This window comes from Sturnus vulgaris, chromosome 24 (genome assembly GCF_052056855.1).
Source record: "Sturnus vulgaris isolate bStuVul1 chromosome 24, bStuVul1.hap1, whole genome shotgun sequence".
Lineage (NCBI taxonomy): Eukaryota > Metazoa > Chordata > Aves > Passeriformes > Sturnidae > Sturnus > Sturnus vulgaris.
In genome coordinates, this window is record NC_142266.1 from 5,879,609 (window position 1) to 6,121,572 (window position 241,964).

Below are 241,964 nucleotides of genomic sequence, written 5' to 3' on the forward strand. Positions count from 1 at the left end.
CCAGTGGTCCCAGTAGACCCAGCATCTGTGCCTTGGTGGGGAAGGATTGTGCATCACACAGCAATCGCTTCCCTAATTAAAGCAGATTTGTGCTTCTTGTTGCAATTATGCTCTCAAGCACTCCTGGCTGCATTTCTCCATGGCTACACTGGGTCAGGGCCCCCAGCCCTTTAAATGCCTCAGGAAATGTGTTGGTTCAACAAAATGGTGGTGACAGGAGCATTGGCTTCTCCCTGTTCCTGGAGTTCAAGCAAAGTTTCTACTTTGTGCCTCTTCCATCTCCATCCCCATACTGGTTTCTGACACCCACAGGGGTCACCAACACTGGGCTTTTGACCTCAAATGTGTTTTCCTCAGTCTGATACACACTGAGAATCCTGACAGGCCAGAATAAAGTCAGCACAGATGAGTGGGGTGCTCACAAACTCATTTTCTGGTTTGAGTGTAGGTGTAGAGTCCCTACAGCCCGCTGCTGTGGGATCAGAGCTGGGAACCCACAAGCAGCAAGGAACAAACCCAACTCTTGGATTAAGTAAAAAGATGAAATTCCCTCCAGAGCCACGGGCCAGCACAGCACACAGGTACTGCTGGGCTGCTGCAGGGCACAGGTGACCGTCACCCTTGCTCTCTCTGCTAACAAAACAGATCCTGTTATGCAACCCTTGTGCTAAAAGGCAACACGACATCCCGAGAGGCTTCAAGGACTTGGTTATTTTGCTTTCCAAGTTTGCAGATCCCCAGGATCCACATCCAGAGAGCTCCTGGCAGTACCCCTGGCACCTGGCTGCCTTCCCCTGAACTACTGGTGCTGCTCAGGCAGGGGAAGTGCTGAGGCTGCTGGGGATGTGCAGTTTAGGATTCCCACCACAAACGCGCTGCTGGGCTCGGTCCCAGTGCACCAGCCCTGCTCACAGCCTCCTCTAAGATAGATGCAGCTCAGGGGATGGAGTCTCAAACTTCTGATTCATTTCATCAGTGATCCATGCTCTAATCCCTTGGAATACCTCTGCTCCCCTTCTCCAGCCAGGGACTAGGGCTGCTCTCCAGTCCCTTTTTCCTGTTCTGGAAGTGCACGTACTCCTGGCTGGTCCCAGTACAGCACCAGTGACACACACACACACATTGCTATCCTGGGGGGAAGCATCTGCACCGGTTTCTGCGCCAGCCAGCTGGGCTTTGACCTGCTCTCACTGTCCCACGGCCAAGCCCTGCTGTGCCAGGCTGTTCAGGCATTGTATAATATTCCCAGGAGCCATCCCGAAGCACCGCATCACCCCGAGAGACGCCGGGGCAGGCGCTGATGCCACAGCAGCTCGTGGAGCCCTCCCTGCCCCGCTGTCCCCGGGCATCCCTTACCTGTCCCCGGAGCCCAGTGCCGGTGTCGCGCTGTCCCCTCCGCAGTCTCCCCGCTCTCCCTTTCTCACTCCCCTTCCCTCTGCGCCACCTCCCCGCGTGATGTCAGCGCAGCCCGGCCCCCGCAGCCTCCCCAGCGCACCCTCCACGCCACGCAGCCGCCCATCGCACCCCGCTGCTGCTGCTGCTGCTGCTTCCCTGCCCAGCGTTGCCACAGCGACAGCAGGGGAATCCCATCCTCTACTCCTCTACCTCCCAGGGCCTCGCTTGGTATCACCCACTGCAGCTCTTCCCAAAGAGAAGGACAGGGCGACAGCAGGGGAACAGCAGCAGGGAGCGGCCAGTGACGGCCGTGTGGTTTAACACACCTGGAAGGGAGAGCAGAGGAAGGCTCAGAGCAAACAGGGCTCTCACCTTACCCGCAGCAGTTCCACCCGTGTCCCCTGAGCTCTTCCCACCTTCCCACTCTCTCCATTCCTCGCTCCCAGGCAGTTCTTTGTTCCTCAGCCCCACGTGCTCGCTCCTTCGGGGCTGTGCACACGAGCACCGCCATGGCACAAACTCCCCCCAGACATCTCTGCAGCGGCTTCTCCTCGCCCCCACATCAAGGTCAGAGATCAGGTTATCGATCAGAAACTTAAGACCAGCTCCAAACCAGACCATCAGGAGTCGGTGGGCTCATTACCACTAACCACAAATCCACAGTGAGAGGTTTTCCTGCAATCCCTGTCGCCAGGGCTTTCATTGGGAAGGGAGAAGGGCAGATACATTTTTAGGACTGCAGCACATTTTTAATGGAAAGAGATGGCCCAAGGCTTTCATCCCTCCCCCCATTCAAGATGCTGTTTCTTTTCAGCAGAAATATTGCTGCATTAGAGAACAGGTCACTTCCTCTATCAGTGAGAATTCAGTGTCCTATTTGATGCTGGTCCTTGTGCTATAAATAGGAATTTTCCCCTTTTATAGTTGCTGAATAATTGTGTGTATGAAATATGAACACAGTTTTCAAAAGAGTGCCTGATAAGCAGCTTGCTGGAACGAAATGGTTGAGCAGAAGGAATTTACAGCACCTGCAGAGCATCGTGTGCTGTGGAAAACATTCAAGGTCAGCCTGAGAGAGAGAGGTCACAGCACAGATCCAGCTCTTGAGCTCACCCCACTGCAGCCTCCCCACAGCTCCCCAAAAATCCATTTCACACTCAGGTAAGGATCAAACAGAGGCAGCCCAGCTCAGAGGAGCCAAGACTCCTCCATCCCACAGACCAGAAAGCCAGGAGGAGCAGGCAGAACAGGTTTTTAAAACAACAGCAGGCAAGGAGCAGAGGACACAATCCCAGACAGGGAGGGAGAGCACAGTTGAACATCCACCATCAAAAGGAACAAGGGAAGAGCACCACAAAGGCCAGAGAGGCACAAGGATGGTAATGGGAGGGACAGAGAGGAAATGAAAACACCTGAGCACAGAGACAGAATGGTGGAGGAGCAGGAGAGCCCAATTATTTGGAAAACCAGTAATTTCTGCAGGAAATGGGTACATGCAGCCCAACCCTTTCTGGTGCCTGAACACATGCAGGGCTGCAAGAACCGTGGATAAACAATGAACCTCCATCAGTCCATCAGGAACAGCCTCCTCTGGGATACCACAGAGGGTCAGAGTCCCTGTGGAGGCAGGAGAAAAAGAGGCCAGGAAATGCTTTCATTCCCTGCATTAGGGCAGATTTTTTCCTGTGAATTTAGGGAGGGAGGGATGCAGCAAAGTATGAAAGGCAGAAACAGAAGACACAATAATGTGGCTTCCAGTTGCTGCAGGAGGAGAGAAGGAAATAACATCAGCTCCTCCACACACACTGGAGATTCAAAGGGAGGAGGAAAAAAGGGATTACATCAGTTAAAATACTGCAAGGAGCTCTGGACAGAGAGGATACACAGGGGCTCGGTGCTTTCAGCCTCACACAGGAAGGAACAGGAGAGAACCAGCAAAAAAACCACCATTGCTATGGTGATCTAAAGCATTGGACACACTCAGCAAGGAGAAGAGATAAAAGCCACATTTCCAGCTGCACAGAACATCCTTGAGATAGGATCAGGCCCCAGGATCCACCCAGCTCAATTGTTAGTTGATGCTGTCATCTGCCTCCTCATCCTCCACACTGTCTGCAGGTCAAAGAGGACACAGCACCAGATACAAATGTAAAGGGGTTATTTTATTATTGATTCAGAGGTTAGACAAGGCACCATTTGATCTAAAAAGAAATGCAAAAAAAACCCAAACCCTAATTAAGTGTTATTTTTGCAGGCAATTAAGAAAAGTCTCTTTTGCATTTCTTCAGCATTGTGTGAATTCCAGCTTGGTCATGATCACAGAAAAGCCACCCCATCCCCAAGTAAGGCAGGTTTGGACCAGAGCCACGGCCCCTCTGTTCAGCAGCACAGAATCCTTGAGAAGTCTCTATGCCAGAGTTTAGGAATGCAGCAGAACAAGAAAAACAAAACTTCCAGGAAAAGACCACTAGCATCTCTTTTTTCCTTTCCATTTCAGACATGACGAATCATTTGTTTGTTTTGGTCCTCGCTGATAAGAAGCAACTTCAGGAAAAAAAAAATCACAGCAAATCTTTCAGTGGTCTCAGAGTACCAAGAGCCCATGGGACAAGCCCTGAAAGTCCTGGAGAAACCTGGAATAACATCTAGCCCTGCCCTCCAACAGGTCAAGGACCTGCTGATCACTGAGAGATGTTCCCCTCTCCACAATTGTTTTGCCTCCACAAACATGATTTCTAAGGAGAAGGCCACCTCCTCTTCACAATGATTCTGCCAAACAAGAAATCCAACCAAAACCCAACCAAATCAGCCCCCCCAACCCCTTGTTTACCACCTCCTTCCCCCCCTCCCATCAATCATACCCCCCTCCCAGCTGCCCTCCCTGCACCCAGGGAAGGGCTGCAATGGGTGATGTAGCAGAGTGTGCAGCGTTTGGTGGTGTCTCATCTGCTTGATGGAGTCACTCAGCTGGAATAAATGGGAACAGAAAGAAAAAAAAATATTTAGGGAAAAACAAACAAACAAAATTAAGCATGGTTTATGGCAAAAAAAAAAAAAAAAAAAAAAAAGGCTGGTAAGCTGGATGTGAAGTGAGCATAAGGGAGGAAAGGAATGGAGAGTGGGGGAATATCTTGCTGTAGAGTAAAACCTTGACCAAATCCAGGAATGCCAACTGGCTGGGAACCCTTCCCAGAGTGTAGAGGGCTGCAGCTCTTCCTTTGACTCTCTCTAAATAAAAGCTGCTTCCACACAGAACTTTTCTTACAGTCCCCAAGATGCCGGGGCAGCTGTAACCCACTCTTTCCCACTCCCTGGGGCATACCAGTCCCATCCTAAATGCTATCCTGACCTCTCAGCACCTCCAGGTGCTGATATTCCCATTAACTCCAGGTTACCCTTCCACAGGAAAGCCAGAGACAGAGCAAGGGCCGTCTGGGAATCCCAGGGGACCACAGGCTGCTGGCAAAACCAGCCCTGTTTACTGTCAGAGCCTTTCTCCTCAGTCATGTGCTTTCTAGAGCAACAAGTCCACTGCTTTTGGCTCCCAGTGTTATTTCCAGTTTGCTGGAAGGGAAGAGGTTCTATCCCTGGAAAGGATGTATGAGGACAGAGAGAGGATTGTCAGGCAAAAGAGAAATTATCAAGGAAAAGAGCAAGGGATTCCTGAGGATTAAACATCTGCTCTGGCCACAGAGCTGCCAGCAGCTCAGTGCACAGGATGGAGTGGGCCATCCTGAGAGAGAGAGAGAGAGAGAGAGAGAGAGAGAGAGGAGGATACTCAATAACACTCAATCAGTAAACACACATGGAATGCCAAAGGACAAAGTTTCATCGGGGCCAATCCATATTTACAGCAAGGTCCTCTAGGAAGGGCTGGAATCCCTCACGGCCAAAGGTCAGTGCCAGCCCTGCAGTGTCACCACACAGCAGCACAATGCCCTGGAAAGGCCGAGGCACTGAGCACACACAGTGTCCCCAAACACAGCCTGATGGAGCTGCTGGATTTGCTCAAGAAACAGGAACATTTCCATGAGCTCATAACAAAGGTCGTTAGCTCAAGGGCACACAGAGCCAGTGGTTAATAACGCTGTCTCTCGAGCCTTGAGAAATCATTTGTTTTGCAATAAGGCTTTATTATATTTAGACTTTGGGATCAGGAGAAGCTCAATGCATCTTCCTCTCCTTGGTCAAAACCAAGGCAAGAACGAAGAGATAAAACCCAAGTCCTTTTCTTATCCTCAGGACATCCAAACCTGCCACGCTGTCAGACTCTCACCACAGATTTCACATTAAAAAGAGCAAGAAACATCTCACTAATTTGCTATAAATCCCACAAATAAATAAAGGTTGAAACCCCCTCACCCTCTTTCTGCCCCCCCAAGTGCCATCAGAACAGGAACCTACCACCCCACAGGGAATAAAACACATACAAGGAGAACACATTGTCACCCAGCCCTGAGTAGATACAGAGCAATCCTGCAGCTTCACATTTCCTGTGGAATCCTTCCCCCACATCCCCAACCTTCTCCAAGGCCCCTGTGGGGTAGCCAGGAGGAGCTGGAAGTCCAGTTCCTTCCAGGGAGGTGCATTTCTAGGACGAAACAAAGGCTTTTTGACCCAAAGGAGTGCAGAGCCCACTTTGGGCAGTTGGAGCCTGGGCTCGCTGCGGCCTCTAGAGGCCAAAATCCCAACATCCACACACAGACTGACGTTCACATGTAGCGACATCGAAACCGTTAACAGCTCGTTTAATTAAATTAGAGAATTAGCACAGCCCTGCCTTGGGCTGCATCAGCTCTTCCCTTCCCCTTCTACTCTGCTCAGCTCTTCACCCTCCTTGGCCCCAGAGAGACAGAGACAGAGAAAGAGAGAGGGGGAAAAAAAAAAAAAAAAAGAAGAGCCCCATCCTGGGACAGAGCCTTAAATGAACATAACCAGGTCTTTACATGTTGCTTTCGTGAAGGCTGCCAGGATGCTGGCAAACACCACGTCGGGAGACTGGGAGGCATCCACGGCTGTATGGATCCCTCTCTTGCTGTAGTAGGACACCAGGGGGGAGGTCTGGGTGTGATAGGATTTCAGCCGGGTTTTCAGCGCCGTTTCGTTATCGTCCGAGCGGCGGATCAGGGGCTCTCCAGTGACCTGGGAGAAGCAAGGGGACAGTCTCCAGCGAGCTGCAGCCTGGGATGTTCCCCCCTTCTCTCCCTGCTCCCCTCCTCCAAGGCAGTGCTGGAGAGGAGACCCCCAGGTGTGCAGGGCAGCCAGAACAAGTCCCAGAGCGGTCACTGAAGAGAGAAGGGCTCAGCACTGTGGTTCATTTTCACCACTCTGCCTTGCTAAAAGGAGCCTCGAGACCAGGCACCAGCTACAGCTGCTCCCCAGCATGGAAACCAGTCACAACCCACCACAACTTGAGCTGGGGACAGAGTCCAACAAGTTTCTGAGACTGGCAGAGCCTGGGCCAGCTCTGCAGAATGGCCATGCCCTTTATCCATCCATCCATCCCTCCAGGCCTCGCTCCCCGCAGTGCTGTCGGCTCAGGCTGCCCAAGCAGCTCCCCACGCTCCCCAGAATGCCAGGACAGGAAGGTAAAAGAGAAGGAAAGAAATGAGTTTTTCCTGGGAGAAACTGCAAAGCATCAGCTCAACCCAAAGCAAGATAAGCTGCAGCCTTGGGAGCTCACATACATCGTCCTTCATGGGCTCTTTCGGGGGTCTGAACTCCTCGTGATACGAGCGGCCACTCGCTGGGTGAATCAGCCTGAGACAGAAAAGAAGTGTCAGCAAAGCAGCATGGTCAGGAAAAGATCTCCTGAACCTGCCACTCATCAGCACAGAAACATCTGCCACAGCAATACCATTAGCCTTTCACTTGTAAGAAAATTCTCTCCAGTTATTTCTGTATCAAGGGCCTCTCCAGTTTGGAAAAGCAGCTGCGCTGGGAGATGGAGGAGTTTTACTTTCTGCTCTGCTGGGTAAGGGGTCTGGACAACAGTGCAAGAGAACACACTCCTGACCCTGGAGGAAGTTAACTGCTGCCCAAATGTCAGTGTCCTGTGTAAGGGAGCAACATTCTCCTTTGGAGAAGGAGGAACTTAAAGGGTGAGCTGAGATTTTCTATAGAAATCTCTGACTTATAGGGCAAGGAAGGGGCTCTGCTCAAGGCTCATGCAGGCATAGAAGAACAGGCAGAAACAGAGACCAGCATCACTGCCAGCCCTAAGCATCGTGAGGATAACCTGGGATCTGAAATTAGGATGCTGTTCCATAGACTGGGAAATCCCAACCCATGAACTGAGAAGGATTACCGTCCAGTGATCCTCCGGATCAGCAAGGAGTCAGGGATGCTGAACTCAATGACGGAGTCGAGCTTCTCTCTCCTTTTCTCCAGGAGCTCGTCCAGCTGCAACAGCAAACACCCACCTCAGAGGGGCTGAGGGAGCAGGGACCCCTGGTTTTGAGGGAAGGAGGTGCTGGAGCAGCCCCCCAAGCAGGGGCTCCCATACCATCTCTGCCTGTTTCACCGTGCGGGGGAAGCCATCCAGGAGGAACCCGTTCTTGCAGGGAGGGGAGTCCAGGTTGTTCTCAATCAGCTCCACCACCATCTCATCACTCACCTGCAGAGATGAGACAGGTATGTTATCAGGAAGGACATCCTGAATTTACACACAGCTGCTGCCCTTGTGCTCTCCTTTCTGGAGTTGTCCTGTGCAGGGCCAAGGGTTGGGCTCGATAATTCTTGTGTGTCCCTTCCAGCTCAGGATATTCTGTGATTCCATGATTCATGTCAATGCTCAGGCTGCCTGTTCAGACCTGCCCACATCAGGGCAGCACTGCCTGCAACACTAGGACATAGGCAATGCCACATTTCACTCCAGGGACACTCCAGCCTGCGCAGGGACTTGGACCAGCTCTGTAACCTCACTGTTACAAAGGTTGCTGTACTGCAAGGAACACTGTCAGCTCAAACTCCTTAGATTATTGTATTTTTTCAAAGCCAAATCACAATACAAAATATCAACAGAACCTTGATTTCCTGTTACTTTGTACCTTCACCTACACATCCCCCTCGGGAGGCAGGCCCGGGCAGGAAGGGCAGAGCAGCGAGTTGCTCATTGACTCCCATAAACCTCGTATGAAGGTAAAAGCCCAGTAGTTGCTGACAAACTCTGGCTTCACTGGATAGTTTTTTCCCATCTGACAATCTCAGCATACCACTGGGATTAGAGCCTTTTCCACACTGCAGCACTCACGGATGCTGCAGCCCCAACAATAGCTGTTTATTTGGGAGCAGCTCTGTTTTCTCCAGCACGCACAGCTCAGCTGGGACCCAGCAGGATTGGGGACCAGGCTGTCACAACACACAAACAACAGCCCTGCAGTCAGGGAGGGGGTAAGCAACAAGTCACTTCTGTGCCTTCCTGATTACACCCTTTGGAGAAAAAAGATCCTGAGCAGAAACCCCATCCTGAAACGCTGTTGTGCTCCCAGCTGAGTTATCACAGAGCTGCGTGGAGCTGCCTGCCACATACACACACACACGTGGCAGATACCACCAGCCTGGCCAGATAACGTCCCTATCTTTCATAACCAGCTGGGTATTGCAGGCTTGGTGTTGCAATGAGCTCTGAGCAGAAGTGAGATAACGCTGCTCTCCCCATCTGGGGCCTGCACATTCTCCCCAGGGTGTTAGGAGCCCGTGGCAGCCGCAGTGATGCTCAAGATCTGCCCCACATTGGGGCAAGTCACTGCAATTTGTGGTCCCTTGAGTTTCCCTGAGATACTTCAGTTGTCAGGATGAGATAATAAGACCCTCAGAAAATGAATGTCAGAGATTCTAACTCGTGTCTCTTGGGGATTCAAAGGATCTCTCTCACACAGCAGTTGCTTTAACTACCACAGCAACACCTTTCGGTTTATTTTCACCTTATAGTTACAGGTGAATCGAGCTTATGCAAGAGCTTGGATGCAGATGAACCCTCTGGAGTGACAGGTGGAGCTCAGGTATCAGTGAGGAGACACCTGCAGCTCCAAGGATACACTGTCATCTCAGTGTTCAGGAGCCAGAAAATTGCCACCCAGACTGCATCCCCTAAAAGATAACAACAACAACCCAGGGCCACAGGCTGCTGGTAAGCAAATAGTAATTTTGAAGAGGAAGGATGTTTGTATAGGATGCTTCTCCTGCAGGGTGATAGAAGGAACGCCCCCACTCCATCCCTACCTTCACCCTGCAATCCGCCTTCCTACACTAATTAGAGAATTCTAATTAGAAGGTGAATTTTGTCTGCTCTCATTCCAGATGCTGCCAGCCCTTGTCCCCTCCCAGCACATTCCCCACGACCCACCAGCTTCCCCGAATCCATCGTCTCCTTGAGCCGCTTGCCCAGCTCGGAGCCCGAGGCCACCATGGCCCGCAGCATGTCGCCGGTAGCCAAGTGGCACACGCAGTAGGTCTCGGCCAGCTTCGGGGCCTGCGGAAGAGGACAGAGGTGTGACAAAACCTCAGAGGCTGAGGATGCCCGGCCCGGCCGGGCTTTGTCCCCCTCTCGCGAAAGCGGGACAGTCGTTGACCGGCCAGCACGTGGCAGGGCCCGGCACGGAGCCCCGGAGCTCAGCGACACCGGCTCCCCGCGGCCGGGACAAAGAGATCCGGGACAAAGAGCCCCGGCGAGCGGGGCCCTGGAGGGGGGATACAACCGAACGCCCATGGCAGGGAGCCCCGGAGCCACACACCGCACACCGCGATCGCCCCCGCCGCGGCCAACGCAAGGCCGGACACCCGCGTCCCTGCACGCCGGGGGTCACACGCTGAGCGCCGGCAGCGGGGAAAACCGAGCGGGCCGCTCGCACCGGCCGCTCCCGATCGCATCGCCCTCACCTGCGTGCCCTTGCCGGCGCCGGGCGGGCCCAGCAGCACGGCGCGGATGCCGTGGCGGATCCCCGCGGCCGGGGCCTGCCCGCGGCCGCCCCCAGCCTGCGCGCTCGGAGCCATGGCCGCCACCGACTGCGCGCCCGGCCCGCGCCTCGTGGGCGGGACCACGCCGGCTGGGCGGCGCCATGCAAATTAGGGGCGGGAATATGCAAATACGCAGTTGTTTTGTATGGAGTGGGCGTGGTTGTGGGTGGGCGTGGCTTTGTGGCGCCACGTGGGTCGCTCGGTGTCACCGCGCTTGGCCCGGGTTGTCCCCAAGTCCTGTGCGCTGCTGGGGCCGAGCTTCGAGTGCTGAGTCCACTTCTGGGTCACTCAGTTCAAGAAGGACACATTGAGCTGCTGGAATATGTCCAGACAAGGGCAACGGGGCTGCAGTACAAGTCTGATGAGGAGCGGCTTGAGGGAGTTGGGGTGGCTGAGCAAGGAGAAAAGGAGGTTCAGGGGTGACCTTATCACTCTCTGCATCTACCTGAAAGGATTTTGGAGCCGGCTGGGGGTAGGGCTTGCCTCCCAGACAGCTAGTGACAGCACAAGAGGACACAGTCTAAAGCTACACAAGGGGAGGTTTAAGTTGGACATGAGGAATTTCTTCACAGGAAGATTAGACATTGGAACAGGCTGCCCTGGGAGGTGGTGGAGTCTCCACCTTTGGAAATATTTAAAGAAAGACTGGACGTCTCACTTGGTGCTGTGGCCCAGTTAACACGGTGATGTCCGGTCACAGTTGGACTTCGTGATCTCAGAGATCTTTTCCAACCCAATTGATTCTGTCATTCTGAGCTGTGCTTGCCCTGGCGTTGTGGGATGGGCTCAGTGCCCTGTTTTGCGTGGGCTGTGCATCACACACAGCACTGCCCAGCACATCCAAGAGGGACTGGCACTGCAGGGCTCAGCATCTCTCTGCACTCCCAGCCTCTCTGCATGATCCCCACATCCCACACAGCACAGTCCAGTGCTGGTGATGGGCCAGAGCACAGGCAGAACCAGCCAGGATCTCACAGCAGACAAGAGTTTCCTTGGCCCTTGGTTGCCAGGAGAGTCTGTGGCAAAGCCAAGACCACAGTGTTGAATACAGAAACCCAGGAGAAGTCGATCCTTCTCACTCCCCCCTCAGTGGGGACAGCCACCTCTCCACAGACAGAACATTGGCTCCTCAGCAACATCAGAGAGCTGCACATTTAACAAGAAGAGTTAAAAAAACCCTGCTAAGCCCATCCTGTTTGTGGGGTGGAGCAGTGGCACCATTTCCAAGATCCAGGTCTCACGGATCAGACACAGCATCTGCATTGATGGCAGAGCTGGATCTGCCGCTGGGGCACCCACCAAAACCAGCAGCAGCTCAGCAAGGGCAAGACGAGTCCCTGACATCTTCCCAACTACCTCCCCCTCTCCAGAGTCTCAGCCAAACAGCGCTCAGCCTTTAATCTGCAGGAAGCTTGGTTTCCCTGGCAGCAGCATTTCCGAGGTATTTCGGGCTCTCTTCCCCGCGAGGGTCCCCGTGCTCAGGATGCGCAGCCGCGGGAAGCAGGGCCGGGCTGCCAGGCTGGGGATGAGCTGCGGGGACTCGGTGAGAGCCCGGGGTGACTGCACGGGGCAGCCCCAGCCTTGGGGAGAGGGTGGGAGAGGAGGGGGAGCGTTCTCCAAAAGGGATGAAGGATGCTCGGAGGCGGCTCAGCCAATGGGGTGGCTGGATTTGGTTGTCATGGCTACGGGTGGGAGGCAGAGCAGGGAGGGCAGTGCTGGAAGAGAAGGGGTGCAGAGCCCCCCCAATCCTCTGCAGGGGCTCGGGGCAGGCAGGACAAACAGCCGGCCCTGGGGCCGGTTCATTCTCTTGGGAGACCCATGGCAGAATCTGTTTAAATGCTTTCTGAGGTAGGGGGGCTTTGGGGAGGGGCTCTGGGGGAGCTGTTTTGCCTGGCACAGTGAGAAGGGAGCTGTAGAGCTGTGGTTGCTCGGTTTGGGGATGGGGGTAAAGGGCATCGTGCTGGCAGTGCCCCTCTGCCTCTCTAAGCCCCTGCACTGCTTTTCCCCAGAGACCCCGGACCCCCAGGCACACCTTGGGCTGCTGCAGGAGCTCAGCATTCCTCGGGGAGCCCCCCTGACAGCACACCAGGACACCTGGGAGGGACAACTGGACCGTGGTAAGGAGGGGATATCGGAGACTGGGACAAGAGTTCTGGCAGGAATGACCCATTTATCCCTTCCATGTCTGACCAGGGTGGGCTGGCTGCTGTTTGGTGATGGGGAGTGAAGGTTAAAGCTGGAGGAGTGGTGGTGCTTGCTCAATTCATTACAACATCCTGTTGCTCCAGGGTCAGTGTGGTCTTTCTCCCAGTGCCCCCTGGAATGCTGTCAGGAGGCCTCTGTGGGGAGGAGGGCGTGTGCAGCTCTGAGAAGTGAAACCTCTGCCTCCTGCTCACTTCAAATCAGAGAGACCATGCTCCTGGAAGAGCCCTGGAGCTAGACCTGGATTATTGGAGTGGAAATGTTCCCTGCTAGCTCATCAGCTCCATGGGCTATGAGCCAGGCTGGATCCAGGACAGGAGATTGTTAAAGCTAAGGGTGTGAGCTCAAAGCTAAAGCTCTGCTAGGATGAGCCAGAAAACTTCGTGCTGCTTGATTGTCCCCTTGTTCCACACCCTGTGTCACGGGAGAGCTGTGGAACTGCATCCACAGCACAGATGCAGGCTGCCCTGAGGTTGGACGGTGTCAGGGAGTGGTCTGTGCTATGCCTCCCTTCTCCTGGAGGTTTCCACTGGGAAAGTGGGTCCAGGAGACTTCAGCTGTTTGGAATCCGTAGGGGATGTTCACCCCACTGAGCAGTCAGCAGATCCAGCTGCATTCCAGAGCGTGAAGGGGCCTGTCCTGGCCTAGAAAAGCATCTCTGCTCTTTGTGGTGCAGTTGGCTTTGTTGTTGACTGTGCTGGTGCCTGCTGATGGAGACAAGGCTGCTGTGTGCCAAAACAGAGCTCTGAACTGCAGAGAAATGTGTCTCCTCCCCCGGGGAAGATGCTGTAACCCACAGCAGGGCTCTGCTGAGCTGCTGGTTTGGAGCAGAGCAGCACAGAGCTCTACCCAGTGACACCCTGGGCTGGGTGGTCCATACTGATGGAGCTTCTGGACCCTTCCTCTAATATTCCTTTCCTTTTTACAGTGTGTCTCATCCTTAGAATCCATCCCCTACTCCAGGAGGCTTCAGAGCATCACCGCACCCAGAACATCCCACCATGAACGGGTACTTGAAGGAATCCAATTTCCTGATGGTGGAGGAAGGCTTCACCACCAGAGACCTCCTGGAGAACCTCCTGGGGGAGCTGTGCCAAGAGGTGAGGGCTGATGCTCTGCTGCTGCCTTTGGAAAAGGCCCTCCCGGAGCTGCTGCTCACTCCAGCTGTCTCCTAGAGCGAGCAGCAGGCATTCTTCGTGGCAGACCTTGGGGACATTGTGAAGAAACACCTGCGTTTCCTGAAGGCCTTGCCCCGAGTGAAACCCTATTTCCCAGTGAAATGCAACGGCAGTGAAGGGGTGATTCGGCTGCTGGCAGAGCTGGGGGCAGGATTTGCCTGTGCCAACAAGGTAGGGCTGTGGGAGGACAGCTCCAGGGGAAATGTTTGTGCAGGAGTGGGAGAGCTCACCCTCCTTTCCTAAGCCTCTGCTCTAGGTGATATTTACAGGGGCAGGAGTCTCCCTCTGCTGTCACAGCCCAGAAATCCTTGTCCCCTCTGTGCCGTTCCCTTTGGCTGACATTCCTGTCCCTGGAGCTGCTGTCCTGGCTGGTGGCACAGCCCATCCCTGGGGTGTCACTGCCACAGCTGTCCAACTCTTGGTGTCCTTAGGGCTGAGCCTGAATCTTTTTGCTCCCTCCTGCTTGTCATTTGCAACAGCCAGGCTTCCAGGGAGGAGGCAAAATTAAATCACTTACCTTTATGTAATTAAAGAGGACGTGTTTTCCAGGAGGAGAAAGTGCAAGAGTTGTCACAGCTCAGAGCAGGGGTCAACCCCAGGCCTGCTAACCCCACTTATTTCCTCTCCCATTCTCATGGTGTTTTAAACCTGTCCATGCCAGGACAAAGTCCACTGTGATCCCTTTGAGCTCTGGTAGCTTTTCCCTGGAAAAGCCCAGACTGCAACACTGTCACTTTTCCCTCCTCAGCACTACAAACTAGACCCAGAGCTGGTGACTTGTCCACACCCAGCTCTTGGGGACCTGCTGCACGTGTCCCCTTCTCCCTGCAGGCAGAGATCAGCAGGGTTCAAGGCATTGGGGTCCCAGCTGACAGGATCTTCTACAGCAGCCCCTGCAAGCAGGTCGCCCACATCAGGTACGCGGCCACCCACGGCGTGAGGCTGATGGCCTTTGACAACGAGGTGGAGCTGAGCAAGGTGGCCAGGAGCCACCCCCGTGCCAGGTGGGTGTGTGGCAGTGCCACTGGAATGGGTGCTGGAGGAGGGGATGGGCAGGGGGCTGTGGGGGGCAAGAGGAGGTTGTACAAAGTGGGTGTCAGTCTCTTCGACCAAGCGATGGGACAAGAGGAAACGGCCTCAAGCTGTGCCAGGGGAAGTTTAGGTTGGATGTAGGGAAAAATTTGGTCACTGAAGGGATAATAAGGCAGTGGAACAGCCTGCCCAGGGAAGGAATGGAATCACAATCTCTGGAAACATTCAAAAACTTTGTAGATGTGGTGCTAGGGACGTGGTTTAGTGCTGGACATAATAGTTTGGGTTAATCCTTGAACTCAGCAATCTTTGAGGGCTTTCCCAGCCCTCAAAGGCTTTTCCTTTCATGATCCTGATATTCCAAGACCCCTCAACACAGCGTGGCTTTGCTGTGCAGGCTGTTGTTGGGGATCACTGCTGACTCCATCCCTTCTGCCCACCCGAGCATGGCTTTTGGGACCACGCTGAAATCCTGCCGGCACCTGCTGGAGACAGCCAAGGAGCAGGCTGTGGAGGTTGTTGGCATCAGGTACAGCCATGGGCTTCCTTCCATAGGAAGAAGATTGGGATCTGGGGAGCTTTTCCCTGGATTGGGATCTGGGGAGCTTTTCCCTGGATTGGGATCTGGGGAACTTTTCCCTGGATTGGGATCTGGGGAACTTTTTCCCTGGATTGGGATCTGGGGAACTTTTTTCCCTGGATTGGGATCTGGGGAGCTTTTCCCTGGATTGGGATCTGGGCAGCTTTTCTCCCCTCTGGACTGGGGATCTGGGTTGCTCTGCCCTGCTGGAACAATGCAGTGATCCAGCTGCTCTGCTTGGGAGGGACGTGAAGGCAGGGATTTGACGTTGTTTGGACAAATTTGGGGCAGAAGTCTCTAAGAAAGGCTCAGTGGGGCTCTGTGGGTTTGGGATGGGGTGTGGTAAACTGCCCCCAGTGAGTGACAATCCCAGTGCCGTGTCTCCTCTGCTCTGGGGATGATCCAACCCTGCTGAGAGAAGCTCTGTGCCCTCAGCTTCCACCTCGGGAGCCGTGGGCTGGAGCCCCAGGCCTTGGCCCAGGCTGTGGCTGCAGCACAGCTGGTGTTTGACATGGGCACGGAGCTGGGACACCACATGCACCTCCTGGACATTGGAGGGGGATTCCCTGGCACCGAGGACACCAGAGCCCCTCTGGAAGAGGTACAAACCTGCCAACACCTCAACACCTGCCCTCAGCAGGCAGGGAATGAGCTTGGAATGATCCTCCCTGCAGAATTCCCAGCTAAACAAGAGGAAGGTTCTTTTTTCTTCCCTCACAGATCGCTGCTGGGATAAACTCTGCCTTGGATTTGTACTTCCCTGAGGGCAGTGGGGTGGACATTATAGCCAGGCCTGGGCGTTATTATGTCACCTCTGCCTTCACCTTGGCTGTCAGCATCACTGCCTTGGAGGAGATCCCCACGGAGCAGCCTGGCTCTGACGGTAGGGGTGACAGCAGGGTGTGTCCCCTGCATCCCTGAGCCTCTCTGAGCCCCCTCCCCTCTCCCTTGCAGAGGAAGAGTGTGGCAGCAAGAAGAGCCTGGTGTATCACCTCAGTGATGGCATCTACGGTGCCTTCAGCTGCCTCCTGTTCGACAGCCCCTGCCCCAGGCCCAGGCTGCACAAGGTGAGGGGCTCACCTGCCTTGGGGACACCCCAGCATGTCCCTCACTGTGGCAGTGGTGCAGGAGTTTTATACCATTAATTAGTGGTTTGGTTTAGTGGTTTTTTTTCTTTTACTTAGAGCTAGGATTAACAAAAACACGATAGAAATGGATTTTCTTGTGTTCAGGCTTGGTTGTTTATTAAATCTTATCAGAAAGTACAATTTGACAGCACTTCCAGCTACTTGCTAGAAGTGAGGAAAAATGGAGAAAGATGCAGCTGCTACAAGGTCTCTTAATGTTAACAGTTCAATAGAGAATTAATACCTATATTAGTTATATTTTTGACTCAATAACTAGATTTTTATGACTTTTAGTGTGACACTGACTGACTAGCTAGAAACTACTAGTTGAAACCCATGAAGAAGAAGGAAGAAAGAAAATGAACATAGAAAGAGACAACGCTTAAAATCTTTTATATTGTCCCATAATTGCTAGTATACTATAAAAACCTTAAATTTAAAACTCATCACTATGTGAAAACACACACTTTTATTTAACTGCACACTCGTGATTTTAACTCCATTATTCGTATTTAGAAGCAATCTCCAAGGCCTCAGGTCTAAAACAGTGTTCTCCAAGGGTTCAGTCCCTGAAAGAACAGAAAACCCAAACCCCCAAATTTCTGGCATCCAACAACCTCAGCCAACCCCATACCATAAAGTAAAGCTGCACCCAGCCCAGGGGCATCACTGTGACGCTGGAACATCCTCATCCCTGTGTCTGGGTGTGGTTTTTTTGGTTTTTTTTTCTGCAGAGACCCTGCCCGGAGCACCCCTGGCACAGCAGCAGCCTCCGGGGCCCGGCGGGAGGGGGCGAGGATCGCATCGCTGAGGGGCTGGAGCTGCCCCTGCTGCACGTGGGGGACTGGCTGCTTTTTGGGAACATGGGAGCCTACAGCATGCCCACATCACCCCTGCTCACAGCGGGTCCCAAACCACACGTCACCTACGCCATGTCCCGCATGGCCTGGTAAGAGATGGGCGAAGTGAGACGGCAGGGCTGGATCCCCATGGGAGGATCTTCTCTTCCACCTGGGCTCTTAGCCCGAGGGAGAGGGGGGGAATCTGACTCCTAGAGCTTGGAAATTCGGGGAAAAATTCATGAGGCAAAAATCCTCATTTTTTAAAAGTTTTTTTAACAATATTATTACAATTTTAATATTATTATTTCTCCAGTTTTTCACTGGAGAAAAGAGAGCCAGCTCACCTCTAGCTGTCATTCTAGGGGACAGGAGAGCCCTGGAGTGTCCCCTTCCTTATTCTCAAGGGGCTGCTCCTTCCCCTGGCTCCCCCTTGGGTGTCTCCAATTGCAGGAAAGCCATCCAGCTCTTCCAGGGAAAGCCACTCCAGACAGAAGACGACCGTGAGAGCCTCTGCACCCCTCTGTCCTGCGGCTGGGAGATGGCAGAGACACTTTGTGTCACCCCTGTCTTCGCTCCAGCTGGCATCATCTGAGCAGTGCTGGCACTGTGAGAGAAGGAGCCACGGTGGGAAAGGTCCTGTGGTGGTACTGGCAGGGGAAATGTCCCATAATGGTATCAGGGTGGGAAAAATCCTATGGCAGCAGCAGGGGAAAAGGTCCCACAGTGGTACTGGAGGGATAAAAATCCTACAGCGGTACCACAGTGGGAAAAATCCCATGGTAGCACCAGAGGGGAGAGGTCCTGTGGTGGTACCAGAGGGGGAAAGGATCCCATGGCAGTGCCAGGGAGGGGCAAGGTGCCCTCCTGCCTCTGGCATCGGCCTGCTCTGCTCTCACTGGCTTGGAATTAAATCCTGTCCCATAAATCCTGCTCCTCCAGCTCGTGCGGTGTGCGTGCCTTCCAAAGGGGTTTGGCAGGTTTGGGCTCTGTTTTTTAGGAGTGATGGTGGTAATTGATAGCCCAGCGTGGCTTGAGGGGTCGGGTGAGGAAGCCCCCGGCTCTTCCTCCCCACCCTGTGCCCGAGGTGCTGGAGAATCCCTCTGCAATCAGCATTTAATGAGGCTTTGCTCATTAGGGAAGGCGGGGCCATTCACCCAAACCTCGGACTCTCTTCAGGCATCCAGAGGGACCCCTGGGATTTTGGGAGGGTATGGAAATAGGGGGTGGTTTTAGGTTTTGTTGGTGACACTGGGGGGAAGACCCAGGTCTTGTGGCATCTCCCTGGTTCCTGGGGTCTTGTCAAGCCTCACTAAGGCTCCTGCCCTGGGTACAGCCCCTGTGAGACCCTGAAAGCAAGGAACTGGGAGAACTGGGGGGCACTGGGAGAGCTGGGGGGCGCTGGGAGGACCTTGGATCATGGGAATGGGATGCACTAGGAGTAATGTGACACTGGATGACACTGAGGTGGAGGCACTGGGAGCACTGGGTGGGAGGTGCGTTGGTCAGATCACCCTTGATCTCCAGGTTTGGGGACTCAGAGCACTGGAGGGACACTGGGAGAACTGGGAGGAGTATACTGGGAGGACACTGCAGGACTGGGAGGATACTGGGAGGAGGACAGAGGGCGGACACTGGGGCACTGGGAGGAGGACACTGGGAGGACACTGGGGCACTGGGAGGAGGACACTGGGAGAGCCTTGAGCACCGTGGCCACCAGGGGGCGCTGGGGCGCGGCGTACAGCGAGTCCTTCCATCCGCCAGGGGCGCTACAGCACAGAGGGGCCGCTCGTGCCGTTCTTCTCTCTCCGCCCAGCCGTAAAGCGCGATGCGCTGCCGCGAGTGGGTTGCGCTTGACGGCGGGAGCGTCGCGAAAGGCCCGTGAAGGACGGCGGCTGGCCCGTGAGGGGGGGCGGCGGTGTCGGCGGCGCGACAGCGGCCGTGTCGCGACAAGAGCGCAGCCATGCCGTTCTGGGGCCTGCAGAAGCAACTGGGCATCGATGTGGACAGCTGGCTGGTGCGGCAGAGCATGCCGCAGCCTCACAGCCAGGCATCGATCTGTCACGCCTTCGAACGCGAGTGGGTGGAGTGCGGGCACGGACTGGGCCAGACCCGCGCCCGCCGCGAGTGCCAGCTCGAGTACGAGGATTTCATGGAGTGCATGAAGCGCACCAAGCTGGTGGGTGAACGGGGGGACACCGCGGGGCCTTGAGGGGACACAGGGGGCGTGGGGAGAGTCCTGACAAAGGGGGGACACCAGGTCCGGGCTAGGGGGACTCGAGGTGCTGGGTCGGGCTGGGGAGAGGGTGCAGAGGGCCCTGGCCATGCTCTGGGGAAGGTCTGGGGGTTCCAGCCCGGGGTGGGAGCGCTGCTCGGTCATTCCCAGTGTGAGGGGGGGTCTGGCCGTGCAGCAGCCCCTTCCCCGAGGGATGTGGTGGCTGCAGGAGCCCCGAGAAGCTGTGGCTGCCCCATTCCTGGAAATGTTCCAGGCCAGGTTGGAGAAACCTGAAGAGTGGGAGGTGTCTCTGCCCATGGGGGTGGGACTGGATGGGATTTTAGTTCCCTCCCAACCAAACTATTCCATGTTTTGGGGCGGACCTTTCTCCCTGCCCTCAATGCTTCTCCAGCAGCATCCACATCCAGGACAAAATCCTGCTCAGAAAATTAGGCTGGAAACCCAAATATCATCAGTACAGAACATCCTGAAAGCCCCAAAGAGCCTCAAACTCGAGTGAGGAGCCCCAGGATGGGGTTGGTGGGGGTTCCACATCTATGGGGCTGCCAGGACCTGCCTTGGGGACCCCCTGAGGGATCTCTGAGACCCCCCCTGTGTCCCTGCCAGGCCCAACGGCTCCGGATCATCTTGGAGCAGCGGGACAAGATGATCAAACAGGGGAAGTACACACCCCCCGACTACCACATGGGCAAGGACGAGCCCAGGCCGTGATTCCCACTGGAATTCCTCTTGGAAGAAAACCCCCAGAGCACGGGGCAGGGGCCCTGCTGTGGCTGGAGGGGAACAACCTCAGGTCGAGCATCGCTTGGGCAGTAAATATCCCTTTGGAATGTCTCCTTGACTCTGTCTTGTCTTCTTTGTTTTGGGGAAAACACCAGGTTTCCACACGGATTCAGAGTGGGAGAGGATGGATTTGGGATCTCTCCTGGCTTTTCAGCGTGTGGGAGGCAGATTTCCTCACTGGGGGCTTTGAAATCCCATATGCCAACAGGATCCATGGAGTCCCTGGCACAGCCCAGGGGGTTTGTCCTTCCCGAGGAGAGTTTTTCCTTCCATTCCCTCCAAATTCCCCCAGTTTTGGAGCAGCACTGAAGGGGGTGAATCCCTGGAAGTGGAGAGTGGCCAGCTCTGTGCTTTAATCCGGGTTTTTAATACTGCTGGTGGTGGAGTTAATGCTGGATCTTTGCTGTGAGATTCCTGATCCCAGCAAATCCCGGCTGGGATGACAAAGGCTGTGACCTCTGGGGGCAGGGGTGTGACATTCCAGGAGGAACATTCCAAACCCCTGCCCTGCCCACAGATGGGTCTGTGCTGTTCCTGGGGCGTGAATCCCATGGTGGGCAAAGGAGAGGAATCTCATGGATCCCTGATCTGGGCAGATCCTGGGATTGCTGTGCCTTTGGATACGAGGGATCTCAGCTGGGTGCTGGTTTTGGAGGCTCTGTGCCATCCCAGGGTGTCCAAGGCAGGGATCTGAACCAGGAGAGCTCTGTTATTTCCCCTTTGAACAAAATGCACTGCAAGAAGCCCTTCCCTGGATTCCACAGGACAGCAGTGATCTGTGAGGAGCCATCCCAGCAGGGTTGGAGCTTTTCCTGGGATTTCTGCCCCTGTCCCTCAGCTCCCCCCCCAGAGCTGCCTTCCCAAGCACTGCCCGAGGTTTCTCCCTCCCCCCAGGCCCAGATGGATCCATTGCTCCAGCCCAGATGGATTCCCTGTGCTCTGGCTGAGTCACAGCCGGGGCTGGAGCCACAATTCTCCCTGGCAGGGCAGGCACTGGGGGAGGGTGGCACTGGAGAGCTCCAAATTCCCAGTCTGGGTTCAAATCCTCTGATCTGTGACCCGGGACTGGCTCTTCCCTGTGTCTGCCTTTGTTTGGCACTGCTGATCCACACTCTGCCATGTGTGTTCCCTCTATTTTAGATAAGAAATAATGCCCTTTTAAATTTTTTTTTCATCAATTCTGATATTTTTCTCCTGCCCAAAGCAGGAATAACTGACCCAAGACCCTATCCTGGCTGGATCCTGGCTAATTCCTGGCTGTCCTTGCAGTAACTGATGGAGACTAATAATCCTCAGGGATTCTGGTTTAAATATGAAAACTCTGGAAAACCAACATCAGGATATCAGTGCTCCATGGATCTCAGCACTCCAGCTTTAAAAGTGGGCAAGGAGGAGGGAAACACAGGGAAAATACGGGAGCCACGTGAGGAAAAGGGAATGGCTGCAGGTGGAAAGGGGGAAACTACAGAGCTGCCAGAACAAATAAAGGATGGATAAAGAGGGAAAAATCGTGCTGGGGGTGGAAATGGAGTGGTGCCATGGAGCCATCAGAGTTATTTATCCTCAGTGATTTGTCCTGGGGGGATTTAGGGAGGAGGAGTGAGGGAGGGGGTGAGACTGTGGATGGGGGACTCACAGGAAGCACCCAGAAAATCTGAGCAGGGCTGAGCTATTCCAGGAGTTGGTTCCTCACCAAACCACACTGCAATTCCCCAGGGTCACTCCCTGGCTTTCACCCATGGATGGAAATTTGGGAAGCAGAGCCAGCCAGGAGGTGAAATCTTCATGAGCCTTCACACTTGCAATCGCTCATTATGGATGATTATTAATTATCGTTAATTATCCTTCCCTTTCCCAAAGAGATGTGCACTGGTGGAGGCACTGGCAATGCAGGGAAGATTTTGGGGATGGCTTTTCTGGTGGAGGCTTTGCCAGTGGCATCACAACTTCCTCCCAAGCTGGATGTGAGGGCTGGTGGCACCCAGAGCCACACAGCAGCACGGGCCAGCACTCCCAGGAATTGCTCCTTTGGGAAAAAAAAAAATCCCAGTTCTGATTAGGAAGTGTTCCTTTTCCAGAGAGAGGAGGAAAAAAAAAAAAAACCCAGGCTCAGCAAAAAGCCTGGCTGGTGTGGAGAGTGACTCATCCCATGGAGCAGTCCAGATGTCAGAGGAAATATTGGGATGCATCTGAACGCTCCTGGCTCCCGAGTGGCTCTTTAGATCCGTTCAAAATCTAATTGCTCCGGAGATCGGCGCTATCGCAGCCAAGAGCAGCCACGAGGATCCATTCGCTGGAGTTAAAAGCTCTGTCAGGAATTTCGGCCAATAAAGGGAATAATCAAAGACCTGATGAAAACTCAAATTCATGAGAGATTGAAAAAAAAAAAAATCTACCTCCTGGCTCTGCTGGGAGGAGAGAGAGGCCGAGGCTCTGGCTGAGCAGCAGGGATCGAAAATGGATCCGATGCTCCTGACCGAGTTCCCCTGGGCAAAGGGATTTGGAGCATCCTCAGCTCCACAGTGTGGCTCACCACGGGGCCCTGAACAGGATCCATATCCAGCCTGTAGTAGTTCCAAATTTATATTTTGCTCTTTGCCTTTTTTGTCGCTTTTTTGGCACGGCGTGATGCCACGTCCCAGCTGGGTGGGAGGCACCGGGGCTGGGATGGGGTGGGAGATCTCCGTGGGGAGCTGCTTCTGCCATGGGCACAGCCTTGGCTGGGCAGGAGCTGCTGAGAGCAGAGCGCCATCCCTCCCCCCAGCCTCTCATTCCCATTTTCCTACAACCCTTAGCCCCCAGGAGTGGGAGTTGGGGGTCTGGGATTGGGCTGAGCCCCCACCTCCTGCAGCTCCTTGGATGTGCTGTGCATCATCTGCAGCTCCTCTCTGCCTCGGAGAGGGGGAACAAACAACTCTCAGGAGATGAATAATTTATCAAAAGTCAAGGGAAAAGGCAGATTTCAGCCTGGGGCTTGGGCAGAGGTTTTAATGAGGGAGAGGGGACAGTTCTTGGGGCAGAGCTGGGTTCTGGCTGATTTGCACCAGGAGACATCTCCCCTGTGGATGTTCGAGGTCTCGGGGTCCCAGGGGTCCCCTCAATCCTGCTGAGCAGCACAGGAACAGGGAAATGAAATGATTTAGGGAGGACCTGCCTCCCCCTTCCTCCTGAAATAACGATTCCCTGTCTCCACGTAGGCAAAACAACGCACGATCCTAACCCAGATTCGCAGCACAAATAATCCATCCAGCACCTCGCGGCGCTGCGAGGGATTTCGGGAAGCGCGTTTCGGGTGTGAGATCCACGCAGGCTGGAACAGGCGCCGTCTCCCAGCCGCCCGCGCTCCTCCGGGATTCAGCACGGCTGGAATTGGCTGGGTTTGCTCCGAAAACGCCGTGAGGGGAGGAGGCTGGAGCCCGGCTGGTGACACGAGGTGACAAAGGCACGCGTCACCCTGCAGCCAGCACCGGACTTCCCGCAGCCGGCCGAGCCGTGAACCCTGCGTGGTGTCCCGAGGGCGAGCGGTGCCCGGTCACCAAGAGGGGGAGCAGGGGTGACCGAGGGTGTCGCAGCATCACCCCGGAGTGTGCCGGGGGCCTGGCTGGCCGGGGCCGGGCTCTCGGGGCCGGCAGCGCTGCAGACACGCGGCTGAGCCGCCCAACCCGTCCGGGAGCTTTGGGAAAGGCGCTGCGGCAGCGTCTGGCTCTTGAGGCGCTCCCCTCCTCCCTCCCAGCGCGTCTGGGGCCGCCGGCTCTGCTGGGATGAGCCTTCCCTGCTCCACAGCTCCCGCGGGTTTTGGGGTCCCTCGTAATATGGGAATCACAGCCCCAACTTGAGTGCGTTTATCCAGCAGTGTCCGGGGTGGACCTGACCGCACGCTGCAAGGGTGTGAGGCTTGCACAGAAAGCAGTGTCAGGGTGGGACCAGGGTGGTGGCCTTGTCGCTGTCACCTGTCCTTGGGGCGGTGGGACTGGTGCCAGACCACAAGCACTCCCTTTTCCTGTGCACCAGTCACTCTGCCTCCAATTCTCCAGCAGCATCCTGGCCTGGCTGCAGCCCATGAGGGTTCCCAGAGCTCACGGCCTCATTCCCAACTGGACCTCGTGTCTTCGAGGCCTTGGCCGTGCATCTGTGGGGTCACCCCACCGGTGTATCCACACCCGGGCGGGTTTTGGCCAAGTGCTTCCTCCCTATGCCTGCATCCCAGCGGGCAGCGCCGCAGGGCAACACGTGCTCCTCTCCAGCCACGTCCCAAGCTGCGTCCAAGAGCAAGTGTCACCACACCCCACGCCCTGTGTCCTCCACCGCCGCGTCCCACCCCCTCGCTGGAAACACTCAGGAAAACACACACCGGGAAGCAAGAAGTTTTGGGATGAGATCTGAAAACCGGCGGGGGAGAGATGCCCACGGGGCACTCGGGTGCGCCGAGACCCCGGGGGCACTGGGGCGGCGGGCTTGGCCGGGCCGAGTGCGGCGCCGCGGGAGCAGCCGCGCTGGCCCGGGGCCGTGGCACGGAGCTGCTGCTGCTGCTGCTCGTTGGATGCCGCCGTCGGTGCGGGGCGGCTGGATCTGCCGTCAGCCGGAGCGGTTTATCCTGCTTCACTCCTGCCAGGCGGCTGGGGCTGTCCTGCAGCTCCGCCACCCCTTCGGGCTGCTCCTGGTGTCCCTGCCCGCTCCGCAGCTGGCGCTGGGACACATTCGGCTGCGGCTGGGATGCCCGGCTGCCCTGCAGGTGAGGCCCTGGGCAGCTCACGGCTCTCCCAGCGCGGCCCTCCGGACCTTCCCGAGCCTGTCCCCCGCTCCCTGCTCGTGTCCCCCGCGATGCTGCTGGCCCCGATCCCCGATCGATGGCTGCTCTAATTACCCTGGGCCTGGGGGGATGCGGAGGATGAGGATGGAAGGGGGATGCTGGGAGGATGCCGGGGGGGTTCTCTGGGGTGCGGGGAGCTTCTGGATGGTTGTGGGGATGCAAGGTGGGGAGGCAGCAGGCCTTGGGGTGCCCTGAGGAGCACGGGCAGGTTGGAGGGCGCAGGGTGGGAGCCCCGAGGGCTTTGCCCGGGGGTGCCCGGGGTGGAGGTGCCGGTTGTGCTGGCGCAGGGGCGGGCGGCGGGGCCGGTCCCGGGGCTGCGCGGGGCGGGAGGCGGCCGGGACCCCCCCGCCGCTCCCCGCCGCCCGGTGGGCAGGGCCGGGCCGGGCCGGGGGAGGCGCCGCGGCGGCGGGAGCGCACGGCGGGGCCGGGAGCGGCCGGACCGGGAGCGCACGGCAGGGCCGGGCCGGCACCGGAGCGCCGCGTCCTGCCCGCGCCGAGTCGGTACCGGAACGCCGGCGGGGGTGAGCGGGGCCAGGGCTGCGGGCAGCGGGGTGCGCACCGGGGAGGGACCGGGGAAGGGCGGCGGATGGAGCGGGGATGGGCCGGGGATGGAGCGGGGAAGCGCCGGGGATGGAGCGGGAAAGCGCAGGGTCAGAGCGGGAGATGAGCGGGGGATGAAGCGGGAAGGGCAGGACACAGGGATGCAGCGGGCATGGAACGCGGAAGGGCGGCCAGTGGGGATGGGGATGGACCGGGAAAGGGAGGCGGCAGCCGCCGGGGCTGGGCTGGAGCTGCGGACACCGGAGGGTGCCGGGAGGAGGGGGTAGGACCAGGTGTGAGCAGGACCCGGGGGGGCCACACCGGCCCCGTGTGCCCCCGCAGAGTCGTGCCCGCACCCCGCTGCCTCCTGCACCTGCTGCCCCCCCGCCCGCGCCGCAAACCCGGCTCCAACCCCCGCAGCCCCCGGCTCTGCCGCTCCCTGGGCACCGAACCCCGCCCGGCCCCGCAGCCCCCCCAGCCCCACACCCGTGGATCCCCCAAAAGCAGGGCGAGGGCTGAGCCCCTCGGGGCTGCCGGGGGAGCCGCGGTTTTGGGCCGCGATTCATTTTTTCACAGCTTTTCAATGGGGGGTGAATGACTCATGGAATCCTTTCTCTGTTTCTTTCAATGTTTTTTTGGGTCTCTTTGTTCCTGTTTTGCTGATTAAATGATGGGAATAAGGAAAGGCTCGGCGTGATGGAGGCGGCTCCTGCGCCGCGGCACATCGGTTGTAGGAGTCTCAGGCATTTTTCCTGGCCGTGCTAGAGGACACAATGAGATTTATTTTAAATATGTCTCACGCAAGGTGCTTATTTGCCCAGCGTGTGTACGCGGCACAGCTCACTCCCGGCGTGCTCCAGAATGCCCTACCATCTTCCTCTGCCATGATTAATAAGATTTTTAAAGCCATCCTCATTCTCAGAGGGGAAAAACCTGCAGGTACAAAGGGCAAAGCCGAGCTGATGCTCCTTCTTGTACCGAGCACAAAGAAATCGAGCCCGAAAGGTTGGACTTGGCTTTGTGGGAGTGAGCTCAGGGATGCCAGTGTGAGCTTTGCTGGTAGAGGAGCAGCCGTGCCACTGTCCCCATCCCCGGGAACCCCAACAAGGGGGAAACTGAGGCAGCGCTCAGAACCTCCAGCAGGGCTGATTCACCCGGCCGAGAGGGCAGAGACGCTCATGGTGGGCGATCCCTTCTCCACCACCCCCAGCACCTGTGGCGGGGAGGACCCCGCGGTCGGTGGCCCGGTGTCACGCGCTGTTTGCTCCTTCTCCAGGGTGCTGCTGCCCGCAGGGACGTCCTGCCCGCCCTCCTGCCCGTGCCCTGGGCCATGTCGTCCTCCGACGAGGAGACCCTCAGCGAGCGCTCATGTCGGAGCGAGCGGTCGTGCCGGAGCGAGCGCTCCTACCGCAGCGAGCGCTCGGGCAGCCTCTCCCCCTGTCCCCCTGGGGACACCTTGCCCTGGAATTTACCCCTCCATGAGCAGAGGAAGAGGAAGAGCCAAGATTCGGTGCTGGACCCGGCCGAGAGGGCTGTCGTCAGGGTCGCAGGTAAGGCAGCGCCTTGTTGGTTCCCTGCGGGGATTCGCGGTGCTCCCCTGCGGTGACTGAGATGCTCTTGGGGTCATCCTGTACCCCACTGCTCCTCAGGGATGCTGGGAATGGCTGGGGAGAGGAGGGGAGGCGTGGATGTGGCTCTGGTGGCCGAGGAGCAGGGTGATAGTTTGTTCCTGCCATGGCTTTGTCCTCTCCAGGCTCGCCCCGGGCGGTTCATCCCCTCAGCACTGGGGTTAAGAGATGACTGGGCACCTCCAGCTCGAGGGTTGGGTGACATTAAAATGCTTAATTAAGGACTGAATAGCTCCTTGGTGGAACAATGCCCTTGGCTGAACTCCGGGGAGGAATTTGCCGGGGGAGGTTTGGGATTCCCGCCCGGGTGATGGAGCTGGGGCTGCTCCTTTGTGGTGCCCATCAGCATCTCCATCGCTGTGGTCATTGGGACATGCTGGTGTCCCCGTGTGGAGGGGACAGTGCCCCGCGTGTCCCTGATGTGCTGCTGGCCCAGCCACAGCTCAGGGGAAGGAGCGGGGATGGGAAGCAGAAACAAAGGCAGGGATGGACCCACCTTGGCCGATGGCTCCTTCTCCAAGCGCCGGCTGTGGGGGTGGTGGGGACCCCGCTCCAGGATGGCCGGGGAGGGAGGATGGGGGAATCTGCTCAGGGTGGTGGCTCCAGGCACCAGAGCTGGGATTTGGTTCTTCACTGTGGCCAAATGGCCATCTAGGGCTTTGATCTGTGTCTGCCGGGGTCTGTGCACATCTTCGGGTGCCTTTGATCTGCTCCTGCCGGAGCAAACGGGGATTTGGGGATTCAGGGCCGTGCCGAGGGACCCCTGCTGAGCCCTGGCCAGGCTGTCCCTGGCTGCTGCTCCAAGAGAAAGCCGGGGCTGGGCTTTAATCTCACTGGTGGGGGTGGGCACAAGGGTGACAAGCCCCTGAGGTCCCCGCTCTGCCCAGCCAACCCCCACCAGCCCCCAGACAGTGACCAAACCAGCCCCAGTGCTGGGCTCACCAGCCTGGGGACACAAACTGGGAGCACTGGGGAGCAGGGACAGCACCTGGCACAGGGACAGATGCCACCAGGTCAGGGGGGGTGCGTGTGGATCCGGCTGTGCCCGGGAATCTTGGGGCTGGAAGAACCAGTTGATTCAAATGATGGTTCTTGAGAATGCACTGTCTGGGGCTGGAATAGGCAAATGTGCAGGGTGTGGCTGGCCCTGCCCCAAATCCCAAATCCTAAATCCCAGGGGCTGGGAGATGGAGGGGTACCAGGATCCTGCCCCATATTCACTGCTTCTCATGGACCCTCTGTGCCCCAAAATCCCCATCCTCCCACACCCCAAGGATGGATTCTGCCAAGGCCCAGCCATTCCCCAGCTCTGTTTCTGCCCGGGATGCCGAGTGCTTGTCATCACCCCAGCTGGATCCAGCCCGTGATGAAAGGCAGGGGGATGTCACAAAATTCGGTCTCATGTAGATTCCTCAGTAAAAATAACTCGAGAGGTGCAGAGAGACAGTGCTGAGCTGGGGAAAAAAAAAGAAGAGTTCGGAGACAGTTTTGTGTCACCAAGTTTGAAAATGAGCTGAAATATTGATTCAGATGCTTGCATTATTCAGTGGGAATGTCTGCAGGGCGCTGGCTGCCCCAGTGCTTCTTCCCATTAGGATCAGGCTTGGGACCAGGGATGGTGGCCTGAGGAATGTGCCCTGGGGGACCTGGCACCTCTCAGTGAGGGGAGGGGGATGGGGCTTGGCTTTTTGGGATCCCCAGGAAGGGGCACCAGGGCCCCATCCTTGTGCCACCATGGACTTTGTAGAGATGACACAGGAGTGGTGCCTTTGTGGGTTTGAGGGGACACAGGGATCTTGGCTTTGGGGGCACACAGAGATCTGGGGGGCTCTTGCTCCTCACTACCCGTGGGATCCATCAGTCTCTGCATCCCTTCTGGCCATCAGAGCCAAGGAAAGGAGGACACAGCCGTGCCCAGGGAGGGCCTCGTGGGGGGTTGGGACACGCTGGCCCAGGTCCCCAGGCAGCTCTGGAGCCGTTCCCTGTTTTTCTGGCATCTCCTCTGAAGGCAGTGGTGGGAGGGGAGGGGAGAGCAGGACGTGGAGGGTCAGAGTCCGACCCTTGGCCCTGCCTTGCTCTGTCTCGCTCCAGGCGCTTGGCAGAGGGTGAGGGTGGGCGGGGGGTGCTGCTTTTGGGGGAAAAAAAGGGCTCTTTTATCCTAAATCTGTCAGCACTCGGTGCTGCCAGGGCTGTGCTGGGGTGCTGCTGGGGCAGGAGGGGCCGGGGGACTCCGGGATGCCAGGGGTGAGCGGACAGGGGTGATGGACGAGGCGTCTCGGGGGCTTTCCAAGGACTCTTTGAAAAGGTTCCTGGGAGTCCTTTGTCACCCGGGCGCGTCACCCGCGCCGCTGGCAGAGCCAGCGCTGGCTGAGGGAGGGAGCTGTGCTTCATCCCCGGGGACTCGGGAACAAACCCCCTTGTTCTCCGCTGCCTTGGGAGCAGCGAAGCCGCCGGCTGGCGGGGCCGGGGCAGGTTCCGAGCAGCATTCCCACTGCCCGAGGAGGAATCGCTGGGTGCCAGCTGGCCGGCACAGATTTCCCTTTCCCTGGGAACGCGTTTTTTGGGTCAGAGGGATGTGGCACCTCTGCAGGGCTCAGTGCCGGGCGGCTCCGCGGGCAGAGCTGCGCCCCTGGGGCCGTTCCCAGAGGATTCTCTGACCATTCCCGGTGGGATGCTCCGCTAGGGATTCGTGCCAGGCCCCGGCACCGCTGGGCACAAAAGCCCTGCCACGAGGTCGCCGCGATCGAAACCCTCCTCCCCATGGGGGTTCTGCCGGGCACCGGCGCTCTGTGCCACGTTAATTACTTTTCCTAATTAAGGCGCCAAGCTGAAAGGGAGATGCCTCCAAAAGCGGGATGAGGGGGGTGATTTGTGTAACCCCACCCCAGGCCGGGGGCTGAGGGAGGAGGAGGAGGAGGAGAAAGAAGAGGAGGAAGAAGATGGAGATGCTGCCCCTGCTCCCTCTTCATTCTCTGGAGGGATTTGGGGTGCGGCCACCCCCACCCTGAGGGGGCTCAGGGCTCCCTGGGTGACAGTGGGGACACACAGGGTGTCTGTCAGAGCGGGATGGGGCTTTTCTCGTCGCCATGGTTACCCTGCCGGGCCCTCCAGTTGCCATGGGAACGGCGCATCGGGGTGAAAAAGCAACATCTTGAGATGGCCAAAAAGGGCCGGGATTCGCCCCAGTGGGGGGGGCTGGGTCTGGCGGGGGTCATGGCGAGGGGGTGTCCTGTGGGCTCAGCGGGGTGTGGGTGGCTGTTGGGGGGACTGGGGTGTCCCCTGGCCTGGGGACAGCCACCTTCGTGCCCCAGTGTTTCCACGGGAGGTTTTGCTCCGTCAGCTCGGTTGGGATTTGTGGGGGCTGAGTGGGGTTTCTGTGGATATGGGAATGCCAGGCAGGTTTGGCCCTGAATCCCAATTTCCCCGTGGAGTTTGGCTCTGCCCCACTGTTCCTCTTGGTGGGGCCTTTCCATCCCCTCCAAAGTCCCCCAGCTGATTCTCAGGGCTCCTTTTTCCTGCCCATTCCTCACCAGGGGATGCTGAGGGGTCCCCATAGCCCCTCCAGGCAGTGCCAGGGGCCCTGGCTGTCCCTGGGCACAGTTTCCAGCCAGGATCACAGCCTGGGGGATCCCCGGCAGCCCCCTCAGCTTGTGCCATTCTGGAAGTAGCAGGACCCCCATCCTGGGGGCAGTGGGAGCACTGGATACACTGGGATCTACTGGGATGAACCTCCTGGGCTCACTAGGATGTGCCAGCAGCACGAATTGCCACTGGGGGATGTCTGGGTGACAGCGTGGCACTGGGAGGTCACAGCATCACAGCCCGGCAGTGTCGTCCCCTCCCTCCCAAGGTGTCAGTCCCGCTGTCACCCCTCTGTGTCACCCCCTGGTGTCACTGCCTGTGTCAGTCACCCTCCGGTGTTGTCCGCGATGTCACTCCCGGTGTCACTCCCTGGTGTCGTTCTTGGTTCACCCCCAGTATCACTCCCAGTGTCACCCCCCGGTGTCACCCCGTTGTCACCCCAGTGTCACCCTCAGTATAATCCCCGTTGTCACCCCGCTGTCCCCCTCAGTGTCACCCCCGCTGTCCCCCCGCCCCTCCCGCCCTGTGCTGCCCAGAGTGGCCGCCAGGGGTCGTGGCGGGCCCGGGGCGGGCACCGGGGGGCGGGGCCTATTCCGGGGTGTGGCCTCAACGGGGCGGAGCAAGAACAACCAGGTGGGCGGAGCCTGTTCTGAATGGGCGTGTTCACGGGTGTGGCCACCATAATTTTTGGCTCTGGGGCGTGGCAGGGGCGTGTCCCCATCCTTTGCCGTGTCCCCATCCGTGGGCCGTCACCGGGCCCGTGAGAGGGTCCCGGGAGCCATGGCTGGGTCTAGGTGGGCACGACTCGAGGGCATGTCCCCCGGTGGAGGAGTCCCGGGGCAATGGGCGTGTCGCGGGGCGGTCCCGGTGGTGATGGGCAGGTCCCGGTGCCGATGGGCGGGTCCCCGGGGCGGATCCCGGTGGTCATAGGCGGGTCCCGGGGGGGTTCCGGGGCGGGTCCCGATGCCGCTGGGCGGGTCCCGAGGCGGGTCCCGGTGGCCATAGGCGGGTCCCGGGGCGGGTCCCGGTGCCGCTGGGCGGGTCTCGGGGCAGGTCTCGGGGTGGGTCCCAGTGGTGATGGGCGGGTTCTGGTGCCGCTGGGCGGGTCCCGATGCCGCTGGGCGGGTCCCGGTGCCGCTGGGCGGGTCCCGGCGCCGCTGGGCGGGTCTCGGGGCGGGTCCCGGGGCGGGTCCCGGGGCGGGTCGGTCCCGGGCGCGGCGCGGCGGAAGCGGCCCCGGCACAGACGGGTCCTGGCCGCGCCGCCGGCAGCTGCGCCCAGCCCGGGCACAAAGGCCGCCATGGCCGGGTACGTGCCGGGGCTGCTCCCGGCCAACCGCAGCCAGGAGAAGGAGTTCGTGCAGGCCTACGAGGACGTGCTGGAGCGCTACAAAGGTACCGAGCCCGCCGGGGCCCGCGGCCGGGCCTGGAGCGCGCCGGGGCCGCCCCGGGAGGCTGAACCGGCGCCGTCCCGGAGCCTTCCCCGAGCCTTTCCGGTGTTTTCCCGGTGTTTCCCCCGTGTTTTCCCGGTGTTCTCCCCGTGTTTTCTCGGTGCCCGCGGCTCTAAGCGGCGCCGGGGTGGATGCTCGGGGGCAGCAGCATCCTCGGGGAGCGCGGTGTCCCCGCGTGGGGTGTCCCGATCCGAGAGTCCCCAACGTGGGGACGGCGTCTGAGCGTCCCAGGTGTGCCCTGCGTGCGGTGTCCCGGGTTTTTACGTGGGCTGGGTGGGGGAGCGGCGTCCCCGCGTGTGGTTCCTGGGTGCCGCGGCTCCTGCGTGGGCTGCCCGTGGGCTCAGCATCCCTGCGTGGGCTGCCCGAGGGATGAGCAGCGCTGCTGTCCCCGGCGTGGGATGTCCGGGGGCGCTCGGCAGCGTCCCACATCCCCTTAAGGATGGCTTTCCTTAGAGTTTTGGGGTCTCCGTGTCCCTTCCGTGGGGTGCCCAGCATCCCACCCGGACGCCCCGGCGCTCGGAGCAGCGCCACATCCTTCATCCCTGTGCCGTCACCCGCGGTGCCACGGGGGGTGTGGGGACCCATCCGTGTCCCCCGTGCCCCCCACGCGGCCGGGGTCCCTCCGTGAGCCGGGCAGGGATGCGGGTCCAAGGTGCTGCCGAGGCCGGTGCCGGTACCGGCAGTGAGTGTGCAGTTTTTGATGTCAGCGCCTCATCCCCGGCAGCTGTGTGCGTTCCCATTCTTCTGCTTGTTATTATTATTTTTCTTCTCCTCCCCTGCTGCAGTGCTAGGCTTGTCCTGGAGCCCAGATTCCAGCCCCACAGGGCTCCCAGTGCTCCGTTTCGTAAGTTTAGCAGCCAAGTCTCTGTAAAAATGCGGATGGTCGGGCCGAGAGGAGCCAGGCACTCGCAGTGCCGGTTTCCTTTTCCTTTCTGCCTGCGGAGAAAGGGGAATAATGGATTCCCTGGCTCCCTGATTCAGGGGGTGCCATTCAAACATCCCAGAGGTGGGAGAGACTCTCAGCCTCCGCAGGGAGCAGGGGATAAAACCTCACCGGGTGCCTTGCAAAGACATTGGGAAACGTGATTTGGGCTCGTCCAAGTACTTGACAAACTTTTTTATTAATAAAAAAGCTGCTTTGATGTAGTTGGGTTCAGCGTGGAGACGCGGATGCCGGCGCTGGTGCGGAACGAGCTCCTGTTTGCATCGGGTTTGCTTTGTTCCAAAAAAGAGATGGAAATTCCTGGGCTTGTAATGCACTTGGTCCAGCTGGAGCACCCCTGACACCTGGGCTCCCCTTGCCCGCTCCCAGCTCTGGCTGTTGGTGCCTTCCACGAGCAATTGGGTTCTTTCTGGGAAGGAGTTTTTTTAGGGAATACCTGATTTTTGCACTGGGATATGGTAGAAAGCTGGTGATATCTTGGAAATACCCTGCTGGGTGTTGTTGGAGCTTGTTTGTGGTGTAGGGGAAATGAGTGTTTATACTCCATATAAAAGCTTTCCTTTGCTTTTGACCCCTTCCCAGCTCCCCACCCCTCCTGGGACATCCCACCAGCGCTGCAAGGGCTGGGAGTGGGAGCCCCAGTTTGGGTTGTTTGAGTCTGAGTTGGTGGATATGTTGTCTCTTCTGCAGCTCCTGTAAACCCTTCGGTTTTTCCTGTCCAGAACAAGTTTTCCACTGGCTCATCCCCTCCCCCTCTTAATCCTGCAAAAACAGAGAGTTTTCACTGGAACGTGACTGCTGAGGGCCGAGTGGGGAGACCTGTGCTGGTGGTGGCCAGCTTGTGGTGGCCAACCTGGACCTGCCATATCCAGGACCTGGCACTATCAGGAGGGCAGGAGGACACTTGGCACTGTGCAAATGCATTTCTCTTAGACAGCACCACTAAATACCCTAAAAAAAAAATCCCAATTTGAGCAGCGAGGCCTCTGCTGTCGAGCGAGCCGGGACAGGTTTGGAAACAAACAGAGCAGCAAGGCAAGGGTCCCAGAGCAGGCTGAGAGTCCTGATTTTCCCTGGTGAGCAGGAGTGAAGCAGATCCCCGTGATTCTTCTCTTTCTAAGAACACCCACCCTCGGCAGCGGGGTGCCGGGGAGCTGTGCCGCAGCGCTGCGGCGCCGGGGGCTCGCCGGGATGATCCCGATCCCAGCCGTGCTGGGGGAGGACACCATCATCATTGTTTGCATCAGCACTGCGGGGGCACCCGCCTGCTCTAAGGGGGTGGCTTCAACCAGAGGATGGGGCTAAAAGTGGGGATTTTGGGGGTGGTGCTGTCTCAGTGCTTCCCTGGCTCTCGCTTCCTTGGCGTTGTCCTGTCTGGGAAGAACCCCACACCTGCAGCTGGTGGGTCCCCAGTGCCACCACCTTCACCAGTGTGGCCCAGTTAGAAGCCAGCAGGCCAGTGCCCTGCAGGGCTTCCAGCCCCTGTTGCCTCATCCCTGGATCAAAGTGCCGAGGCACATGCCGGGACCTGCAGCTGCGGATGCCGCTGGGAATGACGGCATCGGTGATGGTGATGCTGGAGCTTTTTGGGGTCTGGGCGGGAAGGGGAGCACGACTCTGTCACCCTGAGGCCACTCTCCATTCCCATGGCAGCCTCCTGTTGTGTTTTCACCCTCGCTATGGAAAATCAGGAGCCAGCACATGGAAATGGTGGCCCTGTGCTGAGCAGCCCCTGGCAACTCAAGGGTGCCGGCAGCTTTGCCAAGCTCAGAGCACAGGTCATGCTTCCCAGTGCTGTAAACATTAACTAATCAATCTTGGTGAAATCCTTTCTTTCTCGTAATTAACTGGTGGTTTTTTGGGGGGTTGGGGGTAGAAAACCTGGAGCTGTGGCATCTCAAAAGCTTTTCCCTGCTCCCGGCGCTGTCTCTGCCGGCTCCGTGGTGCCCAGCACGTGGCCTGGCTTGTTTGGACTGGGACAGCACAAGGTGGTTTGTCACCTTGGTTGAGTAACCTGGCTGCAATTAGTGAGGGAACAAAGTCCCAAGGACTGGAGGAGATCCTGAGGTGGACAGGAGAGGTGGGGAACCCTTGTATAAATCAACCAGGATTCATTCCAGTTGGGACTGGAGCCTTCCTGGTGGTGGGTGGCATTCCTGACCATGCCCATCTCTGAAGAACCTCCTTTTTTTCTCACTTGTGGCTGGTGGTGTGCCACAGCAAATGCACCTGGAGGTGTCTGGGGACTCGGAGGAGCCTTGTTCCTTGAGCCAAGCAGCTCTCCCAGCATGCAGCCACCTCCTGATGTAAGGGATTGCATCCCACGAGGATAAACGTCACTCCTGGCTGGTGCTGAGTGGGCTGCACGAGGCCTCTGTGGCCTGTGACAGCACTGCTGGGGCTGGTGGCGTGGTGGTGACTCCTGGCTGGGGGAGAGGAAGCCCTCCTTCCTCTTCATCCCTCGAGAGGAGGGTTGGCCAAGTTCCACTTTCGAAGTGGAGAGTCCCTGGCTGGAGCAAGTGTGGGGGGAGCTGGGCTGGAAGCCATGGGATTTTCCATCATTGGGTGAATAACCCTGATTTTTGAGGGGGGAATGTGTGTGGAAGTCATTGGCTCTCTGGCATGGGAGGGGGATGGACCAGAGGCAGAAGGGGGGCTCAGGAAGGTGGCAGGAGCCCGGGGCAGCCCGAGGTCGGTGCAAGGAGCTGTTTCGTTCCTGTTGGTTTTGGCCAGCAGGGAAATGGGGCTGGTGGTCTTGCAGGTGGCAGGATCCACTTCACCTGGCCCTGCTGGCTATCTGCAGGGCCTCCTGGGCTGGCATTGCCTGGCAGAGAGGTGTGTGCCTCCTTCCATCCCTCCAGCATCCCTGCGATCAGCGGAAACCACGGCTGGCGTTGTCCTGGTGCCCTGCTAATGAACCAGAACCGTGCTGAGCCCTGCTCTCACAGCTCCTGGGGCTGTTAGCTGCTTCTCCTCCTTTCCATGTGCTCCTGGTGCAGAGGGAAAATCCCCTGGGAGGGCAGGAGGTGGGTGCGAGGTGGCCTCACCGTCACCGGGAGGTGACCGCCGGGGTGCGGGGCTGTGCCGGGAGGCTTTGATCTTTGGAAAGCCTCTGGAAAGGGCTGGGGCTGTTCTCTGCCTGCTCTCCTCAGCTCTGCGTTCCCGTGGAGCCTTTTCCTTCCCGGCTCATGCTCCAGGGTGAGACTGGAGTCTTTGACCTCCGTCTGCTGGGTCCCAGCCAACCTCCTTTGCAGGCTCGTCTCGCTTGTGTCAGCTAAGTTTAGACTGCTCTGGACATACCGTGGCTGATGCCAGTGGCAAGGAACCTCCCAGAGGGAAGTAAAACAAGAGGTTTTATTTAAATGTAAAGTGTCTTAACACCATTGTTTGAATACCCGGGTGATAAGTGCCTTTTTTATGGATCTGAAATGGATAAATCCGGGCTGTGGGAGCAGCAGGGCGCTGCAGGTTCCCGTTGCTCCTGTCTTCCTGCAGGGAGAGGCTGTGCTGGAGCTCAGGGTGGGCATGAAGGAGCTGGGATCTCTGGCTACAGCTCCATCCTCCTGCACAGAGGGGCTGTGAGCCCTGCCTGGACCATGGGCTCAGCCTGGCTGGTTCCTGCACGGGGCAGTGTTTCGCTGCTGGCTGCAGCAGGAGGGCTGGGACAGTTGTAGGGTTGCAAAAAGATGCACAGAGCAGCTGGGAAGCAGCTCGGGGAAGCCCTGGAAGGGACCCCACTCGCTGAGCTCCAGCAATCCAGCCTTTCCCAATCCTCTCCGTGGCTCTGCCGTGCCCTAAGCTCGGTGCTGTGGCCGGATCTTAGCAGCGCCAGGTGAGTTTTCCAGGTGAGGCAATCGCTGCCCTGGGGAGAGGCGGTGCAGGGATGCTGGCACAGCCGGGATGGGGCCGGGAGCTCTCATTGCTGGGGCTGGTCACCCGTGCTGTGCCCCCCGGCGCTGGGTGAACCCTCCCAGGTCCACGGGCAGGAGCAGCAAACCTGCTCCTCTCCGCACCCCTGATTGCTCACACCTTTCCCATCCCATCCCAGGCTGCGGGTGGGGTGGGAACCAGCAGAGCCGGTGCTGGGAGGTGGTGGTGGGGGAGCAGGGGTGGAGGCAGGAAGCTGATCTCTCCAGCACACCCCTCATCCTTGCTGGATGCTGTCCCTGAGATCTCCCTTTCCTTCCAGACCCTCTTTCTCCCGGGAAAATCCAGATTTAACCTCTCAGCGCTGCTCTGTCTGGGCGGTCTGGGGATGTTCAAACAGCCTCCAGCTCGGAGAGGGGAAAGAGCCAAGGAAATTCCCTGCACGGAGGATGCTTGTGTTAATAAGCTGGGAAGTTTCCCTTCCAAGCTCGTGTCGTGGGGTTTTGTGTGTCTGGATGGATCTCACCCGGCTGGGGGGCCGGGGAGGGGGATGCTCCAGCCTCAGCTTCCCGAGGGATGTGAGACTGATCAGATTTGGTGTGTCTGGTTGTGGACACGGGCAGAGGAGTCCTGGGATGTGATCTGAGATGTGTGTCCTGCTTCTGGGTGAGATAAGCCCAGAGATTCCTGGAAAAGGAGGGGGAAAATGGGAGGGGGGCTGTTGGACAAGATGGTTTGGGAGATTCTGGGTGAGGAGCAGGATGCTGATCCCAGCAAGATGGGTTCCTGTGACCCCTCAGAGCACAGCCTGGCCCTGTGGCTCACAGCAGAGGTGGGACAGGTTTGGTCTGTGCCTGTCCCTGCTCCCTGCAGCCGTGCCTGGAGTGTCCCTTTGTCACCCTCTGTTTATCAGTGCTCGGAGCCAGCGAGCTCCGGGCGCTGGGAGGCCACAATTGTGTTTATTTTGTTGTTTTCCTGTGCGTGACAAGCCTGCATTTCCATTTTTCATTTCCTGTTGAGCCCTGTTTCCCTCCGGTGAGTCCCAGCGTGCCCTGCCTGCCCTCCTCTGCTCAGATGAGCATTTTTTTTAATGATGCTGGGGAAGCTTTTCCATCCTCCCACAGGTGATGAGTGCTGTGTTTTGCACCTCTGCAACACCTGCGTGGGCTGTGTTCTCTCCCAGTTTTCTTTTTGCCCACCTTGAGCTCTGCTTGGGAGCCTTTTCCCTTTTCCTCAAGACCCTGCCCAGGTCAGGGGTGTAATCCTGGCATGGCTGGGATTGAAACCAGCTCCTCCTCCAAATCTCTTGCTCCCCCCCAGCCATGCACCCCACTCCTGCACAGCCATGGAGCTGTGCCTTGATCCCGGTGGGATTTTTGTGTCCTGCCAGGACGGGACTCATTTTGGTTTTTATTAATCCTTATTCAGGTCCGTTGTGGCCCTACAGAAAATGCTTCTGCCAGCAGCTTATTTTTCCCTGCAGGAAACTGTATACAAGGGCTGCCTTGGCTGGGAGATTCCAGCTGACCTTGGGCAGTTTTGCTCCTGGCAAATGTCCCCTGTGGGAGCGACTCCTTTCCCTGAGGAGCAGGGTCGGGACATCTTCCCAGCCTGGTGGTCCCGCTCTGCACGTGCCAGCTAATGAGCCTTAATTAGCGCCCCCCTCACCGCCCCTCTGCTTCAGGCGTGTTCAGTTGACACCGTGATGTTGGGGACAGCTGCTGTGGCCCTGTGACCTCGCTGGGGGCTCGCCAGGGCGGTGACAGTGCAGCCTTGAGACTCGTCCCTAAATAAATCCACCCTGCGCCTCAGGCGTGTCCAGGGATCCCCCTCCTTCCATTCCTTGGCTCTGCCAACATCCTTGGCATGGCTTGAACCCCCCCAAGATGGGGGTGATCCCCGCTGGTGGGGTCTCTCAGCATCCTCCCAGCTCTGGGGTGACAGTGCTGGGGACAGCCAGGGGTGGTGGCACGGGAGGTTTCAGTGCAGGCGCCTCCAGCCGCTGCTGCCTGGGGAGATATTTCATCCTGCCCGGCTGTTTGGGATGCTTCTCGTTCCTGCTGCCAGGGCAGTTGCTGTGCTGGGATTCCTGGATGTTGCAGGAGCTGGGGGCTCCCCTGAGTCCCCCCTTCCCTCGGTCTCTGTGTGCTGGTGGAGCCAGCTGGAGCGATCCTCCCTCCTCCAGGAATTCCTGGCGTTCCCTGCACTGGGGAGAAGGAGCTGGGATGCTTTGGGGATGGGATCTGCTGGCGTCAGACCCACTTCCCATTAACCCCCTCGGGACAGCAGGAGGGAAGTGCCCTTCTCCCCATCAGGGCAGGGTTTGGGGGAGCTCTCTGGGTTCTGGGGTGAATTCCCTGCATCTCCTTCCTGCTGCTGGAATTTTGGAGCAGTTGCCTGCTTGCCGTGTCCAGTGGCCATCCTGGTGGGGTCTGGTCTCTGCCTTTTGCTGGGAAGGAGAGGGTGGAGATAAATGAGGTGGGATCTCAGTGTCCCCACAATGGGCTCAGCTCCCTGTGCCTGTTTGGGGGAGTTGGAGGGGCTCCATGGGGCTGTTCCCACCCTTCCTTCTCACAACCCCTTTGTCAGCAAGGATCAGGATTTTTTTTTTCCCCCCCCTTTTTTTTTTTTCTTCCTTTAGAGGAAAATTCCATTGTGCTATTTTTAGTGGTGACAACTTGGCTTCTCCAACAAGTTTCATTCTGCTGCTGAAGGCACGGGGGGATGGCTGGGAATGGCCCAGTGATGCCAGGGATGCTGCAGGCACCTCCAGATCCTAAATCCAGGCTCTTCATGGCAGCTGGATCTGCTCCTTGCTGGGATGGAAAGGTGTCACCTCCATCCCACTGGACCCCAGGGGTGCAGAGGGTGCTGGGGTTATCAAAGTGGGGATGAGGCACCTCACCACCTGCCCCCCTTTCCAACTGGGAGTTCCCTGGAGGATTTTTGGCTCCCTGGTTCTCAGCTGTCAGGGGCACAAGCAGCAACTGGCCTGCTGAGTTTGTTCTGCTCACCCTGCAAAGTGATACCCACAGTGTGTGTCTGTCCCTGGAGAAGTGTCAGTCTGTCCTGGAGCTGTGGAGGAGGTGGGCACAGGGTTGCTCCCATGAGTGTTTTGGTTTTATTCCTATTTTTATGGGTAATGTGGGATGCTCTGGGGATCCATCTCAACACAGAGTGAAGGAACCAGGGGTTCATGTGCCCGTGGATGAGGGGAATCTCCTCACTACCCTGAATTTCAGGGAACTTCCCTCTGTATTTTGGGAGGAGATTTGGCTCCTGCAGCACATCCTCGCTCTGTTTCTCTCCCCTTCCTGTGGCAAAGCTCGAGTGCTGTGTGGGAGCCCAGGCAGGATGATCCTGCACCGTGTGGTGGGTCTTGCTCAATCTGCTGGGATCCTTCCAGAGAGGGAATGGGGAGAGCAGGATCTACCTCCATGACAGCACATTTCAACACTACTGATGATGATTATATTACTATAATTACCATTATCATTGCTGTTTGTATTATTTGATTTAACAGAAGTCCTGGTGCGTGCCTGGTGGACACCAGTCCTGCTGAAAGGCAGCAATGAGCAGTTGGATCCCCTTGGATCACTCTGGGCTGGTTTCCTGCTGCCAAAAAAAATTCCTTTAAAACCAGTAAATCTCCTTTTGAGCTTTGTAAGCAGCCGGGGCATGTGGCGAGTGTCGGGGGGCAGAGACAGGAGGGATCTGCTCCCCATCTGCTCCTGGCTCTCACCTGGCCCATTTTCCCAACATTTTATGGCACTTTTCTGATGGCTTCTCCCAGACTTCTCCCACCAGAGTGGCTTTTCCCACAGTGATGGGAACCCATCTGCCTGCCAGCCTTAAATCCCATTGGTTTTTTTTTTTTTTTTTTTTCCTTCCCCTCCCAATTCCCTTGCTGGAAATATCCCCAGGACATACAATCTCTGAAAGCTGCTGGAGGGGTGGGCTAAGGGATGCCGGGGGGCCCTGATGGTGCAGGGCAGTTGCTGGGCTCATTTGCAAAAAGGGGGGTGGCCTCAGCCCTGGGAGGCTTTCATCAAATAAGGAAACACTGCCAGTGGTCAAAGGGCGACTGAGAGGAGTCCAGCAGGAATGCTGAGCTGGGGACAGTGGCTGGAGCTTGTGGGTGCCCTGATGCCACCCAGCTGAGCAGCAGGGTGGGTTTGGCTGGAAGATGAACTTGGAGAAGTACAAGAAGTTCCTGGATGGACTCGGCACCCTGAGAGGTATTTGTGAAAAACCCACGGTGGGGAAGAGGCTGGGAGAGGCTCCAGCTGGGTCCCACCATCTGTCTGGGGTGGATGGAGCTCTCCCAGCACGGCCAGGAGGAGCAGGGAGGGGTGGTGCTTCCAGGGCTCCCCTTCACTTCCCTCTTTTGTCCTCTCCTTGGATTTGGGCACAAAGGAGCAGTGGCCGGCCCAGCCAAATAACAACTGGGGAAGGAACTGAGCCCAAATTCCTGCTCCAGGGGACAGCATTTCCCATGGGCTGGGGGCTGATCCTGTTCTGCTGAGGGTGTTCTCACCCCGTGGCTGCAGATTGCTGTTTTCCCACTTCTCTTCTTTCGAAAGCTCTTTCCCAGAGCTCTGCCCTCTCCTGCCTCTCAGGCTGTCCCTGGAGAGCCAGCTGGGACACTCGATCGTGCAGGGCTGGCCCCTGGCAGGTGGCTGGAGGCAGGCAGCCCTTGTCCCTGTGTCACAGGCGGGCTGTGGGAGAGCAGCTCGGCTTACCTGCTGCTCTGGGAATGCTTTTTCTCCCCTGTCTGCTTCTATTTTTTTTATCCTCCCTGCTATCAGAGGAGCTTTTTTTCCTCTGGAATTCCCAGCCAGGCTCATCCTGCTGCAGGGCTGCTAGAAGGAGAGGAGAGGAAAACAGAAGGCACCTGGAATGCCATCGCCTGTCACCCAACAATGCTGTCATTGACTTGCCCCTTTTTACAGCAAGGCCTCGGCTGGGCTTTACCAGCTGATCCCATTGTATAACAAAGGTGAATCAATTCCATGTTTAATTTAGCAGGGAGCCAAGGGAGTTGTCACCAGCGGGCTGGCAGTGTCCCCACCCTCCCGTGCCGCCGCCACGAAGGGTTAATCCCACAGCTCTGTGCTGACAGCTGCCCTGAGTTATCGAGTCTGGGAGGAATATAATTCACTTTCTTATGCTGCCGTGGTGTCCATCATAAATTTTTCCTGAGCCTCGCTGCAGCTGGCACTGGGAATCAATGTGAAAGGAGCCCTGAGTTGCCATGTGCCCGCTGGGGCTGGCTGCTGGCTCTGTCCCCTCCATCTCCAGCCCCTCGGCAGCCAGAGCTGGGTTTGGTTTGGCTGGTGGGGTCTGGGTGCTGTTAAGCCCTGTTACACATTTTGGGGCTGCTGCTGCAGCTCTCACACGGAGTTTCCAGCCCCGTGTCCAGCTGCAGCTCGCTGAATTCCCGTCCTGCCCGCGACAGCGAGGTGCAGGGAGCCAAGATGACATTATTAATCGTGTTTACAAGGTGACTGCTTGCAGGAGCTGAGCTGGCAGCCTGCCCCTCTCCAGGTGCTGCCCAGAGCCCTGCTGGGAGTGCTGGCTCCCACATCCCAGAGCTCGTGGCACTTTCTGCTCCCTTGAGCCCGGAACAAGGACATGGGAGCATGGGTGACACGTCCCTGAGGAGCCCAGTCTGTGTGTTTTGCTCTGTTTGCTGCCTCTAAACCCGGGGATGCTGACTCTGTCTGTCACCAGCTGTGTTTACCACAGCCCTTTGTGGCTCTAAGTCAGGGAGGTGCGGGCAGGGAAGGGGTGGAGGCTGGAAGTGTGCAAGGCCAGGTTGGAACCTTCTGGTGGAAGGTGTTGCTGCCCATGGGGATGAAATGGCCTTTAAGGTCCCTTCCAGCCAAACCAGTCTGGCATTCTGTGCTTGGAGGAGGCCAAATGTTGCTTGAGGCAGCACAGTTTGAGCCCTTTCACACTGCTGGGGGAGCTTCCCTGTGCATCCAAGCTCAAAAGGGCTGCCCACAGGGAATGGTTGGCTCCGTGGTGCTCACTGGCGTGGGGATGCTGTGCCGTGCATCCTGCTGTCACCGTTTGGCATTGCCATGGGTCTGAGTGTGCTCCCAGCACTGCAAGCAGCCAGCCCAGCCTACCCTTGAGCTGGCCAGAGCTGGAGGAAAACAAGGTTTTATTGCTGGAGAGGTTTCTTTTCCCTTCTCCCCCTCCTCATCTCTATTCATCTCCCCGGGGAGGTGGAGGCAGGCGGATATTGGAGCTGGGAGTGTTTCATATGTAAATGCTCGTGTGTTGTAAGTCCAGGCCCCTGACCCCCGGCTCCGTGCCAGCATCCATCCCTGCCAGCCCTCCAAGGGGCTTGGAGAGCATCCCAGTGCCCCCAGCCCTCCCAGATCCCTGTCTCCACAGCAGGGACAAAGGATGCTGCTCCAGGAGGGACCCTGCCCTGCTGGCTTTGGGGTCACCCAGACTTTCCACACAGTTTCCATCTTGAGTTTCCCGGGGCGGCGTCGGTCACGGCCCCGAGATGACCAGATCCTGAGCAAACCCATTGGATTACAAATTTATTGCTGGGTTAATTTTACCAGCAAGCACGAGGCCGGCTGGTTTCGCTTTCTTGAGGAGTTTTGTTGTTTACTTGGTAGCCAGCTCAAACCTGGCATTTCCTCGGCCCTGTCCGTGCTTTGCCAGCTAATCTGGCTCCATCTGACCTTGGAGCTGCCACGTGCTTTCCCCAGGGGAACCAAGCTCAGATTTTCCCCCTGTGACCAAGGAGTGGGTCCATGCTTGTTCCTGTCACCTCACCATGGCACCGCAGTGAGGAATTTTGTGGCTCTGCTGAGTTTCTGCTGTTAAAAAGGAGGGATTTGGATGTTACTTGCTGCCTGAGGGATGTGTGGGATCGGAGCAGGAGGCAGGAGCAGCATCCTGCTGTGTGCCACAGGGCTGGAGTGGTGCCACGTCCCCTTGTCACCGTTTGCTTTCGTCCCATCATGTGGTGGCTTCCCCGAGGAGCAGACGGGGCCACCCAAGGTGGCCGGCTGTGATAAGAGGTCCAGGGCCAACATCTTCCCTGGGTGGAGGCCCTGGTGAGTTTTGGCTCTTCCAGCACATGGCTCTGCCAGCCCTGTGTCCCCATGTATGAGGAGGATGGGGCTGGTGTCTCCTGTGGGACACTTTTCCAGCACGGCCACCCCACGGAGCGTCCCCTGGGCTGTGCCCTGCTGAGGATCTCTGTTGATTTACAGCTTTCCCACCACAGCTTTGTGGTGCCAGGGATGGTTTTAGCCATGAGAAGTCCGGCTCAGGGCTCAGCCCTGCTGAGGGAATCTGCTGGGCTTGGGCCAGGCTGGAGGGGTCCGGCGGATCTGGGGCTTGAACGGAGCGGCCGGAGCAGTGTTAGCAACTGGATTATTTCATTTGCCTTTTAACAGGGATTAAGTTTCTCTGCAGGAGAGCAGGTCTCTAGGGAACAGAAGTTTTGGGCTCCTGCCTCCCCCCCTTTTTTTTTTTTTTTTTTTTTTTTTTAATCCGACATTTCTCTGTGCTGCTGCACACCAAGGCGAGCTGGCGGGAGCAGCTGGGATGGAAGCATCACTTCAGGGCACAGCACGGCCATGACCTGGCGTGTGATTGAGCTTGGAAGGACCAGGGACCAGGTCCTGGGTGCTGTGGGGAGGCAGCTGTGGGTGCCCTGTTTCTCAGACCCCCCTGTCCAGAGGCAGGGTGCTGGGGCTGGCTGGCAGAACAAGCTGCCGCTCCTTCGGCCGGCGCTAATCAGGTTTCACACTGCTTAGTTTGGGACATCTAATGAGATCAGGGCTCAAGGTTGCTGCCTGCCCTCCATCTGCAGAGGAAGAGAGGAGGGAATCGGCTGCTTCCTTCTCTTTGACCTCCATTTCTGAGAGGAGGTTTTGCACATCTCCTGCTCCGCCACCGCCCTGCTCGTGTTCGCAGCGTGGCGAGGCTGGGGGGACCCTGAGCTGCTTTTTGGGGCACACCTGGGGGAGCTGGAGGCAAAAAAAAAAAGGGAGAACCCACAAGAAAAAAAGGAGAGGACTCTGTGCTTTATTTGTGGCGAGCAGGATGAGGCCACCAGAGCTGGTGGCCGTACCCAGGGGATAGCCCAGCCCTGACCCCCCTGACCCCGACACCCCCATTGTGTGGGACTTGTGCAAACACAGCACCCCCCAAACAAAGCACAGCCAGTTCCCACTAACCCAACATTTCCCTATTTCCCCCGCTGCCAAGCAGCCTCTGCCTGGCGTTGGAATAAGGAGCCTCTCTGCCCAGACACGGGCTCTTTTGTTAGCTGCTAGAAAAGGAGTTTTGATGCCGGCCATCCCTCCACCCCCCGGCTTTCCTGCTCCCTAAGCTGCTGCTGTGGGAAGTGCAAAGCTTGGGCTTGAGCTGCCGGGGATGATCCCAGTGCTGTGGCTCCGATCCGGCTCCCCACGGCTCTCCTGGGGCTTGGCGAGCAGCTCTGCACCCCGAGCAGCCACAGCACAGCACAGCGGGGCCTGGCTGCTGCTCCAAGAGGGGCTGAGACTAAATTTGAGGGATTTTCCCAGCATTTAGGGCATTCCTGGTGCTCAGCTCCGGTGCAGGATTTGGAATTTGGGTTGCTCTATGGCACATCCCCTCTGTCGGGGTTTCCATCATGGGGATGGGGTGGTTTTTTGGTGTTTTTAATGACTTGTTTCTTCATGGCTTTGTCCCTCCAAAGTGGGACTGGATCCGGCTCCCCCTGGCTCTCCCTGGGGCTTGGCGAGCAGCTCTGCACCCCGAGCAGCCACAGCACAGCAGGGTCTGGCTACTCCAAGAGGGGCTGGGGCTTGAGATTTAATTTGGGGGATTTTCCCAGCATTTAGGGCATTCCTGGTGCTCAGCTCCGGTGCAGGATTTGGGATTTGGGTTGCTCTATGGCACATCCCCTCTGTCGGGGTTTCCATCATGGGGATGGGGGAGTTTTGGTGTTTCTCATGGCTTGTTTTTTCATGGCTTTGTCCCTCCACTGCCGGGGTGTGCTGGGAATTCCTGAGCTGGTGTTTACCCAGCCGTGGAGACGGCGGCTCTGTGGAGGTGTGCGGCGTTGTCCCCGTGGCCGGAGGGGCAGGGAGGGACCCGGAGATGGCATCGCCTTCCTCCTCCTCCCCCAGCCTGGGAAAGAAGCCACCTCTCGTGTCAGCACAGGCCCCTGGGAAGGCGTGCAGACGTGTGTGTCCTCTTGCACGTGGGTGTGCGAGCAATCCTTCCTCAGCCCAGGGCTGCTGTTGCTCCCTCCTGAAGAGCCCGCGGTGTTTTCTGCCGGGAGACTTTTGCTGTTCCTTTCCCTGTGCATCCCCATCCTCCTCACCTGTGGCTTCACCTCTTCCCTGTCCCCCAGGTGCATCCAGGATGGCTCCAAACTCTCCGTGCAGCTTTTATCTTGTGCCCCTCAGTGCTCGTCCCTGATCCCTTCTAGCAGGATGATGCCACCGAATCCGTGCCAGCTCTGTGGGGTTCGGTGCTTTCCGGGCTTATTTCATGGCACTGCTCAATGAGCAGGAGCTGCCAGCGTCCTCGCAGGGGTGACAAACCACGGGAGGCTTCCGAGAAGTGGCAAGCGATGAAATAATGCCTGAGCTGCTGCGTCAGCAGAATCCCGGCAGCCTTGGGGAGGGTGGATGGAGGGAGGGAGGTTGGTCATGCTGGGAAAGCAGCGCTGAGATCACCCCCCCCTCCAGCGTGACGCTGGCTCCTGGGCTGGAGGGAAAGTCCCAAAATCTGGGCAGCGTTGGAGAGAGTTGGAACGAGAGGTGTCCAGGCTGGCACTGTGTGCCCACTGTGGCTCGTGGGCAGGGATGTGCTGGGATCCGTGTCAGGGAGCTGGGGTCGCTCTGGGGAGGGGTGGGCAGCAGGGCTGGAAGTGCTGATGCTCCTGGGAAAGGTGCTGAAAGTTGGACTCCAAAAAGCGAGCCCCAGCAGGGAAAGGAAGGTGATGCCCTGGGACTGCTCTTCCTGCAGGAGATGTGGGAGCCTCTCCCTGATCCTGCTGTGTAGGGAACGGTCTCCTCCTGAGTTATTTTTGAGATTCTCAAGGCCCTGGGTTCTCCTGTTGGCTCTGTCCATCTCACTGGAGTTGGTCCCTTTGGATGGCCCCCGTTGGGATGTCACGTTCCCATAGACCCCATAACTTGTGGTGTGCTGGGGGATTTGCCCTCCAGCAGGAGTTCATGCTGCTGGGGAATGATTAAGCCATGAGCAGGTGGTTGTCCAGCTCAGCTGTTTGCCTTTTTCAGGATGAAAGCCACAGGAATGATGTTTGCTTCCAGCCTTGCCTCCAACCTTCTTATCCCTGCCCTCCACCTCCTGTCCCACAGCAAGGTGGTCCTGGGGTGCTTTCCTACATCCCCCCCAATGCACCACTGTCAGCCCTGCTGTGGGAAGGGAAGTCTTGTCTTTTTTTTAAAGATATTATTCTAATTTTGGTGCCCAGACGTCTGCTGGAAAAGGGAACATCTCCATTCTTATCACGGGAGCTTCCTTTTGCTCAGTTCCAATTTTACCACTGATGGTGCCTGGGAGGGGTTCTGAGGTTCCCTCCCAGCCCCTTCCCTCTCCCCTTGTTTTGCTGACCTTTGGAAGCTCCTCAGTGTGAGATTTGCAGGCAAATACTGATTTGTGCTGCCCCCATGGTGGAGGTTTTGGGAGCTGGTGCAGAACAGCCCCCCAGCCCTGGGTGGGATGGAGCTGCTCTGGTTAATCTGGATGAAACCCAGTTGGAGCTCCCACTATTCCTGTGCAAATGGGGAGCAGTGGAGGGATACTCAGAGCCAAAATCCCTATTTGCACGAACCCCTGTGTTTGGGACGTTGGTTTTCCAGGGCCACCAGAGCGTTGCTGTCTGGGAGTTTCCATAATCCAAATTTTTGCAGCGCTGCAGTTGGGTGATGATGCCCAGGGTCCAGCACAGGACCCTGCAGGCTTCTCCTTGTCCCTGCCAGCAGGAATGTTGCCTCTTGGGGATGATGAAAGCCAGAAGGAAATGTTGAACGTGGGGAATGTGCCCGCTGTGCCAGGAGCCGGCTGGCGAGTGCTCACCGGCTGTGCCCGCACACGCTGGGCCGGGTGATTCACCAGCACCAGGAGGGGATTGGGAGCTTTGGGAGCCTTGGAGCTGGGCAGCGTCGGGAGCTGTGACCTGCCTCGTTCCACCTTGTTTTTAATAGCCCGGATCAGAAGAAACGTCATCTTTGTTCTGGCTTTCCTTTCCCAAGGCTGCTGGCGCCGTGGGCAGGGTGGAGCTCCGCCGGGGCTCTGCCCGTGCTTGCCGCCAGGTTTTGGGGTGCCCTGGCACGTGCTGGCAGCCAGGGATGTGTCTTGCTGAGCTGTCTGTCTGTCTGTGTGTCTGTCCGCAGCTGCCTTTGCTGTGGTTTGCCAGGAGGGTGTGATGCTGCGGATGAGGGAAGAGCTGTGATCCGAGGGGGGATGGATCTGAGCTGAGCGGTGGAGTGGGCTGTGTGCTCCATCCCCTGGTTTAGGGTTAGGAACAGTGTTTGCTCCAGCTCTGTGACCCCATGCACCCCCCAAGGAATCCCAGACGGACTCCTGGACCCACTCCAGTGCAGGACCTGCCCCTGGGTGATGCTTTGATTTACCAAGGCACCCTGATCCAAAACCTGGGTTCTTCTTCCCCTCCTGGTCGATTTTCAGCTGCTGCCATAACCATGAGGTTTGATCCTAAAGCTCCCAGAAAGGAGGAAAAAACAACAGAAAGGGGAAAAGCTTCGCTGAGGAAGCACGGCAGGAAACCTGGCTCCTGTCCTGCAGTTTGTGTGTGCTCAGCACTGCTGCTGGACAGGCCCTATAGCTGCTGTGAGAACTGGGGTGCCTCGTGGGCAGGGTGGGGTGACCCCAATGACCCTTTGGGGTAGAAAAGCCCTCCAGGGCACTCCCAGCTGCTCACACATCCAGTTTTTCCCGCTGCAGGCAGTGCAGGGGAATTGCTGGGCTTGGCTTTGGGGAGCACTGGCGTCACCTGGGCACGGTGGGGTGCAGGCAGAGATTTGGAGTGATGCTTCAGCCCAGCTCAGCACTGCCGGGTGCCAGCTCTGCTGTGACCCCAGCCATGCCCATTCCAGCGTTTCCACAGTGCCAGCTCTGCTGTGTCCCCAGCCATGCCCACTCCAGCGTTTCCACAGTGCCACCTGGCTGCCACCTCCCAGGGCTGGGACACCCGGCTCTGGCCCGGAGCTCACGGAACTTTTGCTGCCTTCTGCGAGGCTGCAGCACCCAGGGGATGAAGGAGCAGCCTGGTGGCTTTGCCCACAGCCATGCCAGGGTGCCTCCATGCCCTGAGCAGTGCCAGGGACACGGGGGCTGTGCCCTGCTCCTGTGTGACGCTGCCCAGCAGCTTCTCCGGTCATATAAGGAGATGCCGGAGCCGGGAGCTGAGCTGGGAGCTGAGCTGGGAGCTGATCTCTGTCGCCTGAGCATTACTCACAGGGGAGGCACATGGAGGGGGGAGGAACAGCCCAGGACACCCAAAGCTTGGCGTGACTCAGCTCCGGGCAGGAACAAGGGGAGTTTGGGATCTGCATCCCCCCCCCGCCCCCAGCTGCCCCATGGGGTACCCTAAACACAGGAGGGGGGCAGTGATGGGGGTCTCACCGTTCTGGGTGATGCAAAACGCTGCTCAGGGCACCCCCTGTGAGAGAAGGGGGTGCCCTGCAAGGTGGGGACCCCCCCCTGTGGTGGGAGGGCAGGGCCTCTCTCCGCTCCCCAAATTCCTGCGCGGGCGGGAGATGTGTCCTCTCCCCACCCCTTTCCTTTCTGGGTGAAGCTGCCTTGCAAGGAACTAAAAATGAGCTGTTTGTGTTTTGGGGTGGTTTCCATGGTAGGAAGGAGGGGGAGTGTGGGGGCTGGTGGCTGCATCCGGGGCTGGGTGGTCCCCAGAGCCTGGCAGAGTCACCCCAAAAGCCCTGACACCCCGGATCAGCCACCTCCTTCCTGCCCTATCAGTTTCCTGCAGAGCGAGAAGGAAAGTGAGGTGATGGTGTTAAACTGAGCTGGATGAATCAGGGATCACAGGAATCCCCAGGGTGATGCAGCAGTATGATGTATAAATATATATTTATAAAAATATATTCAAAAGTTGGGCTTGGTGATCCTTGTGGGTCTTTTCCAAGTCAGGGCATTCTACAATTCCATTAAATTATATTTATATGTATTAAAAAAACCCCAAACATATATTTACACACGATTATATATATTTTAAGAATTGATTTCACCCAAAGCCTTTCTCCAGCTGGCAGCACTCAGTGCATTTTATCATCCCCTCCGTGCAGGAAACACCCAGGAAGCCCAAGAGCAGCTGAACCCCCATGGTTGCAGCTGGGGTGAGGGGATGTGGGAAACCAGCTCCTGCTTCCTGGACCCTTTTCCACAGGCACATCCCAGCTCCATCACGTCACCAGCACTCATCTGCCTTGCAGGAGGCTCTTTGCCCCTCTCAGGTTGGACCACGGGCCCATTTATGGTGGCCTCGTGCCTGCCTCGTGGTGGGTCATTCCTCCTTGCAGCTTTTACAGAAAGCAGACGTCTGTGGAGGAAAACTATGCTGGGATATTTTTCATCCAGGCAGGGATGGAACTCTGGAGAATATATTGCAACAGCGCCGAGCCCCGGGGTAATTCTGTATTTTTTTTTATCACCCATCTCATTGTCCCAAAAGATGTTGTAGGGAATAAGGCAATCATAGGATGATGGGATCTTCGAGATCATCTCATTCCATGCCCCCTGCCATGGGCAGGGACACCTTCCACCATCCCAGGGTGCTCCAAGCCTGTCCAACCTGGCCTTGGACACTTCCAGGAATCCAGGGGTGGCCACAGCTGCTCTGTGCCAGGTTTTGGAATGTTTCAGGCAGGTCTATCAGGTTTTGTTTGATATGGTTTTCTTTGTGTGCCTGACTAGCTGGTGGCTGTTGGGTTTAGGGAGCTGCTCAGGGTTATAAATATAATACAAATCTCTGTTTGCAGCTGGGTGAAACCCTGGAGCTCATGGGGTTTCCCAAAAGTGGAGCAGGAGTTGTGTGCAGTGCTGGCCCCGCATGAGCTGCATCTCCTGGTCAGTAAAATGCCTGAGCTGGGATTCCTGAGATTCCACCAGTAAATTCTGGGATTCCACCAGTAAATCCTGAGCCAGGCTGGCGCTCTGCAGGTCTGCTCTGTGCCACCCTCACCTGAACAACTCCCCCAAGCCCCGGCACAACAAACCCCTCTTGTCTGAGCCTTCGGGAGAAGGGAACGGCGAAAAATGAGCCTTTAATTCCGTACAATCTTCTATCCAAGAGCCAGTTTCTCCCTCTGGAGCTGGCACTGGGGGGGCTGTGAGATCAATCCAGGCTTTGTGGGAGCCTCCCCAGCCCATTTGTTTGTGGTTACAACGGCAGAGGGGCCGGGGAACTCTCGGTTTCCCTGGGCCCGTTCCTGGTACCGCCGGCAGCGGAAACGTTTCCGAAAAGAACTGAAACTCTGAGTAACGCCCAACACGGTGCAAACCGCTGGTAAATGGGGCTGGGCTCCACAGTCTGCCCTGCTGAGGGGCAAACAGAACACCGCAGCCACGGGAAGGTTGGGAAATGCACCAACGTCTGGTGTCAGAGCATCTTTTGGGGTGTTTCCTCGTGGGAAATAGTTCTTACACTATTCAGAGCATCCAGGGAGGGTGATGGGGATGTGGTCCTCAACTCGTAGATTTTGTCACCGTCGCTTTCACCCTGCCCTGGCTGGGCAGAGTTTCCTGTGAGAGCGGTGATTCCAAGCACCCCGGGAAGCCCTGGAAGCGCTGCCTCCGTGTCCCACCCATGCGTTCAGCATCTCTGGCTGCCTGCTGGCAGGGGACGCTGCTGCCTGTCACCCATCCAGGGGAGGGGGGAGCTGAGTTTTTGTGCCTGTCCCAAGCCACCCCCCCCGTGATTCCGGGGACGTTGTGGCCATGTCACCACGGCAGCGCTGTCTCCGATATCCCCTCGGCTCCTTCCCAGCGAGCGGGGCTGGCAGTGGATATTGAGGAGATGACGTCTCCTCCCCACCAAGCGGGGAAAGGAGGGAGGGAGGGAAGGGACACACACACACACACGCACACACACAACGAAGTTTGGCCGCCAGAACTCCGAGCAAAGATGTTTGAGCCGGCCTGACGCTCGCTTTTTTTCACTTTACCCGCCCCCTCTTGGAGCTCCCAAATCTGTCCCCAAAGCCCTGCCAGCTCCGGGGACGCCGCAGGACACAGCCAGCTGCGGGCAGAGGCGCAGGCAGGAAGTTTTGGAAATTTCTCCAAGCAGCGGCTCAGCCTCCATCCCTTCACCTTCCCGGCGATGCCGGGCTCCAGCAGGAGAAAAAAAATCGGAGCCAGGCTTGGGATAAAGGGTCGGGAATAGGAAGCGATGCCTCTTTCGGAGAGCTCCTATCTGCCACCCGCTGCCTTTGTCCTGAGCCACGTCCTGGGCATCGCCGGCGTCCTGTACTGGAGGAGCCGGAGCAGGGAAGGTAGGGGGGTGTTCCAGGGGGGGCAGGGAGCTCTAAAATAGCCGAACATGACCAGGGCACGATTTGTTTTCCACCCCAGGAGCCGTGGCAGCAGCAGGGACAGGGGACGGACGTGGCCGCGGGGAGGAGGGAGGAGGGCACGGCAATGGGGAGCGGAGGGGGAGGCAGGGTTTGAATGCCTAAATTCGGCCTCACCGCCCATTCCCGGCCTGTTTGGGGCTGGGGGTGATTGGGATGAAGGCAGGGGGGTGCCTGGGGATGAGGTTGGCTTTTGTTTTGCGCGGTTCTGCCGCCCGTTTCTGCCCCGCTCGCTCCCTCCCCTCGCCGTGACAGCAGCGGGAGCCTTGGGAGATTCTCCTGGAGCTGGCACAGCCTCGCCGAGCTGACCCTGCCTCAGTTTCCCAAAATAGGGCCCGCACATGACTGCCCAAGGAGGGCAAGGATTTGTTACAGGGGTGTGGGATAACGCCCGGCTCCAGACGAGGTTTTGGTAACTCCGTCCCGACCTCTTCCCCCTGGGATTTGTTTGTTTTGATTCCTCGCTCTTTCTTTCCAGCTCTGCTTGTTCTCGCCTGTGTCTCCGCATGGGGCCCTCGCCTCCATGACCGATTCCCTCTTTTCTTTTCTTTTCTTTCCTTTTTTTTTTTTTTTTTTTTTTTTTCCTCCATGCAAAGGGGCGGGACCGCAGCGCGCGCAGGCTTTTCCCTGGATGCTGCTTTTTTGGGATACGCTTCTTCCTTTCTGCCTCTGGGAGAGGGAGTTTGAGAGGGAATTGCACAAACACTGAATGCACCCTGTCACCCACTAAACCCAGCCTTGCTGCAATTCCTCCTGCTGCTCTGCCCACTTAATTCATCTCCGTGGCTGGGCAGTGTTGCCCAGTGATGTTCTTGGTTCCATTTGGGGACCCCTTGGATGCTTCCCAACTTCCCCATGCTGACCTGTTGCTTCATCGTGTTTGGAGGGATGTTTCCCCCCTCCAAATCTACCCCTTTTGGAAAAAAAATCCTGGAGTAAGCATTGCAAGCAGCACGTATATTCAAAACCTGGGATTTTTTTCTTTTTTTTTTTTTTTTTCCCAGAAAAGGGCAGGTAAAGGCCAATCCTGGAACATCAGGATGATTTTGTAGCAGGTTTTTCACTCTGTGACGCTCACCCAGCTCTGCTGAGCATCTGCCCTGCTCTCCTTTGCGTCACCACATCTCAGGTGTCTCCCTCATTAAATATCCACGTGTTGGATACTTTTCCACCGCAGGTATCTCTTGTGCATTCTTCCAGGCTGAATCAGGCTCCATTTCCTCCTCCCTGGGTGAAAGGCTCTGTAAATCCTGCCCTGTTGGCTCTGTTGTCATGATGGATTATGTCAGCTCTCAAGTTGGCAGCCAGCATGTTTTAAATACCTTGTGCTCCTCAGCCAGACAGATTTTTTTTTTGCATATCCCCCCCTCTCAAAAGTGCCAGGTTCAAAAAGCCCCCTGTGCATTTTCATTCTTTGCTTGCCTTGAAGTGAAAACGCTGGGTTTCAATGCTTAAAAATTTGGAGTGTTGGCTTTTTGAAGTAACCAGCCCCTCCTTTACCCCGTGGTTTAATCCCACTTTCACACTGAGCACGGGCTTGGAGATATCCTGGAGATCTCTTTGAGATCATCTGGTGCAATGCCCTGTCCGGTGTCTCCTGTGTTCCTTTGGATTTAACAGCAGGAAAAAGTTTGGGAGAAATTCCCGACTTTATTCCTGGAGCTGGTGGGCGACATGAAACCCCCCCTGGTTCCCTGCCGAGGATGACAAAATGCCAAAGGGTGTCGGTGGGATGGAGGGTGCCAAACCAGGATTGGGATTAGGGATGGTGCCTAATCTAAGGAGCTAAGGAACCTTTTATCCTGCTGGTTCCTGGGGCTGGGGCTGGACTCTGGCAGCAGCCTGGGGCAGGAGGAGGCACACGGGGATGGAGTGTGATGACAGCGAGCAATGATGGAGGAGAGATCTGGGGGGGAGCAGCAGCTCCTGGCCAGACGTGTTGGGAGCTGCTGGGGACAGGCAGGCTGCCAGGACAGAGGCAAACAGGGAGGGAATTGTCTGTGCAGGGAGCTGTGGTGGTGCTGGGGGTTCCCTGGCACCCAGCACCTCTGGGAGCCATCCCTGTGACGATGGAAAGTGCCTGGGGATGCTGAGATCCAGCGGGATGGGGAGTGGGAGGTTTTTTTTGGTTTAGGAGAAGCAGTTGTGGGGCAGGATGGTTTTCCTTGCTTCCTTTCACTAGGTGAGTTCAACAGAAGAGGAAAAACCCCCAAGCATCACCTTCCCCTTGTGCAGCCACCAATGTCCCTTGAGCCTCTGTGGGGGATTTGTGCTGCAGTGCCCCAGTTCCTTTGGGATCCCCGTTTTTGGGGATGTGGTGAGCTGAGCTCTGATGAGCAGTGTTGGGAGAGGAGGTGGGGAGGGAATTAAGCCACGTGTGGTCCTGCCGAGGCTCATGGTCTGTCTTTGCTGATGATGTCCCCTGTGTCACTGCCACCAGCCTTTGCTCCGTGCTCTGTGTGTGAGGCACCTGAGGCTCTGCAGCCCATTTTCCTGCCACTAGCTTGTCTTTGGAGTGGGACAGATTTTCCTTTCCTATTCCCAGTAATCTTCCCTCTGGCCCTGCCCTACCTGCCTGCTGTGCCTCTGCTGATTGTCCCTGGCTGGTGACAGCATGGTTTTTGGTGACTGGGGCCAGCAAAATTCTGTTAGACCAGGAAGAGGACGAACATGGGGGGGGGATTGCAACAAGTTATTTGTCAGGGCGACTCTGGAAAAGATTAGCTGGGCAGAGATAAGCTTGCAATGCCTTAATATTGTTAGTAAGCAGTAACCAGCATTATTATTAGCTCAGCTGATAGCACGGGTCCGGGCTGGGGAGGTTTAATCTGGTTAGAGCCAGGGAACCACCCGAAGGAGGTGAGTCAGGGCCAAAAAAAAGGGAGGAGAACCCCCCCTATTTCTGCGGGATATGGGAGGAGGGATTTCGTGGAGGAGCCTGTGGGCACCCCTGGGATGCAGCGCCGGAGGTGCCGATTAGTCCGTGTGGGACCCGGTGACATCCCTGTGGGATGTGTGGGACACGGAGATGCTCGGGGACGCGATGCCACCTTGCCGAGGCAGCAGCCCGGCTCCTGTCGCCCTGCAGGCCGGGGCAGCAGCCGGCAGAAAGGCTGCAGGGGGATTATATTTAGAAGAAGAGGAAGAGAGGCGGTGATAAAGCGGCCCCCGTTATCTCCCCGCGTGCCAAGCGGGGCCGCGTCCCGGCTCCAGCGCTCCGGACCTGGGACATGATTTGGGCAGAAGCGGGAGAGCGGAGAACAGCATTGGCATTGTCCCTCTTGTCCCTGGTGCAATTAACTGGAAAACAAGACGAGGGAAAAACAAGCCAAGAGCCGGCAGAGCGGGGCAGTGCCCGGCTCTGCGGGACCAGCGTGTGCCCGCATCCCGATCCACCGAGCCCCGCATCGCTTCTTCCCCACCTACCGCGGGGAGCAGCGGCTCTGCCCTTGGCTGCTGGGAGTTTTCCAGAGGATTTTCCAAAGCTGGGAGCAGCCGGAGGAACCGGGGAAGAGGCGTCGCGGTGAGAGGTTGGCGGCGGTGCCGCGGAGGAGGAACGGGCGCTGCCGGCACCGGGGGCACCGGGGGTAAGGAAGTGGCTCGGTGGGAGGAGCTGTGGCCTTGAACTCATCCGTCCACACCCGCCGGGGTCGAGGTTGGCGAGCAGGAGGTGCTGCCAGGAGACCCTTCCCCGCTTCCCAGCGCTCGCCATCCCGGCCTGGGGCGATGGAGAAGCGGCTCCTGTCCGGGGAGAAGAGGCGGCTCAGCGCCTGCCTGGTGTGCCGGATGTGCTGCATCGGTTAGTACCCAGTGTCGGCCTTTATCCATCCCGAATGGACACGGGAATTGGGAAGGGACCCGGCAGTGAGGCTCTGGAGGGGTCTGGTGAAGGAAAAAAATTCCCAAAAAACCCACGTGGGAGTGACACGGTCCCTATGGATGGCCGGCGGTGCCAAGGCTGGAGCGCGGCGGGATGGGAAGTGAGGGTGGATGTGGATGGTTTTTGGCACCTTGGTTCCGTGCCCTGGCCTGGGGACAGAGTGGGACACGGGGCAGGTGACGCCTGTGTCACCCCGTGCCACGTGTTGGACCGCGCTGCTTTCGGAGGGGGAGGCTGCGGTGAGGAAGAGGAAGAGGAAGAGCGTTGGGTGGTGCTTTCCAATCTGCGTGGATGGTGACATCGGGAGGGTCCCTGGGGCTGTGCAGGGACCCCCAGTGACCTCCCATCCCAGGAGAGCTTGGTTTGGTTGGTTTTCTCCTTTTTCCTCGATTTTTGACTTAAAACCGAACAAGGGGGTGCTGCTGCCTGGTAGATCCTGATGTCAGAGATGTGTTTTGGGGGAGCAGGGCTCGTCCTTTCCTGAAATATCCGTGGGGTGTCTGGGCTGGAGATGCAGTGCTCGGGGTTGTGTGCCATGGGTTGGTGCTGGGCAATTTCTCTGTGCTCCAAAATGATGTTTTTAAATCCTGCTGGACACGGGGCTGCCCTGAGCCCCCCTCGCTGCCTGGGGAGCTGAGTGGGACCCCTTTGCCCGGTGGGACCATCTCCTTTTGCCAGTTTGCCCGTGTTTTCCCTCTGATTTTCTTTTTTCATGGAGCAAAAAGCCTGCTTAGAGCTCCCCCATCACTGCTTGGCATCACCACAAAATCTCCCATCCCCGTCCCCCTGCCACCTTTGGGGACTGAGACCCCCTTGGGGATGGCACCCACATTGTCACCCTGTCCCAGCAGCACTCAGAGCTCCCCGTGTCCGGCCGGGGCTGAGCTGTGGGACAGAAATAAACATTAAATCCTGGCAATCCAATGAACCAAAAATACAGCGACAGAATAAGCTGCTAATTGCACGAGCTGGCAGTGCCCGGCCAGGACCTGTTATGGGACATCTGGGGGTTTATGTAACACCCTAAAACCTTCCGGGAATGGGCAGGGGAGGGGGACACCCTCCTAAAATCGGGAAATCCACCCCCCCCCCCCCCTTTCCCTCCCTGTGCTGCCCTCGGGGGAGGTGGGGAGGCACAGAGGGGATGAATTCCAGGTACTGCCAGTTGTACCTATCCCAGTTATCCACGCTGCTTTCGCTGAATATCGTTATTCACACCAAAAAGAAAGAAAAAAAAAAAAAAAAAAAAAAAAAAAAAAAAAAAAAAAAGGTGTATTTTGCTCTGAGTCGCATTTCCCTGCCCGGGGGCCGTGCTGGAGCCGCGTGAACGGCCCCATCCCCTGAATAATCTGAATAATCTGCCTCTGTTCCCTGGGATCCGGGGCTGGCACTGCCGGCGATCCCTCTGTCTCTTCCCGTCATTTCAAAGTCGTTTGAGTTTCTGCATGAGAACCACTGACCAAGAGCTGCCTTTGTCTCCTTTTGACAGATGAACGGGACAGAGTCCAAAAGAAAACCTTCACTAAATGGGTCAATAAACACTTGATGAAGGTAAGAGTCACGGATTTTGTTATAAAGCCACCGAAATTGCTGTCTTTCTGTCTGTGGCAGCTCAGGACTGGCAGATAAATGCATTTTGAAGGGTTTTAAATTATTTTTTTTATTGCTAGGGCTGTTTGTTTTGAGCGTTCATATGGGCCAGAGCAGAGCAGGACGTGCTGGAAATGTGCTGGAGCTTTTGAAGGGAACTGTAGCATCACCACTCAGCCCTTTTATTACTTTTCCCTCCTGATCCTTGCTTAACACGAGGCTTGTGCATCCTGGAGGAAAGGAGGGGATCCTGACTCCCCCCTCACACCCCCTTGCCAGGAAAAAGGGGCATTTTTGTCCTCTGGAGGATGCTCCAGGCTGGAGACAAGATCCAAAGTTTGTTAAGCAGGATTAACATGGCACCACGAGGTGCCTCCTGCTTTCTTGGTTAGTGCTGGGTGGGTTTTAATTAATTCTCCATTTACCAAAGAAAAAAAAAAAAAAAAAAAAAAAAAAAAAAAGGAGGAAAAAAAGTGGTTTGAGCACTAGGTGTCCCAGCTGTGTTTTCCTGCCAGCTTTGCAAAGCTCTGTGCCAAGCTTTTGGCTGCTTCCTAAACCTTGCAGAGGAGGGGAAAACAGAGAAAAATCTTGAAGCTGCTGGGGGAAAACATTTAGGGATTCTCAAATGGGTAAAACCCCAGGACAGGGTCTGGGTGTTTGGGGAAGGGATGCTGCAGGTGATGCCCATGAAAGCTGCTCTGCTGCCAGGTGGGAGCTGTGTTTTGGGAGATGCTGTGAGCAAAGTGAGAAGTTAAATTAAATTCAGGAGGGGTTGCCCTTCCTGCAATCCCGTGGTGTCATGGTGGGATTTTTTTTGTGTGTGTGAAATTTGCAGCAGCTCCTCCTGCCAGGCTGTTTGGGAAAGGGGAGGCTGCTTTGTCCTGGGGATAATTTTGGCATCACTGGTGGCTTCTCCCCTCCCCAGGTGCGTAAGCACATCAATGACCTCTATGAAGACCTGAGGGATGGCCACAACCTCATCTCCCTCCTGGAAGTGCTGTCAGGAGTGAAGCTGGTGAGTCCCCAGGGCTGGGCAGGGATTTTGGAGTCCCCCCTAAACCCCCTCCATCCTCTCCTTGCTCCCCTTCACCTTCAGCTGTCTTTTCTCACACCATGGTTTCAGTTTCAAATGTCTGTCATTGTTTCTTTTATTATTATTATTATAAGTATTGTTATTTACTATTACATTTATCACTCTATTTTTTTATTTATTTATTTTTACTCACACCCCTGTTCCCCAGGCTGGTCTCTCACCTGATTATGGTGCCTTGGGTAAAGCCCTCTTCTTGCCAAATTTTACACACCTTCACCTTCCAGGTGTGGCTCCTTATTTAAAATCATGGATAAGAGCAGAATTTGGCCAAAAACTGCTTCTGTGGCAGCGTGCCCAGCAGTTTATGTCAGCTGTGACACTCCTGCCTCGTGCTCAGCTCCTGGGTTTGCAGCAGTCATTGGTGCAAACCTCTCCCTGTGCCTGGAGCATCGTAGAATTCCCCCCTCCTTCCTCCTCCTCCTCCTCTTCCCTCTCTGACTGACACATTCCCTCAGCTCTGGGAAGATCCCAATTGCTGTAGCACAGCAGGAATTATTTCAGTTTCCCCCAAAAATAGGATCTGGGCAAAGATCTCCTACGTCCCCCTGTACCCTCTGGAGACGCCAAATCAGTTTTTGTGGGGGCTGAAAACTTGGATCACTCTACTTGTGATCCAGACAGCTTCCAAAATCAGGAGGAAATTCCAGAATTCCAGTGCTGGGGAGACCCAGCCTCCTTCACCCCGTGCTGTTGCTGTCTTTTTTTTTTTTGGTTTTTTGGGGTTTTTTTTTGTGTTTCTCCTCGTGCCTGGGTGTCACATTTTGGTTTCCATTCTGTGTCCCTGCCGTGCCACCCCCTCCATCCTCCTTAGCCTGTAGAGCCACCAGCTCAGTGGAGCCTTCGCCTGGTGACAGCACCAGCCTGGTGCCGTGTGAGCAGCGAGGAGGAGGAAGATGATGATGATGAAGAAGTAGGTCGAGCCTGCCCTGGCTGCAGCAGCTCCCTGGCAGTGCCACCAGACAATCCAGTGCCATCCCCTCCCTGTGGGGTTTGGGGTAAACCCCACCCTGGGTGCTCTGCTGTGTCCCCAGGGTCTGGATTATCTGCCAGCCTGCAGGCAGGGCACGCCACCCACCCGGTGTGACAGCATGTGTCCCCTCCACGGGGTGGGAGGGGACAGGGATGGGTCCCACACGCTGCTGGGGGCCACTGTGAGGGCTGCACACCTGGCACTGCATGGACAGGCCCCTGGCACAGGCACCTTCTGGGATCCTGCATGGGGTGGGAGTGAGCACAGCACAGCCCCAGGTGAGGCTCAGACCCCAAAATGTGCCCAGATGTGTTTTTCAGCCCCTGTGCTCAGGGTGGTAATGCCCTTGGGCAGTGTCACCTCCCTGGGGTGGTGCAGGAGGAGCTGGGGCTGCAGCACCTTCCTCGTGTTCCCCTTAGCAGGGACAGATTTTCCCCTTGGAAAAACAACTCTTCCCTTGCTGGGACAGCTCTTCCCTTCAGGCTGGAAAAGGAAGGGGACTCGGAGCACTTGGGGTGTCCCAACAGTTCAGGACATGGCTGTGGGGTGTGTCCCCCCACCCTGGGTGGAATTAGATGCTCTTTAAGGTTCTCTCCAACCCAAACCTCCTGTGATTCCGTGAACATCCTGGTGATTCCTCATTTTGAGGCTGGGATTTTTTTTTGGGTGTTGCTGCTCTTGCTCCTGCTGATTGAAAGCCTCCCATCCCCTTTCCCTGGCCGTGGCTCAGCTGATGGATACCTCTGGAAATCCCTCAACTTCAGCAGCAAAGGGCAAGGCCCAGGGTGTCTGATGTGCCCCTTCCCGAGGGATTCCCAGGTACCTGGAGCAGCAGCACCTGCCATGCATGGGAGGAGCTGGAGGGGCTGGTGCTGAGCTCAGGGCTCCTCTGCCATCAGTGGGGACCTGCAGTCAGTCCCTGCCCGAGTCCCTCTGTCCTGCCCCTGCTTCCACCTGGATAAACTGGACCTGAGTCCATCTCTTTGCTGAGCCCTCTTCCCAGCAGCATCCTGCTCTGGGATCTCAGAGGCTGAGCCAGGCCTGGACACCAACCCTCAGTGCCTCAGCAGAGGTTTGGATCTCAGCATCTTCCCACCTCCATCTCCCAGCAGGGCATTTTAACCTTCATCCAGCAGGATTGTGCATAGCAATGACTTTATTCACTCCAGGACGAGGTAGAGCAGGATGTGTGGGGGCACAGGGGGGGTCACAGCAGCACGCTGACAGGAGGGGCACAGGGGATCACTGTGCATGTGGGGTGCTGCCAGCCCTGCCCCACAAAGCCTGACCTAAAACTGCTGCCTGTCTCTTGCAGCCACGTGAGAAGGGGCGGATGCGTTTCCACCGCCTGCAGAACGTGCAGATTGCCCTGGATTTCCTGAAGCAGCGACAGGTAAGGGCTGATAAAAGCTCATCCAGCACAGCTGGATGTGGATTTTAGATTCTTTCTCTTGTCTGAGGCTTTGGAAGGAGTCGAGGAGCAGCCTCAGCCTCTGCTGGGGTGTGTCTGTCTCTGTGGTGCTGATTGAGGATGGATTTCAGGGGGCTTTTCCCCTGTGGCTGTTGTGCCTCTGGAAGCCACACCCTGCACACAAAAACCACTGTGAAAAAGGAACCTGACCCCAGCTCTGAGAAGGGGTTGGCAAATGTCACTGCTGCACCCCAAAATCCTCCCCTGGGGCTCCCTGGCAGGTCCTGGCTGTGGGGATGGGTGGCTGTGCCTTCCCAACAACTTTTGGGGAGATGTGGCAGCTTGCTCTGCCCAGCCCACACAGCCCTGACCTCAGGGGCTGGCACTGGGGCTACCTCTGGATATCAGCATGGACTCATTATCCCTCAGGTTTTGGGGGACAGGCTCTCTCCAGAAGGCTTTTTTTTGCCTGTGCAGCTGGCAGAGACCAGCCCAGCTCCACAGCCCTGGGCAGATCCTGCCTGGAGCAGTGGGATCTTGCATCCTGAGACTTGTTGGCTGTGCAGGTGGAACCCCCACAGCCCTGGGGGCCAGGTGTCCTGTTCTGCCTGTTGGGTCAGGTTCTCCCCACCGTGATGCTCCCAGATATGCCAAGGTGATGATGATGATGATGATAAATGGTACCAGTTCATGCTGAAGCACAGACTTTTCTCCCTCGCTGCTGGCCTGAGGGCATGGAATAAATTTGAGCACATTCCCTACTCCAGAGAGGGTGAGCTGCTTCCAGCTCCCCCCTCCTCCTCCTCCTCCTCCTCCTCCTCCTCCTCCTCAGCTCCTTGATAGAGACATTTTGCCAAGGGCTCTGGGGAACTTGTTTCTCCACTTGGATGAAACAGCTTTTTCCTTTGAAGTGTGGTGGCCTTGCTGGGATGTCTTTTCCCCAGCCAGGGAATGATCTGTGGGGTCCCATGGAGTGGTGGGGAGAGGGGACTCCCCCAGGGGAGGAGTGAGGGTGTTCCTGCCTTCATTAGAGCTTGGTTTTGAGCCCAGGCTGGAGGTAAAGCTTGGTCATCCCCTTTTTTCCCTGCTCTCTGTGGTCTGTAGCTGTTCAATTATGCACCAGTGCTCAGGGCTTTGGGGCTGCTGCTCCGTGAGCTGAAGTAAAGCCATTAAGTGCTGGGAAAGCACTTCTGGATGGAGAGTGCTGGAAACATGGACAAATCCTCCCCGAGCCAGGAGATGAGGTGGCATCCCTGCCTCTTTGGGAAGCACTGGGACCTTCCTGTGTGCCTCACCAGAGTGTGGGGTGGCCTTGGGGACAGCGTGTCCCTCTGCTCTCCGGGTGATGCTGATGGGAAACTTCAACCCCGTTGCCTTTTTTTTTTTTTTTTTCCCCAGGTGAAACTGGTGAATATCCGCAATGATGACATCACAGATGGCAACCCCAAGCTCACCCTGGGGCTCATCTGGACCATCATCCTCCACTTCCAGGTAGGACATGGAATTTTCTTGCCAGAGGATGCAGGGTGGGCGTCGGGAGCGCGTTGTTGTTGTCTCTCCAGGGCAGTGGAATCCGTGTTTCCTGCGTTTTCCACGGTGATGTCAGCACATGGATGGGGTCTGGAGGTTCATGGCAGTGTCGTGGAGAACAGCAACACCCTCCCCTCGTCATTTGCATAATGAAATCATTAATGATGGGTTGTGTGCAGCCGTCTCCCAGGGTTGTTGGCCGTGGCTGTTTGCTCAGCTGGAGTCTCTGGAGGAGAAGAGCAAATTTGGAAGGGGCCACAGGCTGTTACCCCAAAGCACTCCTGGCCCTTTGGGTGGTCGGTGCAGCCACAGAACTTTTCCCTGGGATGGAATGTGTCAGCTGGGTGACAGCTCAGGCATGGGAGAAGTGCCCTGACCTGGGACTGTCTCCAGCAATTGTGTGCTGGAGATCCTGTTGGAAAAGCGAGTTTTGGGTCTTTAATAGCTTCCAAATGATCCAATTGTAGCTCTGATGGCTTCAGGGGGATGACGTGTGCCCATCAGTGAGTTGGCACCTGGGGTTTGCTGGGCAGGGCTGCTGTCAGCTGCTCGTTGGCCACGTGGCATCAGCTCTGTGGGATCTGCTGTATCCCAGCTCCCTGCCTTATCCCTGCTGGCATCTTCCAGGCGGGACTAGCGCTGGCTTTGAGACTCCTGAGGAAGATTGCCCGTGAAGATTGTGGTTTTTTTGGAGGCTGGGCAGTGCCTCAGGGAGAGGCTTTTGTGGGGAGCACGGGGCTGAGCTGGGTGTGAGGCTGCTGACGAGGCTCTTCCCAGGCTTTGGCCCTGGGAAGCAGCCGGGGTCGAGCAGGCTCTGGATGCTGATGAGTCACGGCTGTGGCATTTTGTCCCCGCTGTCCTCCAGGTCACCCAGCTCTGGTGCATCCTCTGTTGCAGGAGAGGGACATCAGGAGGTCCTGAGTCCCCTCCGTGCCTGGCTGGGAGGGGACACTGCCACCCTGGTGTGGGGGACAGGGTGGGTGACACGAGAGCCGAGCTGGGTGCTGGCTCGTCCTCCTCCCCCTGCACTAACGGGATTTTTTCTGGGGTTGTAGCTCCATTGTGAACCTCTTAATCTCTCTTAGTGTCCCAGTGCTGCTGCCTGGGGGCAGGCGGCTGGGAGAGCCCCGGGAGAGGTTTGGGGTGGGATGGTGCTGGTGGTGGAGCTCAGGCAGTGCCAGCTCCGGTGTGGTGACAATGATGAGGGTGCCCCGGTGCCCTGGAGGCTTTTCCCTGTGCTCTGGCAGCTCTTGTGGTCACTGGTTTCCCTTAGTCATCTTCTGGTTTGCTCCCTGTTGACCATTTCCTCGATGAACGTTTCCTTGCTTCCTGGGGCTGAGCTCAGTCCCCCCATCTTTATGCCCTCTGCTCCCCAATTTTTGTCTCACCCCCACTTTTGGTGCATTTTACCGTGCCCTGGTCCCTCTGAGCTGGCGGGCAGCTCCGTGTTCCTCAAACCCCTGTCCTGGGCAGCGTTTGGGGCAGGAGAGAGGCAGGACTGGGACCGGACTGGGATCGCAGCATCACGCTCCCGTTTCTTTTGGGACCCTCCCACCGCGGCTCCCTGGAGCGATGCCGGGTCCCCAGGGCACCTCGAGCTGCCCCTCTGTGCCCCAAACTGGGTGAGCCTGGCAGCAGAGCTGGGCTTTTGGGGCTCCCGGGATTAAGAATTAGGGAGCAAACCTCCCGAAGTGGAGAGGAGCAGCCCTGCGGAGCCGGCTGGCGAGCATGCAGAGTCACTCTGACTCCTCCCTGCTTTTTTTTTTTTTTTTTCCCTCCCCATTTCTCTCCCACCCCTTCCTTTATTCTACCTTTGCCAACCTTCCTTAGGTTTTGTGTTTTATCCCCGTCTTCCCCACCCTCTCCCACTCCCCTCCTCTCTCCGCTGCCTGATTCCTGCTCCCTGTGTTTGTGTTGGCAAGGGCCGTGCTCCAATTACCTCATATTTGGAGAGAAGGACGCCGCAGCCAATCCCCGCTCCCTCTGCTTTTAGGTCAAGTGATTTCTGAACTGCAGTGAGATGCTTTGAATTTGTCTTCTCGCAGCGCCCAGGCTGTAAGATGGCTGTCTGGAGCGGCGGCGGTGGCGGCAGGGCTGGCGGGAGGGGACAGCGACAAGGGGCAGTCCGCGGAGCGCGGAGCGCCTGGCGCTCGATCCGATGAAGCCCGGCTTGGGATTTATTCGGGAGCCGGCGACTCGCTCAGCTGCGTTCCTGCCGGCAGCGAGCGGGAGGAGATGGGGAATTCGCTGGGCTGCGTTAAAGAGCAGAAGGAAAAAGCCGTGGGGAAGGCACCGCTGTCTCCCAAAAAAAGGGTGCGCTTCAAACGGAGGCGGAGAGGGAAGAGGAGAGCGATGCCCGAGGCGGCCCCGCAGGAGGAGCCGCCAGCGCTGGAGGTGCCCGAGGATGAGGAGGCGCCCAAATCCAAAGCAGCCCCGGGGCAGGAGGGAGGAGAGGAGCCCCTCGGCAGCGCTGGGGACTCCGAGCCGGCAGCGCTGCACCCCGGGATCATCGTGCAGGTGAAGGAGCGCTTCCAGGGGGAGGTGCAGAAAGCGCGCCTGGTGCTGGAGCCGCAGCGGCCGGGTGTGGCGGGAGCTGCCCGGGAGGAAGGCACCACCGTCATCGCCCGCCTGCTGGAGAACCCGGCCGAGAAGGACTGCGAGAAGGCGGTGAGCCGGCTGGTCGAGCTGCAGAGGAGCGGCAGCTGCCGGGCCGTGCTGCTGCCCCTTCGCACAGGGACCGATGGACGTGCGGGGGGACTCCTGTCCGTGTCCGGCCAGCAGGCAGCGCCCAGCCGGCAGCCGGAGGCCGGCAGAGCCCTGGGTGCCTGGGGGAAAGGAGGCAGCGATGATCCCAACTCCAGCGCCGCATGGACGTGCTCCTCGGCAGCAGAGCCGGGCACCGTGTCCGAGCTGTCTACGCCGTCCCCCATGGTGGATCAGCTGGAAAACACCGGCGTGGGGACAAGTTCAGGGTTGCCGTCGTGTCGGGCCGGGGAGGGAGATGCTCACGCAGCGCCGGCTTCCCGCAGCCCGTCCTCCTTCAGCGGCAGCGCCGCCCGGAGCTCCTCGGGGTACGGCAGCGACCGCCCGGCCAAGGGCACAGGAGCTGGTGGGACCACGGTGTCACCCTCTGATGGTGGCCTCAGGCTCGCTGTGGAGGGCCGGGCTTGGAGGGGGAGCTCGGGGACAGCCGGAGCAATGGTCAGTGTGTGCGTGTGCCCTCGCCGCCTTTCCGGAGCGGGGTGGGGGGACCTGGCTCAGTGGATCCCAAATCCTGGTGGCTCCCGGGCATGGTCATTTCGGCAAGGGGCAAACTTGTGCTGGGTGGCAGAAAACTCCTGAAGTCTTTGCCCTTCTCCAGCATCTCCACTGGGAAAGTTTCCCTTGGGGACCGACCTGTCCTGTCCCCTGCTCCTGGCACAGGCAGGGAGTGACAGTCCCTGGATCCAGTGCGTGAGGCTGGTGGCTGCTGTCACCAGTGGCACTCGTGCCCTCAGGGTTGCTGGCTCTGGTGTGAGTTTGGGGTGTCCCCATCCTGCTGCCCAGGTGTGAGTTTGGGGTGTCCCCATCCTGCTGCAGGATAAATGGCAGCAGGATGAACATGGAGATGTGGGTGCTCTGCTTGCTCTGAGGGCTCTCCAGGAGGACCAGGAGGGGATGATGCTGTGTTTTGGAGCCTGTTGCTGTTTGGTGGTCACTCTTTTAGGGGTGACAGCGTGGGCAGAGGTGCCCTGGGGTCTGGTGAAGCTGTGAATGCCCCAGGACAAGCGTGTGGTCCGAGGGGCTGTGGCCCTGATACCTTTGCCAGGCTGGGACCAGTGTCACAGCCACCATGTGGCCTTCAGCATCCTGCCACCAGTTGCTTGATGCATGAAGCCGATGCTGGAAGGGTTTGGCCCCAAGTGCTGCGAGTTTCCACTCTCTTTTCTTGCTGGTGCCTCCCTAAATCTTTGTCCTGTCACAGACATGTGAAGAAAGGAGGGTGGAGCTGGTGCCACACCCTGCACCCTTACATCCTAGATGTAAGCACATCTCTGGGAGAGTTTCCTTCAAGGATGCTCTCAGGAAAGAGGCTCAGTGGTTGGAGAGCCCCAGGGCAGTGTCAGGGATTAAGAATAAAGGATTTATCAGAGCTGGGTGCTGTGAGGTGCTCCTGGATGGGCAGCACTGCTGGACAGCCCAGGTGGGGCATAGCTGGTGGTGGGCTCACAGAAGGGTTCATTCTGCTCTTAATGAAAAACCAGCAGGTAATTAATAAAGGGGGTAATGAGCAGAAAGAGGTTTGTGGGTCCTCCCCTGCTCCCTGCAGGTGTGGAGGGTCCCATCCTGCATCCTGCTGCTCACTCAGTGCATCATCCCATCCATCCCTGGGGAAAGCCAGGCGCCGGGGCCGGAGGAGTTAAAGGCAGCTCAGGCAGCGTGGCAGCAGCTGACAAAGAGCAGTTTCATGTGTGATGAGCGTATCAGGCTGGAGAGGGAGGTGAGCTGCAGCATACCAATTACACCGGCAGCATCCGCCCCGCCGGCGGGAGGGACCATAATCCCGCAGGTCCCTGTCTCCTGCCTGCAAAGGGATGTCTGACAGCTGCCACCTGAGCAGTGCCAGCACCCAGCTGGGTGTGTTTTGGGGAGGGATAAAGTGTTTTCAGGGCGGTGGGTAGGGCTGGGTGCTGGCACACCTTCTCCCCGCAGCGCCGGGAGGAGGAATCCGGGCAGCAAACAAACAGCTTTTCCACGGGCACCCTGGAAAAATCCGAGTGCCTCCCATCCTCCCCTTTGTCCTCCTCTTAATTAAGGGGAGGTAATTGTACTAAGTGGGGGAGCTGGGGAGGGTGAGGAGGAAGCTGTGCCAGTCAGGAATATGCTGGCATGCGGGGACACGAGCGTGGTGTCACGTGCCAGTCTGGGATTCGCAGCCAGCCCTGTCTGAGGGGTCCGTGACTGTCGCCGTCTTTTGTTGGGAATTGGGTCACGGCACCCCCTGCCACCGGCACCCCCTGCCACCAGTGAGGCAGAGATGGCGGGGGGATGTCACATCCTTGTCCCCATCCTTCCCTGTTCCCCCAGCATGGAGCTGCTCCGTGGTTGGAGGTTTTCTCTCTTCTGAAGTTGGTGTTTTTTACAACAGGATGCTCCAGGTGGAGCTCCCCTGCCACACCTGCAGCCCCAACATGAGAAACTGGTGGTGGTCCCTTCTCACTGCCCACCCTGGGTGCTGCTGGGTGGGAGTGACCATTCCTGGGGGAGCCCTGGGTGTCCCAGGGTGCTGGGCAGGGGGACTGAGAGTACAGGAGGGTGCACAGCGTGTTTGGAGCTGGGAGAGGCAGGAAGGGACCTGCCTGGAGCCTCCTCTCTCCAGGACATTGTGTTCCCAGTGAGGTGTGGACAGGGATGGTGCAGAGGGAGTGACTCTGGTGGTTGTTGGTTTTTTTTCTCTGGGGTTTGGTGTTGTCAGCTCGTGTCCCAGCTGGGCTGGGCTGTGTGGCCAAGCAGCACCTGGGAATTGGGGCTGGCAAATGTCTGGCTCTGCCTGCTTGGATCTCCAGCCTGCCCAAACCACACCGTGGAGGGTTTGGTGACCCCTTCCCAAACTCCTCACTGCCTGTCCCCTGTGCTGACCACGAGTTTCCTCCTGCCCTTTCTGGTAGCCAGCTCTGGGGCAAGTTCGTAGGAACTGGATGTGCCTGGTGGAGGTTTCCCTGCTCCTGCATCCTCCCATGGCTGTGCTGCTTCCTTACAGATCTCTGACATCTACATCAGTGGGGAGCTGGGGGATATGTCAGCCAAGGAGAAGCTCCTGCTGTGGACACAGAAGGTGACAGCAGGTTACATTGGGCTGAAGTGCACCAACTTCTCCTCCTGCTGGAGCGATGGCAAGATGTTCAATGCCCTCATCCACAGATACAGGTAGGCAGGAAGAAGCAATGGGGAAGTGTCTTGAGGGTGGGAGGAGAGATGAGGATCTCCCAGGGGTCCCTGCCCACCGCTGTGGTCAGTGATGGAGTGCTTGGAGATTTGGGTGAGGCTGGCAGGGAGCAATGAACTTTTTTTTGCCTGGAATTATCTCTTCTGCCAGGTAGCTGTGGAAGGGGGGGATGCTTGGAATGAGCAAAAAATACATCAGGAAAGAAAATCTTAATGAGGTTGAGAAAAGAAAAGCTTTTAAACTCTTGAGTGCTGCAATGGTTCCGTGCCAGTGCTGCCCTTTTGCTCTCCATGAACAACAGCACTTCCATCCATGCTTTTATCCAGGGATCTTGGGAGTCTCCCAAGCAAAAGTTAAGCCTCTCTTGGTTCTTTCTTCCCCAGCTGGCACCAAGAGGTTTTTCTTTTCAGCCTGAACTCCTTTCCCAAAGGGAACGAGACAGGGAAGTCCTGCAGCCCAGGTCCCCTTGGAGAGCCACCACTTGGGACAAGGGCTCAGACCAACCCTCAGAGCCACCCATGGCTGTGGTGATGGCCATCCAGGATGCTCTGGCCTGGCCCCCTGGTGCTGGGTGTGACTCTGGGGTGTGTCTTGCAGGCCAGACCTGGTGGACATGGAGAGGGTGCAGATCCAGAGTAACCGGGAGAACCTGGAGCAGGCGTTCGAGATCGCCGAGCGCCTGGGGGTCACACGGCTGCTGGATGCTGAAGGTGGGTGGCCAGGGCATGTGACCAGTGCAGGGAGATGCCAGCCTGTCTTCCCACTCCCTTTCCTCACTGCTTTTCTGCTTCCCTCTTGCCAGATGTGGACGTGCCCTCTCCGGATGAGAAATCCGTGATAACTTACGTGTCTTCAATCTACGATGCCTTTCCCAAAGTCCCCGAGGGAGGAGAAGGGATCAGTGCCATTGTAAGCACTGCTGGGGGCTGGGACAGCTGTTTGGGGGTTTGGGAAAGGGTTTGGGAAAGGGTTTGTTCCCTGTGGGAGAGGGAAGAGGCTCAGAGGGAGGAGGTCCCTGCTGTCTGCCCTGGGAGCTGCTGGGGTGTCTGCAAGGCCACGGCACTGCCCAGGCTCTGCAGGAAAAAAGCTGAACTTCCAGGGAGCAGCTGGCAAGGAGAGAATCCTCTTCCTCCCTAAAGCTGGGATGGCATCACAGCAGGGAGGCCCTGGCATGTGATCCACCCTCAGTTCCCTCTGGGCTCTCCCTTATCCCTTATCCCTTATCCCCATGGAGATTTGCCCACCAGCAGTGCTTGCAAAGACACTGTCACCCCACAGGAGGTGGATTCGAGGTGGCTGGAGTACCAGACCCGTGTGGAGTCCCTCATCTCGTGGATCAAGCAGCACACGATACTCATGTCAGACAAATCCTTCCCCCAGAACCCTGTAGAGCTAAAGGTAGGTTCTGGAAAAGTTCCCTCCTCAGTGTGTCCCGTGTCCAGCACTGAGGGATGGGTGGTGGCATTCCCCAGGGTGGTTCCTGATGAGTCTTTCTCATCCCAGGCACTTTATAACCAGTACATACACTTCAAAGAAACTGAAATCCCAGCGAAAGAGCAGGAAAAAGGACAGATAGAGGAACTCTACAAACTGCTAGAGGTAAGGATCATCGTGGCTGCCCAGAGCCTGGTAGGTGGGAATGTTTTTAGCAAGACTAAACTGTGCTCAGCACGGGTTTGTTTTGGAATGGAGAAGGGGGAATAACCCTCAGGATAAACGAGGCAGCACTGCAGGAGCAGAGGCAGAGCCCCTCTTCCCTGGCTGTAACCCGCAGCCAGCTCAAGGGAGAGGTGGGAAATGCCATTCTGCTGGTGTTTCCCCGCCAGGTTTGGATTGAATTTGGACGAATCAAGTTGCCCCAGGGCTACCACCCCAACGATGTGGAGGAGGAGTGGGGCAAGCTCATCATTGAGATGCTGGAGCGAGAGAAGCTCCTGCGGCCGGCGGTGGAGAGGTCGGTGCTGTGCCCATGGCAGGGACATCCCTGCTCCTTCCTCTGGCCAGAGGGACACCCAAAACCCCTCTCTCACCTCCCTCTGCCATTGCAGGCTGGAATTGCTGCTACAAATCGCTAACAAAATCCAGAATGGTGCTCTGAGCTGTGAAGAAAAGCTCACCCTGGCGAAGAACACGCTACAGGCTGTGAGTGGGGTGTGGGGTTTTCCCCCTCCTGATTTTCTTGATTTTTTTTGTTTCCCGACTCTTCTTTTGTACACATCTCCTCCCCTCTCTTCTGCCTGGGGTGGTGGGTTCCCCTGGACAGTTTTCTTTTCTTTTCTGTTCTTGAGCCTGTCCCAGTGGGCTGTAGGGGAGCTGGTGGATATTTGGTGATATTTGGGAGTGGGGAATGATCTTGTGTCTGGGAATACAGCAAGTAGGGCTGGACATCTGCAGAGGTGCTGATGTAGAGGAGAACAGCATTTCTGGGGAAATTAGTTGCGTAATTTTTGTTGTATAATGAGGCTTAAAATCCCCAAAATCTATTTTATTTGCCTGGTGGGAAGGACTCAGTGGCAGACCCTGGGTAGGGAGCAGGTTTCTGAAGAGGTTTTTTTTTTTGTTCTGAGAGAAAGAGATGTTGGTTGAAAGGGTTGGGAGCTAAAAATGGTGACCCCATCTATTCCTGGAAGCTTTCAGTTCACCTCCAGAAGTTTTCCTAAAGGGCTTGTCCTGGGTGTGGTGCAGGGGGAATGGATTCATTTCTGCTCCGCTTAAGCTCGTGGCTCCAAAGGTGCTTCCAGTCTCTAAACTGGAATGTTGTGGTGTTCTCCCTGCCCCTCCTGGGCTGAGGGGACTCGTCCCTGAGTGTCCCATGTCCCCTCAGGACGCTGCTCACCTGGAGGGGGGCCAGCCCGTGCAGTACGAGTCAGACGTGGTCGTGTACCTGCAGGAGTGCGAGGGGCTCATCCGCCAGCTCCAGGTGGACGTGCAGATCCTCAGGGATGAGAACTACTACCAGCTGGAGGAGCTGGTGTTCAGGTGACTGTGGGGCTGTGTGCTGGGCTCTGCACCCTTTGTTAGTGGTTTGTCATCAGTCTCATCGGTTTTCTCCCCAGAGACAGGATTAATAGAAACACAATTAAGATGATTTTCGTGTAGGGGCTTGGATGTTTGTTGTATCTTATCAGAAATTACAGAAAGAGTGATAGCACCTCCAGTTCCATGCTAGAAGTAGGAAGAATGGCTCCAGCTGAGCCTGCTTCAAGGCCTTTAAAAGCTAAACAAACCATTAAAAGTTTAACACCTACATTATTTATCCTTTTAACCCAATAATGATTCCCACCACCCTTAGAGTGACATTGACTGACCAACCAAAGGTCACTGCCTGAGTTCTGTGAGGAAGATGAATAAAGAAAAAGACACCACCCAAAATTCTCCATCTTGTCCCATATCCACCACTATACTATGAAAACCTCAAATTTAAAACCCATCACCCAGTGACAACACACACACCTAACCCACTGCACATTTGTGGTTTCTAACTCATTATTCAGATTTCCAAGCCTTCTCCAAGGTTTCAGGCCCCGAGCAGTGTTTTCCAGGGGAGTCTGTACCTGGAAGCACAGAAATCTCAAAAACTCCAGATTTCTGAGATCCAACAGGTGACCATGGAGAAGCTTCCTCCAGGAGCTGCACATCTGCTCGTGTCCATCTCCTCACCCACTCCTCCCTTGCCATCCCCAGGATCATGAGGCTGCAGGACGAGCTGGTGACCCTGAGGTTGGAGTGCACCAACCTGTACAGGAAAGGCCATTTCTCCACTCTGGAGCTGGTGCCCACATCCACCCTGAGCACCACCCAGCTGAAGGGCGAGTCCCTGACCAAGGGGCTGCACACCTCCTCGGCCTCCTGGTTCAGGAAGCCGATGACCAGGACGGAGCTGGTGGCCATCTCCTCCTCGGAGGATGAAGGCAGCCTCCGCTTCGTCTACGAGCTGCTGGCCTGGGTGGAGGAGATGCAGGTGAGTGCTGGGCCAAACCTCCTGCCTGTGCTCAGGCTGACGTGGGAAGCTGCCCCAGGCCTTTTCCTGCCTTTATCTGCCAGTAGTTGCTTTGATGGTTTGTAGTTTTTGGAGATCTGAGGCTTGTCTGGAGCTGGGTTTTGTCTCTTGTGGTCCTGCTGGCCAGTGGGGATCAGAGGAGCCTTTCAAAGCTGTGCTGATGCAGTCACTTGGTGTTACGTGGGTGGGAAGCTTGTGTAGGCTGTCCCAGAAATATTCCATGGCTTAGGATGTTCTACCAAGGCTGGGAGGTGTTTGTTCCCTCTGGGGTGGCCTGGGAGGATTCCTGGTGTCCTTTTGAGAGCAGAATGAGCAGTGCTGACTGAGCCTCTTGGTTTCAGATGAGGCTGGAGCGGGCAGAGTGGGGCACTGACCTGCCGAGCGTGGAATCCCAGCTGGACACCCAGAGGCACATCCATGGCAGCGTGGAGGACCTGGGAGCCAGTGTGAAGGAGGCCAGGATGTATGAGGTATGGTGGGGGACACAGTTCATGGCCCCACAAAGGGGCTGGGATCAGCTCCTGTGGGTCACATTCCTGGGACAGAGGTGATTTTTAAGGATGGAGTTTCTGAGTTGCTGCAGTGCTGCCCTGAGCCATCCTCTCCACCTCCCCTTCCTCACACAGAGAGATTTGGGGATGGGGTTCTGGGTGATGCTGTGGTGGCTAACAGGAGCTTTTCTCATCCCTCAGGGTAAAATGTCTCCCAATTTCCGTGCCAGCTACACGGAGACGCTGGGCAAGCTGGAGACTCAGTACTGCAAACTGATGGTGAGCACTGCCCAGGGAGCCTCCAGGGCTGGGGAGAGGGGAAAAAACCTCTCCTCTACAGAGCAGGGAGGAGAAATAATAAATAATAATAATAATAATAAATAATTCTTTGTGCCCAGGAAACCTCGAGCTTCAGGCTGAGGCACCTCCAGAGCTTGCATGGATTTGTGTCCCGAGCCACTGCTGAGCTGATCTGGCTGAATGAGAAGGAGGAGGAGGAACTGGCCTTTGACTGGAGTGACAACAACCCCAACATTGCAGCCAAGAAGAATTACTTCTCTGTGAGTGCAGGGAGGGCAGGTGCTGCTTTTGATCCACTGTGGAGCCCTCAGCTCCCAACAGACCCCAATTCCTGGATGCTCCCTCCCAGCTCACCGAGCTTGTTGCTCCTGAGCAGAGCTGATGGAAGCTCTCCCCAGAGCAGAAAGTGAAATGGAAGTGTGTGTTCAATTGAATTGCAATCAAAAAGGCATCAAAAGATGTATTTTTAGCATTATTTTGGAGCTTAAGGCATCTTGAACTAGTGGGGGCGAGGGGGGTAAGTCTGAGCCAAAGAGGAAAATTAATTCCTCTTGAAAGCAGTATAAATAAATCCCCATCTTTCCACAATCACAGTGTGTGGAGCTGAAAAGGTCCCTGGGCAGATTTCCAGTCCTGTTTGGCACACAGGAGGCAGATTCCTGTTGGGAATGGGGCTGGATTCCCTGGGATCTGCTGGCACTTCCTTCACAACTTCCACACTGTGCTAGTTGGACACATGGTCTGAGTGAGATGCCAGAGCTGAGGTTTGGACTTTTCCTGTGTCCCTCGTGCAGGAGCTGACAGCAGAGCTGGAGGAGAAGCAGGACATCTTCCGTTCCCTGCAGGACACAGCTGAGCTGCTGTCCCTGGAGAACCACCCAGCCAAGCAGACCGTGGAGGTGAGCAGGAACCTGTGGGGTTCCCCAGGATCAAATCACCTCAGCTGGAATTGGGAGAACTGCTGCCTCACCCCACAGTGCCTCATTAAGTGTTTTATGGTGGCAGGAGATCAGTGCAGCAGTGGAGCTTTTTAATTTGGGCGAGTGGCCATTCCCAAATAATCCCCGCCTCAAATTAAGACAGGAGCACACAGAGCACGAGCCTTTCCTGCAGTGAGGTGATGCAGGGAATGGCCTTGGCTGCTCTGGAGTCATCCAGGCTTCCAGGGACGCTGTGGTGGTGAAGCAAAGGGCTGTGGGAGCCTTTTCCATGGGGTAAAAGCAAAATTGTTCCTGCCTCTGGCATCGTGGGTGTGTGAGCCATGGGGACACTGAGACAGGGTGTGCCATCTCCTGTGTCCAAACCCTCCTGGCTCCAGCCAGATTTTGGTCATTTCTGTCCCTCCCTCCAGCTCCTGTGCCCCTCCTGGCTGTGAATTCCCCTTTTCCAGTGCCCTTTTCCGTGTTTTCCAGGCCTACAGTGCTGCTGTGCACACCCAGTGGCAGTGGATCAAGCAGCTCTGCCTGTGCGTGGAGCAGCACGTGAAGGAGAACGCTGCCTATTTCCAGGTATTTGGGACCAAATTCCCAAACTGAATCCCATTCCATGAGCTCCTCACACTGCTGCTATCCTTGATGGAGAGGGAAGGAGGGATTTGGGATTTCTCTGGGATGTATTAGCTGCTCCCTGGGCATTGCTAGGGGGGAAAAAAAGGGATCAGCTTCCCTGGAGTTCTGGGCATCCACATGGGATGATCCTGCCCTTGCAGCCCTAAAGCCAGAGCAGCTTCAGGAGCTGCTGGCTGAGCCTTTGGGGTGCTCCTTGCCTGCCTTCAGCCTGCTCAGGGGACTTGTCCGGGTTCCTGTGACCCCTTTTTTGCCTTCACAGTTCTTCAGTGACGCCCGGGAGTCGGAGGCGTACCTGCGGAACCTGCAGGACTCCATCAAAAGGAAATATTCCTGTGACCACAACACGAGCCTGACCCGGCTGGAGGATCTGCTGCAGGACTCCATGGTGGGTTCTCCCACAGCCCACCACGCTGCTCTGGTCCAGCAGCACTGCCTGGGACAGCTCTTGGTTCCCCAGGGAGAGCTGGGCTGTTTGTCCCCTCAGTTTGGGGGGATGTGGTTTGTGATCTGCTTTGCCCTGGAGCTGCTGGGTGAGCTGCAGGCTGTGGTGGCCCCAGCTGTGTGCTGGCCAGTGTCACTTAGAGGCACCGTGTGAGGCGTGTGTGGCCTGAGGGTGAGGAGCAGGCAGGCTGTGGTGTCTGTGCAAGGTCACAGCCTGATGTGGGAGCTGCTGCTGCCCCGGCCCTGCCCATCCTGCTGCAGTCCTGCTGACAAAGGCAGGGCCTGCAGGATGCTCCTGCTTCTGCTCTGGGGCTGGTGGAGCAATGCCTGCTCTTTATCCAGCCCAAATCCTGTGTTAATCCATCCTGCTGGATGGGGGAGAGCCAGGGCAGCCTGGCTGTGCCAGGGGCTGATCTCTGAACACGTGGCCTGGCTTAGCTGAGCAGAGCCCAGGCCATGACTCTGTCATGATTTGGCCTGAAAAAAAAAAAACAAAACAACCAAAAAACAACCCCCAAGGAGCAAAACATCAGCTGGCGTTTGACACCAGGGTCAGGGGAGGATTTGGGCTGTGGTGGCAGGAGGTGACACTGAGTGCACAGCAGGGTGTCCCCAGTGGCACTGGGGTGCCCTTACTGGGGGTGATGGCTGCATCAGCACTGCCTTCTCTCCTGGAGGCCTGGGGGGCTCTCCCATCCTCTCTGTCACAATCTTGGGATTGTCCTGGCCTGTCTCTGGTGCTGCCAGGACAGGGACAGCCAGCCTGGCTCCTGGGGTGTGTGTTTGGGAGCCCTGGAACATCAGGAGTCCGGCAGGTGTCACCTGGGGTGGGAGAGGCTGTTCTGGGCAGCCAGAGAGGACTGGCCACAAACCCAGGGCTGGGGCACTGCCCTGAGCTCAGCTATATTACTCTTTCTTACCTAATAAGTTAAAGTTGTATTTCTTCCAATCATGCTCCCTGGGACAGGCACAGGTAGTTTATTTAATCATTTATTCTTTTCTTTTTATTTTCTTTTTATTTATTTATTTTTTTTAACCATTAAATTCTCCTCCACTGTCGTAGCACACTAACCAACCCCAGAGTACCGAGCATGAGGGAGAACCTTTTTTTTTTTTTTTTCCTGGGATCCCTTTTTTTATTTTTTGGAAACCTTTGCCACAGCCAGCACGGGCTGAGCTGTCACTAACCACACGAGCTGCCAGTGTTGTGACCTGCACACATCTCCAGTGGTGCCAGAGGCTTTTCCAGGGGAGCTTTGCCACCATTCCCCCCGGGTTGGTCCCATCACCAAACCCAGCAGGGATTTGTAGGGATCAGTGACCTCCAGCTGGCAGATTTCTCCCCAGAACCTGAGGCCTGTATGATTGCTGCACCCTTTCTCCTGAAATGTTTTTATCCCCATAATTCATCATCTCCCATTCCAGCCCTTGGTTTAAACACCCCTTCATCCTTTGCTTTAGAGAAGGGAGCATGCTTCCCTGGGCTCTCCTCCAGGCAGGTAAACATCCCCAGCTTTGGGCTGGACATTGTCCTGCTCTCATTGGCCCCTCACAGCTCCTGAGACTTTGTTTTGGTGGATGTTGTGTTCTCTTTTATTTTTATTTTTTTTTCTGCCCTTTTGAAAGAAAACATTTTCTCGTCCTGCCAGCCAGAGAGCCAGAGGTGTGTGCATGTGGCTTTGCAGGGCTCTGGGAGTAGCAGGGAATCCCATCCCATCTCCTGAGCCCTTTTCCCATCCTGCCAGGGCAGCAGGATCCTCCTGACGTGTTTGCTCAGCCCTTGCAGGCCAGCACTGGGGGGGTGGGGATGCCCAGGAGACATCTCCCCTCAGCATCCTCGAGCAACCCATCCTCCTTGTCCCTGCCAGGACGAGAAGGAGCAGCTGATCCAGTCCAAGAGCTCGGTGGCCAGCCTGGTGGGACGGTCCAAAACCATCGTCCAGCTCCGGCCCAGGAACCCAGAGCACGCCCTGAAGGGCACCATCCCCATCAAGGCTGTGTGTGACTACAGGCAGATCGAGGTGAGGGCTGGGCGTGGTGGTGGCACTCGGAGAGGGAAGGCGGGGACAAGGGAGTGACACCCTGAGGGGTTGGTGGCACTTGGAAAGGGAAGGAAGGGACAAGGGAAGGGGAGTGACACCCAGAGGGGGTTGGTGGCACTTGGAAAGGGAAGGAAGGGACAAAGGAGTGACACCCTGAGGGGTTGGTGGCACTTGGAAAGGGGGGACAAGGGAAGGGGAGTGACACCCAGAGGGGGTTGGTGGCTCTTGGAGAGGGAAGGCAGGGACAAGGGAGTGACACTCATGATGGTTTAGGATGAGTGCTCCAGGATCTGTCAATGGGAAGCAGGAGCTGAGTGGGAAGACAGGAGGGAGGGAAACAGCAGGGATGTTTTTCCTGGAGCAGATTTCCATGTCTCAGATTTATTCTGGGCAGGAGCTGGAGTCCTTTCCCCTTCCAAAGAGGACAGGCTTCATCAAACAAGCACGTGGGTGGCAGCCAGCTCCCTGTAACTTCCTTGTCCCTTCCTCTCCCTGCACGAGCTTGGCACCACTCCAGGCTGTTGCTGGATTAAAACATTTCCATCTGTGTATTTTTGGGAGCTGGCTCACCCCCAGGAGAGGGGCTGGCAGCAGGGACAGGCGTGCAGGGCCCTGCTGCTGGTTTCTGATGGGCTGCTGGCATTGCAGATCACCATCTGCAGGAATGATGAGTGTGTCCTGGAGGACAATTCCCAGAGGACCAAGTGGAAGGTGATCAGCCCCACGGGGAACGAGGCCATGGTGCCTTCTGTCTGCTTCTTGATCCCCCCACCCAACAAAGAGGCCATCGAGATGGCCAACAGGTAACTTGGTGGCAGTCACAGAGAGATGGGATGGTGCCATGGGAGGGGAAAAATGTAGGGTTGGAGGTATGAAAGTGGTTTGTGGTGAGGAAGGGAATCCCTCGTGGTTCTGCAGCTGCAAACTCCATTGCAGCAGCTTGCAAAACGAAAAGATGACAATTTGGGAGGAGGGATCCCCTGAGGGATCTGGCACTGAGCAGCAGGAGCATCACTCCCAGACTGGGATCACTGGATTGATCACTGGGCTGCTGCCTGGCACTGATGGCTGGAGGATTAACGGGGTCAGGGCTGGGTTTGCTGGCAAGATCCAGGGCTGATGGATCCCTGCTCCTTCCCCTTGCAGGGTGGAGCAGCTGTACCAGAAAGTGATGGCTCTGTGGCACCAGCTGCACATGAACACGAAGAGCCTTATCTCCTGGAACTACCTGCGCAAGGACATTGCCCTGGTGCAGAGCTTCAGCATGGAAAAGGTACAGAGGAACTTCCCTGCCTGCTTCTGGGGTTCTGCTGCTCTCTGTGTGACCAAGGAGAAGGGAAAACCAGAGAGTGCAAGATTGGGGAACTCGAGGATCTTCGTAGCTAGGACAGTGCACACCTTGGGAAGGGTCACAGTTTACATCTGCAGGGAACGGCAGGGGTGAAGAAACAATTTACACCTTGAAAACCTGAGTTTGGGGGTGCTGTACAACAGGATGCCAGCTTTTCCCAATTAAAAGAGCATCGGGAGTTTGCTGCTGCTGAGAGATTGTGGGTTGAGCGTTTCATTAGGGAGTGAGCACGGCTGGGTCTGATACGGAGGATTTACCTTTCCCCCCTCGGAATTTTCCTTGGGCAAATGAAGGTGTGCAGGAAGTCATTCCTGACGTCTGGATGTGCCTCTTTTCCCTCTCACAGCTCAGATCCTTGGCTCAAGGGGAGTGTCAGCAAGCCCTGAAGAGTCTCCAGGCTCACTACGAGGATTTCCTGCAGGACAGCCGTGACTCGGAGCTCTTCTCCGTGTCGGACCGGCTGCGCCTGGAGGAGGAAGTGGAATCTTCCAAGGAACACATCCGGCAGCTGCTGGAGTCCATGGAGAACGGTGAGCTTCAAAGGGGCCTGATGCTTTATCCAGGAGCTGTGGGAACTCATAAACAAAGGATTTATGGGATGGGCTCGTGTTCTTCTTTTCCTGAGCTAGCTGGTTGATGGTGTGAGCAGCTGCCCTCCTTATTTCTCCATCTGTCCATCCAAGTGTTGGGCTTTTATCCAGCAGTATTCCTGCAGAGAGGCCTTGGCTTTGCAGCTTCAGCTGAGCTGCTGAGTCCTGTTCGAGTTGGCAGCAGGGATGCATTCCAAGCAAGGAGCTCTTCCTGCATTTGGTCTGTGGGAAAATGCACGTGGTGGTGGCACTTGTGACACTGTGAGTCCCACTAGGACTCCAGCGAGGTTCCCTGTGGCTGGACTCATTTCCAGAATCGATGATGATTTAATTAACGTGTTTTCCATCTGAGCAGAGCTCCCGGTGCCGGTGCTCAGCTCTGGGGATTCCACCAGGTCCTGCTCGGGGCAGATCTTGGCCAGTGGTGCTTGAGCTGCTGCTCTGTGTGTCTGTGCCTTGCAGAGGACAAGGATGAGACCGTCGCCAGGACGTTCCTGTCAGAGCTGAAGAACATCCGCCTGCGGCTGGAGGAGTGTGAGCACAGGGTGGTGAGCCGTGTCCAGTCCCCGAGCAGCGCCCGAGCAGACGGTGACACCATCCAGGAGAACGCCATCCGCATTGCAGAGCAGGAGGTCAGGCCTGCTGCTGGGAGCCGGGCAGGGCAGGGAGGACGTGGACTCACTTCCAAAATTACCTGCAGCTCCTCTGCGTGGGTGAAGGGTGTGGGGTTGGAGGGAGTCTGGCTGCAAGGAAGGGCAGCAGGAGAGCTCAGCGGGTGGGCTCCCTGCTTCGTTTCCTATCTTGCCTTTTCCCTGCCTGGCTGGGCTCTCCTTTCACGTTGTCTCCCTCTCTCCCTCCCTCCCTGTGCAGCGCACGCAGGAGGATCTGCAGCAGCTGCAGGCAGAGCTCCGGGTTGTGTCTGAGAGGTGCTACAGCTTCTTGGACAAAGCTCCTGCAGGGCCCAGCACGCCCCACCTGCGCTCAGAGCTGGACTTGGTGGTGAACAAGATGGAGCAGACTCATGGGCTGTCTTCCATCTACCTGGAGAAGTGAGTTGGGATGTGCTTCTGTTCCCAAATACCCTTCTGGGTGTTCCCACCTCACTAAAGGCCTTATTCTGTGCCTCCAGTGTCCCTCCATCCATCCTCCTTGTGCTGGATGTGACTGAGCCCGTCCCCCTGCAGCACTCCAGATCTCTGCCCCGTCTGGGATGTCATGGGGCTGCCTCTGTTTGATTTGCCAGGTTGAAGACGGTTGATGTCATTATCCGCAACACCCAAGGAGCAGAGTCGCTGGTCAAGGGCTATGAGGTGAAGCTGAGCCAGGAGGAGGCTGTTCCTGCTGACCTGGCAGCCATTCAGACTCACAGGACAGCACTGCAGGTTGGTGCTGTTGGCTTGTCAAGCAGCATCCTTCCCTTTTTTTCTGCTGAATTTGGGCTGTGGGACGTTTTTCTTGCCTTAGTACATTTGGGAGGGTTTTGTGCTGCTGATGTGAGAGCCCTGATTGATTTGTGTGTAGAGGAGGTGCTGTGGCTTGTGCTCTGTGTGCTGCTGTAGGAGAGGTGGGCCTGAACCAATCTGACCTGGGAGCATGTTCCCCTTCATCCTGCACCTCCTATAACCTCCTTTGCAGGTTAAGGAGAGCAGGAAAACAAACCCATTGATTTCCCAGCTTTGTCACCTGGCTGGAAGGACATCACTTGGTCCCTTCTGCTTTCAGCAGCACTGACCCAGCTCTGTCTCCTTTTGCAGCAATGGCTCGGGGAGGTGAAGGACAAGGGCTCCGTGTTCTCCACGCTGGAGGAGGAGATGGCGAAGGCCAAGGAGGTTGGGGAGCAGCTGTTCAGGCTGAGGCAGGAGCGCAGCATCGACCTGGAGCGTTTCCAGGAGAAGGGCAGCCAGCTGTGGGACCGCTGGCAGCGAGTCTGCACCCAGATCGAGACCCGGTGAGACACCTCTGCCTCCCCTCCCACATTGACTTCAGCTCACAGCTTGCCTCAGGCTTGGTGCTGCTGCTGAAGTTTTTCTGGCTGGGGTTCTCCCACACCCCACCACGCCTGGGACAGCTCTTGGTTCCCCAGGGAGAGCTGGGCTGTTTGTCCCCTCAGTTTGGGGGGATGTGGTTTGTGATCTGCTTTGCCCTGGAGCTGCTGGGTGAGCTGCAGGCTGTGGTGGCCCCAGCTGTGTGCTGGCCAGTGTCACTTAGAGGCACCATGTGAGGCGTGTGTGGCCTCAGGGTGAGGAGCAGGCAGGCTGTGGTGTCTGTGCAAGGTCACAGCCTGATGTGGGAGCTGCTGCTGCCCCAGCCCTGCCCATCCTGCTGCAGTCCTGCTGACAAAGGCAGGGCCTGCAGGATGCTCCTGCTTCTGCTCTGGGGCAGATTCTCCCTGGTGGTGATGTTTCACCCTCTCCTCTTACCTGTGGTGCTTTTTTTCTCAGTCACACAGAGCTGGAGAGCATCCAGGAGGTGCTGAGTGATTACAGGCAGTGCCACAGTGCCCTGATCCAGTGGATTGAGGAGATCACAGCCCAGCAGGAGCTGATGAAGCCTGGCCAGGCTGAGGACAGCAGGGTGCTGTCAGAGCAGCTCAGCCAGCAAACGGTGAGGCACGACCTCGTGATGTCTCCTTGCTGCCGTGACCGTGTCACTTCTTCTCGTCTCTGAGCTTGGAAATGTGAAAAGCAGCAGGGAAAAGGCTGCAGGCCTGAGCTGGGTGTCTGGGAAATGGAGGAACTCTGCTTGACTCGAGGTGCAGATGAGGTCTTGCGTGAAAAATTGGAGAGTGTAAAGATTTTACCCAAAAGTGCAGGGAGGTGAACCAGAATTCTGCTCTCATCCCTGTCATAGAATCCCAGAAGGGTTAGGTTGGAAGGGATCTCCAAGATCATCTTGTTTCCGTCCTCCTGCCATGGGCAGGGACAATTTCCACTATCACAGGTTCCCCCAAGCCCTGTAAAACCCGGCCTTGAGCACTTCCAGGGTTGGGGCATCCACAGCTTCTCTGGGGAACAGCTCAGCCAACCCGTTCTGACAACCATTTTTGCTTTGAATTTCCTTGAAGGCTTTGGCTGCAGAAATTGAGAAAAACCAAGCCAAGCTGGACCAGTGTCAGAAATTCTCCCAGCAATACTCTGCTGCTGTCAAGGTAAAGATCCCCCACCCTTGCACCTGGGTAGGGTGGGCTGGGCAGGAGCAGCCCTGGCAGAATTTGCAGAGATCTCACAAGCTCCACATCTCCCCACCTTTGCAGGACTATGAGCTGCAGCTGATGACCTACAGGGCCTTTGTGGAGTCGCAGCAGAAGTCCCCCATGAAGCGCAGAAGGATGCTCTCCTCCTCAGATGCCATCACCCAGGAGGTAGGAGCCCACCTCACCTCAGCAGGGGGACATTTTTTTTGGGGGGGGAGGTGTTCTTCCACGCCCAGCAAAACCACCCAGCAGCCTCTGTGAAATGAGCTCCTTTCTGCTGAACTCTCTTGTATAAATAAAGTTTCCACCCTCGCTGTTTTTTCCAATAGCCAGAGAGGATGGCTTAGTGCCCTAAGCACCAGGTATGCCATACCTTGACTCCTGGGAACCCCTGGGTCAAATCCAGCAGGGTCGGCTCAGCCCTTCAGCCTTGTGAGGTAAATAACCAGAGCACCATGCAGTGTTGCTGTGTGTGCATCTTTGGGATGAGAACCTTTTAGGGCCCCGAGGTCCTGTCTGCTCTGTGTGGATATTAAAGATCCCAGTGACTCTCTGTAAGAGTTGAGCATCCGCCCCAGTGTCCGTGGCCGGAGTGTCCCCTCTCTCCAGTGTCGTGCAGCATGCCTTGTGTGGCCACCACCCTCCCCAGCAGACCTGCTGCATTCCATTGGTGCCACCCCGGGTGTGCCAGGTGCCCCTTGGGGGGTTCCCAAGCCACAGGTGCCACATCCGTGTCATGCACTGTGAAGGGTGACACTTGGATGTGCCAGCAGGAGTGATGCAGCCTCTTCTCCCCGTGTTTTTTTTTTTTCTCCCCCCCCCTCCTCTGTCCCCTGGCAGTTCATGGATTTGAGGACTCGCTACACAGCCCTGGTGACACTGACCACCCAGCACGTGAAATACATCAGCGACGCTCTGCGGCGGCTGGAGGAGGAGGAGGTGAGGGCTTGGGACACCCCTGGCCTCTGTGCCCGCCTCCCCTTCCATCCCTGAGGGTGCTGAGGGCACCTCCTGGGCGTTGCTGTCACTCTGGAGGTGCCCTGTTGACGTTTGGTTGTCTTCCTCCTTCCTGCTGTGTTTGCAGAAAGTGGTGGAGGAGGAAAAGCAGGAGCACGTGGACAAGGTGAAGGAGCTGCTGGGCTGGGCTCTGGGCTTGAAGCAGAGTGTGCAGGGCAGGACAGCTGCAGCAGGGAGCAGAGAGCTGGGAGACATTGAGAAATCCATCTCAGAGCAGCAGGTAAAGCAGGAGTGATGCCACACCCTGAGCTTTAACTTCTGCTCTTTTTTTTTCACAGCTGCATTAAGATGCTTTCTTTCTTTTTTATAATTTTTTCCAGGCCCTGAATGAGGAGCTGACTGCAAAGAAGGAGCAGGTCTCTGAGGCCATCAAAACTTCCCAAATCTTCCTGGCAAAACACAGCCACAAGTGAGTGTGACCCAGGGAGAGATCAGGGGCTGGAGATGAGATTCCTTAGAGCTGGATCCGGGGCCTGACTCCAGTTAAAAACAATGAGCTGCACACAACAGTTGTCTTCTTTATTGTCTGCAATGACAGAAAAGTGAAAAGTGTGAAAGTGCAACCCATTTATGCTGTGGGACAATGTTCATCCTCTTTAGCTGAGATGCAGCCCCGGGTATTTGGGGATTTGATTGTTCCCTTGCAGCTCAGCCTTTGCTCAGTTATCCTGGCAGGTTTTAGCTGAGCTGGACTCATGGGTTTGGCCTTTTCCTGTGCTTGGAAGGACATGATAATTCTGTGGAGCTGAGAGATTTCCCCTTCCCCTTGCAGACTTTCCCAACCAGAAAAGGATCAGATTTCTGCTCAGATTGGTGCTCTGAAGGAAACCTACCAGGCTCTCTGCAGCAACTCCACGGAGCAGCTCCAGCAGCTGCAGAGCCAGCTGGCTCAGGAGACAGAGCACAAGGTACTGCTCCCTGCCCAGCCCTGTGCACTCCTCAGGGCGTGGAAAATGAAAATGTTTCATTTTGTTGTGTCTCGTGGCCACTGGCCACTCGCAGCCTCCTTACTTGCACGTGGTTGCCCTCTCTTCTCTCCTGTTCATGGTCACCCAAAGCATCTGGTGGTCCCTGGAGGCCAAGCAGGAGCTGTTTTCCTGCTGCCTTCCAGCTCCATGGGAGAGTTTTCCTTTGGTTGCCATCAGGGCTGTGCCCTCTGTGCAAGGTTTGGCTATTTGGTGCTTGGTGAGCAGATGGAATTCTGCCCTGGAAATGGTGCCCTTGAGGGAATCTCTGTCCTCTGAGGGTTATAAGCTCAAAGGGATCAATCCCACAGGCTGCCTGCAGGCAGGGGCTGCAGGAAGGTGACACTCAGGTGGCCTTGGGGATCTCAGGGTTTGGCCAAAGGTTCTTTTTTTTCAGCGGTGGCTGAACCAAAAAACTCTTCCCTGTGGAAGGCAAGGTATTATCCAACCCCTCAGCTGACCTGGGGAGACCTTCAGGACCTGTTCCCTGCTCATATCCACCAGGCCCCATCCTTGTAGGGAGGGCTGGAAGCTCGTCCTTATTGCCTCTGTTAGGAGCTGTCATTCACAGATTTACGTGTGCGTGTTCTCTAAGTGTATATTCATGTGTCAATGGATATTTTTGTGTGTTTGCTTGCTGGCTCCCTGTACCCTGAAGCAACAGCTCGCTCACATCTGGCTGTGAGATGCAGGTTTTGGCTCTTGGGTCTGTGAGTGAAGCCCTGTCCAAGCCACTCGTGGGGAGAAGGAGGCAGAGCTGCTTTTTTTGAGATCTGCCTGTCCAGCTTTCACCTAAATATGTAAAATTGGACTTTACAGCACGTTCCAGGTGTTTCAGAGCAGGAAATGATTTATTTTATTGCAAGCCCTCTAGCCCTTGTGCTGGCAGCAGAAAGGTGAACAAGTAATTTTGTTGAGCCATCACAGATTTGGTGCAGCTTCCCTGTGGAATGGATGCTTTTCTCCTTTCCCTTTTGGTCAGGAAAATTATTTTTAGAGCAAAAAAAAACCTTCTCCAGGGCTTGTCAAGCTGGTTTGGTACAGCACGAGGCTGCTTTGGGGCTGGAACAGTTTTCACTCACACACTCGATGAAGCCCAGGCAGCAAAACAAGAGATGACAGTGGGGCTTCACCTTAAATCCCCGTCTGCAAAACCATCCCTGCAGCTCTGGTGCCGAGCCATTGCTTCACTGTAGAGGGAGCATGAAGAACTCTTTTAACATTTGCTTGCTGGAAACATCCAACTGTCAGAAAGAAGTTACAAAAGACAAAAGACAAAAAAAAAAAAAAAATGCAAAGCAGAACGCGCTTAAATTGAGCATGATGTGTCCCTGTATGGTTTGTGTTTCATGTCAACTGTTTTTGAGATTAACTGACATCCTTGCTTACAAGTTTAACTAACCCCCCTGGGATTTAAACAAACAAAACCCACAAAAGGGAAAGAGGACGGACCTGTGTGTGTGGGGGGTTCTTTTTTTTTTTTTTTGTGCAAAACAAAAGTCGCATGCTGGACGCTAACCCCAAGCTTTACACTGTGTGTGATACGGCTGAACTGCTCCATAAGGCTCTGTCTTTAACTGCTCAAGGCACACCCTGCAAGTCGGTAAGTAAAAGCCTTTTACTCCCCTCCCTCCCATTCCATCTCCTTTTTTTTATCTTTCTCTTTTGTTTTCCCCCCCCCCCCCGTCCCTCGCCCCCTTTTTCCCCTCTTCTCTGTCTTTCCACGGCTTGTTCATCTCTGAGTATGCACGTCAGGCTCTGGCAATGGTGGTGGAGAGCTTAGGTTGTCCCAGGAGGTTCCTCCTGTCCCCACAACAGGGTGTTGGGATGCAAAAGGAATTCATTCCATAGTCCTGATTCCCTCCTTGCTATCCCCACAAAAATCTCGGAGTGCTTGGGCCAACTGGTGGCACTGGGAGAAACCCAAACGTCCAAAGAGCCTTTGAACAAAGACACTGTCACCTAAATTATTACCCTCCCTGTGGGAAAATAAGAAAAGCCCCTCCAAAAAACACCCCAGTAGTTGGAGTGGTCCCAGTCTGTGACTGTTCCCATGCTGGAACCTCCAGCTTGTTCCATTTGTCCCCTGGCCCTGTGTGAGGAGCAGCTTGGAGGTGCTGGAGTGGCAGAGCAGGGTCATGGTCCTGCCTGGGGAGCTGTTCCTGCTCCTGCCCTGGTGCATGGCTGGGAGCTGCTCCATGGCACGGGGCTCTGGGCTGTCCCCAATCCATCCTGGCACTTGGGATTTGCTTGGGAGGTGCAGGATTTTCAGCATGGCAGGAATCAGCATGGAGGCTGTGCTGGCAGAGGTTCCTCTGTACCTCAAAGCAGGTTTTTTTTGGGGGGGCTTTTCTTCCCCGTGAGTGCACAGTGGGATTTGTGTTGTCTTCACTTTTGAAAGCTGGAGTTGTTGAAGGGCTTTGTTGTGCTTGTTGGTCTCCTGCCCTCTTTTCTGTGGAGCATTAGGAATGATTCTGAGTTTTGGTGCTTGCTGCTTTGCTGCATTACTGCTGGTGGATTTTGGAAGCATCTTGGTGCTGCCCTGGTGATGGACTAGACTTCAAACACTTTAGGACTTTCTAGCCTGTTTGGGGATTTTAAGTTTATTTCTTTTTTTTTTTTTTTTTTTTTTTTTAAACTGAGGCCTCCCTGAAACTCATGCAATGAGTGCTGGAAATGCTGGATTTCGATTTAATTCTTTTCCTTCTCTTTCTGTTCCAGGGCAGCGAAGCCGTGGCAGGAGTGATCGATCTTGGCACAGTAGAAATATTCCCTGTCTTTGGTGCCATGCAGAGAGGTCTCATAGATCAGGACACAGGCCTGGCCCTGCTGGAGGCCCAGGTGATCACCTCTGACTTAGTTGTCCCAGAGACCAGTGAGAAACTCTCCTTGGAGAAAGCTCTGGCAAGAAACTTCATTGACCTGAGGGCATTCCAGGTGCTGCAGGAATTGAAGGATGCTCTCCAGCAGGTGCAAGAAGTCAGATGTGAAGGGAGGCAGCTCCTCCCCGTTGTTGCTGCCATAGAAGAAGGGAGGATCACTGAGAGCCTTGGGCTAAAGATTCTCGAGGCTGAGCTCGTCACTGGGGGCTTGAAATTCCAGCAGGGCAGAATCAGCGTGGACACGGCAGTGCAAGAAAAGCTCCTTCCCCCACAGCTTCACTCCAGGCTCCTGTCCCACCTGCAAGGTGGCAAGGATTTGATTGACCCCAACACTGCTGAGAAGATCAGCCTGGCTGAGCTCCTGGAGAGGTGCATCACCCACCAAGAGACGGGGCTGAGGCTGCTCCCAGTCAGGCAGCTGGCGGGTGGGATGGTGAGCCTGAGCTCAGGCAGGGAGGTCAGCATCTCCCGTGCCATCCAGGAGGGGCTGATAGACAGACAGGTGAGCATCAGGTTGCTGGAAGCTCACCTGTGTGCTGGTGGCATTGTGGAGCCCAGGACAGGGCACAGGCTGAGCGTGGATGAGGCTGTCAGGCACGGTTTGGTGGATCAGGATTTGGCCTGCAGGCTTCTGATCCGGCAGCTCCAGACAGGTGGGATCATGGACACGGCCACGGGACAGAGGGTGACCATGGATGAAGCCCTAAAGAAGGGCTTGGTGGCTCCAAAGATTGCACTGCTGGTCCTGGAATCCCTGCAGTCCTTCATGGGGCTGCTGTGGCCAGAGACAGGGGAGATCATCCCTGTAGCAGATGCTTTGGAACAGGGCATCCTCTCCACGGAGTTGATCCAGGAGATTCTCAGCAAGAGGCAGCTCCTTCAGGCTGTTTTTGTAGCAGAAACCACAGAGGTGGTGTCCTGGCAGGAGGCAGTGGAGCAGGGCATCCTGGAGAGGGAGGTGGTGAAGAAGCTGAGATCAACAGCCCTACCTGATGGCATGGCCAGCGTGGAGCTGGCTGGGTCTCCAAGCAGGAGCAGGCATGGCCAGAGCTCCCCTGGAAGGAGCCCCACAGGTCACCAGGAGCCCCCAAGGAGTGATGATGAAAGGCTGATGTTCCACTTGATGACCCACAGCTACATCAACATCCACGACGGCCACAAGGTGCTCCTAGTGGATGCAGAGCTGAACAATCTCACCAAAACTCTCATCCCAAGCCAAGAAAATGGAGCCTGTGCACAAGTGTTGGAAGGCTTGGAGGAGGCAGAGGCAGACACAGCTCTTGAGAGCAAACCTTGCAATGGTTTGGCCTTGCAGCAGCTTGAGCTTCAATTTGCTCCTTCAAAAGGTGAAAGTGAGAAGATTCCACCACCCAGAACTGCTTTGGAGAATGGGGAGGTGGTGGTGGGACCTGAAAGTCTCCTCTTGGAGGATGCAGAGGATTTCCTGCCTATGGAAGAGCAGGTTGGCACTGAACAGGAGACCATCAGGAGAGCAACTGATGCTGAATTTGGAAGAGAACAGGTCACTTTTACAAGTACAGATAAACATCAAGGAAAATCATTGATACCAGAACCTCCCAGTGACCTTGATAGTGGATTAATCAGAGAAACAGAGGAAATGATGATTGAGGGAGAAGATGAGGCCAAGCCTCCTGCAGAAGATGGAGTGGAAGGTCCTGAATATCAGAAGAGGGCATTGGAAAGTGGGGCAGTGGCTGTGAAAAGTGAAATCTGCATAACAATGGGTGTTCCAGAAAGTAGAGACGGACTGGAAATGGTGGCAGAGAGGTCTCAGGGCGTGAGGGAACCTGAAGGAGAGGCAGAAGATGTTAGAGAGGTTTATTTGCTGAAGGAGGAAACAGTTGAAAATGGTGTGCTGGGAGGAGAGGAGGCTGTGCTCCCTGCAGGTGGAGAGGCAGAGAGGCAGAGTGAAGTGGGAAGCGTGCTGGAAGTAGAAGGAGGAGAGTGGGAAGGAGTGATGAGGAGTGAGAAGTTAGGTGATGAGGACATTGAGGAACCATCCCTGGCAGCTCCCGAGGAGCAGGAAGCTGAGGACACTTTGGAAAAGCTCCTGAAGCAGCTCCAGAGTGGTGGCATCATCCATGAGCAGACAGGCAGGACGCTGCTGCTGGATGAGGCAGTGACCTCTGGAGCAGTGTCCGGCCACACAGCCGTGAAACTCATGGAGAGGATGAAAATGTTCAGTGGCTTCTTTGACTCTCAGGTGTGTGAGCCCTTGACCACTGAGGATGTGATTGAAGAAGGTCTGATGGATGAGAAGCTGCTCCAGAAGGTCCTCGAGTCTGACAAAGCCATAAGCGGTGTCCTTGACCCAGGCAACAACTTTGTCTACTCCATCAAGGACGCTGCTGCTGTTGGCCTTCTGGACAAGGAGACAGCCATGAGGATCTTGGAAGGGCAGGTGGTTACTGGGGGGATTGTGGACTTGAAAAGGGGCAAAAAAGTGTCAGTGACTTTGGCTTCAACTCTGGGCCTCATAGAGCCAAGGAGTCAGGCAGAGCTGGTCAAGCTGGAGAAGGCTTCCAGGGGGAAAGGCACTGATGAGGTGACCAGGCAGAAGCTCATGAATTTACAGGCTGAGACCAGTGGGATTGTGGATCCTGAAAGCAAACAGCCTTTGACTGTGGCAGAGTCTGTGGAGAGAGGGCTCCTGGAGAAGGAAAAAGCTTTGCAGCTCCTGACCAAGCAGGTTGCTGATGGAGGAATCATCCATCACGTGTCTGGGATGAGGCTTTCGGTGGACAATGCCATGAAACACGGCTTGATCAGTCCAGACCTATGCAAGGAGCTCAGGAAAGCTGAAAGTGTGGTCCTGCAGGACTTTGTCCATCCAGCCACAAAGGAGAAGCTGTCCTTGCCCCAGGCAGTGTCACTGGGGCTCGTTAGCCCAGAATTCCAGAGGAAAGTGCAGGAAATCCAGGCTGAGAGTGGAAGCATTCTTGATCCAGCTTCTGGCCAGAGACTGGCGCTGTGTCAAGCAGTGCAGGAGGGTCTGGTGCCCCAGCAGGTGGTGGAGAAGGTCCTGTCATCTTCAGAAATGAGAGAAGGAATTGTAGACCCCGAGAGCTGCATGATTGTTCCCTACTCAGAGTTCCTGAAGAAATGTAAAATCGACATCGAATCCGGCCAGAGGTACCTGGAGGTCCATCCCTTCCAGGCCATCAAGGATGAGGTGACAGGGACCAGGCTGCCCTGTGCTGAGGCAGTGAGGCTGGGGAAGGTGGACCCCCTGCCCACCCTGAGGCTGCTGCAGGCACAGGCAGATGCTGGAGGGGTGGTGGAGGGCACTGTCAGCAAGAGGCTGTCCCTGAGGGCAGCAGTGGAGCAAGGGATGCTGGATGAAGCCATGGCCAAAGTCATCGCCACCAACCAGCTCAGGGCTGGGGGAATTGTTGATGCTCCCAGTGGGAAAAGGTTGACTGTGAAGGAAGCTGTTGGGAAAGGATTGATCAGCCAAAAATTAGCTGCTGGTCTTCGGGATGTGCAAGTGTCCGAAGAGAAAGTTGGTTCTGAGGTCGGCAAAGTAGAAAAAATGCAACTTTCGCAGGAAAAAATAGAAAAGTTATCTCCAAAAGAGGAGGGTGTCATCCTCCCTGCCAGATCTGCCAGGTCTGATGGGGCTGAGCCCAAAGCTCAGCCTGGAGCTGTGAGCTGTGACACAGCTCAGAGTGCCACTGAGAAATCCCCCAAAGCACTCACAGAAAGGAAATTAAAACCCCAGGAAGCTTCAGAGGGTGGTGTCCATCCCCGAGATGAACACCATCATCTTCATCATCCCCAGGCAAAGGCTGAGGTGACTCCAGGGCACCCCTCAGTGTTGGGGACAGAGTCTCTCCCTGAAGAGACAGTGGTGGCAGGGGCTGTGGAAAAAGGGATCCCAAAAGGCAGCTCCCAAGTGAGAGCAGCCCAGGGGAAGGAATGGAGGGAAAAAGTGGATGGAGAGACAGAGAAAATAGAGAGATTGGGTTTGGAGAAGGAGCAGCTGCTCCTGGGCATGGAGGTGCTTCACAGGGAGGAGGATGGTGAGGAGAGGAGGAAGAGGAGAGGGTTTGTAGGTGCAGAGGGAGTTGTGGCAGGAGGAGAAGGTGCAGTGGTGACTTCTGGGCAAGGAGAGAGAGTGGCCAGCGTGGCCCAGGAGACACCAGCAGCCCCCAGGGAATCTGTCAGTGTGAGCCCAGGGAAGGGAGGGATGGGTCCTGGAGAACCCCCTGGGGTTGGTGTTCCTGCAGGAGATGAGCTGGCAGGGAAAAGAGCTGTCAAACACACGCAGAAAGAAATCTCTCACACAGAAGGTCCCATTGACCAGGAAAAAACAAGTGAAACGGAGCTAAAACCTAGCCAGAAACAGAAAAGCAAGAAAAAGAAAGCAAAGCAGGGCAGCATTCCAGGAGACAGAGCTCAGCCAGAGAAGCCTTCTGCAGAAAAGCAGCTCCTTCCTTCTCTGGTTTCCCATGAAATTCCAAGGAAAAAGGGTGAGGAGGAGCACTTTGTCTCCAGGGTGCCAGAGCCAAAACATGAATCCAGCATCGAGACTGCTGCAGGGTTGGCACAAGACACAGCCAAGCACAAGGGGGGAAAAGGAAAGAAAAGAATTCCTGGGAAAGAAACCCCCGGAGAGGATCAGGTGTTCCCTGTGCCCCCCGAGCAAGGGGAAGCTGCAGAGGTGCTGAAAGGTGGCATCAAGGATGGTCAGGATTCCTTGGTGCCTCCAAGGATGGCTCAGGAAGACACCAGGGTGGAAACCACCAGGGATGTGTCCAGCACAGCCACTGTGGCTCGGGAAATGCCCCATGATTTAATGATCAGAGAGGAACCCACAGAAGCACAGCAAACCTCTGCAGTCCTGGAGCTTGGAGAGGAGAAACAGCACGAGCAAACAGCTGAGCTCGGAGCACACCAAGGAGCCCCTGCTCCCCCAAAATCCCAGGAAGAAACCCCCCAGGAGAGGAGCAAGCAGCCGGGTCCTGGTGATCGGGGTTTGCTCTTACCTGTGATCCTGGAGGGGGAGCTGCTGGAAACCTCGAGGGAATCCACGAGACCAGCCCAGGTCAGTGAATATGTTTTTTTGCTATTTTGGCAATTTTTGTGGATGTTTGGTGCTAAATCTGTCTGAGAGCCTCGGCACAGAGGGCAGCTGGAGCATGAGGAGTGGATGTTGCAGTATCAGCTGTGGTGGATTTGGCAGAGGAGCCAGTGATGTACAACTGGAAACACTCAGGGCTTGGTTGTGGCTCCTTTTGCTGCAGCATTGCTGCTAAATGACTAACAAGTAGAACTCTTTTTTTGGCACTTTTGCTGCAACACCGAGAGATCTCTTGCCATTTATAAGCTTATGTTGGAAAAAGAACCGTGTGCTTTATTTTTCCTGTAGTAAATCTTGTAGATAAGGCTGGCAAGATGTAAGTCCGTGAGCAGGACCGTTATTAACAAATATCTCCTTTGGAAAAAAAAAAAAAAAAAGAAAAGAGAATTTTATATAACACTTTGTCTCCTTTTCTACCTAAGTTTGAAGCTTTGATTTCCTGTCTGATTCTGCAGATCAAGTTCAGCAAGAAGATGTGTCTGGAGCACGACCAGAGGCTGATATCTTACCTCTCCATGCTCCGAGATATCGAGATGAGAATCAAACGGGTGCAGCCAGCAGAGCAGAATTTGGCAGCTCTGAACAACCTGAGGCAGCAGGCAGAGGTGAGTGAGTCTGGGCCAGGCTTGGCTGGTGTTAGACTGAGCTTTCCTCCTTCTCCCCTGCTTCTGGGAGCTTTGTCTCAGGTTTTAAAGGCTTTTATATCCAACCTCATCCCTCCTTCTGATCCATCCACCGTCTCCTCCTTGCTCAGACATGAATTTTACAGCCTGGAGAAAGGCAGGAGCGTGCTGGCAGCTGAGCAGGGCTGGAGGGTGGTGATGAATCTTTCTAGACTCGGTGTTTGGAGCTGCTCCTCCAAAACCCCTGCTGGGTTTTGGCAGCAGGGAGCTGAAGTCACCCTGTCCTAGACATAACGATGCTGTTTTTGTCTCAGGCCCTGAGCGCTGAGCTGCAGGAGCTGAGCTTCCCAGTGAATCAGGAGCTGGATGCTGTGCAGAGGATTGTGGCCAACCCCCCTGAAGAAGTCCCTGAGCAGTTACTGAAGGCTTTGGAGAAGGATGCCAAGAACCTCCAGAAGTCTCTGAGCTCTGCAAATGAAGTCCTGCAGTCCCGGCTGCAAAACCTTCGTGGGGCGGCAGAAGCTGAGAAGGTAGAGCTGGGAACTGCCCCCCTCTGCTGCCCCACAAGCTCCCTAAAATCCCTCCTTTTAACCGTGAATTTCTGGGTTTTAGGCTAAAATCCTGGCCCATCACGAGGCTCTTCAGGGCAAGCTCCAGGAGCTGCTGAGCTGGGTGTCTGGCACCTCGGGGTCGCTGGATGACAGCGATTTCCAGCAGGGCACCGATGCCAGCAGCTTGACTCAGTGCCTGCAGCACTACAAGGTAACCATGGCAATGCCCCTAATCCTGCAGCCTGATGAACTTGCTGCCCTCTGCACAGAGGAGAAGCTTTTAATCCTGCTTCTCTCCCAGAGCCTGCTGAGGGTTTGCCCTTAGTGCTGCAGCGGGAGCTCGCTGTGTTGGGTGTTTTCTCTTTTTTTCCTGGTTTGGTTGTTTGAACCTGCTCCTGTGTGGCTGAGTGACCTGGGGAGATTCCTGCCAGGTTGTTGAGGAGAGAGCTGCACCCTGTGGGAAGCTGCTCCATCACACCTGGCCTGGTCTCCATCACCTGTACGAGGAGCCCGGTCTCCTTATCCATCTTCTAGCAATTGCTTTAAAGATGATTTCCAAGTTTGGTGGTGGCATCTTGGCATGGAAATCAGGGGATTGAAGGCCTTGAGAGCTGGTGGTGGCACATGGAGTCACTGTGGCCAGGTCTGGGTCATCTTCAGACACAAGGGCAGCCCTACACACACCCAAAAAACCTCCTGAGATGCCTCCAGCAGCTCCCAGAGGGAAGCTGGAAAATCCCCGTGCTGAGACTCTCACCTCCATGCAGTGTCATTTTGGCAGAGTCTGGTGTTTCTGGAATATATTTCCTGTGGCACCTGCAGATGGGAAGCAGTGCAGCACAGCCCTGGCTGCATCATTTTACCTGTTTTACATTTTCCCTCCCCTTCAGGAGCTGAAGGAGCCCCTGGCTGACACCAAGGCTGAGCTGGACGCCACCGCCTTCGACATCCAGTTCCTCATCTCGGAGCACGCCCAGGATTTAACCCCCCAGCAGAGCAGGCAGCTGCTGAGGCTGCTCAATGAGCTGCAGAAAGCCTTCAGGGACCTGTCAGAGCGTGTGACAGCACGGCTGGAGGTGCTGCAGGTCTGTCTCCAGCAAGTGGAGCAGACAGAGCAGGTGAAGGTTGGGAGGCATCTCCTCCCTGGCTGCCCTTTGCTCGCTGAAACGCTTCCCAGCCACAGGAGCAGGAGCTGAGGCACCTCAGATTTGGGATTTCCCGTGCATGCCACTCCCAGTTCAGGAGTTCTCACTGCACATCATGAGCCTCCTCTAAAAGTCTTTCTTCTTGCTACCAGGCAAAAGGTTGCTTTGCTCCCAAAATCTGGAGCCCTGCCGAGGTCTGGGTAGCAGTTGTCTGCTAAATATGGAATTGTTTGGGGCTGGGTGGAATAAACCCCCAAAATCCCTGTGCAGAGGGGCCACCACAGACACCCAACAGTTTTAGTGTCCAATTCCCACTGCACACATCAGGCATTGCTGTCCCAGGGAAGCAGCTGGAAAGGAGAAAAACAAATCCTCAGGTCTCTGCTGCAACTGCTGCAGCACCCACCACTGCATGGATCCTCTCATCCAAGACAGGATTAATGTGTTTTTTTTATTAACAATTGCTCTCTGTAACTCTTGCCTGTCCTCTCTGGAGTGTGTGTGTGTATTAACCAGTTTGCTTTGCCTTTTCAGATTGAGTGTGGCCCATCCTAACCCAGGAAGAACTCGCTTTGCAGCTGAAGAGCTCTTAAGAAGGCTCTTTCAATTTGCTTCTGTTGTTTTATCTTGTGACTGAGAAGCAGGCACAGTGGTTGTTTTTTTTTTGCACAAGTTTGTACTTCACCTTGCTGAAATGCCCAGTGAAAAACTCAAAAACTTTTTATTCCCCCCTGGCACAGGGGTGTCACAGGGACTCTCAGGTCACATCATGCTCAATTGCTCAAACAGGCGCTTCTGTGTTGTGCTCTGGCAGCAAAAAGAGGAGCTGGATCAGCTACAGAAACACTTTCCCTCTCCAGGGCTCCCTTTCCAACCCCAAATCATTAAAAACAAAACTTTATTTGGGGGTTATCTGGTGCTCCACAGTGGTGCCGCCTGACCCAGGTCGTTGTTGCCTCTCATTCACTGAGTTTCTGCTGCTGTTTTAATGTTTGTAAGGTGGAATGGAAAAGGCACAGAAACTCGTGGCTGAGTTTTCCTGGGAGAGCAGTGCAGCTCCACCTTGGAGCCCAACAGGGCTCCTCAGACAGAAACCCTGCACGGTGACAAAGGTGCCACCAGCTCAGCACGGACGTGGCACCTGCTGAGCCACAGGGAGCAACCTGGAGAGCCACAAAGTTTTTTCTGTGCTGCATCCTCCCCTCCAGGAGCTGCAGCTGTAACCTCACCTTGCCTTTCAGCAGTGTGAGAGGGGAGGTGCAGGGCTGGTACTGACTGTCCCCTGTCCCCTTTGCTGTGCCTGCAGACCCTGCAGGAGCAACAGGCAGCCCGGGCACAGAGCCTGGCTGAGCTGAGCCGCTGGCTGGGCCAGGCAGAGGACACCCTGGCAGAGCAGCAGAGAGCAGGAGGGGACCTGTCTGCCTTGCAGCAGAGGCAAAGTGATGTTAAGGTGAGTGATATTTCGAAATTTGGGGTGGGTGGAGGTGGAGAGGCTTCACCCCAGCAGTGCCCAGAGGTTCACAGCATTGTCCATGCAGGAGCTGCAGAGGAGCATCCACAGCAGAGCCGCCTCCTTCGCCGGTGTTCTGAAGGGCACCGAGCAGTTTTTGGAGGAGAACAAGGCCAAGCTGGAGCCTGGGGAGCTGGCAGCACTGCAGCAGGACCTGCAGCGTGCCAAGGAGCAGTACCAGTCCCTGCAGGAGAGGACAGAGGTGGCCCAGAAGGAGCTGGAGAGTGCTGTGAGTGCTGCAGTGCAGCAGGAGACTGAGAAGGTAACGTGGCAGGAGCTGTGGAGCCTCCAGGCTTTGCTTGAGGGGCACCGTGGGGTCCTGGCAGCCATCTGGGTGATGCAGCACAGAGCAATTTGTGGTTCCTTCCTGGGTGTTCCCTGGGTGAGGTTTCCCCTGGATATTTCTGTCGTTAAATTCCTTGGGAGTTGCAGGCAGGGATGAGCTCGTTGTGGGGGGAATGAGGGAGGGAAAGATCCTTTACTCTGCCTTTGGGGTGACCCTTAATGGATGAGGATTGTCAGTTCCATCCCAGCCCTTTTGGGCTAAGGACCCTGGGTTGTATCAGGATGAGAAATTCAATGTAGCAGCAAGGCTGAGTTTTTTCACAGCTTCTTTGCACCTTCCAGGGAGCCACGAAGGGTCTGGAGGTGTCTCAGGCATTTGCTGAGGCTGGGAAACTCCTCGGTTTTTTTTTTTTTTTTTTTTTCTTCTTCTTCTGCTGATTTTTGTCTCCCTCCCCCGTGCAGCAGTTTGCTGAACATGCAAGAACTGGGTCGTTCTTATCTGGAGCCTTTGTGCTTTCAGGTGAAAGCTGCCAAAGAGCTGGAGGAGAACAGCAATAAGATTGATTCCCTTTTGAGCTGGGTGGCATCGCTGGAGCAGAAGGGAGGGCTCCCAGAGTACAGACCACACCCTGTCAGTCAAGGGACAGGGACACAAGCAACAAAAAGCCCTGGGGATGTCCCTGATGGCCACGCTGTGGGAGCAGACAGTGCTGCTGAGAGCCTGGACCAGCAGTACGAGAGGCTGAAGGTCAGCACTGACACCTGGTCCCAGCCAAAGCCTCCTGCCCCTGGTGTGAGATGGGTCTGGCTCTGAAACACGGGATTCTCCATGTGGGAGGCTGGGGAAGGCTTCCTGCAGGAGGTGCAGAATGTGTGGTGGGTGTGTGCCATGGCAAGGTGTAATCAGGGTCCAGAAGGTGCCCGTGGTGGCCACAGGAGGGGTCACTCTGCTGTGGGCAGAGCTCCTGGCATGTTCCCAGTTTTCCCCACCCTGCTGGGGGCTTTGTCACAGAATCATGAAAAAGTTTGGGTTGGAAAGGACCTTAAAGATCATCCTGTTCCACTCTTCCATGGGCAGAGACACCTTCCCCTAGACCAGGCTGCTCCAATCTGGCCTTGGACACTTCCAGGGTGGCACAGCCACAGCTATTGTGGCACACAGATGCTTGGTGGCACGTGGTGGGCACAGACCCTCAATCCTGAGCCTCACCTTCACTCCTGGGTCTTTCAGGCACAGCACCAGGAGCTGCTGGGGGCTTTGTCACAGAATCATGAAAAAGTTTGGGTTGGAAAGAACTTTCAAGATCATCCTGTTCCACTCTTCCATGGGCAGGGACACCTTCCCCTAGACCAGGCTGCTCCAGTCTGGCCTTGGACACTTCCAGGGGTGGCACAGCCACAATGTTGAGGCTCGGTGGCACATGGTGGGCACAGACCCTCAATCCCAAGCCTCACCTTCTCTCCCGCATCTTTCAGGCGCAGCACCAGGAGCTGCTGTCCCAGCAGCAGGACGTCATCCTGGCCACGCAGTCAGCACAGGCTTTGCTGGACAAGCAGGGGCACAGCCTGGCCGAGGAGCAGCGGGCACAGCTGCAGGCACAGCTGGCAGAGCTCAGGGTGCAGTACCCGGCGGCGCTGGCGAGCTCCGAGGCGCGGCTCAAACGGGTGCAGCTCCTGAGGGACGAGCTCCAGAAATTCCTGCAGGACCACAGCGAGTTCCAGGCGTGGCTGGAGCAGGCAGAGCAGGAGCTGGAAGGGATGTACAAGGGAGGCAGTGACCCTGCCTCGCTCAGGCAGCTGCTGCGGCGCCAGGGGAGCTTCTCGGAGGATGTGATCTCCCACAAGGGTGACCTGCGCTTTGTCACCATGTCGGGGCAGAAGTTTCTGGATGGGGATGCTGGGGATGCTGAATCCCAGCTGGTGATGTCCAGGAGTGTGGTCAAGAGCAAGCTGGAGGATGCCACTCAGAGATACACCACGCTGCACTCCAAGGTATGGGAAGGGCTGCAAGTGCACCCTGGGTGCTCTTCTCCTTTGTCCCACCTGCCTGCCTGGACTTCCAGGACATTTCTAGATTTTATGCAAGGATTGTCTTCTTCAGGCCTTTGTCTTGCTGTTTTTCTACATGTTACCCCCGGTAATTCATTTAGCTTGTGGCAGGATTGATTTTTTTTGGTAAAATTGTTTTTATTTTCTTGCTGATTCCCGTGCCTTTTCCCACGGGTTGCTCAGCGCTTTTGTGCATCCCTGCCACCTCTCCTTGCTCCTTTGCAGTGCTCCAAGCTGGGATCCCACCTGAACACCCTGCTGGATCACTACCAGCAGTTCCAGGAGGTGGCAGAGTCTCTCAGGACGTGGCTGCAGGAGAGTGAAGCTGCCCTTGGGAAGCTGCTCTCGGAGACGGTTTCATCAGACCTGGCCGTGCTGCAGGAGCAGCTCGCCAGCACCAAGGTACAGGGAGGGACCTTGGGGGGAATTTCCTGGGAATTCTTAGAGCCTGGATGGGAATTTGGCTGCTCTGAGCAGTCAGCAGCAGGGAGCAGACTTGACCCGTTGGGGTTTTTTTTTTTGCAGGTTGAGGGCAAAGATGCACCTTGTGTATTTACTGGTGCTGCAGGTCAGGGGGGATCAAACTTCTGGGAGAGGTGCTCAGAGTAAGGAGCAGGGGCTGCAGCCACAGACACCCCAGAGGGACACAGAGGGGGACATTCCTCCCTCATGAGGGTGCCAGAACACTGGGACAGCCCAAACCTTCTGATCCAGCTCTGCCTGCAGCGTGGGGGTAGATTTTTTCCATCATTTAGTGACAAAGTGCAGAGGATCCCTCAGAGGGTGTAAATGGAACCCTGAGCTCCACGAGTGTGGGAATCCTGCCTGGGACCCAGCTCTGATTTTTTTTTGGCTTGTCTTGTGTGAAAACAGCAACTGCAAGGAGACCTGGCTGAGCACCAGGTGCCAGTGGAGAAGCTCCAGAAAGCAGCTCGGACCCTGCTGGACATCCAAGGGGAACCAGCCCCAGACCACGGCCACATTCAGGAAACAACAGGTACAGAGCAAAATGTGTGCAGGGAGGGCTGGGGAGAGAGAATAAGCCAGAGAGAGCAAAGATTTTTGGGGAATTTGGGTGTAATCACACAGCAGTGCATCCTCAGGGAGGGTTTGTGTTTGGGGAGGGACGTGGCCACTCGTGTTGCATCCCTCGTGTTGCTGAGTTTGGGGACAGGGATTTGTCATCACTGAGAGCTTTAGGGGAGCCAAAGGTGACCCTGGCTGCTCTCTGAGCTCTTGGAGCTCTGTGCCACCGGGTGTCCTCTGTGCTGAACCCTGCAGATGCCATCGTGAGCCGCTTCCAGAGCCTCTCCCAGCAGATGTCAGAGCGCTCAGACCTGCTGCAGAAATCCATTGCCCAGTCCCAGAGCGTCCAGGAGAGCCTGGAGAGCCTCCTCCAGTCGGTGGCTGAGATTGAGAAGAACCTGGAGAAGGAGCAGCCGGCTGTGCTCTCCTCTGCCTCCATCCAGGACTCGCTTGCCACGAGCGTGGTAAGGCTGGGCTCACCCCAAACACCCCAAATTGGGCACCTGAGCCTCCAATTTGGCACCTCTGAACCCCAAATTTGGCTCCTAAGTGGCCCAGGTGCTTCAGGTAACTGGAATTTAGCACTTGAGCCCCAAAGTTGGCACCTTTGAACCCCAAATGTGGCTTTTTTGGGGTGTTTCAAGAAGGCCCAAATTTGGCACCTCTGGGCCCTGGATGTGGCACCTGAGTCCCGAATTTGGCACCTCTGAGTTCTGTGGGGCTCATGTGCTCCAGGTTACCCCAAATTTGGGGGTTTAGGGGGCTCAGGTCATCCAGGAAGCCCCAAACACTTTCATTGTGCACGGGTTGGTGGGGTTTAACTACTGAGTTCTGAAAGCACCAAAAAAAAAAAAAAAAATCCCAAAAAAACCCCTAAAAAGGAATATGAACTGAACCTTTTCATTTTCATGGAATCACTGAATGGTTTGGGTGGGAAGGAACCTTAAAGACCATTTAATCCCAATGCCCTTCCACTGCACCAGGTTGCTCAGGGCCCCTGTACAATCTGCCCTTGGACATTTCCAAAGATGGGACAACTCCAGCATCTCTGGGCAAGCTGTGCAAGGTCACAGACTTGTTGAAAAATCTCCTTTTTTTTCTTTGCTAGCAACATTTCAGACACAGAGAAAAGCAGAGCATGTTGGGCAGGTCAGAAAGGAAAGGAAAACTGGGATATAAAACGATTTTTTTTTTTTTTTCCCAACTCTGGCTGCGCCCTCCTAAGGGCAGCCCAGCTAATTCTGCTCAAGAACCTCCCTTAAAAAACCCTCCCTGTCCTTCTGTCCTCCCCACAGAAGCTGAAGCAGGACATTGCCAGGCAGAGGAGCTGCCTGGAAGCCACCCGGGAGATGGTGACACGATTCACAGAGGCCACCGACAGCCCCGCGGCCTCTGCCCTGCAGGACAAGCTGGCCCAGGTGACAGAGCACTTTGGGAGGCTGTGCCAGCAGCAGCAGGAGAGGGAGGACACCCTCAAGGGTCTCCTGCCCAAGGTGGAGCAGTATGAGCAGCTGTGGGAGAAGCTGCAGCAGTTCACGGAGAGCAGGACGAGGATGTTGGCGTCGGGGAATCAGCCGGACAGGGACATTGCTCACTTCTCCCAGCACATCCAGGTGAGCCACTGGGGCAGCATCCAGCTGTTCCCAGCTGTGGGAGAGCATTTTCCAGCGTTTTTCCATCCCCCCACAGCCAGCCAGGCTGGTTTTCAGATGGGATGTGTGGCCGGGTTTTTAGGATCCAGTCCAAATGGAGCAGGATTTTACCAATAAAATAAATTCAAGACTCCATGGGGTTAATAGAGCAAAATACCCCAGTGAGGGCAGTGCAGGATGTGACAGAGACCTCGGAGGTCTTGGAGAATCCTGGAATGGTTTGGGTTGGAGGGGATCACAGGGGTGGCTGTGCAGGATTCTTCCCTCTGGCTTCCCACACGTGTTCTGCTACAGGGGGTGGTTTATCCACAGCCTCAGAAATGCTGGAAGGTGACAGGAATCCATGAAACCAGACACCTGTGCTGTGGGAGGGGGGTTGGTTTGGCTTGGATCCCATCCCATCCCATCCCAGTCACCAGCACTGGGCAAAGTGGGAATTGCCCCTGCAGCTGCTCAAAGGATTTGCTGAGCTGGAGGAGCAGGTGGCAGTGAGCTGTGCCCAACATTTGGCACTGGTGCCACACGTGGCACTGCCCACAGAGGGTCTCTCCAAGATGTGGGACATCCCTTCTGATGCTGAGGAACACTGTCAGCATCACCCTTTGCTCTTGGCAGGAGCTGAATTCGGAGATGAGGCAGCACCAGGAGGACCTGGCCACCCTGGAGCACCTGGCTGAGGAGCTGAGCTCCTGTGGCTTCACCCCCAGCACCTTCCAGCAGCAGGAGAAGCTGCAGAGCCTGAAGAAAGATTTCCTGCAGCTGCAAAAGGTGGCAAAAGACAGGTGAGTCCTGGGGAGGGGAGCTTGGGGGTGGCTTCATGGTCTGAGCAAGAGCCCGTGGAGATTTCCTTCCCAAGGAGAGGAGCCAGCTCTTCCTGCTGCCCTCCTCCCACGCCAGGATCCTGAGGCAGCTCTGTTCCAGCTGACGCTTTAAAAAAAGCCTTGGCTGGGGGCGTTGTGAAAAATTCCTGGTGCTGCAGCAGGAGCTCTGCATTTCCCCAGCTCCATGGCTGTGTGGGCTGCCACAGCTCCATCCCAGAGCATCCTGCTGCCTGCTGGGGGGTCAGAGCAGCCTGGAGTGCCCTGGAATTGGGATAAAAAGGAGCTTTGAGCAGGGTCAGAGTGGCAGCATCCCCAGGAGTCACATCTCTCTGGGATGTACTTCCAAAATCCCTGCAGACACAGCTCCATCTCAGAGCATCCTCCCGGAGGGGGGTCAGAGCAGCCTGGAGTGCCCTGGAATTGGGATAAAAAGGAGCTTTGAGCAGGGTCAGAGCAGCTGCATCCCCAGGATTCACACCTCTCTGGCTGTACCTCCAAAAATCCCTGCAGAATGCACCTGCAGGTGGGGAAAAGCAGATGAAAATCCCGAAAATCCCCAGAAATTCAGCTCTGTGCCAGCTGCTCGTGGCAAGGACGAGCCAGAGTGGCCTGTGCCTCCCATCCAGGGGCTCCTCGTTCCTCCAGGATGGGCTGAAAGGATGGAGCTGTGGCCAGGGAGGAGGGGCAGCACAGCCTGGGCTGCCCCAGGGTGCCTGGGGGGACACGGCATGAATGGGCCCTGTCTTCCCAAAAGTGTCACTTTCCCCAGGACAAAAAGCCTGGGCAGGTCGGTCCCATGGCTGTTGGCCACCACTGGGGTGCCCAAAAGTGCCACCAGCCCTGGATGCCAGTGGCACTGGATGCACCCCATTTTGTGCTGTTCCCAGGCAACATCTAATAATAATAAAAATTGAAAAAAAAAAAAAAAAAAAGGGCTCCTAGAGACACAACCGTGCTACATTCAGGAGGGGGTAATTGCAATGCAGAGCACGAGCTCTGACTCTCCAAAACCTTTTCACTCCCAGAGAAAAGGATGCATCATCCTGCCAGGAGCAACTGGATGAGTTTCGGAATCTGGTTGGCGCCGTGAGGAAGTGGCTGAGGGAGAGTGAAAGCAAAATTCCACCTGCTGAGACCTCCCTGGGCACCCAGGAGCTGCAGCAGCGCAGGCAGCACATCCAGGTGGGCCAAGGGAGCTGGAATCAAACTGGGAAAGCGTTGAAATGCTGCAATGGGAAACAAACCCCAGGAAAGAGAAGCCTGGGAGGTGATTTATAATCTCAGGAATGCTCAGTGTGCATCCAGTGGCTCACAGAGCAGGGAGCAGTGTGAGAATTTCCTTGGGCGCTGCCTGGTTTCTTGTCACTCCCTGTGCCTGCTCTGGGTGGGATTTGAGAGTGGGAAACTCAATTTTTTTTATTTTTTTATTTTTTCCTGAGTGTTTCCCGTGGTAAATGTAGAAGGTGGCCTCCTGTCACCCGAGCCCCCACAGCGCAGGGATGTGATAAATGAGGATGTGATAAACGAGGATGTGATAAACGAGGACGTGCTGGGGTTTGGCTCAGAGGCAGAGCAGCTCTGCTGAGTCACCCCCAGCCCTCACACCCCACAGCAGCAGGGTTGGGCTCTGCAGGGAGGAAGAGGAGGAGGAGGAGGGATGTCCCCAGAATGGTGGGAGGGAGAAGGTTTCCTTCAACAGACCCATTAGTTGGGAAGAGCTTTTTGCTGTCTGATTCCCCCCTGGCAGGAATAGATGTGTCACACCCACGTCCCTGATGCAGCCATGAGCTGTTCCCTGGGTGCTGTGTCCTGCTGTCACCACGGAGGGGACAGGTGAGGAAGGAAGGGCTGTGGCCAAGCAGGTGTGGCCTCCAATCCCAAACTTTGCTTTTGAGCAGGATCTCCTGGAGGAATGGAAGGGGAAGGGGCCCCAGGTGGAGGAGATTGGTCACAGAGGGACCCTCCTGGAGAACCTGATCGTGGAGATCACTGCCCCCAACCCGCCCAAGGCAGGTGAGTTGTGGGTGACTCTCCTGAGGACAGCTCTGCTGGCACCACTGCATCTTCTCTGAGCCTGCCTTGAGCAAAAAATGGGATTTTTTCCCCCTTTTAACCAAATTCAGAGGACCTGTGGTGATCTGAGTATGGTGGGGCTCAGCCCAGTGGTTGAGTCGTTGGTGCTCGTTGCTTTAATGCGTCATCCTAATTTAGCTTAATTAATTGTAGCCTAACGAGCTCTGAATTTCCCTGTTTTTGCTGTGGGGACACATATCACTCTCTGATAGAGCTTGGGAGCTCATGGAAGTGTCTCCTGCTCTCTCCTGGTGATGTTCTTCAGCCTCCTGAGGGCTGGAGTGTTTTAATCAACCCCCAGCATTTGGGTTTCGTATCTGGATGACATTTGGGGCTGCAATAGTCAGATGTGATTTACTGGTCTCCCTTTTGGCTTGGAGTCTGTGAAGCAATGAGATTATGTCTGGTTCATTTGGAAACCAGCTCTAAGATGTCTTCCAGCCTGTGAGAGCAAGTCCCTGGACTCTCATCACTGATGGGAATTTACAGGAATTTATGGTCTGGATGTGTTTGTTAGGATTAAGTTCTTTGGGAAATCATCAGGAGAGTGAGGAGAGGCTTGTGGGTGACCAAAGGTGCAGCCCCTTATGTCCATGAAAGCTTTAAACTGTGGTTAGAAAAGAGAGACTTGCCTGGAAATGTGAATTTCACTTTGGTTTTGTGACATCTGGTGTCCAGAGAAGGGACATTGCTGCATCCTGCATCTCTGTGCAAAGAGAGCATGAACACAGGGCTGGTTTGAGGAGTTTCATCCCATAAAAAAAAAGAGGATATGGAGGAATGAATCCCTCCAGGGAAGGCATTCAGCAGTTTTATTGGGCATAATTCACAAAATCATGCTCAGGGTAGCAACTTCCCAGGCATGGCAAGACACCTGTGGTCCCCAGTGTTGCAGCACATGCAGGATCCTGCATTGTCCCTGCTCTCTGGGGGATGTTGGGATGCTGGCAGAGCTGCTCCAGAAGCTCCAGAAAAGCAGGAGCAGCTCCAGGGAAATGAGGGGAGCACATAAAGGGACTCCAAACCAAATGAATGCCCAGTGCTGGGCAGGTGGGTGGTGGAGACTCGGTTGGTTCTTGGTGGTCCTTGTCATGCAGCAGCCATTCATCACTTGCTGTCTGCATCCCTGACACTTCTGTCTTGTCCCTCTTGTCCTTCTTGTCCCTCTCGTCGCTGTCCCCTCTGCCCAGGTGCCACTCTGCCCACTCCAGGAGGCTCAGGAGGCAGCGTGAATGGATACCACACGTGCAAAGGTGAGCTCACTGTCAACACTGAGCCATCCCCCCCGTCCCTTTCTTATTTCCATTTCCATTCCCTGGGAATACAAACCTCAATGTGACACATCCCAGCATCCCAGCAGAAGGGAAATGAGCTTGGCAATGGGTTGGGAATTCTCAGCTGCAGCCATGGAGGGTGGAGGTCGGGCTGAAGGACAGAGAGGGACAGCCCTGGGGAGTGACAGCACCCCGACACCTCGTCAGGTGGTGTTAGGAGCTGATAAATGGGAGATCATTTTAAGGCCTGCAATTAAATTTATTGGTTCTGGGGGATTACAACAGCATCCAACCCTCCAGTTTGAAGAGCAATTTTAATTATTGCCCGTTATCTGCTGTTAGCTCGCCGGTTCAGCGAGATAATAGGTGCATAAAAATGGCTTCGTATCTTGGTGCCAAATTATTCAACCTTGTATTAGCAGCGGAAAGGGGGGCTCAGTCTGCATCAAGATCACAATCAGAGAGCTTTGTTTGTAAACTGTCAAAGGCCATAGAGGGGGGGGACAAGCAGAAAATGCCCTGTGGCAGGAGAGGTGAGGATGATGAGGGCGCAGCCTCTTGGAGCTCCTCATCTCAGCCGTGTGTGCCTGCCAGGGGCTGGGTGACAACCTGAGAGTGTGGGGTGGAGAAGGGGAGGGGCGGGGGGGCAGCGGTGCTGACCCCAGGGCGGATTTTTTGGGCGCAGATCTGACGGAGATCCAGTGCGACGTGTCGGAGGTGAGGCGGCGGTACCAGGCGCTGGGCACGGCGCTGCAGGAGAGGCAGCAGCAGCTCTCGGCCATGCTGCACAGCATGCAGGAGGTGCAGCAGGAGGCCAGCTCCATGCTCAGGTGGTTGGAGTCCAAAGAGAAAGCTCTGTCCGAGCTGGATGCCTCCTCCTCGCCCACCAAGACAGAAACGATGAGAGCACAGGCTGAGCACAACAAGGTGACTTCTCGTCCCTTCTTCTTTTTCTTTCTGGTATCATAGCATCACAAAACGGCCCTGGAAGATCATCCAGTTCCACCCCTCTGCTGTGCATCCCCCAAAGGGTCCCAGAGATGTGATTAACTGCACAGAATTGGTCACAAGGGTTTGCCCTGAGTTTGCACAGATCAGGAGTTCCAGGCAGATCCGTGGAGCAGCACCACAAAGTTTCCCCTTTTGTTGATGTCAAGATGAGGGGGGGAAAAGAGGTTATTTGGAGCCCTTGCTGCTGGCTCACTCCAGCTTCTCCTGGAAAGCAATTCCCAGCCTTTCCCTGCCCTTGCAACCAAGTTAGCTCACAATATTACTAAAAAAATTGATTTAATTAAAGAGCAAAGAGCACAAATTATCCAGCTCCAGCTTGTAGCTGCTGCTTCATTCCTACTCAGTGATTCTTCTGTATCTGAGAAAGTTCAAATCGTTCTTTTCCAGGCATTTCTGGCTGAATTGGAACAGAATTCTGGGAAGATCCAGAAGGTAAAGGAAGCACTTTCTGACTTGCTGGAGAAATATCCAGATTCCCCAGAAGCAGCGAACTGGAAGAAGATGCAGGAAGACCTGAGTGAGTGCCTGAGGCTTTAATGAGGCTTCTGTCTCCAAACATCACGTTAGACGTGGCTCAGGAGTGTGGGGCCATCCCAAAGTCACACCAGAGCAGAGTCACTTCTAATTAAAATTCAGTAAACAGCAAACCCATCTCTGAGCTGTCTGGTATGGGAAGGTGTTCCTGAGATGAGCACTGTCGTGATTAATGAAACCTCTGTGATGGATGTGGATTTTAAAGCATTGCCTCCTTAAATTACTTCATAAAAAAAAAAAAAAAGGAGGGAAAAAATGTGTTAGCGGCACAGGTTGATTATTTTGATTAAAAGCTTCACTGCTTGATATAAAATTCGAGTCATTAGTGAGGCTATCCTAGGTAATTAAGTGTTGACTAAACAAGGCTGTGTGTTCAAAAAGAAGCCCAGAGATTCCCTTCTTTGATGTGCTGACTCCATGCAGGAGATCTGAGTGTGCTGTGTGAGGACACATGAGAATATCCTCATTTATTTTAGGGATGTGAGATGGCTCAGCCAAGCTCAGCCCAGCTCATGGCAATAGTGACTAGAGCACAGAAATCCTGTTTGGATTTTTCTCCTCAGAGCTTCCAGAGATTCCAAACTCTTTGTAGCCACTAGATTTGGCTTATTAGATGGAGAATGGATAGAGCCACGCTGGTTTTATTGGAAAACAGAGATATTTCCCATTGGGAAAACCATGGGGAGGGGAAAATAACCTTGGTGGTGGAGGGGTGGGCTGGCCAGGAGCTCGACCACAGCCAACAGAGGTTTGGTTCTTCAGACTGCAGGTGGGAAAGGGCCAGCCAGGCCACAGCAGCACGGCAGCAGAAGCTGGAGGAGTCAGCAACCCAGCTGGCCACATTCCAGGCTGCTGAGGCCCAGCTGAGGCCCTGGCTGATGGAGAAGGAGCTGATGATGAGCGTGCTGGGCCCCCTCTCCATCGACCCCAACATGCTGAACGCTCAGAAGCAGCAGGTGCAGGTGAGAGGGGTTTGTGTTTCCCTGGATGGAGGAGAGTGAGTGGGCCAGGAGGGAGGTGGGAGGTTGTGCCTGTCTTGTGAGCTCTTTGGAGTGCAGTGAGTGTTCAAAAACCTCATGGCTCCTCTTGCAAAACCCTGCTGAGCCCAAACTGCTGTGAGTAACTTGAAAAGGGTGCAGTGCTCAGCTCCCTTCCTGCACTGCATTGACTCACCAGTGAATCACTTGGCCCCTCTTGGAGACTGAAATGGCTTTAAACAAGGTCTGTGCTGATGCTCTGCAGGACTTGCTAATGCTGCCCCTCTGCCTGCCAGCCTGGCCTTTCCATTCCTCCTGCTTCCACATCCTAACATGGCTGGAACCAGCCACATCATGGAGCAGAAAAGCCCCAGTGGAGATAATTAGATTTTCATCTCATCTAAGTGGTTTGTGCTACAAGACAAATAAGAGAGAGAGCAAAGTCCTGGAGCCACAAGACCCCTCCCAGCTTTTTAACTTCCAAGGTCACAGTAAATCCTGGCCTACCCAGCCCAACTGCTGTCCCACCCCAGGGCCTGTTCCTGCTGATTCCATGGGCTGCATAAAGCCCCTGGAGGTCTGGTTTGTTTTGACTGTGTGTACTTGGAGCTGTCAGTTTTATGCAAACATTTTTATGTTATTTCTGTTCCAGTTTATGCTGAAGGAATTCGAAGCTCGCCGACAACAGCACGAGCAGCTCAACCAGGCAGCTCAGAGCATCCTGACTGGCCCTGGAGATGTTTCTCCATCCACCAGCCAGGTGCAGGATGAGCTCCAAGGGGTCAACCAGAAATGGTCAGAGCTCACGGAGCGCCTCAACTCCCGCTCCAGCCAGATTGACCAAGCCATAGTAAAGAGCACCCAGTACCAGGAGCTTCTCCAGGGCCTCTCAGAGAAGGTGAAAGCTGTTGGGCAGCGCCTGAGCAGCCAGTCTGCCATCAGCACCCAGCCTGATGCTGTCAAACAGCAGCTGGAGGAGACCAGCGAGATCCGCTCGGACCTGGAGCAGCTGGAAGAGGAGATCTCAGAGGCTCAGACCCTCTGTGATGACCTCTCTGTCCTGATTGGGGAGCAGTACCTCAAAGATGAGTTGAGGAAACGTCTGGAGACTGTGGCACTTCCCCTCAAAGGGCTGGAAGATCTGGCAGGTGAGAGAGGAGGAGTTGCTTAAGAGATGTTGGGATGTCAAGCTGCAGCCCTGCTCTTTGCCAAAGGGCTCTCCCATCACTAGGTTTTAAAAAATTATAGGGGGGAAGCACCATTTATCACTTTTTAGGGTTTTTTCATGGGTGTTTTATGTGGGACCAAGCATGGGAGAGTTCCAGCTCCAGAAATACCTGAGCTTGGGGAAGGAGCAGAGGTGCTTAGCCCCACTGATGTGGCTTTTCACCAAGCAGGGTGGCACATGCTTAGAAAAAAAAAAAACAGGTTCCTAAATTGAGATTGGGGCATGAAGAAACCCCAGTGGCCACCCTCTGATCTTGGGATGCATCTTTTGGTTTCTGAGAGGTTACAATTAGAGAATGGTCAGGAGAGCTGAGACTTCTGCACTACCGCTGCCTCTTTACTACTTCAGAAATTTATGAATCAGTGAGCAAAAAGGGCTGCAAGGGTGATGCAATGGAAAGCTCCTTCCTGTTAATCAAAACACAGTTGGTGCATCTGAGATGATTTTAAATAATTGCACTTCGCTTATTTGATTTTTGAGCTTAATTGTCGCCTTCTAATCTCGTTGCCGTCGCAGCCGACCGGATGAACCGACTGCAGACTGCACTCGCCAGCTCCCAGCAGTTCCAGCACATGTTTGATGAACTCAGGACCTGGCTGGATGACAAAAGGTGCCAGCAAGCCCAGAGCCAACCGATTTCTGCTAAACTGGAGAGGCTGCAGAGCCAAATCCAGGAGCAAGAAGAGTTCCAGAAGAGCCTCAACCAACACAGCGGCTCCTACGAGATGATTGTGGCCGAGGGGGAATCTTTGCTGCTTTCAGTCCAGCCTGGGGAGGAGAAGACCACCCTGCAGAACCAGCTGGTGAGCCTGAAAACACACTGGGAGGAGCTCAGCAAGCAGGCTGCTGACAGGCACTCCAAGCTCAAGGACTGCTTGCAGAAAGCTCAGAAGTACCAGCGGCACGCGGACGATCTGCTGCCCTGGGTGGAGGACTGCAAGGCCAGGATGGCAGAGCTGGAGGTCACCCTGGATCCAGTGCAGCTGGAGGCCACTCTTCTGAGGTCCAAGGCCATGCTGAGTGACGTGGAGAAGCGCAGGTCCCTGCTGGAGATGCTCAACAGTGCTGCTGACATCCTGACCGACGCTTCCCAAACGGACGAGGATGACATCCGGGATGAGAAGGCCAGCATCAACCAGAAGATGGATGCCATCACAGAAGAGCTGCAAACCAAGACTGGCTCCATTGAAGAAATGTCCCAGAGGCTCAAGGAGTTCCAGGAGAGCTTCAAGAACATCGAGAAGAAGCTGGAAGGGGCGAAGCACCAGCTGGAGATCTACGATGCCCTGGGGCCGCAAGCCTGCAGCAATAAGAATTTGGAGAAGCTCAGGGCACAGCAGGAGGTGCTGCAGGCCCTGGAGCCACAAGTGGATTATCTGAAAAACCTCACTCAAGGTCTGGTAGAAGATGCTCCAGATGGATCTGACTGCTCCCAGCTCTTAAGCCAAGCTGAGGTGGCTCAGCAGGACTTCAAGGCTGTGAAGCAGAAAGTCAACGACTGCTGCGCTCTCATGGAAAACAAACTGGAAGGGATCGGCCAGTTCAACAGCAGGGTCAGGGAGATGTTCTCCCAGCTGGCAGATCTGGATGATGAGCTGGACAGCATGGGCCCCATTGGGAGGGACTCTGACAGCCTCCAGTCCCAGGCCGAGGACGTGCGAGCCTTCCTGGGCAAGCTGCAGCGGCTGCGATGCGACATCGAATCCTCCGAGGGCGAGTGCAAGAAAATGCTGGAGGACGAGGGCAGCCCCGACTTGCTGGGGCTGAAGAGGGAGCTGGAGACGCTGAACAAGCAGTGCAGCAAGCTGACAGAGAGGGGCAGGAACCGGCAGGAGCAGGTGGAGACCACGCTGTCCCGCGTCGAGGATTTCTACAGCCGCCTGAAGGAGCTGAGCCACATGACCACTGCAGCCGAGGAGAACGAGGCCTTGCAGTGGGTGGTGGGGACAGAGGTGGAAACCATCAACCAGCAGCTGGCAGACTTCAAGGTGAGTTTGGTTCTATAACCATTTGGGGGTTTTTTGTTGTTGTTGTTGTTTTTTTTAAAGTGGTTCTTGGCGTTGCGGTTTTTTTGTGGGCTTCGAGCCACGGCGTTGTTTGTTGTGATGGTGAGTGGGTTTGTGCTGAGATGTCCTTGCTCTGGAGGATGTGAAATCCCGCTGGTGGACTTGATAGTCAGTGGTGAAAAGGTGTGGAAAGATTCTGGGATTGGCAGGAAAATCCCAGTTCTGCTGGTGATGGGCGGTGTTGGCATGCCAGCACCTCGTGGGCTGGTAGAGGTGGGTGGCATTTAGATTTTTGGGGAGGGGTTTGAGTCCCCCTGAGCTGTGGATTTGCACTGTTTGAGAGTCTAGTCCAGATCAGATCATCCTGTAGGCCTGGCTCTGCCTGGCCCACTGTTCCTGTTTGTTGTTCACTCCATCTGGGTCACACATCACGTCCATTTTGGGACCCTTGGGTACAAAAAAAGCCACAGATAAACTGTGAGACAAGGAGTGCACCCAGGAAATAAAACCAAGGTGAAGTTTTATGTGTGCTGCTCACATTTCCAGCAAGGAGCTGATGGAGACCATCAAGACTTGAGAGAGGGAAGAGTTGGAGTGTGTTTGATATATTTCTATACAGTATTATGGTTTTGGGTCGTGCTGTTACACTACATTAATTATATTAACACGGCTTAGAAATTCTCTTGCTGTGAAACTTCTATTCCTGATGTGCTCAGGAGTTGATGATTGGGCTGATTTACATCTGGCTGCTGTTTTCCTGGTGTTAATGGGGGGGTGGGAGAGAGAGGCAGTTTTACAGCCATTTACTTTTCATCTCATGGCTAATTGATCCCGTTCCACCACTTGAGCAGCTCTGTGAAAGCTTTACCAGGACAAGGTGTTTCTGGTTTGCCTATCCAAAAAAAAAAAAAAAAAAAAAAAGAGCTGAAATGTATTTATGGGAACAAATTCAACCTCACCTGATGGTGTTGCTTGTGCTGGGCAGTTTGCTTTGAGCTGATATAGATGGGAAAGATTTAAATTCATCATTAAACACCACAGAGTCACTTGGAACAAATACATCCAAAAAGGAGATTTTTACTTCTTAAAATCAGTGAACCTTTCCTGCAGAACCAGGGATTATTCCCAGCTGAGCAGCTCTCATTAGGAACAATGACAAAACCCAGGCTGGGCAGGAGCAGCTTAACCCACCGTGGGGTTTGCCCGTGGTGCACAGCTCAGTGACCTTGGGGATGACCCTTCAAGGCACGAAGGGTGACCTGAGCCGAGGGGGTTTGGGGTCTCAGGTGCCCTTACCAAGAGCCGTGGGGCCTTTGTGGGTGGGAAGGTGGAAGCTGCAGCCGTGGTGGGAAGGTTTTGCTGTGTAATGGCTGGGAATGAAATGGGGGAGAAGCAGGAGTGGAGGATGGAGCAATCGTGGTTCCAGCAGCTTCCCTCTTTTCCCTCCTTTTCCCTCCTTTTCCCTCCTTTTCCCTCCTTTTCCCTCCTTTTCCCTCCTTTTCCCTCCTTTTCCCTCCTTTTCCCTCCTTTTCCCTCCTTTTCCCTCCTTTTCCCTCCTTTTCCCTCCTTTTCCCTCCTTTTCCCTCCTTTTCCCTCCTTTTCCCTCCTTTTCCCTCCTTTTCCCTCCTTTTCCCTCCTTTTCCCTCCTTTTCCCTCCTTTTCCCTCCTTTTCCCTCCTTTTCCCTCCTTTTCCCTCCTTTTCCCTCCTTTTCCCTCCTTTTCCCTCCTTTTCCCTCCTTTTCCCTCCTTTTCCCTCTTTTCCCTCTTTTCCCTCTTTTCCCTCCTTTCCTCCCATGCTCGGTGCATCCCAAGGGATTTTTTACACAAACCCTAAAGGTTGCAGAGCTGATCCTGGCAAAGCTTCACCTTCTGCTCCCCTCTAAGGTGAACACAACCCCAGGTCCTGATCTGCACATCAGCAGGGACTGGAGGGAGAGCTGTGGAAAAGCCCAGCTTGGGGAAGCTCACCAGGCTTTTATTTCCCAATAAATTCCCTCTCTAAGACAAAATCACCACTCTTGCCCTCCTTGGATTGCAAACCAGGGGTGTGCCCGGAGTGTCCTGGTGGAGCAGAGGAGCTCCTGGTGCTGGCAGTGCTCTGGGGTGAGGGATGGGGTGAGGGATGGGGTGACCAGGGCTCTCCAGGAGCAATCGTTCTCTGTCTGTCCAGAAGGCTCAAATGCAGGCAGATATTATGTCTTAAGGCATTAATTTTAATGAACATCTGTGTAAATGAGATGCAAATTAGGCACGGCCCCGGGGGCTCCAGGCAAGTTGCCAATGGAGCCCTGACAAAGGTGGGCACTTCTGGACTCTATTGTGTCCAGATTTTAATAAAAAAAGATACACTGAAGGCTCTGGTGGAGGCTGGGAACGGATGACTTTGGAAGCAGCTCATATTTGAAGCTTCCCATGTATTTTTCTTTTCCCTTTTCTTTCCCCAAAAGGCCACAACCTCCTTAACTTTTGGAAAACTGCCATTTGTGCATTTCCTCTCTCGCACCCCCCCACAGCCCCTTTCCCAGGTCACAGAGGGACTAATCCTGGCTTTGGGATGGATGAGCCCTCTCCTGCTGTAAGTTTTCCTCCTGGCTGAGTTCCTCGAGGCTGGGAAGCAGCTGTCAGCTCATGCTCAGGGGGAAGCTTTGTTTGCAGGAGGGGTTTTGCTTCATGGGATTTTGGGGACGGGTCCTCACCAGCTCCCACAGCCATCAGGAGCCAGGATAACGATCCAAGGTGGAGCTGGAATTCAGGGATTTTGGGAAAACCAGGCAGGGACTGGTTGGTTGTAGCAGGATTGTAAGAAATCCCATCAGGAGGTGACTTTAAGGGGGTCATCGAATTCAGCCCAGAGTTTTCTGGTGAGATCAAGTGCAGCTGAAAGGCATTTCTGTGGTTTGGAGCCTGTGCTTATATGGACATCCCGATGGATTGCTTTGGATCCAGCTGTGCCACAGCAGAAACAACTTGGGTTTAGCTCATGTTGAGCTGTCAGAGCAAAGCAACCTCATCTTTAACTCCTGATCTCCAGCAGGAGTTTAACCCCAGGAGCTCTCCTTCCATCCTGCCTCTCTGAGGAGCCTCTGTTTTTTTGTAAAAAGGTGCTAAAAGTCGGGAGGATCTTTGTGCTGAGCCTCACCCGGCCAAGTTGGGCTCTTCAGCACAAGGGACAAGTGCCAGGCACCAGCAAGAGCTGCTCGTAGGAGTTTCCAGGCTGGGGCACTTCTTCCCCCTCCACTGTCTCTGCTGTCAGCTCAGGTTTCTCAAAGCTTACGCTAATATTAAATTTTAATGACTGGAATCAAATGAGCTACAGTTGAGATGTTTCTAAACATAACAGCTCTGTGGATTCAGTTTGGCAAACAGCAGAATTCCCCAGGGAAATGATTCCCCAGGTACAGATGAGGCAGGGGGGGGTCACTCACGAAGGCACAGGGGTTTTTTTTTTTTTTGCATTGCTTTGTCTCCAGCAGCAGCAGCCCCTGATCATCTGGAATGCTCTGAGTGAGAACTCTCCACTCCAGAAATGCTGAAACTGATGGGACAAAGCTTGTGCTGCTCAGTGCAAGTGGCTCATCCTCCTTTAGAGGCTGGAGAAGCAGAGAGGTGAGGTTTGTTTGCTGCTTGGGAGCAGAGGTGCCAGAAAGCCCCAGGCATGGGCTCGTCCTGGCTGGCCAAAGAGCAGCCTGGGCCATGGAGCTGATGGAATCAAATTCTTGGGTGTTTTTGGGGGAGACATCTGTGCTGGGGTAGCTTGGCTAAGCAAGCTTAAGCCTGGCTTTTGTTTATCTTTTACACAGTGGATTTTGAACTTAGGTTTCAAAGCTTGTGGCTTGTGCTTGGCCTTGGCAGTTCTGAGCTGGGACCTTCTTTGATTCACGGGGTTGTTTTTGGACAAACTCTTAACGTCACCACGTTTCACCAACGAGGCACAGCGTTAAAACTCAGCCCTGAGTCAGCTGGCAGGGATTTTTGGGCTCTGTGCTCAGGAGTGAAGGATCCTGGAGCCTCCCCAGTCATGGAATCATGGAATGGTTTGGGTGAGAAGGGGCAGGGACACCTTCCACTCTCCCAGGTTGCTCGTCCGACCTGTCCTTGAGCTCTTCCAGGGATGGGGCAGCTTCTGTGGGCATTTCCTCCAGCAAAGAATCTCAGCTGTGTCCTACCAGTGTGCTCTGCTTTGCTGGGCACACTTTGTCCCCATGAGGAAGATGAGAGCAGGATCAACCCTGCATTCCCTCCTCTCAACAGCAGAGCAATCCCCAGAAGGGATTTCTGCGAGAATCTGGAGTGCTTCCCCCAAAAATGAAACCCAAGGGGGAAAAAAAAAAAAAAGGCATCGAACTTGACATCACCCAAAGGTCGCTTGGGGTAGGCGCAGTTGGCTGAGGGTGGGGACACCTGGTGACATGGACCCTGTGGTGGCTCCTGCTGTCACCACAGCTGAGCTCGGTGGCGCTGGGGCACGGCACAGGAATGTGGCAAGCCGGGACCTGCCACTGCTGGCACAGCCAGGCTGTTTATCCAGGATCTCGCCTCCCTGAGTTAATTAAACCCCACCCTGGAGAGGAAGAGGAGGAGCAGGAGGAGCAGGAGGGGGTCTCCCACATCCAGCTTTCAGTGGGTGATGGCTTTGTCAAGGCAGCAGAGGGAAGGGATGGGATTTGGGGATCCTGCCTCTCCTCCTGACATTTTTGGGGAGGTTTTTGGAAACTGGAGTTGCTCAATGCTGTGAACTCTGGCAGTGCTGCGTCACACCAATAAAGGTTTAATGCTGGATGATGAAGAGGGGGAGGGAGAATCCCTAGACAGCAAGAACTGAAGCCTCACTGCCTGATTTTAGAGTAGGTCAGGTCGGCCGTTGTGCCTCCAGCATCCTCTTTGTCTGCTTCAATTAAAAAAAAAAAAAATATATATCAGGAAAGCAATCCTGAGAGTAGTGATGCAGTGAGTGAGGCCCAAACCAGAATTACTCATCTGGCCATTCCAGTGCTGCTGTGTGACCCTGCTCCAGGTCCTCCCTGGGAGAAGGGAGCAGTGAGAGCCAGGGCTGCCCTGCCCTCCTCCTGCCCCCCTTCCTGCCTGAGGGATGTCAGCTTCTCTCAGCACTTTATTTATGACTCCTAATTCCCCCAACCTTTCCACCAGGGAGCTGACTCAACGGGGCTGTCACAAGTGCCACTGGTGGTGCCTCGTGTCCCTGGGTTTCTCTCAGGTGTCACTGATGGCTTTGGAGAGGGGGCTGCCACTCGTGTGACCTCGTCGTGTCCCCTGCATTGATGTCAGAGGCAGGGAGGGATGGGATGGGGACATGACTGCCCAGCATCCTTTCACCGAGGATATTTTGCAGCAGGATCAGTGTCTGGATTCCTCCCCAGAAGTTTTAGCCCTTTTAGGTTTGCAGCTTGTGCCCCTCAGTGATCCCTGTGTGCACAAGGGGAATTTTGTGACCTTCCTTTGTAGGGTGATCTTGATCTTTTCCAACCTCAATGCTTTTGTGCTTCTCCCTGGGACTGTTAGCTCTGCAGAGCTGCTCTTGAAGATCAGAGAATGATTTGGGTTGGAAGGGGCTTTAAAGATCATCTCACTCCTAAGGAGAGCAGAGGACGGGCAGAGAGGAAAAGCAGCATCCCATTTTGGGATTGCAGGGCTGGACCGGAGAGCAGGAGTGACTCCATGTGCTGATGGCACAAGGTATTGACACTCAAAACCTTAATTTCTGGAGACAGCAGGACACCCTTGATCCTTATCCAGGACAAGTGGCCACACAGGCAATGCCCAAGCACCCAGCCCACGCCTCCGGGGTGGCTTTTTTTGGGGCACTCCACACCCCAGCAACCAGCCAAGCCCCCGGCAGATGGGCGAGGGGAGGTGGCTTTCTGAGAATGGGATGTGGCAGGGAAGGGACTCTCTGCCACTTGCTGTGCCCCTAGCCTGGCCCAGGGTATTTTTAACCCTTCTGTGCCCCCGGAGGAATGCGTGAGGCTCCCGACAGTCGTGGAGCTGGGAGCAGCTGGGTGGGACTGGGCTGGGAGTGGGGACAGGCTGCGTGACGGTGTCTTCTCGTTGAACGCTTTCCAGACCTACTTAAAGTATCTCTGGCTTGTATTTTCAGCATCAGCAGCACACGCAGAAATGCCTCCTCTCTGACAGCTGTTAAGCTGCCTTAAAGGCACCATCTCCCCTCGTTTGGGGAAAGGGGTGATAAATGGGGGGTGATAAGCACGGGCTGTGCTGGGTGACAGGGCTGTCACCAAGCCTGGCTGAGGACAGTGGCCATGGTGGGGCTGGGTGTATTTCTAACCTTGGCGATCTTGTGCTTGCCCTGGCAGCCTCCTCTCTCCTTGGAAGTGAATTTTAGCACTGAGGGAAGAGCAAATGTACCCCCGGAGCTCCTCCTTCCTAAAGGGAAGGCTGCTGGTGTGCTGGTTCATCAGCAAACCACGGGTGGGCTTTGACCTTGACGTGTCAGCAGAGGCACAGGCGCTTCCCTGATCCCGAGAACAAGAGTGAATTAAGCCAAGACTTGCTGAGATCGACCAAATCCTAGCGAGGCGCTTTTTTTTTTTTTTTTCTCCCCTCCTTCTTTCCTCCTTTCCTCTTCTTTTCTCGGGAAACAATCAGGCTGTGATCAAATGATGCCTTTGAGGAGCTGCCTTGGGTCAGTGCTGCAAAAAGCCACCCACTTGCAGATGCTTTGGTGACCCTGCCAGGTCTGAGCAGAGGGACATGGCCGGAGGAATGTCCTCTCTCCAGAGCACTCGTTAGCTGCTGGTGATGACACTTCACAGTGTTTCCAGGAGATACTAAAAATACCAGCTTTGCATAAGACCAGGAGAGCTGAGGATCCGAGGGAGGAGGAGGAGGAGGAGGAGATGGGAAGGTTTTTGTCTGCAAGGGCTGAGCAGAGGAGGGAGAGGAGCCTGGTCCCAGCAGGATGAAGCTGTGGAGGGTGGGGGGATCCGTGGGGACATTCCCATCACCCACAGCATCCAAGCCATGCTTGGGGAAGGGAGGGACTGTGGCCACTGGGTCTGGAGCAAGCAGGGAAGGACTCGGGCTTGGATTAGTCACTGCAGCCTTCCAAGAACAATTGCCAATTCTCCTGCTGAAGGAGTGGTTTCGATGTGGATTCTCAGGATGATGACACACTTACCTCACTTCCTGAAGGGCCTCAGAGCAGTTCATTAATCACCCCATCCCTGTTGTCCCCCTTTGTGGGATGCCCACAGAGCCCAGGATGCTTCAATTTGCAGGGAAAGCAGCTGAGGACAAAAATGAGCATTTCCAGCACCTTTCACCTCCTGGCCACCAGGGCCCTGGCTCTACCCTTGTCCCATCTCAGGTTTCTGCCAGGGAGTTTTGGGGAGCTCTGTGCACGAAGATGGGGTTCCATGGGAATGCTGAGTGCCTGAGCACTGCTGTAACACGTGGGCTCCAGGCTTCGTTCAGGAGAATTATTTATACCAACATCTCTATTAGCTGCCTGGCAGTGAAATCGCTGCTGTGCAGCTCCTGCACTCTTGGAAGAACAAAACAAATTTAATTTTTTTTTTTTTAATAGCCCTCACTGCAGCCGTGCATCCAAAAGTGCAGGAGGTTTCTCTGGGAGTTTGGATTTTAACCTTTTCCTAAAACTTTCCCCGTGGAGGTGCAGACCCCCGTGTAGCCTGATGAGGTTTCCTCCCACATCCCTGCAGAGGGAGAGTCCCAAATGAACAGGCTCCAAAGGTTCCAAAAAGCTGATTTAAAGATGTGCTGGCTCCCTGCATCCCCAGCAGCTGTAGCCTTTGAAGAGGGATTGAGTGGTGGCAGAGCCCTGATGTGAGGTTGGTTTGAAGTCAGAGGGATGAGGGAGCACCCAGAGCAGCACAGCAGGGTGGGAATAGCCCCAGTGCTCCTGCCTGGATCAGCTGCTGGAATGGCAACCACAAAGGTTTGGGAAAAGGAATGAGTGAAGAGGAGAGCAAGGGGGAAAGAAAGAAATCCCTCTGCCCTTCTGAGAAATGCAGCAAAAGCTTTAAAAAACATGAATCCTCTGCTAAAACTCCCAGCACAACCTAAAGTGCCGTTTCTAAGGGAGATTTTTGTGTGTGCTTGATTTGGATTCGTGCTTTTATTGCAGTGTCTGAGGGAGGGTGAAATGCGCCCTCAGTCCTTCTGTTGGGCTGGATGCACTTGGGGTGATCCACTCTGCCTTGCTTGGACCTGGCACAGTGTCCCAGCCCAGGGGTGGCACTCGTGGAGTCAGATTTGGGGGATACAGTGACCCACACGATGTCACACGCAGGGGACAGGTTGCCCTGTGGCTACCCCATCCCTCAAGGCCAGGCTGGAGCAGCCTGGTCTAGTGGACCCATAGTAGAGAGTGGGACAAGATGAGTTTTCCTGTCCTTCCAACACAAAATATGATTTTATGACATGGTCAGCAAGACCGTGGACAAAGCTCATGGTGCCTCTCCTCCATCCACCCTGCACTCCCAGGGCAGAAGGGGCACCAGGGTGAAGTTGAAAGAATCTTTGAGGGTGAAGAAAACCCTTGATCTCAGAAATGGCCCATCCATCAGAGACCTTGAGCTGCCTCTGAGCTCTCTTGCTCATCACATAACGTAGGTCCCTTGCTTTCAGCTGCTGAGATGCATTGAAATCTAAATATACATTGGTTTCCAAATAGTGCTGTGGATGTGGCACAGCCATAACCAGGGTGACATCAGCCCATGGCAGGGACAGTGATGTCCCCACGTGCCAGGGCTGGTGGCCATATGAGGAAAGCTTGAAACCAGCAGGTTCAGGAGACAAATGGGGATGCTCCTCCTTGGAGAAGGTGTTGGGTGGGTTTTAGCTGAGGGTGTTTTATCTGTAGGACATGGCCTGGGGTGGCTCCAGGAGCTGTCTGGGGACTGAGCAAAAGCCAAGTGAGGGGTCTTGGTGGTCACTTGGAAACACCTGAAAGGACAAAAATCAGACAGGACTTTTATGTCCTTCCACATCCATCCCTTGCACCGACACAAAGCCTTGACCTTGCAATTCCCAGCACTGTTTGGCTCCTCTCCCCATCGTTGGGGTGGCACTTGGAGGCTTAAAGCCATGATTTGGGGAACCTGCAAGAGATCTGGCCGGGATCTTCGGGTTTCCAGCAGGTTTCCAATTGGCTTTCATCCCTACCCCATATTTCCCTAATGGTTTTAGAAATTCTTGATGGGGGGAACGTGTTGGGGGAAGACTTGGCTCGCTCCTGGCACGTGACTCGGTGAGGAAATGGGAAAAGAATTTCTGGCTGTGAAACGGGGCAGCTCCACGTCGAGAAAAAAGAGAGAGAGAGAGGGAGGGAGGGAGAGAGAGAGAGATCGTTCCTTCTTCGAAGTGGAACAAAAAAACCTCCTCGCCCCAGCCCGGATGCCTGGGATTCCTGGCGGAGGGGCCCCGGAGCGGTAACGGTGCAGCTCCAAGGTGGTAGCAGAGGAGCCAGGGCAGCATTTCTGGCACAGCACCGTTGTCCTCTTGTTGTTTCAGCTGCTCTGGATTAATAGCAGGGAGCAGGAGCTGCGCTGTCCCCTGCCAAGGGGAAAAATCCAGGCGTTGGGACACTCTGGTGGTGTTGGCAGCTGGAGGAGGCTGCAGGGCTGTCTGTCCAGGAGAGCTCGGGGGGATGTGGAGGGGATGAGCCCTGGATGGGTGAAAGGGCTCCCTGGGGGATGTTTGGAATCCCCCCCCATATCTCCACTCCCTCCCCACCTCCCGCGTTTTTCCTTGGTTGTATTTAATGGTGGGAATAAAAAGGGGGTTCCAAAGGTTTCCCACTATGCAAAAATCTCCATCTGAGGAGCATTTAATGGGCAAATCCCCCCTTGAACCTTCCCCTTCCACAAAACATCCTTTCCCATCTCTCCAAAAGCAAAACAAAGCTTTGGGAATGCGCTGCTGGAGCTGCTGCGTGTGCAGCTGGGACATGGGGATGAAGGGTCTGAGAGCTTGGGGATGTGAAAACTGGGCTCCCACCACACCACACCACGACCTTGGCAAAGCCTTGGTCTTTTCAGGATGGCAATGCATCAAAAAATATTCGGGATTTCATCTCCCTTGGCTGTGGCTCACCATGGCCAGGTGGGAAGGCTTTTGGTGAAGCTGTGGCACAGCAAAGTGAGATCCGAGATCCGATTCTCCCAGTGCTGGTGCTTTTGGGAGTGCAATGCTGCACGTTTTTCTGTATTAAACACCTTGTATTTTTATCCCGATGCCATAATTCATCCCAAAGTAGCAGGCCGGGTGGCTGGTGGGGCGGGTTGTTGCCTGGAGATGCGTGGAGGCTGTTCCCAACCCTCCTGTTTTCTCTCCCAAGTCTGTGACTTCCCTCAGCATCACTTCGCAGCGCTGATTCACGCGCCCGGGCTGCCTCCCTCCCCACTTCCAATGTTCCCCATCTCTTAAACCCAAGGGTTTTGGGGGAGGAAAAGAGGGTGACAGGACTCAGGAATGGGAGGAGCAGGATGCTGCCCTAGAGCCGGGGCTATAAAAATCATGATTTTTAGGAAAAGAGCCTGCAGTGGTTGAGAGGAACAGTGGCGAGTTGCGGGTGGCTTTTTTGGCAGAGCCACGGGGGAAGGCAGAATTGGCACTTCGGGGGGTGTTTCGGGTGGGTTTCTCCGGTGATTTCGAAACTCGGTTCTTTGTGCGAGGGCGGGTGCGAGGAGCAGAGAGACCCGATGTGTGCGGGGTGGGGAGGATCGATCTCCGTGTCCTTCCCAGCGCCGGCTCGGGGAACAGCGGACAAAGAGCCGGGGGAGCGGGGCCGGTGGCGATGGGAGCCGGAGCCGGAGCCGCCGCCGAGCCAGGGCGTTGCTGCTCTTTGTCGGGGGCTGCCGCCTCCCCCCGGAGGAGGGGCCATCCCCGGCGGGGCGGGCGGGGACCACCCCCGCTCTACCACCGAGCATCACCCCCCATTCCCCAGCCGGGTCGCGCTCCGGTTCTCCCCCCACCGTTTCCCGGTGGATGGGAGCGGGGTGGAGGCTCGGTGCGGGGAGGGGGGGTGCGGGAAGCCCGGCGGTGCTCGGGGAAGGGGCGGCCCCGGCTCTGCCGCCCCGCCCCGCGGTGCCGCCCCCGCCTTTCCCCCCGCCCTCCGCCGGGGCTGGAGCTCCGCGGGTGCCGGTGCTGGCGGCGGCGGCGGGGCCGGGGCGTGCGGCGGCCTGTGCTGCTCGGCCTTTTGTTCCGCCGGCGGGAAGGAAGGAGAGCGGGCGGCGGCGGCCGGGAGCAGGAGGAAGAGCGGGAATAAGAGGAGGAGGAGGAGGAGGAAGGCAGCCATGCATCCCGCCGCGCCGGCCGGGGGCTGCCCGCGGGGGCGGCGCGGAGCCCCCCGCCCCCGGCCCGGCCGCTGAGCCGAGCACAAAAGGGGACGAGAGCGGCGGGGAAGGGGAACGGGAGGGCGGCCCCGGGGGTTGTTGTGTGTCTGTGTGTCCGTGATTCCCCCCCCCCCCCGTTCCCAGCCCCGCATCGCCGCCGGTACCGGCTCCGTGCCCGCCCCGCCATGGCCGGGCCGCCCGGTAACGCGGAGCCGCCGCAGCCCGACACCGGCCGCCGGCAAAGTTAGTGCGAGCGGGGCCGGCAGCAGCAGCAGGAGGAGGAGGAGGAGGGAGAAGAAGAAGAAGAAGAAGCAGCAGCAGTAGCAGCAGCAGCGGCAACAGCCGCCTCCAGCCGCGGCTGCTCCCCGTCCCCCCCGCCGGCTCCCGGAGAGGCAACTCAGGGGATTCCATCCCGCTCCGTCCCTTTGCCATTTTTGGATGCGTTTTATAGCCAATTTTTTTTTTTTTTCCTCGGGAGAAAGCGAAAAAAAAAAAAAAAAAAAAAAAAGAAAACAAGCGAAGACCCAGCAGCCTTCCTCCACCGCCGGACTCCGCCGCCGTGCCGCCACCGCCGCGCACCCACCGGTTGGATTTTTGGGGTGTTCCGCCACTGCCGGTGGCACCGGCAGCGACAATGCCATCATGTTTTTGAGACAGGAAACCTCCGAGTTTGCCCTGCATGAAGAACTTCCTGTGTTTAAAGTTGTACGAATATCCGCTGACAAGCTCAGTTCAAATGAAAACACGAGAGTCGGGGGGAGAGGCTAATTCGGACCAGCTGGACTTGCAGGGCGCTCGGAGCTGGGCAGAAAACGCGCGGAGCCGCTCGCCACTGCCAGCCGGGAGCGGCCGGGACAAGCAGTGCCTTTGTTAGTAAAGAAGGACGGACGGGATAATTTAAGAGCTTCAAACTCTTCCGCCGTTTGTGCCGCGAACCGCTTGGAATATTTTCCCGGAGCTGTTGGATTTTGGATGACCCTCTGACGGAGGGGTGGTTTTTTTTTAGGGGGACGGAGTGGGGATGAGATGGGTTGTTTCACTGCTCAGGACCGCCGGTCGGGCTGCTGAGCCGGCGCGGTGCTGCCGGTTCCCCCTCTCGTCCCCGTAGTGTCACTTTGGGATTACAGACTGCCCCCGGCGGGTTTGGGACCTGCTGGCCGTGTGATGCTTCCTGCCGTGGCGGGCCAAAGGTTGCCAGGGTGGTTCTGTCATCCTTAAGGACGAGAGTATGGGCAAACCACTGAGCCGGCCAGACTGTTTACGGCAGAACCGCACTTGCCTGGGGAAGGGCGAGGATGAGGATGGTTATATAGAGGATTGCTACGTTCCCCAGAGATCCATATACGACACCATGAGAATTAACGAGCAGATCGATCAGGGATCGAAGCTCAACCAGCTCTCCAAGAGCACCCTGGGCAAGGGCGATGGCAGCACCATATCCAGCAACGGGACTCTGGGAGCTGCCAACGTCTTCGAGTCCAGGCCACCAGAACCCAAAAAGCTGGATGAGCGAGTCATCTTCGACCAGCTCAAACTCAGCAGCGACGTCTCCAAGCCAGCGCCAGCTCCACCAAAGAGGCGACCGAACCCTGAGAAGAAGGAGAACGTCAACAGGCGCTCCTGGAAGTCCTTCATGCCGCCCAACTTCACCGAGTTTGCAGAAAGGATGGGGGCTTCTCTGAGCGAGGTGTCGGAGGCGGGCGCTTCCAACCCTTCCCTGCGGGATAAGCGGGATTCCAGCGCCATGCTGGCCGAGCAGCCGGGCCAGGCCGAGCACGGCGAGCCCATGTCCGAGTCTCTCACTCTGGAGCACGTCTCCAAATCATCTGGCACGGCCGAGGCTCTGGTGGCCAAGCAGTTTGGTGTGGATGGCTACGGTGGCCCCCGGGACGAGCGCCAGGCTGGTGACAGCCGCGTCAGGGACCTGGCCAGGGCCCGCCGGCTCCCCAGTGCCACCTGGCCACGAGCCAGGAAGAATTTCATCAGGGGAAACTTCAACGACGGGCACCAGGAGACCCTGGAGGCCTCCGAGTCGGACTCTACAGTGGAGAACGTCAACCTCTCTCCGTGCCTTAGTGAGGAGCTGCTGGATACGGGACTGGATATTCTCATCACCTCCAATCTCAGGGAGAAAACGGAGTCTGAGCTGAGATTTGAGGAGGACGAGCGCTGGGTGATGATGGAGGAGTGGGAGGAGGCGACGCTGTCAGAGAGAGGAAAGCCTGTTCTGGTGGCAGAGGAGAAGAGGAGCTGTTGCTTGGCAGATATTTCTGAAGAAAGGGAACAATCCACTGCTCTGGAGGATGGCTCTGCCCCCAGCCCGGGGACCACCCAGTCCTGCACGTCCCCAGGGGGTGGTGGCAGTGCATGCTGCACAGAGGATGCAGCAGTGCAATGTGGGGTTGAGGACTTTGCTCCAGCGTTGGGGCGCTCAACCAGCCCCACAGGCCCCGAGCTGTCTGACACAGACTCGGTGCAGATGTTCCTGGAGCTGGAAGAGCAGTGCCTGAATGAGGATGGGGGTGATGGAGCTGTCCCCAGCTGCCTGGAGGTTCAGATGTCCCCGATGGACTCAGAGGGACTGGACACAGATTCAGCCAAGCTGGCTGGGCTGGTGGTTGAAGGGGGTCAGCACAGGGCCCCCTTGGATATCAGCGCCTCAGACTCTGCAGTTGTGTCAGATCTGGAGGACTTTGATGTCACCTGCAGCTCACAGGTGCTGAGCACGCTGGAGCCCTTGACAGAGCCCTTCTCAGAAAGGGACACCTTGGCTGTCACCCCCACGGACTCGGATGGAGGGGCCTCCCCCAGCCCCGTGGCCATGGCAGGGCTGGGGTCCCTCCTGGAGTGCTCCCCAGGGCTGGTGGGGGAGGTTCCTCCTGACCCACTCGTGGAGTTCGTGGCTGGTGGGACTCCATGTCCTGGCACAGGGGCACATCCAGCTGCGGGACTGGGGGGAGATGGGTACCCCAACGCTCCCCTGGGGTGGGCTGAAGATAACCAAGACTTGCTTCCCGAGGGGACCTGTCCTGGCCCAGTGTCCCCCTGCCAGCCCCCAGCCCCAGACACAGCGATGGAGGAGCTGGGGTCCCCCCCACGGCACAGCCAGGCTGGCACTGAGGGCATGGATCCGTTCAGGACCCATCACCTCCTACCTGGAAGGACTGAGGCCACCAACTGGGATGTCCCAGAACTGGTTTCTGAGGATGAAGCCACAGATTTGGGATCAGGGAGTGGAGCTGAGGGCTGGACTCATCCAGCAGAGAGTGGGGATGTTTGCTGTGCTTCTCTGCTGCCTTTCCACGCTGGCTCTGCATCAGAGCCAGGCTCCAAGGCTCCGACAGCATTCCCGGTGCCTGTTGAGGACCTCCCATGGGAAATGGTTTCCCTGGGCCGTGGCCTGTCTCTGGAAGGGGCTGCCCACTCCGAGGGGTGCCCCATGGAGGTGGCTGTCACACATGGGGGGACACCAGCAGCCATCCTGCAGCCGGGAGATGTGGATTTGTTGTTTGCCCCCAGCTGGGAGCTCCCATGTCCTGCCAGCCCAGCCGCCCATGAAGAGTTTCCCGGCACATTGTCCATTGCAGGGCCTGCCATCCCATGGGATTTTGGGGAGCTTCCTGCTCCAAGCCACCCACTTTCACCTGGAGACGTGGCTGTCCTGGAGCCCCAGGCTCAGGGGATGCCACCAGCCACCAGGGATCCTGCCATGGACGCTGAGGAACCTCCAGGAGCCACCACCACCACCACCACTGCCATGCCCTTGATGGTGGAGGAGCTTCTGGAAGCCCCACCACCCTTTGCTGACGTGCCTGTTGCCACCGTGCCACCACCAGCAGCAGCCCAGCCACTCGCCTCGGGTGCTGGGGACCTCGGTGGTGGCCCCGTGCCATTGGCAGTGGCCTTGGGGGATACAGATGACTTTGCCATCCTGGAGCAGCTGCCCGCTGAAGCGGTGGCTTTGGAGGATGACCCTGTTTTGAGAGCACCTGCAGCGGGGCTGGCAGCTTGGGAGGGTCCCCCTGGTGCCTTCTCACCCCTCCCGGAGGGTCCCAGCACCCCAGAGCTGCTGGGGACACCCTTTGCTACAGCACCCAGGGCACAAACCCTCCCCAGGGCTGTGTTGAGGGGACCCCTCCGTCCCCACAGCTTTGGGGGTGCCCTTTCCTCGTGTCCCAGCGAGGGAGAGGGGACATCAGGCACGGAGGGAGCCCTCGGCGCTGCTCTCATGGCAGAAGGGCCCCCTGCTCTCCCAGATGGATTCGTTCCAGATAACGAGGTATTTGTTGCTCAGGCTCCCGCAGCCGAGGCTCCAGGCGCAGAAATCACTTTATTTTGCACTCCGGGGGTGGGTGGGAGGTGGGAGCCCACTCAGTAACTCAGATCTGGGCTTCCAAACAGCCTTCTCCCTCCCGAGATCGGCTTGAATTTGGCAGGCAAAAAGTTTTTTTGGTTTTTTTTTTTTTTTGGAGGGTGGGGGGTGTGGAATTGTGTGGTTGTGTAAGTAAGGGAGGCAAAAGATTCTGGCTGCTCGATGACCTGAAATGTTGACTGACACTTTCTGGCTTATTAAAATACATTTTGGTCACTCAGATGGAAATCACGGGCTTCAGACAAACCTTCTCGCTGGCTCCTGGCAGGGAGTTCCCATCTTTGAAGCAGAAAATATATCAGGAAGGAGAAACCTGTAAAATGAATTAAGTGCAAGCAATTCCTGTCCCGTGCAGTCATCGCTGTCTGCAGGTTTTTTTTTTTTTTTCTGTGAGGACTGAGGTGCTGAGGCTCAGAAGGAGCTCAGGAAGGGGCTCTGCTTCTCTCTGGTGTTTGGGGATTTTTGTTGCTCGTGGCTCTTGCCTGGAGAGACCTCGGTGCTGGAGTTCCCACAGCCGATTTCCTGCCATCTGGATTAGGAGAAATAATCACTAAGGAGACATCAGAAGTTAGTCAGCACCAAAAATCCCGATTTGGTGGCAATTACTCATCCTTTGGGCTGTACCACCCCTTTGAGATACACACGTGGAGGGGCTTGGAGAGGTGGTTTCACATGGGGGGTCCATGTGAGCACGGGCTGGGACACCCAGAGGGGACCTGGGTGAGGGAAAAACCGCTGGGTTCTTGTCATAGATGTCTTGTTGATTGAAATTCAGTGTGGGGGACCCTTATTTTAGGCTCAACACCTCTGATTGTTAACCCCACAAACCTTGCCCTTGCTCCAAGCGTTGCTGGAAAAATGCTTCCTGGAATTCCACATCCAGCAGCAGTGGGGTTAAGGGAGATGAGGGAAGCAGAAATCGAGGGGATGCTTTGGGAAGCCTTTGTGGGAGTGAGGAGGAGGTGTGGTGGGAGCAGATGTCCTCCTGCTCTCCCAAAATGTCTGTCCAGCTCTTCCCCAGGGCAGGACACCTCGCTCCACGGCAAAGGGGAGTCGTTAAATGTTTGTTTCCAAGCTGAGTCACAGTGAGGTTAATGAACTAAATCACTGGAATCTTTTATGAGCGAAGGAAAACAAGTGTGTTGGACACGCTCACCCTCAGGCTGTTGCTGGGATTATTTTTGTCAGGCTCCTCAGGGAGCATCAGGCTCTCAGGCTGGTTCATACCTGTGTTGCAGGTACCCCTGGTTGGACCATCCAGGCTTTTCCACAGGGCTCCCTCCTTGCCTGGCTCCTTTGGAGTTTGTTTTGCAGCCCATGGAGAGCTCGGACCAGCCCAGCATGCCAAGCTTATCAGCCTGATCCTTTTGTGGGTTTGGCTCTCCTACCCAGCAGCTCCATATATAAACAGTAACAGGAGAACAGCCCGGGAATCAGTGATTCCAAGTCCCCATTTATTTCTTATAACCGTGGCAGAATTCTCCATGAGCAAACAGCTCTGGACAGTGTCTGCCAGCTCACCCTGCGCTCATGTCCTGGAGGGACCTCCCTGCCCTCCGGTTACTGAGCCCTGCTGGGAAAAAAAGTAGCTTTTTTTTTTTTTTTTTCCCTTTGGAAACGAGGGCAGGGAAAGTCACAGCAGTGCCTCCTGCTCAGGCTGGGAGCTGTGCCTGTGTGTTTTGGGGAATTTCGGTGTTTTTAGGGAGTTTTGCTTTGTGCCCCTCCGGAGCAAAGCGATTGCCGGGCGCAGAGAGCCGTGTCCCCCACGAGCTGCTGCTCTGCTGGGGGAGGAGATCTTGCATCCAAGTGGGAATTTTTCAGTGCAGGCAGCGTCTGTGCATTCTTGGGCACGGGGAGCAGGTGGCTGGCTGCCATCCCCTCTGCTTCCCAACGGGAAAAGGTGCCAGGGCCAAGGGTTCTGCTCCTGCCCAGCCCCGGCTGCAGGGTGACCCATGCTCTGCATGGGCTCCTGGGCCAGGGCAGCAGGGTGAGCCAGGAATCTGCTCCCTATTTCTGGGATTTGGGGTGTTTGTTGTAGGGGACAGGGCAGGCTTGTCCCTGGGGACCGGTGAGGAAAGACTGGAGAGGGATGGTGCACGGCCAGCGTGTGGTTCCAGCCGATCCCCGGCTCTGATAAAGAGCATTTATCTCCTCTGGAGGAACAGGATTCTCCCTGCTGCCTCTCCTGACAATGGGGAGCTTCATTCGCTCTCCTCCCCCTTCCCTATCAAATCTTTTTTGGTTTAGAAAGCTTTTCCCCACAGGATTCCCAGGCAGGACCGTGCCAAATCCGTGGTAAACGACTCGCACATTAATTGCCTATTGCCTTTGTCTTTCGAAATACAGCGAGCTCCTCGCTGCCTGTAATTTCGTGGTTAACAAAACTCATGTGATGTCAGGTCTCCGTTCTCAATAGCTTCACTGTGAGAATTGCTTGGGGTTTTTCCCCAGGAGTATTATTTCCCAATCTGATGGCGAGTCAGAGCCGATGCTCTCATTTCTTCCTCAGTTTTCTCTTTTTTACCTCACTCCAGTGCTTGGAAAAATGAGATTTACCCATTTAAAACCAGAGGTGGGTGTGGATAGACCCTGAGCTGTGCTCCACACCAGCAGATTCCCGTGACATCTGTGTCACTGGGTCAAGGCGAGGGAGGAGTTCAGACAAACTTGCACAATTCCAATAAAATCAGTGCAAGTGGCTACTGCACCTTCCCTAGAGAGGAAAGTATCCATGGAAAGACTGAGTGGCTGGAAGAGCAGCTCAGAGCTGATAAATCACCTTTTCTCTCCCACCTTTTCCACCCACAGCAATTCCAGAAGGAGCAAGTGGATCCCCTCCAGCTAAAGCTGCAGCAGGTCAATGGAGTTGGTCAGGGACTCATCCAAAGCGCCGGGAAAAACTGTGATGTGCAAGGGCTGGAGCATGACATGGAGGAGATCAACACCCGCTGGAACACCCTCAACAAGAAGGTGGGAGCATGGGGAGGGGCTGTCCCTGCTTTCCCTGGGGTCTGGGGGAAGGAGGGGACCACAGGCAGGGAGCTGAGGCTGCAGAGCTGGTACCTGACACTGCCGTGGGGTTGTTTTTTGGGGTGCAGGTGGCCCAGCGAGTGGCTCAGCTGCAGGAGGCTCTGTTGCACTGTGGGAAGTTCCAGGACGCCCTGGAGCCACTGCTGAGCTGGCTGGCAGACACTGAGGAGCTCATCTCCAACCAGAAACCTCCCTCTGCCGAGTACAAGGTGGTGAAAGCTCAGATCCAGGAGCAGAAGGTGAGCGAGAGCTGCGGGAGGGGACTCAGGACAACCAGACAACATTTTGGGGGTCCAGCTGAGATGTCCAGCTGTAATGAACACTTTGCCCACACTCAGTGATCTCCATCACCCAAATCACCACCCAAATCGTTGCCCTGCTGCCTCCTGAAGTTGCCCGCTGGTTTTGCTGGTCGGCCGTGCTTTTCCAGCCCCGAGTTTTGCTTCGTGCTGATAATTCTGCTGTGTCAGGAGCGAGCTGGTGGTGGTGCAGGGCCTGGTTTGGCTGTTTGGACAAAGGGAACGTTACAAAGTGTGAGAGCAGGCCCGAGGTGTGCCCGTGTTTGCTGAGATAACAGCCCGGGGTCGGCGCCTGCCCTCCGAGTGGGAGGAGGGGAGGTCAAGTGTGGTCATGGGGAAATATTTTAGAAATGAATTCTTACCCAGGCTTGGTCTGATGTGTGGAGGTTGGAAGAGGAAATGTGCTTCAAGTGGAAGTTAAAAACTTGATAAGTTGGAGGGGGGTTGGTGGGAAAGACTCAGAAAACTCTTCTGGTACAGAAGTGGTTTGGATCTTGAGTGGTGTAGAAGAGGGAAGGGGGAAGGGAAAAGGAATGGAATGGAATGGAATGGAATGGAATAGAATAGAATAGAATAGAATAGAATAGAATAGAATAGAATAGAATAGAATAGAATAGAATAGAATAGAATAGAATAGAATAGAATAGAATAGAATAGATAAAATGAAAGTTCAGTTGGATGGGACCTGCAATGATCACCCTGTCCAGCTGCCTGACCACTTCAGGGCCGCCCAAATCAAAGCATGTGATTATTATAATGTAATATAATACAACAATATGATATAACTATAATTTTTTGAACTGGTTTTGAAGGCAGAGCCATGCCCCTGGGCTGGGCCTGATCTCAGCCCAGTGCTGAGCCACAATTAGAGATCTGACCCCTCCAAGGGCTGGACTTGGTTCTGCTGCCCCAATCTGGTAACTTTTGCTTCCCCAAAGCTGCTCCAGCGCCTCCTGGACGATCGCAAGGCCACGGTGGAGATGATCCAGGCAGAGGGCGACAGGATCGCACAGGCGGCCGAGCCCGCGGACCGGGACAAGATCGTGGGGCAGCTGGAGAGCCTGGCCCGGCGCTGGGAGGGGCTGCTGGGCAGGGCTGCTGCCAGGTGAGGGGGGCTGGGGGCACCTGCCAGGTGAGAGGGGCTGGGGGAGATGCCAGGTAAGGGGGACTGGGAGCAGCTCACCCCACAGTGCCCTCGAGCCTGGGGTGACAGGGTTAGGGAAGCTGGCAGAGATTTCTGTGCAGATACATCCTGGAAATGTGGAAACAGCTGGAAAACATGAGGAATCAAAGGCTGGCTGGGAGCTGATGCTGATAGCAGTGGTTTACAATGGCAGGGAAGAGCTGAGATTAAATAATTTCCCTGCAGGGGAGGGATGTTATTTTTATTCCTGTAAGCTTTAACGTTTAGCAACATCCTGTTGACACCTTTATGCCGCCAGAATCTTGTTTATGAGTTACTAATTTCTACCTAAGCTGATATTTGAGGTTATGAAATCACTTCTGAGGGTCAGATTGGACCCTTCTCCATGTTTTTAATCACTGCCAACAATGTCCATCCAGGACTGTCCATCCAGGATTGTCTTTAAGCAGAAGCTCTGAAAGACCAAGAGCCTGGCCACAAGCTGAGGGATGTCCAAGACAGTGATAGGAATGGAACAAAAGGGAGCTGGGACTAAATGATCTTTAGGGTCCTTTCCATCTCCAGCTGTTCCATGAAAAGGCTGCACAATGGGGAAGCCCTTCTGCCACTGATAAACTGGATCTTAAAGGCACAGCTGCAGGAAAAGCTTATTTTGCAGTTCCTCCACATTGATTTTTATCTTTGCCATTGCAGCTTGCCTGACAATGGTGCCTCACCTTGGTCTGAACAGAGCTTTGGTTCCTTTCCCAAATAACCTGAAGCTGCTTCCCATGCCTGGCTCCAGCTGGGAGCTGCTCCTTTGTGTTTTCATCCACTCCCAGAATCACAGACTGGTTTTGGTTGGAGGGAACCTTAAAAACCATCTCGTTCCAGCCCCCTGCTGTGAGCAGGGCCACCTTCCACCAGACCAGGTCACTCCAACCTGTCCTTGAACAATTACTTCCTTTTAATTTTATGATTTCCTTTTTACAGGCAGAAGCAGCTGGAGGATATCTTGGTGCTGGCAAAGCAGTTCCATGAAACCACAGAGCCCGTGTCTGACTGGCTGTCGGTGACAGAGAAGAAATTGGCCAACTCTGAGCCCATTGGCACCCAGACTGCCAAAATCCAGCAGCAGATCAGTCGCCACAAGGTAGGACCCGTGCAGGAACAGGATGGAGGTGGTTGCAGTCAGGTCCTGCTCCAGTGCTTGTTTCCACCACAACCAGAGGGGGTTTTTGGCACAAACAAGGATTGGAGGAGTTATCCAGGTTGTTTTATGTACAGAGAAGGCTGCAAGCCCTGACCCACCAGCGTGGGTAAACATTAAACTGATGTCCTTGCACCTTGCAGCAGATTTGGATACTTAAAAAAAAAAAACATTCCCATTCATGTGTTTCTTTTTAATTTCAACTCAGTTTGCCCACCCACGGGTGGCTTTTGTGTCTCCTCCATTTTTCAGTTGCATTCATCATTGCATTCCCCCTTTTACATTGCGTTTCTTTTATTTTCCTCATTCTCCACTCATATTTTTTTTTTGTTGTTGTTTGTTTCCCCCCCACCCCTTTCTGTTGTCCATTTTACCCTCCACCATTCAGGCTCTCGAGGAAGACATAGAGAGCCACGCTGCTGATGTGTCTCAGGCTCTGGGGGTCGGGCAGTCTCTGTCCTCCCTGAGCTGTGCCATGGAGCAGAGGCTGCTGGCAGAGAAATTAGAGGCTCTGCAGAGCAGCTACAGCGAGGTCCAGGAGAGGTGCAGCCGAAAGGCAGCACTGCTGGCCCAGGCTCTGGCCAATGCCAGACTTTTTGGGGAGGAGGAGGTGGAAGTTCTCAACTGGCTGGCTGAGGTGGAGGACAAGCTGGGCTCAGTGGCCATAAAGGATTACAAACGGGACGTCCTGCAGAAGCAGCATGCCGACCAGCTGGTATTTTCTGTTCTGTTTTTTTTGTTTTTTGTTTTTTTTTTTTTTTTTCTTCTTCCATGTTTTGTGTTGTTTGTTTTGTTGTGTTTTTTATCTGGTTTTGTTTATGTTTCTGGCGTGGGTTTAATTTTTGAGAAGCTCGTTCCTCTGCTGGGTCTCTCTGAGGTTTTGGAGAGGAGTGTAAAGAGATTTCATGTGTTATAAACAACACTTGTGTGGCGTCCCCCCCCCCTAAAAAAAAAAAAAAAAGGGTTTCTCAAGGCGGGGAAACTTCAAATGGTTCATTTGATTTGTCTGAGCCAGCTTGGCCACCCTGTGCCTTCAGAAAGCTGGATGCTATTTCCAAAACTGAGAGCTGGAAAAGCTTGGTGGGTTTTTGGAGCTGGGCTGGCCACTGAGGAAGGCTCTGCTTCCACTCCCTGGGGCTGTGCAGGCTCTTTTCAAGACTGAGGTTCTGTCTAATACAGTGGGAGTCCTTTGGTCACACAGGTCCGATGGGTTGGGTTGGGTTTGCTCTGAGATTTGGGCCTTTGAGTCCCAAAAATCCCAAATAATTCCCATAGCAGCATGACTGGACAGTTTTCAGGTGGGTTGTCCAACCTCAGCAGGGAGGTTCATGCCCTCCACAGCATCTCTGGCTGGCAGGACACAGGGACCTGCCTGCAGCAGGATAACCCAAATTTGCCTTTTTCTTCAGGCTCTGAATGAGGAGATTGTGAACAGGAAGAAGAACGTGGACCAAGCCATTAGAAATGGACAAGCTCTCCTGAAGCAAACCACAGGTAACAGAGAGGAGATCTTGGCACACTCTGGGAAGTGTGGGGGGCTTGGGGATCCATCCTCCACATTTCCTTGGGAAGTCCACACTCTGTTGGGTGGAGACTTTTCTCCCTCAGGTCTTCATTTCTTTTTGGAAACTCCCAAAGTAGCTGGTTTGCATCCAGGCTTGGATGCTAAACCACAAATCGTTCCAGCTTTGGTTTTGCTTGGTCCCAAAATCCCAACTTCACAGCTTGGGGAGCGGGTGATTCCCACTGCTGCTGTGGGGATGCTCAGTGCTGAGGGAGGCTTTTCTCACTGCAGCCAGCTGCTAGATCACATGGAAAAAAAGGTTAAAAATACCCCCAGCCCTCTCCTAATATTGCTTTCCCAGACTGAGCAGTTGTGGCTGTTGCCACGTGGGTGTGAGTTTATGTTTACGAGTGGGAAGAGAGGTCGGGGCGCTGCATTTCCTTCAGATGTGGTCTGCTCAGAGCAGATGTACAGCCCTGTGTCCTTGTGGGAGCTGTGGAGCAGGAAGAGTGATTACAAAGGATTTGGCAGGCAGCTCTGTGTCCTCTTGGAAGCAGCAGCCAGGGGTGAACTGACCCTTTTCTTTCTTGGAGCTGTGACACGTTGCTGAGAACTGAGTTAGGCTGGATTTGGGGCTTGTGGCAAAGCCAGGCTTTGCAGCACGCTGCCATCCCATCCCATCCCATCCCATCCCATCCCAGGGATGAGGTGGATGTTCTGCTGGTGGGATATGTCAACTTTAAATAAAAACAGGCTGAAGTTGCATTAATACAAAGAAAAACGAAGCTGGAATTCGCTGTTTAAAAGGGGAAGGGACGGAGAAAGCGACTCCTGAAGCCTCCTGGGGTGGCTCCTTCACCCCCTAGAGCCCAGCATCATTCTCCCCTTGCTGCTGTCCTGCAGGGGAGGAGGTGCTGCTGATCCAGGAGAAGCTGGATGGAATCAAGACCCGCTACTCCGACATCACGGCCGCCAGCTCCAAGGCGCTGCGCACGCTGGAGCAGGCACGGCAGCTGGCCACCAAATTCCAGTCCACCCACGAGGAGCTCACTGGGTGGATGAGCAAGGTGGAGGACGAGCTGGCTTCCAGTGGGGCACAATCCCCTGCTGGAGAGCAGATCCCTCAATTCCAGCAGCGGCAAAAGGTGGGAGAGCAGCAACCCCCCCGGGGTGGGGATGGGTGCTTGGGAGAAGCACGCGTTGTTGTTCTGTGCTTGGGGAAGGACACACATCCATGGGTGCCTTCCACAGGAGCTGAAGAAGGAGGTGATGGAGCACAGGCTCGTCCTGGACACGGTGAATGAGGTGAGCAGGGCTCTGCTGGAGCTGGTTCCATGGAGAGCCCGGGAGGGGCTGGACAAGCTCGTGTCGGACACCAACGAGCGTTACAAGCTGGTCAGTGACACCATCAAGCAGAGGGTGGAAGAAATCGATGCTGCTATTCAGAGGTCTCAGCAGGTGAGTGAAAAACCCCTGCAGGGTTTTCCTGGGAGAGGGGGAGCGAGTGGCCGGGCAGTGCTCGTCACACGGGGAGGGATGGCAAGCACAGCCAGGCAGGAAGGGCAAATCCCATTGGGAATGCCAAGAAATGGAGCCCAGCAGCAGCATGTGGCAGCAGGGATGCCAGCTGGCATCCTGTGGCAGCAGGGATGGTGGCTGACCCGCCCTGGTGTGTGTTTTTTGGGATGGGATAACTCTGGAGCAGCACTGTGTTATCCTGCCTGTGAGCTTCTGCCTGCAGGGGTGATGGAGATGGTGCAAAACTGGTGACAAGTGACTGTCAAAGCTGGGAAAACTCATCCCCTGCTGGGAAAACGCAGGGATTTGTTCCAGGCCAAAAAAGCTTGTCCTGCATGGACTGGAGGGTGTGGAGTGCTGGGAATACCCAACCTCGCTCCATGGAGTCAGTTCATGGAGGAGCAGAGGAAATGCTCCTGTTTATAGGGATGTCCTTTTCCCTGCAGGCAGGGAGGGTGTGGGGAGAGGTGGCTGCTCCAGCTTGCCCCAAATCCAGTTGCAGGAGCCACGAGGGCATAAATGGGGCCATAAACCTGAGCCCCAGCCCAGCGTCCCCTTCTCCTCCACACACCAGGACGAGGCATTTGTCCCCATGTCCCTCTGGGTCCCTCTGTGGCTCCCACTGTCCCCAGCTCTCCGTGTGCTCCATCCCTGCTGCCCAGCACTGACCACTGCCCCTCCTCTCCCCTGTGCCAGTATGAGCAGGCAGCTGATGCAGAGCTGGCCTGGGTGGCTGAGACCAAGAGGAAGCTGATGGCTCTGGGTCCCATCCGCCTGGAGCAGGACCAGACAACGGCTCAGCTGCAGGTGCAGAAGGTCTGTGTGCCCTCCCTGGTGGCTTGGGTGGGGTGGGCAGCAAGGAGGGATGGTTCACTTTTGGGTCATGGAATGAATTTTAGGGGAGCAGCTTAACCCTGGGGTGTGCAGCAAGGAGGGATGGTCCTCTTTGGGTTATAGGATGCATTTTGGGGGAGCAGTTCCACCCTGGAGTGTGCAGTGCTGAGCCCAGAGCACCCAGGAGAGATGCAACACTTGGCCTTGAGATATGAAAGGGAAAAAAGAACAAAGGGAAAAATTGCTCTAAATCATCCAAGTGTTGGGCTTCCCAAGGAAAAAAGCTTCCTGTCTGTTTACAGGAGCCATTTAGTGCTTGATGGGTGCTTTGCTTTGGCCTCCCTTGGGAGAACTCCCATGAAAGCTTTTCCTTGTGGCCACCAGAGCAAGCTCTGCCAGAGCCTCACCGGTGCTGGCAGCAGGAAGGGTTGAGAGAAATGAATATATTGATTAATGAGGGTGGTTTCCATTTGCTTTTTGCTCATTGTTCCCTGCAGTGAGGGACTCCACAGTTCCCTCCCAGCAGCCAGACATGGAACAAAGAGGTGCTGGAGGGGTTGTTTTTTGTTTTTTTGGTTTTTTTTTTTTAAATATATATCTTTGAGATGAGCTCATGCCTGAAAGAACGTGCACTTTAAATAAACGGCCCTTTTCTTCCCTTTGCCTGGGCAATCAGAGCAGCACACAGGCTTATTGGATTTAAAATTAAAGGGGAAAAAAAGGAAAATAAGACAGTGTTAGAAGAGAAGGGGGGACTGAACCGTCGAGCATTAAGTTAAATTGAGCTCAGCTTCCCACTGTTAATCCCATGGACCTTGGGAATGGCAAAGTTATTGGTGGATGCAGCTCTGGAGAGCATCATTTTGTGGGATAACATTCACTGACAAATGGATGATGGAGCTTTTCCTCCAGTGAGGACCTTGGGTGGGGATTATACCTAATTTTAAGAGCTCTTTTGGAAGGGAGAGGTTGGTGTAGATGAGGAAAGCAGGCAGGAATCTGCATTCCCAGCCAGATTTTCAGTTTGGCACGGGACACTTGGGGGGTCTCTTTGGCAGGAGGATGCTGTGGATGGGCTGGGGAGAGGTTGGGCTCAGCTCTGAGTTCTCCCCTTTCTCTTTCTGCAGGCGTTTTCCATCGACATCATCCGGCACAAAGACTCCATGGATGAATTGTTCAGCCAGCGCAACGAGATTTTTGGGACCTGTGGTGAGGAACAAAAAGCTGTTCTCCAGGTGAGAACTCTGCTATTTACTGCAACACAGGGGGACAGAGAGAGCAGAGAGGTGAATCCCCAGCCCTTGCACAGGCTGAAGGAGTTTAAAATTACCCCATCTTTAGTAATTCCCACCAGCACTAGCAGAAATCTCTTTACATTTATGACTCTCTTTATTGCCTGTATTTTATTGCAAGGTTTGGAGATGGGAAAGGGGAGGATTCCCGAGGCTGCTTTAATTGGAATTACAATGTGGAAGGCCACCAAAATCACCTCCTTCTCTTCCAGCTCACAGCCCTTTTCCTGGGCCTTTTTGCCTCTTTCCCCATAACTCTCCTCCCTCATTTTTTTTAGGAGAAAACCGAGTCCCTGGTGCAGCAGTACGAGGCTGTGAGCCAGCTCAACTCGGAGCGTTATGCTCGCTTGGAGCGTGCCCAGGTGCTGGTCAATCAGTTTTGGGAGACCTACGAGGAGCTGAACCCATGGATTGAGGAGACCCAAGCCCTCATCTCCCAGCTGCCACCCCCAGCCATCGACCACGAGCAGCTCAAGCAGCAGCAGGATGACATGAGGGTAAGAGGATGCAGAGTTTGTACTCCCAGTCCATCGGTTCTGCCCTCAACAGAGGGAAAAAGCACCTTTTTCTTCTGAATTTTCCTCCTTTTTTTCCCTATTTTCTGTTCTTTTTGGGGAGTAATGCAAGAGCACCACGTGAAAATCTCATTTTCTGTTGGAGCACTCCTCACCAAAATTCAGCTTGCTCCCAAGGAAACCTGGCTGCTTTTGGATCTCCTCCCTGCAAAAAAAACACTTTGTGCTTTTAGGGTAGAGACTGCAAAGCAAAAAAATTCCCAGTGGGGTCCCCCGTGGAGCTGTGGGGAGGGTCAGAGGCTGGGGAAGGGCCCGTGCCAGGCTCTGTGCCATAGCCATGTTGGGAAGAGCCGAGTGCCATGTGCTTGGCAGATGCTGGGGCATGAAATCCAGGCTGTGAGTTCCTCCCAGATAGGATCCCTGCTCTTGGAGTGCTGTTTGGAATAAACAGGCAGCGGCCCAAAGCAGATTTCTAAACAAATGTGGGGTTTTTTTTATTTTTTTTTTTTTCCTTCCCCCCCCTCCCTCCATTCCCTAGCAACTGAGAGAATCCATCGCTGAACACAAACCTCACATCGACAAGCTGCTGAAAATCGGGCCCCAGCTCAAGGACCTCAACCCCGAGGAAGGGGAGATGGTGCAGGAGAAATACTCCAGGGCTGAGGCTTTGTATGCCAAAATCAAGGAGGAGGTTTGCCAGCGAGCCCTGGCCCTCGACGAGGCCTTCTCACAATCCACCCAGGTATGCCAGGGAAGGGGGGGATCTTCCTCCCACAGCCCCCTGGGAGATCTTCCCAATTTCCCCCCACGTGCTTTGCAATGGGATTTTATTCCCCCTGTAAAACTCCTTTCTAAAGCATAAGGTGCTCAGGCACCTTGTCTTAGGGTGACTTTATGATGCTTGTATTTTTAAATTTTTTTGTGTGTGTGGTTTTTTTAAAAAAACTACTTAAATCTGTTTCCTAAAGAAACCCCATTCGAAGTTTTTTCTCCCTAAATTTGTCCTAAACCAGGACACACCTCCAGGGTAATTTCCTGCTGGCTGTGGGAGCAGAGGAGAAGGAGTTTGAGGCTTCACACAGCAAATAGGGTCGTAAATTTTTACAGCCTCAATAATGATGCTGGTTCAAAGGGGCTGCTCTGGCATCCACCCAAGGTTGGGAAGGCCTCTCGAAAGAGCTTGAAGAGATAATTTTCAGTTCTGATAAGCTGTGAGTGAGCAGTGAGCAGCCATGGGAGAAATAAGGGATGTCTCTGGGGTCTGGGCATCTCCTGAGGAGGTGGGTGAGTGCAGGAGGAGAAATAGGAAAGGAAGAGCAGAGACTGGAGGTGCTCAAGTCCAGAAAGAAGGTGAAGTCCTCCTGCTGCTGAGGGTTGATGACGCCCAGTTATGTTTCATTTCACCCCGTGTTACCGTAGCACAGTTGGTTTTTGTCACGTCCTGGGTGTTTATTTTCTTAATTCCTGTATTGTGTAGTCACTTCTCTTGGTTTGCACTTGTATTAACTCCGAGTTTTTCCCCCCCCCTCCACATTCCCCTCCCCTCTCATCTCTCACTCCCATTGTGGAATGTGTTGTCTGTGTGTGTTGCTGCCTGTGCCCGTCCTCCCCACATTTCATTCTTGTGTTGACTGCGCCCCACCATTGCAGATTTCGGAGGTAAGCGAGTCCCCCCCCTACCACAGATGTTCATTTCCCCTCCCTGGCCTGACTCTGACACCCAGACTTTCATTTCTGCTCCGTGCACAGCTCGGCAGAACGTGCTTCAAAATTAACGCCGGGGGTTGGGGGGGCCTGGAATCACATTTTTTTTTGGGGATGGCTTTCCTTGAGTTGCTGCTTGGTCTCAGCTTCTGCTGGGAATGCTTCCTGCAGGGCAGAGGTTTTGCTTTTGGAAGGGTTCACACTGCTCCCAGCTGGGTGTGCTGGTTTGCTCCTGCTTGTTGGCTGAGCCAGCCTGTCCTCATCAACTTTGCACCAATTGCCCCTCTCTGCTGGGATTTGGTGGGCACCTGCACTGGGATGTTCCCAGTTGGAACTGGGAGAGGGATGAGAGCAGCCCCAGTGCTGAGCTGTCCTTCCCACCAGCAGAGACAGTTTGGGATCTTTAAGGCCAAAGTTGGTTTCTTTTTTAAAAAAAAAAAAAAAACAACAGTAAACCCTGCTAGACCCCCCTCCCTCCCTCACTCTTGGCTTTCTGGTTCTGCTTTTGAGGCTGCAGCTCCTCCCCACCTGCATGCAGCTCCTGCTGCTCCTGAGAGCTGGGATGGGTTTCTCCCTGTGGAGATTCCATCAGCACCAAACACGGCTGCTTTCCCAGCAGCGTTTTTTGCCTGGCTATTCCCCCAACCAGCACTGAGGTTTTCTACCCAGCTACCAAAACCGAGATAGCAGCAAAAAAAAAAAAAAAAAAAAAGAACTTTTAGGGCTGAATCCAAGGAGCTGCCGTGTTTGGGTCACAGGTGCTGCTGGTGGCTCTGTGGGTGCTCTGCTGGAGCAGGGCAGGTGTGAGCAGGAGGCTGCAGGGGTGCCATTGCTGCTGCAGAACTGCCATTGCTGATGCAGGGTGTCATTGCTGCTGCAATGCTGCCATTACTGATGCAGAACTGTCATTGCTGCTGCAAGGGTGCCATTCCTGCTGCACAGGTGCCATTATTCCTGCAGAGGTGCCATTACTGATGCAGAACTGTCATTCCTGCTGCAGTGGTACCATTCCTGCTGCAGAGGTGCCATTGCCACTGCAAGGGTGCCATCCCTGCTGCACGGGTGCCATCCCTGCTGCAGTGGTGCCATCCCTGCTGCAGTGGTGCCATTTCTGCTGCACAGATGCCATCCCTGCTGCAGTGGTGCCATCCCTGCTGCAGTGGTGCCATCCCTGCTGCAGTGATGCCATTCCTGCTGCAGTGGTGCCATTTCTGCTGCACAGATGCCATTTCTGCTGCAGTGGCGCCATTCCTGCTGCACAGCTCCCATCCCTGCTGCAGTGGTGCCATCCCTGCTGCACATCTCCCATCCCTGCTGCGGCAGGGCGACGTCCATCCCCTCTCCGAGCCGCTGGCTCTGCAGCGTCCCCTTTGTCCCCGTCCCCCCTGCCCTAACAGCTCTGCTCCCCTGCAGTTCCACGACAAGATCGAGCCCATGCTGGAGACCCTGGGCAGCCTCTCGTCCCGCCTGCGGCTGCCGCCCCTCATCCCCGCCGAGGTGGACAAGATCCGCGAGTGCATCAGCGACAACAAGAGCTCCACGGTGGAGCTGGAGAAGCTGCAGCCTTCCTTCGAGGCCCTCAAACGCCGTGGGGAGGAGCTCATCGGCCGCTCCCAGGGAGCAGACAAGGACCTGGCAGCCAAAGGTAACCCCGGGTGGATTTAAGGGTCCGGTTTTCCCTCCCCAGCCCCCCCAAACCATGGCTCTGTCACTTCTGGGGAGGCTTTGGTGTCCCAGGGCTGTGTTTGGGAGGTTTGACTGGTTTTAGGGGGAAGGATGAGTCCCTCTGGGTGGATTTTGGAGGTTCTCCTGGACTTAGGAGCAAAGTTGAGTTGTATGTATAGATTTTGGAGGTTCCCCTGGCTTTCGGGGGAAGGATGATGGATGGATGGATTTGGGAGGTTCTCCTGGACTTAGGACCAAGGATAAGACTTCTAGGTGGATTTGGGAGGTTCTCCTGGCTTTAGGGGGAAAATTGAGTGTTCTGAATGGATTTGGGAGGTTATCCTGGTTTTAGGAGGAAGGATTAGTCTCTGTATGGATTTGGGAGGTTCTCCTGGACTTAAGACCAAGGATAAGACTTCTGGATGGATTTGGGAGGTTCTCCTGGCTTTAGGGGGTGGGATGGATGGATGGATGGATGGATGGATGGATGGATGGATGGAGGTTCCTGCTTCCACCTGGAACAGACAGGGTGGCATCAGTCAGAAGAGGAAAAAAAAAAAAGGCATTTGTGTCTTCTCAGCCCAGCTGGCCTCTTGTTGGTGGCCCCTGGGACGGGATTTGTTGATGTCAATTCAGTGTCTAATGGAAGGGAGGGACATCCCCCAGCACAAAAAACCCATCAGCACGATTGGCACTAATTGGCACCTTCCTTGGCAGCTCATGCACTGAGTGAGCAGGGACTTCATGCTAGAGGTGGCCAGAACAGAGATTTGTTGGAGGGAGAGTGTGTGGGCAAATTTGCCCTGAGCTTGCACATAAATAAAAGCTTTTCTGCAAGCTGGAGTTTCTCACGTCCCTCAGCATCTCCCAGAGTTAATGCTCTGATAGTCCTGGCCATCTTTATTCCCCTCTGGTTATTCTATTGCTGTTTCCAAAATGCTCTTGCATTGCCAAAATTTCCTTCTTCACTGAATAGTTTTAATTTCCTTCCACAGTCATCCAGGACAAGTTGGATCAGATGGTTTTCTTCTGGGAAGACATCAAAGCTCGGACTGAGGAACGTGAAATGAAGTTCCTCGATGTCCTGGAGCTTGCAGAGAAGTTCTGGTACGACATGGCAGCGCTCCTGACAACCATCAAGGACACCCAGGACATTGTCCACGACCTGGAGAGCCCAGGCATTGACCCCTCCATCATCAAGCAGCAGGTGGAAGCAGCAGAGGTGAGAGCCATGGGGCTGCTCCTCGGTCTGGAGCTTGTCTGCCCTCAGCTTATCAGCTAAATTGGGAAGATCTTAGATCATGACCAGGGCCAGAGGTGGCTGGAAATCAGTTTTGTAGGCGGTCAGGCAGATTATGAAGAGTTATTTCCATTGCAGTTGTGGAGCTGCAAGGAAAAAAGCCAGAATCCTTCACCTTAAATCACATTATCTGCTGCTGTTTTGGGCAGCACACGGAGCTCTGTGTGGTCAGAGCTCTGTGCCCACTTGCTGGGAGTGATGTGGAAACTTGCAGGGCTCTGCTCCCAACCCAAGCCAGAGGCTGGCTGGCGTGGGAGGAGTATATTTAGATTTTGGGCAGACCAGAGATAAGTGCTTGGATTTGTGTGCTGCTGGTTGCTTCAAGTAAGTGTCAAAACCCACTTCAGGTGGATTTGAGTTGACTCAGGCCTTGAGGAGCAGGGATGTTTCTTTATGCTTTGCTAAGTTTAGCTTTGCTGCTCCCTTTTCATAACCTGACTCTGGTTTGCACCTTCTGAGCCTCCAAACCCTCACTCCTGTAAACATCACATCTCCTGTAAACAACATCTCCAGCCAGGACAGGCCAGGCTCACAGCTAAATACAGATGTTCTTATTTTAGTCCCAGAGGTGGGAGCAGACCAGGCTGGTGGTGACAGAATTGGCCACCTGCTCTCTGTGTCACCTGCTCCTGGGCTTTGGGCTTGGGCTGTTGGCCAAGGTGCAGGACACTGGAGCATTCCTGCTCATGGAGCAGTTTTGGGAGGGGGTTTAATCATCCTCTGTGGCTGTGCCTCTGCAGACCATCAAGGAGGAGACAGATGGGTTGCACGAGGAGCTGGAGTTCATTCGCCTCCTCGGCACCGACCTCATCTTTGCCTGTGGAGAGACTGAGAAGCCAGAAGTGAAAAAGAGCATTGATGAGGTAGGGAGAGCCAGCAGCTTCCCCTCCAGATAAAACCAGGTGGGAGCTGTGGTTCAGGAGCTTAACAAACCCTGTGGGCAATCCTGTGTTCCACAGATGAACAACGCCTGGGAAAACCTCAACAAAACGTGGAAGGAGAGGCTGGAAAAGCTGGAGGAAGCCATGCAGTCAGCTGTGCAGTACCAAGACACGCTGCAGGTACGAGGCAGGGCTGCTGGTGTGGGGTGGCTGGACCTTGGGGGCACCACTGTGATCCCTTTCCTTGGAGCTGGGCTGGGATTTGCACTTTCTTAAAGCAGGAAACATCTCCTGGGCCAGTGTCTGCAGGATCTGAGAGTTCAACCACTGCTCTGAGGAGGAGCAGATATTTGATGGCATTGGTCTTCCCAAATCTTGATTTCCTGCTCACACAGCAGGATGAGGGGAGGCAAGAGGGAGCCACGACTTCCATGGCTGTGGGGTGGTGGAGGGACCATCTTTGTCCCCTGACCAACTGCAGGGGGGGAAAATTTTCCATTCCCTCACCTTGTCCTTGCTCCTCCCAGGCCATAACACCACTGTGAGCCCTCTCCCTGGAGCTGGGCTGGGATTTGCACTTCCTTAAAGCAAGAAACATCTCCTGGGCCAGTGTTTGCAGGCTCTGAGGGAGCCTGAGCTCAATTTGCCACAGCTCTGAGGAGGAGCAGATATTTCACTGCATTGGTCTTCCCAAATCTCGATTCCTGCTCAAACAGGGAGCCACGAGTTCCATGGCTGTGGAGCGATGGGGGGACCATCTTTATCCCCTCACCAGCTGCAAAGGGGGAAAATTTTCCATTCTCTCACGTTGTCCTTGCTCCTTCCAGGCCATGTTTGACTGGCTGGACAATGCTGTGATCAAACTGTGCAACATGTCCCCTGTGGGCACCGACCTGAGCACGGTGAAGGAGCAGATGAACGAGATGAAGGTACCTGGCAGGGAGGGAGGGAGGGCAGGGCCCGGTTCTGTGGCCTCACACAGCTCCAGTGATTCACTCACTCCTGGTTTTTGTCCTGCTTGTCTTGGCAGGAGTTTAAAATGGAGGTTTACCAGCAGCAGATTGAGATGGAAAAGCTTAATCACCAAGGTGAGCTGATGCTAAAAAAGGCCACGGATGAGACAGACAGAGACATCATCAAGGAGCCACTGACAGAGCTCAAACACCTCTGGGAGAACTTGGGCGAGAAAATTGCTCACAGACAGGTAGAGTGACCACCTGGGGCTGTCACAGGGTGAAACTCACCCCGGTGCTTTAAACCCATTAAAACTTCCCTTTTCCATCCCTGTCCTTGCCCAGCACAAGCTGGAAGCCGCCCTGCTGGCACTGGGCCAGTTCCAGCACGCCCTGGCAGAGCTGATGGCCTGGCTGACCCACACTGAGGAGCTGCTGGATGCCCAAAAACCAATCAATGGGGACCCAAAAGTCATCGAGGTGGAACTTGCAAAGCACCACGTGAGTATTTCCCCACTCCAGACACGTTTTTATCCCTTCCCCGTGGCGGGACTCAATTCCTCACGAAGGATTTGAGCTGTTGGGAGCAGGCCAGGGGTGTTTAGGAGGAGTGCCCAACTTTTTCCCACCTCGTGCAGGTGCTGAAGAACGACGTGCTGGCCCACCAGGCGACTGTGGAGACAGTGAACAAAGCAGGGAACGAGCTGCTGGAGTCGAGTGCAGGGGACGATGCCAGCAGCCTGAGGAACCGCCTGGAGAAGCTGAATTCCTGCTGGGAATCGGTGCTGCAGAAGACAGAGGAGAGGGAGCAGCAGCTGCAGTCCACGCTCCAGCAGGTCGGCAGGAGGCATTGGGAACACCCCGCCCTGTGCAGCGGGGTGCCACTTTCCCCTTTTGTTTTTTTTGGGATAAATAAAAAGGGGAAGAGTTGGGGGCGACACTGGGATGTTTTTAGGGGAGTTTTTCTGTAGCTGCTGTGGTTCAGTGCCTGCCCAGAAGCACAGTGGGGACCAGGCACACCTGTGGGTTGTGGACACACCACGTCTCACCCTGCTGAACACGCTGGCACGTCCAGCTCTGCCTCTTTATCTGCTTTTCAAAGCAAACACAGCCTTACCCCTGGCACATGATCAATGGTGGCTGATGTCATCTGATCCGGGGCCGATTCTCTGTTCCTGAACAGGCTCAGGGTTTCCATGGTGAGATTGAAGACTTCCTCCTGTGGCTAACGAGGATGGAGAACCAATTGTCAGCATCGAAACCCACAGGAGGTCTGCCAGAAACTGCCCGGGAGCAGCTCAATGCCCACATGGTAATTTCTCAGGAGACTTTTTTTTTTTTTTTTTCCCCCCCAATGCTTTTAATCCGGCAAGTTCCTGTCAAATATCAGCATCAAAACCTCTCCTTTCTACGTGTGATGGGGAAAAGAGGCTGCTCTGGTCTCCTCTTACAGATCACTTTGCACTTGATGCCTGGAACAACCATCAGGGTGCTTTAACCCCCTTTTCTCAGCTCAAAGTGTCGCTCTGCTGTCACTGTGCTCAACCTCATGTTCCCATCACCTGGAGCTTTGCAGCACGGCGTGTTCCCTCTCTGAGCTTTCCTCTGCCTAAGCCTTTGCTGGTGGCTCTTTTCAGGAGCTGTACAGCCAGCTGAAAGCCAAGGAGGATGTGTACAGCCAGCTGCTGGCCAAGGGGAGGCTGATGCTGCTCAACCGCGACGATTCCGGCTCGGGCTCGAAGACAGAGCAGAGCGTGGCCCTGCTGGAGCAGAAATGGTGCCTGGTCAGCACCAAGATGGAGGAGAGAAAGGTAACATTGAGGGGAAAAATGCATCCAGCCTTGCCCCATGGTCTGGCAGCAGCTGCTCCCTGTTTTCCCACTCTGCTTTCCCACACGAAGCTGGGAGTTGGGTTTTCTGTAAAACCGTCTCTCTTGGTTGTAAAGTTGAGTCTGGTTTTTGGGTGGTGCCTGAGTGCCAAGCTGTTCGTGTGGGGGCTTTTTTTTTTGTAGATAGTCATCAGAATTAGTTAAATCACACAGAAAATGAGAGTGAAATGGCATTTTGGGTTAATTCAGAGGGGTGGGAAGAAGCCTCCTGCAGCTCTCAAAGGCAGGCTTTGTTGGTCAAGCCAAACCCTGCTCTGAGCTGACTCCATCCTCAGCTTTTGGCTGGGGATGAGATAAAACAAGGCCCGTGGTGGCCTGGGCCCAGAATAAATTTGCAGCTCTGCAGCTGCTGCCACCAGAATATCATCCCCCATCCAGCCAGCCCCGTCCCCACCGAGATCCCTTTCCCAGGAAGCTGAGGGTGACGTGTGCTAAGGAAGATCTCCCCTTTCGGGGACCACTCTTGTTTGCAGAGAAAGCCTCGCCTTTCAGTGCAGCCCCCTCCCCTTGGCAAAGCAGTGGCTTTCCCGGGCTGGGGTGATGAGGTTCCTGTTGCAGGGACACAAAGGCTGCCTCTGTCTGCAGATCAGAGCTCTCACCCCTCCGTGTTTTGTTTTTTTTCCTCTCTTTCTCTCTCCCTCCCCACTGCCACAGGCGAAGCTGGAGGAGGCATTGGCCCTGGCCACGGACTTCCAGAACTCCCTCCAGGATTTCATCAACTGGCTGACCCTGGCTGAGCAGAGCCTGAACATTGCACCTTCCCCCAGCCTCATCCTGGCTGCAGTGCTGGCCCAGATCGACGAGCACAAGGTACCCAAGTGTTGGAGTTAGTAAGTCGGGAGTCTCTCTGAATCCTTCAGAGAAAAATCAGAGTGCAGGGATTGAATTAAAACCTTTGGATGAATTGAAGTGTATTAAGCCACTCACACATAAGGCAAAAGTAAAAGTTTTAAGTTTTAGCATAAGTGAGCAAGCAAATAAGTAAATGAAGTGAGTAAATAATAGAATAAGTTTTAAGTGCTTTTAGTAAGTAAAAAGTCTTAAATACCAAATAAGTAGTACATGTTCTAGTAAAAGTTAAAAAACGTAGTCCTAAATAATAGTATTTCCATGAAAGCTGCAAGAACCTAGCTTCAAACATAATAAAGTTACATTTTTTCAGTTAGAACAAAATAGGCCATGTACACAGTTTATACATAGCGTGGTGTGCTAAGAAAATAAAATTCTAATAAGTTAAAAAATAGTGGTTGAAGTTTGTATCTTGACTAGTTAAAAAGTTTCTGTATAAGAACATGTATTATGAAAAAATAGTGCACTTTGCCATTGCATTTTACCATTACATTTTACCATTGCACTTTGCCATTGCATTTTATCATTGCATTTTGCCATTGCATTTTGCCATTGCATTTTGCCATTTCATTTTTCCACTGCATTTTGCCATTGCTTTACTTTACTTTTACCTTTAAAACTGATGTGCTTCTGCAATAAACAACTTGATAGTAACTATTAACTACTTAGCTCATTTAAAAAAAAACCCAACCCAACAAGTCGGGTGCCCTAGAGCACCCAAAAGTCTAACCTCACACCCAAGGGCTCCATCCCCGGGATGGAAGGAGCCAGGGTGGCTCCTCACCTCCCCCTGTGGCTTCTGGAGGTCACATCCACCTCTCGTGACACGTGGGACACCCTTTGTGGTCGGCAGGTGTTCGCCAACGAGGTGAACGCGCACCGGGATCGCATCATCGAGCTGGATCAGGCGGGCAACCAGCTGAAGTTCCTCAGCCAGAAGCAGGACGTGGTGCTGATCAAGAACCTGCTGGTCAGCGTCCAGTCCCGCTGGGAGAAGGTGGTGCAGCGCTCAGTGGAGCGGGGACGGGCTCTTGATGACGCCAGGAAGAGAGCCAAGCAGGTGGGGAGGCTGTGACAGACCCCAAGGAATGGCCAGCTGGAGGTCCCAGCGCCACAGAGGGGCTGGGGATGGCGCCAGTGTGAAGTTTCAGGCTTGCTCGTTGTTGCCTTGCAGTTCCACGAAGCCTGGAAGAAGCTGATTGATTGGTTGGAGGATGCAGAGAATCACCTGGACTCGGAGCTGGAGATCTCCAATGATCCTGACAAAATCAAGCTCCAGCTCTCCAAACACAAGGTGAAGCTCTGCCAAAGCCAGGCTGGTGCTGGGGTGGAAGGGGCTCTGCTGGGAGGGTGAGCAGGGCAATAGGAGAAAATCATCTCCATGCCTCCTTTTGCCGTGGAAATCTGGGAATCCTCAGAGCCAAGGCCAGGCTTTCTGAAGCAGTTTTATTTCCTCTCCATTTCTCAGGAGTTCCAGAAGACTCTGGGTGGGAAGCAGCCTGTCTATGATACCACCATCAGGACAGGCAGAGCCCTCAAAGAAAAAGCCTTGCTCGCAGATGACACTCAAAAGCTGGACAATCTGCTGGGAGAAGTCCGGGATAAGTGGGATACAGTGTGTGGAAAATCCGTGGAAAGGTGAGCCCAGCCCCAGTGCTGGTGTGTCACAGGGATGGCTGGGGGTCACTGGGATGTGACAAAAGGAGGTCAGTTTGCTCATGGAAGTTCTCTGGGATGTTTGTTTTCCAGGCAGCACAAGCTGGAAGAGGCCCTTTTGTTCTCTGGGCAGTTCATGGATGCACTGCAGGCTTTGGTGGACTGGCTCTACAAGGTGGAGCCCCAGTTAGCTGAGGACCAGCCTGTCCATGGGGACCTGGATCTGGTCATGAACCTGATGGATGCTCACAAGGTGAGAGCACCTTTCCCCAGCTCTTCCCCAAAACCTGAGTGGGGGCTTGTCCTCCCCAAGAGCCAAATCACAGACACAGAGCTGGTGCTGTGCTGCAGGAACGCCTGTCCTGCTTTCCTGCAGTGGAAAAAAGAGGGGAGAAAACAGCAAAAAAAATCAGAATAACTTTCACATTATGGGAAGGTGACAGGAGGGGAGCTGCCTCACCTTGCTCAGCTTGTGCTGCCTCCATGCAGGTGTTCCAGAAGGAGCTGGGGAAGCGCACGGGGACAGTGCAGGTGCTCAAACGCTCGGGCCGGGAGCTCATCGAGAACAGCAGGGACGACACAACCTGGGTCAAGGTGCAGCTGCAGGAGCTGAGCAACCGCTGGGACACGGTGTGCAAACTGTCTGTGTCCAAACAAACCCGCCTGGAACAGGCCCTCAAGCAGGTGAGGAGGAAAAAACAGGACTGGAAGCTCTCTTTGGGCTCCACACCAAGCTCAGGGAAGAGGTTTTGCCCTGGCCAGGCAGGACACGCCAGCCCTGCAAAGCAGTGGGGTGGTATCAACTTCTTTTTCCTAAAAAAAAAAAAAGAGCAGATAAAGGCTGGTTTGAAAAGGGAGGATGGAAAGATCTCACTGATGTGCACAACAGTGATCAAGCAGTGTCCAGAGAGATTCGATTGAAGCTAAAAAAAACCAAAACAAAACAAAAAAAACCCCAAAAGGTCAAAGGCTCTTACGTAGCTTTTACGTCAAGTAGGCAATTTACAGAATAAGCTACCCAGGTGCCAGATTGCTCAGGATACAGCACTTGTGCTGTTTTTAAAAACATTTCCTTCTTCAGTGCAGCTGATGCCGAGAGGAGGGAGGTGCCCAAACCCCAGCCCCAAGCAGGGCTTTTCTCCCTTTTTATGTATTTTTAAAGCCCTTCTCAGCCCTGTTGTCACTCCAGCTGGCAGGAGTGAATGCAGCAGGCTGTCTGGGGAGGTGGAGGGCTGACAGAAGCCTGTGCTGTTGTTGCTGCAGGCTGAGGAGTTCAGGACAGCCGTGCACATGCTGCTGGAGTGGCTCTCGGAAGCAGAGCAGTCCCTGCGTTTTCGGGGAGCGCTGCCCGATGATGCCGAGGCCCTGCAGGCCCTCATCGATGCCCACAAGGTATGGGGGAACTCCAAAATACAAGTTTAGAGGAGGGGGGAATATGTAATTCGTATACAATTCATATATAACTCCTCTGGGGGATTCCAGGAGTTCATGAAGAAAGTGGAGGAGAAGAGGGTGGATGTGAACGCGGCCGTGGGGATGGGCGAGGTCATCCTGGGCGCCTGCCACCCCGACTGCATCACCACCATCAAGCACTGGATCACCATCATCAGAGCCAGGTTCGAGGAGGTGAGTGCTGCAGGGTGAGCTCCAGGCTGCTGGGACTTGCAGAGGTGGCCACAGAGTGGTGGGTCCTGCTCTGGGATGGATGGTCACCCCTCGTTTCCAACAGGTTCTCACATGGGCAAAGCAGCACCAGCAGAGGCTGGAGTCGGCTCTTTCCGAGCTGGTGGCCAATGCTGAGCTTCTGGAGGAGCTCCTGGCTTGGATCCAGTGGGCTGAGACCACCCTGATCCAGCGGGACCAGGACCCCATGCCCCAGAATATTGATCAGGTCAAGGCGCTCATCTCCGAGCACCAGGTGAGCCCCGAGCTGAGCTCGGGACAGGGGCAGGGGAGGGAGGGAGGGAGGGAGGGAGGCTTCCCCTGGCTCCCTGCGTGGAGGAGGCACTGACTTCTCCTGGAATTCCCTATTAAAGCAGCCTGGGACCCAACTGGAGCAAAACCAGCCCAGGGATGATCTCCAGCCCTGGCAAATCCAAGCCAGTGCTGAGCAGCAGCTCAGCCACAATCCCCAGTCACTGGTGCTTGATGCTCACCTCCCTCTGCAGGCCTGGCGTGTGAGGGCTGGAAAGCAAAAAACGGTGAAATTGCAAAGGTTTTTTTTTATCCTTTCTGTGTTTTGACAGTCCTTTATGGAGGAGATGACACGGAAACAGCCAGATGTGGACCGGGTGACAAAAACTTACAAAAGAAAAGCGACTGAGCCTCCCCACGGGCCCTTCATCGACAAGTCCCGCAGCAACAGTGAGTCTGCTTTGGGTCCTGGGATGGCAGGAAATGAAATTCCTAGGAAGCTAATTAGCTCTGATTATCAATTAACAAGGCATCCTGCACTAACAGCCACCAGGAAGGCGACTGAGCCTTGTCAGGAGGGGAGAATCCAGGTGGCATTTCCCAAAACAGCCGTGCTGGGTGTGCTGTTCCTGGGCCAGCACTGCTCTCCTCTCTCTCTCTCTGCAGTTGCTTTGGGGTGAAGTTTTGGGGTCTTTTAATGTGGTTTTTTGAAGCCAGAGTCCAGTGTGAATTCCTGAGTGCTGTGGGATGTCTGTCTGTCACTCTGTCCTCCTGCCTGAGCATGCAGCATCCCTTGGGACAGCAGCCAGCAAGGCTATGGGAGGTTTTCCCTTCCAAAAAAAAAAAACCAAACACATTTCACTTGCTCTTCACACTCACTGCACCTATGAACAGCACCTCCAACAACTTCTCTCTTTTTTTTTTTTTTTTTTTTCCCAGGGAAATCCTTGGGGCAGGCTGCTCCTCCCAGTATGCCCATTATCTCCCAGTCAGAAACGAAGAATCCCAGGATAAACCAGCTCTCAGCACGCTGGCAGCAGGTCTGGCTGCTGGCCCTGGAGAGGCAGAGGAAGCTCAACGATGCCCTGGACAGGCTGGAGGAGGTAACAGCCCCTGGCTGCTCTGGGCAGGGCAGGAGCTGGGATTTCATCCCCAGAGAGGTGCAAGAAGCATTTTAAATCAGTGCTGCCCCAGCTCTTGCAGACAGTTCCTGCTGCCTTTCCAGAAATCAAATATTCCTAAAATATTAAGGCTAAAATCTCTTTGGTAATTAAGTAATTAACTGCACATTAACCAGCTTTGTGCTGCTGTATTTGGTATCTGTAGAGTTAATGACAGCCAGGCCCTGCTTTCCTCCTAGTAATTAGTTTAACAATTACTGTTTCTATTTTATCCAACCATCTAATGTCATTTTTGTTTTTATTTATGCTTAACAAAGCAGCTATGCCCAGAAGTGAGTGGTTTTTTTGTTTTTTGTTGCTTTTGCTGTAGGTCAGTTCAGTTCCTTCGTATTCATGTTTTTGCTTTGTTGCTTTTCACCCCAAGAATGTTTAGGGACAGACCAAAAAAACCCCAAAAATTGTTGTCATACTTTGCTGTGAGCTGCTTGAGCTGATGGGGGTCATGGGGGGCTTTTTGGGGTGGGGAGATAAGGAAGGTGTTTAACATTGGAGGGTGTGAGGCTGGGACTTGCAGAGCTGGAAAATGAGCAAGAAATCCCTTCTTGGCTGCTCAGAGGGAAGGGGAGAGGGGAGATCTGTGCCCAGAATGATGCTGGCAGTGGGAATTCCTCCGTGGGGTGAGGAAGCATCCCCAGAAGGCCGAGCAGACGGGCTGGGTGTGTGTGTGTGTGTGTCTGTGTGCCTGTAGCTGATCCTCCCTGCCTGTGTGTCCCCGCAGCAGCGTGGGGGACGCTGCATCCCGAGCTCCTGGGATGCACAATCCACGTGCTGGCTGTCAGCTCCACTGTGTGTCCTGTGCTGGGAATTCAGTTTGGGCATCCCCCTCACTGGGAATTGTGTGGATAAATCCACACAAACCTTGCAAAGAGGGCGGGCAGGGATGGGTGGCACCAGGAGTTCACCCGAGGCGGGTTTGGGGTGGTTCTGTGGGTGCTGCTCCTTTGGGATTTCCCCCAGTTGACTCTCCCTGGGTTTTCCTTCCAGTTGAAGGAGTTTGCAAACTTCGACTTTGATGTCTGGAGGAAGAAGTACATGCGCTGGATGAACCACAAGAAATCTCGGGTCATGGATTTCTTCCGGCGCATCGACAAGGACCAGGACGGGAAAATCACGCGGCAGGAATTCATCGACGGCATCCTGGCTTCCAGTGAGTCCCTGCAGCCAGCCTGGAAGACAACCTCGCTGCTCCTGCCTCCTCATCGAGGAGCTCATCCTTCCCTCATTTCCTTGTCCTTGCAGAATTCCCCACCACGAAGCTGGAGATGACGGCGGTGGCCGATATCTTCGACCGCGATGGTGACGGCTACATCGACTACTACGAGTTTGTGGCTGCCCTCCATCCCAACAAGGATGCCTACAGACCCACCACTGATGCTGACAAGATCGAGGATGAGGTGAAGCACCAAAAAAATTGGGTGCTCAGCAAAGCTGGGGGGTGGTTGAGGCTGCAGGTTGGCAGTGGGGAAGAGAAAAATTAGATAAATAGAAGGTTTTGGTGGTGCTGAGCTGAATTAATTGGTTGGAACCGAGTGTGTTTTAGGAGGAGAGGCTGCTTGGGGCTGTTTTATCTGAGCTGTGATTTGTACTGGGGGAAACTCCCAAAATCCTGGTTCCTCACCTCTCGTGTTGCTGGTTGCAGGTCACCAGGCAAGTGGCCCAGTGCAAGTGTGCCAAGAGATTCCAGGTGGAGCAGATCGGCGAGAACAAATACAGGGTAAGGCAGAGGGCGATGGAAACCTCCCCAAATGCTGCTCCCCCTTCCCACCCAGGGAGGGGGCATCACCCAGGGGGTGCCCAGCTTGGCACAGGGGGTGCCCAGTGAGGCAGAGACCTCATCCCCTGGCACTGGCAGAGGTGGCTGGAATGTGTTTTCCCAGCTCCATCCTTGGCCCCAGGGCGTTCCCTGAATTGGGAGAACATAAAAGTGTCCCTGTTCTGGGGCAGGCAGCCCGGGGGCCCTGTGAAATGCTGCATTCACCGAGCTGGAGCCGCCCTTGAAGTTCCCCTGCTGGATGAGTGTTCCTTGCACTGTGTTTTTCTTAGCTCACTCCCGAAGAAGGGAGAATAATTTCCTGACAGAATCTCTTTGTAACGAGCTGCTGTTTATGTTTCAAACCCTTCACCGAGGTGAAGTGGAGGCAGAATTCCCACTCTCCTGCCCCAAAAGTTTGGGGTTGATGCTGCAGCTGGGAGGAGCTGATCCCCCTCCAGCAGCACCAAGCTCCCAGAGCTTCCCCTTCCCCCCAAATAGCCCAAACCCCCCCGGATTTCTAACTCCTGCAGTTAACAGATTTCATTATTATTGCACTGTTAATCCCATAAATGTTTTTCTTGTTTTTCTTTCCCCTCCTCTGCCTCTGGACTTTCCTCCCCTCTCCCCCATTCCCTTTCCCTACAACTCCTCTCCCTCCATAGTTCTTCCTCGGCAATCAGGTACAGTTTACCTTGTGGTGCTGTCTCTCACCTCTGGAATTTTTTTAACCACTCTGTGTGTCGTGATGCTGCTCTGTCCTGTGGTGCTGTGGGAGGATGTGATCTGGGAGCACTGCTCAGCAGAGCCTGGTACAGAGGAGTGCCACCCCCCCAAAAAAAAACAAAACAAAAATAAAAAAAAAGATTGGGCAGAAAAAAGAGAAAAAAATCGATGGAAAAAGCAGGATTTGGTAAAAGTGGAGAAATTTTTCTCTCTGGGTTCCTCTCCTGGGTGTGTTGGGGATGCTCATGGTGGTGAATCGTGGCACAGATGGGCACAGCCAGCCCAGGGGGTACGACCTGCACCAGGCTCAGGGTGGGTTTGGGCTGTGATCACCATGGAATGAGAGCTCTGAGTAATCCTGTAGGACAACTAAACCCTCATCCCTGCTACTCCCACTGAGTAACTCCTCACTGGGGCAAGGCTCCCCTCCCAGAACCTGCATGTACCCTGAGATAAGCCCAGCCCCATTTAGAACAGGACTGGAGCACCCTGTGTCCCTCTGATGTCCCCACTGCCCCTGCCCAGATTAAAAAAGCTGCTTTTTCACATGCACTGATGGTGCCCACCCAAAAAGATGCCCCCAAAAGATGCCCAAAGTGAAACAATCTTGGATGTTGGAAGTGGGTGAGTCCTGGGAGCTCTGGCTTTAATTTAGGCAGTGATTATAGAAATGTTTTCAACAAAAACTGGAAAATAATGAGAATTGATTCATCAATGGGGTTGGCTCTTGAGGGACCCCTCATGTAGAGCCTGGAGAGAGGGGAAAAAGTTTCCCTGCTCCCTTCCCTGCCTGTGAGCACGGTGGCAGCTCTTCAACTGAGACAGGGACAGCTTAGCAGGACCCTCGAGCAGGGACATCCACCAATGCTCCAGGTCCCTATCCCTGTGGGTCAGAGATGTCACCCCCTGCCCTGACCCATCCCACTCACTTTGCACTCTCTGTTTTCATTGAATCTCTTTTTTTTTTTTTTTTTTTTTTTGTGTGTGTTTCCACTCACAGAAATGTTCCTGATTGGGTTTTTTTTCCCCCCTTTTTAAAATAAATCTGGAGAGGGTCTTGCTTCCAAAAGCTGGTTCTCATCCCAGCAGGTGCTCTGCAGACCTGGATGCAGATCTGCCACATCCATGTCCCTCCTAGGCCTGGCAGGCACCCAGGAGCCTGGGTTTGGGTGTCCAGGAGATTTAGGGGAGCTTTATAAACACGTTCTTTTGATCTGGGGTGCACTTTTTTGATATCACAGGCATTTCAAACCACTAATGAACATCGCAATCACTAATCGACATTGCTGGGGATTCCTGCCTGGATTCCCATCACTCTGCACTCATCCAAACATCCTCACTGGGAGATTGCTGCAGCAGGGGCTTTGTGGCTGGTGGGCTCAAGTCTGAGGCTCAGGGGAATCCCTGGATTTCAGACTTGGTGGTGATCAGAGGTGTCTGGCTCAGCTTTTCCTGCTGAATCAGTCGGCTCCTTCCCACGTGGGCTGCACCAGGAGGGTCAGGACATTGCCAGAAAGAGAAAAGAACTGCAATTCTGCCTGAGAAAACCCATCCAACCTCCAAATCCTAAAACGGTTGCTTTGAAAAGATAGCCTTTAAAACTGAAGTGTTTTGGTTGGTTGCATCATCTTCAAACCAGGCGGGAAAACTCCTCATCAATTGATATTCCCTTATCCCAGAAAAACCCGCCTGGAGAAGCCTTAAAACCGTGAAGCAGGTGGATGAAAGCCTTTGGTGCAGCCTGGGGAGGGAAGGAGCCGTGTTCCCCTGGCTGTTCCCCTTTCCCTGACCTTTTCCTTGGCCCCCACAGTTCGGCGATTCCCAGCAGCTGCGGCTGGTCCGTATCCTGCGGAGCACGGTCATGGTCCGGGTGGGAGGAGGATGGATGGCCCTGGACGAGTTCTTAGTGAAGAATGACCCGTGCAGAGGTAAGGCTTGATGCAATCAGAGTCTTCCCACCCACCCAGGGGAGTTTGGATGCTGTGGCTGGGTGAGGAGTGTGGGTTATTATCCAGATGGGCAGGAGCTGGAGAAAACAGATCCAAAGCAAACCAAGAATTTGGAATCACCAGATCTGGTGATGCTGCAGCAAACCTGGCAGCGTTTATCCAGGGAAAGAGGGAAGGGTTGTCTTCTCCTTGGTTTTTAAGACCTCAGCAAGTGGAGCTGGGGTTACGTCCTTCCCAAAACCTTGAGGTTTCAGAGTGATCAGAGCCACGGGGCTGGACAAGATCCATGACCAGGGGGACAGAGCAGGATTAGCCAGGGGCTGGCCATGACTGGAGCGTGTTTTGGAGAATGCTCCACCTTTCCCTGGGGGTCTCTGGGGTGTTAATTGCTTCGGATGTGTCTTGTTCAAGCTGCTGCATTCCGTGCTCCGGCTGCCCGACGGCTGTTGCTGAAAGCAGCATGATTTACATCGAGCTCCAGGGGAGAGCCCTCAGGGTTTTCCTGCTCCTCCTCCTCCTCCTCCGCCCTTCACGCTTTGCAGCAGATGTTTCACAGCGCTGACATCGAGCTTGTTTCTATCCCTTGGTTATCTCAGCGTGGTTCTTCCCTCCTGCAGTTGCTTTCTTGGCTTTCTGGTCCATTAATCCGTCCGGAATTCCTCCGGTGTCCCGTAAGGCTCGGTGCATGTTTGAACACCCCTGAGCATGAAGCACTCTGGCACAGCTGGCCCAGGAGCTGAAGCCCACTGACCTTCTCCCCTGCTTGGTTGCCCCTTGCTTGTTGGAAGGGAGATCCTCCAGCTCTTTGAGGCGTTTGGATGAAAGTTTTGAAAAGTCGGTTTTCAGTCAGCTTGGTTGGAAAAGTTGGGAAGGTGGATTTCTCTCCTCTCTCCTCGAAAAATGTGTGGAGAGCTGCACAGAGCTGTGAGAAAACAGAATCTCTCTCAGATTCTCAAGAGCCTCAACCCTCAAGAACCTGAACCCCTCAAAGCTGCTTTTGCTGTTTTTAAGCCCCGTTAAAGATCACATTGCCCGCTGTTGTGACATGGTGAGTTTAAAGGCCATTGGGATGCTTTTCCACGAGAGAGGAACACGGCACCCCGTGTGAATTCCTGGCTCTGGGGCAGCTTTTCATCAGCCAGTTTCTCAAAGAGCTGATCCGTGGCAGGAGGTGCTTTTAGGGCAGAGCAGGAGAACCAGGGCGGCCTTGCTGCCCTCGGAGATGAGCGTGGGGAGATGCCCAAGGAAGCTGCTCCCAACCTTGGAGGTTCCTGGAGGAATTTGTGCCCTTCCAAAACTGAACTCTCCTCTCCTTTTCCTCTCTCCCCTTCCAGCACGAGGACGGACCAACCTGGAGCTGCGGGAGAAGTTCATCCTGCCCGAAGGAGCCTCGCAGGGAATGACCCCGTTCCGCTCGCGGGGCCGCAGATCCAAACCTTCCTCCAGGGCAGCCTCCCCAACCAGATCCAGCTCCAGTGCCAGCCAGAGCAACCACAGCTGCGCCTCCATGCCCTCCTCCCCTGCCACCCCAGCCAGTGGAGCCAAGGTGGGTGTCAGAGCTGGAGTTTTCCCTTTACAAACAGCTGGTTTCCAAAACCCAGCTGAGGAGCTGCAGGAGGTGTAGAGGAGGAGGAAGGTTTTGGGGTTTGAGGGCTCGAGGAGGGTTCTAGAAGTGGTGTCCGTATGGGATGGGGGGTGGCTGCTGCAGCACAGGTTTCCAGGTTTCCCGGATTTGGATCCCCGTGGCTCCACAGGAGGGTCCCCAGCGCTCGCCGTGCAGCCAAAGGTTCCTGGTGCCCGAGGCTGGGCTGTGGTGTCAGGAGGAAGCCATCACCCCTCCTCTCTCCTTCCCCACCATGTCATTATTTCATCACTTTTGGGTTTTTTCCCCTTTATTTTAATGTATGTAATTCCTGTTTGGTTCTCGCTCCATTTTAGTGCCGTTTCCCCGCCCCGTTTTCCGGATACTCTCCCATTTCTCTTTTTTTTTTCATTTTTTTTTTTTTTTTTACCACTCATCCCACCTCTCCCCCCCTTCCTTGGCTTTTCCATTTCACAGACTCCACATCACTTCTCTCGATGTTATGACAAACCCTGGTTGATAAACAGTAAAGCCAGCACCCCCCTGAGGGGATTCGATTATTCCGACTTCCAGCTCCCGAGCACCGAGGTAGAGTATGGTCTGCCAGCCCCAAGGAGCTGCTGCCAGGCTGGAGTGCCCCTGGCACGGAGTCATCCCACTCCCCTGCCTGCTCTTAATGCTTTCCTCGTGGTAGAGCAGCGCTTGTAGCACCTCTAACGCTCCGACTGTTGGCGTTTTTCATGGGTCTCCAACTCGGATTAAAATGAAAATATTGGCTTCAAAGAGCGAAGCACAACGCTTTTTAATTCACCTTCTCTCCTTCCAAACCTTGTTAATCCTCTTGTGCTTTGAAAAATATATTAGTTTTCCGAGCTTTATTGGAAAAGGGCTGCGTTTGGCTTCCCAAAAATTGAAATCCAGCAGCCGAGTTGAGACTTGAAAATCAGCTACAGCGCATGCAGCGTAACCACAGCGCCCCAGTTTTATGGAGAGCTTGTGTTTCTCACCGTGTTGAAGCACGTCTGGTGTGTCCAGCCACCGCCTTGATGCTCCCAGCAGGATGAATTTGGGCTGAGGCTTTGGTTTCCCTGAAGTTTTCAGCCTCCTCGTGGACTTTTCCTGCCCTTGTGTGAGTGGGTGGTGAGAAGCACTGGGTAGATCCTGGTGGTTCACTGTGCTGGTGAGGTAACTGTGTCTTGCTCAGCGGTGCTTCCATGTGCAAAATGGATTAATTTGATTCACCAGGAGGTCGGGAGCACTTCCCCAATCACCCCAAATTGATGCTTGCTGCTTATTTTAAAATAGGGTCAAGGATGAGAATCGAAATCTCTGATGATGACAATGGTACCTCGAAAATGCTAATGGATTTTGATTCCCTCAGCTGCCCCTCTCCCCCTGCAGCTCCAGTTTCATCACACTCCAACATTTCTGAGGTTCCCAAAAATCACAAAACCACAGGGGATGGAGGAAAGCCCCCTCCAGCTTTAAAGCTCTGTAGGAAATACCCTCTGGGATCTGTGTCCAAGGATACAGCCCCCCTAAAACCCCCAGGGCTGGGCACACCACAGGCAGGTTTTCCTGCAGCACTGCCCCAAACCCAGAGCTTTGGATGGTGAACAGGAACTGGAGCTGCCTTTTCCAGCTGGATCCAGGTGCCCTCACCCTGCTGGCACCTTCCCCTTGGCTTCCTGCAGCAGCAGTGGGAGCAGAGTTGCCTGTTGTGCTGCTTCACCCCACACCAGCTGCACTCGCAACATCTTAAAGGTCGGGGAAAGGCACCGTGTCAGGGTGCAGCCAGAGCTGATCTGCTGTGCTTCGTGTCCCTTTCCATCACTTTTCCAATTTGGCTGCCTCTGGGAGTGCTGTGGACATCAGCACCAGGGTGTCCCTGCACCTCTCCCCCCACTGTGGGTTGTGCTAATCAAGATCCCGAGTTGGCCTTTCCAAAATGCTCCTGAGCTGCTTGGATGCTAAAATCCCTGTTTTTCCATGTTCCTCGTTCCCTTTGTGGAGGTTTCAAGCCCAGCTGATGCTGTCTCTTAACAAGCTTTTGCTTGGAATTTTCTTTTTCCCAACAAATTCCCTTTCATCAGCCTGCAGCTCCCAAACTGCTCATTCCCCTCCAAATTTTCAGGATTTTATGAACTGAAACAGCAGCTTGTGCCCTCCCTGACCATTGAGATGGGGGTTCCTTACAATCCCAGATTTTTTTTTGCTGGGGATCTGATCTGGGGTGTGACGTGGGCCTGTCAGGGTGCAGGTGACAGCTGAAGGATGTGCTGTGTGTGCTTCCTCCCAAGGTGACCCCCTCAGCTGGCAGCAAGCTGAAACGCCCCACCTTCCACTCCAGCCGCACCTCCCTGGCTGGGGACACCAGTAACAGCTCCTCACCAGTGTCAACAGGTGCCAAAACCACTCGGGCAGGTGAGTGAGGGGAAAAGATGGGAAAACTCCCCCCCCCCCCGGTGCGGTGGAGAAAATACAGAATATTTGAGGGATTGGAGATGCTGGCACAGCTCTGCACTCCTGAGGAATTGTTGAAATTCAGGAAGGAATGAACCCTGATGTTGAATTTGTCATCTCAGGGGTGCTGGTGGAAGCAGCCACAGCAGGGTTGGGGATTTTGGTGTTGATCCAGGGAAGTGATGCCTGGAGAGGCTGGACAGAGTTAAAGGAATAAAGTAGGAATTTATTAAATGCCTTCCAAGGATTCTCCTTGGGCTGTACAAGAGCTCACTCATGGCTACACCCAAGATGGACCCTAAGTCACGAATTTCCACACTTTTATAAGTTTTGGTCCATTTCCACACTGGGGTTAATTGTCCAGTTCCAGCTCCAGGTTCTGCAGTCCCATCCTCCTCAATTTGCTGGTTTTTGCACTTGTTGGTCCTGAAGCTGCAGCAGTCCTTGGTTCTTGGGCTGGAAAAGAATTGTTTTGTCTGACTGAGCTGTGAGGAGAACTTCATATTATGAAGTTCAGAGTTAATGTTAATGCAGTGCAGAACCTGGAAAATATAAAACTTGAAGTGATGCCAAGAGGAGCTGGAACAGAGGCTGGACAGAGTTAAAAGGAATAAATGGATATTTATTGAGGGGCCTTCAAAGGCCACACCCTGGCAGTGCCAGTGCCTGGATGGCTCCAAGATGGAATCAAAAGAGAGCTTGGTCACGAGATCTCACGTTTTTATAGTTTTAGTCTGTTTGCATGCAGGAGTCAACTGTCCAATTAAAAGCCTCAAATTATGAAGTTTCATCCTCCTTGCTTGCCCACCCTCCTCTTTTCAGGTTTATGCTTATGGCCTGAAGTTTGAAGAAATTATCCTTGAGTCCTTAGCTGGAATAGGAGCGTTTTGTCTTCACCACCCAGGAAAAACTTCAAACTTAAGGCATCAGAAGCATGCAGGAGGATCAAACCTTTCTCCTTACAGCTTTGTGTGGATTCTCCTGTAAGAGCCAAAAATGAGGGATGCAGGGCCCAGGCAGCTCTTTAAAATGCTCTTTATTATATCCAAATGATTCAGCAATTTATTTATGATTTAAAATGCTGTTTATTGTATCCAGAGGAGGATACAGCAATTCAGGGGTTGTGGGTGACAGAGCCCAGCCCACACCCTGTCAGCCTCAGCTCTGGGTTCACTCTAGTTCTGGTTACAGTGCATTATTTAGTTTTCATTACAGAACATTTTAATACATAACAACCAATCAATACTTTTATTATTACCTATAGCCCATCATAACTACTGACATCACCAAATCCATGTTTCTATTTTCCAGTCACAAAAGGTCAGCGTGTAACAGTTTAAGCTAGAAGTTGTTTCTCAGTTTTCTCGCAGTGGAAAATTCTGAGATCTTTTCTCTACTTGCAACATTGGCTTTCTTGTTTGTCTGTGCAAATCGTTAGCTCTAGAGCTGAAGAGCTAGAGATGCTGTCACACTTTGTATAATTATTTAATACGATATAATAAACATCCAAACACAAAAATTGTCTCAATCACCTTCCTAATAATCCCAGCTCTGAGAGAAAACACGAAAACCGATGACAACCCACTAACGAGTGATGCAAACCCCGGCTCTTACCCTCCCCAAAATTTTTTTTTTTTTTTGCAGACGCTAAGAAAGCAGCGAGCCGCGCCGGGAGCCGCACGGGGAGCAGGGCCAGCAGCAGGAGGGGCAGCGATGCCTCTGATTTTGACCTTTTGGAGACGCAGTCGGCGTGCTCGGACACCTCGGAGAGCAGCGCTGCCGGCGGGCACAGCTCCCGGCGCGGCGCCGGCACCGCCAAACCTTCCAAAATCCCCACCATGTCCAAGAAAACTGCCACCCCAAAAACTCCCGGCCCTAAGAGATAATATACTGTATGCTCTCCTAAAAGAGAGAGGAGGGGGGGGGGAAAAACAACAACAACAAAAAAAAAAACAACAACACGGGCGTCTCACCCCCCACTCCCCACCCCGTTGTCCAGTTTTTAACCCTGCTCCGTACATTGGATGTATATTTATTCTAAATGGGAGAAACTATATTGTTAAAAGTGTAAAAGAGAAGTTGTGTTATGAAGCTGCCTTATTTCGGGGTTTTTTTTGGTTTTGGTTTTTTTTGTTTTTTTTTTTTTTTTTCCTTTTTTGTAAGTTACTATTTTCATGTGAATATTTATGTAGATAAAAAAAAAAAAAATTGCCTCTCGGTGACCCCTGTTTAGAGAGGGGCCTGGAAAACTGAAATGTGGGAGAGAAAGAAAAAAAAAATCGAGAAAAAGATTTAAAAAAAAAAAAGGAAGCAAAAAAAAAAAAAGGTCAAGATGTGAAAGTGTAAAGAAAAACTAAAATATAAATAGGATTTCTGCGCGGTGCAGGGTGTGAACCTGCTTTATCTTTTAGGATTGTTTCCTAAATGCATCTTTATAAACTTAACTTGCTGTCTCAGCAAGGTAAATTATATTTAAAAGCAAAGACCTGAATCCTGCAGTGTTCAAGGAACTCTCTTTTTGTAAATCACAGATACCTCAACCAGAGAAACATGAGGTGAGGGGACTTGGGGCTTATGTTTCCAATTTTTTTTAAAGCTATGTGGTTTTACCTGAAGAAAGCGGAGTTTGACTTTAATAAAATTTGCACACACTACAGCAAAGGCCGTGACAATTTTGCTGTCTTGAAAAATACTGTCCTGACAACTTTTGTTTTTAAAGAACAAACCGAGGGTGAAGGGTTTGGGGAGGGGTTTGAGGAGGGGCTTCACTTGCAGGTCTGGATCACTTGGATGCATCCCTTAGAGGTGGTGGGCCCTCCAAAATAATCAAGGATTCTTCTGGATCCATGGCTCAACCAGCCCGCCCCGAGGCGTTCCTTACACAATCACTGTTTTATCTGCATCTCTTCGTTTCCTATTTATTATTTAAACTGGTCATTCCACTTCCAGCCAGGCTGAGATTGATGTGAACTCTGCTCCTAGGAGAAATCTGGACTTACACGCACAGTTGCTTGTCCTTGAAATGAGTCTCACCAGCACACTCGCTGCAAGTCCTGTCTCGCTTTTGTACGCTCCTTTTTCTTTGTAATAAAAATCCAACTGACCAAGTGACCAGGAGACGGGGCCGGGGGCGAGGGCTCTCCACAGCTCCTGTATTTATTAAATATTGTTCCTCTCCGGCTCTGACCGTGTTGCTGTGTGATTCTCTCAATTGGTTTCAAATTGAGGCAAAAAAACTGAAGCTCTACCAATGAATTGTTTAAAAACCAGGCACATTTTTGTATTAAAATTGCTTGCGGTAATAAACGATCTTGCCTCCTACTTTATTTCCCCAGTGTTAGCTTTGTAAGGATGAGCTGGAGCTGGTTATCCCGGGTGGGAAGGCAGGGGGTGTTTGCAGCCAGGTTGTTTTTTTTTTTTTTTGTGGGATCGACCAGGGAACCACCCAGCCCCAAAATTAAATGGTCCAGGTGGGTGGGTGAGGATGCTCAGTGGGGTGGGGAGGTGGGTGCCTGGGAGGGGAAGGGATGCAAGGGGATGTTCAAGAGTTTGGGTGCCCGTGGGGGTGAGTATTCGTGGATTTGGGTGCCAGGGAGGGTGGGTGCCCCTGGGATTGGTTTCCCATAAGTGTCGGTATCCCCAGGTGTGGATGTTCAGGGATTTGGGTGCCCTGGGATTGGTTTCCCACAGGTGTCAGTATCCCCAGGTGTGGATGTTCAGGGATTTAGGTGCCAGGGAGGGTGGGTGCTCCTGGGTTTGGGTTCCCACAAGGGAAGTGTTTCCCCCCTTAGAAGTGGGTGCCCATGGGGTGAGCATCCCTGGGAATGGATTTCCATGGATTTGCTCACCCACGAGCAGGATCATCCTTAGGGATGTGTGCCCACGATTTTGGGTGTGAGTGAGGCTGGGAGCCCACGAGTTTGGGTGCCCACGAGCAGGAGCATCCCTAGGGATGGATTCCCACGGATTTAAATCTCCACGGTGCCTGCCTCTTCTCATGCCCAGCGATGCTCCCCGTGCCCCGGAGCCGCCGGGCGGGGACAACCGGAGCGTCCCGGGGCCGGGGCGGTGCCGCTGCAGGGACCATCCCTTTCCCTCGCCCCGCCGGGGCGGGCCGGGACCGGAGCCGGGGCCGTGCCGGTGCCCGGGGCCGCACCGCACCGGGGCGGGCGGGGGGTCCCGGCGGTGCCATGTGGGGCGGGGGGCGGCGTGGGGCAGTGGCACTGCTGTGGGTGGCGGCCGTGCTGTGCCAGCTGGGCAGCGGCAGCGTTCTCCGCCGCCGGCTCCACTCCGCCGGGATCCCGCAGCGGCGGCTGAGCGGCGGGGAGCGGCGGGATGTGCAGCGGGAGATCCTGGCCGTGCTGGGGCTGCCCGGACGGCCCCGGCCCCGCTCCCCCGCCCGTGCCCCCGCCGCCGCCGCTCCGCTCTTCATGCTCGATCTGTACCACGCTGTGGCCGGCGAGGAGGAGGAGGAGGAGGGTGAGGAAGCGGCCGTGTCGCGCCCGGTGCTCACCGGGCTCAGCACGCAGAGCCCCCCGCCCGGCAGCGTCGTGAGCCGAGCAGACACCGTGGTCAGCCTCGTCAATATGGGTGAGAACCGCTGCGGGACACCGGGGGACACCGGGATGTTCAGAGCACCGGGGGATACCGGGGGATACCGGGGGTACCGGGACGTGCGGGGAGGATCCCGGTGGCTTTGGCAGGACCGGGGGGGATCGAGATGATCGGAGCACACCGGGGCTCACCGAGGGTACCGGGAGGTGACACCGGGACGTGCGGGGAGGATCCCGGTGGCTTTGGCAGGACCGGGGAGATCGGAGCGCACCGGAGTTTGTGGAGGCACGGGAGCGCACGGGGACGATCCGGGCGGCTTAGGCAGGACCGGGGGAGGACCGGGACACACGGAGGGACCGAGGGGACAAAAGCAGACAGGAATGGACGGGTAGGACCGGCGAGGAGGCGGCGGCTGAGCCCGCACAGCGCGGAGAGGGGAAGGCACCGAAGGGACACCGAGGGGACAGAGACGGGCACACGGGGCTGAGCTGATCCCAACCCGAATTCCGGGCCCGCGATTGTGGTACCGGCAGCTCCGAGCATCCCTCGGCCCTGGGAAGGTTTCCAGGGCATCCTTGTTCAAATAACGAATTCTTTTGCCCAAAGTTAAGCTCGATAACGGGGAGAGCGGCGGTGAGGGACACGAATGTTGGGTGAAAGTGGCCGAGATGAATCCCAACTCCGTTTAAAAAGGGGAAATGGAGAAGGGAAACGTCCTGCAGCAAGGAGGAGCCGAGGGAGGCTCGCCCACCCTGCTGTGCCCGTTTTTGGTGGGCACAAGGAGGGGTTCAGGACAGGACGGCACAGCAGCTCTGGTGCCAGCAGCAGGGTGACCCTCGATGGGACACTGCATCACGGTTCCAAATAAAATCCTCGAGGCTGCTCATTATTGCTGGAATCCCGTCCGGCTGGTTACCAGGCTCCAGCTCCAGCATCCCTCGAATTTCCAGGAGCTGCTGGAGCAGCAGCAGAGCTGTTCCCAGCATCAGCGGGGCCACAAATACTCGGCAGGAGATGAGTCCCCTCCCAGAGCAGGCGCTGGTCGGTCTGACCCCAGCGGGATTTGCAGATCAGGAATTCGGATATGGAGCTTTCCCCTGCCGCTGCTCGTTGCTTTAGGTTACCCCAAGTGCTCCACAACCTCTGAGGATGGGGAGAATCACTCCTTGGAGGCAGGGAGGGGGATCTGCACCCTTGGGAGGAGGTTTAGGCGAGGGAGGGGCTGTGGAGGTGTCTCCCACTCATTCCTACACCCCTGTACCACGTGTGGGTGTGAGGAGTCTCCCTGGGTCAGACCCAGGTGCTTGGGGTGCCCAAAGGTGCAGGCACCCAACTCCCCTCCAGAGTCCTGAGGGAACTGCTGGAGCTCAGCATCCAGGCAAAGCTGAGAGTGATGGAGACAAAAACCGGAGCACTTGGGACAACACCCAAGCACCAGAACGGGCTTTGAAATGGTCAGGTTTGATGGGAAGCAGAGTGGGATGCTCGGGGGAGCCTTTGGGAGGTGTCACTGCTGGTGCAGGCACAGGGACACTGCTCCCCTTCCCAGCCAAGGGAGCTGGGGAGCACAGCTCCAGCCTTCAATTTGAATGGCTTTGATTTCTGCGGCTCCGTCAGCCCCTTCATGTTAATTAAATAAGGGTTTTCTTGTGGGAGAAGGCCAGCTCTCATTTGCGTACATAATGAGCTGCACAATTATCCTGATGGGACATGCAAATGAGGCAAAGTCTGGTCCCCATTGGGCACCTGGACCTCTTTGCTCGCAGCCACCCCCTGTGTGAGCCGGGCTGGAGCTGGCACACCTCGTTCCTGAGGGAAGGGGGATGACAAACCTCCCTGGAGCACAAACACGGCCCAGTTTGGGGGGCAGGGGCAGCCAGGGCACCCCCAGCTGCTTTTGGGGATGCTGGACCCACCCATCCCATCCCCATCCCATCCCATCCCATCCCATCCCATCCCATCCCATCCCATCCCATCCCATCCCATCCCATCCCTTGTGCTGCTCCCAGAGCGAGCACAAACCTGACCTGTGCTGTTTCTGTGCCCTCGCTGGAAGAGTCAGGTGGGATTTGGGGGTTTTTAAGCCCAGGGTGAGGATGGGCTTTGGGATTTGTGGAGCAGAGATTTGTAATGGGAAGGGGGTGAGGGCACTCACAGCATTCCCGAGCTCCCCAGGACACCACAGCTCACACATCCCCCCTCTCCCACCTGGCTTCCATGGCTCCTGGTTTATTGGAAGGTGTCCCTGCCCATGGCAAGGGGTTGGAATTCGATGATCTTTGAGATTCCTCCCAACCCAAAGCAGTCCGTGGTTCCATGTGGCTGTTGGGGATGAAGCTGTGCCCACAGCCAAACCTGGAAAGCCCAGGGAGCACTGGAGAAGAATGCAGAACACCTTGGAAAAAAAAAAACAGCCACAGCACCCCAGGAACTCCAGGGAGCCATAAGAGTGGGGTGGGAGCTCAGATCAGCCTGTTTAATTGGATTTTAGGAGTTGGGATGTGCTGTTCCACTCCACACTGGAAGTTCAGCCCCCACATATTTACCACAGGATTTCCCCAACCCTGGCTTCGTTTTGCAGCCGTTTGAGCCTCCTCTTCTGGGCATCCACCCCGGGGCAGCCTGAGCCAAGGTGTCAGCACTCTGGATGTGTTTTAACGGGAAAAGCTTCCCAAATAAATCCCAGGGATCCACCTGAGCCACGGTGCTGTGTCCCAGCCAAAAGCAGCTGGACTGGGGGTGTCCAGAGCTGCTGTGCCCTGCAGCTCCCAGTGCTCATCCCAGGAGGATGAAGGAAACACCCATGAGGCAAACTGGGAGTCTGGATGTGTTGGGAAAACTCCTAAATCCCTCCCCACTTCAGAAAGCCTCCAGAGCTTATTTTTCCCTGCTTGCTAGTGAAGGACAGCATCTTCCCTGCATCTCCTTTAAACCTATTTTAGGACCCAGAGCACTTGATGTGGTTGAATATCCTGGCATTTCCTTTTAATTTGGTGTCTGAAATGATCGTGGGGACCCATTGGGAGCAGCCAGGACCGGTAATTACGACTGAAGCCCAGCAAGAGCACAGAGAAAAACCTGCAGCTAAGAATAACCTGGGGAGCAGGAGGAAGGGTGGGATCTGGGAATGCTCAAGGACTGGGAGACACCAGGAGGCTCAGCTGAGATGGAGCTGGGCATCCCCTGCCAGGGGAACGGCGACAAATATATTTTATATCATGGTGTATAATAATTTTTATATCATTTTTTGGAGGGGTGATGGAGCACAGAGCACATTCAACTTCGGGGAAGATGCAGCAGCACCTCGGGATGGTGCCAAAGGAGGGGGGAAAGGAGAGCAAAAAGCTCGGGTTGGGCTTTTTTGGTGCCTCTCCTCTGCAATCCGGATCATCCACCCACAGATAATTGAGGGTTGGTGGCGTGGCTGAGTCAACCCAAATCGGGGGAAGGTTCCCAGGAGCACCAGAGCTCCCCAAACCAACCGGGGGGGCACCTCCAGCACACCCCCAGCCCTGCCGCCTTCTCATTTCACAATAATTGTTATTTCAGCAGCAAACACGGCGATGTTGAGCCCTCTCCGAGCTGCTGTGGCACAGAAGGGGAAGCTTCTCCCTCCGTCCTCCCCCTCTAAAGGGGTTTCCTTTTTTTTTTCTCCCTGGAGAAGCAGAGAATTCAGGGATTCCTCCCAGAATTTCACCCCAAACACAGATTGCTGTCAGATCCAGCTAATTTGGTTCATCAAGGAGCTCAGCTAATTAACATTTCTCCTCCTGCCAGGGTGTCCCTGGGCTCCTCTCCCACCAAATCCCCTCCTCTGCCCTCATCACCTCCACAGCGACAGGAAAATTTCATTTAAAAATTTAACAGAGGTTTTCACTCTTCTCTAGGGACAAAAATCACCTTTTTGGCTTTTTTTTTTTTAATCTGATGCGGGGTCTTTGTGACCTCCTTGGCTCTGACAAAAAAAAAATCCCTCTGCCCATCTCCGAGTGAGGGTCCAGCCAAAGGTTTTGGAGCAAAGGGGACACCCAAGGGGACACCACTCTGTACATGGATGTCCTTTGGGACACCCACTGAGGGGTTTATCGGTGCTAAAAAAACCTCTGCTCGTGTTTTGGGGGGAATTTAAGAATTTTCTGAGCTCCACGAGGCCTCGGCGGCTCCGACAGCACCAAAAATCCAAGGGAATAAAACCAACCCACGACGGGATGGTGGAAGAAATGGAAAAGAGGGAAGAGCCTGAGGGGCTGCAGAGGGTTTGGGGGGCTCTGTGTCACTCCCAGAGGGGGACAGGGGTTGGGTCAGGTCCCCTCTGCATCCTCCTGCCACAGCTGGCAGCCGCCCCGCCGGAGCAGGAAGCGTTCTCCGCATCCGCCCTGGGCTTTTTTTATAACACGACTTGTGGTGAGGCCAGGAGCTGGAGGGAATGTGGGATTTGCTAAAAAAAAAAAAAAAAAAAAAAAAAAGAAAAAAAAGAAAAGGGGTAAAAAAAAAAAAAAAAAAAGGAAAAAATAAGAAGGAGAAGAAAAAAAAATAATAAGTGAAATCTCGGTGTTGGGTTTGGAGGGATGCGCTGCTCCCTCTGTATAAATAGGAATGGAAAGGCTAAGGTGGATTAAATTTAGAATATTTACCCCCTGGAATTGGTTAAAAAAATGCATTTTAAACATTTTTTTAAAATTTACTTATTTATTTGTTTTAGTTTTAAAAGTAAGCACCAGGTCAAATTGGTTACGTCGCCTTTGTGCCTGAAGCAGGAGAAGCTTTAGTCACATTGAATCATATTTAATAATAAACTTTAATTATACTCAGACTAGGAAGATTGGGATATTTTTAAAGAACAATTTGAAGCAAATAATTGCACATTAGCAAAACTGTGGAGGCTGCATTACCATAGAGAAAGGAAGGTTTATTCTTTACAGATGAACAAAATAAAATCAGATTTTTCCTGTCCCAGTGTGATGGAGAAATAAAGTATTTTCAGGAAAAAGGGAGGAGTTTTTTTTACAGAGCAGTGACCTGATAATCCTCCCCCAGCTCCCCAAGTACACACAGCCTGAAAATCTTTACTTGTGGATAAATTTTGACTTGTGGACAAATCTTTATTTGTGGACCTGTGCTATCCAGTGATGGCCCTGATGAGCCCTGGACTTGCCTGCAGCAAAAAAAATTTGGAAAACCCCAATTCCTGCTCCAGATGATCCTGCTGACCCCCAAAACCTCCATTTTTTTGAGTGTGTTTTTCACCTTTTGATGAAGCACAAAAAGCTGCAGCCCCTAGAGCACGGCACACTCTCTGTGCTCCTCCCATAGCCAGCGTTTGCTCTTTGAATTTTAATTTAAATGATTTTAATTGTAATTAATAATAAAGGAAGAGGGCTGGGAGGGGAAGCTGGTGGGTTCACAGCAGAATAAATTGCAGGAATAGGGGAGGCTGCATCCAGATTCAAACTCCCAGGAGATGGGAATTGAGAGCAGCTCAGAACCAGCGGCTCTGTCGCCAAAATCCATTTGGGGACGCTCAGTGTGGGGAGGTTCCAGGCTTGGATCAGCCATCCCTGACCCCTTTTTGCTGTGCAGTGGAGCAGGACCGGGATCTGTTCTCACCCAAGCCTTACTGGAAGGAGTTCAGGTTCGACCTGACCCAGGTGCCGGCGGGAGAGGCCGTGACGGCCGCCGAGTTCCGCATCTACAAATCCCGGGGTGTCCCCAGCCACGGCAACAGCAGCCTCCACATCAGCATCTACGAGGTGGCTGCACAGCATTCCAACAGGTGACAGGCTGGGAATGGTGGGATCGGCAGGAAGAGGGGTGGGGATGAGGATGAGGGGGGTGGGTGTAAGGATGAAGGCGGTGGGAGGGGGTGTGGGGTGATGGGGATGGGATTGGGGTGAAGGAGATGGGAGTGGGGATGAGGATGAGGATGGTGAGGTTGGGAAAGGGTGTGGGAGTGAAGAAGGTGGGAATGGGAATGGGAATAGGAATAGGAATAGGAATAGGAATAGGAATAGGAATAGGAATAGGAATAGGAATAGGAATAGGAATAGGAATATGATGGGAATGGGGGTGAGAATGCAGGGGATGGGGAAAGAGAATGGGAGTGGGAATGAAAATGTGAGTGGGTAAGGGGACGAAGAAGATGGGAATGGGAAAGGGGATGAAGATGATGGGAATGGGGGTGAGAATGCAGGGGATGAGGATGGGGATGGGGATGATGGGGACGGGAAAGAGGTGGGAATGAAAATGTGAATGGGTAAAGGAATGAAGAAGATGGGAATGGGATAGGTACAGGAATGAAAATGGGAATGGGGATAAAGATGATGGGAATGGGTGTGGGTACAGGAATGAAGATGGGAATGGAACTGAAGAAGAGTGGAATGGGGGTGGGAATGGGGTGATGGGGATGGAAATTGGGATGATGGGGATGGAAATTGGGATGAAGATGCTGGGGACTGTGGCAGGTATGGGGACCAGCTCCAGGCTTTCCCACCCCACCCCAGCCGTGTCCAGCTGCTCCCACACTTTCCCACAGGGCAGTGCCACTCCCTGGCATTCCCACCTGGGTGGGGAGGGAGCTTTTCCCAGGGCAGCTGCCAGGACACCCCCACAGTGTCCATCCAGCACAGCCAGTGGCACCGAGAGCCGGGATGTGTCCGGACACAGCTCCCAGGAGTCATTTCCATTCATTATCCTCCCTGCTGGAGCCCTTGGGGTGCTGTTACTCACTGGGAGCTGCTCCTTCTCCCCCTGTTCCTGCAGGGAATCTGACCTGTTCCTGCTGGATGTGCAGGACCTGCGTGCTGGGACAGAGGGCTGGCTCGTGTTTGATGTCACAGCCGCCAGCAACCACTGGTCAGTGGATCAGAAATACAACCTGGGGCTGAGGCTCTACGTGGAGACTGATGATGGTGAGTCTGCCTGACCTCCCTGGAGTGTTTGGGGCCAAATTCCCAGGAATTGGGGTGCCGTGGGATGTGGTGGAGGGGGTGATCTCAGTGCAATTTTAAATTTCCAGCTGTGATGAGTGCCGGCAGTCTGGGTTTGCAGGTTCTGATGGTGTGGACTGTAATTAACCCCATTAACACTTAATGAACTCCTTACCTGGAGGGATCCTCTGTGTGTGTGGCACAGGATTAACCCTCTATTCCCCACGGGATTAAATCAGCATCTCCTCTTCCATGGGAGGAGAAATCCCATCCAGGAACGCCCCATCCATTCCTTCCCCTCCAAAGAGGCAAAGGAGAAAATCAATTTTAATCCTTGAATAACCCAGTGTGACCAATTTTTGGAACAGGATCCTCAGGGGGCTTCAACCTTGGGATGCCAAAACCAGCTGCAAAATCCCTTTATTTTTAATCTCTTCTTTAACCAAACGAGTTCTGTTTGAGGACAAACCCTCCCATGGTCCTGTGGGGGTGAAAGTTGGGGTTTGCACCCCTCATTAGTGGTTTGTCATCAGTTTCGTTTGGTTTTCTTCAGAGCCAGGATTATTAGAAAAATGATTGAGGTAATTCTCATATTGGGGCTTGGATGTTTATTATATTTTATCAGAAATTACAGAAATTGTGACAGCACCTCCAGCTCCTTGCTTGAAGTGGGGAAATGGTCCCAGCTGAGCCTGCTTCAAAGCCTTTTAAAGCCAAACAAACCAATAAAATTTTACACCTACATTATTTATCCTTTTGACCCAATAATAGATTGCCACCACCCTTAGAGTGACATTGACCAACCAAAGGTCACTGCCTGAGTTCTGTGAGGAAGATGAACAAAGAAAAAGACACCACCCAAAATTCTCCATTCTGTCCCATATCCACCACTACACTATGAAACCTTAAAATTTAAAACCCATCACCCAGTGACAACACAGAGATCTAACCCACTGCACGTTTGTGATTTCTAACTCATTATATTTATTAATATATATATATAAAAAATAATAAAAATATAAATAATAATAAATAAATAATATAATATATAATATAAAATAAATATATAATATAAATAAATATAATCATATATTTACTAATTCATTATTCATATTTACTAACTTATTATTCATATTTACTAATTCATGATTCACATTTACTAACTCATTATTCATATTTACTAACTCATTATTCACATTTCCAAGCCTTCTCCAAGGTTCCAACTTCTCCAGTGTTTTCCAGTGGTGGGGGGGGGGGTGTGTCTGTGCCTAGAAGGCACAGAAAGCTCAAAAAATTCCAGATTTTTGAGATCCAACCCTGTCCCACAGGGCAGAGCGTGGATCCAGGCTCAGCCGGGCTCCTGGGGCGCCGGGGACCCCGTTCCAAACAACCTTTCATGGTGACATTTTTCCGAGCCAGCCCCAGCCCTGCCCGTGTCACAAGAGCAGCCAAAGCCCCGAGGAGGAGGCAGCCCAAAAAATCCAACGACCTCCCCCACCCAAACAAGCTCCCAGGAATTTTTGGTAAGGTGGTTTTTTGTTTGTTTTTTGTTTTTTTTTGTTTTGGTTTTTTTTTTTTTTTTTTTTTGTTTTTTTTTGTTTTTTTTTTTGTTTGTTTGTTTGTTTTTGTTTTGTTTTTGTTTTTGTTTTTTTTTTGAAGGAGGAGGGAGCCCTATGGAAAACTCGAGGTTCTGCTTTTCAGCACCTTGAAATCCTGATTTTTTGGTGCGAGCAGAGAAGCTCTGAGGTTTTGGGATGGGAGGTTTTTGCAGCTTGGGAGGTGCAGAGAGGGTTTGGGTTGGATGCCCTCAAGGAAATGGTGTTTTGTGAGCGTGTCAGGATTACTGAATATTGGAATTTTTGCCTCATTGCCCTTGGCTTTGGAGCCCTGGGAAGGTGTCACAGCTCCAGAAAGCTCAGGCAGGAGGGGAGCAGGAAGGCCCTGAAACCACCGAGTTTGGGAAACCCTCAAAACCAGCAAAGCTGGGCTTTAGCCCTTCCAAAGCCGAATTCCTTCATCCCAATATTGGAACATCAATTTATATTGATAAAATTTATTGATAAAATCGGTCTGGAGCCGCTTTTGCAGCAACAAAGGCTCCTCTCCTTTGGTTCTCCTGGGCTAATCCCAATTCCCAGGGGATGTACCCAACCTCTGATGGGGGGATGGGGGATTCCAGGGCTGAAATTCCCTTTCCCCACAGACGATGTCCACAGCACAGATGGGAGGCAGGTCTGCCGGCGCCACGAGCTCTACGTCAGCTTCCAGGACCTCGGCTGGCTGGTAAAAAAAAAAAAAAAAAAAAAAAAAGATTTTATTCAATTTCCCCTCACTCTGAGCTCCCTCCCAGGCTGGGTTCTCCTGCCCATGAAACCATGCTGGGAGCTGGGAAGGCAAACATGAACTGCCACAACCCCAAACCCCACCGGTGACCCCGAACAACTCAAAAAAATCAAAATAAACCTTTAATGCTGGCACAGGGAGGAGGTGGCTGAGTTGTTTGTGCAGGTGGGGAATGGATGAGGGGGCACAGAAGGTTGAAGCCCTCCATGTAATCCCTTTTTTTTTTTTTTTTTTTTTTTCAGGATTGGGTGATTGCTCCACAGGGATACTCAGCCTATTACTGCGAGGGGGAGTGTGCATTCCCACTGGATTCCTGCATGAATGCCACCAACCACGCCATCCTGCAGTCCCTGGTCAGTGCAGGACACTCAGGGTCCTGGGGAGCACTGGCAGCTCCTGAGGGAGGGCTGGGATTTTGGGATGAGCTTTGAGGGTGTTTAGGTGGGAGGGTGCAGTTGGGCTCCTGATTGAAATAAGGAATTGGTGGGTGCATGCACATCTGGAAGGGTGCTCACACATCTGGGTGGCTGCTCATGGGCTGGGCCCCACCACAGGCTCACAGGAGGCTCCAATATGGAATTTTAAGGAGGAGGCTCCAATATGGAATTTAGAGGAGGCTCCAATATGGAATTTAAAGGGGGAGGTTCCAATATGGAATTTCAAGGAGGAGGTTCCAATATGGAATTTAAAGCAGGAGACTCCAATATGGAATTTAAAGGAAGAGGGTCCAATATGGAATTTAAAGAAGGAAGTTCCAATATGGAATTTAGAGGAGACTCCAATATGGAATTTAAAGGAGGAGATTCCAATATGGAATATAGAGGAGGCTCCAATATGGAATTTAAAGGAAGAGGTTCCAATATGGAATTTAAAGGAAGAGGGTCCAATATGGAATTTTAAAGAAGGAGGTTCCAATATGGAATTTCAAGGCATTCATGGAGAGACCCAGAGTGGAGGGCACCAAGCTCTGCCCCTCATCCTCAACCTGAAGGGTGCCAACAGCAACTTCTGGGATTTTGTAATTCCAGAGCTTCCCTCACCTCTTGATTTCCTGACTCACACGCTCCTGCTCCAGTTTCACAGCAGCTGGGGCAGAACTGATGAATTCTCACAGGTTATGATGGTCCCTCTGCCCTGGCAGCAAACTGGGGAGCAGGGACAAGCCCAGGGCACATCAGAGCCACCCAAAAAAGTCTCCACGCCATCCCTGCACCCTCCTCTCCAGCTGTTTCCAGGGGTTTATCCACATCCCCAGCACCCAAACGTTGGGCTCAGCATATTCCAAGCAGGAAAGCTTTAATGCCTCGCTGTTTTTGGGTTGTTTTTTTTTTTCCCAAACCCACCCCACATCCCAGCCAGAGCTTTAATTTCTGGAATTTCCTGCCCTGTGAGTGTTTGGTTTCCCAATGGCAGAGCCACCCCGGCTCCGGTGCTCGCTCTTAATTACAGGGAGCGCCGAGCCCTGGGCCCAGCCTTTGAAGGTGTTTAATTTTGACATTAACGAAGCTTCCAGGGCCCATCTGGGGGCTGGGAACCATGCTGGCAGATGCAAGGAGGAATCTTTTTCCCCCCCTCCCCTTTTACACCCACCCATCACCCCTAAACCCAACGCTGTTCCCAAAACCGGAGCGGTCGGGGCAGGATGTGAATCACCTGGATCCGGCCCTTCTGGGAAGAGCCAGGGCAAAGGCGGCTGTGGGGCCGTGCCAGCCACAGCCTGAGCTGCAAATAGCAGGGTTTGGACAGCAAAAACACCGGACTTCCGAGCTGGGAGAGCTCGGTTGCCCCGGCCATAAATTAATGGCACATGTCAGGGCAGCCAGCGAGGGTTCTGTGTGTCCTGCCGAGCCTCCCTCCGGCTGCTGCCCTGCAGAACATCAGGATAAAACACAGCCCGAGCAGGGGAAAACCATTCCACAGCTCAGCCGTGCTCGCAGAGGTGTTGTGGACTTTAGGTTTGAAGTTTGGGGTGGAGGATCTCTGTTGGAATAACACCCGGAGTTCCCCCCGCCCACACCGCGGAGCCTGACTCGTGCTGTGCTGATTTATGGGTTTTTTTAAAAAGTCATTTGTCTGTTTTTGTGAGAAAAAGGGCCCTGAAATCCCAAATTAATGAAGGGGCTGCCTGGCCCACGCAGTGCCATGAGCCCTGATCCAATATAAACCGCAGCAGGGACTGCCTGGAGTTTAGAATAAATATTTTTGCAAAAAGATGGAAATAATCCCCCCATTCACCCAGGGCTTTTTCTGTCGCCTGGAGCCACGTCTGCTGGTGCTGACGGGCTCCATCCATCGCCCAGGTCCACCTGATGAAGCCTGAGGCCGTGCCCAAGGCGTGCTGTGCCCCCACCAAGCTCAGTGCCACCTCTGTGCTCTACTACGACAACAACAACAACGTCATCCTCAAGAAACATCGGAACATGGTGGTGAAATCCTGCGGCTGCCACTGATGGACAGGTCCCATTCCCACCCCTGGATGTCCCATTCCCACCCCTGGATGTCCCATTTTCATCCCTGGATATCGCATTCCCACCCCTGGATATCCCATTATTCCCCCTGGATGTCCCATTCCCACCCCTGGATGTCCCATTTCCATCCATGGATATCCTGTTCCCATCCCTGAGTGTCCCATTTCCACCCCTGGATTTCTCTTTATTCCCCCTGGATATTCCATTATTCCTCCTGGATATTCCATTATTCCTCCTGGATTTCCCATTATTCCTCCTGGCCATTATTCTCTCTGGATGTCCCATTCCCATCCCTGAGTGTCCCATTCCCACCCCTGGATTTCTCATTATTCCTCCTGGATATCCCATTATTCCCCCTGGATATCCCATTATTCCTCCTGGACATCTCATTATTCCTCCTGGATATCCCATTATTCCCCATGGATATCCTATTATTCCTCCTGGATTTCCCATTATTCCCCCTGGATATCCCATTATTCCCCATGGATATCCCATTATTCCCCATGGATATCCTATTATTCCTCCTGGATTTCCCATTATTCCCCCTGGATATCCCATTATTCCCCCTGGATATCCCATTATTCCTCCTGGATGTCCCCTCACAGACCAATGTGACCCTGGGTTTCTGCTGCAAGCATGGAAGAGGAGCTTCGTGGGCTGCACCAGAGCAAAATCCATTAATAATAAAAATAAAAACCCAAAAACAAGCCCCTCCCACCCCTTTCTAGATGTAAATAATACAAAACTTCCTTTCTCTTATCCTGCTTGATGAGACACATAAATATATACAAACATATATATATATATATATAGGAAAGAGAGGATTTTTGGCTGATCCTGTTTTGTTTGATTTGTTTTCCCTGTGCTGGAGGCATTTTTTTATGGGGGGAGGCAACATCCAGGTTGCTCTGGGTCTGAGCTGTTTCTTGCTGTGCATTTCTCCACTAACCCACCTCTACCCAAGTGCTTTTAATTCCCTTAATGAAAATATCATCAGCCAATTAAGCAGCTGGCTGACTAACCCCCCCTCCTGTTTACCCAAAGTTCACCAAACTCAGCCAGCTGGAAAAAAAATAAAATATCCATATTGAGCTACGGCAACTGTTATAAAATAAACGCAAAGTTTGGAAAGTAAACACGGAGTTTCTCTTGCTCTTTGTTTTTTAATGTCACAGCACAACAGGGCTCTGTTCAGAGGACATTTCGCAATGAAAAAATACCCAGAATCTGCTAAAATTGTACCTATTTGCTTGAAAATGTGAGTTTTAGGTCAGGCTGTGCCCATCCCGTGGGCTCCCAGCAGGGCTGGGACTGCACCAGCCCCAGGCAGCTTCCCCAGCTTATTTGCACAATTAAATTATTTATTTGCTCTGATTTTAAAAGGAAAACCTGTCCTGGTTCTCAGCTCGGCTACCTGGGGAACCTTACATCAATAAACAAGGAAAGAACCTGGCACAGTGGGGGAAAAATCCCAATAACCCCATGAAAATAATGAAGATTTGCTCCCTGTCAGTGCCCAGCTCCCCAGGACAGGTCTTGCTTTTCTGAATATTTAATTCCACACGAAATCCAGCTCAGGATGCAATCCTGGCTCCATGGGATCTGGGGGAGAGAGAACACCCAGGCCTTCCACTCACTCTGCACTGTCAGATCCTGCTAAAGGTGCCTGCAAGGGTTGATTTAAAATGTGGGATTTAAACAAAAAGAAAAGAGAAAGGAAAAGCTGGGCTGGTTTATCTGTCAGGAATCACATCCTTGCAGCTCACCTTGTCTCAGTTTTAGGACAATGCACAACCCACAAGTACCTTAGGAAACCAGGCAATGGAAAAAAAGCAACATTTATGGAAAAGCAACAGCCCTGACTTGTGAGGGGCTGGGCTGGGCAAACCCAAAATCCCCAATGGCACAAGAACTTCCAAACAGCCCCAAAATCCGAGCATCAGATCTTCCTCTCCACCTCAGCAGCCTCGTCCTTCCTGCCAATACCTGCACAAGCCCAGAACCAAACATCCATAATTTCACAGCAAACCCCAAATCCATCAATTCCTGCTCACCTTGAAGTGCAAAGCCAGGGCTGCCCAGCACAGAATTATAAATCCATGTGGTTTATCCCACCCTGCAACCTAGAGTCTGGAAATCCCTTCCTACAGGCTCATCACTCTGTTTTTTTTGGGTTTTTTTTTAATTCTTCATCACCCAAAGGGCTCCCTCATTTCCTGGTGTTCCTTGTCCTGCCCGTGTTCTCCAGTTCACACATCCCAGTGAACGCCCTGGGATGGAGCTGGACCAGGTTTTCCAGCAGGAGAGACACCAGCCAGGGAGCTGCCTCCCTCTGCTGCTGGAAAAGGACACTACAAAGCCAAAAACGCCTCCAGGAGATGCTGCTGTGGAACAAACACCAGAGGCTCAGCTCTGCTCTTCTTCCCCTGGCACAGGAACCTCCCCCTGGAGCCAGGATTTAGGCACGGGATTAATGAGGAAGAGGACAAATTAAAAAAAAAAAAAAAAAAAATCTTTGCCTCCCACAGAAGGAATTCAGCAGCCAGACCCTCAGTATTTTTAAAACTAGGTTTTATTTTTTACCAAACATAAATTTTTTTACACAACACAGCAGCGGGACCAGCCCAGCCCTGCTTGGGCAGCGCAGGCTGGGAAATGATTTATCCCTGGGGAAGGAATTTATCCCCTTTGTAAGAGAAATTCCTGTAGAAGCTGCAGGATGGGCAGAGCTGGGGAGTCCCTGGGGTGTCCCATCCCTGCTGCTTCCCTGTCCCTCCAGGCCAGGCTCCTCCATCCAGCCCCTCCAAGGCTCACGGGCACTCCCCGCAGTCGGAGATGATCACCTTCTGCTTTGGCTTCCCATCCTTGGTGCCCTGAGCCTTGGAGAAAAGCACAGCAGGAATTCCAGCCACGAATCCTCAGGGCAGGAAGGAGGTGGGCAGTGCCCCCAGCACCCTCCTGCCCTCACCTACCTCGATCTCCCTGACCACATCCATGCCCTCTGTCACCTCCCCGAACACCACGTGCTTCCCGTCCAGCCAGTCTGTCTTGTCACAGGTGATGAAGAACTGGGAGCCGTTGGTGTTTGGGCCCGAGTTTGCCATGGACACCATCCCTGGGAGCAGAGAGTGCAGAGTGATGGCTGAGCACAGGAGCTGCTGCTTCGGCCCAGCCCCATCCCCACGTCCCACAAAACTCTGCTGGATATCAAAATCCACAGAAACTGCTGGAAATCAGTCATGCTGAGAAACACCTCCAAGTGTGAAAGATGCTCAGCTATTTTTATCTGCAGTAACAGCAAAGCTGTTTGTATGGAGATAAACCTGCTTGCTTGCTCCTGCTTTTCACACTCATGCTGTGACATTCCTCGTTTAAAATCAAGCAGGAAAAGCAGCTTTGAAATTGTTTTTCCTTCATGTAATACTGCAAATGAAGTGGATGGAGAGGGAATGATGCATTTCTGCTTGGTGAGACACAAGGGTCTGAATGTGGCAGAAGAATCTGGCTGATGCAGATTATAATTATAATTATAATTATAAAATTCAGGGCTGCTGCTATCAACACAGCCAAAACAGCCCAAATGTGATCCCTAGATGATGCTGAGCCATTTTCTCTCCACTCCCTGCCTGGAGATGGCTTTACCTGGCCCTGTGTGCTTGAGGATGAAGTTTTCATCATCAAACTTCTTCCCATAGATGGATTTGCCACCGGTGCCGTTGTGGTTGGTGAAGTCTCCAGCCTGGCACATGAACTGGGGGATGATCCGGTGGAAGCTGCTGCCTTTGAAGCCAAATCCCTTCTCGTGGGTGCAGAGGCAGCGGAAATTCTCTGTGTTGGGGGGCAGAGGGGAGGGAGGTGGGAGCTGTGCCAGGCTGGGAGGCAGCAGCAGGGGCAGGCTGGGCCCCCTCCTCACCTGCAGTCATGGGCACCACGTCGGAGCGCAGCAGGATCCGCAGCCGCCCCGCCGGTTTGTTCCCAATCTTGATCTCCATGTAAACCTGGGGGTTCACCCGGGATTTCTTAGCAGGAGGCTCATCCTGAGAAGGAAAATTCAAAAATAAGCAAGTTGAGGTGAGTTTCTCTGCTCTGCCTCCAGCTTTGCACTCTCATCCTTTGGGATAATGGGGATAGAGATCGCTCCTGGTTTTTTTTTCTACCTCCTGCGCCTCTGTTTTGGGGGCCTCTGCTCCTCCCTCCTCCTTGTTCTCCTCCAAAGTCTTCCCTGAAAACTTCTTCAGCCACTCATCATCTGACCAGACTGTGGCCACAAAAGGAAAGCTCAGAGCACAGGAATTGACCCACAGGAGCCACAGCTCAGCTTGTGCACGGAGCTCTGAGCATCCCCAGGGATGTTCTGCTCCCCAACCCACCAGGCCTGGATGATCCTTCTTTAATCCTCATGGGTTTGGCCAGGTTCACACGGATTGTCCTGCCAAAGAGCTCAGACTCGTTCTGCAGAGGGGAAAAAAAGCACACCAAAGCCCACCAAAAGGGATAAAACCACCGTACCCCCAAAGCAGAGCTCAGAGGACAGAGCTTGTGCTTGCTCTGTACCCAGGGCAGCAAAGCCACAGATCCCCATGAACAGGGAACACGACTGGGAGCAGGGTCCATACCATGTTGTCAATAGCTGCTGCTGCATCCTGCAAAAAAAAAAAAAAAATCCAGTTAAAATCATTATTAAGATTTATTCTCAAGGCCCAGCATAGCCATGTCCCAGCATTTCATTATAAAGATGACTGCCAGGTTTTCCTTTCATCTATCCCAGGGATGCATGAAGGGATGAATTTTGTAAATCCATAACCAAACCCCATGTGGGTCTCATCTTCCAACAACCCACTAACCCCTTGCATTTAAAATGTTTTATTGCTGCCATGAGCATTTGGGAGAGATTTGTGTCCAAAGCCCAGAATAGATGATAAGAGGACAAATATATGACAGCCCATGGTGGCCATGAAACCAAGAAACCCAGCCAGGGATGATGGCAGGGGAGCAGTCTGGGCTGGAAATAGGAAAAGTAGAAACTCCAGCCCAAGAGAAAATGGGAAAAGTGGGAACTTGGAAGAGCAGAACAACATCTGATTTCTCCAGCAGGAAAAGGATCCATTGCAAAACCCCAAGGGCAGCAAAACCCCAAATGGCTCAAACACTTGCTGGTTCCTCACCTCTGCCAGCTCAAATTCCACGAAGGCAAATCCTCGGTGCTTTTCTGCAGGGAGGGAACCCAGGGGTCAGGGCCAGCACGGACACATCACTCCCATCCCAGTGTTACAAGCACATAACAGATTATTGGCTTTTCACAAACACTAAAATCAATGCTATAACGTATAACATTGTATAATGTCGGAAAACTTCGCTGTATGAATATAGCTTCTTTTAGTTCTGTTATTAACAAAATTTAGAAATAGCAGTGTGATAAATATTTTTCTTGGACTAGAACACGGTGAGGTAAAAAGCTTCTGTTCAGGCACGCACCGGTCTCGTAGTCCAGCGGGATCTGGATGTCGGTGATGTCTCCGAAAGGGATGAAGGCAGCGTGCAGAACCTTCTCGTCCACCTCCTCTGCCAGCCCGCCTGCGGGGTGGCCAGTGGTCACCGGGCATGGCCAGTGGTCACCGGGCACGGCCAGCACCGAGTATGGACAGTGGCCACGGGGCACTGCCAGTGGTCACCGGGCACTGCCAGTAGCCCCAGCCCCTCGGGGGGATCCCCCAGCCCGGCCACTCACCCACGTACAGAACCCGCTTGGTGGCCGCCATCGCGCCCCGGTTGCCCCGGAACGGCTCAGCCCGGCTCGGCCCGCCCCGGAACGGCGACAGCGCTCCGCCCTGCGCGGGGCTGGGCGGGCACGGAGCGCGGACAGGGGAGAGAAAACCCGCCAGAGCATCCCTGAAAGAGAGAATCCATCAGAGCATCCCTGAGAGAGAAAATCCACCAGAGAATCCCTGAGAGAATCCATCAGAGAATCCCTGAAAGAGAAAATCCATCGGAGCATCCCTGAGAGAATCCATCAGAGAATCCCAGACAGAGAAAATCCACCAGAGCATCCCTGAAAGAGAAAATGCATCAGAATATCCCAGACAGAGAGAATCCATCAGAATATCCCTGAAAGAGAAAATCCACCAGAGAATCCCTGAAAGAGAAAATCCATCAGAATATCCCTGAAAGAGAAAATCCATCAGAATATCCCTGAAAGAGAAAATCCACCAGAGCATCCCAGACAGAGAAAATCCACCAGAGCATCCCTGAAAGAGAAAATGCATCAGAATATCCCAGACAGAGAGAATCCATCAGAATATCCCCGGCAGAGAGAATCCACCAGAGCATCCCTTCTGCCTCCCCACCACGCTCCTTCCACCCACTCCGGGCTTTTCCAAACCTCGGATCTGCTGTGGGATGCCTGAACGAGGTATTTTTCCCCTTCGAGCTTAATGAGTCTGTGATTCTTTCTTTCAGAATTCATGTTTATCTGAATAACGCTTTTTATCCCAAAGTAAGATTTATGGACCCCAGTGCCAAAATTCGGCACTTTTAAAGTATGAAAGAGCAGCAGAACCATTAAAAAGAGCCAGCTGAAAATAACATTTTTTGTCCCAAAAGATCACCCAAAGTTTGTAAAGGATTTATTGACGCCAGTGCCAAAACTCAGCCACTTTTGGAGTATGAAATAGCAGCAGAACTATTAAAGAGCCAGGTGAAAACGTAGAGATGTAAACAAAGAACAGCCCATGATAAAAACAGAGCCCAAACCCTCGTACCCTTGGACCTGAAAATACCTCCCCACCCCTTCTTAGATCACTGTTTAAAGCCATCACCCCTTCAGACACTGCCCCAGGCATAATTTTAACTTGGCTGCCTCAAAATATCCAAAATCAGCAAGTAGAATAAGTCAAATCCCTGTTTAATGCATTCACCCCCCATTAACTGCCCAGCAGTTTCATTTCACAAAACCACACCACATTTATTTACCCAACAGAGAGAGAAAAATGACAAACACGATGCAAGTTTATTCCTTTATTGATAAATGTTTCCCAAACTTTCCAAACTGGATTGTTCAATTAAACACAAACTCACAAAAATACTTCCAGCCTAAAATCCTCGACGTCCTCTTTAGAAGACACAAAGGAAAAGCTTGCAAACCCCCCCCCCAAGATTCTGGTTTTGGAAACCTTGAGCTTCAGAGTTGGCTTTTTAAATAAGATCTTTAAGATTAATTTACAAAATGCAATATAACTATGTGATACAATGCATGGCCTTGAGATCTGCAGGACAGTGAAGGATCTTCAAACATCTTGAGCTGATGAAGAGGAAGGGGCTATTTGGCTTCTTTGTATCCTAGAGGGGAAAAGGGAGAGAAAAGTTATTGACAGCATCCCTGCTCCAGGCTAGGGGATATTCCAGAATTCCAAGGAATAGGGATTCCAATATAATTGGGAATGTACAGAGAAGCTGCTCATGGTGGTCAGATGACCAGAAATTGTTATTATCCACAAGAAACTTAGATTCTTTGCTAGACCACTCAGTGAAAATAATAATACTCATCATTCTCCACCAGTGCGAGTTGTGACATCTGATCACAAAAAGCATCACAGAAAGTTCTGGAGATGGCAATTCCAGGCAACCCAGAGAAAAATGGATCATGAAAAACAGGAAGAGGCACTCCCAGAATCAAAATCCTTCTTCATAAATTAAACAAGAGCCAGCCCCAAACACAGGTGACACCACTTGTGTGGACAGAGCTATCCAGTGAAACATTTCCAACATTTTTTATATCCTGAAGGCAGATGGTTTCCAAGATAAGAAATGGGCACTGAGAGCTCCTTGTGGCTATTTCCCAGATTAGCAGCTCCACAAGACTCATCCCCAGCATGTCAGCTCCAAGGAACACCTCAGGGACTTCAACAACACCATTAGATCCCTTAAATATTCATTCTGATGCTCATTTAAGTTCTACATAAGTATTCTGCTGGGAGAAATCACATTAGGAGCTTTTTGTTGTTGAAGACTGGACTGTAATCAGCTAAATGCTGGTCACAGACCCACGTGAATTGTTCACTAACAACTGTGTTTTATTTACTGATTCTGGAAGCTTTTCACTGAGGCTGAGGACTAAGAACTCACCAGTCATCCTGGTTCAAGAGGTAGCAGCAACCACACCCACTTTCTGGGCAGCTTCTTTCTTGGCTTGGTGAGCCTGCAGCACTGCCACAGCCTCCTCCACCTGGGGACACAAATCCAGTGAGATTTCCTGATTTTCTGCCTGCTCAGAGGTACCCACACACAAAAAAAGGAACACAGCAGCTCACCTTGGACCGGAGGGACTCTGGAGATTCCAGCATGTGCAGCAGCTCTGAGTTGTCAATCTCTAGCAGCATTCCTGTGATCTTCCCTGCCAGGCTGGGGTGCATAGCTTGGATCAGAGGGAACAAACGTTCTCCTGAGGGGAAAAAAAAGCAGTTCAGACGAGGAGTTTTGATCTTTGAAACCTGAGGGAATGAAAAATGATCGGTGAGCAGTGGGGTTTTACTCACCCAGCATTTGTTTCTGCTCCTGGGGAGGGGCAGAGGCCAGCATGGAGGCTGTCAGTGGCTCCTGGCCCTGCACATGCACTGCAGGCTGAGGTGCCTGAAAAGGGAAGACAAGGGTTCTGGAATAAGCATGAGGCTGATTGCTTCATATTTAGACAATTCTAAGATGTTCCCTCCTCAAACACAATCTCTGTCAAGCCTACAGAACACCTCAGCTTCAGAAAAGGGCAGGTAAGGTGGCCTTGGTTTACAAACACTCCCTGCAAGTCTTGAGCTCAAAACCCTGGAATGTCACACAGGAGCACCATAAATATCTTACAAAAACTGGGTCAAACATCATGAGATGTTGAGAAAGCCAGGTGTGGATGGTGCTCTTTCCTTCAATGATACCCCAGTGAGAACTTGGCAAAGAGAAGAGACTTAAATGATTGCAAAACAGGAACAAAGAACCAAGAAAAATATCCTTACAGCCAGTCTGGCTACTAAAGGGCTTGTGAGTACAAGACAGATAAACCAACCAGGGTGCCCCTGGCAAAGGCACAACTGCCAGGTCTTTAAATTCCAAATTAGGACTGTCTGGGCCATAAAAGCAGCTTGAAGTTTCAATAAAAATATTTCAGTTGCATGTGAAACCGCAGGGACTTCCCAGCCCAGCCCCTGGTGGTACCTGCAGAGGTTGGACACCTGGGTGTGGGCTGCGGACACTTGAGGCATATTTGTAAGGAGGGACAGCCCTGGGAGCAGGGGCAGCTACAGGAGGACGGGGAGCCAAATTCTGTGCTGCTGTGCCAACACCTGCAAAGGAAGGAGAACACGGTGACAAACACCTGCAGCAACGTGCAAACAAGTTGGGATGTCTGGTTTTAATTCTGAATTCAAACTGTGCCCTGCATGGTGGTACTTCTTTAGAAACCAAAGTGTAGCTGGTTACTTCAGGAAGGGGGTGTTCTCCCTAGGACCAATCCATAGATTCCACAGCTTTTGTTTTGCAGTTGATCAGTGGAAAAAAAAAAAAGAATTTGGATGCTTTCCTCTGCAAGCAAAATCCATAAGATACAGAGATTTTTGAGTGGTGTTTGTTGCAGAGGTGTAGAGATGAATCCCAAACCAATGAAGAACCCATCTGGATTTCCACTGCTGTGCTGCAGCACCAAGTGCCCCCAGAGCTGCACAGGGAGGACACAGGTGCCAGCTCTGCTCTTTGCACACATCCCAAGTCTGACAACCATCTCCGGGAGTAAAAGTCGAGTCTCCACAGCATCCTCCTCCCTCCCAGAGGAGGGGAAAAGCCCAGGAGGAGACTCCTCCTTACCAACTCTCTGTGCAGCAGCGGGGAGGCCGCGGGAGGCCGGAGCATTGGCCGGGGCCAGGTGGCGCAGGGCGGGCCGGGGCCCCGACTGGCGCATGGCACTCGGCATTCCCTGGAAACCTGGGGGATGGAATGAGGGCAAATCATCAAAAGGGAACCGGCTGGCAAAGCAGGACAGTCAGCTAAAGGGGTGGTGCACGGGAAGAATTCAAGAGAATCACAGGATATGGTGAGTATTGGAAGGGACACACAAGGATGGGAGTGCAGCTCCTGGCCTTGCACGGGACCATTCCCACAAAGGAAAGAATTAATTGTTCCTGGTGGGAACAGCCCCCACCCACCTCCCAAAGGGTTCTACAACCAAAACAGCCTCTGGCACTCTCACCTTGAGGTCTCCCTCCTTGCTGCCATCGTGGGTTGGGTCTCATCTGTGTCATTTGGTTGGGTGCATAGTAAGTGGGTCTGCTCTGAGCCTGCAGGAAGATCAGATAAGCTCAGAGTAAACATCCCAGTGCATCACAAACATTGTTTACAACGTGCCAGGACTCAGCACTCAGCTTGGATTAAGAGAAAAGGCAGCTGGCAAATCACAGAATTAACTCCACTGCTGCACCCCTCATCAGGAACTGTTGCTTACAGGCACATGAGAAAAGCTCAGTGAGATGAACACAGAATAAAAACCCCCACAGCAGCTCACCTGAGGCACGGCAGGCATGAAATACCCTCCAGCAGCAGGCTGGAACTGGTTGATGATGGTGTTGGCAGGCAGGGCCCTCATGCCAGCGATGCGTTGCATGTACTGGTTGGTGAGATGAGCCTTCCTCTCCTCCTTCCTCTGGGCCAGTGCCACATAGAGGGGCTTGGAGCCCACGATGCGCCCGTTCATCTCTGTCACAGCTTTGGTGGCCTCCTCTGGAGAGGAAAAGCAGACAAAGCCAAACCCTTTGCTCCGTCCATCTTCCAGCATCACCTGCAGTGAAGATCAGTTGCTAATGGAGTACCAGTACAGCTGAGCTGAAGAATCTGTGTTTGTTTGTTTTTTTTTTTTTTTTTTTTTTTAGATCTTAGGTAGGATATAACTTTGTTGCAGAGGTGTAGAGACAGGTTCTCATGAAGAGCTACCTGTCTGGATTTGCTCTGCGTTGCTGTCAGCACCATGTGTCCCCAGGCCCACACTGCACAGTAAGGAATGGGAAAGATTTGGTGCAGTTCTAAATGCACAGAGGAAAAGTGCCACTTCATGCTTATCACCTCAAGCAAGCATGTTTGTCACTTCCTGCCTCCCCTTTTGGGAAGTTTTTAGTAAAATCCCACTATTTACTAGACAAGGTGTTTTCAGAATCACAATAACCACAGGTTAAGAACAGCTCTTTAATTCCATGTCACACAACAATTCCGTCTTCAGGCTTTAAAATCCAAGTAACCCCCAAATCCCACAATACCTTGGCACTCGTTATTGACCCAAAAGGTGAGAACTCCTTCCTCAGTTTTTCATCATCTATAGTGTCATCTAGGTTTTTAATGTACAGGTTAACACCCTGGAAGGGAGAGAACAGCACGACATCCACAATATTAAAAAAAGAAAAAAAAAAAAAATCTTAAACGCATCAACTGTTACCCATCTGCCTGTAATTTATCTGAAAACTCTTAATTTAGCATCATGTTCCTTCCACACCACCCAAAGCTGAAGGTGATAAATGTTGCAAAGGCGTAGAGACAAGTCCCACTGTGGTGAAAGGGAGCTTGTCTGGATTTCCTCTGCCTTCCTGTGGCATCATCACATGTCCCCAGTCCAGCACTGCACCTCAGGGACTGGGGGAGTTTCAGATGCCACCTCTGACACGACCCAGTTCTGCCACAAATTACAGAGAGCAGTGCAGAGTTGTGCTGCCTCTTCCCATCCCTCCAGGGATCTCCATTTGAAAGTCAAGGGGACTTCATGCCTGTTGTCTCACATCCCCCTAAACACTTTCAATGCCAATACTAAGCCCTGATGTCCCCTTTGCCACCAAACACCACGGAGACACCTCTTGTGTTTTAACCCAATAACTGGAAATTCCTTAAACAGACCAGAAACAGTGCTTAAATTGAGAAAAACCGATTATTCACCTGGTACCTGCTGAGTCTCTCCTGTTTTAACTGTTCAAATCTTCTTTTCAGCTCTGCCTGGCGCTCAGCCTTCTTCTGTGCTCTGCCCACAAACAGCATTTTGCCATTCATGTCCTTCCCGTTCATTTCTTCCACTGCCTGCACAGAGGGGGTTCAAGAGGAAACTCTCAGCTGCTGCAGCAGGACAGCCCCGATCCTGTCACAGCAGGACTGCCCAGAGCTGACGTTGTGTCCCTGCCTGTCAGTCAATAAATCAGAGTTTGCACGTTACCTTTGCACCCTTCCTGTTAACAACAGGCTCCATAAAGACCAGCTCAAGTTATCACCCAGATCAAGCTGCCACGCCATAGAAAACTAACTTGGAAATGCATCCCCACCCTTTCTTGTAATTAATTTTACATTTTAACAAGCATTCTGCTTAGAAAAGACCATTTTGGAGCAATGTTCTCACTCTAGGTGCCCTCCTCCTTCAGCCCTGCACTGTAGCATTTCTTCAGCAATTAACATTCTTGATTATACCACTGCACTCTGAGTGGATCTAGGAAACTGGAGGAGTGCCAAGTTACCCTTGAATGTCAAGCTATTAAGGTGCAAAAGGTTTCCAAGTTCCCACATCTAGAAGAGGTTATGCCCAAGGCAGAATTTTCTTCCATTTCAAAAAACAGGCTCCCAAGATAAACCAAGTTTTTCTTCTCTGAAGTTATCCAAGTAAGATAAAAATTAGTCCTACCTTGTTGGCTTCTTCATGCTTTTCAAAGCTTACAAAGCCAAAGCCTTTGGATTTTCCAGTGGGGTCTGTCATCACTTTAACACTCAGAGTTTTACCTGTTACCAAGGGACAGGGTTAGTAAAATATCAAAAGTATTTCAAGATTATTAAATTCCATGTAATAGCTCCAGTCCTCAGCCTTAAAGTAGGGACTTCCACAGTAGCACTCAAACTACCACATTTCATGAAATTCACAGCCTCAATAAAAGTATTTCTGTATTTACCATATTTGCCAAAGAGCTCCTTTAGTCTTTCATCATCCATGTCATCCCCGAAGTTTTTAATGTAGACATTGGTGAATTCCTTTGCCTTGGCTCCCAGCTCAGCCTCCCTCTCTTTACGAGACTTGAATCTCCCAACAAATCTGTAAGATAAAAAAAAAAAAAAAAAAGGAAAATCCCAATAAACAGATCAGCTTCAAGAGCAAAAAAATAACGTGTGACTTGTGGCGAGGCAAAAAAAAATAAAATAAAATGAGTGTGCAGTAGGAGCTGGGAATGGGGACAAGAAAGGATGACAGCACAGGACAACAAAGAGGCCACAGAGCAACCAGAAAAATCACCTGTGCTGTGGCTGGCCAAGGACTCCCACTGGCCCTAGACAGAACCCACCCCAGCCCACTGGCAAATCGAGGCTCGCTCAGGGAAAACCCACCAGTCCTGGAATGGAGGGGTAGCAGGCCATGGCTTGGGCAGGGTCACTCACCAGCCCTGGAGTGGAGAGGTAGCAGGCCAAGGCTTGGGGCCAGGAGAACCAGTGCCTTGTGTGTCCCTGTTAATACCGAGATGCATCCCGGAGCATGTGAGCGCTGCTGCTGCCGCCTGTGACACTCACACTTTGCGGTCGTTGAGCAGCATGCCGTTCATCTTCTCGATGGCCCTATCTGCTGCATCCTGCGTCTCAAAGTGCACAAAGGCGTAGCCCTTAGAGCCATTCTCATCACACACCACCTGCAGGAGGAGCGAGCAAAGGAAGCTGTCAGTGTCCCTTCCTCTGCCACGGGGCCAGAGGGTGAAAAATGTGTTGCTGACAAGGGGCAGACGCCACCCGTGTGTCACATTCCTGCACTTCCTAACCAGGTCTGATGTAATCTCAGCAATCTCTGAGCTTTTGGTCAACTCTGCCTTTCAGAGATTCTGTTTTAACACTAAGGTTTGATCTCTGTAGGCACCGTTCATCTGAAGACTTGGTGAACTTTGTGTATGGCCCTGCAGAACACTGGGATAAAATGTGTCCCAAGCAGGGAAAAATGATCCCAAAGTTCATTTGTGTTCACAGAGGTGTTGTGGACTTTAGGCTTGAATTTTGGGATGGAGAATCTCCGTTGTAACAACACCCAGCACCCCCCCTCCACACACCAGAGCCTGACTCGTGCTGTGCAGATTTATGGGTTTTTTTTCAGAATATTCTGTGATCCTTAACACTTAACAAGAAGTGTCCCTTCCACTACCTACACTCAAATCTCTGATCATGTCCCCACCCTAAAAGAACTGGACAATGTAACCACATCTCACCTTGCAGGACAAAATGTTTCCAAACGCCGAGAATGTGTCGTAAAGTGCCTTGTTATCAATGGATTTATCCAGGTTCTTGATGAAGACATTCCCAACCCCTGACTTCCTCAGGGAAGGGTCCCTCTGAGACCACATGATGCGAATGGGTTTCCCTTTGATCACATCAAAATTCATGGTATCCAGAGCTCGCTCAGCTGCAAGAGAAGCCAAGAACGGATTTCTGAGGTTGGTTAAAAAATAAAAGTTTCCAGTGGGTTTGTGAACCTTTTCTCTGAATTTTACTCAGCTCACGGAGGCATCTGGGGTCTTATCAGAGGTGAACAATGACTTTTAACTCAATTTTTCAAGGGAGGTCTTTGCAGCACAGTCACTAAGTACATAAAAGGTCACACAGACTTTAAATTTACATTATAGCAATGTATTCACCACCACAGCAAAATGGATACCAAAATGCCTGGTTTATTAGCTATATTCGGAATTATTATAAAGGTAAATTACTCCACCCAAAGAAGGAAAGGAAAAACAGGAAACTCTGGTAAAAAAAAAAAAAAAAGGGAAGTAAAAGAAGCGACTGCGTGGCTGTTTTGCTTTTCATGAAGCTCACATCTCCCCATCCTCATTTCTATTCAGAGAGAAGGATCATCTCCCTGTCAGGTCAGGGAAAATGTGCACGAACACATGGCTGGCTGTGAGGACATGAGTCAGCTTCTACATAACTTATGTGGCCAAAAAACGATTCCCAAGTTGCTCAAGCTAAAGATGACAAGAGAGTTGAGAAAATTCTGGGGGAGAAAAAGGTCTGTACAGCCCATCTGATTAACAGGGAAGTGTTTATCTAAACTCTCAAACTCCAGCACTGTCATTCTAACCTGCACTGAAACCCCCCTCCATGAGGCTATTTCTGCTGCCTGCTGGTGTATAAAAAGGATCATTACATACACACATCAGGATCTTGTTCATAAAATTGAGATGCTTGCACTGTTCTGTGCCAGAAAACACTCCCAGCATGCAGCAAGCAGAGAAGAAAGAAAACCTCTTAATTCCCAGCATGGAGAGGGCAAAGAGATGGAAAGATGTGCATTAAAATCAAGGAAAATTAACAGGGCAGAACCCAAGTTTTCCAAATTTGTTTGGCTTAGTTCTCCCAGGCCACCTTCACCCTGTGGTATTTGCTGATTAGATTTCAGGAGCAGAAAATTAAAGGAAAAGACTGATCTGAACCACCTTGCACGTGATTTGGGGTCATGCCTGAGTGACTACTCAGCATGTCCCAAAACTACCACCAGGAATTCCAATGGAATATTTGGAATACCAAAGCCTGCACCCCCTACCCCCAGTGCCAGCTTCCACTACTGCATGGAAGCTTCTTAGAATTTTTCATCTGCCTTGAAATGTGTTTTTTTTGTTCTTGCTGCTTTTTAAATTGAAGTGGGACCATCGCTGTTCTCCCCACGCACAAATCCAGCTGGAAAAAAAAAAAAATACAATTTAAAGATTCCAACAGCTCTGTTTCGACCAAGGTGTTAAACACAATTAACTGCCAGGCTATAATGACTCCTCAGCTGCTGCTCCAAGTCCATGCAGGCCAGGTTCTTCCTGCAGTCCTTTCCTAGTGTAGGCAGCTCAGCTCAGCCGGTGCAGCTCAAATTTGGCAGTGTTTATTTATAGCAGGCAGAGGTCCTGCAGAAGCATGTGCTGGCAAAGGCACAAACTGGGTGGGTAAGAGCATTTGCAGCAGAACAGGCTCCTGCTGGAAGGTGACAAGCCATGGCTGTAACCAGGGGGAGTTGTGAAGGCTCCAAAGCAGTCAGGAAGTTCCTCCCGGTTCTTCCAAGCTCCCCGAGCAGATATTTATTATTGCACTGCTCTTTCAGCAGGTTGCTACTGTTCCACTCTATTATTACACCGAGTTTGAAATTCGCCCAGACGCTTGAGGTGAAAGCCCTGCATGGATTCCCTCAGGGATGGGTTCCACACCCACAGGTGGAAACGAAACCCCACTACACACCAGGACCTCAGAAAACCTGTAAGGGATCTGCAAGAGTTCTGCGAGTGACTCACACCAAGCACATCTGATTCATTTCCTTCATCTGAGCAAACACCTTCTCATTTTCTTCTATTTAAGCCACAAAGCTTCAGCCATTTCGGTTCCTGTATCTGTTTCTCTCCCACTGGTTCCTGTCATCCTTCCAGCAGACTCAACTGCAGCTCATACAGAACATTTTAAACACATTTCGCAGCCCCTTTCAGGCTTCCTTTTCATTCCCTTTCTGAATAGGGAGAGCACCTGAACACTCAGTGCAGTTTGCCCCAGGCCTCAGGAGCAATTAACCTCCCCTGCAGATGCAGAATTAACACAATGCTGGGATTAGTGGCTGTGGTTTGAGCAGCATGAAGACCTGATAACGAACCTCACACCCCAAGATTCACACAGGAGAAACTCCACACAAGGAGTTTTATTCTCCCCAAAACTCCGGGCTCTCACTTAGGTCACTGAGCAAAAAAGTCCTGATAAGGAAAGCACACAGTGCAAATTTAGCCACTTATTAAAAAAAAAAGAGATGGTGCATATTCAAAAGAATTAAATTCCTCAATCACTGAGGTTCCAACAAAATGCTGCTGCACTGAAGCTGGTGTCAGTACCAACTCCTCCTTTTTAATTTCACAATTTGCCTTACACAGCTCCTCCTTTACACGGTCTTCAAGGAGGAGAACAAACAAGTTTATCTCCACTTTTCTACAAAAACACGCATCTATTCCCACCCCTGGGATCCTCCTTAGCTTGGGAAACATTCTGTTTTTCCTACACTTTCAGAACACCTTATCTCTGCAGCCAAACCGAAGTTTCTCTGCTTCATTACCCCGAGTTGTCATTTCGTGACTCTCAATGTTTGGAATTCAATTGCATGGAACGCATGAAGAGAAATCCAGCTTGTTTGCCGAGTTTGTTTTCTTCCCTTTCTTCACAGAGTCAAAAAGAATAAATATTAACAACCACTGCTGAGCCTGAAGTAGCCAGAACTTTGAAGTGTTTCCTTACCCTGCCTATCACAGCATGACAGGCTCAGAATTCAGCATTCCCTGGTTACTACAGCAAGGAACTGCAATCAAAACCGGCAGAGCTCATTTTCCCTAAAAATAACCTCTCTGCAGCAAACTACTGCCAGTTAGACAATGCCTGTCCGGTATCATTCCAGCAGCTAAAAAACTGTGAAGAAAAACACAACTTTTGGCCCAGTTTGGACACAGGAACTTGGAAGTGCAAAGCACACTCATGATGTGACAGTGTGACCCTGAAATGGGGAAAGAGTTCTGGCTGCTTGATTTGCTCTGTGGACACAGGGGCAAAGTCCTGCTTTAGAAGAAAAAAAACCCAAAAAAACCAATTAAAACATTGCTTTCTTTACATTTATAAAGCCCTCACCCTTCCACAAAAGGTGCCAGGGAAATGTAAACTATCATTTATCAACCTTTTTAACACCTATAGCAGTTCAAACGTACAATGTGTCCACCAGAAGTCCGCAGAGCACTAAACCTCCTGATTACTGTAAGCAGCTACTCCCAACCATAAATCCAACCAGATTCCCACAGTGCTCCCCTCAGCTTTTCTCAGATTTAGTGGGATGAAGCCCAAATGCATTTCTGATTGTGCATTCCTAAAAGAAAACACAAAATTCCTCCTCCTCGCAGGAAGCCTCATGCAGGCAAGTGCCACCTTGAAAACAGTCCAAATTTCTGCATTTTACAACAAAAATTATATTCTTAATAATCAAGTTCGTTTAGGAGAGACCACAGCCCTCTTCCAATCTCTCTGTCCATATCCTGCTGCATTACATGGAGTGCAGCAGCTGGGTGTTTTTTTTATGCAGGCTAACAGAGGTTCCAGTTTTACAGAGAAATTCAGAAATTCACATGTCTTCATGAGGGCAGGAGCAGTTTGATTATTTCCCTGTCACGATATTCACTCAATGATTAGGTTTAAACCACTTGACCTTCTAAGACCCACCAGTAACAAGACACCACCTACTTGCTCCAAGTAGCACTTGGAGCCCAGGAGTTGCCTAAAATGTCTGCTGCCTCCCCAGCAGCCCAGAATGGTGCAACCTCCCCCGAAATTCCTGCCTGTTTATTACCATAAAAGATTACCTTGGAATACATTGGGAAGGCCCCCAATTTGTACGGGGTGCAGTAAAGCCAGTGATCCCTTCTGAGATCGCTCTTCTCTGCTTTGAGAGAACTTTATCTACACTTCTGCACCCCATCTCCACAAAATTTATCTAATCCAAGCTGGAGTTCCTTCCTGGCTTTGTTTCTGCTGCTTGTTTTTATTCCTCTGCTCCTGCAAAATGAGATCAGAGCCTAAGGAAGGCAGGTGAGCAGGGATAACTTTGTTCAGCACATAAATAGACCAAAGTGGTTTTATAAAAGGCACTCAGGGCAGGATGGGACCACAAATGCAGGCTCTCAGGTTCCTTCTTTGTCACTGAGAATCTTTAAAACACAAATACACTGCCCAAGAAAAAAAAAAAAAAGCTTTTTTGGGAGTGCCATGAATGAGAAGTTATGCAGTGGGGTGCATATCAGCTTTTAATCAGCATGACAAGGGAAAGGATCAGAAGTGCTCAATCAGATCAATCCAAGGAAATACCATGAGAAGGAAACGCCCTGGGGGAGGATGGAAACTCTGCAAAAATGTAAAGAAAACCTAGCAGAGGCTAAAGGAAAATTTACTTGTTGCTGAAGTCTGTGCTGCTGTAAACTGATCCTGAATTCAAGGCAAAAGTTCACTCTCATCTCTACTTGGATGCCTCTACCACGATGCTGTTAAACCCCAGCACGGAGCAATAAACTTGCAGCAGTCAGCAGGCAGAGCTCTGAAAACTGGGGCAGAAAACGCTGACCCATTTTCCTTCCAGAAAAGACGTGTTCCAAAATGACCTCTCCTGTCCCATCTTTCACGTGCTGCTCCAGCTCTGCAACACCTGGCTTTGAGCAGGAAACAAAGTGTGAAAAAAAGAGTCTGGCAAGAGCAAAGCAAATGTGGCTCCTGCACATGAGACAACCTGGTTTCCCACACATTGAATAAAGTGTTTTATTTCACTTTAAAGCAAGAACACCACTTCCCAAACTGGGAGGCACATCCAGCTGCTTGAACACAGCAGATATTAAATTATTAAACTGGGAGTGTGTGGAGCTGCCAGAGGAACACGCACTTAACTGAGCACCCAACCAGGGCTAACTTCTCCGAACTTTCTCTTCTAGGACTGGCTGCACAAATCCCCACAAAACCAGCCCCAAACTAACCCAGAATGAAGTCAAACACAGCGGGGACTGCTGTCTTATGCGAGGAACACACAAATCTCTGAAATTTGGGTATCAGTGCAAGAAACGGGCATATTTAAAAAAGATATCAGTGCGTTTGCAGAGCATTTTGTAAACATCAAGCGATCACCAGAAAGGGACGGCTCACCCTGTAACCTCGTGGTGGGCAACAAGTGAATTAGTAGGGGAAAAAAGGGAAAAACGAGAGGGGGGAAAAGCCACGGATGAGGCCGCAATTGTCACTTACCATCTGCGGGCTGCTGGAAATTGACGTAGGCGTAGCCCAGGGAGCGGCGGGTGATCATATCCCTGCAGACCCGAATGGACAGCACGGGGCCAGCCGGGCTGAACTTCTCATAGAGCATGGCCTCGGTGATATCGGGGTGCAGGTCCCCCACGTACAGCGAGGCCATGGGGTAACTGCTGGCGGCCGTGTTCATCTTCCCCCACCTCGGCGCTCTCAACCACGCGGGTTTGTCACTTGGGGGATACTCAAGTCAAGCTCCTTATAAATATTAATTCTAGGGGAACAGTTAAAAGTCTTAATTAAAGCCTAAGCGGAGGTCAGGCAAAAGCTTGGGACAAGGGGGGTGGGCACCAGGACACAGAGCAGCTGAGAGGGTTGTGCAAGCTCGAAAAATCAGCAAAAACACCCCAAAGTTAATCTTCCTGGATCCAAAATCCACACGCCGGCTGCCGAGCGCTTTGAGGTAAAAACCTCCTAAAAGTCTCCAACGTTTCTTTTTTTTTTTTTTTCTTTTTTTTTTTTTTTTTTTTGCTTCGGTTTAAGCCCGGATTCTGCAGAGCGGCGGCCCGTTGATTTTCTGGGGAAACAAAAATAAATAAATAAATAAATCAATAAATCTCGTACACGCACTAACACAACTAACTCCTTTTAAAACCTAGATAGCCTGAAGGTATTATAAATAAACCACGGCGGCTGTGGCGGGGCGGCACGCGGCGGCCGGAGGGCAGGCGGGCAGGGCGCGGCCGCCGCCTCCACCGCCGCGCTCCCGGTAACACCGCGCTCCCCCCACCCCCCCCGAGCCTTCCCAACCCCGCGGCACCGACCCGGGGCAGGGTCGGCGGTGCCGGGCCCGAGCCGAACTCACGCGGTGCGGCCGCGGCGGGCGGAGGGGCGGCGGTTTCGGCGGGCGGCCCCTTTATAGGCGCCGCGGCGGCGCGAGTGGGCCGCGGTGCCGCCGAGAGGAGGCGGCCGGGCCCGGCCCGGAGCGCCCCCCGCCGCACGCAGCGCCCCCCAGCGGGCGGGAGGACCCGCCGCCGGCTCCCCGCCATTTCGGGGCGGCCGCGGGAGAACGGGGCGGCTTTGGGAATTGTCAAAATTGATCGTTGTTGGGAGTTATGGGGCTTCCCTAATTAGTTTTAGGATAGTAAAGGCGAGGAGATGCTGGAGAGGGGTCACAAAGATGATTTGGGGTCTGGAGCATCGCCCTCATGAGGGGAAGTGCGGCTGGTCAGTCTGGAGAAGGGACGGCTGAGGGGGGATCCCATAAACCCATAAAATATCACCAAGGGGTGTCAAAGGATGGTGCCAGACTGTTCAGTGTTTCCCAGCAAAGAGCACAAACTAAAACACAATTTTCACCTCAGCGTTTAGGGACAGACAATCCCCTGTGGGCAGCTGGCAGAGAGATGGATCCATACAACAAAAAAACCCCAGAGGAGTTTTTGGGGTTGTTTCCTCTCCCACCCCATCCTACACATGCCGATGTCTCGCAGGGCACCATAAAACACAAAAAATCCAGAGAAGCCTCCTGAGGAGAGCGGGGCCATGGGACCAGGGCAAGCAGAGGAATTCACCAGAAGAGCAAACAATTCCTCTGGGATTGTTCTCACTGCTCCAAGCTCTGGTTTTGGAGGTGTCGCTGGCAGCGGGATAAGGAGCAGTCAGAGCTGGAGCTGTTCCCACCGCCTCCTCCTCCTCCTCCTCCTCCTCCTCAGAGCATCATTTTGCCTCAAATAACCATGAATTCCAGCTGCCATCACGGGCTGCCCTGGAGCGGGACCAAGGCTCCTGATGTCTCGCCATGGGAGCGAGCTGCCAGCCCCTCTTCCCAGGGGGAGGCTTAAACAGCTCCCAGCAGAAAAGCTGCGGGAATGGGAAAGGGATTCACCCTCCCCTCTGCTGCTGTCCCGTGGCTTCACGCTCACGAGATCAGCTCCAGGGAGACCCGTAATTATCTATTTCCAGCATCTTCAGCGGAGCGTGAGGATTCAGTGATTCATCAGTGACCTTCAGGATCCATGGCTGTCCTGTTAAGGGGGACTAAAATAGTCTGTGGATACAGGCATTGTGGCTTTTCAATTGTTAAATTGCCTTTAATTTGCTCTAAAAGCAGGAGACAACATTATCATAAAAATGGGGTATGGCATCCTCGCCTTCACTACAGTGGAATAATCAAGAGTAGCAGAATAAGGGTAAAAATAGCAAAGCAAATTGTAGTGATTTGCAATATTTTCTGTCTTGAAAATCACAAGTGGCACAAATCCTCCTTCTCCCGGCCTCATCATTCTCCCAACAGCACGGCTGCACTGGTGGCATCACACCTGCCGCTGTTTTGTGCCTGGTCCTTCACAGCTGGCACCTCCTCCGCTGGGAAACCGGGGACTGACACAGGCATGCTCCTCTGGAAGTGTTCAGCTCCTGCTTTGACAGCTAAAGTCAAAACACAGCCCAGCTCCAAGAGCGTGTTTCCACATGAAACGCCCTTTGGCTGCAGCAGCCGCTGTGGCTGTGCTGTGAACGGCTCTGATTTGAAACATATTTAGTGACATTTGTGTTCCCTCCCAGGGGACTCCACAGTGCTGTGTCCTTCCTGCTCCATCCTTTTCACAGCCCCCCAGATGGGCTGGGGGTGCCCCACAGGGGACCCCACTGCTCCTGGAGCTCTCAACACACGAGTGCAGCTGCTCCTGGTGATCAGTGATACCTGAGATCCTCCCTGCTGGCCCTCTCGGCACCTTCAGCAGCGCCTGGAGCACAGGGGACATCTGTTAGTGGCTTTATCTGGCCAGGCCATCCCCACCCATGGTGCTGCCGGGTGACCCATCCATCATCCAGAGTCTGTGTCTGAGCTGTGCCCTCAGCCGTGGATGGTCACCCTAAAACATCACCCAATTCTCAGCACAGATGGCAGGTTTTCAAGCAAATGCTGCCCCCGGTTTAGGATTTCTCCTCCACGGCTTTAGGATTTCACCAGCAGATGGCAGGGCGGGATTGCTCCGCGAACAGAAAGGAGCGAGAACATTTCACCCAGGGCAGACAGCAGCAGAATGGAGATAAAACAATATTTTCATACAGGGGAATTTGGGAGAGCAGAATTTGGGAGGGTCTGGAGCAGAAAGGAGGGAGAACATTTCACCCAGACAGCAGCAGAAAGGAGATAAAGCAATATTTTCATACAGGGGAATTTGGGAGAGCAGAATTTGGGAGGGTCTGGAGCAGAAAGGAGGGAGAACATTTCACCCAGGGCAGACAGCAGCAGAAAGGAGATAAAGCAATATTTTCATACAGGGGAATTTGGGAGAGCAGAATTTGGGAGGGAATTTGGGAGGGTCTGGAGCAGAAAGGAGGGAGAACATTTCACCCAGACAGCAGCAGAACTGAAGTAAAGCAATATTTTTCATGCAGGGGAATTTGGGAGAGCAAGTCTCACTCCTGGAGCACCTGCTGCACAGCAGATCTCCCACAGCCTGGGAGTGTCCCTGTCCCCTCCAAGCTCGTTCATCTGGACCCTGTTTTGTTCCAGCCGTGTTGGGGTGTTGTTTAACACCGTTGTGCCACCGAGCAGCGCCAGCCCACGCCTTCCCACAGCCCTTTCCATCAGGAATTTTTTTTTTTTTTTGCCTGAAGAACAAGGATGAAGGGAGTGCACGGAGAGTTCGGGGATTTCCCCTGCAGGGTAGATCAAAAGTTTGCCAGGATGTATTAGAGTTTGGGCTAAAGAAAACCCTGGGAAAAAAAAAAAAAAAACAACAAAACAACAACCAACCTAAAACAAAGCTGCAATCCTGAGCTACTGCTCTATAATCACCGTGTTGCTGTGGGGAGAAAACCCCACGGGCCTGAACCGATGCCCTTCCACCCGCCCCGGCTCCCGTTTGATCCGCAGAGATCAGGAAGTGGGTTTTGGTTTTTTTTTTCTCCCCGCTGTCTCTGTTTTGTTTTAGCGCCGTAGCCCGCGGGGCCGGTTTGTGTGCCTGCCTCCCACGGAGGGTAATTTTTTGGTTCCTCTCTCTCTGGCCGAGGCCACACCAGAGCACTGAGCTCCCACCACTGCCTCCAGCCGGGTCAGGGCAGTCCAGGCACCAGTGGGACCCATCATCAATAGCCCCATTATTGCTCTTGAAGTTTCTCCCCGCTTCCAGACGGATGCTGCATTACTCCATCACAGCTGCAGTTGCTCCCTTCCAGCAATTCCCCACACAGCACTTAAGGAAGGGATTTATGGGCGGTTTTGAAAGGCATTTTGCAGCCAGAAGGAGTTATGGGAAAGGAAGTTGAATTCCCACCATTCCCCAGTAAAATTCTCCCAAGCATCTTTCACGAAGAGGGATCATTTACTGGTCCTTGCCTCAAAACAGAGACAGGCTCTCAGCTGTGGCTCTTTGTTTAGTCCAAAGCGTTTCCCGACAGAAATGCCACAGGGGTCATTCTGGTCCTGGCTGCAAAGGGTCAGGAGAGCAGGGCGAGCCCTCAGTCTGTCTGCAAGGTTCTTCTGGACCCCATCAGTGTTCCCTGACACTTTTACAGACACTAAATAAAATGATCTCTCCTTGAGTGATGGATTATTGCCAATCTCAGGGCAAGCCTTGGTGAATACTCAGCTGATTTTGACTTGTTTTCCAAAGTAAAAAGTCTTGGGACCAGAATGACCAAGAGCTATAAAACAATCAGAGGGGATATCACCTTAAAAGCTGCATCTTACCTTTTTTTTTTTTTTAAGCTTTTCAGGAATCAAAACCTGCCACAAAATTACTCATCAATTACCTTCACAGGTCCAGGCAGGCTGAATGAGCAGATTGGATTCACTTCAACACTACATTTCACAACCAGGACAGGGGTTTGAAAGACTTTATTTGACACCTTTGCTGATGTCACAGCTCGTGAATCTAAGAGCACTGCACAGTGTAAAGTGAGGCTGTGAGCTCTAGTGCACAAACCAGCTGCAGGAACAGCCAGGGTCCACGAGGGTTTCCCTCCTGTGACTTTATTTAAAGGGAATATGTTGCTCCTGGCTGATTCCTGAGGACAAGGGTGAGAAGCAGCAGAGGCATTTCTGTGTGTTAAGTGCGATGATTTCCATCAAAACAACTGGGAGGGACTCACTTCCCAAACAATGGCAGATACATACATTGACATGCACATGGCAGATACCATCTGCAGGAAGGAAAACAACAGCTCATCCACACAGCCCAACCGGCTGCACCTCTGACCTGAGGCGTGGGAAGAGTCTCTCCCATTCAAAAGAGATCTTCTCCCTCTTTTTTACCTTTCTTTGCAAAGGCCTTTTCTCTCTTTCCATGAGTACTGCAGAGGTGGGCAAGGGTTGGGCATGCAGCTGGGTCCAGAATATTCTGCACGTGTATCCCAGCAAGTCAAGGCACAAATGCAGGGAGCTGCTCAGGTGAGGGGGAGCACTGGGACACCCTGTCCTGCCACAGCAGGGTGGCTTGAAAGCTTCAAATTTCTGTTCTTTCTGCCCAAAAAAAAGGAGGAGGGGAGGCCAGCTGCAGGAGCAGAGGTGTGATCTGCCGTGTCAGTCGCCATGGGGCACACAGGGCAAGGCAGGGAGAGCTCTCAAGACTCAGGACAAGTGCAGTGACACCTCAGTGGGTTTTGGTCCCGGCCCAGGGAGGGGGATGAGAGGTGTGAGACAGAGAAAACGGAGACATTGTGGGAGGGGAGGGTGAGGGATGCTGGGCTCAGGGAGAACGAGGGAGGCACTTCAAATTGAGGCTGCCCCAACCCATTTTCCCCCTTTGCAGTCACGGCTGTTCAGCAGGGGGTGGAGGAGAGACAGCTCCAGCAGGGAGGCTGGCAGAGGGAAAGGCATTTTCTTCTCACTTTGGCCGTCAGAGCCTTCCCCTCCATGACAGGCATCCCTTTGAAATCCTCTGTCTCACCTCTTCACACCTCGGTGCGGGGCAGGGGCTGTGCCTGGGCAGCCTGGCTGGCTGCTCTGGCAGGATTTGTGCCAGGAACTCAGCACAGGCCCTGCAGCCACAGCAGGATTTCAGCAGGGCTGTGGGAACGAACCCTGCTAAGCCGCTGCCTCACTCCACCTTAAGGGCACATAAGTGGGAAAAGCTGGTAATGCAGAGAGGAAAGCACGGGGATTAGCAGGCAGCCAGTTCTTTTTGGGAGCTGGGGGGAGGGCTGGAGCCTGCCTCGTGGGTGCCAGCAGTGCTGGGCACAGGGTGTGAGCCGTGTCCATCCCACCACAACCAAAATTAGGTGCTGCAGCTGGGGGATGCATCGCAGGGAATCAGCACGAGCAAGTCTGGCTGGCAGCTCCGAGTCCCCGGGGAAATAAAGACAGTATTTCAAGGCTGGCTGTTTTCCAAAGGAGAGCAAGGCTGAGTTCTGCAGAGGGGTTTGCTGGAGGAGGAATGGGGTTGGGAATCTGCGTGTGCCCCCTCCCTCGTAGCCAGAAGGGTCTGGAGCGTGGCCTCGTGCAGACAAGTGCATGGAACTGGATGTGATTTACATTTGCAGGCTTCACGAGGGAGAGGAGCCGTGGTGGTGAGGCGAGGAGGGCGGTGCGAGGAGGGAGGGAAGAGCAGAGAGAATTTTCTCTACGGATCCTTGGCTTCTGCAAAGCAGGAAAGATGCCTTTTTCAACCGAGTTTGTTCTCAGCCCTGTGGGCGATGAGCGCTGAAGAACTCCCGTCTCCGGAGGGGAAGAGAGGGTCAGAACGCCCCGATTTCCGTCGCCCAGGAGCGGCAGATCCTGGATGTCCCAACCCTGATCCCTGGTCCCTGCGGGGCAGCGCCCAAAACAGGAGGTGTTGCATAAGCTGGCGGCACAGGGATGCCGGCAGAGGCTGGGGAGAAGAGGAATGTGGCGATTTGGCTGCTCTTGGATGAGCCCTCTCTCAGTGCTCCCGCTGGCGAAGGCATCCTGGGCACGGCTGGCACGGCTGTGGCCGAGCTGGCACCCCGAGCCCTCCTGCTCGACGAGCCCATCCTGCTGGCCAAAAAGCTCCGGCGGGACGGCAGCATCTCACCGGGGACACGGCGGAGAGGGGCCGGCCTCACTGCAGGGCTGGGGTAAGCCAGGGAAGATGCAGTCAAAACAAGCGGAGCAGGAGCAGCCTCCCTCCTGGGGATCTGCACAGGGCCGGCGGCTCCGTGCAGGAATGACCACGGCCACGTCTGGATGGGCAGCAGGGACGTGGCCACGGGTGAAGGCTCCATTTCGGCCACGTAATTATTGAGGTGGGAGAGGAGTCGCAGCCGGATGGGGTCGGCAGCGTTTTGACCCTCGAGGATGCCCAGGTACCTGACAACTTCGGTGAGACACTCACGGAAACCGATGCTTCTGTAATCCACAGCCAGAGCCCGGGCATCCAGGAAGCCTGGAGGGAGAGGACATGGGTGACAGTAAGGCCGTGCAGAGCTCAGGAATGCGCTTGGATTTCAGTACCCTCTCTAATGCACTGTGTATTTCACTTGAGGCACTTTGCTGCCGTGTGATATTCCTGAAGCAGGCGGCCAAGTGGGTGTCCCGAGGGACTGGACATGAGAGCAGCATCTGTGGTTATCTCACCAGGATAATAAACCCAGCAGGGTCAGGGAGCCTCTCACTCCGTGTGAGACCAGTAAGAGGTTCCATTAGCTGTGCTCAGGAAGGAAGGATTTGTTCCTGTTGGATTCTATCATTTATCACTGCTGGAGACACGGCTGTGGGCTAGATGGGCACTGGGATTGGGCTGCCTTAGCCATTGGGATATTCCACTCAGGACAGCGTCTGCCAACCACACTTCCCTCTGCTCGGGTCCCAGAATTTACACTCCCTTTAAACCAATGGCACAGGGCAGTGGCAGAACCAAAACAGCTGGGCTGAGAAAGCTCAAAGCCACAGAAATCAGCAACCAACCACTGATTTTCAGGCTTCTGCTCTCAACTTGCAGTTTCATGAGACCATAAGCAATAAAGCAGAGAATGTCACAGCACAGTGAAGCGCTGGACCACTGTGCTTGACGGGGTCTCTCGTGACAATGCAGCCCTTTGTTGCAGTGCAGTCAAACTGAATATCTAAACAAATGTTCCAGACCAAGTTACAGCCCTGAACCAAAGCCTGGATGCCAGCAATGTCCCCAGCAAGCCAAAACTGGGTGGTAAGCAAGCCAGAGGCTTCTTTACTGGAGCTGTGATCTCCATCCTGTTAACTGGAACAGGACAGAGGGTCTGTACTGAGGTCTCAGTACAAATAAGACCTTTGTTGAATTTTGCACAGGGCTCCCTCTCTCTTCTTACAACAACCAAGAGACACACACACACACAAAAAAAAAAAAAAAAAAAAAAAAAGAAGAAGAACAGAAAGGGAAAAAAAGCCTTGTTTATTTGCAGAGTCCTCATGCAGAATTCAGCCTCCGCAGGAAATGTATCCCAGGGAGGAGGTAAAGAGTTTAATATGGTTTTTCTGGAAGCAGGCTCCATTTCTGAGCAGGAATAAATGAGTCTCTGGCAAAACAGCTTTTAGCAGGGGGTGTGACACCAACAGTGCTGTCCCTGTGGGGCTGGGGGTTCACCATCCCACACACTCCAGGCTCCCAGATGGATGCATGGGATGCTGACCCATCTGTAGGAACATGCCCATCTGCCCTCCCTCGAAAGGTATTTCCCTTGGGAAGCAGGCAGAGCTGGCTGGAGCTGCTGATGAGGAATTTTCCTTCCAGGTTTGCACCTCGACCTCACCCATGTGCTCACAAGAGCAGTTCTTACCTGTTCCTCCTGTGGCATGAAGCATTTTTAAGTGATCCACTGTCATTTGGAGAATTTCTGCCTTCTCCAGCTTGGAAGACCCCTGTGTTGGGAGCAGAAAGGAAAAGCCATTTGTCATTTTATGGTCCAGGGCTTTGTGCCTCTCAGGAGCTGGGGTCTGACCAATGATTTCCTCCCTGAAGCCAGGAGTGCTCAGAATGGTGCAGGGCATCCACCAATGCTCTGTTTTTCACATCAAGCAAGAAGAAAAAAGACCTCCTTCCCAATGCAGATTGAAAAATCCCCATTTCTATGCTTCCTCATATCTGCAAAACCCTCCCTAGATTGAATTTATCCTCCCCAGGGCTCCTGAATATTTGCTAATATCATTCCACCACCCCATTTCCACCACCTACTTACTCCCTGGAGTGAGGATGATAAGGAAGGCACAGCCTTACTCCAGACTTCCTCGTTCTGGGGGCTGTAGCCCAAACCCTGCAGCCCTCAGGGAGGGCACCAGGGGCTCCCACAAACACAAACCTGCTTCTCAAAGGCCGTGGGCACCAGGCGCCGCAGCTCCGAGAGGCTGCTGTTGATGCGGTCACGGCGCCGCTTCTCGATGATCTGTGGGAGATTTCCAAGCAGACAGAGGAAAACCAGAGTCACTCACAGGCACAGCTCACGGATCCAGAGCCCTCCAGGTGCTTTGGGAGGGCCGTGTGTGTGAATGTTTTGGGGTGCAAAGGTTGAGAGAAGAAAGGTGAGCTGGTGTGATAAGCCCAGGTGAAACTGCCAGGTTTGAGGTCAAATCTCTGGGGAAAAAATTGGCTTTGGGGAGATATCTGGAGGGGTGTAAAGGTGATTTTAATAGTAAGGACAGGCCAACAGCCCCCCCTGGCACACGTAAAGGACACTCACCCCTCTCCTCTTCTTCCTGGCTTGTATTTGAGATGTCGTGGTAGGAGACACAGACCTGGAAACATGGCTGGAAAGGAAGGAGATGGGATCACTTCTGGCTGGAGAGCAACCTCAGTTGCACATATGTTCTACACACGTTTGCCATCTGCAGTTTCCTCCCCCCACCCCAAAAAATGTCTTCTGTGGTTGCCATCTCATTTTTACCCACAACACAGAGCTCAGGAATTGGGGATGGGGAGCAAAGCAGAGACTCGAATTCCACTCTCTCCCCTCCGAGAATCTCCCACCAGTCTGGGACAGCTTTCTGCACCAAACTGTACATCCACTCCCAGGCACAATTCTTCAATCCCCACCTGTGATGGGGCTGGAAAAGCAGCGCTCTGAACTCTAAAGCCATGGCCTTTTTTCCTCCATGTGTGAACCTCCCATCTCTCGTGTCTGAGCCTGCCCTGTCTGCAGGGCTTTGCATCTCAGAGCCACGATAGCAGGAGGGATCTGAGCTCTGGGATCCGAGCTCCCACCCAGGGAGGGCTGGCTGCTCCTCGGGGTGAGGCCAGTGGTGGCACTGATGTGGTTTCTGAGGGCTTCCCAGAGAGTCGCTTCCCAAACCACAATTTTCGGGGTGGGCTGGGATGTTCTGAACTCACGGACACCCCTGAACCGTTCAGAGAGGAGCTGGGCAGGGAGAACACCTGGCAGGAGGTGACAGAGCAGGGACCCTCCTGCTGGCTCACAGCTCTGCTCAGGGGATAAGGGACATCGTGGGGACAGGCCGAGGAAGGGGGCCCCACAAACCACCCTGTGCCTGCCACAGAAAAAGCACCAAAGGTCAGCACTGGACGTGCAGAGAGAGGCAAAGTTCAACCCTTCGGTCCCTGTGGAGGTGAAGTCTCCACAACCATGGATAACCGAGCGTGGGAAACTCCCTGCAGCAAGACCCCGTGGCTGAGGAGGGGGATGAGGCTGGCTGGGCCACCTCCCACCTCCCCCAAGCAGGGTTTGTCCCTCTGGAAAGTGCAGCTGGCTCGGGGCTGTTGCTGTGCCTTACGAAATCCGGAGCAGGGATGTGCACACGCACCCTCCTGCAATCCCGGCCAGCCCAGCTCGTGTCAGACACCCAAATCTGGGAAAGGGGCACTCGGGTTCACCCCAATCCGAACGTTTTTTTCAGTTTGACAAAGCATTTTTAACAGGAGTCTATTAAGGATTTTCCTGCACAGGCAGTGCTGTCTGCAGCGAGCTGAAAACTAGACCCAGCTCAGCCTATTAAAAATAGGCCCAAGCGAGGCACTTTCAGAAGTGGTTTTACACAATAACACGTTCTTCTACTGCCTGCTCATCTCCATACAGGTCCCCTATTTGAATGTCTGCTGGGTGGGCTCTCTCTGGGCAGAGGTGCTGGCTGGCTCCACAAGTACTAACATGCGTTGCCAGCTACACAGGCACACAGAGAATGAGAAAATTTTGATGTGAAAACAGGCTCTGTGTGGACACTGTATGGGGTGTTTTAGGTGCAGGGGGTAGGTGCTGAATTCACTTGGAAATGCAAAGTAGGCACCCAAAGAAGAATAGTGATTTTTGAAACTCTTTGTAGAGCTTCAGGTCCAGACGTGAATATCAACACCCATCTCACTGCAAAATGTATTTTACAAATAAATCTGGTGGATTCGAACCACATAAAAGATACTGTGGGTATATTCTCCAGTGATTAAAAATTTCTGCATTGCTCTTTGGTTTTATCATCCACAGCATAGCTTTGGCTGTGAACTGAGCAGATCTTGCACTTCTGCAGTGACCCCGGAGCCTAAACTTGCTCCACACACTGATCCAAGCCTCACACCCGGCGTGACTCATCCCCTCACTACAGGGAAACTGGTTTGCCCAAACCACTCAACCGATGGGTAATGAGCTGGGAACCCCAGCCAGGCAGCCTCTCTCTGCTCTAATCACTCCTCCCCACTCCCCACCTGGAAGTGTTTGATTTTTCTGGGAGCACCAGCATCCCATGCAGGATGGTATTACTTGGGGTGTGACCTCACAGCTTTTTTGGCCGTAGATTTGCGTGACATGAGGAACAACATCCACCTATACGAATATCAGCAGATCACAGCCAGCCTGGTTCTACCACTGCCTCGAGAAGACAAACACATTAACAACACCGGAGAGAGATTAAAAGTTCATCATTACCGGTCACCGAAATAAAATATTGTGACAATTCCAATATTTTATCCCTCGGGGTCCTGTGGACTCCGTGCTGCACTGATGTGAAGAGGTGGGATGCATTCCACCTGCAGCAGGAAAGCAGCTTAAATATTGATGCGCTTGGAAATTGCATAAGAGCTCAGGGAATTTCTGCAGGACATTTTTGTGTAAGATGTGCCCGACTCTGCTGTCACTGTATCAGAGGCAGATTCATGAATTTAGTCCCACGAGAACCTGAGCTTGGCACCAGGCAGGCAGTTTCTCTGCTCAGGATACCAAAGAGCAAAGAGGGAATGAATTAATCCAAGGCCTCGCTGGACGCAGAGGGAGGGGGGACACTTGGCTGCTGAAACAAGAGTTCAAAAGCAGCTGATTTTTGGATGGGAACAAATAACAGAGCCTTTCCTTCATCCCCTGCACCGCCCGCACCCTCGGAGCCTGGGAGGGCTGACCCAGCCTGGGAACCCGGGCTGCCAGCGGCGCTGGGGATGCCCGGTGCCAGGGAAGCCTGAGGGCATCGCCTGGAGAGCCCCACACGGGTCCTGTCCTCACCATTCCCGCACGAACAGCAAAGCTGAAAGGGCAGCGATGGGACAGAGCCTGCGAGCTGCGCTGCCGAGGGGCACCAGGGCAGCCCTCCCCTCCCTGCTCGGGCTCTCCCTGCTGCCTTACGAATGCATCAGCACAGCAGAAGCGTTTTTCTCATGCAAAACCTCTCTCGGTTTCTTCCACATTCCCCGGGAGCCCTGGGGTGGCCGGGAGCGCAGGGATGTGGGTGATTCTGCTCTAGGGGGGCTGCCCCATCTCGGGGTGCACAGAACGGGCTCCTACTGCCCTTCTCGCACCTGGCAGGAGAATCCCCCGCGCTGGCTTTAATGAGATTCTCTTGAAGCTCCTAACACAGCTTTAACATTTGTATGGCCACTTGGGTTTCCTTGTGGGGTCAGCCCCACAGCCAGCACCAGCCTTGGCCGGCATTTTGGGGTCATCCTGCCGGTCCCCGCAGGAACAGCCCGACCCTGAGGGGTTAAACGAGGTGCGAGGGACTCCCGGTACGGCGGTGGCAGCGCCGGTGCCTTCCCGTTCTGTGCCCCGGTGCAGCCGTGGCAGACCCGGTGCCCTCCGGTGTCCGTGCCCCGGCAGGCACGGAGCAGCTCGGGGTGGGAGCGGTGCCGCGACCCCAAAAAACCCGCGTGGGACGGAGCTGTCCTCACCTGTACTCCTCCTCCCGGCCCACGTCGATGGTGCCGTCAGACTCCGTGTCGGACGAGCTCTCCTCGCAGAGCCGCTTCATCTTGGCTGGGGGGGAGATGCCGAGGTTGCCCCACGCGTGGCCCCGGTGGCCACCGCCGTGCTTGCCCGCCGTGCTCGGGGCAATGCTCTGTCCCTGCCCGGGCTCCTCCGCTCCGGCCTCGCACGGCTCCTCCCCTGCCCGCTCTGCCTCTCCCACCCCCGGCTCTCCTTCCCTGGCTCCCTCCCGGCACGTCCCCACCTCCCGGGTAATGGGTTAATGAGCCACCATCTCCCGGGAGTGACGGTTTACGCGGCCGCGCCGGCGCTCCCCGGTTCCCAGGGCCCCCCCTCGCCTCCCTCCCGCTCGCTGGTCGAAATCCCAAGTCTTCCTGTAAAAGGAACAGTCTGTGTGAACCGTCTCATGTCCCCCCCCCTTCCCTCCCCTCCTGCCCACGGCCCCCCTTCCACCCGCTGCACATTGGCCTCAGCCCCAGTTTAAAGGGACCAGTGACCTCACTGGCAACAGAAAACCGTGGGAAAGAGATGGGACTGATAAAGCCTTGAGTTGTTTCAGGGAAAAATCAACATCCAGCCCCACACGCACACACATGTCTGCCCGGCTCCGCGCGGCGCAGGCACTTCGCAGGCTCCCGATTCAGATGGAAACCGGCTTGTTTCGAAGCGCGCTGCTGTTTGAGGACACCGCTCAAAGGGCCCTCGACTGGCATTAATTCATCAGTGGCCACTGAGGGCCAGGGTGGCAGCGGTGGCACCGGGCTCGGGCCAGGTCTGTTGGTCCCGCCGGGATCTCGGCTCCCTGCCACGCTCCCACAGCCTTGGAGCCTCTTCAAGCGCCAGCTCACGGCGCTGCCAGGGCATTTGACACCTACCCTGTGGGACAAGCCCAGCTTTAGGCTTTGTAACACTGGGATGAATCGCTGTTTTCTGGGCTCTTTCCGCAACGCTGGAAAGTTTAACCCACAGCCCAGCATCGGGCGAGCATCTCCCTTTTCCCTGCTCTTGCAGGAATCTGTTTTTCAGAGCCCTGCGCTGCTAAAATCCCCCAAGGCAGCAAAAACGTGCGCGTGTGGGAGAGAAGACAGAGAGAGGGGAGGAGGGAGAGCGCCGAAGTGGAGGTTCCCAGTACGAAAATAATGCCTTTTATTTTGAAGAAAATAATCAGCGCTGAGATCTGGCAACACGTGGGTTTCCCAAAGCCCTTCTGCAGAGACCGTGGCGGCGATAAGAGCCCGTCGGCGCTCGGGCCAGCCAAGCCACCCGTCCCCTGTGGCCTCCTGGGGTGCTCCCTATCTCCCTCAGCCATCTCTGCCAGCTCACCCACGCTGCACCCGCCAACACCGAGGTGTCTGCAATTCCCCAGCAGCTCCGGAAAAGGCAAATCCCGGCTCCCGCCTGCCCTTCGCCCACGCCTGCCCCAGCTGAGCGAAGCACACACACCCCAAACCCCTCCCCGAGCAGTTTTTTGGGGCTGAACCACACCGTGCTCCCTTCTGGAGGGAAGCAGCAGGGACCTGAACCGGCCGTGCTGGGCTGGAGTGGAAAGCTGACATCTCGGCAGTGTTTGTAAACCCAAAAAGGGAGTAAAAGCTTTGCTTTCGGTCACAGCACTTTGTTACTCTAGTTCTGGTGTTTTGTTTTCACTATGAGAAGTGGTCAAGAAGCCGAGCTGTTATTAGCTTACATTTCCAAATGAAAAGTTACTTTGAAGCAGAAGATTTCGGAAAGTGTTATTTTAGCAGTTTTGAGACCCGCTCCTCCTCCCTTTCCAAAGTGATTTCAGTTAGAAACACATACATCTCCAAACCAAACTTCCCATAAACATGTGTTTTTGAGAGATTAATTCTCTTTCCACTGATAAAACCATTTAAATGGGATCCTGAGACTGGTTGTTTCAGGCTCTTGTTCATATCACAGCAAGCCTGAACCAAGCCGAGCCCAGACCTGCCACAGAGGAACACTTTTCTTCTCCAATAGAAAGGAATTCACTGTCCAGACTCCATCTTTTCTGGGCCCTGTCTAAGCATCATTATCTGGGTTCAATTGAAGTGTAATTGGCAACATGTTTTTCTAGGATTACACTTCATTATGAACAGAGCAGGGGCCCCGAAACCCACTTCTCCTGTAATCGGATCTGTTCTCCAGCCTGTGCTCCTGGAGAGTCGTTTATAATCGACCCCAGGATCCCAGGGGGGATTGTGAGGGGCATCTGAACCACCCCAGACAGAGCAGAGACCCCTGACAGGTTCAGTGGAGACAGCAGGGAAGGATTAAACGGGCTTAGCTGCATGAGGGGAGCTGGATTTCAGGAGTGTCACCCATCCCTGACCTCCCCCGCTGCAGGCAAGGGGAGCTGGGGTGCAGAAATTGGGGTTCTGCCCCTCCTGGCCTCTCACTGGACATCTTTGCAGCCAATTCCCACAGTACAGTGACCCCGAGGGCAGAGCCACAAGCAGTGGGTGACCAACCTCTGCCCAGAGCCAATTTGCTCTTCCCTGGAGAGCTCCAGGCTTTGCCACAGCCAAGCCAGGGAATTATCAGAGGAAATCTCTCCCCAAGCCCTGAATTAACAGCCCTGGCCCCGTGCTTGGGGCTGTTTCCCCTCTGGAACCACAGCAATGATTCTGTCCCCATCCCTGGGACCCCTGTGAGACCCTCAGGGACCCAGGAGCTGCTGAGAGCTGTCCCCTGCTCCCGCTGGCTGTGCCTCTCCATGGTGGGAACCGTTTCCAGAGGATGGGTGTCACGAGGACGGGGCTAAGCCATCCATCACACCCAGCACTAATTGGCTCCCCTGCCTCAGAGGCCAAGGAATAAGTGAGCTGCAAAGATTGATGTCCCTTCCCTGCAGCAGGAAAAACTCTCCGGGCCAGGATTGAGGGTGGATCCCTGCCAGGAACCTGGGATCGCCTAGGTTTGCTTGTGCCAGGCCTATCCTAAGGATGAAGGGCTCCAGACTAAGTGTCCCTGGAGGGGTGATGGTCAGCCCAGCCACCAACTCCCCCCTCCCAAGCTGGGACCACGCTGCTCCCTCCCCTCCCGCCTTCCCAGCTCTGGGAAATGTCCCAGGAGAGCGGCCAGCTGTGAAAAGCTGCAGCAGCTGGAATGTGGGAGGGAGGGCAAGGCTTCTGGAAAGGCAGAGGCAGCCGGGGAGCAGGACTTATCTGTTACCTCCCCGTGAACTGACACCTCTGATTTAACCCCGTGCATGCCTGGAATGCCCTGTCCGCACATCTTCAGTCAACATCACCTCCTCACCTCAGGTCCCACCGCCGCCTGCCAGAGCCACAGCTGTAATTTCCAGAGCAGAGGCCTCACAGGGATGCTGGACAGGATTCCTGGCTGTGGACAGGCTGCCTCGCTCTGTGGCTAAGCAGATTCATCACAGGCGGGAGAAGCAGGCAGGGCTTTCAGGAGGTGATTTGGGATGAAAGCGTGGAGGGATGAATACGGTATCACCTCCCTGCTCTGTCAGATCTGGAGCAGGGCCAGGAGAGGATTGTTTGCCGTGGCTCTGCTCCAAGCCAGAGGCACCACAATTGCAAACTCCCCCCCACTTCCCCGGCCCACGCAATCCAGAGCCCGCCCAGCCGACTGCTACGGGCAGTCCAGGGGAGGGAAAAACAACATTTTCCCACAAACCCGTGGCCTCACCCTTCCCCAGGCACGGACAGGGCAGATCCTGGAGCTGAAATTCGGCGCTGCCCTCACCACCCTGGCAGGGCTGTCTGTGTCCTCACACCTATTGCCCCACAGCAGGTCTGGGAATGCGGCCCAGCCCTGTAAATCCCATGGGATGGGGCTCCACGAGGCTGCACCTGCCGAGCTCACAGCTGGGACATCCTGGAGCTGCTGCTGTCCCCTTGAGTCTGTGCCACTCTGTGTCACCAGGTCAGTGGGGCTGAGGGACAGCCAGTGACAGGATCACCATCCTGCTCTGGAATCAGCAGAACATCCTGATGGTTTAGCATCAAACACCACCAGCGGGTCAGACCCTTGTCGTGCCTCAGTTTCCCCACCCATAATGGTGCTGCTGCACTGGGCATTCGCTTTACAGAGAAGCCACAACGAGTGATAATTAATATTGCACCAAACCTGCCGACAGACGGGTCACTGCTTGTCCAGGAGTCCTCTGTGGCCACACAGAATGAAGACTTGTTGCCACTGGACACTGAGCTGCTCCTTTCTGGTATTTTATACCCAGAGAGGGTGATGGGGACAAGGTGAGGGTGGTGAGGACAAGGTGAGGGTGGTGGGGACAAAGTGAGGGTGGTGAGGATAAGGTGAGGATGATGAGGACAAGGTGAGGGTGGTGGGGACAAGGTGAGGGTGATGGGGACAAAGTGAGGGTGGTGAGGACAAGGTGAGGGTGGTGGAGACAAGATGAGGGTGGTGAGGACAAGGTGAGGGTGATGGGGACAAAGTGAGGGTGGTGGGGACAAGGTGAGGGTGGTGGGGACAAGGTGAGGGTGATGGGGACAAAGTGAGGGTGGTGAGGACAAGGTGAGGGTGGTGGAGACAAGATGAGGGTGGTGAGGACAAGGTGAGGGTGGTGGAGACAAGATGAGGGTGGTGAGGACAAGGTGAGGGTGATGGGGACAAGGTGAGGGTGGTGGGGACAAGATGAGGGTGGTGGGGACAAGGTGAGCTGCTGTGGCACAGGATGGTCCCCATGACCACTGCAGCCCTGGGTTCCTTGGTTCTCAGGGATGGGATGAGCCAGCCCTGGAGGTGCCAGCCCCGCTCCCACCTCTGGCCACTGGAAAACCTCGGATGGCCTTAGGGCTTCACCCGTGCTAGGAAACAAGAGGAGCTGGGATGGGAAAACCCGTGGCTGGTGAGGCAAGGTCCTGGCCTTCCCCCGGGGCCGGTCCCCAGGGCTCCGGGGAACACAATGCCTTTGTTTGGGACTTGGCCTGCTGCAAGGAGCCCTTCCCTCGCTCAGCCCCAAAACACCAACCCTTCAAAAGGCCTGTGCTCCCCTCCCCTTCCCCCAGCGATGCTAATGTGCCAGGCCTCTTCTCATGAACCCTGGGAGAGATCAGGCTGGTAGACAGTTTCACCACTTGTTAAATGTGTGTTTAGCGATCTTGTGAGTAGACAAGAACAAATACAAACAAGCCGGGCTGGAGAGCCCCTGCCCCTCCGCCCTGCCTGGAACGCAGCAGCCCCAAAGCCTTTCTTCTCTAACCACTTCAAACTTTCATTTCTTCTGAAGCCACAACAAGGCACACTTTGTAAAGCAAATGAGTAAACAGCAACTTTCAGCTTAAAAGGAAAACAAGGGGGAGGGACTGTTTTTAATTACTGGATTTTAAAAAGGGCTTTATTCTGTTAATTGCTTTCTGTTGTAAAATGTTCTCCTGCGCACAGCCCTGGGTTCTAGCTGCATCGCTGCTGGCCAGATGGCACTGCAGAGGCAATGACAGCATGTCCCTGCGCTGCTTGGGTACACAAGTGCCTTTAACATTCACAGACATCACCCCCGAGCCCTCCCAGCCTGATGGAAGTGACACGAGGCACCGAGCCTCGCTCAGACGTGGCCGGTGGTTTGGCATGTCCAACCCCCGACACTTCCAAAGCATCGGCACGCACGGAAAAGCCTCTGCAGCATTTCAGGGAGACTTCCCAAAAGGGGCTAATTGCTGCTGATTGCAGAGTGGCACCTCCCCAGTCTGCGGCCAGCCCCGATGCTGGATGTTCGTGCGAGGTTTGGTGCTGAGCTCAGCCCGGTCCCACCCTCTGGATCCGGAGCAGGGTGATGGAGCTTCGGGGTCTGGCGTGCCTGGAGGCATCTGGGGCTCTCCGTGCTCTGCAGCCGTGCCAAAAGGATTCCAACTGCAGCCCTGATGAGCACGACCAGGCTGGGAGAGGCCCCGAGCCTCCCGTGGAAACAGATGGATTAAAAATAGAGAGCTAAGAGGGTGCACGGGAGGATCCGGAGCAGGAATGCCACCAGTGAGGTTGTCACCATGCTGGGGACAGATGGCACGGGGAAGGGCCAGGGAGAGGTGGCAGCAGGAGGATCTTTTCCAGTTGGATCGGTCCCAGGAAGGGAAGAGTGAGGGAAGGAAAAGGAGCAGGGATGGCCTTGGGCTCCTGGCACATGGAGACCCTGGATGTGCTGCAGGGGTTTCCACAAGGCCCTGGATGCCTCACAGGGGCCCAGGCAGTGCAGGGGAAGAGGGAGAGAGGTTTGTTCCCAATGTGGAGCTCACAGGAGCACTCACTCCTTCCTCCCTCCTTTGGAAGGGAGCACAGACATGTCTCGGGAAACAGGGACAAGGAATAAGGGAAGGGATCATCCCCTGGCCCTTCCAGCACAGAGGAGAGGAAATTCACATCCAGAGGGCTTCCAAAGCCACCAGCCCTCCACCACAGAGGCCCCAGGGTCAGGGATCACGCAGAGTTCAGGGCAGAGGCTGGCCCGGGGGGAAGCCGCTCCCTCCGGCACTTGGAGCTCCTGGCTTTGCCTCCTGGAATTGCTCTCCCCACTTAAAGTGTCCCCCCACCACCACATGTGGCTGTTTTCCACGCTGGTGCTTCCCACAGAGTCATTAAAGTTGGGAAAGACCCTTAAAATCGAGTCTAACCATTAACCCAGCACCGCCGTGCTCTCCACTAAACCATGTCCCCGAGTGTTTTATGAACACTTCCAGGGATGGTGATTCCACCACTGCCCTGGGCAGCTCATTCCAATGCTCTACACCCCTTCCAGTGAAGGTTATTTTTTTCCCTAATATCCAACCTAAACTTCCCCTGGCACAATTTAATGCTGTTCCCTCTCCTCCTGTCCCTGTTCCTTGGGAGCAGAGCCCGACCCCCCCCCCCCCGGGCTGTCCCCTCCTGTCAGGGATTTGTGCCGAGCCAGGAGTTCCCCCCCGACCCTCCTTTTCTCCAGGCTGAGCCCCCACAGCTCCTCCTCATCCGACTTCTCCTCCACGGAGCTGCTTTGATTTTTGGGAACCTCCTCCCAAAAAACAAACTCAGTAGAGAGCAGTGGCAGCCAGAGGTGCTTTGGAACCCGCCGTGCCCCTGGCATCAGGCAGCTTTTCCTGCCTTTCCCTGCGCCCACCGCGGCGGGGTTTCGGCTCCTGCCAGCAGCCAGCAGCTGCTGCTGAATGCTCACTTTCTCTAATTGAATCGCAGGAAGTTCAATCTCGTTCCTGCGCCTTTCAGGCTGTCAGCTGGAACAATCGCCCACCTGTGGCACCACCCCGGGGATATAAATAAGGAACAAAACACAATCGCTGCCCCAGGAATGGCTGGCGTTCCCAGCAGATCTGGTGATCCCGAGTGCCAGGGTGCGTGCCTGCACACGGAGAGCTGTCTGTCTGTCTGTCTGTCTGTGCGGCGGCCGGACACACGGACAGCCCCGGGAGCGGGATGGGATGCACAGGGCACACAGTGGGGAGCGGCGAGGGGGTCATTGGAACGAGCTGCCCACGGCACTGTGGAATCCCCATCCCTGGAATTGTTCAAAAAACACTCGGGGACATGCAAATCCCTTGCAAGGACTCGGGTGACAAATCCCATGCCCAGGTAGAAGCTCTGCCGGCGTGGCCACCGCTCCCCCCCGGCTCTGGGATTGTCCCCCAGCTGCCCCGTGTCTCCAGGACAGAGTCCAGCGTGTGCTGGCGGCTCCCTCGCTGCTTTTTCTCCATTTCTCCGAGCGCTGCCAGAAGCGGCTGCGAGGCCAAGAGGCAGCCGGAGCTCCTTCCTGGAGCTGCGCCTCCCTCGCCGCCACCCAAGGCGCTCCCCCGGCACCTCCGGCGCTCGCAGCATCAGTTCACAGCCGGGCCCTGCTCCCGCAGGGATGCTCCCGAGGCCGCGGCCGGCACAGCTGGGCTGGATCTGACAGCTCTGCACAGCTGGAAGGAGCCCAGCTGAGGGAGAGGATGGGGGAGAGGCGGCTGGGAGGGCAGTGGGAGCCACCAGCACGCACCCGCACGGGCCAACGCTGCTGCCACGGGAGGAAATTATTAATTTGCTGGGAATCAAGTCGGCAGCGAGTCAAAAGCCATCGTTCTGCCGATGTGCTGGAGAAAACGCTCCCAGACTCCCCTGGTGCCCTCCCTGCCAGCAGCCCTGGTGTCTTTGTCGGGAGGGACAGGCTGGCACACGGGCACTGTGTCCCCATGGTGACAGAATGTGGCACCGCATCCCCATCCCGGCATGGAATTCACGGCCGGGATTCACCCAGACACGGCAGCTTTGCTCCCAGCATGGAAATCGTGGCACCCTGACCCGGGGGTGCTCCCAAACTCATGGCAGGGGATGTGTCCCCCTCCCCGACACTCTTTGTCACTCCCTGTGGTGACACCCACGGCCCTTCCCTGTTTGTTTTCCCACTGCTGCCACAGCTTCCAGCTCCCTGAGTGGAGCTGGGGTATTCAGGGCTCTGCAGCCTGAATGAAGCCAGATCCCTGGACACATTCCTGCGGTTGATGCTTTTTTTTTTTCTTTTCTTTTTTTTTTCCTCCCTTCCCTTTTTCTCTTTCTTCCCCCCTCCTCTTCTCCCTCGCTTGGCACAAGCTAAAGGATTCAAAAGGAAGCCAGGCTTGGCAGACACGGGGGGAGGAGGGAGTGGGGAGATGAAAGAAGGCCTCTCTCCAGCTTTCTCTTCCAGTTCCCACACTCAGCCGGCGCTGAGAGCTCCTAATGATTCCCAGCCGCACCTGGAGGAGGCCGGCGAGGAAGCAGAGCCTGTTTGTGCAGCCAGCAGGACGAGCCCCCATCACCCCACCCCTGCCACATGGCCCCACAGCCCCCCAGCCAGGTCACCCTGGGTGACAAAGTGCCCGAGATGGCACTTTCAGGACGTGTGTCCCACGCCAGGATTGGCACTGAGTGAAATCTCAGCGTGCCCAGCTTGGTGGGATTCGAACCGTGGAGGTCAAACCCTGCAGAGGGTTGGGGACAGTCTGGGGGCTCAGGTGGCCCCTTGGGGCTGTGCTGAGGCAGAGATGCCCCGAACACTCCCCAAACACTCACCTGAAAGGAAGGAGCACCAGGTGGCAGCGTGGAAGGTGGCACTGCCACCTGGGGCACGTTGGCCATTGAAGGACACCAGGGAGGGGGACAGCGGCCACCAGGTCACCTCTGGTGGCACCGCACAGCCCTCCACGCCCTCTCGTGGCACCTGCTCAGCACCACAACTGTCCCTGTCCCCGTCCCGTCCCCAGGGAAACGTTCCCTGGGGCACACACATTCCCATCAGGATGGATGTGAATTCCAGCACGGACAGCAATGTCCACCCGTGCTCCAATTCCCACCAAAAGTCGGCGCAGGTCGGGGGAAGCCGAGCTTCTCTCACAGTGCAAACGGAGCAGATTTTCCCTCATTTATCCTCCCTGGCATCTGCAGCCTCTCCAGGCAACCAGTGCCAAGGCCCCACCACCCTCAGAGGGAAGGATTTCTTCCAAATATCCAATTTAAATCTACCTTTCTTCAGTTTAAACCCATTCTCCCTCATCTTATCACTCCGTGTCCTTGTCCTAAGTCCTTCTCCAGGTCTCTTGTACCCCAGAAGGTTCTGAGACCCCCCCCTCCTGTGCTCTGCTCTCCTCCCAGGGGGGATTATGGCACAGCCCCATCCGGCACAGCGCTGCCAGCAAAGCTTTGAAGTGCAGCCCTGGTAACGGAGCCTTCACTGCAGGAATGGGAGAGCGCCAGGACAGGGAGATCTCCGCCTCCATCCCTCGCTGCTCTGGGCAGAACTGGGAAAACGAGGTGGATTTTTATAAAAGAGGATGTCCAGGCAGGGAACAGGGTGGGTTTGCTCTGTGGTTCCAAGATCTTTGCCCTCTCACTTGTTGCTCCAGCCCAGCAGCCAAAAGGTTCTTCCCACCAGCGTGGGTGGAAATTCCCACAGAGCCATCCCTTAAGAACCAGCAACAATTCCCAGTCAGGGCTGGACAATTCCCAGCTCTGGCAAAGTGGAAGGTGAGCGAATGTACCCCGCTGACTCCTCCTGGCCAGGGGCCGGGCCCTAAACCCGAACTTTTTGGAGCATCTCCCGAGGAGCTGACCCAGCAGGGAGCAGCTCTTGGCACGGGAGGCTCGGGCTCCACACACGCCCCGTTGAGTCACGGCTTCGTTGGTGGCCTCAGCGGCACGGGGTGGCCCTGGGTGCGCTCAGGAGGGACCATTTTAGGCGCTGGTGACAGAAGTGTCAGCAACCAGGGCTAAAAATAGCGGTGTGGAAGGGACGAGATGGTCGGGCTGCTCAAATCCTGGCACGGCCCCGCCGGTGCTGATAGCGAGTGCCCTTTGCTTGTTCTCCTGCTGCCAGGTCCCCTTATCTGTCCTTCCAGCCCCGGGTGTTTCTGTCACCCTGTCACCAGCTCCCCTGCCCTGACATTTGATCCCCCTGGGATGGTTGCAGGTTCCTGCTCGGGTGTTGTTGGCGCCTGTTCTGCCCTGCAGGGAGGATGTAAAACTGAACGTGCTGCAGGGGAGCTCGCACCTGGGCCACAGGACAGACCTGGATTTGTGGCAGTTCCCACCTGGGCCACAGGACAGACCTGGATTTGTGATTCAGGATCTGCAGGGCTTTCACTGCTCTTCAGAGCACTCTTGGATTTCTGCTTTCCCTCCCTAAGGAGCTGGAATCATCCTCTGTTCCCTCTGGATCGCTCATCAGTTTTGGATTCACCATCCCAAAGAGTTCAAGGCCAGGCTGGACAAGGCTTGGAGCACCCTGGGATAATGGGAGGTGTCCCTGCCGATGGCAGAGGTGGCACTGGATGAGCTTTCAGGTCCCTTCCAACCCAAAACAGGCTGGGATTCCTTGATTCTGTCGTGGTGATGGGGAAACTGAGGCAGGGAGGTGTCACAACTTCCCAGGTTGGGAAGCACCAGCAGAGCAGAGCCCACACTCCCTGCCGTGCTCATCAGGGGTGTCCCACTCTCTCAAGACACCCCACAAATTCTCGGGGTTAAATCCTGGACTCATGATGCAAAGCAGCTCCTGCTATTGAGGGCCGTGATTACCTCGGGAACATCTGTGCTGACAATTGCTGAGTGGCAGCATAATTCCCAGCAGCTCTGCCTCCGCCGCCTCCTCCTCCACGGGCTTTATTTCAAAGCACGCTCCCTGCAAAGCCCTGCCGTGCCTGATGAAGGGAAAAGCTTGGGAAAAAAAAAAAAAAACAACAAAAAAAACCAGGCAGCAGAATTAAAACCTCAGGCTTGCAGCAAAGCCAAGCCAGCCATCCCAAAAATCCACCTGCACAAACCTTTCCCAGATCTCGGGGTCAACCCTCACAGTCAAGGGCTTTGGGGTTGTCCTTGCAGCTTTTGGCTTTGCCATGGACATCCCGACCTCCCAGGACTGGATGGACACACCTGGACTTTCCCTGGTGCATCACAGGCTGGAATCTGTGCTGGAGTTTTTTTTTTTTTTTTAATTTTTTCCCTCCAGACATCTGGTGGAAGAACACATCAGGAGCAGGGATGGGCTGGGGGAAAGCATTCCAGCAAATCAGGAAAGCTCTGCTGAGGGCCATCCATCCCTTAAATGAACACCCATAGCAGGGATGCTGCCCTGGGGCCTACGGACATTCCTTGGCTATATTTGGTGATGGATGGAGAATTTGTTGCTTCCCCTCAGTCCATCTGTTCCCCTCATTGGCAGGGAGGAGCTGCAGTGGCGCTGCTCGGGTGAAGCCGGTACTTCAGCAGCCATAAATCTCCTAAATCTCCTCTGCTGAGCTTTTGCTGCCTCCCACCTGTTGGCTGGGAGAAGATCAAGTTGACAAAAGTCTCCTGCCAAAGCTGTATTTTTATCCAGGGCTTCATCACGAGCCCAGGTGCCCCACAAAAGCCTCTCACGAAGCAGAGGGAGGTGGTTGTATCACAGCACATCCCACCCCTGGAATCCCACCCCTCCCACTGGCCTCCAAAATAAGTGCTTTAATCACATTTTCTGAATTCCCTTAAACCCCAAAACCCCTTTTTCCTTCTCGTCACCCTCACCCCATCACCATAAAAGCTGGGAGGTCCCAAGCAGGGAGCTCAGACCCTGCACCAGGCAGCCAAAAATTCATTGTGAGAACAGAGGGAGCCGGGCTGGGACCAACACTGTTTATTATGGGAAAAACACCCCGAGGGATCCCATTAACATGGCATAAAACCACCGGAGGACAATGAAGTGAAATCCACAGCAACAGACACACAGCAGGAAAAGTCCAGTTGTCAGCCAGGACAGCACAGAGGCACAACCCTAAAGGAGAAGTGCCCATCCCAAGGAATGATCCCAGGGACACTCCCCAGCCCGAGGGGACACAGGGAAAGACACAAGCAGCAAATCCTCGTCTTCCAGTTGTAGTGATGGAGGAGAGGAAAAAAAAAAATTAAAAACAGAGGAAGCCACGTGGATAAAAGCAAAAGGGGAAGCCATGGTGGGAATGGAAAATCCTCCCTGCTCAGGAAGGATCTGGGGAGGTCTGGCTCACCTGGGGCACATTTACTGAGCCCCACATCTCCCAGGGAGCCCCTAAACTGCCCTGGCAGCAGGAAGACCCAAAGCAAGGTCACTAAAACCCTGTCCCCAACTCCCTGTGCACCTCAGGGCCTGGAGAGGCAGCAGGAATCTGCTAAAATCCAAGTTTCTGCCCCAAAACCACAACCCATTGCTTCCCTGGGCATCCATCTCCTCCTGCCAACAGCAGCATCAGCTCTGGATCATCCCATGGACACGTCCCCGTGTCCCCAACCCCACTGGCACCCTGCCCTGCTCCCCAGGGCTGGCTGACAATTCCATTCCTCCTGCAACATCCTCTGCCCTGCACAAGCCAGGCTTGGCTGGGCTTCCACCATCTTCAGGAAACACCTTGGAAATGTTTACTGGCTGTGCTCCCCCTCCCAGCTGCCAAAAAGGTCTCCAAGATTCAGTTCAGATCCCAAAATCTTGGGTTCACGTTAAAAAAAGACAAAACTTTTCTATAAAGCTGAGTGCTGGCGGATGTGACACTCAGAAATTCATTTCTCCCAAGATTTTTCGTTTGTTTGTTTGGATTTTAGACCTTCCTCCGAGGTGTTTGTCACCCAGATGTGACAGTTAACAGTCTGCCAAAGAATTTTTTTTTGAGGGGGGGGGGAAAGTGCAATTTGCTTTTCAGTGCTAGAGCAGGATTAGTGCAATGAGAAAAATCTCCCGAGCCACTGAAGGCATCCCCAGCTTGGTTATTTACATATTCCTCAAAAGGGTGATAATTCCAGCTCCAGCCTCACTGTTTGAGCTGAGACTTCCCTGGAAAGAGCCAGACACACAAATTGGAAAATTTCAGCCCGTGGCATTTGTAGAAAACTGTCTGATAATATTGAGCATCCTTCCTGCTCAGCCGTGGGGTGTCGTACCAAAAAAAAAAAAAAAAAAAAAAAAGAAAAAAGGAAAAGAAAAGAGAAAAACCCACAAGGAAGAAATAATCTTTAAATTTTCCTCCTGAGTGTCTCCTTTGGGACAGGGCTTTGAGCAGAAATGTCAGTGTGATTTTCACACCAGTTTCTCTCCCATTGATTTCCCATCCTGTTTTTTAATCAGAGATTTGATTCTCTCACAGCATCGCTAACAGAGGTGTCTATTTTAGGAAACACCAGAGGTTTTAAGAAGCTGAGGAGAAAAAGATTATCAACTCATATGGGCTCAGCCTAAAAAGAGAGAGAAAAAAAATCCTTTAATTGAAATCCCCAGGCTGAAATTCTCTGCAGATTTACCTAAATGGACTTCAAATGATGTCCCTAATATATCAAGGCCTGCTTTTAACTTAATTCAAGCCCTGGGCATGCATCTGCAGCCCTTGGACAAGCTGGGCTTTGGATGCTCACTGAGATTATTAGTTTTAAGTGCTAAATCATGCAAGTGTGATACCCAAATATCAAAACCTGGGCCAACAATACACCAGCCCAAAGCTCCAAGCAGGAAACGGGATTTAAAAAAAAAAATAGGTTAAGTATTTGTTTCTATTCTTCCAAATTTAAGCTGGCAAAATCAAAATGTGAAAGGACAGACATTGAGTATTTTCTGCTTGGGGAGCAGCAGCTGGGGCAGTGAAGGAACAATATCACGGTTTAATTACAGTTAAAAGGGACAAAATTTTGTTTCAAAGCTGCTTGGAAGGTTTTTTTTGGGTGCTCCCAACATTCCAGCTCAACAGTTCAGCCTCAACATTTGCTTGGCAAAGCCAGGAGGCTTTGGGGGGGTTTTAAATAAATAAATAGGTTAAACCTGCCTGGCACAAAGATCAGACCCATCCTGCAGGGGTTTTGCCCGGAGCAAGTGCAGAGTGCACAGAGGAACTGGGAAAACATCTCCTGGCACAGAGGAGCCTCCAGTCCCACGGGGAGCAGGGACAATGCCACAACACCCCCACAACAACAGAGGCACCAAGGAAAATTCTCCTCCTCTCTCCCTGCCCCTGGGTGAGGGATGAGCTCCCATTCCCAGAACAAGCATCCCCTGTAGGATCAACATTCCCTGTAGGATCAGAGGGGGGAGCTGGAGGATCCCCCCACCACCCCCATCCTCACTATTTGCTGTTGGGTTTCTGCTGCTTCTCCTGCCTCTGCTTGTGTTTTTGGGCCACGCCGTAGGGGACGTGGGCGGCCACGGTGCCCAACTCCTGAGCTCCCTCCACGTGGAACATCTGGTCATCAAAGAAGATGTGGGGCCGGATTTTCCTCAGCAGAGGCCCCTTGGGAGCCCCTGCCAGGAACAGAGCCTCGTCTGTCTCCAAGCCCCAGCTCCTCAGAGTTTTTAGGGCTCGGGCCCCCGAGCTGGCGGCGCTCCGCGCTGTCACCAGGTACGTGCGGATGGGACACTCCAGCCTCAGCCCCTTGGAGTAGAATTTCTTCTGCAGCTTCCCCAGAGCCTCCAGGAAGCCTTTCAGAGGGCCCTGATGGAGAAAAAAAAACAACAAACCCTGTCACCTTGTGATGCTTTTAGTTGTTATGTTGTTCAGAATCTCCGCTGCTTTTTCCCTCCCCCTAAAATGAATCTGTGTTTTCACAGCTTGGCTCAGGGTGTAATTGAAGTGGGGATTTTGATGACCAGGAGTGTTTTGTTGATGGGAAGAGGGTCAAGCCACACCTGGAGCAGGCCACATTTTTGGATTCATTAATTCTGTTATAAGTTCTCTTCACAGGGTTGTTGGACAAAACAATTCCTTCCTAGCTGGAAAATCAAGGACAACTGGTACCCAAAAAGCAGAAACAACAGCAAAGGGAAGGGGGCAAGCCAGGGGGCTGAGACTTCATAGCCTGGGGCTGTGATTGGATAATAAACCCCAATATGTGGATAAACCAAAACTTATAAAAGTGTAAAAACTCGTGACTGGGATCTATGTTGGATGTGATTTGGGTGTAGCCCTGGCCAGGCTCTTGCACTGCCCAAAGCGTATCCTTTCAACAAATCCCTATTTTATTCCTTTCAATAAGTCCCTATTTTATTCTTTTTGCTCTGTCTAGTCTCTGTTCCAGCTCAGCCTTTCCAGGCAATCCTATCACCACCCCTTCACCCTGTGAGCCACCCCAAAAAACGACCCCAAATCCATCCCTGCTGCCTGACCCCACCTCGCATCCCACTCTGGCTCCCAAAATTGAGAGCATCCCATGAGGGCTGCCTCTCTCCCAGAGCCTTTTCCTGCCTCCAGCCCAGCTCTACCTGTGCCAGGGGTTTGTTCTCATGAGCTTTTTCGTGCTCAAAGAACTTGTCCAAGCCGTGAGCCTTCACGATCTGCTCCGACTCGTCCGAGAAGAGCACGGCGTCCCCGTCGAACGCCACCCGCAGCTGCTTCTCCGACACCTCCAGGTCCCTGCTGGGGCTGAAGATGGTGGCTGCAGCAATCCCTGAGCACGAGGTAAGAGGCTGGGAGTTATCCAAGGATCCGTCCTCGTGGCTCAGCCACCGAGGAGCAGAGCAAAAACACGGCGGGGCTGGGAGCAAAACCCCGCGAGGAAACGCAGCCCGGAGCACCTGCAGCTCAGCCCCGAGAGCTTCCACGGCAAAAAACAAACCCCCAGATGAGAAATCAACCTTTGCATACGAGGATTAAGGAGGAAAAAACACCGGCTTTGCCTCGGGAGAGCTGTGGAGCTGGAGGAAAAGCTCATTTCTATGGAAACTGGAGGCTTTTTGGAGCATTTGGGGCAAGGCAAACCTTGAGTGCATGGGATGTGGATGTTGGAGTTATCCTTGCTGGGATCAACCCCCTGAGGGCTTCCCCCCGCTGCCCCCCCTGAGCTGGACCCCAGACTCACCCTCTTCAATGGCCCCACTCACTTTCTCAGCATCAGAGGAGAGGTAGAGGTTGGTGTGATAGGCCTTGAGGTAACAGATGGGGCTGTTCCCTCCTGTCATGCAGAACCTCTCGATGAACAGACCTGAGGGCAAAGAGGGACCCTGGGGTGAGCCTGGCTGACCCCCCAAAACCCAGCCTTGTGGTTCTGCTGCCCAACAGCAGAGCCAGCAGCCAGAGCCCCTCCCCACACCAGCCAGCTCAACACCCAGAAAATCTGGGAGAAAAAACATCTCCTTTTCTTGGTGCCAAAGCCATGACACCACCAAGGACAGCTCGGTCCTGAGATAAATGTGATTCGTGCTAATTAAATCGTAACTATATTAACAAAATTGTATTTAGATCAATAGAAGACAATGGTTACAGAGTGAGGGGGGAGATGGGTGAGACAGGACAAAGGACATTTTCCAGATGCTGGGAGTCGAAGAAGGAGGTTGGAAGAAAGTCAAACAAGAATAGTAGAAGGACGTAGGTCTGACAAGCAGCATCTAGAAATAGAAAGTTTTGACCTTGAAATGGGCCAAAATGGGATGATTCCAAGCATGGGACTCGATTAAAGTCTTGTTATGGAAAACATCTGCTCAGTCACACAGTGAGCATGCACTACCTGCAGGTCACACCTTGGTCAGTGAGGAAGATGATGAGCCTTCATCAGAAATAAGACCCTCAAAAGGACGAGAGACCCCCTAACCCATGAGTAGAGCATGCACTGTACACATAGTGATGCACATTTTAGGAATAGAAACTAGGAAGAGATTTCTAGAAACTTCTGTAGCCTGCAGTCAATAAGTGGGATTGTTAGCCTGGATGCTTTGGTACATGAGGAATGGGAGCCACTCCCTGAACCCCCATCAGGGAGGCCTTCCCTGGTCTGTGAACCTCAATTATACTAAATTACTTACTGCCAAAATTTTGCATATTCTTAAATATCTGCGCTTTGACTGTACTCATCTCCTATACTTCGATTATATTCATTTTGTTACTATTAAAAATTTACTATTAAATTTCATCTTGTTGCTTGATAAACCCGAAAAACAGAACACCATTGATAACAGTCCCCATCTCACCGTAGTGGTTGATGCTGTTGATCAAACGAACCCCAACCTGGGCGTGGTTGTTGGTCATGAGGACGATGTCGAAGAGCTCCTCACTGTCAGGGTAGAGCTCACGGAGCTGAGCATTCACTGCCTCCAGAGCCTGCAGCACCCCGGGGACAGGGGGTGGGTGTCAGCCAGGCCCCCCCCAGGTGGGGCCCTGACCCCCTTCCCACCCAGCAAAACACTCCTGGTCACCAAATCCACGGATATGGGCAGCCCCAGGTGTGCCCTGACCCCCTTCCCATAAAAAAAACCCACTACTGGTCATCAAAATCCCCAAATCTGGACAGTCCCAAGTGTGCCCTGACCCCTTCCCATAAAGAAAACATTCCTGGTCATCAAAATCCCCAAATCTGGCCAGCCCCAGGTGTGGCCTGACTCCCTTCCCATCAACAAAACACTCCTGGTCATCAAAATCCCCACACATCAACTGAGCCAAGCTGACATCAGCTGGGAAAAAATAGATTCATTTTGGGGGAGGAAAAAAAGCCACCTAGCTACTCTTCTGTTGTCAAACACAAAAGGGTTGGAGTTATTAAATGAGGATAAATTAGCTCCAAGTTACAGATAAGTGTTTTTCAAGCAATCAGAAACAAGTCTTGCCCCACAGAGCTGATGAATTTATTCTTTGGGAACAGACTCCAGCACCCAAAACTGCACTAACTGGTACAGGAGTTTGAAAATATTTTTCAAGTTTGAAATGCCTCATTTCAACACAGTCAGAATTAGAAATTGGCCGACTCGGGAGCAAGGCTAAACTCAGCCAATTTACAAGAATAAATAAACTGCAATAATAATCGTAATTAAAAAAAAAAATTAAAAAATTTCTAAAAAGACAATTCACTAAAGGGAAACTTTAAATGTGATCCAAGGAGATGATTTGTTCAATTCTTGGGCTCAAGATGGAAAATCCAGCCCTGGAAGCAGCACATCACTTGCTGGGAGGTTTAGCTTCCCTCTGCTTGCTCCATCCCTCCTGCCCTGCTGCTCGTGTCCACCCTGACCCCAAAATTTTCGGGGACCACGGCTCACCTTGACGAAGGGGAAGGCAGCCCCGGGGAGGAAGGGCTCGTTCTCGTGGTCCAGCTGATATTTCACGTAGGCCTCCACGCCCTGCTCCGTGTAAATCTTCTGCTCCTCCTCCATGCGGAACAGCGCCCGCGAGGACACGGCGATGGTGATGGCGTTCTCGGGTTTGGGCTGGGGGCACAGGGACAAATTAGGGGAGGCCAGCCCCTGCTGCCAGGCTGGGGTGGCACCTCGCAGCCTGAAAGGTGGGTGACACCTCTGAAAGGATTTTTCAGCAGCTGCATCCCAGTGCTCCAGAAGATGAAGCCTTGATGCTCCATCCCCGCATCCTCAGATCCCACTGCCAAGCCCTCCCGCTGCAAACAGGGCCCCAGAACCCCTGCAGACCCCAGGAGAAGCCCCTGCAGAAGGGATTTGTGTGGCTTTTCCCACCCCCCAGGCAGGAAAGAACAGCGCTCTGGGGCTGAGCCAGATGTGCATCCCGTGATGCATCCAGATGTGACAAACAGCCTGTGCCAGCTCAGCTCCTCCAAACACTTGATACAGTTATTGTGGGTGGAAACATGACAAACAGGTGGTGCAAGCAGTGATTTATGAGTCATTATTACGAATGTTCGAGGGCTGGATCCAAAACCCAAATCCAAAATCCGGATCCAAAACCCAAATCCCAAATCCAAAAGCTCCTCCAGCTGAAGCCAACGAGGCGCCTCCAGAGGGGACAGCGATGAAGTCAAGCTCATCTCAACCCCCCACCCATCCTCCCTCTCTCCCCTTGCAGGGCAGGGAGGGTGTTAATCCCCATCACTCACTTGCAAGTACAAAAATAAGTTAATTACTGATGGCCAGTGAGAAATCCTGGCTGCCAGGACAGCAAATCCTACAGAGGGACAGTGACACAGAGAGTCCTGTCCCCTACAGGGGAGTCCAGCGAGCAGGACAGGGCTTGGGGGGGCTCTCTGAGAAATCCTGGCTGCCAACCAGCCTCACCCCCTGCTCCTCTGTGACTTCCAGGATCCTCTGTGCCATTTAACCATGAGTAATCCTCCGGCAATGCCATTTACCCAGGGTGGAGGGTGCCTCCCCCAGCACACCCAGGTGCTCCAAAGTTCAAGCTCCCACCCTGCCCAGGGCTGAACTTTCCAGGAGCAGCAGCCTGTGCCCCATCCACACTGGGATTCACTCCCTGCAGGGTTGGGCTCGCTCTGTCCCCAGTCCCACCCAGCAATGAGCCAGTGGGAGCATCCACACCATTCCCAGCAGCAGGCACCTCTCCAAAATCCCAGCATCCATCCCCAAAATCCCCCAAATCCCCAGCAAAGCGATTAAACAGCGAGACCCAGATTAGGGTGGGCTGAGAAGATCACTGCAGCCACAGGGATCCCTTTCCCACAGCATTTCCAGGGGAATCAGATCCCCTGTGGAAGTGAATCTTTTAGGAAAGCAAGGGAACAACCCCCAGGACATGCAGGACGTGATCCAGGACACCAGCACTGCTCCCCCAGGTGTATCAGCTGTTAAACTGGTCATGAGCCAAGCCTTGGCACTTCAGCTCATTAATTAATAACTCTGGTGTCATGGGCCATTTATTAGCTGAAAATATTAATAACTCTGAAAGGTCTTGGGACATCCGGCCATTAGCTGGAGTCCTGCTGCTCCATCCTGCCCCTGAAATCTTCCAGGTGTTTGTTCCCTGATCCTGGACCAGCCTCAGCCCTGCAGGGAGATTCCCAGGAGAGAAAAAAAAAAAAAAAATAGATGTAACAGCACCGAGGCGTGTTCTAGGGGCAGAGAAGGATGTTTGGGGCCACAAGCCAAGCCGGGTGCCCAGAGGGAATTTCCATCTCCCTCTCCCCCCCCCCAACGCACACCTTCCACACCTTGTGAACAGCCCCGGCTGCTCAAGGTCCTTTCCCCGCCTCTGAGAGGCACCAGCCCTCGGGGAGGTTCATTTAAGAGGCAATAAACACAGCAATAAAAATAACCCTCAGCTCCAGGCCTGGCTCTGCCCCAGCGTGGGCTGCTGGAGCCCCAGGTGCCTGCGGGCAGGGAGCCTCTGGGAATGGGACCTGCCAGGTCCTGCCAGGGAAGATTTGCACCTTTCGGAGCACTCGGGGCAGGAAAGTCTCACCCGGGTGCTGAAGCAGCTCCCGGCTCTGGCTGGGCTGGAATGGCCCTGCTGTTCTCTGGGAAATGCTGACATTTGGGAAACGAGGCGATTCTGCACTGCAAGGAGGGATCTGCATTTTGACATTTCTTTGAAGTGGAGGTTTCATTTGGAAGCGTTCCCTCCTCGGGGTTGTTTGGATGCCTCTCTGTCCCCATTAGTGCTGCAGATGGTCATTACAACGCTCAAAAATGAGCTTTAAAAAGCCTCAGGAACCACAGCACCTCAAATCCTCTGTCTGAGTGCTGCAAGCAACCCACCAGCACCACTTTTCCCCAGAAATGGTGATGTTTCAAGGCAAAGGCTCTTCTTTTCTAACAGGAAATGCGTGCATGGGAGGGGTCCCACGGCCCCCATCCCACCACAGCCTCCTGCTCTGGCTGCCCCAGCCCTGGAGGGTTTGGGCTGAATCACAAACTCGGTTTTCCCCTCAGAGCAGCATCCAAGGTCAGCCAAGGTCAGCAAAAGCTCATCCAACACAAGTCCAGGCTCTGCTCAGCCGAATCCAACTGAATTTGCTGCCCGGGGATTCATGGTGAGCTCCTCTCCCTTCCCATGGGAAGGTCAGATCCAGTCCCCTCCTGAACCTCCAGCAAGAGATTAATGATGGGTTTAAGAGGAGTATGAACAGGGTGGGGAAGGTCCCATCCCAATCCTGGGTCCCATCCCTAGGGTCACCCAAACAGGAGGGACAACCAGGGACATGTCCTGACCCTCTGAACAGGAACATCAGCCACTGGCACAGCTCCAGGCAGTCCACAAGGTCCAAACCCCACCCCAGAAGTGTAAAAACACCTTTGCAGCTCCATTGAGTACAAACCCCATCCCAGACCCCAAACCCCTCAGTTTTGGGGTAAAGGTGTATTTCACACCTGAAACAGCCCAATTTTCTCCCTCTGGATCCAACAGCTGGCAGCCTTTAAATCGCTGCTCTACTCAGATGTAAATCCTAAGCAGCCCCCCAAGGATTAGAGGAAATCTGGAAATGCCACAGGCCCCTGGGATGTGCAGTGGGACCGTGTCCTCCCAGCCACCAGAGCCACAGGTGCCCACAGTGCCACCCAACCCCAGCAGCTTCACTGCCACCCCTGGCAGGAGCCACAGTGGGGACCCCATTCTGCACCCCTCGATCCTTCTGAGCTGCGTGGGGCTGGACCCCACTCCACCCTAAAATCCTGCAGGAATTCTGGCAGCCCCAGGCACTTCCCTGGTGCAAAAGACCAAATTCTTGTGATTAATTCAATATTCAGAGGTGGATTTTGGTCATGGGAAGGGGAAGAGGAAGGGTTTGCTCCAGGGTCAAGCATTGTCCCCACTCCAGGGTCAAGGTGTCCCCACCCAAAAATCAGGGTGAGATAGGTGGGTCCCAGAGGAAGGGAACCAGCAGAAAACCATCTCCCACTGACCCGTGTCACCAGAGAGGCTGGGGGACATTTCCAGCATTGCTGAAGGGTGACAGGTCTCATCGCTGACCTCCCTGGCAGGAGCAGCCTGGAAGAGGAGCTGCGACCACTGCAAAGCAGGAATGCCCCATTAACCCATTCCCCAGCCAGGAATGACTTCCCCAAAAATCCCCTTTTCTCCTGTCACCTCGCACAGCTCTGTCCTGCTCCTGTCTGGCCAGGAGGACAGACAGACACAGCACCCCTAAGGGCACAGACAGACACCAAACCCCATTTCCTGAAGGAGCCCCGGGCACCACGAGCCCCCTGCTCAGGATCAGATTAAAGTTCAGGGCACTGAGGCCAGATTGGTTTGGAGTTTTCCAAGAGCATTATTTATACTGGGAAAAGCACTCTGCAGCCATCCATCACGGGCTGGCAGCTGCCTGGCTGGGAGAGAGCAGCTGAGCTGGGGCCCCCAGCCTGCCCCAGACGAGGGGCACAGCGCCTGGCATCACCCCCAGCCCCACAGAGAGTGGTGGCACAGCGCCTGGCATCACCCCCAGCCCCACAGAGAGTGGTGGCACAGCCTGGCATCACCCCCAGCTCCGTGCCTGGATCTGGCTTTGCAAACCTCGCTGCCCCTCATGGTGCCTCAGTTTCCCCCGCCGTGCAGCAGGGATGGGTTACTGATCAGCGAGCTGGTGGCGAGGAAAGCAAGAGGAAGAGGAGCCCGGGCTGGCACCCACGAGCAAAGCGTGGCATGAAAGACAAGCAGCTGCGTTCTGCCACCGAGCCAGGCTGTCCCCCTGCTCCGGGAGGGCACAGGCAGCAGCAGTGTGAGCTGGCAGAGGGTCCAGGCCCGGCGGTGGCACTCTGGTCACAGCAGGGAAAGCCCAAAGGCTGCCCCAGGTGAAGGCTTGGACGTGGCGAGGTCACACCCAGAGCTTTGCCACACAAGGTGCCAGTGGCCACCGGGTCCCCCCCACCTCGCCCTGGGCGGCTCCTCTGCCACATCCCGGGTTTTGGGGGTCCCACGGCCCCGAGGGTGGCTGTGGGGGCTCAGAGGCTGCAGGGGCAGGGCCAGCCCGTCCCGGGCACAGCCCCCAGCCCTGCCAGGTTGCCAGCCCGTCCCGGGCACAGCCCCCAGCCCTGCCAGGTTGCCAGCCCCGCTGTCCCGCTGCTATTCCGGGATCCGCGGGGCCGCTCTCCCAGGAGCTCCCGTGTTTAAACGCGGCAGGCTCAGCCCTCGTTAGATAACACAGCCTTTCCCTCTAATCTCCCGGAGCCTGCCAGGGGCAGCGACACCCCTGTGACACCCCGCTGGCTCCTGGGCTGTCCCCCGGCTCTGGCAGTGCCACCACTCCTGCCCCTGGCAGGTCCCCTCCTGCCTTGGCAGCTCATGGGGCACCGGGCCACTCTGCAAGGACATCTCAGCCCAGGAGGGAGCCAGGAGCACCACGGGCACCTGCAGGAGCCCAGAGAGACCCCAAGGCGACCAAGGGTGACCCAGGGATGCCATGAAGGAGTGGGAGCACCTGGAGAGAGCCAGGGCATCGCCAAGGACCTGGATGGAGGAAGGGGGTGAAAGAAACACCAGAGACACCACGGGGGACCCCACAGAACCCGGAGGAACCGGGGAACATGGAGACACTCAGAGGGACCCCAAAACACGTGGAGGAAATGGGGCAGCGGGAGAGACCCCAGAGAGCCTGGAGGAGATGGGGGCACCCACAGACAGCCGGGGGAGGTTCCATGGGGGAATCCAGAGGAGATGAAGCACCCAGGGGAACCCGCAGGAGATGGGGGGGGATTACCGGGAGAGCCCCGGGGAACCCGCAGGAGATGGGGCAGGTGGGGCGGGGGCTGCGTTCCCCCCGTGCCGGGGAGCGCCGCGCGGCACCTCGGGGGCTCTCACCGATTTGGGTTTCTTCTTAGGGGCGAGGTTATCGTAGAAAGCCTTGGCTTCATCCCAGGGTCGCCCCGGAGCCTCGGCGGGACCCGGCGGTTCCATAGCGCGGCGGCTCCGGGGCACCGGCGGCTCCGCTCGTCCCGGGAGCTCCCGGAGCCGGGGCCGGCCCGGCGGAACGCGCTTTATAAGGCATCCCATGAAGCTCCGGGCTTTCAGTCCACCGGGACACGGATTAACCTCTTCGGGACCGAGCGCTCCTCGCAGCCGCCGCGCTCCCCACGGTGATCCCGGGGAGCTGCGGGGAATTGAGGAGGGAGCTCCGGCTCCAGGGCAGAGCCAGCGGAGGGGGCAGCGAACGCCTGGGAGAGAGGGGAAGGGGCTGGGGACAAAGGTGACATCAGCAGAGCCCCGGGAGGACGCGGGGCAGGGGAACCCCTGGGGACACCAATTCCTGCTCGCCCCAAGCCGCTGGTCCCTGGGGTTTGGGCATCCTTGAGAGCACAGGAAAGGGCACGAGGGTGGGCAGTGCTGGGAGCTGGAGGGGTTGGAGCAGCCGGGGTGGTGGCAGCAGGAAAGGACACAGGTGTGGTGGGACCCTGCTTCGTGTCAGGGTGACCTGAGCCATTCACTGGTTAATGGAATTAGTGCGGGTGTTAATTAAGGCTCTCCACTCCCACGAGGGCTGGTGGGAGCAGCTACAGAGCTGCGCATTCAGCTCAGGCTGAAAATTCCACCACAACCAGCAGACCCCCAGAAGCCTTTGGAGAGCAGCGGGTGCATCCCAGGGACCAAACCCCAAGAGCCAGGAAGGGGCGAGGGATGGAGGATCTCACCTGGAACAGGGCAGCCCCTGGGGAGAGGCCACAGAACAGGGTTTTACCCAAATCTCTGTGCTCCAGCTTAAGAAAAACCCTCCCTACAAATCACAGCCTCGAGGACCCCCCTGTCCATGTGTCCAACCCAACACCACCCCACTTCCACTGAGCTCCAGCCAGGAGAGCAGAGCCAGGGTGTGTGCTGGTGAGCTGTGTCCTGGCTCCAGGAATCCCAAACCCTTCGGGAATCATTTCAGCATCGTTTCAGCCTCACAGACTTCCTTTCCCCAGGGCCTTTGCAGCTCCCTGCTGGGAAACACCTGAGCTTCCTTTGGGGTGGCCCCCAGGGATCCAAGCAGGAGCTTGGAGGGCCCTGGGATCACCAGGCTATTCTTGGAGTTTTCCCTTAAGCTTTTTGAGTTGCTGCCCTTCGAGGCAGCAGCCCTGGCACGTCCCCAGCTCCCAGAGGGTGGGAGAACCTTGCCCCATTCCCTCTCCCCCATTCCCTCTCCCCCAGGCAGTGCTGAGCTGCAAACTCACACGCGCGCTCCTGGAAAGCACAGCGGCCAAAGCCGAGGTGCAGAGCTCTCCCATCAGCAGCACTCCTAAAAATAAAAAGCCTGCCTGTGGTTTTGGCACCCTCCCATCCCCGTGCTCCCGTGCTGGCTGCTGCAGGACACACCAGAGGCTGGGGAATTGCAGGATCCGGGTGGGATGGGGTGAGCTGGGAGCCAGCGCTGCTGCCCAAGAGCCAGCCCTGCTGGATTGATCACAGAGAAGGATTAAAATTTGGTGAGAGCTCCTTAGCAACAGTCACTGTCTGTGCAGGCTGCTGGGGGAGAAGAAAGGCCAGAGGAAAATCTGTGCGGGGAAGATGGGGGTGGAGAAAAGAAAGACAAAGATGCACCGAGAGCAGGTCCCAGTTGCTGACAGATGGAGCCCAGGAAAAAGCCACCAGCCCTGAGGGAAGGGCACAGCCCTGGGCCAGCTCCTGGTTGACAAATGAAACCCATTTCCAGGGAGGTTTGGGGTCTGGGCCTCCCCACCCCAAAATTGACATTCTCTTCCCCAGAGTTGCCTGCACAACTGAAGGGTTTCACCTTCAGGGCTCCCCAGCCTGAGCCCCACTGTGCTGTCCCCAAGGGTTTCTCCACCCCTTGGGGTGTCACAGGCGCAGGTGAGACCCCTAAAATATCCTCAGAAGTGCAGTGTTGTCACCTCACTGTGCCCAGTCAGCTGCCCCCCAATAATCCACCCAGAGGGGGGACACCACACACAGGGGACAGTTTATTTTTCCATTAAAAAAATAGGCAAGGACTTCACCATCTCCTAACAGACACCACAACCATCAACACCACAACGTGCAGACTAAACACCAACCTGGGACAGACTAAACCCCAGCCTGGGACAGACTAAACCCCAGCCTGGGACAGGAGGGGTGGATGCAGCAGCCTGGGATTTGTTTCTTGTGGCCTCCAGGGCTTTGCCAGGAGGCTCAGCAGGTACAGGACCCATCCACACCTCCCCACAGCCCCCACCCAGCACCCAGCTGTCCCCACAGCAGTGTCACACACCCAGGAGCAGCACCAGCACCTGCCTTCCACAGCCACGCTCCTGACCCCACCTCCAGTTTGGGACCACAGGTGTCACCTCAATATCCAGCAAGGTCAGAAATGCCACAGAGCACCCAGAGCTGTGGATGTCACCCACCTGATGGGATGGAAGGTGGCTTTTGGGATGGGACCACATCCAGGGCTGGCCTTGGACAATTCTGTTCTCCTTTCAACCAACCCTGGCTGTTCCCAGCAGGAAAAAAAGGTGGAAGAGCTAAAGCTGGTGCAAGACCCTGCCCTGGCCTCTCCAGGGAATTGCCAGTGAATGAGGGACCAGGAGCAGGACTTGGGACTTTTCAGCCTCCCTGGAGACATCACAAGCCATGAAACTGAGGGGGAAAACCAGCAGGAAGGGGACAGAGTTGGTCTAATTTAGGATCAGGGAATGGGCCAGTGGGGAAAGCACAGGGAGAGAAAGGCACAGGGATGTGGGAACAGTTGTCCCTGGTCAGCCAGGACACATCAGTGGCTGCAGGACACCCAGCTCCAGGGTGGGACAGGGCTGACAGCACTCAGAGCAGGCTCTGCCCTGGGAGGGTGTGGGACATGGGCTGCCCAGGATGCAGGGACAGCAGGAGGGATGGAATGTGGCTCATGCCTGGGCTTAAAAAGGGGAAAAATGGGGATTGAAACCATCACAGGGGGCAGAGTTTGGCTGCAGCCAGTCCAGCCCTGAGCCCCAGGGCTCTATTTCTGCATGTCACACTGCAGCAGCAGCACGATGGAGGGGTCACTCTTGGCTGCCTCCTTGAACTCCTCCAGGGAGATCTGGTCATCCTTGTCCTTGTCCATCTTTGTGAAGATCTTGTCCACTCGCTGCTGGGGCGTCAGCCCGTCCTGGTTCATCCTCATCATGATCACAGTCCCCACCATCTTGTAAATGGCCTGGAGAAGGATGAGAGTGGGAATGAGAGGGGATGATGGAAAGACACAAAATCCCAGCACAAGGCAGGGGACAGGGACAGGATTGCTGCTCTGTTGGGACCCATTTCTATCAGATCCACACCAAGCACCATTCAGACAAGGCTGTGGGGAAGAAAACTCATTCTTCACTGCTAAAAGGGACCCAACATCTACGAAAAGCCTGGAAAAGGCAAAGAACCCCCGCTGGTTTGAAGCGCTGGTACCTCAATGATCTCCAGCATCTCCAGACGTGTGATCTTCCCATCCCCATCCAGGTCGTACATCTCGAAGGCCCAGTTGAGTTTCTGCTCAAAGGTGCCCCTGGAGGTGACAGACAGGGCACAGATGAACTCCCTGAAGTCGATGGTGCCATCCCCATTCTTGTCAAAGGTGCGGAAAGCGTGCTGGGCAAACTTGGAGGCGTCTCCATAGGGGAAAAACTGCGGGAAGGAGAGAAGAGGAGTTTAAATGAGGAGGGGGAACTCGGCATGGAGGCTGCACCTCCAGCTCCCTCCAGGCAGCTCTCAGACCTCCAGCTGGAGCCCACCTTGATGTAGAGCTGCTGGAACTCCTCCAGGTTGAGGATGCCAGTGGGGCAGTCCTTGAGGAAGCCCTTGTACCACTGCTTCAGCTCCTGCTCGCTGAACTCCGTGCTCCTCACCAGGTCATCCAGCATCTCCGGGGCCAGCTTGCTGCTGTGCTTGCCCATGGCTGCCCCTGGAAAGGAAAATCCACACCAGGCTGGAGAGGGATGGCCCTCCCAGCCTTCCTCCACTCTGGCTGATCCCACATCCCTCTTCTGCTTGCTGGATCTGATCCCCCCGGCTGATGGGCGTCCATGCAGGACAGGAGCTGTGGCACTGGGAATGTGGCTGTGGGCCTTTGCTGCAGGAGCTGGCCCTGGGGCAGCCCCCCAGGGCAGCCAGCAGCATCACCCCATCGCCTGGGCTCATTTTGGGCTGCAGGAAAACACTCAAAATGCAGCTGAAAATTCAGAATTCTTCCCGTGGCCTTTGCCAGAGCATGATCACAGAATCCTAGAACGATTCAGGTTGTAAAAAAACCTCAAAGGCCACTCAGTCCCAGCCACACTGCCATGGGCAGGAACACCTTTCCCCAGACCTTCTCTAAGGACGGGACAACAAAGAATCTCCCATTAGTGCACATAAAAACCTCCCCGGCACCATCAGCCTCACAGCATCCGGCTGGCCACAGCCATGGCCCAGCCTGCTCCTGGTGGGGACGGGGTCTGGCCAGGGGGCTGCCAGCAGCAGGGAGCCCTGGCAAGGCCCTGGCTGTGTGGGCAGCGAGTGGAGCTGCTCCGAAACGCGCCGTGCCCGCTCCCACGCAGCCTTGGCTGCCAGCACGGCTCAGCCCGAGCAGCAGATGGTTCTCCCGGAGCTCCTGGAGCTCCTCTCTCCATGAAGTTGAGGAGAAGTTCACCTGGAGCCCAACCAAGCGCCGTCTCCTCCCAGGGATCTGATGTCCTGTGGCCGTGTGGGTTTGGGGAGCACGGGGAGGGACCCAGGGATGGGCGGTGTGGGGTTCCTGGTGTTCCCAGCCAGTTCCTGGCAAATCTCACAGGCAGCAGCTCCTTCCTGCCCCGTCATCCCACCAGCATCTGTCACCGTCTGCTGCGGCAGCACGGAACCCACAGCCCTCGGAATGTCCGGGCACCCACAGAGCACAGAGCTGCCCCAGCGACCCCAGCTCGGCTCCATGAACCCGCCCAGCACCACGGGCTGGCTCTAAATTGCTGGCGTTGATTATAAACCATGCCAGGCACTCGGCATGGGCAGACCTGCCATGATCCGAGTCCTCCCACATCTCCCACAGCCGCCCTGGAAGGAGGATGCAGCCCCTGACCACAGCTCAGCCCTCAAAGTGCCCGGGGGGGCTCCAGAGCAGCATCCTGTGGTCCACAGCCCTCGATTCCCTTTTCCAAGCCATGTCAGGGCACGGAACAGCACCCAGGAGAGCCACCCCACGCTCACCCCAAAGCACCGACTGATCAGCGGCTGCTGGTCCCAAAACCGGACAGAGGGGCATCAGCACCCTGCACAGAGCACCCCGGCCTCCAGCAGCACCCCTGGATTGGCACCCATGGGGCAGGGATGGGGCTCAGGGATGGGTGGGGGCACGGAGATGCCGGCATCGCTCCGGACCAGCGGCCCCGACACCCGCTGGAAGCGGCTCCCGGGAGCAGCTCCACGGGACGGGGAGGAGCCGGTCCTGGCCCCGGGGATGCGGCTCCAGCCCCGACAGTCCTTACCTGTGGTGTGACACCGGGCAGGTGGCGGCTCGGCGGGGCCGGGCGGGCTCGGAGCCGCTGCCGGTACCGGAGGGGCCGCGGTCCAGCCGCCGGCTCAGCCCCCGCCGCTCCCGCCCCTCTTGTAGCCGCGGGCCCCCCGCCCCCCCCCCCCGGCGGCGACGCTCGTCCATTGGCTGGGAGAGCTGTCAATCAAGCGGGAGGGGCCGCGGGGTGGGGGTCGAGGTGGGATACTGGGGGGTACTGGGATGGTGGGAGGGGAAATGGGAACAGGGATGCTGCGATCGGGGTGCTGGGGGATACTGGAGGTGGGGTCTCAGGGATGCTGGGACCGGGATGCAGGGGAATGTTGGCAGCGGGATTCCGGGGACCGGGATGCTGGGGGATGCTGGAGGTGGGATCCCAGAGATGTTGAGGCTAAGAAGCTGAGGGATGTTGGCTGTGGAATCCCAGGGATGCTGGGACCGGGATGCTGGGGGATGCTGGCAGTAGGATCCCGGGGATGCTGGCCCCTCAATGGGACACTGGGACACACCAGGGGCTCATCACTTGGCAGAGGCGCAGCTGAAGCGCAGAGGACAGAGGGACAAGAAAACCACTTTGATCTCCAGAACCAAACGTGGAATGTTTCCATGGAGATCGCAGAGCGCTTTTCCCGGTGACCTTGGCACGCTGCTGTGATCCCAGTGCCACCTGGGCCCGTCCACAGCTGCCCCTCTGCATCTGGTGGCCGCTGAGCCTGGATGAAGTGTCTGGCCAGCCGGGGCTGCTCCCCATCCCATCCCATCCCACCCCATCCCACCCCATCCCACCCCATCCTATTCCCAGTAAGGCAGTGGGGTGCCATGGGGTGCTCAGTCCTCCTCCAAGGCACCCACCTGCCCTCAGGTGCACCCACCCTTGCTGCAGGGGTGGCTGCAGGAAGCAGCAGAAGCTGCCCCAGCTGGAGGTGAGACAGGGCTGGGTTACAAAAACCACAAATATTTGCAGCAGTGGGGCTGAAAGGCTCCATCCTCCCTCATTTTGGGGGCAGGAGGGCTGGGACCCCCCCACGGCTGGATGTGACATCCTTGTGCCAGGGCTGGACCCCACCTAGATTGAGGCGATTCAGCCGCACGGATTTTGGGTCACAGCCTCTGCTGGGCACGGGACGTGGCTCGGTGTGACCCCAAAGCCTCTCCGTGAGCGTCCCCGAGAGCTGGGGGGGATGGGATGAGCCCCCCCGGCACCGCTGGCGGTGCTTGGATGTGGAGTAAAGAAGACACCAATTAGCAGCTCTGCGAACAGCCCGTGCCCGGAGTGCTCAGGGGGACTGAAAAATTAATGAGAGCTTAATTGAAGCAGCAGAGGCTGCCAGGGCTGAGGCCGGCCCAGCTCAGCTCACGGGAAGGGGATGCCAAAGGGGCGGGGGGCGGCTGGAAGAGGCAGGGGAGTCCCAGGAGACAGAGATGCCCTTGGGATGAGGATCAGGGTGACTGGGACGTCCTTTCTGGGATTCTCACACCCCAAGTCGTGGTACTGGGGTGATGCTCGGGGGTCAAGGAGGGCTGACCACACTGTCAGAGCACCCACTGGAGCACCCAGCTGAGCCCAGCACCCAGCCTGGGGCACCCCAAAACCTGCGTGAGCCCAGGTTCCAACGGGATACTGGGTTAGCAGAGGGGACAACAGGGTGTCTGGGGGGGGACACCACTGTGCGGGCAGCTCTGGCTCCGCCACAGCTTTTCCCTCCCCACTCCTGCAGCAGCATCCCCCCAACACCCACCGCCCCCCGGGGGCGAGGAGCTCCAGGGCGCTGCTGACTCCTAAAAACCTCCCGATCCAGAGGCTCCAAGGAATGCAAAGGGCTGCAGCTTCCCCCAGCGGCTGCGGGCTGCAGCAGCACGGCCCGGGGGGCTGTGCCCGATGGGGGCGACCCCGCAGCCCCCTCTGCCCCCCTCGGGCTGCTGCAGCCGGGTCA

General features: G+C 54.4%; 11 protein-coding genes, 1 long non-coding RNA gene and 3 other non-coding genes across 37 annotated transcripts; 5 read left to right on the top strand and 10 right to left on the bottom strand.

The window, feature by feature from the left end:
• Nucleotides 1–3,536: 3,536 nt before the first annotated feature.
• AK2 (adenylate kinase 2) lies at nt 3,537–10,434 on the bottom strand. 2 transcript variants are annotated; one of them, XM_014885645.2, is made up of 7 exons: nt 10,276–10,434; nt 9,743–9,868; nt 7,901–8,011; nt 7,703–7,797; nt 7,083–7,155; nt 6,342–6,537; nt 3,537–4,362 (listed from the first exon to the last, which is right to left on the bottom strand). In XM_014885645.2, exons 1-7 carry the CDS (start codon nt 10,387–10,389, stop codon nt 4,355–4,357), a joined length of 723 nt encoding a protein of 240 aa, XP_014741131.1. In that variant the 5' UTR covers nt 10,390–10,434; the 3' UTR covers nt 3,537–4,354. The 2 variants fall into 2 exon arrangements, with proteins under 2 accessions (XP_014741131.1, XP_014741130.1); XM_014885644.2 differs by lacking the exon at nt 3,537–4,362 and having other exon boundaries at nt 5,508–6,537.
• Nucleotides 10,435–11,552: 1,118 nt separating this feature from the next.
• Nucleotides 11,553–18,252, top strand: AZIN2 (antizyme inhibitor 2). Of its 4 annotated transcripts, none has more exons than XM_088178179.1 (11): nt 11,553–11,794; nt 12,365–12,470; nt 13,484–13,655; nt 13,731–13,904; nt 14,565–14,737; nt 15,163–15,294; nt 15,781–15,946; nt 16,066–16,228; nt 16,300–16,412; nt 17,207–17,421; nt 17,765–18,252. In XM_088178179.1, the coding sequence occupies exons 3-11, from the start codon at nt 13,557–13,559 to the stop codon at nt 17,904–17,906; spliced, it is 1,377 nt and encodes a 458-aa protein (XP_088034305.1). In that variant the 5' UTR covers nt 11,553–11,794; nt 12,365–12,470; nt 13,484–13,556; the 3' UTR covers nt 17,907–18,252. The 4 variants fall into 4 exon arrangements, with proteins under 4 accessions (XP_088034305.1, XP_088034303.1, XP_088034302.1 ...); XM_088178177.1 differs by lacking the exon at nt 11,553–11,794 and adding an exon at nt 11,838–11,896 and having other exon boundaries at nt 12,363–12,470; XM_088178178.1 differs by lacking the exon at nt 11,553–11,794 and adding an exon at nt 12,037–12,201.
• A 906-nt stretch (nt 18,253–19,158) lies between these two features.
• Nucleotides 19,159–20,381, top strand: NDUFS5 (NADH:ubiquinone oxidoreductase subunit S5). Its single transcript, XM_014885554.2, has 2 exons — nt 19,159–19,490; nt 20,154–20,381. The coding sequence occupies exons 1-2, from the start codon at nt 19,275–19,277 to the stop codon at nt 20,256–20,258; spliced, it is 321 nt and encodes a 106-aa protein (XP_014741040.1). The 5' UTR covers nt 19,159–19,274; the 3' UTR covers nt 20,259–20,381.
• Nucleotides 20,382–26,971: 6,590 nt separating this feature from the next.
• Nucleotides 26,972–164,666, top strand: MACF1 (microtubule actin crosslinking factor 1). 18 transcript variants are annotated; one of them, XM_088178158.1, is made up of 100 exons: nt 26,972–27,230; nt 58,126–58,187; nt 59,152–59,241; nt 61,605–61,682; nt 63,099–63,191; nt 68,971–69,137; nt 69,754–69,866; nt 69,959–70,065; nt 70,435–70,554; nt 70,660–70,755; nt 70,983–71,110; nt 71,205–71,298; nt 71,981–72,135; nt 72,841–73,117; nt 73,498–73,626; nt 73,849–73,926; nt 74,046–74,207; nt 74,742–74,846; nt 75,360–75,455; nt 75,775–75,900; nt 77,825–77,977; nt 78,647–78,801; nt 79,145–79,271; nt 79,696–79,879; nt 80,402–80,571; nt 80,810–80,988; nt 81,183–81,321; nt 81,694–81,887; nt 82,381–82,543; nt 83,004–83,087; nt 83,193–83,300; nt 83,973–84,071; nt 84,217–84,369; nt 84,470–84,558; nt 84,922–85,057; nt 87,836–93,064; nt 93,556–93,705; nt 94,038–94,253; nt 94,336–94,485; nt 95,165–95,392; nt 96,726–96,869; nt 96,958–97,191; nt 97,735–97,962; nt 98,691–99,206; nt 99,489–99,665; nt 100,137–100,260; nt 100,545–100,753; nt 101,585–101,902; nt 102,557–102,723; nt 103,788–103,944; nt 104,661–104,775; nt 106,026–106,088; nt 106,795–107,036; nt 107,508–107,637; nt 108,417–108,616; nt 109,284–109,779; nt 110,376–111,847; nt 130,382–130,543; nt 130,672–130,842; nt 131,841–132,007; nt 133,019–133,178; nt 133,624–133,950; nt 134,645–134,729; nt 135,643–135,884; nt 135,991–136,197; nt 136,954–137,073; nt 138,219–138,326; nt 138,662–138,880; nt 139,437–139,640; nt 142,016–142,247; nt 143,263–143,489; nt 144,308–144,430; nt 144,527–144,628; nt 145,276–145,377; nt 145,479–145,652; nt 145,747–145,902; nt 146,040–146,237; nt 146,585–146,713; nt 147,039–147,212; nt 147,945–148,100; nt 148,993–149,199; nt 149,314–149,433; nt 149,608–149,777; nt 149,889–150,048; nt 150,285–150,479; nt 151,059–151,187; nt 151,278–151,421; nt 151,525–151,713; nt 152,042–152,159; nt 152,649–152,812; nt 153,148–153,162; nt 153,875–154,037; nt 154,130–154,284; nt 154,530–154,604; nt 155,306–155,323; nt 157,177–157,294; nt 158,650–158,861; nt 159,375–159,485; nt 161,198–161,321; nt 163,005–164,666. In XM_088178158.1, exons 1-100 carry the CDS (start codon nt 27,011–27,013, stop codon nt 163,244–163,246), a joined length of 22,368 nt encoding a protein of 7,455 aa, XP_088034284.1. In that variant the 5' UTR covers nt 26,972–27,010; the 3' UTR covers nt 163,247–164,666. The 18 variants fall into 18 exon arrangements, with proteins under 18 accessions (XP_088034284.1, XP_088034291.1, XP_088034290.1 ...); XM_088178161.1 differs by lacking the exon at nt 26,972–27,230 and adding an exon at nt 32,171–32,282; XM_088178160.1 differs by lacking the exon at nt 26,972–27,230 and adding an exon at nt 52,561–52,678.
• On the bottom strand, nt 53,344–56,985 carry LOC148221305 (uncharacterized). The gene is made up of 2 exons (XM_088178186.1): nt 56,183–56,985; nt 53,344–54,020 (listed from the first exon to the last, which is right to left on the bottom strand). Exons 1-2 carry the CDS (start codon nt 56,551–56,553, stop codon nt 53,963–53,965), a joined length of 429 nt encoding a protein of 142 aa, XP_088034312.1. The 5' UTR covers nt 56,554–56,985; the 3' UTR covers nt 53,344–53,962.
• A 701-nt stretch (nt 164,667–165,367) lies between the features above and the next one.
• On the top strand, nt 165,368–177,765 carry LOC106858740 (bone morphogenetic protein 8B-like). The gene is made up of 7 exons (XM_014885550.2): nt 165,368–165,950; nt 171,495–171,687; nt 172,674–172,822; nt 174,169–174,363; nt 175,044–175,123; nt 175,426–175,536; nt 177,484–177,765. The coding sequence occupies exons 1-7, from the start codon at nt 165,368–165,370 to the stop codon at nt 177,631–177,633; spliced, it is 1,461 nt and encodes a 486-aa protein (XP_014741036.2). The 3' UTR covers nt 177,634–177,765.
• Nucleotides 177,766–180,205: 2,440 nt separating this feature from the next.
• PPIE (peptidylprolyl isomerase E) lies at nt 180,206–183,459 on the bottom strand. Its single transcript, XM_014885680.2, has 10 exons — nt 183,380–183,459; nt 183,127–183,225; nt 182,817–182,860; nt 182,268–182,294; nt 182,022–182,103; nt 181,809–181,909; nt 181,565–181,688; nt 181,294–181,479; nt 180,624–180,766; nt 180,206–180,530 (listed from the first exon to the last, which is right to left on the bottom strand). The coding sequence occupies exons 1-10, from the start codon at nt 183,408–183,410 to the stop codon at nt 180,462–180,464; spliced, it is 906 nt and encodes a 301-aa protein (XP_014741166.1). The 5' UTR covers nt 183,411–183,459; the 3' UTR covers nt 180,206–180,461.
• A 1,191-nt stretch (nt 183,460–184,650) lies between these two features.
• On the bottom strand, nt 184,651–198,434 carry PABPC4 (poly(A) binding protein cytoplasmic 4). Of its 2 annotated transcripts, none has more exons than XM_088178189.1 (16): nt 198,314–198,434; nt 197,449–198,025; nt 191,880–192,073; nt 191,200–191,315; nt 190,590–190,729; nt 190,328–190,422; nt 189,598–189,735; nt 188,931–189,026; nt 188,186–188,458; nt 187,874–187,961; nt 187,492–187,608; nt 186,847–186,974; nt 186,183–186,276; nt 185,958–186,088; nt 185,813–185,872; nt 184,651–184,986 (listed from the first exon to the last, which is right to left on the bottom strand). In XM_088178189.1, exons 2-16 carry the CDS (start codon nt 197,639–197,641, stop codon nt 184,885–184,887), a joined length of 1,965 nt encoding a protein of 654 aa, XP_088034315.1. In that variant the 5' UTR covers nt 197,642–198,025; nt 198,314–198,434; the 3' UTR covers nt 184,651–184,884. The 2 variants fall into 2 exon arrangements, with proteins under 2 accessions (XP_088034315.1, XP_014741149.1); XM_014885663.2 differs by having other exon boundaries at nt 185,773–185,872.
• On the bottom strand, nt 187,254–187,368 carry LOC148221306 (small nucleolar RNA SNORA55). Its single transcript, XR_015808362.1, has one exon. It is a non-coding gene; the product is annotated as a small nucleolar RNA SNORA55 (small nucleolar RNA).
• Nucleotides 188,568–188,695, bottom strand: LOC148221307 (small nucleolar RNA SNORA55). The gene has a single exon (XR_015808360.1). It is a non-coding gene; the product is annotated as a small nucleolar RNA SNORA55 (small nucleolar RNA).
• LOC148221308 (small nucleolar RNA SNORA55) lies at nt 189,184–189,319 on the bottom strand. Its single transcript, XR_015808361.1, has one exon. It is a non-coding gene; the product is annotated as a small nucleolar RNA SNORA55 (small nucleolar RNA).
• Nucleotides 198,435–202,282: 3,848 nt separating the features above from the next.
• Nucleotides 202,283–210,705, bottom strand: HEYL (hes related family bHLH transcription factor with YRPW motif like). Its single transcript, XM_014885679.2, has 5 exons — nt 210,486–210,705; nt 207,070–207,136; nt 206,692–206,775; nt 206,173–206,254; nt 202,283–204,803 (listed from the first exon to the last, which is right to left on the bottom strand). Exons 1-5 carry the CDS (start codon nt 210,563–210,565, stop codon nt 204,136–204,138), a joined length of 981 nt encoding a protein of 326 aa, XP_014741165.1. The 5' UTR covers nt 210,566–210,705; the 3' UTR covers nt 202,283–204,135.
• Nucleotides 210,706–214,202: 3,497 nt separating this feature from the next.
• On the top strand, nt 214,203–215,941 carry LOC148221309 (uncharacterized). Its single transcript, XR_015808339.1, has 3 exons — nt 214,203–214,413; nt 214,580–214,745; nt 215,230–215,941. It is a non-coding gene; the product is annotated as an uncharacterized LOC148221309 (long non-coding RNA).
• A 6,654-nt stretch (nt 215,942–222,595) lies between these two features.
• On the bottom strand, nt 222,596–234,567 carry NT5C1A (5'-nucleotidase, cytosolic IA). Its single transcript, XM_014885556.2, has 6 exons — nt 234,411–234,567; nt 228,950–229,117; nt 227,888–228,017; nt 226,783–226,905; nt 226,187–226,371; nt 222,596–225,419 (listed from the first exon to the last, which is right to left on the bottom strand). The coding sequence occupies exons 1-6, from the start codon at nt 234,504–234,506 to the stop codon at nt 225,054–225,056; spliced, it is 1,068 nt and encodes a 355-aa protein (XP_014741042.2). The 5' UTR covers nt 234,507–234,567; the 3' UTR covers nt 222,596–225,053.
• A 1,926-nt stretch (nt 234,568–236,493) lies between these two features.
• Nucleotides 236,494–240,064, bottom strand: HPCAL4 (hippocalcin like 4). The gene is made up of 4 exons (XM_014885558.2): nt 240,008–240,064; nt 238,283–238,452; nt 237,960–238,175; nt 236,494–237,717 (listed from the first exon to the last, which is right to left on the bottom strand). The coding sequence occupies exons 2-4, from the start codon at nt 238,442–238,444 to the stop codon at nt 237,520–237,522; spliced, it is 576 nt and encodes a 191-aa protein (XP_014741044.1). The 5' UTR covers nt 238,445–238,452; nt 240,008–240,064; the 3' UTR covers nt 236,494–237,519.
• Between the last annotated feature and the right edge of the window lie 1,900 nt (nt 240,065–241,964).

What these genes read in the sequence shown, in the direction of transcription:
- AK2 (XM_014885644.2), bottom strand. Translation starts at nt 10,389, where the DNA reads ATGGCTCCGAGCGCGCAGGCTGGGGGCGGCCGCGGGCAGGCCCCGGCC. An exon ending in GCGCCGGCAAGGGCACGCAG is followed by an intron (nt 9,869 to 10,275) that starts GTGAGGGCGATG and finishes CCTCTTCCGCAG; the next exon opens with GCCCCGAAGCTGGCCGAGAC. An exon ending in CGATGGATTCGGGGAAGCTG is followed by an intron (nt 8,012 to 9,742) that starts GTGGGTCGTGGG and finishes TCATCTCTGCAG; the next exon opens with GTGAGTGATGAGATGGTGGT.
- AZIN2 (XM_088178176.1), top strand. An exon ending in AGGAGCCACCCCCGTGCCAG is followed by an intron (nt 14,738 to 15,162) that starts GTGGGTGTGTGG and finishes TTTGCTGTGCAG; the next exon opens with GCTGTTGTTGGGGATCACTG. An exon ending in GCCATGTCCCGCATGGCCTG is followed by an intron (nt 17,422 to 17,764) that starts GTAAGAGATGGG and finishes CTCCAATTGCAG; the next exon opens with GAAAGCCATCCAGCTCTTCC.
- NDUFS5 (XM_014885554.2), top strand. Translation starts at nt 19,275, where the DNA reads ATGCCGTTCTGGGGCCTGCAGAAGCAACTGGGCATCGATGTGGACAGC. An exon ending in GCATGAAGCGCACCAAGCTG is followed by an intron (nt 19,491 to 20,153) that starts GTGGGTGAACGG and finishes TGTCCCTGCCAG; the next exon opens with GCCCAACGGCTCCGGATCAT.
- LOC148221305 (XM_088178186.1), bottom strand. Translation starts at nt 56,553, where the DNA reads ATGCAGCACATCCGGCACACCAGGCAGGCGCTGAGCCGCCTCTTCTCC. An exon ending in CAGAGCCGCTGCTCCCCGCG is followed by an intron (nt 54,021 to 56,182) that starts GTAGGTGGGGAA and finishes TCATGACAACAG; the next exon opens with AGCCAACAGGGCAGGATTTA.
- MACF1 (XM_088178149.1), top strand. Translation starts at nt 65,466, where the DNA reads ATGGGGAATTCGCTGGGCTGCGTTAAAGAGCAGAAGGAAAAAGCCGTG. An exon ending in TGAAAAAGAGCATTGATGAG is followed by an intron (nt 144,431 to 144,526) that starts GTAGGGAGAGCC and finishes TGTGTTCCACAG; the next exon opens with ATGAACAACGCCTGGGAAAA. An exon ending in TGGAACTTGCAAAGCACCAC is followed by an intron (nt 145,903 to 146,039) that starts GTGAGTATTTCC and finishes CACCTCGTGCAG; the next exon opens with GTGCTGAAGAACGACGTGCT.
- LOC106858740 (XM_014885550.2), top strand. Translation starts at nt 165,368, where the DNA reads ATGCTCCCCGTGCCCCGGAGCCGCCGGGCGGGGACAACCGGAGCGTCC. An exon ending in CAAGCTCCCAGGAATTTTTG is followed by an intron (nt 174,364 to 175,043) that starts GTAAGGTGGTTT and finishes CTTTCCCCACAG; the next exon opens with ACGATGTCCACAGCACAGAT. An exon ending in TCCAGGACCTCGGCTGGCTG is followed by an intron (nt 175,124 to 175,425) that starts GTAAAAAAAAAA and finishes TTTTTTTTTCAG; the next exon opens with GATTGGGTGATTGCTCCACA.
- PPIE (XM_014885680.2), bottom strand. Translation starts at nt 183,410, where the DNA reads ATGGCGGCCACCAAGCGGGTTCTGTACGTGG. An exon ending in AGAAGGATCATCCAGGCCTG is followed by an intron (nt 181,910 to 182,021) that starts GTGGGTTGGGGA and finishes TTGTGGCCACAG; the next exon opens with TCTGGTCAGATGATGAGTGG. An exon ending in CCTCAAGCACACAGGGCCAG is followed by an intron (nt 180,767 to 181,293) that starts GTAAAGCCATCT and finishes CTCTGCTCCCAG; the next exon opens with GGATGGTGTCCATGGCAAAC.
- PABPC4 (XM_088178189.1), bottom strand. Translation starts at nt 197,641, where the DNA reads ATGAACACGGCCGCCAGCAGTTACCCCATGGCCTCGCTGTACGTGGGG. An exon ending in TTTCCAGCAGCCCGCAGATG is followed by an intron (nt 192,074 to 197,448) that starts GTAAGTGACAAT and finishes CTTCTCTTGCAG; the next exon opens with CTGAGCGAGCTCTGGATACC. An exon ending in AGCATGAAGAAGCCAACAAG is followed by an intron (nt 189,736 to 190,327) that starts GTAGGACTAATT and finishes CCCTCTGTGCAG; the next exon opens with GCAGTGGAAGAAATGAACGG.
- HEYL (XM_014885679.2), bottom strand. Translation starts at nt 210,565, where the DNA reads ATGAAGCGGCTCTGCGAGGAGAGCTCGTCCGACACGGAGTCTGACGGC. An exon ending in CCAGGAAGAAGAGGAGAGGG is followed by an intron (nt 206,776 to 207,069) that starts GTGAGTGTCCTT and finishes AATCTCCCACAG; the next exon opens with ATCATCGAGAAGCGGCGCCG. An exon ending in TCATGCCACAGGAGGAACAG is followed by an intron (nt 204,804 to 206,172) that starts GTAAGAACTGCT and finishes CTCTCCCTCCAG; the next exon opens with GCTTCCTGGATGCCCGGGCT.
- NT5C1A (XM_014885556.2), bottom strand. Translation starts at nt 234,506, where the DNA reads ATGGAACCGCCGGGTCCCGCCGAGGCTCCGGGGCGACCCTGGGATGAA. An exon ending in CAACAGCATCAACCACTACG is followed by an intron (nt 226,906 to 227,887) that starts GTGAGATGGGGA and finishes CTTTGCCCTCAG; the next exon opens with GTCTGTTCATCGAGAGGTTC. An exon ending in AGAACAAACCCCTGGCACAG is followed by an intron (nt 225,420 to 226,186) that starts GTAGAGCTGGGC and finishes TTTCTCCATCAG; the next exon opens with GGCCCTCTGAAAGGCTTCCT.
- HPCAL4 (XM_014885558.2), bottom strand. Translation starts at nt 238,444, where the DNA reads ATGGGCAAGCACAGCAGCAAGCTGGCCCCGGAGATGCTGGATGACCTG. An exon ending in TCCAGCAGCTCTACATCAAG is followed by an intron (nt 238,176 to 238,282) that starts GTGGGCTCCAGC and finishes TCCTTCCCGCAG; the next exon opens with TTTTTCCCCTATGGAGACGC. An exon ending in AGATGCTGGAGATCATTGAG is followed by an intron (nt 237,718 to 237,959) that starts GTACCAGCGCTT and finishes ATCCTTCTCCAG; the next exon opens with GCCATTTACAAGATGGTGGG.